Source organism: Eulemur rufifrons, chromosome 15 (genome assembly GCF_041146395.1).
Source record: "Eulemur rufifrons isolate Redbay chromosome 15, OSU_ERuf_1, whole genome shotgun sequence".
Lineage (NCBI taxonomy): Eukaryota > Metazoa > Chordata > Mammalia > Primates > Lemuridae > Eulemur > Eulemur rufifrons.
The window spans coordinates 61958818-62184768 of NC_090997.1; the positions used below are offsets into that span (position 1 = coordinate 61958818).

A 225951-nucleotide genomic window follows, 5' to 3' on the forward strand; every position below is an offset into this window, starting at 1 on the left:
TTTATCTCTAAGGGTCCGATAGCAAATGCAGGTTTTAGACGTTGAGATACAAAAAATTTCTTCATTTGCTAGGAGAGTTATCTCCCTTCATGTTACGGTCTCACAGCTGTTGCCGCTTTTTAAAAAATATGTTGAGTTTCCGTAATCTTATTCGCTTTAAATAATCTGATCTGTCCCTTAAACTGAAAATTTTCCTGTAAGATCAATAGCAACTTTTTTATTTTTATGTTTGTCTTCATTTAAGGGGTACAAGTGCAATTTTGTTGTAGTAAAGTCTGGGCTTTTCGTGTATCCATCACCCGAATAATATACAGTGTGCCCATTAAGTAATTTCTCATCACCCCTCCCCCCCCCCACGCAACCATTCTTAATAACACTAAGAAACATTGGAATAAAAATAAATTACTGAAACATGTTGTGGATTATTTTCCAGAAACCTCACCTCAACATCCATTCATTCATTCAACAAATATTTATTGAAGGCCTACTAGGTGTATAGATACCAGAGAAAAAAGTGTACATAAATCAGGTTTATAGTCCAGTATTTAGTCTATCTTGGGGAGACAAACAAATAATATACCTGCCAATATGATTGGTGCTATGAAGAAAATAAAACTGAATAAAATGAGAGTGACCGAGACAAGCTTATTAAATGATTCGGTCAGATAAGTCCTCTCTGGGTACATCTCTCTTTCAAAGAGTCAAAGAGTAAGGGTAATACCAGAATAACAGACTCGGACAGACTCCCTGCTGGGCCTGTCTCCTGATGCAAGAGAGCAAATGGAAACCTGACCAGTATGATTACAGCAGTGAGCTCAAGAAACGTATGTAAGTGACTCTGAATTCAATTATATGAGAGCTAAAAGACCAGGAACCACTGTATTGTGTTGTAACTGTGACACATAAACAAAGCAATCATGGAATATTCTCAGAAAGCTTCTGTCTCATTCCTTGGCAGCCACTCAAGGCAACCTTGGGCGACAGCAACAAATTCCTGCAGTGAAAAATCAGCTACACAGGATAGCAGCGTAGCATCATGTAGTTATACAGCTAAAGAAGACCTTCTTGGTTTAAACATCAGGGCAAAAAAATTATCTTTATTTTTCAGGAATTATGATTGCATTTTTAGAATACAAAAGAATACAAATCCAAAAAGCTATGTGAATTAACAAGAGAATTTAGTGGCTAGATGAAAGAAAATAAAGAATGTAATTAATAGCTTTCGTTTGTCTAGGCAATTTCTACTTAGAAAGGAAATGGGGGAAAAAAATTCAATTCACAACAGTAACCAAAAGTACAAAATACCTAGGAAGGAAGGAAGGCACAGGATCTAGAGGAACAAAAGTACGAAATTTTATTAAAAGATAAAACCTAAACAAAAAAAGAATGTGTGTTTCTGGATGGGAGGACTTAACATCAGAAAAATGTCACTCCATCCAACATTAATAATTTAATGCAATTATAATCAGAATCTCAATGTGGTTGGTTGGTTTTTACCATCGCTTCTGCCATGGATAGGTGGGTACACTGGGCAAGCTTTTTAAAAAGTTCATAAGGAGTCCACTTGCTCAAGGCTTCTTGGGCATGACTCCAGCCTATGGTCCTCAAATTTGGCTCACAATAAACCTTCAAATGATTTTACAGAGTTTGACTTCTCTTCCATTGACAAGATTGGTGTCCAGATGTGGGACTCAAAGAAGACTCAGGACCCCGGTAAAGGAGTAGTCCAAACTCAGCACCAGGTACCAGCATAGCCCCTTTGGGCCTCCCAACTCCAGGCTTCTCCTTGGGTGGAACTGGTGTAATTAGGTTACCTATCAGGGCAACTAAAGTTTTGCCATGTGAACAAGTTCCAGTTTTGTCGGAACAAATTTGGATCCAGTTGTCTTTTATAAACTGAATATTGTGGGGGTACAAATGTTTTGGTTACATAGATTGTTTTTGCAGTGGTTGGGTCAGGGTTATAAGTGTTCCCGTGCCCGGATGGTGTGCATTGTACCTGCTGGGTATGATTTCACCCATCCCCTCCTCCCCCCTCCCACCTGCTTGATTTCCATTGAGTTTTACTTCCATGGCGAGTACATGTGGTGTTTGTTTTTCCATTCTTGGGATACTTTCCTTAGGAGAATGGTCTCTAGTTCCATCCAAATTGTTGCAAAAGGTATTAATTCATTTTTCTAATGGCTGAGTAGTACTCCATGGTTTACGTATACCACATTTTATTAATCCATTCATGAATTGATGGGCACTTGGGTTGATTCCACATCGTTGTGATTGTGAATTGTGCTGCAATAAAAATTCTAGTGCAGGTAGGGCATGGTAGCTCATGTCTGTAATCTTAGCACTCTGGGAGGCCAAGGTGAGAGGATTGGTAGAGGTCAGGTGTTCAAGACCAGCCTCAGCAAGAACGAGACCCCGTCTCTACCAAAAATAGAAAAAATTAGCCAGATGTGGGGGCACATGCCGGTAGTCCCAGCTACTCCTACTTGGGAGGCTGAGGCAGGAGGATTGCTTGAGTCCAGGAGTTGTTGCAGTGAGCTATGATGATGCCACTGCACTCTAGCCAGGGCAACAGAGTGAGACTCTATCTCGAAAAAACAAAATAGTAGTTCGAGTGTCAAAAAAAAGTTCATATGTTGGAGAATAACCAAGAAGATAATGAAAATGGAAAAAAAAAATTAAAAGAGGACTTGCTTTGGCAAGTATGAAAACTTACTATAAAGCCACTATAAATAAGAGTATGGTTTTGGTTCACTATAAAATAGAGTATAGAAACAGATTACAATAAAGATTTTACTATTATTATAAGATATGTAAAAGACTAGAATGCAATAACTTTAAAATTGGGGGAAAAAAGATTACAATAAAGAACATGACATATAACAAGGGGAGCCTTTCAAATCATTGGGGAAATTGTGCTGACACTATTGGAGTTCCAAGGAGTAGGGAACCACAGAGCTAGTCCTCTGCTTTATACCATATATGAAAAAATTCCAGATAGATACATTTAAATATAAAAACACAAAAATATTTAGAGAAAATTTAGGAGACAAGTTGTATAATCTTGAGGTAAGGGAGTGCTTCCTAAACAATATGGGTAACATGCCATAAAGAAAAAATAATCATTTAAGTACATAAATTTTTAAATAAAAATTATATAGCAAAAGGCATTTAAAAGGGGAGAAGTAGATATGCAACACATAGGGTAGTAATAAAGCCTAATATTCCTAATATTAAAAGAACTCCCGTAAATTGATAAGTAAAAGGCAACCTAATAGAAAAATAGGCAAAGAATAGGGATAGGTAATGACCTGATTCTAGAAAAATAACTTATCTATGGACACCCTAAGAGGTATATCCCTTGAGTAGTATATTAATTATCACAGTTGATGGTTCTGGTTATTAAGATTATCCATTCTTCTTTATTCTGAGCTCACTGAACAGTCAGCTGATAGTAAATTCATTTTAAAGATTTTTTTTAATAGGCAAAGGAGGTGCTGCCTTGTGGGAGCAGTTTATATTTTTCATTTTAAATTAGTAAATTGGGATTCTCTTTTATCAACTGGTCTCTTTTTCTTTTCTTTTCTTTCTTTCTTTTTTTTTTTTTTTTGAGACAGAGGCTCTGTCTCTGTTGCCCAGACTAGAGTGCAATGGCATTGTCATAGCTCATTGAAACTTCCAACTCCTGGGCTCAAGCCATCCTCCTGCCTCAGCCTCCCGAGTAGCTGGGACTACAGACACGTACCACCACCCCTGGCTAATTTTTCTATTTGGTAGAGACAGGGTCTCACTGTTTTTTTGTTTTTGTTTTTTTGTGTCTTTTTTTTTTTTTTTTCCCCCCCCCCCGAGACAGAGTCTCACTCTGTTGCCTGGGCTAGAGTGCCATGGCATCAGCCTAGCTCACAGCAACCTCAAACTCCTGGGCTCAAGCAATCTTTCTGTCTCAGCCTCCCAAGTAGCTGGGACTACAGGCATGCGCCACCAGGCCCAGCTAATTTTTTCTATATATTTTTAGTTGTCCAGCTAATTTCTTTCTATTTTTAGTAGAGATGGGGGTCTCGCTCTTGCTCAGGCTGGTCTTGAACTCCTGACCTCGAGCGATCCTCCTGCCTTGGCCTCCCACAGTGCTAGGATTACAGGTGTGAGCCATCGCACCTGGCCCAGGGTCTCACTGTTGCTCAGGCTGGTCTCGAACTCCTGACATCAAGCAATCCCCTATCTTCAACCTCCCAGAGTGCTAGGATTACAGGTGTGAGCCACTGTGCCTGACCTCAACTCAATCTCTTGTGAGCTTGATTAATGTTTCACTTCCTCAAAACCTGATCATCTGTGAGGAAAACAATAATGAAACCAAGTACCTGGACCTCTGAAAAATCAGGCTCTGGAATTGTGGCAAACACAGTAAGACCTGTTAACTTCTCAAGTGCCAGCCTGGCTTCTTGATTATATTATTTTTCCAGTTCAAAGCATTTCAATTCTCACATGCAGACCTACTGCCAAACTTCTGTTCCCAGACTACTGAGCAATCCTGAAGAAAGTCCCAGACCAAATGACACTTTTGCAAGTGTATGGTTTCCAACATCAGTTGACCGTTCAACATATTTCAGGAATTCCTTGTTTTATCCTCTGTTCTCTCTTTCTCTCCTTTTTTCCTTTTTATTTTTTTAAGAGGTGAGGTCTCACTCTGTCACCTAGGCCAGAGTACAGTGGCACAATCGTAGCTCACTGCTTTGAACTCCTGGGTTCAAGTGATCATCCCTCTCCAGCCATCTAGTTCCCTTTTCTATTTACAGCTACTGTTACCAGTTTTTTATTTATCTTTGTATCCTTCCAGAAATATTCTAGCACATACAACATATATGTGTGTGAACATATATATATTAAACAGAAATAGTACCATAGGATACATGCACTTTTGTACCGTACCTCACATAATGATGTATCCACAGATAGTTCTGATGCAGAGGATGTCCCAATGAAGGGAGGACAGCCCCCTGAACTCTCCAAGTGGGTTCTTGGCTTCTCGAGGGAGTGAATTCCAGAGCGAGCCAACTAGCAACAGAAAGTTTATTGAGAGAGACAGACTACAGATCCTACTCCACAGACAGAGTAGGGGTCCTCGCCCCCAGCAGGAAGGGACCCTTTATGGGACAATGGTAACGTTTTTAAATGTTCAAAAACTCCTTTAGGGGACAGCTGTACCTGACGAGCATTGTCTTATGGTCAGGCCATAAAGGCTGATCATAAACTGTTGTCACAGAAAGGTAAGTGCATATAGTTTGTAAGGCATCTAGCTTAATAATTTATCCATCCTTGAGTGGTCCCAGGCCAGGGACTTGCTTGTGACTTCTTTGTTCAGGGTGGTTAGGGTCTGCTATCAGCCAAAATGGCTATACTCAGGCTCTTTCAACCTTTCTTTTCTGCCTTATCCGTACATTAGTTACACATCTGTACATGCCATATTTATTTAACTTGTCCTCTGCTGACAAGTATATATGTTGATCCAAGACTTTCATTGTTATAATGCCACAGGGAATAACTTTGAATATGCCAATTATTACAATTTATCCTATTTGTAGGATGCAGTTTATTCTATTTGTAAGATAAATTGCTGTGAATGAAATTACTGAATCAAAGGATGTATTCATTTATAATTTTGAGAGACAGTACAAAAATTTCCTTCTGTATAAGTGAGCAAAGAAAAATAGCTCAGGGAGGTCTGATCTATCTGAGGTATGCAAAACTTGTCAGGCCCAGAGAGACAGGTCAGTATGGGATGTCAGTCATTCCCCTTGCATCCATGCCTGGGGCAGTTGTTTAAAGGCATTTTGTTCATTACTAGCTGCTTTACCCCTTATCTTCACGATCCTGAAATTTCTTTCTTTGTTTAGCCAAAGGTATTTCTTTTTTCTTTTTTCCTTTAACACAACACTAATTTTCTTACAGTTTTGGAGGTCAGAAGTCTGAAAGGGGTCTTATAGGGCTAAAATTGAAGTGTCTGCAGGGTTGTGTTCCTTCTGGAGGCTCTCAGGAAGAATTCACTCCTTGTCTTTTCCAGCCTCCAGATAAAGCCTACATTCCATTGCTCATGGCCCCTTCACCTTCAAGCCAACCACTGCCTCACTCTGACCTCTGCTTCCATCATCACATCTCTTCTCCTGACTCTCAGGAATTTCTTATACAAAGAACAGTGTATAGGCAATCAATAGCTTATGCTATTTTAATATAAATTCATGGTAAACAACTTAGGAACTGCCTCTTCATGTTTCCTTTAAAAACACACTGTGTTAAAAGAAAAACCTTAAATAAGTTAAATTTAATAGAGTTTAATTGACCAAAGAATGACTCAGGGATCAGGCTACCCCAAACCGGAATAGGTTTAGAGAGACTCCTGTGCTGCCACATGGTTGAAGATTTATGGACAGAAAAAAGGAAAGTGACATACAGAAAATGGAAATGAGATACAGAAACAGCTGAATTGGTTACAGCTCAGTGTTTGCCTTATTTGAACACAGTTTGGACAATTGGCTGCCTTTGGCCAAAACTCAGTGATTGGCACAAGAGTAGGTTACAGTTCTCTATGTACAGAGAAACCTTTGAGCCAAGCTGAAAATATGGACGGAGGCAACTTTAGGCTAAGCTTAACACTTATAACTGCTGCCAATTGAAATGTATATTGATGACAACTTGAATCTGTCTATCCTCCTGGGTGGCCATCTTCAAGCTTTGGGCTAGAATGAACTCTATACTTATATTTTCTAAATTTTGTATTTTTAAAGTTGACATAGGTTTAAATGAATTTATTCCCTGTTCAACAATGTATGCAAGTGCCTGTTTGTCCACAGCCTCACCAATACTGTGTGTTATCAAACATTTAAATCTTTACTAGTCTGAGTGGTATCCTTTTTTTTTTTTTTTTTTTTTTGAGACAGAGTCTCACTAGAGACTAGAGTCCTCTGGCTAGAGTGCTAGAGTGCCGTGGCGTCAGCCTAGCTCACTGCAACCTCAAACTCCTGGGCTCAAGCGATCCTCCTGCCTCAGCCTCCCGAGTAGCTGGGACTACAGGCATGCGCCACCATGCCCGGCTAATTTTTTTTTTCTATATATATTTTTAGCTGTCCAAATCATTTCTTTCTATTTTTAGTAGAGACAGAGTCTCACTCTTGCTCAGGGTGGTCTCGAACTCCTGATCTCAAGCGATCCTCCCGCCTCGGCCTCCCAGAGTGCTAGGATTACAGGCGTGAGCCACCATGCCCGGCCTGAGTGGTATCCTTATTTGAATTTTCCTTATTATGAGTGCAGTTGAGCATCTTTTCAAATGTGTGAGAACCATTCATATTTTCTTTTTTTTACCTTTTATTCAAATCCTTTGTCCATTGATTATTGTTCTTTTTCTTGATATATTGGAGCTTATTAAATATAAAGGATAAGCCTTTTGTGTGATATAAATTGCAAACAACTTCCCCAGTTTAACTTTTGACTTTACTAATGGTTTTTACCAAGTATATTGTAATTCAGTTTATGTAGTTGAAATTATCAATCTTTTATGGCTTCTGAGTTTTGAATTGTTAAAGAAAAAGTTATTCTGATACTTGTTAAAATGATAAGGAAGATTTTAGTTACTATTATCACAATACGGGTCATGACTATTGCCATAGGGGAGGGAGATTAGGATCAAATGCTAATACAGCAAAGACAAGTAGGGATTTATAGTCAAGGAGCAGGGTGAGGGGATCAGTGGATGGAAAATTACTGAGAGGAGAAGACAGCAAGTGTATGGGGATTCTGGCTAAAGATAGGCCAAGGACTTAGCCAGCAAAGGTGGGGGGTGAAAAACTTGATTAGACATAAAGGGTCCAAGGGTCAGAGAGGGGATTCTCCCTAAACTAATTCTGGGCGTATATAGCTTCAGTATAGGGGCTGGTCATCAGAAAATCCAAACTCTTTTGAATAGAGGGTAGAAACTTTCAATTGCAACCCCTTACCTCCCTGGAGAGGAAGAGGGATGGAGACTGAGTTATAAGAACTCTTGAACAAGGAGAGTCAGAGAGCTTCCAGATTGGTAAACACACCGATGTGCAAGGAACGTGTCATTCCTGGGGAGTTGGCCTGAAAGCTCTGTGCCACCCCCACCTCATACCTTGCCCTATGAATCTCTTCCATTTGGCTGTTCCTGAGTTGTATCCTTTATAATAAACTGGTAGACTTGAGTAAAGTGTTTTCCTGAGTTCTGTGAGTTGAATTATCAAATCAGGGAAGGTTTATGAGAATCCCCAGATTTGTAGTGGGCCAGGCAGAGGTATGGGTAGCCTGGATATCCCGTTTGCAACTTGCATCTGACGTCGAAGTGGAGGCAGTCTTGTGGGACTGGGCCTTAACCTGTGGGGTCTGCACTGACTTGGGATAGTTAAGTGTCAGAATTAAATTGACTCATTGGATACCCAGTATTAACAGAAAAAACCCAAACTCTGTAAAATAATTTAAAGAGATTTATTCTGAGCTGAATGTGTGTGACTGGCCTGGAGTACACGGCCTCAAGAGCTCATGAGAAAATGTGCCTGTGGTAACTGGGTTATAGTTTGGTTTTATATATTCATGGAGACAGGAAATACACATAAGTTCCTAAGTCAGTACGAGGAGGGCGAACATTGGTTTGGCCCCAAAAGGCAGGACATCTGGGGGGCGGGGGGTGACTTACAGGGTTTAAAGGTTCTTTGATTTATAATTGGTTAAAGAAAAGAAGCTTTGTCTAAAGACTTGGAATGCTTTAACTTAAGGATGTTGGTCTGTAGGTACAGTTTAAGCTTTGTCTTGCATAGCCTTAGGTTTATTAATGATTTAGTATCTTGTTATTACAAAGAATATCTCCAGAAGGGAGGAGGCATGACAAGGCATGTCTGACCTCCCTTCTCATGGCTGGCAACTCAGCCTTAAGGGTTTTCTGGGGTCCCCTTGACCAACAGGGAGTCCATTCAGTCTTCTGGGGGGCTTAAGATTTTATTTTAGTTGACACCAGTTGGTGTCACGAGAATCAGAGATTGCATATGTTAATATAACTATGGAGATGATGTTAAGGTTGCTTGAGATCCTTTTGTGACTGGACCTTTGTGACCTGGACCTTTGTGATATTACTGAAAGCTTCACCACTTACCCTCTTATCCTCGAGGCCACATCAGAAGAATGAGAATAAGTGGTTTGAGGGGGAGGAAAGAAAAGTTCTATTACTTTGCCAGCAAAGGAGGAAAAATGGTAGACCTTCTTGTCTGAAAATTCAAATTTCCCTGCACATAAGCAGAAATGCAGAGGTTTTAAAGGCAGGGCCCCTCAGTTCTAAGCTATCGTTGTTAACTATTCTAATCGTCCCATCTCTGCCAAAGACAAAGCCTGTGAACTCCACCATCCACCCACCTTGGGGGGCTGGCGCAGCTTGGGATGGCTGAGTTATCTCTTTTAACAAAGGACTTAACCTGCCTCAGGGATGCAGGCCAGACTGCAGTTCCCAAAAAGAGTGGGGAAAGTTTGAAAGAGACAGAAAATATATATATTTTTTTCTTCAGGCACTTCCTTCTGTTACAGTGATGGTCCTCCTGGAAAGTCCCCACTGACCCCATGAAGGGGCCTTATCATCTTCATCTGCTCTAGTAGTATATCAAATAGTCTCTCTTCTCTCAAAGACTACCTCTACTTCCACAGTCAGGGAGAGATCACCACATAAGTTGCTCCCTGAACAGTCTAAGAGTTAGGTGTTTCTGGGAGACTCTGGGAGTGGAATGTATCTTCACACTAACTTTCTTTGAATCTTTGTTCAGTTTTATTTAAAGAAGAGGCTAGGGAGAAGAGCTGGAAAGAACCAGGCCTCTGCTTACATGTCTCGCTCAGTAACATAATCCTGCTGGTAACTTGACCCTTACTCTTGGTAGGTTAGGGAGATTGGTGACCATCTATTGTGTTTTAGGCATGCCCTTTGAAAGGTCTTACTCCCCCCCATTGGAGAGTCTTTACAAAGTATCTCTTTCAAAACACCCACAATTCTCTATTTTTGTTGTATTTTTTGTGATTTAGCACGTCTTACATGTTGGTAAATCAGGCAGGACCCAGCTGGTTGCATCAATACAGAACCATCTTTTCTTGCTTTTTCCAAGTTCTTCTCTATCAATTATCCTTTTTTTCCTCTGTCTTCCTCTTACCCTTGTGGTAGCTATGAGACTATGCCTCTCAGATCTCCAACTGCAGGAAGCATAATTAACCTATGGCCTCAGCGGCTGTGCTCTGAAATTCATTACTGCATTTGCTCAGAGGCCACACTTCCCGCGGGCTGCTCCCAACCCATGGCTGAGCACATCAGGAATAGTATAAGGCAGGCCCATTCCTGGGAGAGGAAGGATTCTGCTGATAGATAACATTGGATCCAATGTCTGAAAGAGTCAAAGGCAGCCACGACAATGTGCAATTCCTGTCCCCAGTCAAATGGTTAGTGTCTGTTGGGTCAGCTTTTGAAAAAAATAGGCACATTACTCCTGTTGAGAGATAGGAGAGCCCTTAACATCATGCAGAGTGAGTGATTTCAACCATATAAGGCCAGACAAGTTTAATGTAAATATGAGTCAAGATGGAAATAAAAAGATCTTTAGCTGCAGTTATACTGGGAACCAAGCATTTTGTTCCTTCTCTTAAGAAGAGGAATTACCAACTTTCTGAGTAAAGAACCACCAGCATTACATAGAGCAGTGTTTTTCAAACATTAATATGCATACAAAAGATCGGGGACCTTATAAAAATATAGATTCTGATTCAGGAGTTCTGGGATGAGGCCTGAGATTTCTAACAAATTCCAGCTAATGCTAATGCTGGTCCCCAGATAACACTGAGTAGCAAGGATGTAGAGAATCTCACGAATACCAGATATATTTGATTAATTGATGGAGTGTTGGGGAGGGTCCCATTCCAGAACCAATGGCATATATGATGTCTTTGTCTGAACAGATATAGCTCCCTCAGGACTCTTGGGCCCTTCTGGCGATTCATGTAACAAATATGTGCCGAGCACCTGCAATAACCCAGGCACTGTGCTAGGTGCTGCGGTAGGGGTTGGGGAATATAGGGAGGAGGGAAGGTAGTAAACAAGATACAGTTTTTGCTTCCAGGATCTTTCAGTCTGGTCATAGGGGCATAAAAACAAGCAAGCCATGTCAGTAAAGTATTCCCTTCCCTTCCCCGGTCTTGGGGGAGGTTAGTAGAGGAGGGATTCCAGAAGGAAGCAACAATGAAACTGAGACATGAAGGTGGTGTCTGACAAGCAAATTGTATGTGATTTGGGTATGCCTGTGTATGGGAGGTGCATTCCGGAGACAGGGATAAATACATTAAGAGGCCCAGAGGAAAATAAAAACAGGGTACAGCTAGGGAACTAACATAGTTCAGGACTACTGGAATGAAAAGGAAATACAAGAACTCAGGCCAGAGAGACAAGGCCATGAAGAGCATTACAGTCAATGTTTATAGTTTTGGACAGTATCAATATGTCAGGTTTTAGTCTGAAATGTCATGGTGAAAGAATGACCAGACATGCCAAAGTTAGGCAAGCACAGAAATGAGGTTTATTGAGGAGAGAAAGATAGGATTATAGGGCAAGAGCAAGATATAGGTTTACAGAGCATGATACATACACCACGGATGACAACTGGACCCACTGTCGCAGCAGAGGGAGAGCAAAAGGAAGGGCACAAAAAGGAAAAGGGACTTGGTTATGGCCTGCATCTTGTTTTATGGTGCCTGGATTGGGACCTTTCTTGTGGTTTAGAGGTCACCATAGAACCATTTTTTTTTTTTTTGAGACAAAGTCTCACTCTCTTGCCTGGGCTAGAGTTCCATGGCGTCAGCCTAGCTCACAGCAACCTCAAACTCCTGGGCTCAAGCAATCCTTCTGCCTCAGCCTCCCAAGTAGCTGGAACTACAGGCATGCGCCACCATGCCTGGCTAATTTTTTCTATATATTTTTAGTTGTCCAGCTAATTTCTTTCTATTTTTAGTAGAGACGGGGTCTTGCTCTTGCTCGGGCTGGTCTCGAACTCCTGACCCCAAGCAATCCTCCCGCTTCGGCCTCCCAGAGTGCTAGGATTACAGGCGTGAGCCACCGGGCTCGGCCCAGGGAACCACTTTGATTGGACAGTTGGGAGCTGCATGACCTGAGTCTTACTGTGCATGTGGGTTCAAGGTCACTTCCGGAGTTTATGGTACCTATGCTGCTTGGCCCATGGGCTGAAGAGTCCTCTGCATTCTTTTGCAGCTGGTGCGCCAAGTTCTGATTGGCAGATTTGTAGGATATTCCCTCCACCCCCAGGTATGGAGAGAATTAGGGTAGGGCAATTACACCAAGGCAAAGCACCCACTTTGGTCTCTAGGAGACCTGGAATCCCTTGCTAACCTACCTAACATAAAAATATTCTAAAGGAAACCATTGAATGGGAGTGACTTGATTTTTAGCTTAGATCATTCTGGCAGAACTAAAATAGTAGCAGTGTTAATGTAGAAAAGTGAATGGACTTGAGAAATATTTTTCTGTTTTGACCCAAAGAAGTTATAACTGAGGACCACTCAGACCAGAAATCTGTGAGATGACAGGTCAGAGGAACCCCCAAATATGGTGCTTTGATATCCTGAACTGAAGAAGCAGCCTCAAGGTCTCTCTGACTGCTCCTTCCCCCACCAACTCTCCCAAAACCAGGATGAAGTTGTTTTCTGAAGTTCCTTTATCTGCCTAAAGGTCTAGACTCACCAAAAAGAATAACTGTTTGTTTTCTTCCCCTCCCTGTAAGACCAAGAATGTAATCACACCAGAACAGACCCTTTCACAAGATAATATCTGTCTCTCAGGATAATTCAAATTCCAAAGAGAACTATTTACAAATGAATCTCTATTCCTTAACCCATTCATTCTCCCCAGCAATTTCCTCAACAGAATTCCTCTTCTCCCCCTTCCCCAGGATGTTATATAAACGTATATAACATTGAGGGGTGGGCAATCACTTTGTGGTTTTCCTGTGTACATGTTAACAAAATTTGTATGCCTTTTCTCCAGTTAATTTGCCTTTTGTGAGTTGAGTTTTCAGGAAACCTTCAGAGGGCAAAGAGAAGTTTTCCCATGGCCCCTATAGATGTCAGGATGCAAAGAGTACCATAACTCCTACTGGGAGGTAGAGGGCCTAGCAAATCTCTGGATTGTTGTCACTGTTCTAGTGAAGGGCCTCAGCCATAGCGACATGTACTCCCAGACATCCCAGATTTGGTTCTCAGTTGTTAGTTCTTCTAACTTTTCATTTGGGAACATACCCTCATACAGGGTGTATTTGTTCATAACCTATGGTTTGGTCTTTGTAGAGAGCCTGACCAGGCCTGCTAAACAAGATTTGACCCACTAAGCTGTCCAATGTTCCCAAACCTATAATTACCTCAACCTGGAGTATATCACTACGAAGTATGCCACCCATCTCACCACACACTCACACAGGCACCCATACGCTATTTCTCTTTCTTGTCTTACTGACTAAAACTCAGCTTGTCTAAGATCAGTCTCATCTCATTTACCCCCAAGCAATTCCCAATATTTACATCCTTTTTCGCTGCAAATATTATATCATTATTTTTCTAATTACAACTCTGAGTCAGCTTTTTCCCTTCTCTCTCATCTACCTTTCACCCCCCTGCCATACTTAGGTTAATGTTAGACTACAGAGCCCGCCATGCTTTTTTGCTGTATCTAATCTCTCGAGTCCATTGTGCATAACACTAGCATGATATTATTCTAGTATATGTTGCTTTTTTTAAAAAAGTTATTTTTATTGGGGGTGGGAATCTTCCGGTGAGAACCAGAAAACCTGCTAGACAATTCTAAAAGAGCTGTAACACTTGTTGCTTTTATATTATAAATATTTCTTAGTTAGAATTTTATATAAATCTGGCTTGAAGATAATACTATGAGCAAATCAATTCTATTTAATCAGGGCTTGGTAGAGGAGATAGACAAAATCCTTAGTAGCTGTATAATCTCATACAAGTTATTTGACATGTCTGTGCTTCCATTTCTTCATGTAGAAAATGGGGACAAGAATAGTACCTAATTCATGGGGCAGTTATGAGGATTGGAACAGTTAATATTTGTAAAGCATTTGAACAGTGCCAGATACATGGTAATCCCTGAAACACTTGGAATCTGTGCAGAAGTCAATAAGGAAATGGGCTTACCAAGGAAGAAAGAATATGATTGGAAGATGAGGCCTTGGATGCCATGATAAGGAGTAACTCTGATGATGTTTAGCCTGAGGATAATGAATGCATGTTATATCTAGATGCATCTAATAATGGAGGTGATGATCCTCTCAGCCAGAAACCTGAGCTTAAATCTATTGATAGAATGTTTGAATGTCTTGATTTATTTACTGTTGTTTTAGATTCAAAACATTGGTTTTCATAGGCATTTGTCTAATGCAATGTCAATTAATCAGGTCTGAAGTATGACAGTTGCCAGGAGAGGTTTATATTACCTTATCTTGCATATGAGAAAGTCAAAAATTTCAAAATATGGTTAGTTCCAAAGTATATTTTTTGATAAATCAGCTTGAATACTGCATTGTAGATAACAAGGTTAAATAAAGGTTCTAATAAGACAAACAGTGACAATTTAAATAAATCAGATGTTTTTGTCGAAGATTACTCTGTGATTTTCTCCAATTATTCATGACATTTCACCCATTCATATTGTGATCTGCTTTAATAGTGGAAGAAAAAAAAACCCTTGTCTCCTTGTTTATTCTTTGTTCTCAAGGAGATAAGCTGTTTATAAAGATACGTTATTTGTTATTTAAATCACTTTTACTGAAGTTGTTTATTTCCTTGTTTCAGTTTCTAAAAATATTGCAACAATTGTAATGCTTCTTAGAGATGTCTATTCAATTCAGAATGATTTGTACTGAAAGTCTTTGCTAAATGGGCACAGGTGCTGATGTGTGTAACATGCTAGAGTGAGTCAAAACTAATAAATGCTAAAAAAATCCAAAATAATAGGGATATGCTTGTGTCAACTTTTAAAATCTATGATTAAAAACATTTTAGACCTAAAGTCTTAGATATTTGTAAAGGTCTACCTCTATACATGCTATTTCATAAGTATTTAATAATAGTAATAATAATAATGATAATAATAAATTAGGTATAATACCAAGACCATAAGCATAAAAATTGCATAATTTAAATCCAGAAATCTATTTCTTAGAAAATGCCCTTTAATCACTTTGCAGACTTTCAAGATCATAATTATTATATAAAAGTAATTACATTAAAAGATAATTTACCTGGTAGTAAAGTATCAAATTAAAGCTCAGAAACAGTACTTGTAAACAGAATTATATATTTAAAAATTGTTGAACAGCAAACATGTGAAATTATATCTCCTGCTTCTCTCTTTGCTAAACATAAAATTACTTCCAGAATAAATTTGGGTGATTTGATACTATAAAGCTACATGGTAGTAAAGTATATAGCTACATTAGATGTCTTTTATATCAATCTACAAACCTAAACTGTGGCTTATCCTAGGTAATCAACAGGATTGATGTATGAAATAAAGCCAAGTGGATTTGATATTTTAAGGGACAGCTGATTATTTCCAAGAACTAAATAAAGGTTCAAAATCCAGCTGGGTTGATTTGGCTAAAAGAAAAATGAAGCTTGGTACCATAATTCATAGTATGTATTCCTGCTGAGAAAGCCCTGGGTACAGCAAACTCATGTCTGTGGATGCACATCTCTCCCTTTGAAGTTGATGAGAATTGCTTGGGCTAAGTGAGATACATGCTGAGAAAATTGGCCCCTTAAAATTGTTGTGTGTAGACATTAGAGGTCTTATGACACTTTCCTCATCTGGTCCCTCAGTTTTCTCCAGTGCTGGTTTTGGCAGAAGACACTCAGCTTTGGAAGCACCACTCCTTGAATTAGATATGTCCCTGACTAAAAGGTATTTGGGTTTTATCATCTAGAGAGCCTTGAAAACTTCTCCACTATCAGTGAAGTTGCGTAAACAAAACTTACCTTGATTCAAATCTTATCCAAGTAATCTCCCCAAGAAGTCCATTTGAAAAACAAAACAAAAACAGCTGATTTCTTTGAAGTCTAGGCCAAATCATGGCTAATTCTGAGTGTAGTCACTTGGAGAAAGTAAATAAACAAATGAGTTCATGTAATTCTATTATGGCATCTTTGAGTTTTAAAGATTGGCTGCATTTTAGACCAACTGTAGTTTCTCTGAATAAGTGGTCTACAAAACTGAAAAACACTCAGTCCTTTTGATTGCCTGGTTGCATAGCATCAAATCCAACTAACAAATCAACAAACTATTAATAGATTAGTTATGACTATCAATGAGCAGCAAAATCTTTTTTTTTTTTTTTTTTTTTTTCCGAGACAGAGTCTCGCTCTGTTGCTTGGGCTAGAGTGCCCTGGCGTCAGTCTAGCTCACAGCAACCTCAAACTCCTGGGCTCAAGCAATCCTTCTGCCTCAGCCTCCCGAGTAGCTGGGACTACAGGCATGTGCCACCATGCCTGGCTAATTTTTTCTATATATATTTTTAGCTTTCCAAATAATTTCTTTCTATTTTTAGTAGAGATGGGGTCTCGCTCTTGCTCAGGCTGGTCTCGAACTCCTGAGCTCAAACAATCCACCCGTCTTGGCCCCTCCCAGAGTGCTAGGATTACAGGTGTGAGCCACTGTGCCTGGCTGGCATTGGCAATTTTTGATAGTCTCCGTGGAGACTGAATTAAAAAAAAAAGGAGATCCTGCCATTTGCCACAACATGGATGGATCTGGAAAACATTGTGTTAAGTGAAATAAACCAGATACAGAAAGAAAAATATTGCATGATCTCACTTATATATGGAATCTTTTTTTTAAAGGTCAAATATACAGGCATAGAGATTAAAACAGTGGGTACTATGAGGAGGGGTGCAGAGTGGGGGACGGAAATGGGGAGATGTAGATCCAAGGATACAAAGTAGCAGAGATGTAGGATGAACATGTCTAGAGATCTAATGTACAACATGAGAACTTTAGTTAATAAAATTGAGATTTGGGATTTTTGTTAAATAAGTAGATTTTAGTTGCTCTTGTCACAAAAGGTAACCGCAATGAGTGATATGTTAATTCAATTCACTATAGTAACCATTTACTATTTTTATGTATTCCATAACACTATGTTGTAAACCTCAAATATACACAATAAATTTTATTTTTAAAAATGAGCTCAAAATATTAGAAGCATCACTGATTCCATGAAGAAGGTAAAGTAGTCTGCTTTTTTGCAGAAAGGCAATGATAAACTTTGTATTTTTACTAACACTACTTATTCATTCATTTAACAAATATCTATTGAGTCCCTTATAACCTATACACTATTCTAGGTCCTGGGATACAGCAGTGAACAAAACAGACATAAATTCCTGCCCACATGGAACTTAAATTCTAGGAAAAGTAATAAGAACAGATAATAATAAGAACAGTAATAAGAACAGATATTAATAATCTAATAAATTAGTAAAGTATGTATTATGCCAGATAATGTTAAGTGTTGTGGAGAAAATAAAACTGGGAAGTAAGAAAAGGAGCACTGGGTGAGACTATAATTTTATATAGGTAGTAATTAGGGATAGACTTAGCTGAAAAGGTGTTATAAGAAGGTAAGGACATGAGGAAGTGAACTGAGTATTTACCTTGGAGGAGACCATTCCAAGCAGAAGGAAGAAGACATGCAAAAGCTTTGAGGGTAAACAGGGGTTTGTGAGTTCTAGGAGCATGAAGAAAGCCAATGCAGATGGCCAGGGAGGGGAAGGCAGAATGGTCTGAGATGAAATCAGAAAGCTGGTTTAGTCCCAGATCATGAGGCCTTCTAGGCTGTTTTAATAAATGAGTGACAGGGGAAGGCACTAGTGGGTGTTAAACACAGGAATGGCCTGATTTCATCTTGGAATTTCAGAAAATATAGCTGGTTGCTGTGTGGAGAATAGACTGTAGGGGTCAAGAGTGGAAGTCAGGAGACTGATTAGAAGGCAGTTGCAGAAATCAAGCAGGGAGATGATGGTGACTTGGACCAGGGTTAGCGGTAGCAATATACTGGTGGTGAAAAGTGATTGGATTCTGGATAATCTTGAAAGTGGAGCCAACAAAATTCACTGAAGGACGGGATGTGGGGTGAGAGAGAAAGAGGAAAGCAGAGGATGGTTCCTGTGATAAGTGGCCTCAGCAACTGGAAGGCTACAGTTGCCATCCACTGTAATGGAGGAGGCTACAGATGGGGTAGTGGAAGCAGGAATCAGATATTAGGGCATCCTTTCCTTCTTAAGGTAATGGTTTTAAGAAGAGGAACAACAACAACAACAGTACGAGGAAATAGTATTTAGACTGGTTTATGCCAATGGCATATTCCATCTACCGTCCGTCTCTGTCAGTGGCCCTAAAAGGACCCTCTAAAATGGTAATCTCAGTTGGCCGCCGTGGCTCATGGCTATAATCCTAGCACTCTGGGAGGCTGAGGTGGGCGGATTGTTTGAGCTTAGGAGTTCAAGACCAGCCTGGGCAAGAGCGAGACCCCCGTCTGTACTAAAAATAGAAAGAAATTATATGGACAGCTAAAAATATATAAAGAAAAAATTAGCTGGGTATGGTGGCGCATGCCTGTAGTCCCAGCTACTTGGGAGGCTGAGGCAGGAGGATCGTTTGAGTCCAGGAGTTTGAGGTTGCTGTGAGCTAGGCTGATGCCATGGCACTCTAGCCAGGGCAACAGAGTGAGACTCTGTCTCAAAAAAAAAAAAAAATAATAAAATAAAATTAAAAAAAAAAATTAAAAAAAAAATGGTAATCTCATGAACTTGAAATAGAAAATTGTGGTGTACTAGAGCTGGTGAAAAAGTAAATACTCCCTGGAAGGCCATGTGGTGCCAAAAAAAAAAAAAGGAAAAAAAAAAAGAAACAATAAAAAAAAGTAAATACTCCTAATCACCCATATTTATTATGAATTATCATCTCATTTATTTAAATTCCACCTCAAATTCAATTTTTTTCCTTTGCCTTTAATGAGTTTCATAAATTTGCTACTTGAAGTGTTGATGTTCCATAGCACATTCTTCTATTAAAAATACCAGCCGGGCACGGTGGCTCACGCCTGTAACCCTAGAACTCTTTGAGGCCAAGACGGGTGGATCGTTTGAGCTCAGGAGTTCGAGACCAGCCTGAGCAAGAGCAAGACCCCGTCTCTACTAAAAATAGAAGGAAATTACATGGACAGCTAAAAATATATATAGAAAAATTAGCCAGGCATGGTGGTGCATGCCTGTAGTCCCAGCTACTCGGGAGGCTGAGGCAGGAGGATCGCTTGAGCCCAGGAGTTTAAGGTTGCTGTGAGCTAGGCTGACGCCACAGCACTCTAGCCTGGGCAACAAAGTGAGACTCTGTCTCAAAACAAACAAACAAAATAAATAAATAAATAAGTAAAAATATCTCCCCACAACTTCTTGCAGGTTGCCCAGTAAAAAAAATAAATAAAAAATAATAATAAATAAAAATATCTCCCTACTTTTTTCAAGCTTTAGAGTACACTCCTTATTTCTACAATTCTTGGATATCATGAATTCATGTTGTCTTAGGCATACCCTTCCTTGTTAGACTTTGACCTTATCCTTTCTGAATTTCTATTTATAATCATATCTGATTAACTCTTTGTATTGACTATATATATTACCTCCTTTGATTCTTATATAACTTCTTTCAAGTAGCTAGGACATACACTACCCTAATTTTTTTTTTTTTAAACTTGCTCTTCAGGAAAGTAAAACACAGATTTTATTTTTGGAGACAGGGTCTTTCTGGGTTGCCTGGGGCTAGAGTACAGTGGTGTCATCATAGCTCTCATTACAACCCCAAACTCCTAGGCTCAACCGATTCTCTTGCCTCAGCCTCCGGAGTAGCTGGGACTACAAGTGTGTGCCACCACACCCAGCTAATTAAAAAAAATTTTTTTTGTAGAGGTGGGGTCTGGCCATGTTGCCTAGCCAGGATTAACATTTTAATAAAATAGTTTCAATGGCTACTTAGTCTTATGGTCATAATGAATTTTCTTGAATATAACAAATGTAATTTATTTCCCTCTTAATTACCTTAAACTTGTACACAGAGTTTATTTACTATGTTTCTGTCTACTTGCACAGCAATATGAAAATTTCTTATAGCTCTTCCTTCCAATTTGGCATTCTACTATCTAGGAGAGCTTATTTCACTTCCATAATTTTTAAGCTGTTGGAATCTCTCATAGACAATAATTTCATTGACCAAGGCAAGCAGTTATTTTCCAGAGCAAACATAATGATATCTAAATACTCTCTGGGCTGGGTGTGGTGCCTTACGCCTGTGGCTGAGGTGGGAGGATTGCTTGAGCTCAGGAGTTGGAGATGAGCCTGAGCAAGAGTGAGACCCTGTGTCTACCAAAAAAATAGAAAAATTATCCAGGCATGGTGGTTCATGCCTGTAGTCCCAGCTACTTGGGAGGCTGAGGCAGGAGGATCGCTTGAGCCCAGGAGTTCAAGGTTGTAGTGAGCTGTGATGATGCCTCTTCACTCTAGCCTGGGTGACAGAGTGAGACTCTGCTGCAAAACAAAAGAAAACCAAAAATACTCTCTGACAGTCTTTTCAGTGTGATAAATAAATATGTAAGTCAAGGGAGAAACAATCTGATTTTCAAAAGGCCTTTCAGAAAGTGTGACACCCAAAAGTTTGTAATATGAAAAGAAAAAATTCGCCATAGTATGGAGGAACAGTTTGTTATGTTAGACAACAGAATTAAAGATAGAAAATAAGCTTTTCCCAGTGGCAGTATAGTAGCCAATGAGGTTTATCTGAGGTACGATTATTGCTAATTGAAAACTTTTCCCAATACCCTGCTATGATGACTTGAAATATAGTTGGCATTGGCAATTTTTTTTTTTTTTTTTTTTGAGACAGAGTCTCACTCTGTTGTCCAGGCTAGAGTGCCGTAGTGTCAGCCTAGCTCATAGCAACCTCAAACTCCTGGGCTCAAGCAATCCTTCTGCCTCAGCCTCCCGAGTAGCTGGGACTACAGGCATGCGCCACTATGCCTGGCTAATTTTTTCTCTATATATTTTTAGTTGTCCAGATCATTTCTATTTTTAGTAGAGATGGGATTTCGCTCTTGCTCAGGCTGGTCTCGAACTCCTGACCTCGAGCGATCATCCCACCTCGGCCTCCCAGAGTGCTAGGATTACAGGCGTGAGCCACTGTACCCAGCCAGCATTGGCAATTTTTTGACAGTCTCTACAGAGACTGAATTAAAAAAAAGAAAAAAAGAAAATAAAACAAATAGTAAATGTAAATTGGCTTATTTTTAAAATTAACTTATTTTGACAGATACAGTCTAAATAGTTTTTCCCATAAATGACTTGATGAAGTTGGTAGAAACATCTCCAAATTATTACACCATGCTATACTTTTCCTGTTTCTTTGGAATCCCTCTTGGAGTGGGGACCAGCTACCTGACTTTCTGGAACTCTTCCTTGTGTAGTCTTTTCATTTGTTTTCACACAACTGAAACTTGGTTCTCCTTCCTATACTCCTGGCTTTCTTGTCTGCCTTAGTTGCCTCTATTCCCTGTTCTTGGAAGGTCTTCACCTGTTATTAAAAGTTAAGCTTCTAGAAAGCCTTCCTGATTCCAGCCCAAGTGCTCTCTCATTGATTCCACAGCACCTTGTATTATCTTTTCTCACATTCTTGATCCCCCTACTGGATTGCCAGCCTCTTGTGGACAGCAATTTGTGTCCTCAAGACACCTATCACAGTGCCTCAAAACATTTTTTGTTTAATTACATTAGGGAAAATCAATTAGAAGTTACCCTTCTGATACACTGTCCCATGACTAACTCGCTCCAACAAATTGTCCATCTTGGGCCATTGCCTTTCCCATGCTACTTATAAATTCTTTCAAAACATTTGAATATGTGAGATATTAAAAGCGATTTATGTTATTCAAACACGGAAAGGAAAAGTACTAGGAACACATTTCAGGTACTCTGCCAAAGATGAATCGGACGCTGGAGGCAAAAAAAAACTGGGACTATGATTTTGGGAGGTGTGTTGAGGTGACATCAATACTTCGTTAAAACATGATGGCCTGGCCGGGCGCGGTGGCTCACGCCTGTAATCCTAGCACTCTGGGAGGCCGAGGCGGGTGGATCGCTCGAGGTCAGGAGTTCGAGACCAGCCTGAGCAAGAGCGAGACCCCGTCTCTACTAAAAATAGAAAGAAATTATATGGACAACTAAAAAAAAATCTATATAGAAAAAATTAGCCGGGCATAGTGGCACATGCCTGTAGTCCCAGCTACTCGGGAGGCTGAGGCAGTAGGATCGCTTAAGCCGAGGAGTCTGAGGTTGCTGTGAGCTAGGCTGACGCCACGGCACTCACTCTAGCCTGGGCAACAGTGAGACACTGTCTCAACAAAAACAAAAACAAACCAAAAAAAAACCATGATGGCCTATCGGGCCACTTACATTTTATTTACATATAGGTTTCGGAGTGTTGGTCATGTGAACTAAAAAGGCTGAGGAGTAGTTACGTTGACTACTCGTTATAATCACCTCCTAATTCTTTTTTTCAGCCTCCGAGTAGCTAGGGGTATAGGTGCGCGCCACCAGGCCTAGCTAATTTTTAAAACAAGTTTTTGTAGACACGAGGGTCGTGCCATGCTGTCCAGGCTGGCCTCAGGCGATCCTCCGGCCTCAGCGGCCCAAATTGCTGGGATCAGAGGCGTGAGCCACCACGCCGGACCTGCTTCCCACCAATTGATTGAAGAGTTCGGGTTCCTGGGCAGCAGGCGCTGGGTGGAGAATTGCCTCCCTCTGACCCCCAGACGGCAGTTGCCCGCCCCGCCCCCGGTGGCGCACTGAATGCTGGGAGTCGTAGTCCCAACTAGCAGTGCCCGCAGGGACAGAAGGGCACGAGAGTCAAGCCCGCCTCGCTGGCTCCTGGACGTCATATTCTCTAACTGCTCCCTTTCGTTTTTCTCGGGTGGAGCCTTCAGCGAGCACGGCTGGATTTGACTTTGCCACCGTCTCTCATCTAGGTTTCAATAGTTTTCCTCTTCCTACCCTTGTACGGAGCTCAAGATGGCGGCCTCCTGGTCGCTCGTGGTTACCCTGCGTTCTTTAGCTCAGAGCCCGCTGAGAGGGAGATGTGTTGGGTGCGGGGCCTGGGCTGCCGCTCTCGCTCCTCTGGCCACCGCCCCTGGGAAGCCCCTATGGAAAGGTCAGTGACTGTGCCATTAGCCGGCCAAGCCGACTGTGCATTTGACTGCAGGAGCTTTTGGGGTCACCTTCCCTCTCTGATCTCCTCCACGTGCCTCCTGGTTTCACGGTTTTTCGGAGCTAAGGGCCGCTCTAAAGGAGTTTTAGTTTCTCTTGCCTTCTATACTGCCTGTTCATGAGGGAACACTGAGGGAACTGGCCCAAAGTGACTTTCATTTTGAGGGTCAAAGGTTGACCCAGCGTTTGTTACCTCCCGGACGTTAGAGAGCTGAAACCTGGTGAGCCCAGGTGTAGGAGTGCCTGGCTTGAAGGGAGGCAAATGTGGGGTTTGAGTCCTGGGGACCCTTACCCCTTCCCAAGCTCTCGGGTCGGAGGAAGGAGCGGTGGATGAAGAGCCACGCCTCAGACCCCTGCAGGCTCCTCTGGCTCTTGGGATTCTGGGAACGCAGGTCCACAGCATTGTCAGATTCAGGGATCAATTCTTGGTGTTCTTTTCAAGTTACCAGAGGCTTCGGGGATGTGTGTTTTGTCACCAGGCTTGCTTTCTTCCTGCCTTCTTTCATTTAATTGTTATGTGTTCATTATTGAATGAATGTATATTTTGAGTAACCAAGCCCACAGGAGCGCCAGTTTTACTTCTCTATTTGTGTATTCCCACTAAATTACAAGTTACTTATGTCATTGTTTCTTCAGCATTTAGCACAATGATTGGTACCATATGAGCAGATATGATTTTTGAATGAATGAATGAAGTTATTCTCATTGTGTTCCCCATCCACATACTTATGTTTTTCCTTTTTCTCATCTCTAGGCAACCCCTCTTATATACGTTAATAAATTGATATACCTTAATAAAGTATATGCCTTAACAAATTGATTCTTATCGGCTAATTTAGCTAAAAATGTAACAATCTTTGGCCATTATCATCAACGCAGTTGAAATTGTTAATAATACTAGAACTATGATTAGGTCACCTTAGGTTTTTCTGCAAAGATCAGCATAATGCATTTAATACATAATGAAATACTCAGGTAGTATAAGCTGTGGATTATAATATAAAGTTTATTTTCTTTTTTCTTTTTAGAATGATCGGTAAAAGCAAATGATAAAAATTTCATACTATAGACCAGTTTTAAGGAAAAAAAGAAATCAAAAGGTGCAAGAGGCTGGGCATGGTGGCTCACGCCTGTAATCCCAGCACTTTAGGAGGGGATTATCACTTGATGCCTGGGCATCACAGCAAGACCCTGGTTTCTACAAAATATTAAAAAATTAGCCTGGCAGGGTGGCACTTGTCTGTAGTCCTGGCTATTCAGGAGGCCGAGACAGAAGGATTTCTTGAGTCCAGGAGTTCGAGGTTACAGTGAGCTATGGTAAGGCCACTGCACTCCAGCTTGGGCAACAGAGTGAGACCTTATCTCTTTTTCAAGAAAAAAAAAATGGTACAAGAAAGAACATGGCAAAATGTGAGACTTTTCTATCCCTATCTCTTAGCTGCTTAGTTTTCCTCCTCAGAGGCAACCTCTAATACGAGTTTATGTATTCTTTTTTTTTTTTGACAGCATCTCTTGTCGCTCCAGGTAGAGTGCAGTGGTGTCATCATAGCTCACTGCAACCTCAAACTCTTGGGCTCAAGCAATCCTCCTGTCTCAGCCTCCTGAGTAGCTGGGACTACAGGCATGGGCCACTGTGCCTGGCTAATTTTTCTATTTTTAGTAGAGATGGGATCTCACTCTTGCTCAGGCTGGTTTTGGACTCCTGACCTCAGCAGTCCTCCCACCTAGGCCTCCCAGAGTGCTAGGATTACAGGCATGAGCCACCAAGCCTATTTTTTTGTTGTTGTTGAGATAGGGTCTCTCCTTGTTGCTACAGTTAGAGTGCTATGATATCATCATAGCCCACTGCAACCTCAGATTCCTGGGCTCAAGTGATCCACCTGCATTGGCCTCCCAAGTAGCTAGGGTTACAGGCGTGAGCCAATCCCCCCAACTCTTATATATTCTTTATGAGACATTCTGTGTATGTATGTACAAGCACATATGTATATAAATATCTGTATTAAAAAAACAGAAGTGGGGATGGATATAGGGTACACCTGTGGTTCCAGCTACTTGGGAGACCAAGGGGGGAGGATCACTTGAGCCCAGGAGTTTGAGGTTGCAGTGAGCTACGATGACCCCACTGCACTCTAGCCCAGGCAACAGAGCAAGACTCTGCCTCAAAAAAAAAAAAACAAAAAACAAACCCCCCCCCCAAACACACCAGAAAAACAAAAACCCTGCCTCATTTTAAATTTTTAAAATAGTATTCCATTTTATGCATGTACCATAATTTATGAAAATTAAGATTAAAGGAGCATGATTACAATATCTTAGAGATTTACTAAATACTTATTCTGTGTCAGGCAATATGTTAAGTCCCTTCTGCAAACATTATCTCATTTAATCCTCTTTATCTTGTTTTTGGTGATCATGAATCCAAGGTTGTAGAAGTTATGTGCCTAGTAAGTGAGTTTAAGTAAAGGCTATACCTGGACTTACATCTGACTCTAAAGCCTATGCTATTAATCTATACTCATACTTCCTCCTATATGCTAAATTTAGCGAGTTCTGGGTATGGAGATTTGATGAAAATGCAGTTAGAGTAGAGGTCACTTTAATTGTAACTAAAGATGGTCTTTCCTCTTCTTTAAATAAAAGGAAAATTTAAGTTGAAATTTTGTTCAGTATTTACAGTCTTATTTACAAATTTGTTTTCTGTCTCTTTCTAGATTTTTGGGGAATTATTTACTGTTTACATTTCTTTTTTTGAGACAAAGTCTCACTCTGTTGCCCGGCTAGAGTGCCATGGCATCAGCCTAGCTCACAGCAACCTCAAACTCCTGGGCTCAAGCTATCCTTCTGCCTCAGCCTCCCAAGTAGCTAGGACTACAGGCATGTGCCATCATGCCTTGCTAATTTTTTCTGTATATATTTTTAGTTGTCCATATTATTTCTTTCTATTTTTAGTAGAGATGAGGTCTTGCTCTTGCTCAGGCTGGTCTCGAACTCCTGAGCTCAAACGATCCTCCCGCCTCGGCCTCCCAGAGTGCTAGGATTACAGGCGTGAGCTACCGTGCCCGACCTTACTGTTTACATTTCTATTTTATCTTCATTTTTTCTTCTTTTGAAGTCTATTTAGTACAGTGTAATGTGAGTGAAATATTGGCTTAAAGTTAAAAGAATGAAACAGATAAAGGAAAGGAATGAGTGAGAAAGGAAGAGCATGTTCTTACCTTTGTTTTTATGCCCCATCTTAGCTTTAATGCCTAAGTTCTAAGACACTTTGGAAACTATCAAAACTTTAGGAGACCTAAAGTGCTGTTCATCCAAATCACCTATGTGATTACGTAACTTTAAGCGCCTTAAGAAGTACAACGTTATGAATTCCATTTTGGGGCCGGGCATGGTGGTTCACGTCTGTAATCTTAGCACTTTGGGAGACCAAGGCGGAAGATCGCTTGAGCCAAGAGTTAGAGACCAGTCTGGACAACATAGCGAGACCTGGTATCTAAAAAAAAATTAGCTGGACATGGTGGGGCATGCCTGTAGTCACAGTTACTCAGGAGGCTGAGGTAGGGGGATCTCTTGAATCCAGGAATTCAAGGTTACACTGAGCACTCCAGCCTGGGTGACAGAGTGAGACCTTGTCTTTTGTTTTTCCTGACACAAAGCAATACTCTGTCACCTGGGCTAGAGTGCTGTCAGCATAGCTCACAGGAACCTCAAACTCCTGGGCTCAAGTGATTCTCCTGCCTCAGCCTCCTGAGTAGCTGGCACATGCCACCACGCCCGGCTAATTTTTCCTATTTTTAGTAGAGATGGGGTCTCATTCTTGCTCAGGCTGGTCTCAAACTCTTAACTTCAAGCAATCCTCCTGCTTTGGCCTCACCAGAGTGCTAGGATTACAGGCCTGAGCCACCACGCTCGGCTTTGAGACCTTGTCTTAAAAAAAACCAGAATTCCATTTTGAGATACATTTATTTCCATTGAGTAAGATTATTAAACAATTGAAAATGAAATTTTATATTTTATGCAATTTAAGTATACATGATCTCTTTTGATTTCACTGATTGTTTTCTTTTAGGTCTAACTGTATCTCTATTTAATGTAACAATTATTCAACCTCCTGATAGTTAAGGGGAAGAGTTTTATTACAAATCAGAGTGGCCATGGTGTCGGTGGAAAATGCCTCAAAATTGCTAATTCAGTTGTGGTCTTGTACTAGGTGTGATGGGGGAAAAGTGAGTGAAACAGTTTTGGAAGGGAGATGGAATTATGATAAACAACATTTGATAAGCCCCTTTTATGTTCTAGGCAGTCTGCTAGCAGTTTCTGTGTCTCATTAATTTTTCTTTCTTTTGAGACAGAGTCTCACTCGGTCACCCAGGCTGGAGTGTAGTGGCGTGGTCATAGCTCACTGCAGCCTCAAACTCCTGGGCTCAAACTCCTCAAACTCCTTGCCCCAGCCTCCTGAGTAGCTGGGAATACAGGTGCGGGCCACCCAGCCTGGCTAATTTTTTCTATGTTTTTGATAGAGATGGATCTCGCACTTGCTTAGGCTGGTCTCAAACTGCTGACCTCAAGTGATCTTCGTACCTTGGCCGCCCAGAGTGCTAAGATTACAGGCGTGAGCCACTGTGCTTAGCCTGTCTCATTAATTTAATCTTCATTAAAACCCTATACATTTGTTTTTCTTTATTTTATAGATGAATAAACAGGTGTGGCCACCCAATTGAGATTTGAACCCAGGCATTTTTGCTTCATGGCCACAAAGGTAACCATTATGTTATACTAGCTCCTTAGAGTGATAATGCATATTAATAGCATACTACAATATTACTGTGATCTAGGCCCATCTGAAATGTGGGACTACAGAGGGGAAGCAGCTCTGCTTGGAGAGAGGAGGGTTTTGTGTTTTTAGCAAAAATGTGGAAGTGAGCATACATGCCCTTGTTTGTTTATTGTGCCTGAGGGAGAGCAGCTAGAGATGAAGGTGGCAAGGTGGGCTGTGATCTGGTTGAGAAGAGTCCTTGTACTATGTGAAGAAGTAGGACACTGGTGGAGGTTTGTTAGCAAGAGAAGTGATCAGATCTGTTTCAGCATAATTATTGTTTTGGCCACCTGAAAAAGAGATCAGAAATGCCTGGATGGGGAATATTGGGAGCTGGGTGATTCTTTTTTTTTTTTGAGACAGAGTCTCACTCTGTTGCTCAGGCTAGAGTGCCATGGCGTCAGCCTAGCTCACAGCAACCTCAAACTCCTGGGCACAAGCAATCCTACTGCCTCAGCCTCCCAAGTAGCTGGGACTACAGGCATGAGCCACCATGCCTGGCTAATTTTTTCTATATATTTTTAGTTGTCCAGCTAATTTCTTTCTATTTTTAGTAGAGACAGGGTCTCGCTCTTGCTCAGGCTGGTCTCGAACTCCTGAGCTCAAACGATCCACCCGCCTTGGCCTCCCAGAGTGCTAGGATTACAGGCGTGAGTGGGTGATTCTTTAGAAGGAAGTTGAAGTAGTGGTTTAAAGCCTGAAGTACTGCTGTAGGGAGGGAATTCAGAGACATGTCTTTGGTATTCCAGAATTGATTGACTTGAGAGAAACAGGGAAAGGGAGGAGTTAAGATCAATTTAGGTCTCCTAGTTTGGGTAATTTAATCAAGGAAAACAAAAAGGTAGAGCCGGAGGTATTTTACAGGGAGTTTCAATTTTGAGCTTGTTAAATTGAGGTTTTTGTGATAGTTCCATGTAAATAAGTCCAGTTGGTTGTAGGACACATGGGGATCTGAGACTAAGAAAGGAAATATGCGGTATTGAGAGCCACGAGACTGGAAGAATGAGCCTGGGAACATTTGAAGAGTAAAAAAGAAAAAGCTGAGTGAGTCCTTGAGTAAAACTGACATTTTATGAGCAGAAGGGAACCTCGTAGGAGAGCAGTTAGAGAGGTCATAGGAGAAATAGGCGAGAAGCCAAGGAGGGGAATGTTTTTAGGTTTTCTAAAACCTAAAAAATTAGCATTTCTGAAATTTTATTTAAGCTAGCCTTAGAAATTAAGTTTATTTTTTGAAAGCAAGGTAGTGTGAGAGTCACTTACAGTGATTTCTTTTTATTATAGTGTCCTTCTGTATTTCAGTGTTATATTTTTAGGTGTCTCTATTAAATGATGACTCATACTTACCTTTAATTCCACAATCTTTTCTTTGGCACATGTACATAGGAGATTATTCCCTATTAGATATTAATGTGAGTAGAACTAACCCCCCTCAGCCGTATGATTTGGTATAATTTATTAGTAGTACAGATTTGTGGTTAAGAAAATAATCTTTAGACTTACTTACTTTTTATTACCTAATTAGATGAATACCTTTATGTGAAACTTCATGTTTCTTGGATTTCCATTAACATTTATTATATTAGAAAAGAGTGTTCATGCCTATTCCTGAGATTAACTTTATGATAATAGAGGATATTTTTTAAAAGTAATTTTTTTAAAAGCAAAGCATAGCTTATTGGCATAGCTAGTACCCTAAATGTAGTTCTGAGGTGGAGGGAAGGGTGGGTGTAGTAGAGTGGTTATGTTTATTGGATCACTTCCGTTTATGGCATTCACTCTACAGTAAAGAGCATCTGTGATGAGGTATTACCTAGCATCTTCTAAACTTCTTTTTGTGCTTTTGAATTAATTTTCCTGGCTGCCAACTCAAGGTCTTATTTTCTTAGCAAGGTTGAAATAAGGCAAACTTCACTTATTTTAAGTCAAAATTTACAAAAGTAATTTCTCAGCTGGGCATGGTAGTGCATGTCTATAATCCCAGCACTTTGGGAGGCCGAGGCTGGAGGATCTTTTCAGGCCAAGCGTTCAAGACCAGCCTGGGTGACATAGTGAGACACCCTCTCTCTACAAAAAAAAAAAAAAAAAAAAAAAAGCCAATGTCATGGCACATGCCTATAGTCCTAGCTACTCAGGAGGCTGATACAGTAGGATTGCTTGAGTCTAGGAGTTTGAGGTTGCAGTGAGCTATGATTATGCCTATGAATAACCACTGTACTCTAGCCTGGGTGACAGAGCAAGATGCTATCTCTAAACAAACCACAAAAAAATATTTTGGATGCTGTTCTTTCTGCAGTGTTTTATCTCCCCAAGGTGCTTTAGTGATTCCCCATTTCTGCTCTTACACTATTAGAGGTACTTGGTACTTAAATCTCCAGAATCTCTTTCATAACATCCTTTCACTGTCCTGTACCTTCCTTTTTATTTCTTCTCTTTATTTCTCCCATCCTAGAAGCTACTGTATCAACATATTATCTATCCATACTCTTGACCAGGTGACAGTTTTCAACAATCTTTAAAGCCTGAACATGTAATTCTTGTAGTGGTTCCTTCACAGTTTCATAATGTAATTTAAATCTTAAATGTAGCTTCCTGTGGATTCCATTTAAAAATTCTCATTTATATATGTGTGTGAGTGTATAAAATTTAAAATAAACTAATATAACAAATAGATCAGTTATTTTTCTTTATCTTTTGAAAGAAAATAGATCGCCTAGATCTCGTTATTAAATAGTGTGTGAACAGGGTGAATATTAAGGAGTTACTCAGTATGCTGGGCCATGCCTATAATTACTTCAGAATAGCTTTATTCAGAATTTTAGGCAGTATTTTACTGATTTGTTATCATGAAATTTAAAGTACTATTTTTTTGCTTTTGTAAAGTTATACACGTTGGCACAGTTAAGATTAACTAGCTTCTAAAGGAGAAGAATGATAACCAGCAAGCATTTAGTTTTAATTTTCATAATTTTTCTATTTAAATCAAAAACACCCTTTTAAAGCCCCTAAATCAGCCTTTTATAAATAAAGTAAATCATCTTGTGATGCATTCCTTGATGATGGCTTATGTTGTTTTTCTAAAGAAAGAGTTTAATTAAGATTTGATTTTCTTCTGTTCTGCACTTTGTTTATTCATCACTGTATCAAACATAGGTCTTTAATGTCACTGATAAGTCTAACTTTTTGGGTCATTGATGACCATTGCAGTTTTCAAAAAAGCAGCTGAATATTTATCCTTTGGGCATGATTAGAACATAATAGAGCATAAATGGGCTGCCTATGACCTTAGCATGGACTTCTGTCATGGCAGGAGAACACTTCTGGTCAGTGGCCACTGTTTATAGTGTCTTAAAATCAACTCAAATGTACAAATAACTCATGAATAATTGTGAACACAGTATTTGAATGGATGTTTAATAAATATGCATTAAAAATCTAATTACAGTAATGAAGTTTACAGCTGAAATTTTAATCCAGCCCTTTAGAAATATTAAACGTGTTTTTCCTGATTGTGCATTTTTCTCACAGCAGTTGGGTAAACATTTTAAACTGGAAATCTAAAATTCCTTATATAGTTTTGATTTCATTTAACTAAACATGTGTTCTTTTTGGCAACAATCTTCTTTCTCTTTATGAAGAAGTGAAGCTTTATTCCATAACTGTTACTTTGAAGAATTTTGATCAGTTCTGTTTTAGGACTGGTGAACATAACATATGGGATACCAGATGACTAATAAAACCTGACCTGGAAAGACTAGATTGTGGTTTTGGTTTCATTCTGTAGTATTGGATCAATCATTTAATTTGGTATTTCCATTCCTTATGTGTAAAATGGGATTAGTTATCCTAACTCTACCTTCCTCGCAGATCATTTATGAGGCTCAAATAAGTTACTATAGGAGAAGGTCCTTTGAAAACTGTAAGAAATGTTACATATGTGGCTATGCTAGGAATAATTGAAATATTAGTGCTGACACGACAGAAGTGATGGAATCCAGTCAGTGAATAAAAATGGAATGAACTCAACTCTGTACAGAATTACTAAAGTCACTTTAATTCTGGGGAGACTTACTTATATTAACAATGGCTCTTGTATTAACCTGGATGGAGCTGGAACCCATTTTACTTAAGTGAAGTATCACAAGAATGGAAATACAAGCACCGCATGTATCACCATCAAATCGGTGCTAATTGGTCAACACTTATGTGCACATATGGTAGTAACATTCCTCAGGTGTTGGGCAGGTGGGAGGAGGGAGAAGGGGCTGGGTATATTCATACCTATTGGGTGTGCTGCGTAATGTTAGGCGGATGGCCACGCTTGTAGCTCTGACTTGGATGGGGCAAAAGCAATATATGTGACCTAAACATTTGTACCCCTGTAATATTCTGAAATTAAAAAAAATCCAATTAAAAAAAAAACAATGGCAAAGGGCCTGGTCTGATTTCAGTGCTTTGAATTCTAGAAAATGCACTTTCAATTTTTCTAAGATTGTGCAAAGGGCTTCTGTAGATAATCAAGGGTGGTTTTGTTCTCCTGGACTTAACCACCTTTTCTCTGAATACTCTGAACACCTATAGGTTCTTAGAAATTATGAATTACTTCTTTCGTTCTGATATTTGAAAGAAAGCTGCTGAATTTGATTTATAGTGTGCAGGTAAATCACTAAGGTAAATTGTCTTCATTTAGTAAGAAGTGGATACTGTTTTCAAAAGGAACTGGAGTAGTTGTGAATTACTTGCTATGCAACAAGATATAAAAATATCATTTCATAGAATATTAGAGCTGAAGAGGACCTCTGGGTTATGTAGTCAAACAATGTTAGATAAGCATGTAGTTTCTGCCTTAACTGTTGCTCTTTGAGGCATCCTATTAATTTTTGTATAGCCCTAATTGTGAGAAAACTTTAAGTAGTCTGAAATTCGAGCTTTTCTGTAACTTCTCTCCATTCATCTTGAATCTTTGCCCAGGAGCAACATATATAACTCTATTCCTGATTCCACATATGGCAGCTCTTTTAACATATTAACACTGATAGTGGGCTGGGCGTGGTGGCTCATGCCTGTAATCCTAGCACTCTGGGAGGCCAAGGCAGGAGGATCGCTCAAGGTCAGGAGTTCAAGACCAGCCCGAGCAAGAGCGAGACCCCGTCTCTACTGAAAAATAGAAAGAAATTATCTGGACAACTAAAAAAGTATATATAAAAATATTAGCCGGGCATGGTGGCGCATGCCTGTAGTCCCAGCTACTCGGAAGGCTGAGGCAGGAGGATTGCTTGAACCCAGGAGTTTGAGATTGCTGTGAGCTAGGCTGACACCATGGCACTCTAGCCTGGGCAACAAAGTGAAACTCTGTCTCAAAAAAAAAAAAAAGACCGATAATGAGCCAGGCGTGGTGGCTCACGTCTGTCATCCTAGCACTTGGAGGCTGAGGAAGGAGGATTGGTTGAGCTCAGGATTTCGAGACCAGCCTAAACAAGAGTGAGATCCCCCTGCTTTCCGGCCCCATCTCTACTAAAAATAGAAAAAAAAAATTAGCTGGGCAACTAAAAATAGAAAAAATTAGCTGGGTGTGGTGGTGCATGCCTGTAGTGCCAGCTGCTCAGGAGGTTGAGGGAGGAGGATTGCCTGAGCTTAGGAGTTTGGGGTTGCTGTGAGCTAGACTGACGCCACGGCACTCACTCTAGCCCGGGCAACAGAGTGAGACTCTGTCTCAAAAAAAAAAAAAAAAAGAATTTGTGTATGATGTTAGGTTGGGGTTAATACTCCTTTCCGTTTTGTTTTGTTTCGTTTCTTTTTGTTTCTTTTCTTTTCTTAGATAGGGTCTTCCTCTGTTGCTCAGGCTAGCAATGGCATCATCATACTGCACTGCAACCTCACATTCCCAAACTCCTGGGCTCAAGTGATCCCCCTGCCTCAGCCTACCACCTAGTTAGGACTGATGGCTCATGCCTAAATATTCTTTTTTTTTTTTGTTTTTTGGGTTTTTTTTTTTGTAGAGAGGGAGGTCTTGCTATATTGCTCAGGCTGGTCTCCAACTCCTAGGCTCAAGCTAACCTCCCCCCTCGGCCTGGCAAAGAGCTAGGGTTACAGGTGTGCACTACGGCTCCGTGTCTCATTGTTTTCTTTTCCTCACATTGATATCCAAGTGAGTCCAGAACATTTTTTGAATAGAGTATCTCTTTTTTTTTTTCTGGGCTACTGCAGTGCCACTTTTGACATAAATCAAGTGACCATATATGTGTGGGATTCTACTTTGTTACATTTGTCCACTCTTTTACCAGTATCACACTGTCCTAATTCTGTAGCTTTAAAATACATCTTAATATCTGGCTATGTAAGTCCTCCAACTTTTTTCTTTTTCTAGATTGACTAGACCTGAGCTCTCTGATACCATAGCCATTTATCACATGTGGACACTGAGTACTTGAAATGTGTAATATGACTGGGGAACTAAATTTTTAATTTAATTGTAGTTAACTTAAATATTAAATTTTTTCTACCAGTGAAAACCAAAAAAACCTGCTAGATAAATTCTAAAAGAGCTGTAACTGTTAAATATAAATTTTTAAAAGTTGGTTGGGCTCAATGACTCACACCTGTAATCCCAGCACTCTGGGAGGTGGAGGCGGGAAGGTGGCTTGAGGTCAGGAGTTTGAAGACCAGCCTGACCAAGAATGACCTTGTCTCTACAAAAAAACCAGAAAAATTAGCTTGGCATGGTGGCACACACCTGTCGTCCCAGCTACTTGGGAGGCTGAGGCAGGAGGATTGCTTGAGGCCAGGAGTCTGAGGCTGCAGTGAGCTATGATGATGCCACTGCACTCTAGCCCAGGCAACAGAGTGAGACCCTGTCTCAAAAAACAAAACAAAACAACAAAAACAACAAAAAAACAGTTATCTATAGAGATATTGAATCCAGTCCAACCTAACACAGCAAAGAACACACTGGCCCCATATTCCTCTTGCTATTATCACTCTGGCTGTATGGAAACAGTGTCAGTACAATTAAGTGTTATGACATAAGTCAAGATTATGATTGTCTTCCTGTGTCAACAATATTTCCCCTCATGTTCTGAAGATGCCTGCAGCAGTCCAGGTATCCTGACTTCACAGGTAAAGTATGAATGCAGGAAAGAGTGAACCCCTGTCCTGGTCTCCTTTTGAAGAGCATGGGGTAGATTTTGCTACAGTCTGGCTTCTTCCCCTTAGGCATCATTGGCCAGAGTGGTGATCACACGCTCAGTCTGCCATGGAGAACAACATTAGTATGATTGAGAAATGGTGGTCAGGAGGGGGACCCAGAGGGTGTTACTCCATAGCCCATGTTCCTTCCACTGTAACATCCTGCATCCCTGCTATACTTGTTTGGACAAATGCTGACTCTGCCACTTCCTGGCTTTGGGAACAGGTAAAGGTTACTTAGCCTCTTTGTGCTTTGTTTCATCATCTTTAAAGTAGAGATAATATTAATACTTATAGAGTAATCCTGAAGATCAAATGAGTTAATATATGTAAAGTACTTCGAAAAAGTATCAGTGTCAGATACTTGTAAGTACTCAGTAAAGGTTAGCAATTGTAGCTACGTGATCTTCGTCAATTAATTTAACCTGCAGTGCTAACTCTTTGGTCCAAATCATAGACATGTCTTAACTATTTGAGTAATCTCCTAACCTCTGCTTCCACTTTTTTAAAAAAATATAATAGCTTTATTGAGATATAATTCACAAACTGTAAAATTCACCCATTCTGTTTCCACTTTGCATTCCTATACTCTTATTTTCTATAAACAGAGTAGTCTTTGTAGTCTCAGGTACTCAGGAGTTTGAAGCGGGAGGATCGCTTGAACCCTCAAGTGTGAGTCCAGCCTGGGCAACATAACGAGACTCTGTATCTAAGTAAAAAAAAAAAAATGTCATACCCTGAGCAAAACCTTCTACTTGTTCTCAGTTCTCCTTAAAAATCTTCATTATGTACCATGGCTTTCAAGGCCCTGTAGGATCTGGTCCTTATCTCCTTTCCAACCTCATCTTGTAGCACACTCCACATTGTTTATTTGCATCAGCCATATATACTTTATTTCTCTTCCTTAAAAATGCAAAGCTTATTTCCACTTCCCATTTGCCCCAGCTATTCTCTCAGCCTGGATATTCTCTGTGGTCTTCCTCATGGCTTCTTTGTTGGCATTCAGGTGAAAGGCTTTTCCTGATAATCTATAGGAGTCTCTAGTCATTCCCTTGCACGGTGCTTCTTAAACTTTGTGTATATGAAACACCTAGGTATTTTGTTAAAAAGACAAATTTTGATTGAGAGGCCTGGGTTAGGGCCTCAGATCTGTATTTCCATTCAGCTCCCTGGGAATGCCCGGATCACAACCTGATACTTTCTTGCTTATTTCTTGTTTAATTTTCTGTCTTCCCTCTGACTAGAATAAAGGCTCTACAAGGAAAGGAATTTGTTTTGTTTGGTGCTTTTTCACCCATGTCAAGAATAGTACCTTGACATACTGTTGGTTCTTAATGAATGAGAGTGAATGAACAAAATTGTCCATGGCTTTTTAAGTTATTTGAGTAATAGGATTATTGTGAGTATTAATAAAAAGAATGATGTCAAGTTACTTAACCTAGTCTCTTGCATACATTCCCATCTATATTCTCATGCTCAGTAAAGGTGTTCAATAACTGTGAATTGCTATTAATAGACTTTCCTTCCAAAACTCTTAAATTATGACAATTCGTTTTTAAAAAGTGGTACTTAACCTGTTTTTTTCCCATAAACTTGTTTGAAAATCTGAAGGCTATATATATTTAAAGGTCTTGCCTCTGAAAAAACACACACACACAATTTTCTTTCTTTTAAAAAATTAATTAATGAATTAACAAATAATAATTATATATATTTATGGGGTACACTCTGATGTTTTGATGAATGTATATATTCTAGAAAGAGTAAATCAAGCTAATTAACATATCCATCACTTCACCTCCTTATGTTTTTGTGGTGAGAATGTTTAAAATCTTTTAGCAATTTAAAAATATATAATACATAATTTTCTTTTAATTTCAGAAGCTTCCCAGATACCCCTCTTCCCTTACGTCTGTCATGGACCCTTAACTCCAGACCTTCTTCAAAGAAACCCCTGTGTTTATTCTATAACAATTCTTGTTAGGGCTATCAGCGACAATTGGATTGCCTCTTCTTTTTACATTGTAGGCTACCATGTGCCATTAAAGCATAATTATGATTTATTATATTATTTGTTAATATAGTAAGATTAGTTAAGTGGAGCATATTAGCATAAACTTCAGGACTCCAGAACTTCAGGAGAATTTTATTTGTTCCAAACTTACTTTTTAAGATGAAAACTTAAAAATTGGGGGAAATTCCTTCTTTCCCTGCAAATAGCACTCCTGCAGAAATGGGTTAAAAAGAAATGGTGAGAATTCCTAAAACCTGGTAGACTTTCTATAAGAAGTGTGGCAAGCACCAACCTTACAATACATTCTCTGTATGCCCCAGGAAAGAGGAATTAAGGCAGGAGGCAGAGAGGCTATCATGGGCAGAATAAGCTGATTTTCCAGAAAAAAGCTAAAAATACAAAGAAGATTGTGCTGAGGCATGAATGCCTTGAGCCTAACTGCAGATCTAAGAATGCTGGTCATTAAGAGATGCAAGCATTTTGAACTGGGAGGATATAAGAAGAGAAAGGGCCATGTGATACAGTTCTAAGCTTCATCTTTTGTTTTATTATGAAGACAAAATCATGAGGTGACATTTATTTTTTAAAAATTGGGGGGAATAAAAGCAATTACAACTATACTCAAAGCCTGTTAAAATATCTAGAAAGTTATAAGAGATTTTTCAGATCTAGGACACCAAGATATTAAATCTTGTAGCAAGTGGGCTATGGAGTATAGTGGGATCTTCCTGAAACTTAATTTAGGAGAAAGTAGTAAAATAAGATACAAAATTGAAGTATTAGAATAGTGTAGACTTTTTAGGCCTCTAAAATCTTCCATTTGTGTTTGTAGATCAGTGTGTGGAACTTCAGAATGGCATTTTCCCACTGTCCATTTGGAGTACAATAAGACAAATTAATACAAATCAAAATAATATGGCAGCAGCATCACATAATTTGTGTACACTGATGTAGTAATAGATTTAATTTAGTGCAGCTTTTGAGAAGTCTTTTGTATTTCAATTTATACAGCTGCTATCCAGGGCTAAGCTGGCCAATCTCTCAGTCTTGAGTATCTTGCCTGACTGATTCTCATTTTGTCTCTGTCGACTAGCTGAATTTATGCCTCATCTTCAGTGCACCTTGGTTTTCTTTTTTGAAAAATGGGAATGAAGTATACACTACTACATAAAGATGTTGGGCTAGTAAAAATAAAAAAGTGAAGGACTTTAAACCTCTTCAAAGGCAGATGCCAAAAGAAACATGCTTTGCCCACGATCCTAGTATTTCCTATGAATAACTTTTAGAAGTTAGATATCTTACAGTTGTAAGCAGGAAGAATATGACAACTGAGGAGTAACTGGACTTGGCAACAATGGGCCATAGGTCACCTTGGAGAAGCCATCTAAGGTAGAAATCTGAGCACAGTGTGTTGGGAAGTGAGCTGGATGTGGGGGAGTGGCCACAAAAAGCAATGGTGACTCTTCTAAGTGGTTTGGCTGTGAAGGGAAGGAGGGAGGGCTGATATCCCACGACTGTGGGGCCAAGGTTTTGTTGTTGTTTTTAAAGATATGCAAGCATTGGGACAATAGGAAGCGACCAGTAGAGAGGGGAAGTTGCTGACATTGTACAGGGATGGTTAATGAGGAGAAGGAGATCTTTGAAAAGCTTGGAAGGGAGGAGATTAAAAAATATTTAATAAGGCCGGGCATGGGTGGTGGCTCACGCCTGTAATCCTAGCACTCTGGGAGGCTGAGGCGGGTGGATCACTCGAGGTCAGGAGTTCGAGACCAGCCTGAGCAAAAGCGAGACCCCCCGTCTCTACTAAAAATAGAAAGAAATTATCTGGCCAACTAAAAATATATATATAGAAAAAATTAGCTGGGCATGGTGGTGCATGCCTGTAGTCCCAGCCACTTGGGAGGCTGAGGCAGTAGGATTGCTTGAGCCCAGGAGATTGAGGTTGCTGAGAGGTAGGCTGACACCACAGCACTCTAGCCAGGACAAAAAGAGCAAGACTCTATCTCCAAAAAAAAAAAAAAAAAAAATATATATATATATATATTTAATAAGCACCTACCACGTACCAGGCACTGTTTGCTGGGGAATACAGCATTGAACAGAGCAGACAAAAATCCCTGCCCTAAAAGAGCACACATTCTAGTCTAGAAACAGAAAACAAAAAGGTAAGTTATATGACATTTAGTATAACAAAATCTAGTAGGTTTTTGTCTAGTATTTAAAAAGTATATGTGTGTATATATATTTTAAAGACTGTATCGTGTGGAGAGATTATTTTTTCTTACTATTTCATACTTTTACTAAATCTCTTATTTCATGAAAGTTTTTTTCAGTTATATTTATGTACGTGTATATTAGGTCATAATATTAAAAAAGGGTCTAAAAAGCTAGAAAGCCACTGATTAGAGGAAAAGTAAAGGTATTAATAGTCTTTGATGGAAGGAGAAATAGCTCCTAAACTATAAAGTAAGGGAAAGAGATAAGGATGGGGGTAGATACAGTTGGGTTTGGAAGTTTGGCGGTAGGAAGCTGAGGGACCTTGAAGGATGGGTGGGAGTTTATGGAGCAGAAATTGGGCTGGCAGAAGGTTGGAGGATGACTAGGCAGGGCAATCTATTAATATATGAACAAAGGTGTGACTAAGAAATGAAAGAATGGAAAATGTTTGAGACATGGTAGGTAATGCAGTTTGGCCAGAAGGCAACCCACATTATTGAATCTACCTTTGCATTTTTTTTTTTTTTTTTTTTTTTTATGAGACAGAGTCTCACTCTGTTGCCCAGGCTAGAGTGAGTGCCGTGGCGTCAGCCTAGCTCACAGCAACCTCAAACTCCTGAGCTCAAGCGATCCTCCTGTCTCAGCCTCCCGAGTAGCTGGGACTACAGGCATGCACCACCATGCCCGGCTAATTTTTTCTCTATATATTTTTAGCTGTCCATATAATTTCTTTCTATTTTTAGTAGAGATGGGGTCTCGCTCTTGCTTAGGCTGGTCTTAAACTCCTGAGCTCAAATGATCCGCCCACCTCGGCCTCCCAGAGTGCTAGGATTACAGGCGTGAGCCACAGCGCCCGGCCTACCTTTGCATTTTTAATCTTACCCAGCTCCCTAACATTTCTGCTATTGCCCATCCTAATTTGGGCCTATGTTATTTCCCACTTAGAATAGTTTAATAACCAGTGTCTGTGCTAAAATTTATTATACTTGCCACTGCCAGATAATCTTGATCTATTAACAAACACTTCAATTTTTTGTCCCTCTACCCCCACTTAAAAAACAAAAAACAAAAAAACTTTGATATTCCCCATTATTCCATTACATGTGGCAGGTACTCAATCATTTCTTATATCAATGGAGAATAGAGGGAAAGTAGTCTGGAAAATGCAATCTGGGGCTGTTTTGTGGATTTCTTGACCCCCAGAATGAGGATACTATTGTGGTGTCAGGGGTGCCCAAGACTACCCTGACTACCCCCAGGTTTGGTAATTCTCTAGGAGGACTCACAAGACATCATCATACCCACAGCTATGATTTATTGCAATGAAAGGATACAGAGCACAGTCAACAAAGTGAAAAGGTACAAGTACATGGGACTTACGAAGTCCAGAGGAAACCAGGCACAATCTTCCAAGAGTTTTCTCTTGGTGGAGTCACACAAGATATGCTTAATTCCCTAGCAACTAATTAGACAACAGATATGAAATGTTGTGTACCAGGGAAGCGCATTAGAGATTCAGTGCCTAGCGGTTTTATCAGGGGGTAGTCACATAGGTACCCTCTGTCTAGCATGTACCAAAATTCCAGACTTATGGAAGGAAACTAGGTGTTCAGCATAAACCACATTGTTTGTACATTATACAAACAGTTTAGGCACAATGAGTCACTCGTATCACTTCTGGGAATGGTGGGAGCCCTCTTGAAATTCAAGTTCCCAGACACCAGCTAGGGCCAATCTTGCAAACAGGCCTTTCTGTCTATGGACAGCAGTCCCAGAGCTGCTGTGATAACCCTTTCTGCACACTATTTGTACTTAGTGTGATCTTACAAGGTGAGGAAGTGGCCTCAGGGGCTGCTGGGAAATGGGAAGATGTGAGTGTAGGAATGAGTAGGATATGAAGAGGGTGGGACTTTCTGTCCCCCACTTCTTCTTTTCTTTTTTTGAGACAGAGTTTCACTCTGTTGCCCGGGCTAGAGTGCCGTGGCATCAGCCTAGCTCACAGCAACCTCAAACTCCTGGGCTCAAGCAATCCTACCGCCTCAGCCTCCCAAGTAGTTGGTGGGAGATATTTTAGAGATGGTGGTAGTGGTAAATTTGGGGCAGTGGAGGTGTTGGGAGGCAGGGAGTCTACTGTGATAGTTCAAGGCAGGGATAATGAGAGCCCGAACTGGGGTGGTAGGATGAGGAAGGGAAAGAGGAAATGGATTAGAGGGTGTTTAGGATATAAAACTGAGTAGCATTGATGATTGATTGGCTTGAGAACCTGGTTGAGGGGTGGGGGATGGGGTTGTGGGATGAAGGGGAAGAAGTTAGTATTACTCTAAGGTTTCTACTTTGTTTGACTCCAGAAATAAAGGCGGGGGTGGAAAGAAGCATTTTTCTCTGGTTGTAAGTCTCAAATCCTCTGATACTAACTGGGTAGCCAACAATTCTTCAATTCTGACACCATCTATCTGAAGTGAGCATCCCCAGATATTCTTCTGGGAAGAGGCTTCTAACAAACAAACAAAAGAGACCCCCCAACTAAAGGACTCAGTCCCAGAAAATGCCTTCACTTTAGATGCCAGCTGCAAATGGAGTGCCCAGGCTACTCACACATCTACCTGGCTGACTGCAAATTTGGGGATTCCCACATCCTCCCTACCCTTCATCTTTGATAATTTGCTAGAATGGGCCACAGCACCTAGGAAAACACTTATGTTTACTGGTTTATTATAAATCACACAACTCAGGAACAGCTAAATGGAGAGTTGCATAGGGCAAGGTATGCCACCCTCCCAGGACCTAGATGTGTTCGCCAACCCAGAAGCTCTCCAGATTTTCTTCTTTATGCGTGTTTAGGCCGGGCTCGGTGGCTCATGCCTGTAATCCTAGCACTCTGGGAGGCTGGGGCGGGAGGATCGCTTGAGGTCAGGAGTTCGAGACCAGCCTGAGCAAGGGCGAGACCCTCGTCTCTACTAAAAATAGAAATAAATGATCTGGACAGCTAAAAATATGTAGAAAAAATTAGCCAGGCATGGTGGCACATGGCTGCTGTTCCAGCTATTCGGGAGGCTGAGGCAGAAGGATTGCTTGAACCCAGGAGTTTGAGGTTGCTGTGAGCTAGGCTGATGCCATGGCACTCTAGTGTGGGCAACAGAGTGAGACTCTGTCTCAAAAAAAAAAGTGTTTAAAGCCAGGTGCAGTGGGTTATGCTTGTAACCCCAGCAACTGGGGAGGCTAAGGCAGGAGGATCACTTGAGCCTAGGAGTTCTAGGCTGGTAAGCTATGATTGTGCCACTGCACTCAGACTGGGTGACAGAGCAAGACCCTGTCCTCCCTCCCCCCCACCCCCCAAAAAGAAAAAAAGAGTGTTTATAGAGTCTAGTCTCTAGCCCCACCTTCCTTCCGGAGAAGTTGTTGGGTGGGGCTGAAAGTTCCAACCCTCTACTCACTTGGTCTTTCTGGCTACTGGCCCTGTCTGGAGGCTATCTAGGGGCTCCACCCTAGAGCCACCATTAGCATGAACTCTGGAGTGATGGAAAGGGACTCATTATGAATAACAAAGGATAGTCCTGTTACCCTAAATATCAAGATTGGAGTTTTTTCACTTTGCCAGTAGCAAACAACTCTCCATGAGGACTGGGTCTTGATCTGTAGGACTTTTAATTACAGTAAGTGAAGAGAGCACTGGGGACATTCTCCAAAGTAGTGTCTCCCCAAGGGAAAGTGGCATAGAGTAGGGTAGTAGAGAAGGAAAAAGATGTGTCATCACAGGTAGGGGTGTAGTTCCCATTACGTATGCGTGGTTAGTTTGTCATGCTAGACACAGGTCACATGTTACGTGATAAAGCTACAGCTCCTCCTGGGGTGGAGACTTCAGCTTCATAATGAGGAAAGTTTACTTGAATTCATTTATAGGCTGCCTGGGTCTGTCATGAGCTAGTTTTAGCCAGCTGAGTAGCCTTATAAACAAAAGCTGCAGAACAGGTTGATTGCTCAAGTTGGTTGAATTCCTATAGTCTCTGGAGACCCTCCCTTCCTACTTACACCTCTGTTATTCTGGAATTAGGAACTCTATGCCAAGAACCAGGGACGAAGATCAAATATATTTTTTATTATGCCACACTGGCAAATATCTAAAATTGCTGGGAACCTTTAGAGAACTCTAAAGCTATGTCTCCAGCTTCAACATTGAACCCAACTCTTCTCCCTGGTCCTATGAGGCCCAGTGTTCCAGGAAACCCTTAGATTCTCCTTTGTAGGCCTTACACACCCTGTATTAGTTAGGGTATGACTTAGGCTTCTATAACAAGAGACCCCAAAATACACTGCTTTAAAAGCAATACAGAAGTTTGTTATTCTTTTATATAAAAATCCAGGTAGGTGGTCCAGAGCTGGTTTGGCAGCTCAGCATTATTGGAGAACGAGGCTCCGTGTACCTTGATGCTCTGCTTTACTCAACATTCTGTGTGCATCTCGTTAGCTCTTCCAGGTGCAGTCATCACACTTTCATTCCAGGTAGAGGGAGGGTAGGAAAAAGGAAGCTGGAAAGATATGCCCCTTTTCTTTAATGGTGTATATGAGAACCGCGTGTTTCTGCTCACATCCCATTGGTTAGAAACTGGTCACATGGTCAGGAAATATAGTATGTAACTGGGCACCCCTGCCATCAGCTAAAACTTCTATTCAGAAAGGGGGAACAGATAATAGAAGACAGCCCTGCCTTATCCCCAACATTCATGGTATATTTAAGGCCCTTGCCCTGCCCTCTTTTGGGAAAAATGTGGAACTCACATTGTGACTGTTAATTCATTTTGCTAAAGGAAGTAATTTTCATGTTATTGTAACAAAGAAAACATGATATTCAATGAAACTAATGAAATGCTGGCAAAGTACCTTTGAGAAATCTTGTTCTAAAAAATGTACCAGGTTGCTGCTGTTTATTGTTTATTGCTTCTAAAAAAACAGGGAGTTATGTGCTCATTAATCTTAGCCAAAAGGCCAAGAAGCGATTACCTGCTCATTAAACCTGCCCCAGATAATGAATGGAATTAGGATTGCACCTCATCATGGCCAATCGTTTCTCTTCCAGAACAGGCTAAAGAAAGGATCAGAACACCACTCTGCTTTGAAGCAGACACTCTTCTTGTGTCTCAGCTCTGTGTTCAACCCCCTAAAGGTTATAGAAAAAGGGAAAAAAAATTATGAGCAGAGGGCTGAAATCAATGTAGTAATATCTGGCTGTTGTATTGTTTTGGGGTAGAGAATAAAGGAGCAGTAGAAAACCCTTGGGACTAAGCTCTAATTCTCTGCCTTGGTGCTTAAAAACCAGAATTGGGGCTAACTCAAAAAAAAGCAGCACTCTTGCTTTTGGGAAGCAGTGATGAACCCAGGTGGCTTGTTTAGTGGATTGGTGGCAAAGTAGAGGCTCTGTGGCAGGTTAGGCCTTCTAGAACAGAGGTTACAATTATAGTTTATTGTTTTGGGGTTTATGTCCTTTTATTAAAATGAAAATATTATAAATATATTTATTGTACAAATGTGTTTTATATAATTTTTTTAAATCAAAGTGACATTTTCAAAAGCTGCTCAAATAGAAACACTTATAACTAGTTAAAAGTTTGAATGTGACCCTTAAGAAACATATGTAGAACACTATGAAATATCTTTAAGAAAGTCTAAGATTTTTTATATGTTTTTGTTTATAGCCTATACAGTTCAGACGACTGAGAGTGTGACCCCAGCTGCTGCTTCAGAGACTTATTTGAAAGCTTTGGCTGTTTGCCATGGACCTCTGGACCACTATGACTTTCTGATCAAAGCTGACGAGCTAAAGGATGATGAACATCAAAGAAGAGTCATACAGTGTTTGCAGAAATTACATGAGGACCTTAAAGGATATAGTATAGAGGCAGAAGGCCTTTTTTCAAAGGTGAGGTTTGTGTGATGTTAAAGATTGAACAGTTAAAGGTATAAGTGTTTTATGAAATGGACTCAATACAGTGGGGTACAATTGTGAGACAGCTTGAAAGTTTCCCACCAGTTTCTGTAAACAAATTCTGTTGGAGTCCCACTCTTGGCCTCTTGATGTTCCATAGCTTTCTTTTACCTCTGAGGATTTGAACAGCTTCAAATTTAGGTATTAAAAAATACAGTCCAATCTAAATGAAAACTTCTAAGTAATTCAGAGCTTTCACCTTCCTTTAGCTCAGGCCTTACCCAGGGATCACCAGAGGCAAAGGAGGAGTGACCTGTTCTTCCCCTTCCCCTCCTCCTCCTTTCTCTGCTTACCTGGCTTCTTTAGGGTCAGAATGAGAAGAATGAGAGATTCGAGCGAAACAGCGAGTTTTAAGTGACCAGTTACCTGTTTGGGCCTTTGTATGGTAGATGCTGACATACACGTGCTGTGCTGAGGGGCACATTGGTGGGTTCTTCAAGACTCCCATGGGGACCTCCACACTGTTCCATTCTTTGACCTCTTATGACTCTGGGGAAGCATCTCACACCCCTGCATTCTTCTGGGACCCCCTTGCCCTTGTACTTAGCTTTCTTGGGTAGGGTCCTTTCAGGAAAGCTCTTGCTGAGTCACCTTTTATGGTGTCTGCTTAGGCCACAGGCAGCAGCATAATATCTCCTTTCTCCAACCCCTGCTGCATGGGCGTCTTCAGTTGGCATCCTGTCCTCAGACTTCTGCAGCAAGAAACAGGCACTAGTCTCTATCTTCATCCTGTACACCCCCCTTATCCTGGGGAGACATGTCAGATTCTTCCATGAACTATTCCACACCATGCTCTGGTAGCAGCCTGTGCATTTCCATACCCAAGCAAACATCCAGCTGGGAGTGGGATGCTCATCTCCTCCTACACTCAACCCTAATCTCTTTGCATGCTTCTCTTGCGAAACCCTTGCACTTGGCATGAAGTATCTAGGGGAAGTGCAGCAGCACTCCTTACCCAGCTAACAGCTCTCTACCTTGATCACTCTTTTCAGTTTCTCTTTGGGTTTAGGGTTGTTTTTGCCTTTTTTTAATTTAATTTAATTTTTAAATTTTTTTTGAGACAGAGTCTCACTCTGTTGCCAGGGCTAGAATGCCGAGGCGTCAGCCTAGCTCACAGCAACCTCAAACTCCCAGGCTCAAGTGATCCTTCTGCCTCAGCCTCCCAAGTAGCTGGGACTACAGGCATGCGCCACCATGCCCGGCTAATTTTTTCTACATATTTTTAGTTGTCCAGCTAATTTCTTTCTATTTTTAGTAGAGACGGGGTCTTGCTCTTGCTCAGGCTGGTCTTGAACTCCAGACCTTGAGCGATCCTCCTGCCTCGGCCTCCCAGAGTGCTAGGATTACAGGCGTGGAGCCACTGCGTCTGGCCCCAAATATTCTTTTATTGTAAGGTCTTTAGAAGAAAGGCACTGTATAACATACATTAGTAGTACCTTATTTAAAAACTAATGAAAGTATTTTTACTTTTACAAAGCACCGAGAGAATAATTAAATAGTTTTATTTTTTTATAAAGAAAAAGGCTTCTTGACGGGGCGTGGTGGCTCACGCCTGTAATCCTAGCACTCTGGGAGGCCGAGGCGGGTGGATCGCTCAAGGTCAGGAGTTCGAGACCAGCCTGAGCAAGAGCGAGACCCCGTCTCTACTAAAAAAAATAGAAAGAAATTATCTGGCCAACTAAAATATATATAGAAAAAAATTAGCCGGGCATGGTGGCGCATGCCTGTAGTCCCAGCTACTCGGGAGGCTGAGGCAGGAGGATTGCTTGAGCCCAGGAGTTTGAGGTTGCTGTGAGCTAGACTGACGCCACGGCACTCACTCTAGCCTGGGCAACAGAGTGAGACTCTGTCTCAAAAAAAAAAAAAAAGAAAGAAAAAGACTTCCATTGTGTTAACACATTTGGTTGAAAGGAACAGAGATTCATTTAGGTTACAGAAAGCAATGGAGATTTAGAATAAGATTCCACATGAACATTGCAGTGAAGGGCATCTCCATTACACAGCTAGGCCTCACGGTGCTCTGCCATGCATGTAATCCACTGTCCACTAGGTCCACTTGGTCCACTTGAGCTGCTATTACAAAATACCATAAACTGGGTAGCTTATAAACAACAAAAAATGGTTTCTCACAGTTCTGGAGGCTGGGAAACCCAAGATCAAGGTGCTGTTGCTGGCAAATTCAGTGTCTGGTGACGGCCTGCTTAGCTGTTCACGGACGACTGTCTTTTCCCTGTGTCTTCACGTGGCTGAAGGACAAACGGCCTCCCTCAGGCCTCTTTTATGAGGACACTAAACCCATTCATGAGGGCTCTGCTCTCATGACCTAATCACTGTCCCAAAGTCCTACCCTCTAATGCCATCACCGTGGGGGTTAGGATTTGAATATATGAATTTTGGGGGGACCGGACCCAAACATTGAGACCATAGCATCCACTTACTGTGTTGTTCCTTTTCTCCTGTGTCTGTTTACTTTTGTTCATTCTACCAGCTTAATTCTTTCCTGTATCTGTGGTTTAAATTCCTGAGTAAGAACCCAACAGGCCAACCAATCACTTCATCCCTGTTTGGGCAGAGCTTTCATACTAGATTTCTCAGGGGCCACAAGCCAGTGTAAAGATCAGATCTCTGCCCACGACACCACCCAGGGCTGCTCCCATAAGCATGGCAGTTTCTCTCAGAAAAGGACTGACTGTATGTGGCCGGCACCACGATCGATCCGTCCAGCACACTGGTTAGAGGAAATATTGATGAACTATCATTTTTGATGACTAACATCTTTTCCATATATTTCCAAAAGTTTATAGGTGCCTAAAGGACTAAAAAGTTTAGCTGAGCTCAGTGGTGCACACCTGTAGTCCCAGCTGCTTGGGAGGCTGAGGTAGGAGGATCGCTTGAGTATGGGAGTTCTTGGCTTCAGGGCCTATGGTTGTGCCTGTGAATAGCCACTGTACTCCAGCCTGGGCAACATAGTGAGGCCACATCTCCAAAAAAATAAAGATTAAAAAAAAAAACAAAAAACCCAAAGAACTAAAAAGTTTGAAAAAACCTAGACTGGTTATGTATTACATATCTAATTATAGTTTGCAATAAAGGTGGGCTTCTAAATAAAATAACACCTTGGTTATGTGGCATGGCCAGAAAACAACATGTTTTACTTAACTGGGTTTTTTGTTTATCTAAGAGTTAAATTGCCTTTGTGAATTTTATATCTTACTTCCTTCTTGGTCCTCTCCTTTTGGAAATACATTCCTTTTATCTCTCCTTACTCTGTGCCATCTCTAGGGCTCATCTTACTGAGGTTGGTGAACTTCCATCCAATCACAGGTATCATTTAATCATTATCTGGTGGCCAATTCAATAACAGTGGTTTTTAAAAAATCGTTGGTGCTTCTTAGGGGTATTCTCCCACACTCCGCCTTTTAAATCTGAGTTGTCTATGATGGGCCAGCCTAGTGGAATAACATTGGTTTCACTGTGTGGTTTACATCTAATGTAAATGGAAGGTTTGATATGTCAGGTAGAGTTTCAGATGTGTCTAAGGAAAGGCCGTATTTGTTAAATCCTAATGTATATGTAAATAAATGTTCAGTAGATAGCACAACATCTCTTTGTAATGGTATTTGTCCTATAGTTCCTTAAGCCCACCTGATCTTTAAAACATTTAAAAAGATCCCAAAATTTAACATACTTTGAAACAAACATATATAAAACTTTAGTTTTTGAAAATTATAAAGATGACACAGATCTATTTCTTCTAAAAACAAACACTGATCTGCCAATTATCAGAGAAGGAAAATTTGGGCTATTAACTTTTCCTGTGATAGAAGAACTTTATTTGTAGAGTTCTTCATCATGGTGCTATGGTTGGAATATTTGTTCCTCCAAAACTCATGTTGAAATTTACTTCCCTGTGGGGCAGTATTGAATAGGTGAGGCCTTTAAGAGGTGTTAGTCCATTCATGGGTTATCATGAGAGTACCACTGGCGGCTTTATAAGAAAAGGAAGAGAGACCTAATCTAGCACATTCAGTCCCCTGGTCGTGTCTGCAGAGTTCCCACCAGCAAGGAGGCCCTCGCCTGGTACAGCCCCTCTGTTGGGACTTCTCAGCCTCCATAATTGTAAGAAATAAATTCCTTTTCTTTATAAATTATTCAGTTTCAGGCATTCTGTTATAGGCAACAGAAAATGGACTAAGACATCTAGTAAATAGGATAAATGATTTTATGGACTTTCGATTTTGTTTTCAATTCATTATGATGAATTTATTTTTTTTCTCATTGTACTCCTAAGAAACTTTCTGTAAGCTTATGCTATAATGTTAAAATAAAATGTACCTTCTGGGCCGGGCACAGTGGCTCATGCCTGTAATCCTAGCACTCTGGGAGGCTGAGGCGGGTGGATCGTTTGAGCTCAGGAGTTTGAGACCAGCCTGAGCAAGAGCGAGACCCCTGTCTCTACTGAAAATAGAAAGAAATTATGTGGACAACTAAAAATATATATAGAAAAAATTAGCTGGGCATGGTGGCGCATGCCTGTAGTCCCAGCTACTTGGGAGGCTGAGGCAGGAGGATTGCTTGAACCCAGGAGTTTGAGGTTGCTGTGAGTGAGGCTCACACCACAGCACTCTAGCCTGGGCAACAGAGTGAGACTCTGTTTCAAAAAAAAAAAATGTACCTTCTTCACAAAATGCCAGATTTATTAATCAATATGAAAAAAATTGGTAGTAGACTATTAGACTATTTTTACCTACCTATGTAACAGTGTTTTCTCTAATAAACATTTGAAGAAGTTACGAGCAGATGACCATGCCATATGAGCAACAAACTATGAAGAATGAACACTTTACTTTTGTTATCAAATAAAACTTACAACCAGGTTAATCTGACACATTTAATGTATGCATAATTGTTATTGTGCTGTGAGGTAATTAGGCATAAATGGTAAGTAGTTCATGTAAATCACTATAATTAGAATTACTTTTATACAGCCAAATCAAGCATTTCTAGAGTCAGGGAGGGAAAGAATTAAATAGAGTATGGAGCTACTCTGAAAATCTCTGTTTCCATTAATCAAGGGTTTGCAGGCAGCCAGGTTTTTTCATCTCTTGGTAGGAGACAGCATAGCTCAAGAGACCTGGGAATTGGGAGCCATGAAACTCCTTTCTTTTTCCTCCTGCCTTCCCAACAGCTAATTTTCAGTTTTTCCCTTATGTGAAATTATTATTTCCAACTTCCTCTTATATTCTATGATCTTTTATTTGAACACCCCGCTCCCTACCCTCCCAAGAACAATGCACAGATGAAAAAGAGCTATTCAGTTCTACCATTGTAGTCAAAGCAGCCATAGGCAATACATGAATAAATGTATTCCAATAAGTCTTTACAAAAACAGATGTCAGTCCAGATTTGGCCCATAGGCCATAGTTTGCTGGCCCTAGCTCTAGCTGATTGCTACCTGACTAGATTTGAGGGCTGGTAGGAGATCATTAATTATATTCAAAGTTCTACTTGAACTGTACCTGATCTAGCTTTCCAGTTTAATATTCTATTACTGCCTTGTATCCCTGCCTCTAGCCAACAGAGCTATTCATTCTTTTCATTATATAGATAAACAGACAAATAGAACAAAATACAAAGTCCAAAACATACATGGAAACTTGACATGTGATTGCATATCAGTGGGAAAAGGATGATCTTCTATTCAATAAATGAGGGTGGGACCATCAGTTATATATACGAAGAGTGAAATATTAATATAATTAGGTGCCTACCTCTCCAAACACAAAAAATAAGTTCCATGGAATTAATGTCCTAAACTTAAAGTGAAACTTTAGATCTTCTTAAAGGAAATATAGGGGAATAACTTTTAAGAACTTGGGAAAAGGAAGAATTTCTTATGTAAGATGTGAAAGTCTAAATTATAAAGGTAAAGAGTGATATATTTGACTATATTAAAATTTAAAACTTCTAGTCAACAAAAGGAACCATAGAAAGAGTGAAAAGGCAGACCACAGATCGGGAGAAAATATTTGCATAAAAATAATTAACCATGGATTGTTATCTAGAATATATAAAGAACTCCTACCAAATAATAGAAAAAAATTAAACAACCCAGTAGAAAAATGGAAAAAGGAGAGTCTGTTTTGTAGGAATAACAATCAGATGCCATGATGAATAAATAAATCAGGATGTATTTATTATAAAATGGAATGTTACTTAGCATGGGGATGATAAACTTCAAATTCAGGTTGTTAATACTGAGGAGGGAGGGCACAAAGGGGGGGCTTTAATTATATCTAATGCTTTATACTTTTGAAATAAGTATGTGAAAATATAAAGATTTGATAAAGCTGGGTAATGAGTAACTGGGTGTTCCAAATATTCTCTAATTTTGCCTGTTTATAATATTCCATTATAAAATATGTATTTATTTGAGATGGGGGTCTTACTAGGTTGCCCAGGCTGGTCTCCTGGGCTTAAGTGGTCTTCCCATCAGCCTCCCAGGTAGCTGCGATTACAGACGTATACCACTGTGCACAGCCATTTTTTAAGTGCAGTTGTGAGATACTGTAACAGCTCAGTTGATTTTATCATTTTGAGAAAATTACAACATTTCTTGATAATGTAATTGTAGAGTCTACTAGTCCAGCATTTTCTTCTTACAAGTAGACTGAGGAAGGGGAATTATTAGCACAGTGCTCAGAAAGGCATGTGAAATATCTTAGTAAGAGGTTTTTAGCAATGGGATTTTTTTTCCTCTTTCTGAAATTCCATAAGCTGAATACATATAAATCTTATCACACTATTCTCGTGTTTTAGACTTGCAGTGCCCTCAGGATAAAGTACAAAGCTGTTAACATGTTCTACAAGATTCTTGAGTGCCTGATCCCTGCCCCTTGCAGCCTCATCTGCCATTGTTCTCTGCTGGCAATAAAAGCACCAGCTATGATGAGCTACTTGGACAAGACTGGGACCTTATTTTGTCTCTGAGTCTTTACTAAAGCTGCCTCCAATCCTTTGTTATGGACCATTTCATATTGCCCACTTGGTGACCACAAACTCCTTTGGTGGATACTCTTTCTTTTCTTGGTCTTCTGGGCCTGAAGAACCCAGGTTGTTGCTTGGCACAGAGTAGGTGCTCAATGCTCAATTCATGTTTGTGGAATGAATGGAATATGAGTAAATAACAAAGCCATCACTGAAGACACAAAATAATTCTTTTCTGACTCTGAAGGCAGTTGTTCTGGTGGCTGTGAGCCTATCCATGTGTCTATGTGTGAGTGTAGGTGTCTCTGAGTTCCTGTATCCACGTGTCTCTCTGTGAATGTGTCTGTGTTCTCATTGCTCCTTAGCATTAGTTCTTAGCAATTCCAGAAGATGCTTGGAAGTCCAGTTTAATTTATCAAATTCAGAACCTCGGTAGAGTTCAGAATGAGGGATATTTTCCACATCTTTTTTTTGATGAACTCCAGATTGGTTTGAGAATTATGCTTGTGTCCTGGACATCTTCCTGAAATAGTACTGGACTGGAGTAGACCGGGCCTAGCAGAGCTTCACCTAAGCTAGGCCAGGATCAGAATATTCAGGTAGGAGCAAGTAAACATGGAAAGATTTGCTGGAGAAACTGCCTCCTGTCATTTGTCTTCCAGTGGTACCTATAGGAAGTTATAAATGTCTGTTGCTTGAATGGCTAAGGCATGAAAAAATCATTTGCAGTTTTAATTTCTATTATAATCAGAAACTGAGCCATTTCTTACGCTAGATGTTTTAGTTTTAAGCGCCCCCCCTCCAACACTAGTTATTTAGATACTTAAATAGGCTTAATTATACTAGTAAACTGAACAAGTTGATATACATTAGGTTACTAGGGTTCTTTTGCAAATCAGGAAAGGCATTTAAAAAACATTTTCATTTAAAGAGAATTTGTGGGTGCTAACATATAGTTCAGCTTTTTAGTTTTTAAAGATCTTCATTGAAACCTGAAATGATCTACTTTTATCAAAAAGGGGTCCATGTTGAGAATGATATAATGCCAGTTTTTAAAAGATGTAATTATGCTCCGCATTCCAGCTGGAATCATTGTTTCTGATTCTATCATTTTGGGAGATAATAATGCAATGGTGGGGGGAGTGGGGAGAAACAGGAAAAGTAGTATTCCTGCATTTTAAACAAATTGAAAACAACACTTTTAATTTTAACAGCACTACCCCTATTATCTTAATTGTCCTAATGGAAATTATTCCAGTGTAGCAGGTGGATAGTAATCCAGAAAGGCAGAGGACATGCTATTTTGATTTATAACTTTGGCGAGAATCACCTTGGATCATTTTTTAATGCTAGAATTTTAATATTGTAGAGAACAATGGATAAAGTTAAAATCACTAAATCAAAATATTTATAATGATGGATGACAAATTTTTTTTTTTAGTTTGCAGCAGTTAGAATAAAGGAATAGTTTTGATAACAGTTTTGAAAGCAAATGTCTAGAATGCAAATATGCAGATATTTTTGATTAATTTTAGATTTATTTCAAAAGTAAAAGTAATACAGTGATTAGTTACCTTACCAAATATTTTTTTTGCCAACTTTTTATTTTGAAAAATGCCAACAATGTATTTAGATTCACTAATGGTTAACATTTTGCCACATTTGTTTTATTTTCTCTCTAAATATCTCATTTTCTGGAATCATCTACAAGTCAGTTGCAACATCATAACACTTGACCCCTAAATACATCACATATATCTCCTAAGAAGGATATTTTCCTGTATAACTATATTACCATAATCACATTCAAGAAATTTAACACTCATTTAATAATATTATCTAAAATATAGTTGTCAGCAAAAATACAGGATGCTCAGATAAATATGAGTTTTAAATAAATAACAGATTTTTTAGTATATGTATGTGCCATGCAGTATTTGAGACATACATGTACTAAAAAAATTATTTGATGTTAATCTGAAATTCAAATTATCTGAGCATCCTGTATTTTATCTAGTAATCCTAGAAGTAAAGCCCACATTCAGATTTCTTCAGCTGTCCCAAAAATGTCCTTGTGTATATGTGTGTATGTATGTGAGAACCAGGATCCATACTTTGTATTTAATTTTGTCTCATACAATTTTGATAGAATAATTATTGGCTATTTACTTTAAAAAATATAAACCTCATATTCTAAAGATTCTTTGTGTGGTGAATGGGCTTTTACATATATAAGATTCAAAACATAAATTTTTACTAGATTTAGTGGTTTGGAGAGCAGTATGAGTGGCTTATTTCCAAGATCATAAATGCATAGTAGCCAGAACCCCAAACACTCGCGACATCAGTGCATTTCCTTATTGGACATTTGGTGGTACAGTCATAATGCTTTTAAAATTTTTAATGCCTTTCTTTTGACACTTGCTTTTCTTATCATCCTCCCTTTTGAGTTAGGTTATTATAGAAAGTCTGCTAAATTTGAGGACATTCTCTGAGTAGATATTCGGTTGTAATAAGATGGGAATTTCATATCCATCCTAAGTATACGTTAAAAAAAAAAGATGGGAATTTCAAAACCAATCAAAGCATTTAACATCCCTATCAAATCAGTGCTAAACTATATTCAGATATTTTCCATATTGTTTCAACCCTTTACTTTCATGGACTATGGTCACAATATGCTCTAGTTTATAAGTTATATTAAATATATAACTGTATAAAGCATATATATATATTCTTTTACTGTTTATTCTCTGTCTCCTATCATTAACCTCTTGTAAACTCCATGAAGGCAGGAACTACTTGTTCAATGATGTGTACTCATCACTCTATACAATGTCATATACACACACACATACTTACTACATTAGGGATGAAGGTCAGTGTTCCTTTCCCTGATGTAAAATTAATTAATTTGTTTGTTCATTCATGCCAGACAGAAATGCCCATGGATATGTGGCTTCAGCCTATCTTTTGAGCCTTAACTAGCTGTTTCTGACCATGCTAAGAACATCATTACTTAGCTCATCCTCCTAATTAGAATGTCTTTGCTTTTTCTCCAGACTAGAATGACTTTTTCTATCATATATCTGGCAAATGTCTATTCAACCTGCAAATCACTGGGCTAACTCCCTTCTGTAATTTTTCCTTAATTGCCTGCATGCAAAGTTTATTGCTTCTCTTTTGGTTTCTCCAAGCTCTTATTCATGCTTCTCTAGCAGGGGTTTCTAACTTTTTTTTAGCCCTTAGTGTCTTTTTCACAGTGCCCCTGGGCCAAAAGAAATACCTAACAGTTTTGTTTATTAAATAGGAACAAACCTAACTTATTAAATATGAATAAGTATTAAATAATTTTTACATATTTAAGTCCTAACGACTTAGTAATTGTTAAAAAATTCACATACTATGAAAGAAAAACATTTATTTCATTTTTTTATTTTTTGAGATAGGGTCTCATTTTGTCACTCAGGTTAGAGTGCAATGGCATCATCATAGCTCACTGCAACCTCAAACTCCTGGGCTCAAGTGATCCTCCTGCCTTAGCCTCTTGAGTAGCTAGGACTATAGGCACACCTGGTCTCAAACTCCTGAGCTCAAGCAGTCCTTCCATCTCAGCCTCCCAGAATGCTAGAATGAACAGGCATGAACCACCTTGCCTGGCCTCAGTTTCATTCTTAAGTAACTACAATGGGATGTGTGCACCCGTGGGACAGTACAGTTTTTCAAACCTTACAGTCAGATTAGACACTGCCATCCTTGTTTTCTGTTGTACACTAATTTTCCCACAGTGCTTGCTTTTTTTTTTTTTTTTTTTTTTTTTGAGACAGAGTCTCACTCTGTTGCCCAGGCTAGAGTGCCGTGGCGTCAGCCTAGCTCACAGCAACCTCAAACTCCTGGGCTCAAGCAATCCTCCTGCCTCAGCCTCCCGAGTAGCTGGGATATAGGCATGCGCTATCACGCCCAGCTAATTTTTTCTATATATTTTTAGTTGTTTGGCTAATTTCTTTCTATTTTTAGTAGAGATGGAGTTTCGCTCTTGCTCAGGCTGGTCTCGAACTCCTGAGCTCAAGCGATCCTCCTGCCTCGGCCTCCCAGAGTGCTAGGATTACAGGCGTGAGCCACCGTGCCTGGCCAGTGCTTGCTTTTTAATAATGGTAACCATTGAAAACCTACCTTCACAAAGATATGACATTTTTGAAAGGACTGTAGTATGATCTGACATTGAGCTAATAGTTTTCCTGGTGTACAACAGCTGTTGCTGTGTTTCTTTCAGACATTTAAACTAGCCCTCAGTGCTCCTGCAAATTTGCAGCAGTGCCTTGGGTACCTCAGTTTGAGAACTTCAGTTCTTTACATTATGTTGTATTGAACATTTAGTACGTGTCAGCATGTATGTTCACTATACATGCAGTATATATTATGTTATATGCTCTGTGTACTGTATTATTTATGTTTTGTCCTCCTTTCTATTCTGTGAGTTTCTTGAGAGCAAGGACTGTTTTCAGCTCATCATTGTACCTTCAGCACATAGCACATTACATGCATAGTATAGAGTACATGCCCAGTAGATGTTGGTTGAATTTTACAGAATTGAATCATCTAGGTTAATCTCCTAATTTTATTAATGAGAAACAGAAGCCTAAGGTTAGCAACAATATCTCATGTTCTAAAATATTTGTTAGAGATAAGAAATCTTAGTTCTCAAATACAATCTTGACTTGAACCTCTGCGTTTCATTTAAGTAGAAACCTAAATTGGACATGTATCATATATTTTGCGTAGTAGCAGTGAAATATATTGAAATAAATAATAAAAAAATTCCAAAGCTAGATATTATAACGTTCTTCAGGTTTGTGGCTGGTGGTGTTATATGAACGGGCTCTTTTACTAAAGCTTTTCTGATGTTTCCAGTAATAAGTCCTCAGGCAGATGGTGTAATGAAAACATTTTGGACTTTGGAGTCATATTTGGAGCGCATTTCCATGTTGCCGAGAAGACAAGAACTTCTCTTTCTCCAACCATTGAGTAACCATTTCTCTAACCATTTGATTGAACTTGGGTCATAAGGCAAGCACTTTATCCTGTTGTGGGAATGAAGTTAGGAGTGGGATCATTCCCACCTACAGTGCATGGCTGCTGGACAGCTGTGGAAAATGGAATGGAATGGATGCTAGGGAGGGAAAACATAGTTATATTTAAAGATAACTTCCATAAAGAAGACATGCATTTCAGATAATTTTTTAGTAGTATAGTATTTGTACTGAACCCTCCATATTTCACCAATCTCCTTATGATATATTTGAAAGACCTCTGACCAAAGTCAATGTGGCCATGGAAAGATCTCCTATTCTAATGCACTAAGAGTTCTATGGTCCCTAAACTAAGTGACCATTATTAGTGTCACTGTCACCTCAGCCCTTATCAAGCCCCAGTTTGTGCATGGCTGTGGTAAATTAATAACATGAAATGGCTGATTTATTTTAGAACTAATGGCTGTTTGAAAGTGTCTAAATTAATGCCTGAGTTAATTAATTAATTAAAGCATATGGTACAACAAAATTTTCTAGTTGCCAACTTTGAACTTTATTTTTTCTATTTTCTTGCTTTTAATTAATAAAAGGGTTTAAAACAATTTATATAACTAGTGTTGATAGTAGAGAACAATTAGCAAATGAATTAGAAATCTGTTCAAATATTTGTTAAAGTAAGACCTTTTGATTTCAGAGTTTTGGACCCAAAGGTGGTAAAATGTTTGATGTGAAATTCAATCCTGATTGTCTGAATTAATTTTTCTATCTCATGGAAGAAACTACAATTCTTATCTCTAAATTTGGATATGTAAATGATTGTACAAATGACTATTTTAGAATTTTTCTTTTTTGGATTATTGTGGGCTGATTTTTTAACATTCAGGGATGGATCTCTATGGTCTCATTCCTATAAAATTATGTGATATATTAAATTAAATTTGTTTATAGGAGTGAAGCTAATTTCCATTTCCCAATAATCTATAATCACAAAACAGAGGGGATGGCTTGGGGTTGTATATAAAAGTACTGACCCAGCATGCTGGGGAACTACTTAGTCTCAGGAGACCCACTGTAGCTCCTATTGTATAAATAAACTAGAAGTTTACCCAGCCGCATTGCCTCAGCTGTTCTACCTGGTGGCCATTGCTATGTGGAAGGAGACTGTGAATTGGCTTTGGATACTGGTAGTTGGGGCAATTTACTGTCTCCTTTGCTTTCCCTGGTTCTTCATGTTACTGGAAAGCTTAGGCTAAGGAGACAGGAAACTAAACAAAAACCAATACCAGGACTGAGGGAAGGAGATTTTTATGACAACAGGGCAGCTCTCTAATCTCATGATTTCCTGTTATGAGTTTGTCCTAGAAAGTTGTTTATTTCTTCCCATCACTTGGAATTCTTTAAGGCATTGATTCAACACTCATTTTTGAGTATTGTAAGGCAGGCAAAACTTTACCTCTTACCCCTTAGGATCTCCAGTTGGGCCTTGGAATTAAATTGACATAAAACAAATTAACAGGAGAAAAGCATACAGATTTTTACATGCACGTGGGAGTCTCCCAAAAGCAGATAGACCCAAGTACATATATTGAACAAAGAGTAGCAACTGTGGAAAAATAAGTAAAATATATGGGGGGACTAAAGAAAGATAAAAGTTATTTTAACAAGGTCTGTTTGTACAGATTTTTCTTGGCCTTGACTGACTCCCTGTCTCTGGTGATAGGAATGTTTTTTTCCTCCTAGTATGAGGAAGGCATCTTTTACATGGGAGTTTTATCTCCTACTTTTCAGGAAGAAAAGGGGAGATGAAGGTGCCCTTCTTACACTGGCTGTTTTTCAAATATCTTTAGTTCAAAATAATCCTTATGCTGAAGTGGCGTATTTTGAGGTGGCCACCATTCAGTGTCTCTTGTGTGTGTTGTTTTATGTGTGCTAAGGTGATTGAGTCTCTGTCTCTGTCCTGTTCTAGTGTTGAGTTCAAACTTTAATAGGAAATTTAAAATTTAAAAATATTTGGAGGCCGGGCGTGGTGGTTCACACCTGTAATCCTAGCTCTCTGGGAGGCTGAGGCGGGCGAATCGTTTGAGCTCAGGAGTTTGAGACCAGCCTGAGCAAGAGTGAGACCCCGTCTCTACTGAAAAAATAGAAAGAAATTAGCTGGACAACTAAAAATATATAGAAAAAATTAGCTGGGCATGGTGGCACATGCCTGTAGTCCCAGCTACTCGGGAGGCTGAGGCAGGAGGATTGCTTGAGCCCAGGAGTTGGAGGTTGCTGTGAGCTAGGCTGACGCCACGGCACTCTAGCCCGGGCAACAGAGTGAGACTCTGTCTCAAAAAAAAAAAAAAAAAAAAAAAATTTCTTGAGCTTACTAATTGTATTGTTGAGTACTTTGGCAGATGTGTGTCAAAGGGTGTGATGTTTCTTTTTTCATGGACCACAGGTCTGGGTGTAAACAGGTATCAATCAGTAAGCACATGAGGTTTGCTGTTTTTAGCATGAGTGGGCCTTGTGATTAGGCAAGTTGATATGGGCTGTGGATGGGAACTCCCTTGTGCTGTGCTCTGCACCTAACAGATAAGGAAACAGCAGGTTGGAGAGATGATAGGACTAAACAGGGTCACATAGCTAATAAATAGCAGAACCAGGATTTTTACCCAGATCTTTTGGATTCAACTCTAATGCTCTTCCGTCATATCTTTTATGCTTAGTGGAATAGGCCATAGGCTATTGCTATCTTCCAACATCACCCTTAAGCTTTGCATCTGCACAATCTAAAAGGCGATGCCACTGATTCCTCATCAAAAACCCAATAGAGAAGGTCTCATCATCCTATTTTACAAATTCTCTAAGATACAGGTAACTTACGACAAATCTTACAACTGGTCACTAGTGAAACATATTTATTTCAGATTTTTAAGTCTGAGTCTAGTGTTAAGTGTGTGTATTTTGGGAATTGGGGATGTATCAGAGTCCTGGCAGGAAATAATTCACAGCAGATGTTTCAAATAAAGACTAAATCTAGAGACCACTTAGAGAGGTGTGGGCAGGCTTAAGGCAGCACAGCAAACAACGGATGGAGGAGCGAAGGAGGAGTCTGGTGAGAGCTGGAGCTGTGGTGTGAGGGGCCGTCCACCTGATGGTCCAGGAGCAATGCAGCTCTGCTGAGACACAGCTCTGAAGAAGGGAGGCAGGAGACAGGAGAGAAAGACAGGATCCCTCTCTAGCCCTCTCTCGTGTCTCCTGCAAGTAGTGCCTCCCCAGCCAGGCAAGGTCAATCTCCTGAGGTATGGAACAGCAGGAGTGAGAATGCATCGAGGAGGTGAGCACATAGAAAATAACCAGCACCGAGGAGCAATGCCAGGGTGCAGTTCATGGTCTGTGTTCTAACTACTTATGATTTCTGAGACACAAGAACAAATTATAGAAAATTAAATCGTTAAGAAAAGATTGCAGCCTGGCGAGGTGGCTCACGCCTGTAATACTAGCACTCTGGGAGCCCGAGGCGGGAGGATCGCTCGAGGTCAGGAGTTCGAGACCAGCCTGAGCAAGAGCAAGACCCCCCCCCCTCTACTAAAAATAGAAATAAATTATCTGGACAGCTAAAAATATGTATAGAAAAAAATTAGCTGGGCATGGTGGCATATGCCTGTAGTCCCAGCGACTCAGGAGGCTGAGGCGAAAGGATTGCTTAAGCCCAGGAGTTTGAGGTTGCTGTGAGCTAGGCTGATGCCACAGCACTCTAGCCAGGGCAAAAAGAGCGAGACTCTATCTCCAAAAAAAAAGAAAAAGAAAAGAAAAGATTGCTTACTATACAGAAGTTTCTATGTTACTGTTAAACAAAATTGCTAACAATTTTGATGTTTATAATATTTGCAAAGAGATAGAATATGATGGACCAGCCTTGAGAAAGAATATTTTTGAATCGAATTGATCAATAATGAATATATTTCCTATAAAACGAAGCAAAAGAAATTTAATAGAATCAAAAAATAGGGTAAGTTGTGAGAAACTATAGGAATATGCAAATGATGTGGGTTTCTAAGTGACAGTCATTTTGAAGAAAACTGTGTGAATTTAACTCTCCCTGAAATCACTGCTATTAATAAAGAATTTAAAAAGTTCTTCAGGACCCATTTTACAGCCCAGTCTAAATAGTCTTACTATTCTTCATTTGATCATCTGATTTTTCCCTTGAGATAGAGATTTTTAAATCTCTTAATTTCAATAATTATTAGAAAATAAACTTTATTAGAAGAAAATTAGCTTGCCTCCCCAAATGAAAATATTGGGAGTATATAATATTGTTTAGATAAACTATGTCTAATGTTTATGGTTAGAAGGGTATCCATTTTGTTTCTCAATTTATTTAGATTAAAATCTGTCTCTGAAACAGTATTCATGTCACATTAGGTATTTGTGATCTCGGATGTTTGAGGATCTTCTCCTTTGGCACTTTATCATCTTCTAAATATTACTATAAAATATAATACAATGTAACAAATTATATATATAATATATAATATAATATTTGCCAAAGTGCCCTTTCTAAAATATATTGAGTTGAGTGGGGAAAACAGGAGATAGGACCCTGAGTGCTACTTTTATTATTTATTTTTTTGAGACAGAGTCTCACTCTGTTGCCCGGGTTAGAGTGCCATGGGGTCAGCCTGGCTCACAGCAACCTCAAACTCCTAGGCTTAAGCAATCCTTCTGCCTCAGCCTCCTGAGTAACTGGGACTACAGGCATGCGCCACCATGCCCGGCTAATTTCTTCTATATATATTTAGTTGTTTGGCTAATTTCTTTCGATTTTTTTTTTTAGTAGAGACGAGGTCTCACTCTTGCTCAGGCTGATTGAGTGCTACTTTTTAAGAGCAGCATTGAGTTCTGTCTGTGCCGTCTTTTTTCCACATCTTGATTCTTTTTTTTTTTTTTTTGCCTAAACTTTATTTATTCAACATATATTGATTATATCATATGAAAAATGTCAGAGTAGGCCTTAAACTATTCCTGCAAAATGTGTTGCAAAGAATTATGAATTGCTCTGACATTCCCAGTTACCTAATACAGAATATTGCTTTCAAAAGGTTTCTAATACATAGAATGTATTTGGAGATTACTAGGTTTTTTGCAAGTTTTCCAATTTGAAGCTGTTCTAAAATTGTTTAAGGACATAATGCTTTTTCTGGCAAGTTGAAAATAGAATAACCAGTGCATGATAATGGTTCATAAAAAAAAAAAGAAAGAAAAATTAAGAGGTTTTGGCAGGAGTGGAAATCTGTTTTCAGTTGAGATTTAAGACTAGATGGAGAGTTAACATGCAGAGAAACACGGGGAAGCCATCCAGATGGCACAGTCAAAGCAAAGAAGATCTTTTTGCCTGGCCTAAAGGTCTAGAAGGCACATGTTGGAATCAGGAGCTGAATTTAGAGGAGAAAGAAAGCCAAGAGGAATAGGAAAGCAAGGGAGGTTTCTGAAGCAGATTGGAATGAATCCATAGATTATAAAACAAAAACAAAAGCATTATGGACTAGTGCTGAAATCTAGCTTTTGAGAATGTTCTCTACCAAATATTTACTACTCTAATTGGTGCTAAGTGGCATGACCTTCCCATCATTGTTTTCTGCTTTTTACCCTCTTTGAATTCACCCCGCCCTGGCTTACTTTGGGGTTTTTTTTTTTTTTTTTTTTTTTTTTTTGTGCAGGGGCGTCATCATAGTTCACTGCAAGCTCAGACTCCTTGGTTTAAGCCATCCGCTGGCCATAGTTGGGATTACAGGCATGCACCACCACGCCTGGCTAATTTTTTCCATTTTTAGTAGAGACCGGGTCTCACTCTTGCTCAGCCTGGTCTTGAACTCCTGAGCTCAAGCGATCCTCCCACCTTGGCCTCCCAGAGTGCCAGGATTATAGGCATGAGCCACCATGCTTGGCCAAGACCCTGTATGTATGAAAAGTCAATTTTCCATTTTCACACTTGATGGATAGATTGGATAGGAAATCATTTTCCCTCAAATTTCATTTAAGTCTTCACCTGTTGTTTGTGACCTGGTCCCTACTTCCATTGCCACCTCAGAAGTTTGTAAGATCTTAATGTTCCCGGCGTTCTGAAATTTCATTATTGTGATTTGGTGTGGGTATTATCTCCTTCATTGGGAGGGCACTTGGCCCTCCCAATCTAGAAATCAGGTCCTTCTCTTCTGAGAAAAATCTTTGCATTATTTCTGAGGTAACTGCCTCCTCTCTTTTTTCTCTATTCTCTCTTTCTGGAGTTCCTTTTTGTCAGATATTGGACCTCCTAAATTAATCCTCTAATTTTCTTGTATTTTTCATCTTTGATTGTTATTTATTTGTTGTATTTTCTGTAATGTTTTCTCAAACTTATCCTCTAATCCTTTTTCTGGAATTTTATTTCTGCTATCATATTCTGAACTTCTAAGTGCTCTTTTTATTCTTAATGTTCCTTTTTTAAAAATTAGCATTTCATTTTTGCTTTATAGTTTTATTTGCACGACTACAATTTTTTACCCTTTTCTCCACCCCCAACCATTCTTTTACTCCGTTTCTATGTATTTGATTTAAATTTTTTTTAAGATTTTACATATAAGGGAGATCATGCAGTGTTTTTCTTTCTGTGTTGTTGAAAATGGCAGAATCTCATTTTTTTAGTAGGTTAAATAATATTCAATTGTATATATAGCATATACCACAGTTTCTTTAACCATTCATCCATCAATGGACATGTTGGTTGTTTCTTTACCTTGGCTGTCGTGAATAATGTTGCAATGAACATGAGAATGCAGATATCTTAACAAGGTGATGATTTCATTTCCTTTGAGTGTATTTCCAGAAGAAGGATTGCTGGGTCACATGGTAGTTCTAATTTCTTTAGGAATCTCCATACTGTTTTCCACAGCGGCTGCACTAACCTACGTTCCCACCAACGGCATGCAAGTGTTCCCTTTTCTCTACATCCTCACCAACACTTATCGCTTGTCTTTTTGACAAAAGCCTTCCTAACAGGTGTGAAGTGATATCCCATGGTTGTTTTGATCTGCATTTCCCTGATGATTAGTGATGTTGGGTACCTTTTCATATACCTGTTGGCCGTTCTTTTTCCTTTTTGATATTCTGTTACAGCACATTTCTATGAATGTCTTCTTTGGAGAAATGTCTGTTCAGGTCCTTTGCTCATTTTTAAATCAAAGTTACTCTTTTTTTGCCTTTGAGTTGTGTGAGTTTCTTATACATTTTTGGATATTAACCTCTTATCAGATACATAGTTCATAAATATTTTCTCCCAGCCTGTAAGCTGCCTTTTCATTTTGTTGATTATTTCCTTTGCCTTGTAGAAGCTTTTTAGTTTGAGGTAGTCCTAATTATTTACTTTTACTTTTTTAAAATTTCAAAATATTAAGGGAGTACAAATGTTTTTGTTTCGTGGATAGCTTTTATAATGCTTGGGTCAGGGCTGTTAGTGTGCCCATCACCAGAATAGTCTTCATTGTACCTGTTAGGTAGGTTTTTGCTCCTCTTCTCCTCCCCCCTTCCTAATTTTACTTTTTTTGCCTGTGCTTTTGGTGTCTTATCCAAAAAATCATTCTAAGACTAATGTCAGGGAGCTTTGCTTCTATGTTTTCTTAGGAGTTTTATAGTTTCAGGTTTTATATTCAGGTTTTTAATCCATTTTGAGTTGATTTGCTTTTGGTATATGGTATAAGATCAGGGTCCAATTTTATTCTTTTGCATGTAGATAATCCATTTTCCCAACACCATTTATTGAAGACACTGTTTCCCCACTGTGCTTATGTAGTTTTAATAGCTCCTCTTATTTTTCTCAGTATATTAATTATGTTGACTTTACTTTTACTTTTGAAGTTTCCTTTTGCTCTCTGCATAGTCCTCTGTTTCCTCTGATTTTTCCCCCTCTGTATGTTTGCTCTGGTCTCCAACTTTCACCTTAGAATTTTTTTTCAAATTTCTATTGATTCTTGACTGCCAACTCATTTTAGTTTTTTCAGGTACTAACAAGTTGATTGAAAGCTCCATCTTAAAAGGTTTGTTGACTGGTGTGCTTTACCAGAAGGCGATTTGGTCGGGATCCAGGTCTTTCCTTGGGAGAAGCCCAGACATAAGTGCCTTTTGAGTTTTTGTTCTAGAAATCATTCAGCTTCTCCAGAAAAATTCCTTTTTAAAAAAAATTTTTTTTTAAGTCAGGGTCTTGCTATGTTGCCCAGGCTGGCCTCAAACTGTTGGGCTCAAGCAATGCTCCTGTCTTAGCCTCCTGAGTAGCTGGTACCGTAGGCATATGCCACTGTGCCCAGCTATCCAGAAAAATTCTTCTATTCTCATACTTGCTGAGAATGAGTCTGGCTGTCATTGTTTGGGGAGCCCATCTGGGAACGAAGGGTAAGTTTACATGGTGGAGGGGATGTAAATTCAAGTTGTGTGACTTTGGAGCCCTTGCTCTGGGCTGCTACACTTATCACCTCCTGCATTAACCCTAAGTGGGGCTTCACAGCCTTTTATTTTCCCCCATTTTTTACAGCGGTAAAATATACATTAAGATTTACCACCTTAACTATTTTATTTTAAGTGTACAGTTCAGTGGTATTAAATACGTTCATAATGTGCAACCATCACCACTATTTATCTCCAGAACTCTTTTCATCTTGAAAAACTGAAACACTATACCCATTAAACAATAACTCTCCATTCCTCCCGCCCCCAGCCCCTGGCAACCAGTTTTTCTACATTCTGTCTCTATAATTTTTGACTACTCTAAGTACCTTATATAAGTGTAATCATACAGTATTTGTATTTTTGTGACCGGCTTATTTCACCTACCATAATGTCCTCAAGGTTCATTTATATTTAGCATATGTCAGACTTCCCTTTTTAGGGCTACATAATATTCTAGCTTTACAGTCTTTTACATCAAGTTTTTCCTTACTTTTTATGTATCATATGTATAATGTCCCCTTTTAGTCCTGTCTGCAGCACAGTTAGGAACACTCTGTATATGATTGTTTAAATTATTTGCATGGTAGAGATTTATAATTTGTTCTTAATTTTCAGCTTTTTTCAAGGAGCAAACCTCCAAGGGGCCTGTATGTTTATGGAGATGTTGGTAAGTGTGTTAAAATAAGTTTTGGGTGGGCCAAACATTAAGTTTCCCAGCTTTTGCTCAGGAATAACTTCCATTCCCATCCTCAGTCCACTGCCAGCCAGGGAATAGGACGAGGCTAGGTAAAGTATGGCAGAGGAAAGGAGGACAGAGGACAGTTGTCTCAGCTTTCACTTTTACTTCTCCTAGGGTGTGGCTGTAGTTCAAGGCACAATTAGTTACCATGTTAGGGTGCAAACATTATCCAATGTGTAAAGTGAGTTGATCTCAGGGAAGGACATAATCTATAGACAGGTTATTAGATAAATTAGGATCTCATTACTCAGTACTATTTGACTCAGCTTAATACTCTGAAAAATAAGCTGTTCTTTTAAATTTTTAATTTCCATTAATATTTCTACTCATAATTTAAGCCCTTAGGTTAATAACTTAGTTATTATTAGCTTTACTTTAGTTGATAGTAGATATTCTTAATGCATGAGTGGTAGCATTTCCTTGGTCTCCCAGTTCTATGCATTGAGCACAGAGACTCACATTTTGTTGGAAACCTTCTGAGCAGTCACTTACTTTCTAGATTTTCCTAATCATTTAATGTCTTGCTCATGAAGTCTTCCCTGACCTCATTCTTGCTGAAATCATCTGTTTTCTGATTTCTGTTTCCTTCCAACAAATCTTTTTCTCCTAGTCCTAAAACTCTCCCTGGTTACTCACATTCACTGGTGTCATGAAGGTGGCTTCCACTTCACTTGGCTTTATTGCCTTCTTGCTTGTCAATTATTTATTTTATTGGCACAGTCCAAGCTCACATTTGCACGTAATGAGATCAGTTTTGAACCTAGACTAATATACATACTTTAGGCTTCCCTACAGCCATAACACATTTTCGTTATGAGAGAGTGATAGCAGGGGATATTTTCTTAGTAAAATTCTTAGGACAAGAAAAAAGAAGAGGAGTTTTAAAGGTAACACTGTTCTTTTCTCTTTCTCCTTTTTCTGATTTGTTTACTAATGCCTTTAAACATCTGTTTTACATTTATAGATTTAAATAATCTAATAAAAAGTGAACAATAGAGATTGCCCCTTAAAATTCTTTAAGTTCTTGAAAATATGTTAAAGAAGCTCAAACTATTCTTTTTCTTAGTTCATTGACTGTTATTTTTCAGACCAATGTATACTTACTTTCTTCTTATTTAGAAAGTAATTTATACCAGATGCTTGTTCAATTTATTGTGCCTGCACCTTTGGACACCACTAGCGGATCTCATCCCGTTAGCTCTTATTCTGTGTCTCCTGAGAACACTTACTTGCAGTACCTTCACTTTTGTATTCAGTCATTGCTAAAATCAATGTCTTTGTTCCTCCTGTTATCTTAACCACTTAACTATAAATGGAGAAGGTTAATAAAGCATAACTGCTTCTACTTCTGCAAAAGGACTTAAAAAAACCCAAACCCATTAAAGTTGTTGGATTTTAGTTTGGAAAATACAGCTATATTCTAACTAATTAAAGGGAGGTACAATACAAGTTATTCATCTGAATGCTTGAAAGAATTAGAAAAGATGTGATAATATGGGATGTTCATAGAGGCCGGGTGTGTGGCAACCTTTGGTTGGAAAAATCTTTGTAATACAGAGAGAGGAAGAGAAAAGAATTCTGAAATGGGAAGTGACATGAACGTTTTGATGGCTGTAATCGGTTTAGAATACTTACAAAACAGGTAAGAAAGATCAAGTTCTCATTTTGGGGGGCTCTCTGGGAGAATAGCCTCAAAATGCCACCATAAGCTCCTATTCATTACCATTTTCCTTTTTTTTGGACTTAGAAAACAGGTATTAAATTTTAAGGAGACTTGATGGGAAAGAATATATAGTTTCATAGCACCCCCTTCCCACTCCTCATTCCTGCGCACTGTTTGGGCTCTGCCACACCCACTTCATCTCTTTCTTCATAGATGTGTTGAGATGATTGACTCGGACCCTAAATCCAGGGAACCCCAGCAGAGTTGATATGTAAATTGGAGGGATTATCATCATGGTTCAATCCTGAAGTGAAATATTTTCGTTAATAAAATGTTTAGCACATCCCATGCAGAAGCCAAAAGCTGTGGAAGTAGGATTTTGTGGCTTCATTCTTACCATATAGCCGACTTTTTTACAGCGTGGCTTCAGCTCTTTAGCAGCAGGTACAGCAGTAATTGCAGGGCTAATGATTTCTCTGATACATTAGAAGATAATAAAAGTACATTTTGTTTGTGTGTTTATACATTTTTCTGCTGCCTTCTGATTTAACCTCACCTGTTTCACATTGACACTGGGCTCTAATTTTACCAGTGGAAAGATAGGCTGGTTTTAAGGTTAGGAGTAGGGAAATATAGTTCTGCCGGCCTTGGATGCAGGGACAGAGGACACCACTTCCATCTTCTTCTACAGGAAGACGGCTGTGAAAAGGGACCGCTAGGGGGTTCTCTTGAGTAGTCATTTTTGGCTTCCTAATTATGGGCTTGAATGTCAGAACTTAAGGAGTTTTAGGTTTTACAAATTAATCCTCTGGTAAGAATCCTCTCTTGAGAAAAATAAAATGTTTTATTTATTATTCTGTAGAGACCAAAGCAAAATTGTGAAGTAGGTAAAATTTAGTATTGATTTCTTCCTCACTTTTTTTTCAACATCTCGTCTCCTGTTCTTCAATTCATTTGATAAGTTTATTGAGCATATGCCTGGTGCCAGGTAGTATGGTGTTTCTAGAGATGTAATGTTTTTTTTTTTTTTGAGACAGAGTCTCACTCTGTTGCCTGGGCTAGAGTGAGTGCCGTGGCGTCAGTCTAGCTCACAGCAACCTCAAACTCTTGGGCTTAAGCGATCCTACTGCCTCAGCCTCCCGAGTAGCTGGGACTACAGGCATGCGCCACCATGCCTGGCTAATTTTTTTTTGTATATATATATTTTAGTTGTCCATATAATTTCTTTCTATTTTTTAGTAGAGACGGGGTCTCACTCTTGCTCAGGCTGGTCTTGAACTCCTGACCTCGAGCGATCCACCCGCCTCGGCCTCCCAGAGTGCTAGGATTACAGGCGTGAGCCACCGCGCCCGGCCCAAGGAGATGTAATGTTGAATAAAAAAAAACAGACACAGCCCTTGCTCACCCGAAGCTTACAAACTGGTTCAATGGCTTTGAAACATTTTTGAACATGTCCCACGGTACAAAACTCACACCTGTACTCCTAGCACTCTGGGAGGCTGAGGCAGAAGGGTTGTTTGAGGTCAAGAGTTCGAGACCAGCCTGAGCAAGAGCGAGACCCCGTCTCTACTAAAAATAGAAAAATTAGCTGGGTTCCATGGTGTACACCTGTAGTTCCAGCTACTCAGGAGGCAGAGGCAGGAGGATCGCTTGAGCCCAGGAGTTTGAGGTTGCAGTGAGCTGTGATGATGCCACTGCACTCTAGCTGGGGCATCAGAGTGAGACTTTGCCTCAAAAAAAAAAAAAAAAAAAATTTGGATTTTAGAATTCCTGAATTTCCTGCTTTTTCTTATTTTTGGTTGTCTACTGGTTATTGTGAATATTAACTTGTTGAGGGTCTATATTCAGTTGTCTTCTTTAAACTATGTTGAATTGTATTTTGCCAAGGGTTACTTGCATGCCAGCTTGTTTCATTCCAATCCCTTCCCCTGCTCCATCATCTTTTAGTTCTGTTTTCTTTATGGTTGGCTTCATTCTTGGTCAGAATCTTAATGTTATAGGAAAGATGGCTCCTGGTGTCTTCTAGGTTGCTCTCTTAAAAGGAAAAGGAACTATTTTTATTCTCAGAATCCATATTAATCCCCCGTAGAGAATGCTGACCTAATGGGGTCACATGCTAACAACTGCTCCAACCATGGTGTCTAGGTTGATGGGGTATTTTGATGGACCCACTCTGTGATTGATACCCTCATAGAATCACACTACCTAGAGAAGGGGCAGTTTTCAGAAGGAAGAGATTTAGGACAGGCAAAAAGAAAAAAGAAAAAGGAAATACAAAGATATCCATTGTAGTTCCTAAGAGCTCTTTATATCTTAAAGATATGCAAGGTTAAACTCTCAAGTTCCATGAGAGCAGGGATTTTTTTGTTCACAAGCCCACAGCTAACATCATAAAGACAGGGATTTTTGTCAGTTTTGTTTACCACCATATTCTAAGCACCTAGAATAGTGCTTCATATGTTGTAGGCATTTGGTAAAAATATATTGATTAAATGAATAAGGATATTAATTTTATTTATGATGATTTTGATATTCAGAAGGTTAAATTTCTTGTAGCCTAATCTATCAATCTGTTCCTTTATGAATTTTTTCCTTTTGCTTTTATCTCCAGAAACTTTTTTTTTTCCTAACTGCTAAACTTTGAGGGACAGAAACTTTTTACATTATGGTCTTGTTATATTTTAAGCACTTAAGGGAGTTAGCACAAAGATTAAATTCAAATATATATTATAACATATTATTCACATTTTTGGTAGGATAGTTCATGACGTTTTCCTGGGTCTGTAAGTATACTATGCTGCATGCAACAGAATTTTAAATTTATTAATTTACTTTTCTGGGTAAATGTAATGATTTAAAATCTGCTGCTACTCCATCAAGAGATACCATACTGAATATTTTTGCAGTGAATTATTTTTCATTCTAAATGGCCTCTTCTTTTTTTTTTTTTTTTTTGAGACAGAGGCTCGCTCTGTTGCCTGGGCTAGAGTGCTATGGCGTCAGCCTAGCTCACAGTAACCTCAAACTCCTGGGTTCAAGTGATCCTTCTGCCTTAGACTCCTGAATAGCTGGGACTACAGACGCACACCACCATGCCTGGCTAATTTTTTCTATTTTTAGTAGAGATAGGGTCTCACTCTTGCTTAGGCTGGTCTCGAACTCCTGAGCTCAAGTGATCCTCCGCCTTGGCTTCCCAGAGTGCTAGGTTTACAGGCATGAGCCACCGTGCCTGGCCCATTTAATATTTTTGGACTGTGGTTGACCATGAACCTCAGGTAACTGAAACCATGGCTACCAAGCGGGGGTGGAAACTACTATACTAACGCAATTATAGTGATGAAAAGTTTCAGTGTTGAAATTTAGATAATTTAATTATAGGGATTGGCTGTATCAGAATTTCATCAAGTAGGCCTCATTTTGAAAGACTTGCATTCTCAGCTTTTAAAAAAATGGAAGTGTTATAATTGGCAATTCTCCAGCTCTAATGTGTATATATGATTCATTTTCAGTATTTATGTTAGATACTAATCCTTATTTTTCACCGTTCTTCTCCTAATTTTCTTATTTATTATTTTTGAATTTTCCCATAGTGCCTAAGACAGTTCCTCATGCATAGTAATGACCCAGTACATATTTATTAATTAATTAAGTTATTTTATTTATGCTAGAGCCTTTTGGAAGACTAAAGAATAAATAATCTTGTAAATCTTACCAGTGTATGAACATAGTTCTCTGGGGGAAAATAGCCTCCGTAATGTTAACTAAATGTTGTATTTCCTTAAAAAATGAGATTTTTAACAGAAAAGAGTACTATCAACATTTTATTTTTAGCTAGTTTAACATATAAACACCCCTTTCTAAAAAAGTAACATAGTCTTCAGCTTTCCAGTGGGAGAGTGTGGTTTCATTATCTCAAAACTAATGAACAATCATTACAGCAATCAGTACATACTATTTAATAGTATTTTTTTATTTTTAAGGTACAGGAAAAACAATGGTGATGGACATGTTTTATGCTTATGTGGAAGTGAAGAGGAAAAAACGGGTTCATTTTCATGGTTTCATGCTAGATGTGCACAAAAGTAAGTGAATGATGTGAAAGAAGTGATTTTTCGGTGAGCAAACACTATAAAATAGTTTTCTTCATTGAATGAACATATAATCTTTTTTATTCTTTTTCTTCAGTCGAGTTTAGGAGCAATATAATCTTTTTTAAAAATTAGATTTTTGCTTGATGTAAAATTTTATTTGGTTTCATTTGTTTTGTGCTGTAATGAAACAGTTAATAATGTGTCCAGAGTTGGTCCTTAACAATTCAGTACTTCCAAATCTGAGAACAAAGGTTACTATATGAAGGTCAGATATTTTCTGTTTCTACTAAGGGTTGATAAAAAATGTTAAAAATGTATCTGTTTCGAGCAGTTATTCTTGATTAGGTCCTTTACTCTGTGTTATCTTAGCATGTAGGCATTCCGTTTGTATTTGTATGTAAGCTTTATTGCTTTGCTAGTGTTCTGTTATGTTACTTTTGCATGATTTGTCTACCAGCTATACTGAAACCTCCCTAGGGCAGGAACCTTGTGTTTTTCCTCTAATACTTGGAGCATTTAGTACACACGTAATGAATGAAGTGGACTGACTTTAGTGTATTAGGCTAGAGACAAGGGAACATTGTGATTGGATATGCTAGATATAACATGCACTACTTGGCCAGGATCATATCTAGTTACTGTCTAGTAGCTTTTGTCTCTGAAGTGATTAAAGAGTGGAGATGGAATAACCTTGAAGGTTCCTTACAACTATAAGAATATAGTAATATTTGAACAACTTATTTTAAGGTAGAAAAAATACAACCAATTTCAATAATCAAATTTCATTATACATGGAATTTAAACTTAGTTTTTATAGCCACACTGAAGTTTTATTTAGAGATTTAAAAATATATTATAGTTGTGTAAAATATATAATATAATATTTGGTCTGTGTTCAATTTCATTCATTTAAGGAATACATCGCCTTAAACAGAGTTTACCAAAAAGGAAACCAGGATTAATGGCTAAATCATATGACCCAATAGCTCCCATAGCTGAAGAAATCAGCGAAGAAGCATATCTCTTGTGTTTCGATGAATTTCAGGTAAAGTACAGATTTTTCGTAAATGTAGAATGATATATTGAATGAAGTGTGAAGATTTAAGTTTTGCTGATGGTTTTATCATTGTTTTATGAATTCATTTGACACATTATCTCTTACTACTTTAATTTTACTATCTAGTTCAGGAGTTGGCAAACCATGACCTGCACAGGGCAAACCTGATTCATCTGCTTTTGTATGATTAATAAGAAAAGAAGAGTTTTTATATTTTTAAAGGCAGCTGAAAGGAGAAGAAGAAAAAAGTACAACAGAGACCCAATGTGGCTTACAAAGCCTAATATATTTACTATTCAGTCCTTTACAAGAAAAATTTGTCCACCTCTAAATTCTGGTGATGACTCTACATTTCCCCTATACTGCAGAGATAATGTAATAATTATAAAATAATGTCTTTAGAGATGTTTGAGTATTTTTAAAAGTGTATATAAAGAGCAAGTGAGTCATACATCTCATTTAAACCTCACAACATACATATCTGTGATAAAGGGAGGGAATTGCCTTAGTTGAAGTTTTTTTTTTGTGTTTTGTTTTTGTTTTTTGTTTTTTGGTTTTTTTTTTTTTTTTGAGACGGAGTCTTGCTTTGTTGCCCGGGCTAGAGTGAGTGCCGTGGAGTCAGCCTAGCTCACAGCAACCTCAAACTCCTGGGCTTAAGCGATCCTACTGCCTCAGCCTCCCGAGTAGCTGGGACTCCAGGCATGTGCCACCATGCCCAGCTAATAAATTTTCTGTATATATTTTAGTTGGCCAGATAATTTCTTTCTATTTTTAGTAGAGACGGGGTCTCGCGCTTGCTCAAGCTGGTCTCGAACTCCTGACCTTGAGCGATCCACCCATCTCGGCCTCCCAGAGTGCTAGGGGGCGTGAACCACCGCGCCCGGCCTAGTTGAACTTTTAAAGTTTCTTCTAGTTTTAGGATTCTCTGAAATTAAGTATTTAAGTTGGTAGTGAGTTATTTCTCACTCTTCTATGTTTTAAAACCTGTATTAGTGGGAAGATGATGTGGTCAGGATGCCTTTATCCCAAAACATGCATAATGAGTCTTCTTTAGCAACTGATACATAGAGCTAACGACAGTCTCGACTTATGATAGAGGGGAAAGAAGAATTTTCACCAAGAATGCTGTTGTGTTAAACCATGTGGGGAGGAGGGATCTTTGCTTCTTTCTCTTTTCAGTTGTATTAAGACAGCCTGACGTTCACCCTTTGTATTGTAGAGCTACAAAGGTCTTCCAAAGAAAGGGTTATGGAAAAGAACAGATGCTCTCCTGCCTCTGAAGGGGCATACTGAGTACACCAATGTATTGCCAAACGAGAAGGGCTTCATTTAGTTGTTCTGAAAATAGCACCAAGTTAACAGTTATGCTGCTGTCAAGAACAAAAGTCAGCAATGAATCAATAAGGGCCATTTCTCTTGATTTTTCCATTGCTAGCCTTTTAACCAAAATATCTCTAAATAAAATTGAATTGGCATAGTTAAGTTTTTGATTAAGGAACTAAAATTACATTTTTAAAAAGGAATATTAATACCCAGGCTTTGTAAAATGATCCATGCTTTACAACATGTTTTTACATCCTTGCTTCATTTAATTCTGTGAAACAGTTATTATTATCACCATATAGAGATGAGAAATCTAAAGGCAATAGAATTTCCTAGGTATTGTGTAAAAATCATTACCCTTAACTTTAAACATGTAAATTTCAAGATATTCAGAGAAATGATTGGCATGTTTTTATGGCATGAAGGCCATTGAAAGGGCAGCCTAGGAAGGTTATGAAGCTCTGAAAATCTGGCTGTGTAAAGCATGGGATCCTGAAGAAGATATCGAGCAAGCAGGGCCAGCTTACCCATTAGGCACAGCAGGCACAGTGCCTAGGACTCGTGACACTTTTAGGGGCTCACAAAAATATTAAAAAAATTAAATGAATATATCAATAATGAATCCAGCCTATATCTGTCTATTCTGCATTATACTTATCTTTGTACCAACATAGTCATAATTTTTTTTTTTAAATTTAGGAAGAGGCTCATCAAAATAAAAATGCCTAGGGCTCCCCAGAGTCATAATGCCATCTTGATAATGAGGTCCTAACAAAAACCTGTCTGGTTGTATTGGGCATACTCTACTGGGTTCAGATTTCAAAAGTTTGATATATGAATGGGAAGGAGGAAATGAAAACAAATATCAGGATACTGATAGTCCAAATGGGCTTAGTCTCACAAAAGAAACATAGGCTACCAAAAAGGACTTTTCAAATTACATGTTGAGGACGGGCGCAGTGGCTCACGCCTGTAATCCTAGCACTTTGGGAAGCTGAGGTAAGAGGATCACTTGAGGCCAGGAGTTCAAGACTAGCCTGTGCAACATACCGAGACCCTGTTTTGACAAAAAATTATATTGATCATAAGAGAGATGAAGTGTTTCTAGCTTGTAGCTACAAGGAAAAAGAAAAAAAAAAGGAGAGAGATCAAGGGGAGATAGGCCCTTATAAAACGTCTCTTGCAAACAGAGAGAAAGCAGATGTGGTGGAGATATCTGTTATCACCTGCTCCATCCAGACTTGGTTTGATGTTTATTCATATATTTGCTCATTCATCCCTCTTGCCTTTAAGAGCTTTATTCCATATCATAGGACCCTGTCTGTCCCACAACTAAATAGCCCATGCCTGGACATCTGATCTCTGAGTAACTAGTCCATGAGCTTGTCAGCAACCTTGGATTTGTGTGGTGTGGCCTGGCGAATGGGCCAATCACATCCTCTCTCTCATGAATTTGAACTAAATGGCACAGAGGGAAGTTCCTGCTTAATAGTGAGACAGGAACAAAGAGACATAGAAAGTAACTGAATCCCTTTAAGGGGAGAAGTACTAGGGTGCTTCCTAGACAGCTGCTGAGTTCTCCAGAGCTACCTCCAATCCCTGGCTCCAGCTCCCATGAGGTGCCATCTTCCTGACCTCATGCTGGAGTCTCAAGTAAATCTCTTTTTTGTAGCTGGATCTCCTGTGCTTTTTCTTGCCAACAGTCTTGATGAGAATGAAACCATTCAGCTTGTGTTTTGCTCCTATCTTCTTCATCAAGAGAGATTTCCCCATGACCTGTAAAAGATAGCATAAACATTGGTAAGAAGTACTGTGAGGCAATGACACCTTCCTTCATATAAAATCTGTTACCCCCAATGGAAGAAGAATTGATGAACTTAAGCCAAGAAGAGCAAAGATGAGGTATCTACTAGGAATGCTTTTGGCTTCAGGTAACAGGAAACCCAACTTTTAAAAGGGCTTGTACTCTAAGGGGGAAATATAACAGTATGTAAAATAGTGTCATTTCCCTTGCTCAAACCCTTCTGCTTCCTCTCTGACCTTATCTTCTACACATTAAGCCTTGCTCTTTGTCCCCTACCATTCCTAATCCCATTTTCTTCATAGATTAGGGAACCACAGTTGCATGTTATACCAAATAATTGTTTCCCAGCAGGTCTCTGAAGAAAATATGTGCAGAGGTGACAAAACAAGGACTGAATACCAAATTGATTGTTTTTGTTTGATCCCAAATTTTAGCGTAGCATTCTAGTATGTTAACGTTGACAACATGGGCCGGGCACAGCAGCTCACACCTGTAATCCCAGCACTTTGGGAGGCTCAGGTGGGAGGATTGCTTGAGGCCAGAAGTTCGAGACCAGCCTAGGCCACATGATGAGACCCCATCTCTACAAAAAACAAAAAGAAATACTAGCCAGGTATGGTGGCGTATACTTGTAGTTCAAGCTACTTGGGAGGCTGAGGTGGGAGGATCAATTGAGCCCAGGAGTTCGAGGTTACAGTGAGCTGTGATCATGCCACTGCACTCCAGCCTCTTAAAAAACAAACAAACAAACAAACAAAGAATTGACAACATGGGAGGCCTTATTCCTTTGAGCAGGGTTGGCCTGAATGTCCTAGAATGAAAAATGTTAATAATCTTTTTAGTTTCTTTACAAATTCCAAACTTGAATCTTGGAGCTTACCACTGTGTGCAAGAAAAGGCCAATATCTGCATATATCCAGTACTGAGAAGAGCCAGGAAAGTGAGAATTTATATTCACAAGAGTGTGTTCCCTAGGAAGAGGTGATCTTTGAGCAGAGCCTGGATTTCCTTGTTTCAGTGTCCTAACTGTCTCCTACTGGTCTTAGAGAAGTTCCTCCAGTATCCCAAAACTGGATTATCATTAGTCCAAATCTCTATTTATCCCCCTTCTCTAAAATTCAGTGGTATAAAAGGGTACACTAAAATGTTACCGTACCAGAACTCTGATCCCTAATATCCACACAATTTGGAACAAACAGGCAAAGCCTTTGCACTGGGCGTACCTGCTGCACAGATCAGTCTCCTCGTGTTCTGAGAGCCCCCAGCTAAATTAGGATTTCATTATCACAGCAGCTACGACCCTGCCCTAACAGGAAATGAAAGGGAGCTGGACATGGGTGTTTACAGTGTGCTTTTCACGGGATACTTCTTTTACCTGGCTGATGACCTATTGCCTAGTTGTTTGCCCCATGACCAGGGGGTCCCTTGCAGGGAACTTACTTATACCGGCAGATGCCCTTGTGGCTCTTGTCTGACCCATGTCCAGTTTATGCCTGCCGGAACATCACTCTGGCACTGGGAACCCAGCCTAGGGCAGCCCCTGGTTCTTCAGATGGAAGGCGCAAATATACCAACACAATAGAAAATAAGTTCAGGCCCCCCGTGGTGGCTCTCGCCTGTAATCCTAGCACTCTGAGAAGCTGAGGCAGGATGATTGCTTGAGCTCAGGAGTTCCAGACCAGCCAGAGCAAGAGCAAGACCCCATCTCTAGTAGAAATAGAAAAATTAGCCAGGCGTGGTGGTGCACACCTGCAGTTCCAGCTACTTGGAAGGCTGAGGTAGGAGAATCACTTGAGTCCTGGAGTTTGAGGTTGCAGTGAGCTAACGACGCCACTGCACTCTACCTGAGGAGACAGAGTGAGACTCTGTCTCAAAAAAAAAGAAAAGAAAAGAATTTCAAAGATTTATTATTTACAGATGCTGGGCAAGCGAGGAGCAATGAATCATGAGGGCAGTCTTCCATCTCTGAGTCATGTGAGGCCAGAATGAAGAGTCAGGCAGAGAGAGGGAGAGAGCCTGGCAACTAGCAGTGTATATATATCTTAATAAGGGTGTGGGTCACTTTAAGATGGTGGGCAAAATGCCTGAATGTTCCCTTTCAGTGAAAGTGGGGAACCCAGTGTCGTAGGAGAGAGGCCTTTAAGTTCTTATCTCTGGCCACAGGCTTGAGCCATTTGGGTGTGGTGTTCTGTTAATACTTCCGATACATAGGTAGCAACCTTTGCTGTGTCATTCCCACTGCGCCCCCATATGTCCATAAGAGTAACTTCCTCACGTCTTCAGATCTTTGCTCAATTATCTCCTTAACAAGGGCTATCCTAACACCCTATTTAAAATTGTAGTTTGCCATGGACCCCCCAACACTTACGATGCCCACACCCTCCTTTTTTCCATAACATATATCACCTTCTAACACATTACATAATTTACTTATTTGTTATGTTTACTGTTTATTTATGTTCCTCCACAGAATGTAGAATTGAAGGCATGAATCTTTGTTAATTGATATATCTCAAGTCTCCTAAACAGTGCCTGAGAATGAATGAGTGAACAAATGAATGAATCCTAGTACCAAATGATAATTACTGAAGTAATTCCACTCTTAAGTCCCACTCCCTTTACATATAAAAGCATTTCTCAAGCAAAATCAGCATTTACAGAACCCAAGGTATATTTTACCCACATCTTTTCCTGTTAGCATTCTGAATTATCTAAATTTTTTGGTCTAATTTAATAGATGAAAAATGATATTTTGTTTTAATTTGTTTTCCTTTAGGAAATAACATAGTTGATTTTTTCCTGTGTTTGTTTACTTACTAGTTAAATCCATCTTTTATGAACGGTCTGAGGTGCCCATTTATCGGAATGTTTACATTCCATCTCTTATGCATATTCTGTAATATTAGCTACTGTTTATTGAGTACTCTTTTATGTACCTATGTTCTTAATTACTGTACAATATTATATATCACTCCAGCTACAGCTTATATTCTATACACCTATACATTAATAATATGGAATTTTACTAGCATACATACCATATGTAGGGAATAGTCATAGTTAACATTTCTTGTGAGTTTACTACATGTCTCATAACAATTCTTCAAGGTAGGTATTATTACTGCTTTCATTATTCTGATGAAGAAATTGATAGTCAGTGAGCTTAAGTAACTTGATCAAGGTCACACAGCTGGTAACTTAACAGTTTCAATCTAGAATCAATTCTCTTATTTACTAGTAACAGCTATGTTATACTTTTTCCTTGGTAGACAAAGTCTTGTATTATGTGTTTAAATTTACAGCTCTAGAGCTGGATGGGGTTTTGGTAGATGTTTAAATGATAGAACCTAAAAACTGTCCTTAGCCTATTAATTAATCCTAGTACAATACTTGCTGATTTATTATAAAAGAATCTTTTAGGCACTTTATTCTTAACAACAGTATGTCTACAATCACCAGTTCACTTTTAAAATTGAATTGTGTTAGTAGCCTTGATTTTTAGCTAGTTATTATTGGCCTTTAAGTGGTGTTAATTAATATAATATTTATTTTACTAGGGAGATAAATGGGAATTATTGCTGCTTAAAAACAAGGATATGCTCTTTCTTTTTTGTGCTCTTGAATTTAAGGAATTTTTAAGATTATGTCTTGGTAATGTTCAGATTACACTTGCAGAATGTATTCTTCGTTAGCTTGGTCATCTTTACTCAGTGTGGCATTTCAGCTTTACCTGAGGTATTAGGTACATTAGTCTTATTTTGGGTTGAGGAATTGGGTCTAGATAGGTTGCTTTTATGTGTTATAGTTGGTGAAATAAGAGAATAGCTTATCTTCAAAGTTTTCTTTAGGGCCTTCATTATGTCCTCTTTGAATATTTATGTTACTTGTTAAGCTGTTTATGATTCTGAAGACATCAGAATACTGAGGAAAATGGATTTTTTTAAAATAGTAAATAGTATTTCTTCATGTCTCTTTTTAGGGACACTGAATAGATGTTTTACTAATATGATCCAAAAAAAGAGAATTCTGACGAGCAGAATATCATGTGAAATTCTCCTCTATAAGCTATCAATATCATTTAAAAAATAGTTTTAACCATTTTTATAAAGCAAGAAGGCTATTAAAAACTGCTAATAAAAAATAGATGCTTATTTTTGTGCTAATACTAATTACTGATAATGCATGCTTATGTTTGTCACTCATTATATGGCACTGTACCAATCAGTGGATGACTGAGACTCAAGCACTTACACATGTAAATTAACCATTAGATTTTTTTTTCTTTTTTACTTAAGTGAGTCATAATGGAAAGCAACTCTAGGTTATAAAAAAATCTTTTCTCTTTAATGCTAATGAAATGTCTCCACTCTCTGTATTAGCAGACTACCCTTATTGGTAATCTGTACCCTTCTCTTTTGTTCCTGGTGGTAATGAAATGCTGGGTGCTGAAAAAGCCGCTCTCCAAGAATGTGTGGCCAATTGTCTTCTGTTCACTTATACTGTAAAATTACTATTCCCCGGCAAAGCCGGACAAGTACGGGGACAAGATCAAAAGAGTATACGTTGGCACCCGGCTACACCAAGTGACTCCTGCTTTATTAATTAGTCATAGCTTCTCCAAGTTAATTTACTCTGATAGGGCAAAAACATTCTGCAATATAAAAACAACAAACTATAACTCAACCACAAGCCTTTACTGTTTGCTTTCTTCAACTTTCAGTTTCAACCTTTGCACTGTGTTGTAAGCTAAAGGTCCCCTCATTTTTCTAAACCTTAGGGCACAAAGCTGTTTTGAATTTTTTAAAAACCTTGGTGATATAGTCAAATGGCCATTTTTATTCTCTAAAATTGGGCAACTATTAATTGATATCCTTCTTTTAAAAAGTCAGTGTATTGGGAATCCAATTTAAAAGTGTAGTTGCTATTAAAATTTGCAAGCTTGTTCTGTCCTCTCATCAGAAATGCCACTGGTGTCTAAGCCTTTGAAAAGGACCTTCTCTGTGAGCGTTTTTGTGGAAGCAAAATGTGACAGTGATCCTAAGCTCCAAATTAAATATCAGCCTACTTTCCTTTTCATTTTAATCTCCATTTTTAATTTCCTGAGTCTTTTTAATTTAAGGAATCTTTAGTTGTTTTTTTAGTTAATATATTTTCAAGTTATAGCCTGAGATAACAACCAAAATCTGTACATCGCCATTTTGTGGTTGTGTTTTGCTTTGTTCAGGTGGGAAAGAAGAATTAAACTTTTGAGTGAGATAATCAGCTATAAAGAGAAAAGTAATTTAGACCTGTACAACCCAGGTGGTGGTTGTGCTATAACCATTTAGTTGGTAACTTTTAGTATTTTGATCTAATTGAAAGAATTCCACTAGTTTCTGTGTCCTCTAGCATGGTTTAAAAATAACAATATGATGTATTTTGTGAATGTATATAAAGCAAAATTTATTGAGATTTGAAATGTGCTGTTAAGAAAGATCAAAACATTTTTACATTGTATCTAAAACCCTGTTATATACTTGGGGAAGTTACAATGATTAATATCAATCTTCACTATATATTTGTTTTTGAAGTCAAATTTCTTCCCTCCTTAATTGCTGTATTTCTTTGTGAATTGTAAAAGCTTTTTGAAAAAAGGTATCATTAAGCTTATTTTTAAATTGTTAATTTATAAAATAATTTTAGAAAAGATCAGTAGTTATATTTCTCTGTAACCTAACTTAGATGGAATAGTTTTATGTGCATTATGCATTTCTAGTATTGTGAGAAGTTATTTTTTAAAGCATTGTATTAACCATGCTTGAAAGTTTTTTTTTTTTGTTTTTTTTTGTGGAAGGAATATTTGTGTTTGCGAAGGTTAGCAGAGGCTGGCTGTGCTGGAAGTGACTGCAGTGCCTTTTGATTATTCATGGACAGTAATAGAAGGCACTTAAAAAGAACAATGAAATTGCTTATTTTTGTGATGGGCCATCTGTTGAATTGTTTTGTGCAACAATTGCACAATAGTATCTATGTCATATCGTTCTATTTTCAACAGCAGCTGATTATGTCTCACTGGCTACTTGTCCTTATTTCTAAAGGCCCATGACCATTTAAAGTCACCTTTCCAGGAACCTTTGCCAGAAAGGTATTAGAAATCTCGAACAGCCTGTGTATTTTATCATTATTTCTTTTTTTTTCTCTTTCTTTTTTTTGGGGTGGGAGGAGTGGGTAGGAATAGGAGGAGGGAGTTGGTCATGTTAGTTCTAATTAATTAGACTTCCTAAATGTTTGGGACAATTATCTATGCTTTCCACCTGTAGTTCTATAAAAGACGTTAACATAGAATTATTTGATAATTTGTGTAGAAATGATAGGCTTGCAAAAAAAAAAAAGTCAAGTTTAAAAGACTGCTATACAGTGTTTCATGCTTTTAATTATCTTCTCTTTTCTTCATGATGATAATTAGAATTTTTCTCTTCGAATTTACTTCCATCTTAAAAAAAGATGATTCATTAGCAAATTTGTTAGAGCAGAAGTGAAATTAAAATAAAACAAATGTGCTGTTGTCAATAGGTCACTGACATTGCTGATGCCATGATTCTGAAACAGCTTTTTGAAAATCTGTTCAAAAACGGGGTCGTCGTTGTGGCAACATCCAACAGGCCACCAGAAGGTAAAAACAAACATTGTGCTAGTCTCACCCAATTAGGTGGAAACTGACAGGCTTTTAAAAATCCATCATTTTGTACTAATTTTATTGTGTTAATAAATCTGATGACTTTGCTTATCATTAAGTTTGTAACTGACTTAGTCTGAAAAATCAGTTGGTATTTGTATTTGAAAAGTGTTTATGTTCTTAGCATGCTAAATCCAGTTGATTCTCACATTTGGTGCACTTGCTGTTTTTTCTTTTCTCCTGAATATTACATATGTCATAGGTGCATATAAAAAAATGGAGGTCTTTCTAACTTCTTTTTATGGGCCATAAAAGAAATTTCAGGCTGGGCACAGTGGCTCACACCTGTAATCCTAGCACTCTGGGAGGCCGAGGTGGGAGGATCACTTGTACTCAGGAGTTCAAGACCAGCCTGAGCAAGAGAGAGATCCTGTCTCTACAAAAAATAGAAAAAAAATATTAGCTGGGTGTGGTGGTGCACACTGTAGTCCCAGCTACTCTGGAGGCTGAGACAGGAGGATCACTTGAGCCCAGGAGTTTGATGTTGCAGTGAGCTATCATGATGCCGCTGCACTCTAGCCTGGGCAACAGAGCGAGACTCTATTTCAAAAAAAAAAAAAAAAAACAAACAAAATAAATAAATTAATTAATTAATTCAATGAAGTTAAAGATGAAACTCCTAATTAAATTTTAGGAAAAGATTTAAAGCTCACTTGTATGAGTAGTTTCTAATACTTCACTTAAATTACCGTTTCTGAAAAAGCACTTGTGGTTTATTAGGAAAGTATTTAAAAATTAAAATACGAGTAATATTTAGATGAAAATAAGTGTAAAAGCTTGTATCTTTCAGCCCACCATGTGGTCAGTTAAAGGTTTAAGGAACCAAAAATAATATTTTATGAGAGATTTGATGTTAATATCTTTCGGCCTCGAATACTCTTCCGTTCTGCATGCCTATGTGCTTACCTTCTTTAAGTCTGCCCAAAAGTTACTTTGCCAGTGAAGCCTAGACTTGTCTCCCTATTTGAATCTACAACACATTCCTTTTTGCCTGATACTAGTAGCTTCTCCTTACGCTGCTGTATATTTTTCCTGTAGCACTTATGGACCCACTTTATAATTTACTTATTTATGGTACTTATGGTTTGTTGTCTGTCCCCTTTGAGGATTCAAAAGCTTCCTGAAGGCAATCATTTTTATTTCTTCTGATCTGAGATATATCCCAAGCACCTCTAACGGTGCTTTGTACATAGATGGATCTCAGTAAATAGTCTTAGAATGAATGTTGAGCAAATGCATGTTTTAAAAAGATCTCTCTGGCCACAGTATTGAGAATAGACTGTGGGGATGCAGTTTCAAGGTTGGAAGTAAGGAAACCCTTTAGGAGAGTACTGCAACAATCCTGAGAGGTGATGATACAGCAGTGAAGTGGCGAGAAGTGGGCAGATTCTGTATATATTTTGTAGGCAAAGTCAATAGGATTTACTGATGGAATGGATATAGGATATGAAAAAATAAATAAAAGAGAGGTATCAAGAATGACTCAAAGGTTTTGGCCTGAGCAGTTGGAAAGATGAAGTTGCTGTTTACTGAGAGGGGGAAGACTACAGGAAAAGCAGGTTTGGGTAGGGAGATGGAAGTACAGGTTACTGTGATGACAAGAGAGATGCATATGAATTTAGACTTCACTGGAAATATAAATTTGGAAGTTGTCAGTCTTAAAGGAGGCTGGAAAGAGCGGCCAATAAGGTAGGAGGAGAACCAAGAGAGTGTCCAATGAGGAAAAGAAAAATGGAATAGTGTGAGTTTTTTTTAAATAAACCATGCCACATTGATGACTTATATTGAATTTGTGATTACTAACACACCCAGATCTTACTATGTAGGCTGCTGTCAATGTGGATCTCATTTTGTATTTGTATAGTTGATATATTTTTCTTCCTGTATTACATTTCAGCTTGTTAGTTTATCTACATTGTTCCATTTCATTGATTTTTGTTGAAATCTTTTTGAAGTATGATTTTAACAAAATTTTTTGGCTATCCCTACTAACTATGACATTTTTAAATTTGGTATCATGCTTCTATATCTTCAGCCATTCATTAATTAAAATGTATAAATAGGATAGGACTAAGTTTAGTCATCTATAGCATACCACTAGAGGCCTTATTTTAGGAAGACATCAATTAATTAATCAACACTTTTTGGATCCAGTTATTCAAACAACTATAGTTATACCTCATCTGTTCCACTATAAGAGAATTATTAGTGATTTTGTCAGATGCACTTATTAAAATCTATATAATATTATATATAATATTCTTATGATTGAGTAGTGTTAGCAACTCTATGAGCCAAGGCAGTGAGCTTTTAAATATTAGATCATCTACCTAGGTGTAAGTAGGCTTGCCTCTACTATATCTGACATGTTGATTTAACAGTGTCACCAGTATTACCTTTAGACATTCAGTGACAATCTATGTTCATAAATAGTAAAGTGTAGAACAATTTCAGCAGACTACTGAAAGGAAAGTTGCACTTGGCTGCTCATGCTACTGAGGTGTAGTAGACTGAGGAAGGACTACCACAAGGAGTGGTTAAGTTTTGCAGCTCATAGCTTTGTAGAAGTGAATAAAGTTACTGGTCATCAGAGTAGCATGCAGAAAATCAGCTGGAGCTACCCTTCTGGAGAAGACTTAAAGTTCAAGATGCAGAATTGCAAAAATTGGACAAACTTAGGTAAAGCCTTTTCTAAATGTGGACTGTAGAAGGGATACTTGTCATATACTAGCTTTTTTAGCCACAGCAATCATTCATCATAGGTAGCTTAATATTTTAATATAAAGAAGATGGAGTGTGTGTGTATGTATATATTTCAAGAGTGGAGAAAAAGACTCAGAGAGATTAAGTATGGATATCAGGAAAAGGCAAAAATATAGGACAAAGAACGGACCAGTGGTTGCTAGGAGCTGGGGTGGGGAGGAGTTTGATTAGGAAGGGGCAGCATGAGAGAATTTCTTAGAATGATGGAACTGTTCTGCATCCTGATTGTGGTGGTGGTTACACGCGTTAAAACTCATTGAAGTGTATACCCCCCAAAGTTAATTTCACTACATGTAAATTAAAAACAAATCACCTGGATAATGAGTGAAAGAACAGAGACTAGAACCTATTTTGTGACTCTTTCAACACATTGCCCTTTATCTTTTCTCTTTATTAGTCATCACTGATCTTTGTCCACTCTATGCCAGATAAAGAGTGTCCTTTTTTCCAACCATCAAAATACATTCCACTTTTCTCTGGATTACAACTTTTGATATAGGTCCCCAGATACTTGTTTTGTTTTCTAAATAGAATCTATTTCTCAGACTGTTACAAGAGCTGGGGGAAGAACCTTCCCTGCAGATGGTTGAGGCAAAGCCGAGTGGCTGGAGAGAGAACGGCTCATTTGAGGAACTGAAAAGGTAGCCAGCGTGGTTAGAGTGGAGAGTGAAGGGAGGAAGAGGGCAGTGAGATACAAGATGAATCTGGTGTGGGAAGAGCTTGACTTTGTAGCATTAATAAGGATTTAGGTTCTATTCTGAGAGAAATGGTAAACCATTGAAGCTTATCTTTTTTTTTTTTCTTTTTTCTAATGTCCACCTGGACCACAGTATTCTAGAACTTCTCAAAGGCATCTTAGATGCTAGTCTAGGGCCTGGGATGCAATCAAAAACAAATCAGAGGCAGTTATGTGGACGATAATGGGTGATGTCTTCAAGGACCCTTAGAGCAGCACATACAAGTGAGCTGTATACACAACCAGGGAATCTGCTTTTTACAGCCACTGCACGTTGGGCTTCCATTATGGAGGTGGGCGAGTTGGCTCAACTAGCAGCAGTTTAAGTTTATCGTAAGCAAGGACTGAGAAGATCTTGAATGGGTTACTGGATGGGTTGTAGTAATATGGTAGATTCAGGGAGACATACTAAGAAGCTATTGTTGCACACTAGGCAAGAAATGATGATACCTTGGTATAAGGCAGTGATTCTCAACTGGGGAGCTATTTTGTTCACCAGGGGATATTTGGCAATGTCTGAGACATTGTTTGGTTGTCTCACCTGGCTGTGGAGGGCTGCTACTGGCATCTAGTAGATAGAGGTCAGGAATGTTGCCAAAATTCCCATGATGTACCTCTCACAATAAGGAATTAATGTGGCCAAAAATATCAGTAGGGCCTAGGTTAAGAAACTGTGGTACAGGGCTATGGCAATGGATATGGAGAGAAGGATAGATTTGAAAGAGATTTAGGGGGTAAGATGGGTAGCACCTGGGTATAGGTTGGATATTGAGAAAAAGGGAAACAACAGTTTCTAAATTTCTGGGTTGTACAACTGGGTGAATGTTGTGGCTGCCATTTAATAAAGACAGGAAACTCTAGAGATAAGAAGATAATGCCTGGTGGAGAACATATATATATTTTTTCCTCTCCAGTAATCCTTTAGCCTCTCTGTTTAATTTCTTCTGCTTTATTCGTCTCATTCTCTCCAAATCTAGTTTTAATATGTCAATTTCCTGGGCAAGAATGGGGGTTGTTGGTGATGGTGGGGTTACAACCACATCCTATTTTTTTTTACCAGCTAATAACTTAATTGTTAATTTATAGACACAGTATTAATTTTAACATAAAATTATAAGGAACATTTAATAATTAATTAATTAATTTTTGAGACAGAGTCTTGCTCTGTTGCCCTAGGTAGAGTGCATTGGTGTCATCATAGCTTGCTGAGAGCTCAAACTCCTGGGCTCAAGCGATCCTTCTGCCTCAGCCTCCTGAGGGACTACAAATGTGCGCCATGATGCCTGACTAATTTCTCTATTTTTTTAGTAGAGACGGGGTCTCGGTCTTGCTCAGGCTGGTTTCAAACTCCTGAGTTCAAGCAGTCCTCCCACCTTGGTCTCCCAGAGTGCTAGGATTACAGGCGTGAGCCACCACACCCAGCCTCATTATTAATTTTAATAGAAAATAATTAGTAGTGAAGTAAAAGCAACACCAGAATTTTAGGAACCTAGGAGAGTAAATATCTGTGGAGTGGTGTGGTCTGGGAAAGTCTTGTAGAAGAAAAGAAAGGGGAGCAATACTTAAGAGGGGTGGAGGGAAAAAGTTACCAAAGACATTACCTGTACATCAATATCTTTTTGTAGTTCTAACTTCCAATTCCTATCTTGCTTGAGTCCAAGGCCTCATCCTCTGTATACCATGCAGCTGTTAAAACCCCAAACCAGTGTCAGCTTATGATTACTACTTTAGTTTTTAGCTTCTTGTTTGTTGTTGGTCTCTAGGGATTTTCCTTTCTTGAAAGCTCAAAATATGTTGAGTATACTTTAAGCCGGGCACAGTGGTTCACACCTGTAATCCTAGCACTCTGGGAGGCTGAGGCGGGTGGATTGTTTGAGCTCAGGAGTTTGAGACCAGCCTGAGCAAGAGCAAGACCCCATCTCTACTAAAAATAGAAAGAAATTATCTGGCCAACTAAAAATACGTATAGAAAAAATTAGCTGGGCATGGTGGCACATGCCTGTAGTCCCAGCTACTCAGGAGGCTGAGGCAGGAGGATCACTTGAGCCCAGGAGTTTGAGGTTGCTGTGAGCTAGGCTGACGCCACGGCACTCTAGCCTGGGCAACAGAGCGAGACTCCGTCTCAAAAAAAAAAAAAAACCAACTGTTTAGTATACTTTAAACAACATTTCTAGTATCTTGTCGTGGTACTGTTTTATATTTTACAGGGTAATCTAGTTAAGGCTCTTGAACCTGAGGCAGATCTTGGATCAGATATATAGGAATGAGAAATTAGAAAAGTTTCAGGTAAAATATATACAGAAAGAGTTTGTATTCAATTCTTATTTTTATAAAACCTCAAGTAAATTGTACATTCAGGAATTATGTCATTTAGGTAAATACTTTAATGCCCATATAAAAGTAGACATATTTTTACTTTTAAAAGATTATAGTGTCAGATCATCAGAATAGCCAGAAACAAAAATCTACAATTTAAAATTTAACATTCATGATTCTCACTTTTTTGGTACTGAAATAAAATTTTGTTAATTTTATGGTATTCTAGTAGGGAAAAATAATAGGATTTAAGTACATGGAGACTCTGACAACAAATTAATAACAGTCTAGTAGGTTAAATTAGTAAAACAGTTGAAATAAAATTAATAATTAAACTTGAGAAATCTATTCAATCAAAAATAGGAATAAATTTTTATGGGGAAATAGTCCACGTGAATTGAAATGACTGTGCTTCGTTGACAGATTAACAAAAAGAACTAAAAAGGGCCCTTGTTGCCCAACCCTAGAACAGTGAACTCTGGAGTTTCTGGTTTTTATTTACTGTTTGTTATCATGAAAATACATTAGATAGAATGAAAATGTTAGGAACAATCTTGTTTTCCTTAGATTATCAGGTGACAACATTATGTGATTCCTACTCAGGCCACCATATTCATAGTAAATAGACTGAATATCACTGGCGAGTTGCCTAACAGTTATACAAGTACACGCACGCACATCCACACACATTAATGTAATTTATCATTTTAATACTTCTAGGGAGAAAAAGTATCCAACAGTCATCACCATAAAAGCTGAAGAAAAATTTGGCAAAGTTCAACATCCTTTCTTTATAGAATTCTTTTATGAAATATAAGTAGATGTATAGTTTCTTAATATAAATACCAAATATATGTATAAATTATTCTTAGCAAGGAAACTGTGGAGACATTTCCACTACAGTTATGAACAAGTCAAAGATGACAACTCTTCCTTTTTAATATTGAACTGTAGCTCAGACGAAAAGATTATGACAACAACTAGTGAGGGAAACCAAGTAAAAACTGCATATTTTTATTGCAGAGATTCACCAAAATTAGACATAGCACTGCTTGTTCAAGATTATATGAAAGAAAATACCCTAATATGGGAACAATAAAGGACATTAAAGCACTAAATATAATTCTTAAAAGGCAGAAGGATGACATCCTTTTACAGATGATCTACCAGAGTAAAGAGAAGTATATTTTAGAAAAATTTTGTTTTTTAATCTTTAAAAATAAGGAAAACATCCGGGTGCAGTGGCATGCTCCTATAGTCCCAACTACTTGGGAGACTGGGGTGGGAAGATCACTTGAATCCAGGAGTTTGAGTTCAGCCTGGGCAGCATAGTGAGACCCTGTGTCTATTAAAAAACTCCCAAAATAAGGAAAACATAGACTCTGTGATACAGAGAATCCAAGCTGAGAGAAAACAAAAGATTGAGCTGAAAACCTGCTTACTGAGAGATCAGCTGATATAAAAGAAAGCTGAAAGAAATTAGAAGAGACTAAATTAATTAAAATTAAATCAATTAAAATCAGCATTGGAAGTGCTAAACTATAGAATTGAAACCACAGAAAGTGAAATCAGTAATGTAGGAAACTAACTTAAGAAGCTCTGCCAGAATGCAGGACAGAATAAAGAATGATGAAAAAAGTGAATAAGTCCCTTGGAGGAAAGAGGACTTAATGGGAACTTACTGAAGAGAAATGTTTGAAATAAGGAAAAAATGATCAAAACAATGATAATTTTGTTCCCTTTTGAGGGAGAGTTTACAGAGTAACAGTGTCATCATTTGTGGACTGAAAATTAGGGACATATATAGTCAAGTATTTTAGAATTTAAAATATGCCTTCTACTTTTCAAATTACTAGAAAAAACAAAAGATCAAAGAAAAAATAGTTCTTAGAGCAAAAGCTAGAAAATAGCAAAAACAAGTATGAACAAAAAGCATGAAACAAGATCAGACATCTCAATGACAGTAAATATAAGTGGGTTAAGTTTCTTTATTTAAAAACCAAAATCTCCTCTGGTATGTCTGAGTAAGGTACTAGCAAAGTGATCTTCCTACAGATAACAATAATAAATTCTGAGCAAAATATACAACTATTTGAAGATTCTAGAAAGTGAAAAAAGGTTGGCAGATTCTAGAGGAGCTATTAACATTTTAAGGCTTTTGTTGAATACTGTAAAATACTTCGCAAAAAGTTTAAATCAAATGTTACTGTTATGAGGAGCATATGAGAATGCCTTTCACATTTTGTCTTCATCACTAAAGTTTATTATTTTTAATTATTGAGAGAGACTCAGCTTTTCCTAAAGTCGATGTAATCTGACATCAATAAATGCATGTCAGCCTTTGCATCAGACTGTATGGTGTATCTTTTTGCATCCAATTACTCCCAATCTATCTGTGTCTTTATGTTTAAAGTAAATCTTTTGGAATTTTTTCTATCCATTCTGGTAATCTCTACCTTTTAATTGGAATGTTTATTTCATTAGCATTTAATATTTAGGTCTATAATTTTATTCTTTGTTTTATTTTTGTCCCTTCTGTTCCTTTTTTCCTGCCCTCCCCCCCTTTTTTTGATTATTTGAATATATTCATAGTGAAGAGGTAGATGGGGAGGCTAGGTGTCCAGGCTGGCTTCCCAAGGTGGTAGAAGCTGAAGCAAGCCCTGTGTGGCTGCCAGTGGGCAGGCCCTGGTGAGTGGAGATAAATAGGTAGCTGTCCCCTCTGCATATCCTGTACCTAGACCTGGGCCCTGGGCCCCAGCAGAGGATGCTTCTGCAGGGCTCAGCCTTTCCTTCCTCAGTTTATGGCAGCAGTAGGCTTGTGTCCCTGACTCCTGGGCCATCGTGCTGAAGTTTGTCTGATAGGGATTATATTATAGGTAAATCAAGTATTGTATGGTGGTTTGTGGAAGATAGTTTTGATCCTAATATCAGTTCAACAGGGCATCTTTTGTCTAGCACCAAAATAAGCTACATAAGTTCCTAATCTGGACTACACCTGGACAAGAGTGATTTTTCTGCCTTACCACCAGTGTACTACTATAGTTAGTTTCATCTCTAATCATTTATGATATCAAAAAGAAGAAGTATTTTCAACATTAAGGAATTCATTAAAAGATCTTTGACAGCAAGCTTTACCTAATTTTGTTGTTGACAAGGTAGGAAAAGACTGTGCCATTATTGCAAAAGAGAAGTCACAAAGAAAGATGCTAAGGACTGCGCCAACTCATCCAAACAATTTTTCTACAGATTGGGGCAAAAACCACAATGAATTTAAATGAACTATTTAAAGAAATTAGTTCAAGAATTCCAGCCATGCACACTAACACCCCATCTGGTTGTAAAGACTACAGATTCCAAAGACAACCGTTGGAGTAAAAGTGAAAGCTGTTGATGACTGAGCCTTAGCCACTCACACTTGGTAATGAAATAGATGGTTCTTAACGTTAATGGAAGTGTTGTAGTCACTGCCATTAGTTTTTGCATGGCTGAGTTTGGGTCTTCTTCGTGCATAAAGTATTCCCAGAAATGTGTTTCTCATTGAAGACTGAAGTCATGTGTTTAAGTCCATTGACTTCCATTATATAAAGAATCTCTGGTGTGAAAAACTACATCATTGGTGTTTGACCTTACTGAAAATAAATATATAAGTATACAGATGGTAGTATTTTTGCAATCAAATTTTATGTAGCATTTATAAAGAGAAAATTAGCATTTTCATGATTCTTAAAAGAAAAAAAGACCTTCTGGAGCCTATAATTTGCTTGGATTCCCATTACCACTGTTTATAGGGCATTGGACCCTTTAAAATGTGATAGGATATCTAAAGTGTAGAGGAGACAATTATTATTTCAATAAAAAAGGAATTTGATTTACAGGACTATTTGTAAGATTGATGGAAAGGATTTCATCTCTGAAGCAGTTTTCATTGGAAACATTAGCCTTGCAATAAGTTAACAATAATAGATGGATAGATCACTTTGACTTTTCTTTCTGACTTTTGAATTCATATGTCAACAAACACATTATAGGTTGAGTATCTCTAATCTGAAAATCTTAAATCTAAAGTACTCCAAAATGGAAACTTTCTAAGTACTGACATGACCCCACAAGTGAAAAATTCCACACCTGACCTCGTGTTTTGACAAGTTGCAGTCAAAACATGTGTGATGGGCTTACTGAAGGACCAGAGCAGTATGCATTCACAACAGAACAAAAAATCATGTCAGTTTATAAAATCAAAGAGAGACTTCTAAGACAAAAACTGTTGTTAATGAGGCAGATGACTCTGGAGGAAACATTTAGAAAATCTGTCCAGCAGAATGCCTGCTCATCCCTAGAGGACCCACTTCCTGGTCCCTCAACTACTTCTGATGTTTCTTCTCACCTAAAAACATAAAATACAGTGTACAGCTTTTAATCAAAACATGCCATGGTAGGTGGAGACTGAAAGTCTGCAACCGTTTGTTGTTACTGTTATTTAACTGCTGTTACAGGTATTCTGGTGATGCTACTGTGCTGCTTACTTACCCTGAACATATTATTTTTTTCACTGTATTAATGATATGTCCTTTTTTTTTTTTTTTTTTTTTTTTTTTGAGACAGAGTCTCGCTCTGTTGCCTGGGCTAGAATACAGTGTCATCATTATAGCCCAGTGCAACCTCAAACTCCTGGGCTCAAGTGATTCTCCTGCCTCAGCCTTCCAAGTAGCTAGGACTACAGGCGTGCACCACCACACCTGGCTAATTTTGTGTTTTTTGTAGAGATGGGGTTTTGCTCTTGCTCAGGCTAGTCTCGAACTCCTGGCCTCAAGCAATCCTGCCTCAGCCTCCCAGAGTGCCAGGATTAGAGTTGTGAGCCACCGCTCTTGGCTGATATGTCATATTTTTTACTGTTAAGTACTTATATGTGAATAAGTATAAGAAAGTGATTGCTGTGTTGGTGGTATAGTGGTGAGCATAGCTGCCTTCCAAGGAAGTGATTGCTTATCAGTAGCATATAAATTCAGAGTTAGGAATGATGATGATGCCAAACCACTATAGATTGTCCACATGGGTGGCTGAGTTAGTGACACTTTTGCTTTCTGATTATTCGATATATACAAACTTTGTTTCATGTACAAAATTATTAAAAATATTGTATATTGCTTGTCCTTAGGATTCTTCAGCAAAAACATATTGTGTATAAGGTATATATGAAACAAATTAATTTAATGAATTTCTTTTTATACTTGGGTCCCATCCCCAAGATATCTCATTATGTATATGCAAATACTACAAAATCTGGAAAAATCCAAAATACTTGTGGTCCCAACCATTTTGGATGAGAGACACTCAACCTGTATTGGTATCTTTTAAAATAAGCCCCATGCTCAAGATAGTGGTGGTAGAGAACCTCTGTGGAATAAATTGAATTTCATTTATTGTTCTAAACTGACCGGAAGTTTAGGAGTTAGGGAGGAAGGAAGTATGGAAGGAAAGAAAGAACCAAGAAAGTAAGAAAGAGAAAGGAAAGTGATGTAAATGCTGTTAATTTTCTATTTAACCCAAATATTTTTGGAGAAGAGACAGACATTGTCAAGCATATGTAAAGTCTATGTGAGATCTGTATTATGGTTTTATCAATTATGTAAATACATTAATAAATTCTGTTTCGGCTGGGCATGGTGGCTCACGCCTGTAATCCTAGCACTCTGGGAGGCCGAGGCGGGTGGATCATTTGAGCTTAGGAGTTCGAGACCACCCTGAGCAAGAGCCAGACCCCGTCTCTACTAAAAGTAGAAAGAAATTATATGGACAACTAAAAATACATATAGAAAAATTAGCTGGGCATGGTGGCATATGCCTGTAGTCCCAGCTACTTGGGAGGCTGAGGCAGGAGGATTGCTTGAGCCCAGGAGTTTGAGGTTGCTGTGAGCTAGGCTGATGCCATGGCACTCTAGTGTGGGCAACAGAGTGAGACTCTGTCTCAAAAAAAAAAAAAAAAAAAAAATTCTGTTTCATTTGAAATTCCAAACATATAGACTTGAGACAAATATTACCAGAAATAGAGAATATTTCATAATAATAGTGTCTATCAGAAAGCTATAACAATCATAAACATGTATATAACTAATAACATCTTCAAATGACACAAAACAAACATAGACAGTTTTAATGAGAGAAGTATACAATTGACAATCATAGTTGGATCTTTGAACATCCCTCTTGAAATAGTTGATTGAACAAAAATTTGTGAAGATATAGACAATCCCATCTAGCTTGACCTAATTAGTAATTATTAAACATGAAACCTAATAACTGCAGAATATAGTCCTTTCAAGTGCAAATTATATGCTCACCAAGATTGAACATATGCTGGGCCATAAAATAAGTCTCAATCAATTTACAGAGTTTAAAATCATACAGAATGTTTTCTGACCACGCTGGAATTAAATTAAATGTCAATAGCAATAAAATATCCAGGAAAATTCCCAAATATTTACAAATTAAACAATACATTTAAATAACCAATGGATTAAATAAGAAATCACAAGGAAAATTAGAAAATATTTTGAAGCGAAATGTAATGGAAATATAACATCGAAAATTGGGTGGTGCTGCTAAATAGTTCTTAGAAGGAAATTTACAGTGTAAATGCCTTCTTAGAGAAAAAAATATCTAAAATCAGTGACCTAAGATTCAATCTTAAGAAGCTAGGAAAAGAAAGGTGAAATTAAAACAATACTAAGTCATTATAGAAGAAAGGAAGAAAAATATAAGCTAAGAGGAGAAACCAATGAATTAGAAAACAAACAGTAGTAAAATTAACAAACCCAAAACTGAGTTTTTTTGAAATGAATAAAATTGCAAAATCCTTAACTAGACTGATCAAGAAAAAATGTAATATCAAATTATGAATATTTAAAATGAAAGAAAGGCTATCACAAATTCTACAGATATTAAAAGGATAAGGAGATTATTATCAACAACTTTATGACAACAAATATAGCAACTGAGATGAAATGGGCAAATGTATTGAAAATTACAATTTCCCAAAACTGGCACAAAATGAAACAGGTAATCTGAATATCTCTATAGTTATTAAAGAAATTGAATTCGTTATCAAAAACTTTTTCACCAAAAAGTCCAGGCCCAGATGATTTCACTGAAGAGTTCTATCAAATATTTAAGGAAGAAATAACAGCAATCTTACATAAACTCTTTCAGAAAATAGAGTGGAGAACACTTCCCCACTCATGTTATGTGACCAGCATACCTTAACTCCAAAACTTGACTAAGGCATTCCAAATAAAGAAAATTACAGGAATAATATCTTTCAAAAATATAGGCATAAAAATAATTAACAAGGCTGGGTGTGGTGATTCGCATCTGTAATCCCAGCACTTTGGGAGGAGGAGGATAGTTTGAGGTCAGGAGTTTGAGACCAGCCTGGGCCATATGGGGAGACTCTGTCTCTATTAAAAAAAAAAAAAAAAAAATTAAAGCTGGGTGTCGTGGTGCACTCCTATAGTGCCAGCTGCTTGGAAGGCTGAGGCAGAAGGATTGCTTGAGCCCAGGACTTTGAAGTTGCAGTGAGCTATGACAGAGTGAGTCTGACTTTAAAAAAAAAAAAAAAAAAGAGAGACAGGGTCTCACTCTTGCATAGGCTGGTCTCAAACTCCTGAGCTCAAGTGCTCCTCCTGCCTGGGCCTCCCAGAGTGCTAGGATTACAGGCACTGTGCCCAGCCGTTTTTTTAAAAATGTATATTTTCCTTATTGCTATTTAACATGTCAGTTTCTCCTCTAGCTGTTTGAACACATGGGATACAGCAATAACTGTTTTAATGTTCTTTGTCATTTCTAGATCTGTTTCTATTGATAAGGCGTCATCATAGGTCATATTTTCTTGTTTCTTTACATGCCTGGTGATTTTTTATTGGATGTTAGACATGTAAATTTTACCTTGTTGGATGTTGGATATTTTTGTATTCCTATTTATATCCTTGGGCTTTGTTCTCTTTCTTAAAAACAGTTTGATTTGTTGGGGGGTGGTAATGGCTTTTAAGCTTTGTGTGGCAAGATAAGGGCAGCATGTAATCTAAGACTAATTTTTCTCACTACTGAGGCAAATCCTGTCTCTACCTAATGTCTCATGAATTATGAGGTTTTCCAATCTGACTAGTGGGAATAGGTATTATTCCCAGCCATGTGTGAGCCTCTGTGACGGTTTCCTCCAATGCTTTGAGATGATTCTTTCCCCAGCTTCAGGCAGTTTCCTCACATGTGTGCTGGTCAGTACTCAGCTGAGGACTCCACTGGGCCCCTCAGCTGGTCTCCAGGGTGCTCTCACTGGGCAGCTCTCTTTTCTCTGGAACTCTGTCCTGTGGACTCTAGCAGCCTTTTCCTCCATGGACTCCAGTGCTTCTCCTCACATTAGGAAGACTGCCAGGCTCTGCCTGGATTCCCCCTTCCTGTGCAGCAGCCTATACACTTTTCCCAGGCACTAAGCTGGGGCAGTTGTAGCTCCTACTACATTTCTTTCCTATTTTGAGGGATAATGGTCCTTTGTTCTTGGTGTCCAATGTTTACACAAAGGTAGGAACACCAGCTGTGGGGATGGGATCATGGAAGGCCACTCTAAAAGTTTGTCTGCTGCAGTGGATTTAAGGATGGCTTGATATAGAATGTGGTATTTGAGCAATACATTGTGTATTATTATAAAAGAAGGTATAGGAAGAGTCCTAAGCTCAATGTTGATGCTTCACTGAAAATACCCTTCTATCTTCTCTGCTTGGTGGCACCTTGCTCATTTTCCAATGTAGTCCTGTTGTTGTCTCTACAAAGCTGCCCTGAACCCCAAATAAAATGACTAGCTTCCTTCTCTGAGTATTGTTTATACATTGTGTCCTTTTAAACCTCCTATTATGATTATGGTCTGGTTGTGTCTGTCAGCTGTCATAAACCCACTGGTCACAGCGTGGTTCTGAAAAAGTCTGTAAGTTTTTGTGTCATTAAAGTCCTTGGTTCTAATCCTAGGTCTACCAATTACTGGCTGGGAATTGAGCAAATTATTTTTAAAACCCTGAATGTCAGTTTCTTTATATGTAAAATGGAGGTAAAAATATCTACTTTATAGGGCTACTATGATTTGTGTACAGTAACTGGCAAATTGCCTGGCTCCTAAGAGGTATTCTGTAAATTTGGGTTTCTCCTTTTATTTATGTTTTGTCTTTGGCACTCATTTCAGTGAAGATATAGTAGGAATTCATAAATGTAAGTTAAATTGAATATCCAACTATAATATATTATTATAGCTATTAAATATTGTTTGAACTTTAGTTTTTTTTTAAAAGAAGCTAAATTGTTGCTGCTTAAATAGTCTAAAGGTCCTCTTTTCTTTTAGTCTATAATACAATAGGAATCTGCTGGAAGAATAAATTGGTTCCATAAAATCATATAATTATTTTGTCTTAATTTATTGGAAGACTTCTTTTAATGACTTGTCTTAAAAGTTTTTATTTTATTCTAAACCAGTATGTGCATATGTAAGTAAGCATTATTCACCCGCTTGGATTTGATACTTAGATTTTTAAGGAAAATATCAGCATATCCATGTATATCTTCAAAGTATTTATGTAGTTCCTTGTAATTACTTTAAAAACCCTCTTCGCATGTATTTAATCTGTAAGTATTATTATAGCTATTCACTGTGAAGAATTTAGAGGTACTTACACCATTTTCTACAAAATAATGTCCCATAATTCCAGTATTCTATCTTACATGACCAAGTACTCATTTAGGTCTGTACAGAGATCACTGAGAAATCATAGGCAAGAACTGCTGAATTTTTAAATAGTTTTTAGTAAATAATGACAAATGTTGATATAAATGTATTATAAAATCTTTATGTCTAAGAAAAATAATATTAAACAACTAATATTAAAAATTTTGGTGGCTAAAAAACATTTCAGGAGATGGATCTATTTCATTTATAATTAGCATAATATTTGAATTGCAAAAAACTCTTCAATTTAATGAGTACGGTCCTTTTTTACTTAAGTGTCCTATAAAAACCTAAAGGTTTTCAAGCTAAATGATTTCTGTTTAGAATTCTGTTTAGAAAATACGTGGAGCATAAAGTTTTGAATTACATATCCTTGTAAAGTCTGTTTTTCAAAAAAGTTAACCCTTTAAAAAATTAAGTCTCCAAGACTTAAAGTCATTGTTATTCTACTTTAACTTTGCTGATGAGTGGAAATCTTTTAATCAAGAGTATTACAAGTGGGCCTTTACATCTCTCATCGTCATTAACATACTAAGAAGTACATGCTTGTTAAACTCTTCTCAGAGCCTTGTATGTCCATTAAAAAAACGATGTGATTCTATAGGAAAGACCAAAAGGTTACCTTAGCATAGATAAACTTTCATTAGTGTAATATCTTAGTTTTAATTCTATAATATTGTGCTCTTTGATATTCACTAATATTATAAATGGGCTTTTTCCCAATAATTTCTTTTCTTCTTTTAAAAAATTATTTGGAAGCCCCAGGTCATTCATTCAAAAAAAAAAAATAAATAAAAAATTATTTGATTTTTTTTTTTCCTTTTTCCTTTTTTCTTTGTTCTACTGGAGTCTTCTCAGAACCAATAAATTTTTAAAAGACCTTATTGAGATATAATTGACATATAATAAACAGCACATATTTAAAGGACACAATTTAAAAAATATTGGCATACGTGTACATCTGTGAAACTATCACCACAACCAATATAATGAACATTTCCATCACCCCTAAAAGTTTCCATGGGCCCCTTTTTCATCTTTCACTGCCAAACCTGCCCTTCCTTTCCCAGGCAACCACTGATTTGCTTTCTGTTGTTATTATGTTAGTTTGCATGTTCTAGAGTTGTTTCTTTTTTTTTAACCATCACAAATAGGACTTTGTATTTGTCATTATTCAAAGTCTGAATTTTAAATAGATTCTTGGACTGGTGGTTCACATCCATCAGCTCGTTCAACTTTAGCACCCATCTCATCCCCAGTAGCTTTTCCAGAACTACTACCACTATCGTGAAGCTCCATGAGTTTTCTCAATTCAGACTTGGGCTTCTTCAGGATTTTTACTTTTCTCACGAAGACATCATAGAGAGGATAAATAGGTTGGCAAGCCTTTTCTGTCTTTTCCAATGCTATCTGGAATCAATTTCCTGACCACTTCTTCCAAGTCATTCCTCTGTACCTCTTGGGTCATGATTTCCATCATCTTCTTCCGGATTTGGTGGACCTGTTGGTGATGAGTGTAAGAAGTCTTCTGTATCTGATTGTTGCATTTGTTAGTAAAACCAACACAGAACAGATAAAGCAAATAACCACTGGTAGCCTTGGCATCAACATGCACTTCAGTCACCGCCTGCAATTTTTTGACCATGGAACACATTTTGTCACAGGTAAGATCCATGCCATGATGTTAGTCAGGCAGGCAGTTTTTGCCCTGAACATCTTCAGTAATCAGCTTGAGTTTTCTAAATGCAACTTCATCATTCTGCAAATTTGCAAGACTCACTTCAAATACACGAACTTGAGGCCATCAGATGTAATTTTGGTTCCTTGAGTCCTGGTGACTAGTGTTTTTCCAATTTTTTTATATGGAACATACCAGGTGATTTCATGCCATACCAATCTTTCTTAGAAAATGGAGCAACTATTTTCTTCTTGGCTCCCTTTTTGCTGCCCTTTGTAAGGTGCTTGTCAACCACCATGGTGTTGCTCAGAGAGTCAAAAAGGCTCTAGAGTTTTATATAAATGAAAGCATTCAGTATATACTCATTTTGTTGGTGTGGGTTCTTTTACTCTACATAATTATTTTAAGATTCATCTATTTTTTTTGTGTGTATGAATAGTTTATCTTTTTTATTGCCGAGTAGTATTTCATTGTGCAGATAAGCCACAATTTATTTATCCATTCACCTAATGATGGACATTATTAGGTGACATTATTGGATTGCTTTCAGTTTTCAGCTATTACAAATAATGCTGAAGTTTTTAGCTATTATGAATAAAGCTGCTATAAACATTGAATGTGTTTTAAAAATTATCTTATTTTCAATTTTTACCACTTTCTGGCAATCAAGGCTGTCAACTCTTAATCATACGGCACTGTTTTTACGCACCTTCCCTAACAACTTGGTAATTAGGAAGGCTATGAAAATACTTACTTTTAAACCCATTTCCTACATTTTAACCATCTTACTCGATAGAGGTATTCAGTATAGGAAAGAAAAGTTCTCATTTTGAATTTTGAAATCCAAACAGCCTGGCCAGTGTTATCTTATCTTTTGTGATATCCTTAAATAAAAATTTTAAATGTAACTAAATTGAAACCTCTAGTCCTTAATTAACCAAAGTGCTTATGCAAATACTTTCCTTACTGTAATGATGTTGTGATGAATATTTTTCTAAAGAGAATAAATGTTTCCTAATGACCATATTTTATTTCCATAAGTAAATGTGGCATTTGAAGTCTTACCTTAGTCACCAAATTTTCTCTAAACACAAAAACATAGAAAAGATACCATAATGCCATACTTAAAAAAAAATAAAGACACATAATCTAATTTGTGTCTTTTATTATTGAAAAACCTTTTTACTGTTCCTATTTTTATAATTAAAAAAAATCTCATGGCTTTATAGAGTGACTTTTAAAAGGAATGTTTTATATGTAATAAAATTTCAACCTTTTGAAAACATTTTCTAAGTAGTCTCCATTTTTAAAGGAAAATATGTGAAGCTTAAAATATGTTGCCCTGTTCCACTTATGTGTTCTTGACAATAGGCATGTTTATGTATATGTATATATGTATGATTATACATATACTGTGACACATACATGTATTTAAAACATCTTTCTATGGTGATAAATACTACCAGTTTATGATATAATAATATTACATTTATAGTTTATTAAGAATGGAATTTTAATTTTTAGACACTTTCATTTAAAGTATCATTTCTTTACCTTGATGTCAAAAGTATAACCTTGATATATATCCATGAACAATTCTATTGATGTGTTTTCTAAAAGGTTAATCTTACAACATAACTTTTAATTCTTTACTGAGAACTTTTTATTATGGACTGAGAAAAGGAGACTATGTTTCCTTTCCTAGTAGAATCTTATATATTCAAGTATTAAGTACTTTAAAATATGTAATCGTCTTATGTTTGGTTATTGATTTAGGATTTTGGAAGTGATATCTTCAAACTTCTATTATTGCTTCTTATTACAGTTTAAAGCTAATTTGATTGAATGCCTTTGATCTTCTTTCTGTGACTGTTTTTTTTTCTCTTATTAAAATTATAATGAATTTTGGTAGTATTTGAATAAAAACACTTTTGACCTTTTTTTGGTGGTTGTTCCTATATCTTTTTTTTTTTTAATCAGTAGAAAGCTTTATTTGCCAGGCTGAATCATAAACTAACATTATGATGTAGGCTAAGTAAAAAGCTAACACCAACTTTTTCTTTCAGATCTGTATAAAAATGGACTCCAAAGAGCTAACTTTGTACCATTCATAGCTGTCCTGAAGGTAAAAAAAAAATCACTTACTTCTGTTCGCTAAGATCATATTGATTGATAATCAAGGACTTCAAGCATAATTAATTTTGATTTTTAGATAGTAATAGTCAAATACACTAAAGGAGAAAAGAATCTTTTTTATATAATTCATCCATGTGTACACTGGAAAAATTATAAAATATAGTCTAAATTATTCTTTAACTGAAACATTTGATAGTTTGCATTTTATAAATTGCTCATAAATATTATAGTGGAATGTTTAAACTTATACATTTATTTCTGAAAAAAAATGTTTAATGTTCCCTGTTTCCTTCAGGTTAATGGCCATTATTAACATGTTTTCCCAGCTATTAAAGTTGCTATTCTAGAATAGCATTATTACAAAAATATTCTAATATATTTAAATGTGATTGCCATCAAGTTATCATGAAATTATGTCAAGTTGAGGCACATAAATAGTTTAAACATTTGTGTGTATCATCACTGCATAGAGTTTAAAATAGTCTTCATTACAATATGATTAAGAATAAAATAGTCTCCTTTTTTACTGTTAATTTTAAGTAATTTTTTATGTGATTATTTAATAATTCCACATTGTACCAATATTTATTGAGAACCTACTATGTGTAAAGCGCCACATTAGGCATAATGGATAATGTAATTATGAAATAACCTGTTTCTTGCTCACAAGTCATTTATAATATAATTGAGGATGTAAAATTTATACAAACACTTATAACAGAAAGCAAAATATATGGCAAGCACCAAAAAGAAGCATAATTATGTGCCAAAATATTATTTCCATATTTTTGGTACATAATTTATCCTAGTCCCTATCAACATATCTGAAGAAAAGATAAAGTTTTTTTTCTTTAAAACAGAACTTCAAAAATTCTTACCAAGAGGGAGGAATTAAAATATTTTATCTTCAGATATTCTAAAGACATAGTCAGACAATCTTTTAGACATGTATAATACCTTAGTTGGAATTATTGTTAGTGCCAAACTTTATTCCCTATGCTGTACTTAGGAGAATTCAAACATCTGTTTCCTTGACCAATTTTAGGTTCCCAAAGGATTTTAATTTCTCTGAGCTATTTATAGATGTAGGAAAATGTACTTTTGAAAGATTTATGCTGCTAGTAATTTTCTTCCCTTTATATTTATGTTTTGCATTTGGGGAGAAGGTAGGCTTGCAGTGCTTTCTCCATGCTAGGAATCCAAAGTAATATGGTATACGGAGATACCAAAATATAAACAAGGAAGCTAAGAAAAATAGATGCTAAAAATAGTGACTTCATATAGCATAAATTCACAAAAGATAAAAAAAGAAGGCTCACAGAATGAAACAAGTTAAGAAGTTCTCAGGGAACTTTGAGTCATACTTCTTCAACCCCTCCCAATTTTTTTTTATTTTTTGGCGAGTAATTTATCATATTTCAATATATAATATTAATAGCACTAATAGGCAACTAAATTGGCCAGACTGAATTTAATTTCCTTTTCCTTTTGCACTCTTAATTTTCTTTGAAGGGGAGGAAAAACCAGAGATAGTATAGAATTTGAAATTGAACATGAACTGAAAGAATAATTAATATACAATTTGAAATTGAACAAAAACTGAAATTCCCGGGAAACTGAAAACTAGATTTAAAAAGATCTAAAATGTCTAACTTATTCAAGAGACTTTTCACATACAATACAACATCAGCTCAATGAAATGAAAGCCAGAGTTGGTTTCCCTGGAGCTTTTCTGTTGGACATATGAAATTTCCCTTGTAAAGAAAGGTTGTTTCCTTTTTTTTTTTTTTTTTTCTTTTTGAGAGTCTTGCTTTGTTGCCCAGGCTGGAGTACAGTGGCCCAATCATAGCTCATTGCAGCCTTGAACTCCTGGGCTCAAGCAACCCTCCTACCTTAGCCTCCCAAGTAGCTAAGACTATAGGTGTGTGCCACCGTACACCCGGCTAATTTTGTTTTTTTATATTTTGTATTTTTAAAAATTGTTTTATAGAGACAAGGTCTCACTATGTTGCCCAGGCTGGTCTCAGACTCCTGGCCTCAAGAGATCCTTTTGCCTCGGCCTTGCAAAGCACTGGATTATAGGCATGAACCAATGTGCCTGGCCCAGGTTGTTTCCTATTAACTTAAATGACATTTTGCCTATACACAGATGCTAGTGTTTTCTTTATTTTGGCCCAACTGAGAGAAATGTATAGGAGAAGTTTATCTTAAGACAAATAGAGAATCTCTAAATCTCTCTGAAAAGAGATTATTATGGGCCGGGCGCGGTGGCTCACGCCTGTAATCCTAGCACTCTGGGAGGCCGAGGCGGGTGGATCGCTCGAGGTCAGGAGTTCGAGACCAGCCTGAGCAAGAGCGAGACCCCGTCTCTACTAAAAATAGAAAGACATTATATGGACAACTAAAAATCTATATAGAAAAAATTAGCCGGGCATAGTGGCGCATGCCTGTAGTCCCAGCTACTCGGGAGGCTGAGGCAGTAGGATCGCTTAAGCCGAGGAGTCTGAGGTTGCTGTGAGCTAAGCTGACGCCACGGCACTCACTCTAGCCTGGGCAACAAAGTGAGACTCTGTCTCAACAAAAAAAAAAAAAAAAAAAAAAGATTATTATGAACAAGATAGAAATTTATTGAGAAAAAAGTACATTGTAAAAACCCATTTTTTCCTTTATGTTGCTCTCTATAAACCAAATGATAATAAGTTTGTAATTCACCACAGAAGCTTGTGATTTGTTGCTTGGGGTATTTAAAGATAACAAAACTTATATAATCTTTTAGTAAACAATGATATTTTCATAAGATAGCAGGAATGATCGGAGTGCTAATATGCTGTTCAAAGCCACAGGTCCATCAGCACGTGAATAAATAAAATGTTGGATATCCTTACAATAGAATATTATACTGCCTTAAAACAGAATGAAATTCTAATACATGCTATAATATGGATGAACCTTGAAAACATTATACTAAGTGAAATAAGCCGGGCACAAAAGGACAAATACTGTATGACCCACTTACATGAGGTACCTAGAAAAGACAAGTTCATAGAGACAGACAGTAGAATCGGGGTTACCAGGGTTCAGAGGAAGGAGGAATGGGGAGTTATTGTTTAATGGGTACAGAGTTTCTGTTCTAGATGATGTAGAAGTTCCAGAAATTGATAGTGGTGATGGTCGTACAACATCATGAATTAGCATAATGTCTTCAAGTTTTATCCATGTTGTAATGCGTCAGAATTCCATTCCTTTTTATGGCATAACAATATTCCATTGTATGTATATGCCACATTTTGTTTCTCCATTCATCCATCAATGGACATTTGGGTTGTTTCCACCTTTCTGCTATTATGAATATTGCTGCTATGAACATGTATTTTCAAATATATTTTTGAGTCCCTGCTTTCAATCCTTGTGGGTATATACCCAGGATTGGAATTGCTGGTTCCAATAGTAATTGTATATTTAATTTTTTGAGGAACTGCCATGGTGTTTCCCATAGCTGCTGTACCATTTTACATTCCCATCAGCCATAAACAAGGGTTCTAATTTCTCCACATCCTTACCAATGCTTATTTTCTACCCCCCCATTTTTTGATAATAGCCATCCTAATGGGTGTGAAGTTTGTCATTGTGGTTTTGATTTGCATTTCCCAAGTGATTAGTGATGTTGAGCATCTTTTCATGTGCTTATTTGCAATCTGTTTATCTTCTTTGTGGATCTTATTTAAGCTTTCTGTTTTAAGTAGATTTTTTTGGACATTATTCTGGAAGGAGAAGGGGAGGCACTGCTTTCCTTTACTGCTAGATATAGGTGCCAATCCAGGTTCCCTATTTGGCCTTTATTGACACCTGAGGTGGGAAGTGGGGAGTGCTCCTTGTGACCTGTAACTGCTGACAAGGGTGTTCCAACTCCCCATGTGATCTTCACTGATGTCATATGGGGAAGGGGATGCTCATTACTGTCAGGCTGGCTGGGATGAAAGTTCCAGCTCCTGCCTGGCCTTCCGACATCACCCTGGCAGTGGTGTTGGGATTCCTCATTACAGCCTTGTAAGGGTGGACTTCTGGGTTTCCCTCAGCCTTTGCTAGCATGGGTGCTAGGTGGAGCCATGGTTTTTCTCTGTGGTGTTTGCTTCAACAGAACAGTTATTGTCTAAAAGTTTTCTCTTTTGTTAGGTTGCCTTTTTCCTGGTCCTTTGGCTAAAGAGAGCAGACTTCTGTTGGGGCCTCATTTGTCTGTGTCCATTGGCATTTTTGGGTTGCTGGACTCCTCAGCTACAAGTTTGGGATACATGAGTTAAAATGAGCCCCCTTGGCTGGGTACAATGGCTCATGCCTCTAATCCCAGCACTTTGGGATGTAGGAGGATTGCTTAAGGCCAGGAGTTTGAGACTAGCCTGGGCAATGTAGTGAGACCACATCTCTACAAAAAGTTAAAAAATTAGCTGGGCATGGAGGCATGTGCCCTTGGCCCCAGCTATTCAGGAGGCTGAGCCAGGAGGAGGATTGCTTGAGCCCAGGAATTTGAGGTTACAGTAAGCTGTGATCACACCACTGCATTCCAGCTCTAGTGACAGAGTGTGACTCTGTCTCTTAAAAAAAAAAAACAACAACAAGTTGAGAAATCAGGAAAAAGCAAAATGGATTGAAGATGTGTCCTATCTGTAGAGGCCATTATAAAAAGAAATGAAATGGCAGGCATAGGAAGGAAGCAGCAGGAACAGGTAGGAGAGGCAGAGATGAACTAACAAGTAAAAGCATATGACGAATATACTTTGGAAGAACTACCTGAGGAAATGGGAGAATTTTCAGATAAAACTTTTAGGAACTTTAAGAAAAATGGAAGAAGTCATAGTACTGATGAAATAATAGATCAGAGATGAAATAACTGTAAGATTAGATGAAAAGTAAGCTGGCAGAACCAAGAAACTAGATTGAGGGTGGACCCATTAAAAAAATAAAAAGCTTCTTAGAAAAAGCAAATTATAGAATCAACACTGCTGAAAATAAAATCAGCGATAAAGAGACCAGATTTATGAAAGATCACACAAAAATGAGGCTGGAATAATAAAAGATGAAAACTATTACTGGCCAGGTGCAGTGGCTCACACTTGTAATCCTAGCACCCTGGGAGGCCAAGGTGGGAGGGTCACTTGAGCTCAGGAGTTCAAGACCAGCCTAAGCAAGAGCAAGACCTTGTCTCTACAAAAAAATAGAAAAATTAGCTGGGTATGGTGGTGTGCACCTGTAGTCCCAGCTACTCAGGAGGCTGAGGCAGGAGGGTTACTTGAGCACAGGAGTTTGAGGTTGCATTGAGCTAGGATGATGCCACTGTACTCTAGCTGGGTGACAGAGCAAGACTCCATCTCAAAAAACAAAACAAAACCAGACCAAACAAAAAAAAAAAACTATTACAGAGAAGATGCTGGAAAGCAGACAGTAGAGATCTTATATTCACATAATTCGTATATCTAAAAAAGAGAACACAAAGATGAAACAGAAGATAACTTTCATGAAATAACATTGGATTGAAAGTCTAGATTAAAAATGCTCATTGTATATTTCCCAAACCTCATCAACAATAATACATTTTTTCTGAAGCATAACTGAACTAACTTCAAGGATAAAGAAAGAATCTTACAGTCACATAGAAAAAAATCAATGTGGAAAGAAATCAAGTTGGTCTGAGATTTTTCCACTACAAGTAGATACTATAGTAGAATAGAATAAAATAGTTTTTACTATATTCAATTTTTTTTAAAAAAAATGTGACGTCTGGTCAGCTAGGCTATCATGTACATTTAAGTCCACAGTTACATATTTTTGGATATATGATAATTTAGGAATTATAGTCCTCATGAAGCTTCCTGAACAAACTCCTTTAAGAGTTTATGCCACCAGTCAAAATGAATAGACTATAAATGGAGATACTGTGGTAAGGAAAGATTGGTGGTCATTGAATTTGATTAAACATTGTCTTATTCTGGTCTATTAAGTTAGACAATAAAATTTTTACCATATCATGTGAGAATGTCTATAATTGAGTTAACTACAGGATGCTAAAAAGTATAGAAAAGGGGCCCCAGCCCACACTAGCAGTTTCCGTGGAGGAGGTGGCACATGTCAGGAGGAGTATTTCCAAAGAACAGATGGTGCTCAGACTGAGACTTAAAAGACAAGTAAGTTATCAGCCCAAGTGGGAAAGGGTATTTGTCATGGAGGAACAAGCACATGGAAAAGACACAGAAGCATGAGAATTATAAATTAAAAATTGTGTGATTAGTAATCAGTTTATTGAGATTTCTATAAAATATGGTCACTATTCTGTTTACTTGAAGCTTGGAGATTTATTTAAAACTCAACTTCTCATTTGTTTATGTATTGTCTATGGCTGTTCACAGTGTAGTGGCAGAGTCGAGTAGCTGCATCACTTACAGTCTTCAAAGCCTAAAATATTCACGGTCTGACCCTTTACAGAAAAAGTTTGCTGACCCTTGATCTGTACAATATACAAAGAACAAACAACTGTTTAAAATGACTTATGTAAATAGCACATGTTTTCCTATAAATTATGACTTGTTTTATGTGGTGGAAATCATGTGTCAGCATAGATTCATTAGTAGGTTTTGGAGAAATGGCATTTCAAGAGCTTGCTGGATAATGGTTGATCGAAGGGAGAAAGCTTGGTGAACCAAAAGCCTAGAGGGTGGTCCAGTATCAATTTCAAATAATTTAATGACTTGAGAAAAAAATATCAGCTTTCTAAGAAATGTCTTCAATTTCATACATTTAAAAAGAATAACCTGCCTTAAATGTACGTTCATTGAATAATATTTATTAAGTATGATCTCATTGCATTGTAAACATTTAAAATTATTGTGGCTAAAAGGAAAAGAGCACTAGTTGATATTTTGATCAGAATGTTCCTTGGGTTAATTTCAATTAGACTACTATTGTTGGCCTTCATGAAGATTGGATTGGCTGGCAAGCATTGCTATTCTCATCTGATCAAGTGCCAGCAATTCATGGTATTTTAGACAGGTGTTTTATATTTGGGTAAAAATCTGTTCACTTGCATCAGTGACACTTCCATAAACCATTTTGTTTGGTTCATCCCATAATGAGCCCTAAAAGATAAATGCTATTCATAAGTTTTAAAGTTAAAAAAATTTTCAATGTGAATTTAATTAACTTTCTTTTTATGATTTTCTTAATCCATTTAACAGTGTGAACAAGTCTAAAATAATCCCCCCATTGGAAATATCCCTGTGCAAGATTTTGTGTAGTGTTTTTGCCACATGGTGATAGATTCTAATATCAGTAATTAAGCACTTTGATTCTCATTCACAATGACAGTTTAGCAAGCTTCTTTCTTTTTCATGTCTTCTTAAAATTAAATGTTACGTGATTAGTATATTGCTAAAATAATAACTGTAGGCTGGTAAAAAATAACCAATAAGGCATTCTACAATATAATTTTCTCTTTGATGAATTTCAGTTAGATAATGAAATTAGAGACAAATAAGATGATAATATTAACTATTATAAATATGAATTTTCCTTTTCCTGATAAAGAGTTGTCCATTTGGAAAGCATCTTAATCTGATTTAACATTTGTTTTGGATTTAAATATGCAGCACATAAAGATACTTTATAATCTAAGGTAGTAACAGTTTTGTTATTATTTCAATTTTTGTAATATTTGTTTAATGTTCAGGTAATGACTTCGTATCTTCTACTTGATTGTTAATGTTTCTTGACTGTTGTGCATCCTTTAAAACTTTGAAACAAAGTTTAGCTATATACCAGCCCTTATGTTTTTGTTTTATTTTTTCCAAGGATTCTTACTGTGATAGTGAACTCCTTGAGAATATTTCCATGGTGTGATCTTTAGTTATAAACTTTAGGAAAATTGTTTATAACCCTTAGATGAAATGCTTCATTGTTCAGCCTTTGTCTAGCCACCTGAATTAGGATTTATAGACTTGCTAAATAAATGTATATTTGCCATTTTTTCCTGCCACAATTTTCATTTCATTGGTGAAATTGATTTGTCAGTTTGTTCTTTATAACTTTCAATACTAGAGCTTTCAGAGTGCTAAATAATCAGAATCAGCCTTTGAGGTCAGTGTCAGCCTCACTGACCTCCCCTGTGTTGTTACCTGAGTCAGGCTTGCAGGGATTAACCCTTTGTTAGTGTGGTAATGTCTTTACTTATGAGTTGGCTTTTTAATACTTAAGATTGAAAAAAAACAAAAGACAGAACAAAAGTAACAGACTGAACTCCTGAATTAAAGAGTTGTGGCTTTCCCCCACAAACTATAAAAGTGTGAATTTGAAGTCTGGTATTTAATATTTTACAATACAAAATGGCCATTTGATTATAAAATATTTATATAAATACCAAATTTTAGGCTAAAAAATTTGGGGAAATCTACTGAAGATATTTGCATAAATTAACCTATTTCATATGTGTTTGGGAAAATATATTTAAGAAAATTGGTTAGAGTAACAGGCCCTAAACTTTATTTGTAATGGGATTTTTGTGCTGTGTCCTTGAAATTAATAAATATCTAGGATAAAAATTGTTGTGATGTGAATTTAAAGTGTAATTCTTGTCCATCTTCCTAATGGAATATAGACCTTGTGTTAGTCAGAGCCTACCTATGGAAAAGTAATTTTGAGTGTATGCCTTTTAAAATATTTTGTCTAATTATCTTATATAAAATAAAAATAAGGATTTCTCATAAAATATATAAATTATATATTTATATTTAACTCGAATACAACAAGCTATTGCTTGCATATAAAATATATATACTGTTTAGGACTTGAATTCTCGTCTATCAGAATAAGTAGTTATTTTTGGTTAAATTATAAGATATCAATTCTTTGATGACAAAAATGATTTAAAGAAAGTGTCTCTTAAATATGAATTAGTTCTTGAATCATGAGATAAATTAGTTTAATTACACGTGGCAATTTTCTTGGTTAGTGATGTAATGTGAAATAAAATTCTCCCTTTCCTCTCCCTGAAAACTCAAGCCAATTAATAGAACTTTTAAGCTCTTTGTCATAGGCCACCATGGAGGTCTGCAGAGAAGAACTTTAATCCAATAAACATTTCATTTAGATCATGAAAAGAAAGCATGAGGAGAAGCTCCTATAAGAGAGGGTGTTACTATGATTCCAACCATGAAGAGATGTGAGGAATTTGCCAAATTAACCAAGAGGTCCTCATATTGAACGCATAAATGTGTCAAAACTAACAGAATCATTATTTAATTTGCTTGAACTCTATATTGAGGAAACTCTAAAAAGCCACAACTGTTTTCTTCAAAGCCTTCACTGTTGGGCTGGATGGACAGGGCAAAGGGAGGTTGTGAGAAATCCAGATAGCAAATAACACTGGCCGAAGCTGGTCAGAAAAGGGAATAGATAATTAGGCGTAATTAGCGTGTATGAATCGTTGTCTCTCTGCCCTTAGCTTGAATAAATTTTGAAGAAAAAACCCTAGTGGTGCAAATCCTTTGATGTAGGAAGAGTCATTGTGGCTTGGCAGCATAAAGGCAGTGTTTTATACTTTTTACATAATGGTTGTGATACAGAAAGAGTGAATGGACCCTGCACCCCCCTGTCTGCTTTATACCAAGGACTTTTGGATTCTCTTGAAACAAAATGCATCACAAGTTTTCAGTTGTTCGTAATGAGGTAGCGGACCTCATCAGGGCTCAGAGGAAGCCATCTTTAGCTTTTGTTTAAATCTTAATCACAGTTTTTTTCTTTCTGGGAAATCTGTTTTCTTAAATCAACACTTCTTTTCCCTTCTTTGCTTGCACCTCCAATAGGAGAAAGGAATAATGCTCAGGAAAGCTAAATAGAAAAGTTAAACAAAAATTATCACATAAAAGACCTATGCATTTTATGTGTTTTTAATCCCATATGAAAAAGATGCTTGCTGTATTCCTTTTTGCCTTCAAATCAATAAGATCCTAGTAAGGTTGTTTTATAATAAAATGTGTAAGAAAACAAATAGAGAATAATTTTAGATTGGTTTTTGGAAAGAACTTATTTTCAAATTGAAATTACAAAAAGTAAAATGTACATATGTCAGTATTTCACAGTATTTAAGTTTTCAATGAAAATCAATTTGGTTAAAAATATTACACAGTAGATTTATTGTAAGCTTTATTTATTTGAGAGACATAGTTGGAAATATATGTTTGAGAACCTAACTCTTGTGTCCAAAATTGTCTGTTTACCCTATGTCCATTATTGGAAAGTCAAGAAATTATTCTTGAGAAAACAATGCATTTATTTTGAAATTTTCTGAGAGAACTGAAACAATAAATCACCTAAAATGTAGCATCAGTTTATTCTGATAGTCGAATTATGTTTGCTTTGTCTATCTAAAATATTTTAAATAATTAGTTCTCAGCAAAAAGAGAAATTAGCTATTTCAAAACTCTAAAGTAAATCAGGTATTTTGCTGGGGGAGGAGGGCATTAAAACAATTTTCACTTTGTCCTTAACATCAAAATAGTACCTCTAAGTGAGTTTTATTTTTCTGATAAATTTTCAACCTCTCCCATCAGCTAAAATTTGGAATTACATTTTAAAAAATCTATCCTTCAGATACTTAAGTGCTCAGATTTCCTTCTAATTAATATTCTTCTTTTAACATATTTTAATTATAAGACTTTCTGCAGTAGTCATCAGTGATCCATTCCTCACTGTGTAATCTATGAATCTATTTTTATAAGTGTTGCTCTGCTTTAGAGTAGTTTTATTATGACGTTTTGATTCTGGATAGACTTCTTTCAAGCCACAATGCTCTGAGATGCTTTTGGCTACTTAACCCATTTTGCATATTGTGCCATTTGTAGAATAAAGTAGCCTTTTATACTCGAAGTTGATTTGAACTCTGAAAGGCAACACCTGAACATCTCACAAAACTGGATAATTATGGCTGATTGTGTTTTTCAGGTATAGGTCACAGGAAATTCATTTGGGGTAAAGTATGTACAAAGCTAAGAAATATGCAGATTTTCTGTTGTAGGATTGTGTAAAAATTATTTACAGTTAATACTTGCATAAAGGTTAGAAAGGTTGATGAAGTGATATTTAGTTTTGCTTTACTATTCACTGCATGTCAGAATGTAATTATGACTGATTCATGAAACTGTCTTAGAAACGAACCATCTTTATTAAAATGCTGATCAAGATAAGAGCTGACAGTAATAAAGAATAGAACATTTTAGTCTTGTTGCTTTTGAATGATTGCTAATTACCCCAGAGGTCATGTATAGTGCTTGGTAGGATTCATTGACATTATTTCTTTTAAGTCTGCTGTTTCAACAACATCTGAGCATGAAGACACAAACTGTGTGCACATTGAACAATAGTTTGGCCAAGTTTTTAAGGCTTCAAGATAGCTAAGAAATCTTTTTTTACTATTAAAAATTTAGCTTTTCTCTATCAAAATTATAGTGTATTAGGGGTACATGGTCCAAAATACTTTGTACATTCATTTACTATTGACTGTATCTACACTTCCCATTTTTAAGTTGGCATTAAATAGGTTATTGAGACAGAATCATGTCTGAATACATACACAAGCATATAAAATCAATAAGAACAAAATGTATCTTAGCACTAAAGTTAAAATACATATGAAGGATTCTTTAATGTATAATCAGACTATACTTTTACTATCAGTAGAGTTCAGATTGTTTTTGTTTTTATTAGATCTGAACTTTATAATTTGTCTCTAAAGATATGTGCAAGTCTTTATAGTATATTCCTGAGCCAATAATGATTGATAGGATTCACATATTATAAAATATAGTTGAAGTTGATTAACTGGATAAGCTGTGACATAATATCCAAAATAACTAAAATCTTTAAAGTTCTTAACTGAAAGTAGAAGAATGTGGAACATATATATATATATATAAAAATATGTATATGTGCGTGTATATATGTATGTGTATAAATATATGTATACACAAACAAGAAAATCATATCTCACATTTTTTTTTGTGGTTTCCATGATTTAGCAGAAAAAAAAAATGGGTTAAGAAGACAATCTTTGTGAGTCTGGCTCTGTCACTGACTTTGGGCAAGCCTCTTAAGCCTGTTTGAGCTTACATTTGTTTTCATCTGTAAATGATGGGATTGGACTACAAGATTGCTGAGGCCCTTATGATGTTATGAATTTTCAAGAAGATTAAGTTTCAGAATTTTACTTGTAAATTATTTCTTTAGAACTATGATGATTTTCCCCCAAACAGTATTCCAAATGTGATGTTTGAGTCTTAGGCTAGCTGGCCTACAAAAGCCTAATTGCTCAAATATTATACCATTGTAAAATAAAGTACAAGAAAGCAACATTTAGATTTCAACATGTCTTTATGAAGTGCTTAGTCACTGAGAATACAATGATGAGTATGTTACTGAGTTGAATCTGCTATCAAGGAAATTAGTATGTTTTAGTAGGGGCAATAGATAAATAATTATAAAATAATATAGGAAAATATTACACTATAATATTAGAGATATACAGTTTTTTATATATATAATATAGAGTGAAGAGAAGGGATTAACTGTGTGTTGGGAGGTTACAATCACAGTAATTATATAAAATAGCAATATATTAAATTAAAACCGCACATTTTAAAGTTTTCCACACCTTCTGTGATGCTGGCGATTGTGGAGAATGAATGAATGAATGAATGAATGGAAATTTATGTGAATTCTGAATGGACTCCTGTATGTGTTTACAAATTTCAGAGGTTGATGAAACTGGAGCTTTGTCATGTCTTTTGTTATCTTTATATGGATGTATCACTGCTATCACTTTTGGTTTAATAGTCATGTTTATGATTTTGTTTTTACTCCAGTTGGAATGAAGTGGAGATTTTCCTGAGAAAACTGGACAAGGCTCAGAAGGGAAAAGGGGAGGGCAGAGGAAGAAAGCTAAAAATGGTTTCAGTGTATGTAGAAGTTACCTGACATGGAATTAAATAAGGTATAAATAGTGAGAACCAAGGAATATAGAACAAGGCACAAAAGAAACTCTTTTTGAGAGGGGCAGTAGGAAAGGGACAGTACTCCAGGTTGTAACCGGATGTTAAGAGAGCCTGTTTAACTTCTGGAGTGTCCTCATTGTGTGTGGAAAGCAAAATGCAAACAAAGGGTCACACATGGTAGGCATTTTATAATTTGGAGAGTGCCTGTAAATAGCACAACCATCCATTCACACCTTTTAACAACTGGTGAAGCATTGACAGACTAATCATAACAAATGCTGGATTGTGATCAGTTGCACCATACTCGTGAATGCTAGTGAGTACCAGACTTGCCTGTCAATAAAAGTGTGTGTGTGTGTGTGTGTGTATACTCACACGGTGTCAGTGTTTGAAAGGATCTTAGAAACACTTATCCTACCATCTTATTATACAGTAGAGACAACTGAAGCTCATGTCTGAGATTATCTTACCTAAGTATGCCCAGCAAGTGGCAGAGTGAGGTCTAGAACCCAGATATCCTGCTTTTTATTGAGAGTTCTTTCCACCAAACCATGTTGTACAACATATGTGTGTGCATATATGTATGTACATGTATATACACATGTACATACATACACATATATTCATTATATTTACATATTTCCGATCTTATGTCTTTGGTGTAGAATTAATTATATTCTCAGTTGCTTTTTGTCAATAAGGAACTCTTTATTTTCTTTTATAAAATATAATCTTATTAATCTAGCTTTAGTTGTACACAATGATAAATATAGTGATATCCAAGTCTTGTTTTTAGCTAATAACTTAAAATTTACTCTTTAGATCTTTTACCAGAGATAAGAATAAGTTGTAAAATTGACTGAATTTGTCTCCTTTTCGTCTTCAGATAAAAGTGCTAATGAACAGTGAAATGACAAAAAGTTGAGCAAATACAATGAACAAAGAGCAGAATCAGAGTTTAGAATATTCATAAATGCTATCCTCGATACTGAAACTCTTAATAATGAAGTTTCTGAAATAGACAGGGGTCATTTTTTAAATATTTTATTGGGATTTAGCTTTTCTTCATTATTCCAGAGTTGTGATTATAGTGTAAATGAATCCTATGCATTATGGGTTTTGTGTATTTATGGCACAGTTTATATATATATATATATATATATATATATATTTTCCACCTATGATTATTTGTACAGAATAAGGAAAAATGTTGTGGGTAAATTTACTTGATGTTGAAAAACTAGATTTTGCAAGGCTGTATATAAAGTGAGAATTTCCTATGGCCTGAAGATGTATTGCACAGTTCCTTTCTGTGGGAGAAAACGAAAGCTTATAGGAGCTGTCATTGTGTATTTGATAGCATGGTTATAAAAAAGATTCTCAAAACGTATATGTATCCAACGACTTCTTTCCAGCATTTGGTATGTTACTCTTACATTTTTCTTCTTTTCTCTCAGGAATGAGGACTCTAGTTTTCTTGGCTAAAGTAAACAGTAGGAGAAGAATGGAATATTAATTAAAATTCTGTTTGTTATGACAGAGCTGGAAATGTATAATGGTTGTGATTTCAATAAGGCAGCTATCAGCTTTTTCCAAGCACCACTCTTTTGGTACAATACATGGAGTTCTCTGAGATCTTTCCTTTTGTAAAATTTCATGAGATAAATGAATGCAAGTTGGGCTAAAAACTCCAAACGTCACATAAGTGCAGATACACTAAATACTGAAAGCTCCCCCTTTACCACTCTTCCCTCTCCCTGTTTCTCTCCACCTTCTATCCCATCTCATTCCTACTTCCCTCCCTGGGAGTGGCCACTGTTAAAATTTTTGTTTGTATCTTTTCAAGCATTTTTCTGTACATTTGTATGTATACATATTTGTATATATGCCCAAATGTATAGTTTTATTTTGATGTAAATTAATGGAGTAAGAGATATGTCTTAATCTGAGTTATGCTTTTATCCCTTGGAGATATCCTGGAGATCTTTTGATATCATATATAATTCCATCTCATTTTTTAAAATGGCTGTACTATTATTTTAACTGCCACATGAGTTGTATTTAACTCATGCTGTTTTGAGCCCAGGGCCTCATGAGGCATATGTAACTCATGTCTCTTCACCTTGGGAGCCACGAGAACTGTTTTGCAAGTTGAATATAACTCAAACACAGAAAGCAATAAAAAATAACAAACTTTTCATTAAATTAGAAAGGACTGTTTCAAAGTTTTTATTCTATTTTTGTAATAAAACACGTGGCCCCAAGGAAAAAAATTTTTTTCTAGCATGGCAGTCAGTGTGTTAAAACTAATCTGCTATTTTTGTATACTTAGGTTTATTCTATTTTATTTTATACTACTTCTCAAGTAATGCTTTAAAAAACATGCTTACAAATGTATTTTTAGTGCCTATGAGTCAATATTTCTGTAGGTTAGATTCTTAAAAATGGAATTTCTACTAGATCAAAGAGTCTGTGCAATTAAAGTTTTGTTAGGTTTTTATCAAATTGCTCCTTGCTTGTGTATTAGCTAATATTAAAAATTAAATTGTGAAATTAAATTTGCAGATAGTTAAGAAGATATTTTTTAAGAAGCCACATTAACCCTTCTAGAACATAGGGCATATAAATAAATGACAAGATACTATCTGGAATTGAGGTATGATGCTCTGGGAATTTTATTAGATGTTACTTATACTTACTGAGTCAGTAACAGGCTATTGCAAAACTCTAATTACCAAATATTTAAGGGTGGTGGAATTTTTGAACTTTTATTACATGCTTTATTCTGAACATGGGAGATATGCATAGTGGTTCAGAGCACATAGACTGTAGACCTGAGTTCAGCTGCTGCTTTGAGATCAAAATATTTGATCTTTTTGAACCTCAGATACTATATTGGTAAATTGAGGCCAGTGATCCTATCTTCAAAGTTGTACAGTTAACTGTATAATAAATGATTATTCATGTTATTTTTATTCTGTGACAGTGTTATAAAGATAACTATGACTAAATGTTTATCTTTTGGTTTAAATGGCAGTGGGACATTTGTTGTGTAACAAATAAAAACACATAGGCTCTATGTAGTGTCCCTTAGCTCAAATTTTATAACTTTATGGATTGTTTTTGATGAACTGAAACAACTCTTCATACTCACATTAGGATTCTTTTTTTTTTTTTTTGCTTTCCACCACTATGCGAAAATATTAATAATTTGAATAGTATTAGGACAAGACTTCATTAGTTCTTACTTGCTCACCATCCTGGCACATAGCTATTTAAGATGCAGACTACAATCATATGAGATCATCCAAATTAACTAAGTCTTATCAGGAAACTGATATGCTAATGGCACCCAAGGTCTTGACCAAATTGACAAAGTTGGTATAGATTCTTATTCTCCACGATTTCTTACTGATATTCTAAAGATGATAAATGTACTTTATAAGAGTCTGAATATTTTGTAGAAATCAGTATGTCTAAGATAGAGAATAAGGAAGAGAATGTAAGTCACTGGCATTCTGAACAAGGTCCCTGGGTTGCCCTAGTCAGGTGCTTCACCTTTCTTTTCATAGATGGTGAGAGTGCTGGTGCCTTTGGAGCACTGTGGTCCCCCTTAGAGTTCCAAACACTGACAGAGAGACCCTACAGCTGTTTGTGTTGGGCTTCAGCGCTACACTTGTAGTTTGATCAGGTATGCCATCAGATGCTGGCACTTGGCCTTATTTTATTTATTTATTTTTTGGATCCAGTTACTTTGAAAGTATTTTTAGTGACATATCCAGAAATAATTTTTTTTTTTAAGAGAAAGATTGAGATGTTCCAAATCACAGTGGTGCTCAAAAAAGATAAGGATGTAACCTCATTTACAATATTAGATGTGAGTTGAGAACCTAACTCTATAAACTTAGGGTCATCCAGTTTAAGATGTGGAAATTTCTTACTGGACAATCTGTAGTATCTCATCACCCAGGTCGTTTTCTACCCCTTTTGTACATTCTTATAGTTCTCTTTTTTCCCCAGAGCCTCTTAATCTAATCAAATGACTACAGCTTTAGAGCATTTCTCCAGCTTTATCTGTCCTTTGTTTTCACAGTACTCTACCTTTCTCCTTTGTTTATTCAAATAGTTCTAGACAACTCATACACTCTTATGTCCTTTACTCCCATTGCAGAGTAATGGTGGTTTTCTTTTCATTTTATTTTAGTTTATCTAAACATAGACCAGAGGGAAGTCAATGCCACCAATTCTTGCGTCGGTGATTCTAGGATCATAAACATCAACCCTGGATAGTCCTAGGGCTTTAGTTGTCACCCATAGTGGACATTGTGGTTATTTCTCCAAAATCCATTCTACCTCTCTGCTATTGTGTAGTAGCCCTTTGATTTTGAAGGAACTGATCAGAGGTAGGCCCTTATTAGGCCAAGCCAGTGGTTCTCAATCCTGGCCCATTAGAATCACCTATGGAGCTTAAAACAGAAAAAAAAAAAAAAAAAAAAAAAATCAGCTAACTAAACCCTCCTCTGCAAAGTGTCTGGGAATGGGACCTGGGCATTGGTATTTTCTAAATATGTACCAGGTGAAGTGAATGTGCAGCCAGTGTTGGGAACCACTGTCCTACCATCTTCCCTGCTACTTGCATTGGTTCAGGAAACTCAAACCTAAACCTGTTAGCTTGTGCCATTCCCTAGGCTACAGATGTCGGTTCTGGTGGTTATAATCGACATAATCAGGGTAGCTTAAGACTATTGTTTCATGGATGTGGAAATGTTCTCAGTCTCATCTCTTAGTCATGAGGAAACCCTTCTGGGGATGAAACTCTTACTTGAAGGAGGGTAGAACTGACAGATTTGAAGAAAAAAGAACTGGGGCCCTGTTAAACTATTCTTTACCCTTGGACTTTTCAGCCAATAAATCTAGTTTATTATTTAATTGGTCTTCAATACACATGACTAAAACACTAATACACTCTATCCTGGTGGCTCCTAACTCAGAATCTTTGTCTTGGCTCCATCTCCTAGAGCTCCAAGCCTAATATCTACACTGACACCTGCACTTAGAGAAGCCCCAAGATCCTCAAATTCAGCATGCCACCAAACTGAACGATCCTCCTGTCCACTTGCTCTTCCTCCAGCTCGTTGAGGATGGCATGTTATAACCACGTGGTTGCCTAAGCCAGAAACCTGGCAGTTTTGTGACTTCTTTCCCCTCATTCTTTACTTTTAAAGCAATCAAACTCTGTTGACTCCTCCTCTGAAATATCTCTTGGATCTACTCACTTCTGCCTACCCTTACTCTATTGCTTTTCTAGGCCACTTTCACATCTTTCTTGGATTTTTCCAACACCTGCTAACTAGTCAACATTTTTTCAGTTTTTTCCTACTCCAGCTTCTTCCCCACACCAGATCAGTGATGTTTTAAAAAATTCAAATCTGTGCTTGTCACTCCCCTGCCTACATCTTTGAATTATTTCCATTTTATGGATTTAGGATGTAATACATACTACTTAAAATGACTTACAAAGCCCTTTACAACATGAGCTCTTGCTGGCTTCTATGTCCCCATTTTTTTTTCTTTTTTAAGATGGGGGTTTCACTATGTTGCCCAGGCTGGACTTGAACTCCTTTGCTCAAGTGATCCTCTTGCCTCAGCCTCCTGAATGGCTAGGACTATAGGTATATACCACTGCACCTGGCCCATGGCCCCATTTTTGTCTACTCTTGGAGTACATGCAGCTGAAAGCATCCTAACTCTTGTACTCTGCATTTTTGCTATAGTGAAATAATTTTAGATCCAAGTGAACCAAGCTTTTTCTTGCATCTATATATTCATAGGTATTGTTTCCTGAGTTTAAAACATTCTTCCCTACCTCTTCTCCCTCACCTAGCTAACTCAGGTTAATTGCTACTTCCTTTGGGTTAATTGTTGCTGTTCAGTGTTCCATACCACACTGTTCTGATTCTTAATTCTCTGTCTTCCTTGCTAGACAGATGTTCTGATCACATCCTGTTTACCCTGCTGGTGAAGGAGAGATTCCACTCCTAAATAGTATGAAATGGCCAAGCACAAGATCCCCAACACTGGGCAGAGATTGGCAGTAGTATATTAGTCACATGTACTCACCACCTGGGGGAGGAGGACACCGTACACATCAGGATTGTGACCCAGAAGGAACCACGGGAGACAGGCTTTGTAGTAACAGGAGGGTGGGGTACAGCTGGTCTGGCTGGCAGGGATATTAGCCACATAGGGAGCCTTTACCTCTGTGTGTGGGAGCCACTGGGCATATCTGGTGAGAGCAGGGGATGGCTCTATGAGGCTTTAAAATGTCAAGATAGCACTTGAAAGTTTAGGTCTCACAATCCAACAGGAAACCATGAAAGAATTGACCAAAACTGTCTTATCTACTATCGTATCTCTAGGCCTTTACACAGGGCTATGCTCATAGTAGGCATGCAACAAATAGTTGTTGAATGTCTCAGTAAATAAACAAGCAAAGAATCAATGATGTCTGAGGAGATTGGTTCAAAATAACAACACCCCTCAAGAGATTGAATAGGAAGCAATGCCTCTTTGCAGTCATGAAGGTGCTCACATCTACATAGTTAAGAGAGATTTCTCAATGATCTTTCAGTTTTAGAACAAAGGAGACAGATATTCTTAAGGATCTATACATCACACTGTGGTAGCCCAGCCTAATCTTTCTTCAGTAAGGGGCTAAATTTGCCTTGGTAGGTGTTAACAGAAATATTCTATCCTCTGAGTGGGGATCTCTCCTTGAACAGTATGCAAGGAACATTCTTAATTTTCTGCCTTTCATTTTTCTAGATTCCATGTTGATCCAATCACCTTTTACATTTTCCATCTTCATTTTGACACATTCTATTGTATGCTATAATTTGTAAGTTAACAGATGATTTTGGCGAATTACGTTGTTACAGAAATTGTTAGATGAATCTTCTTAATCTTATTAGTAAGTAGTCTTCAGAGCACAATGTTGTGAGGTTACTTCCTACAAGCTGCTGATGTCATGGATCCTGTTCCTTAAAGAGATTTTATTGAGCACTTGCTATGGTATAAATGAAGGCATTTCCTGATCTTACCCTTAGATGTTGGGGTTTGGACCTATAGGCTACAACAGAGCATATGTTATAGGTACATCTTGCAAATAGTTGTTGTTCACTTGTATATTTTCAAATGAATTTTTAAAAATATTTAAAAATTTTTCTCTTCTTATAGCCAGGGTCTTGTTTGGTCACCCAGGCTGGAGTGCAGTGGTGTCTTCATAGCTCACTGCAGCCTCAAACTCCTGGGCTCAAATGATCCTCCTGCCTCAGCCTCCTGAGTAGGTGGGACTACAGGAATACACCGCCATGCCCAGCTATTTTTTTTCTATTTTTAGCGATCATCAAAAGAAATCCATTTTTCATCACAGGGAACAATACAGTGTAGAAATGGTTTGCCTTTTTGCTGTGTCAGCAAAGAAAGAGAAGCTTCGAAATGACTTCTCTTCTGATGCTTGTTTAATTCATGTGGTACCCACCTATCCAGCTTCTTTACCTTGCCCATTTGTTTCCAATGGTCCAGTATTGTTGGAATAGTAACACCAAACCTTGCTGCTAATTCACGTGTAGATTGAGATGGATTCACTTCCACTACAGCTTTCAGTTCATCATTATCCACCTTGGGTCTCAGGTCGTCCACATGGCTCATTTTCAAGATTAAAATCACCAGAACGGAACTTCCCAAACCATCGATGTACTGTGCATTTATTAGCCACATCCTTCACAAACACTTCATTGATATTTTGAGCTGTCTGCACTGCATTGGTTCCACGATGGATCTCACATTTGAAAATAATACGAATTTTTTACTTATCCAGGGTTTCACAAAAATTGCTCTAAAAAAATTTGAAAGATAATCACAAGACAAACACATGTTTTGAAGACTGAGGATGTACCCTCACAATAAAAATAAAAAAGAGGTGTCAAAGTGAAATGTCAGAGATATCAACTGCCAAACTTACTACTTAAGGAAATTGGACATTTCATACTTAATAATGTAAATGCATTAATAAGAGTTTCCAAGGATGCAAAGTCAGAATTTAAAAACCAACTGTATCTCTAGCTAACGCTTAGGAATATTCACATACTGCTGTTGGGAGTGTAGATTGATAGAACTACCTTGAAAAACATGCAGTATCCACTAAAGCTGAGCATATTCTTATTCTGTGGTCAAACAGTTCCTCTTCTAGGTATATATCCAACAAGAGCACATGCGTGTGTGCACCAAAAATCATGTGCATGAGTTTTTGTGGCTGAATTATTTGTAAGAGCAAATAACTAGAAACAACCCAGATGTCCATCAACAGTAGGATGAATCCATAAACTTTGGCATATTCACACAGAGAACATGATACAGCAATGAATAAACTACAGCTATTCACAACATATGGGTGGAGGAATCTCACCAACATGAAAGAACCATATCATAAAATAATGTATACTGTAGGATTTCACTTATATAAAGTTCTAAAAAGAGGCAAAATTCTCTGGTACTAGAATCAGATAGTGGGTACTTTTGGGGAGGTAGAATGTGATATTAGGGAGGGCTTCAGAGGTACTGGTGATGTTCTATTTCTTGACTGAGCTGAACATTTAAGATTTGTGTACTTATCTGTATTTGTGTTATGCCTAAATTATAAAAAGGTTAAAATAGGTAGAAGTTTATGTATTAAATGTTATGTATCACTCCTTAAACTTGGAAGTAGTAACACATGATTATTTTAAATGACAATCATCTTAGAATGTAGAGCTGCCTCAAAAAAAAAAAATATATATATATATAAAAAGACACCCTCCACTCAGTCTCCCGCCTTTTTTGGGGGTGGTTCAATATATTTTTGTACTCTTACTTGTCATTTACTTATGGAATTGTATTCTTAACAAAGTAGTACAGTATGCAATATAGCTTTCCTGTATTTAAATGTATAGTTATTTTCTCTCATAGAACTTTTAAGATATTGAAAAGAATTAAGTTTAGAACTTTGTATATAACATGATATCTGTCTGTCTCTATCATCTCTTTATGCATAGGAAAAACTTGAAACATATAAGCTATGTGCAAACTTTTTTCTGAAAAGAGGACTTTCAGTTCTACTTTTATATGTTTAATATTGTTTAAAATTTTTACAATGAGTATGGATCACGTTTTTAGCTCCAAAAGATACATTTAAAAAAACTAAATTAAAAGAAATATCTCAGTTATTTAAAATTTTATTTCCTGGAACAAGAAAAAGTCTCAACCATTTTTTCTTTTTATTGCTTACTTACAGAAAATGTATAAAACCAATCAGTTGAATATTATCAAGAAAAACTCCAATAATTTTGATCCTTTAAATTTCTACTTAATATAGTCACTTAGGTAAGGCATAGAAGTTTGATTTATGTGGTTGGGTTTTTTTCTCTTGTTCCCAATTTTCTATATTAAGCAACATTACTTTTACAATGCAAAGTATTAAGGTAGGCAAGTCTTTATTATTTCAGTCTTTGCTTAAGAGATTAATATGTTGTGGTTTTAAAGGACTTTCTCCACAATACTATTATTCTTTTGTTCCAACTGGGAATGGAATAGAGGCTATATAAAGTTTTATTGTGAGGTGACTATTTTTCTAATAATATTATTCAGGATTGCTAAAAATACACACAATAGATCTTAAGGACAATGTAAACTGCTGTAATACAGTTCTTTTAGTCATACATTTTTCTTTGCAAAGTCAGAGGCCTCTGACTCAGGAGTATACTCGCAAGGGTATGTTAACCTCCCTCCTTTTTCTCTCCCAATTTTCTTTCTTTCTTTTTTTTTTTTTTTGAGGCAGAGTCTCGCTCTGTTGCTTGGGCTAGAGTGCCGTGGTATCAGCCTAGCTCACAGCAACCTCAAACTCCTGGGCTTAAGTGATCCTCCTGCCTCAGCCTCCTGAGTAGCTGGGACTACAGGAATGCGCTACCATGCCTGGCTAATTTTTTCTATATAGTTTTAGTTGTCCATATAATTTCTTTCTATTTTTAGTAGAGACAGGGTCTTGCTCTTGCTCAGGCTGGTCTCGAACTCATGACCTCAAGCTATCCTCCTGCCTCAGCCTCCCAGAGTGCTAGGATTACAGGCATGAGCCACTGAGCCCAGCCTCCCCCAATTTTCTAATTGCATTTTTTGATTGTGTAATTGTATTTGTCCTTTGTATACATAAATATACACATTATTTTAAAATAAATTTTGTTTGGTGGCTGATTAGTGTTATATATTAGCATTGGTAGTGATAAGAGGTCACAGGTTTTGTAAATATCACTGGAAATTAGGAAATTACTTAGAGATCATGCCCGTTTGACTAGGTTGACTGTCATCTCCAGCTTAGGTTTTGTCCTCCACCCAGTGCTTTGAAGAATCTAGTGTAAGTGAATGAAATCTGAATATTTGAGGGTTTGTTTTTTTAAATATATAAACGGAATGTTAGTATTTTTCAGACAATTAAGAGCTAACATCCACGGGCTTTGGTTATAGTTCTTTTGCTGCTGATTAGATATTCCTCAGTGGTGATTAGTGAATGTACAAATGCAATCATTTGGTAGGGCTTAATCACTCATACGATAGAGAAGTTAGTTACCCAGAAAGAGAAATTGAAGCTTGCATAACTTTCATTAATCTTTTTTTTTGTTTGTTTTATTTTTATATATTTTTTGAGGCAGTCTCGCTCTGTTGCCCAGGCTCAAGTGCAGTGGCATCATTATAGCTCACTGCAAACACAAACTGCTGGGCTCAAGTGATCCTCCTGCCTCAGCCTCCCAAGTAGCTGGGACTATAGGTGCATTCCACGATGCCCAGCTGATTTTTCTATTTTTAATAGAGATGGGATCTTGCTCTTGCTCAGGCTGGTCTCTAACTCCTGAGCTCTAGCGATCCTCCTGCCTCGGTCTCCCAGAATGCTAGGATTATAGGTATGAGCCACCACCCCCAGCCTTAATCTTATTTTTTTAACAGCAAAATAATAAGGAAAATTTTTGACTACATTAGGAATATTGAACAATACAAGATAAATTATAGTTTAAAAGAAACAGAGAACCTGGAAAAATATATTTATGTAACTATATTGCTTCATTGTGTATTGTATGTCTGTAGTATAGGTAGTTTGTGAATAATTGGCCCCTGCTTACCATACCAAGGCAGGTTTTTCTCAGAGAGACAGAGTAAGACATGCTAAACAAGTACATTTCCTGCTCTTTTTTTTTGCACTCTCGTGTACCAGTCACAGAGAACATTTCCTTTTTTCTTTGTACTGGGTGGCTAAACTCCCAAAATTATAGCAGGGGCAAGGGAGAGGAATATTTCTTTTTCCAGGTTTACTACATTACTCAAAAGTTAAGAGAACTATATGGCTATGCTTTTTTAAAACTCAGGTCACCTGAAGCAAGGAGAGTAGAATGCATGGATTTGGCAATGCGGTATTTCCTTCTGGTAGCATGGGTTACAGGGCCCAGGTCCTGAAAGAGAGGCCTGGGAAGTGGGTTTGAGTGACTTGGAATGATGATCTAGGGATGTCTGTCTGGAGATGCCAACTGGCTGCTCAGGGCAAGCATTATAGGGAGCCACGACTTTGGTTCAGGGGTTGTTCCTCAAATGTATAGTTTAAAAGCTTAGCTTTGTAGGCCTCCCCAGAGGTCCAGCTTCTTGGGTGTTATTTTATGCTAATCAAATTCACAATTGCTAATATATAAATCAAAATGCTGTACCTACACCAGCCTTCCAACCCAGTTGTCTGTGTCTTCACTCTTAGGGTGAGCAGCCATCCCAGATTGTCCAGGACTGTCTTAGTGTTAGTGCTGAAAGTTATGTATCCAGAAAAACCCATCAGACTAGGGAAACCCCTCAGTCCCAGGGGGATAGTTGGTCACCCTATTTCACTTCTCTGAACCCCTTAGCGGCTGCAGCACAGGATGAGGGGAAATGCATTCTCACTGCGGCTGTGTGCTGTCTCTGCCCTGAGTGCAGACGATGAACAGCCTCAGCCCTTGCATAGTAGTGCAATAGCCCTCGCATAACAGGATGCAATTTCAGGGAGGAAGAATGTTCCTGCTTCTCAAGTCTGTCCAGATATTACTGTTCTGATTATCTATTGCCTCGTAACAAATGCCTGCAAAATTTAGAGGCTTAAAACAATATCACTTTATTATCTCTTCTGGTTTTGTGGGGCAGAGGTTTGGGAAGGGCTCAGCTGGCAGTTCTGGCTCCCTCAGTAAGATAGTGGATACAGCTGGAACATCTGGAGACAGGTCAATACCTTTGTCTTCATGTCATCCTGGGGCCTCTCTCTGTAAGGGCTAGTTTAAGCTTTTCTCACCGCACAGCGGCCTCCAGGCAGTTTATGTTAACCTAGCACTTCAGGGTTCCAGAGCAAGCATTCCAGCCAATAGGTAAGAGCTGCCTCAAATGTCACATAGGATATATTATTGCATAGCAGTGTTTCCACCGTAGTCTCAAGATTCAAGGAGCAAGACTAGACCCCACTTCTTGATGTTTGAAATATCAACATCACATTATAAGAAGATATATTGGGATGGAGAGATTATTTCAACTAGCTTAGGAAAATACATCTGCTACAATTACCTTGGACCCAAAGGTTTGAAAAATACAGTTTTCATTAATAAAATAATGACATTAAAATACAATTTTTTTTTCATGAATTTTCTTAAAGCCATTTTCACTTTGAATGCAAACAAAAAGGTCAGTGTGTAAATGTTTCCCTGAAAACTTGTCCTGAAAACTCTTGGTCATCATTGTTCTAGTGAAATGAGTATCTGTTTGTCTGCCTATCTAGATATCTGTCCATCTATACCTACATAGGCATACTTTGGTGATACTTTAGGTTTGGTTCTAGGTCACCGCAATAAAGCAAATATCACAATAAAGCAAGTCACACAAATTTTTTGGTTTCCCAGTGCATATAAAAGTTATGTTTATACTATATTGTACTCTATTACATGTGCATTGTTTGAAAAAAGTAAATATCTTAATTAAAAATGCTTTATTCTTGAAAAATGCTAACAATCATCTGAGCATTCAGTGAGTCATAATCTTTTGGTTGGTGGAGGGTCTTGCCTTGATGGTTTACGACTCATCAAGGTTGCTGAAAGTTGGGGTGTCTGTGGCAATTTCTCAAAATAAGACAACACTGAAGTTTGCTGCATCAATAGACTCTTCCTTTCACAAAATATTTCTTGGTAGCCTGCGTTGCTGTTTGATAGCATTTTACGCATAGTAGAACTTCTTTCAAAATTGGACTCAGTCCTCTCAAACCCTGCTACTGCTTTATCTACTCAGTTTATGTAATATTCTAAATACTTCCTTGAGTCATTTCAACAATGTTCACAGCATCCTCTCCAGGAGTAGATTCCACATCAAGAAACCACTCTCTTTGCTCATCCATAAGAGGCAACTCCTCAGCTGTTTAAGTTTGATCATGAGATTGCAGCAATTCAGTCACATCACCAGGTTCCACTTCTATTTTGCTGTTTCTACCACATCTGCAGTTACTTCCTGCACTGATGTCTTGAACCCTTCAACGTCATCCTTGAGGGTTAGAATCAGCTTCTTCCAAGCTCCTGTTATGGTTGATATTTTGACTTCCTCCCATGAATCACAAATGTTCTTAATGGTATCTGGAATGGTGAATCCTTTCCAGAAGGTTTTTATTTACTTTGCCCAGATACATCAAAGGAATCATCATCTTTGGCAGCTATAGTCTTACAAAATGTATTTTTTAAATAACGAAACTTGAAAATTGAAATTACTCCTTGATCCATGGGATGTAGAATGGGTGTGTGCTATTGGCATGAAAACAACATTCATCTCCTTCTACATCTCCATCAGAGCTCTTGAGAGACCAGGTGCATTGTCAATGAGCAGGAATCGTTTGAAAGGAATCTTTCTTTCTGAGCAGTAAGTCTCAACAGTGGGCTTAAAATATTCAGTAAACTATCCTATAAACAGACGTGCTGTCTTCCAGGCTTTGTTGTTTCACTTATAGAGCACAAGCAGAGTAGATTTAGCATAATTTTTAGGGGCCCTAGAATTTTCAGAATGATAAATGAGCATTGGCTTCAGCTTCAAGTCAACAGCTGCACTAGCCCCTAAGAAGAGAGTCAGCCTGTCCTTTAAGCATTGAAGCCAGATTTTAACTTCTCTCTAGCTATGAAAGTCCTAGATGGTCATTTCTTCCAATAGAAGGCTGCTTTGTCTACATTGAAAATTTGTTTAGTGTAGCCAACTTCATCAGTGATCTTAGCTAGATGTTCTGGATAGCTTGCTGTAGCTTCTCCATCTGCACTTGCTGCTTCACCTTGCACTTTTATGTTATGGAAATGGCTTCTTTCCTTAAACCTTGTGAACCAACTTCTGCTGGCTTCAAACTTTTCTTTTGCAACTTCCTCACCTCTCTGAGCCTTCATAGACTTGAAGAGAATTAGAGCTTTGCTTTGGGTTAGGATTTGGCTTAAGGTAATGTTGTGGCTGGTTTGATCTATCCAGACCACTCAAACTTTCTCCACATCAGCAATAAGGCTGATTTACTTTCTTATCATTCATGTGTTCACTAGAGTAGCACTTCTAATTTGGTTCAAGAACTTTTCCTTTGCATTCACAGCTTGGCTAAGTGTCTGGCACAAGAGGCCTAACTTCCTGGCTATTTTAGCTTTTGACTCACCTTCCTCACTAAGCTTAATCTTTTCTAGATATTTATTGAAAGTGAGAGATGTGTGACTTTCACTTGAACACTTAGAGGCCATTGTGGGATTATTAATTGTTCTTATTTCAATATTATTGTATCTTAGGGAGTAGGGAGGCCTGAAGTGGGGAATGGCTGATAGGTGGAACAGTCAGAACACACGCAACATTTTTTGATTAAATTCTCCATCTTATATGGGTGTGGTCGATGGTACTCCAAAACATTTACAATAGTAACATCAAAGATCATTGATCACAGATCACCATAACAGATACAATAATAATGAAAAAGTTTGAAATATTGTGGGAATTACCAAAATGTGACACAGAGACATGCTATGAGCAAATGCTGTTGGAAAAATGGCACCAATAGACTGGCTGAACACAGGATTGCAAAAACCTTCAATTTGTATATAAAAAAAACACAACAAAAAACTGCAATATCTGTAAAATGCAATAAAGTGAAGCATAAAATGAGTTATGCCTGCATCTATGTAGGTATATACATATATACATCTTCATGTAGATATATATTCCTTCTTCCTCCCTATTCAACTGGCCGAGATAGATACAGCAAACATTCATTTGCTCTCATAGTAAGAGGTTTTTTTTGGGGGGGGGGTTGTTTGTGTGCACATATGCACCCTGAGGAGATGGAAAGAAAGGAGTAATTGGGAGAAGAGAAAGACTTTAGTGTCACAGAATGACTCAGGCTGAAAGGAAGCATGCACAGGAAGAAAGGACACTGAAGACTTTGATGGCTAGAGGGAAATTAAGGGAGAAGGGCAATGGCAGCCCTTTAGAAGTGAAGGACAGGTATACCTATAGCATCATTTTAGTCTGATCATTTGGTTTAAAACGTGGATACCAGTGTTCTGGCCCAGTTCCTAGACTGCCTCTCTCCCATTGTGTCGCTTAAGACCCATAAGTTATTCTTCCTGGTAGCCTCCACCTTCTCATTCCAGGGTAGTAGAAACTGGGCTATTTAAAATACAAACAAACAAAAAATTAATGCTCTATTTGAGGAATTTGCTGACAGAACTATTTTGGCAAATTTTTAGGAAAGCATGATGTAAATCTTAATTTTTAAGCTGATATTTTATTAGCTTGATATATGTTTAATATTGCAAGTTCAGTTTTATGAATCTTACATGAGTTCTTTCTTTTCTCCTAATCTCATTTTGTTTCATTGAGGAAAAATTTCAAAAATTAAGAAACCATAGTATAACAGAAAGATTATAATTATGAGCCACTACTTGTTTAAAAAGACATTTTATATGTTTGGATTGTAGGAATATTGTAATACGGTCCAGCTAGATTCTGGGATAGATTACCGGAAAAGAGAACTCCCTGCTGCAGGAAAACTCTACTACCTGTAAGTTTTTGTTTGTTTTTATTTTAATTTTTAAAGTTTAATATCTAATAATCAGGAAAAGAGAAAAATAATCAGTTTAATTATTAGAATGTGAAAGGCTAGTTCTGAAGATTATGATTTTTAAACTATAAAGTGTTATAATGTCAACTTCTTTAAACTGTGTTTTTATCATTCATATTTGTATCCTTTGCAATATGTGGCTGAATGAAACCCTAATTAGTTTTTTGAGGAGGAATGATGACAGATGGTTAGGATGTAATGAGTATCTTCTTATAAGAGCCTCTACTATTAAGAGAATATCTTTAATGTGCTAAAGTAATTAATTATTTGTGGACATCTTCTGACAAGTGTTCCATTTTCATTCTCTAAAAACTGTTGTTTTATTCTGTCTGACAATCTGTATTTATCACTGTTGATTGACTTCCATACATAACTGATGTTAAATACATATACACAAATACAACTGGATATATTTTTGTATTTTAAAAGCTAAGATTCTCCTGAGTAGGAGCAATTTATAATAATAGATATGTTAAGCACGTGCAGTTAATTCTGAAAAACAAATATAGTTTGCTTTAAAATGTCCTTTATGAGAACCTGAAAAGGAAAAAATGTTTTACAAAAGCAAACTGTTGTTTAGTAAATGCCGACACTGTTTGGCACATAGTGGGTTCTCAGTAAATAGATCTAAGGGCTAATTGTGATTTAACTAAAAGGCATGTTTCTGGTAATTTAAATTTTGATGACAATGTGCATATGAGAGGTTGAGAAAAGTTCTTGTCTCTGCCACTTTGTAAGCAGAAGTACTTTACTGTTTTTGAAGCAGAAATTAGCTAGAAAAATCACATAATTAAACTTGGATACTTTACAGTGTACCAAGGGGACCATTTTAGTTTATTATTCATGTTCTGATGATTATTATAGGAGGTTCTTCATCTACTTTGAGTACTTTGTCTTTAAAGTACTTTCTAATTTAAAAAAATTCTTATAGTACATTTTTCTGCCTTAACTTGGACTTTTTCTTCCTAGTTTCTTTTATGTTTGTGTATATTGGTTATTTTATTTTTTCTGATATTTGCAACGTTTCTCTGATTTTTTGGTATCTATTTCTTGATATTCCAGATGTGTGATACCAATAAATCAATTTATTATTCTCTTTGTTCTTTTTTAAAGGAGGTAATTCCTGTTCCCTGTTTTTTCACGAGGTATATCTGGATGTGGAAGAATTAAAACAGTTTCCTAATGGGAAGTTCCTTAAATAAAGATGGTAGTCTGATTCTAAATCATGAAATTTGTTTCATAGTGCCAAAAAGGTTCTCAAATTTACTGCAGGTGAAAAGGCTGCTTTTGCTTGGAGCGTAGCCATTTTCTATCTCTGACTTACCCTCTGTTACTCCTTCCTCTTCCTGATAAAAGTAATATAATTCTAACCCGATGAAATTCAGTTTTCATCTTGAAACATCTATAGGAGAAAAACAGACTCTAACAATGTGCCAGAGTCCAGGAAACAGGAATCTACAAAGGATATCATGAAACATTTTTATTTTTCTGACTCAAGTCTCGCTCTGTTGCCCTGGGCTAGAGTGCTGTGGCGTCAGCCTAGCTCACAGCAACCTCAAACTCCTAGGCTCAAGCGATCCTCCTGCCTCAGCCTCCTGAGTAGCTGAGACTACAGGCATGCACTACCACACCCGACTAATTTTTTTTTTTCCCTATTTTTAGTTGCCCAGCTAATTTTTTTCTATTTTTAGTAGAGACAGAGTTTCACTCTTGCTCAGGCTGGTCTCAAACTCCTGACCTCAAGCCATCCTCCTGCCTCGGCCTCCCAGAGTGCTAGGATTACAGGTGTGAGCCACTGTGCCTGGCCAAAACTCTTAAAAGTATATATGAATTTATTTAATTCTCAAGGAAGATAAATTTGTTCATAAATTTAACATCAGAAGAGCTTGACCACAGTCCAAGAATAGAGTTATCCAAGAAGAGAGAGCCTGAGGGCACACCTCAGTCAGAGGATAAGGCAGATATATATGTATCCCTGAGGAGAATTAGGAACTAAAATCATCTCAGAAGTGTAAAAATAATATTGAATACTAAGACAGGATACTAGGGGTGTATATTATATTGTTTCACATGAGCACTTAGGTAGAACTTCTTTCATGACAGAGTGAAAAAATGTCCCAAGGTCATGTCAATGTGTGATTTTATTAGGATTCTTTTTATGTCACTCTTGTACAAAAACATTAATTTTCCCCCATGACAGACTTCAACATGCTATGCTATATATATTGCCTTATTAAAACCTGTTGCTCTTTGTTACCCTCTGGTCAGACATCTGGAATTGCTTCCTGAATATACAAGTCCAGACTGCCCTCTTGTCAATTTCACTGAGGCCTGAAAAGAAAAACAAAATTCTAGCTTACCTTTGGGGGAATACCAAGCCCTATCTCAGAATTTCATATATGTAGAATCCCACATATGATCTTTAACTAAATAGAAATATTCATTAACTTAGTATTTTATTAGTCTAACTTTCCAAAACTAACTTAAAATGTCCAAAGAATATAATCTAAATAACATTAGGAATTACCAGAGATTTTAAAAACTACCCAAAAGGTTGACATGGAGCAATTTGTATAATTCCTAATATTGTACGGATTCCACAAGAACTGATTCATACAAGGCATTGCATGTTTGTATGTAATCTATTTCAGTTGTGGTTTTATTTCACATTAAATATAGAAATCCTAAAGTACCTTTATAAGTAAGTTCCACATATTTTCAGCTCATCCCAAAAGTTTTTAATCTCACATACAACAAGTTCAGAGAATTTAAATTTAGCAAATTACAAACAGAAAGTACTGGAGTACAAATACCCAAACTTTTGCATAGATAAAACACCCCAGGGTTGTCCAATTTTTCATTCTGTGCTAAATGTATGATCACACCAGAGATGAGCACAGTTTCTTCCTGGTTGCTTGGTGGATAGGGCCCAATATATCCCATGTGTGGAATATGGTTTGCCAAAATCCAAACAGATCAATCAAGCATTGGGCATCCTGTTTGCATCTGGATGGGATCTTGGACCGGTTATTTATTTTGAACCACCTAGTGTTTGTTGAGGTGGCCCCATTTTATGCTTACAGAGAATTTAACTGCTTCAGATTAGCTCTCTGCTTGGGGGCTGATGATACCAGAGGTTATCATTTTATGTATGGAATAAGCATGTCTTTTCAAACAGGAAACACTTCTGCTGAGGAGTCCACGTATGCTGCTCCAGAACACTTTTCTGTCACTTTTGTGAAGGGGGTTACTGGTTTCCTGGGGAGAGGAGTTACTTTAGACTCACTCACCTTTGCTCTCTCTTTTTCATTCCAGAGCTGAGTAGTATAGGTTCTTTTTCCTGCTAAGTCTGATGAAGGATGTGGAGGAGGGAGGGTTTCCTATTCAAACACCACATTTCTGCCATACTTGCACACAGACAATGCCCCCAGCCCCCAGCACAGATGCCATGGCCTCAAGGGAAGGTTTTTTTTTTTTCCTTTTTCTTTTTTATTTTATTTTATTTTTATTTCTGCTTCTCCATGGGTTGGAAGGGGAAGGTTTTAAACTGGGGTAGGAGCAGGCATTGGGCCTAGGATTTTATTTTACCCTACTTACGAGCTAATAGGTCTCCTATTATTAATATTTCATGGATGCTGACAGAAGACACAAGAGATCTGGGTCAGAGACAAAGGGTCTTATTAGTCTTGGTGCAGATAGCAGCATGAGCATTAGCATGTTGTGTCGTTTCCCTTCTTGCTCCTTAGACCTATGGGGTGGAGGGGAGGGAGTTTTGCTGAGGGCCCAGATGATCCTGCATGGGCAGCTAGTTGTGTTACAGCAGAGGAGCTCTGAGCTTGCAGAATCTATCATTTTATAGCCAGAAGTCAACAAGCCTGCTTTTTGTCTTGAGAGACATTGTCTCATCTCTCAAGGTTGCTCACTACAAACACAACCTTGAGAAATGGTCCTGGCGTTGCATTCTTGGCATATTCAGCAAGATGTGTAGGAGAAGGAAAGACCCATGGAGGAGTGTCTCTACCAACCCGGGGTGTTTGCCAAACTTCAGACATTAAAGAAACTCGTCTTCCTTTGTTTGAGTTGGCTCCTGTCCACTGAAGCCATCCACCACTTCAACAAAATTACCTCTGAAGCACGTTGTTCAGTTATTTCGTACTTCAATTAAATTGTCTCAAGACCATTTTAATTTCATATATATGGGGATTACGAATCATCCTGAAAATGGTGAGAAATATAATTTACAACTTTTTAGACACAGGCCAAATATTCACATATTTTTACTTGGCTGACGCAATACATATACTAATCCATCTTTTGAACAGATTTCAAAAAAAAGTTTCTTTTTAAATACTTTTACTGATGGAGGTTTCGTGTCTCAAATACTCTTAGTTTTCCTCTTGGGAAACACCTATTCAAAATAGAAAATCATTTTGGAGAATATGTCTTTGAACACCATTTAAAAAAAATACAACAGCTGACCCAAAAAAAAAAAAAAACAAAAAACAAAAACACAGAGCTTCAAGGTTATAGCTCTTAGAAGAAAGATCTGTAAAAACCGAGACTAGAGCTTCTACACATTAAAACATACTTCGCTACAATTAAAAAATTCATGTGTCTTGCCTGTGATATGACTAGTAAATGCTCCTCTACCCTCAACTGAGAGAACCAGATCAATGAAAATTAAAAACATTTCTTAGCTTAATTGTCCCACCTTCCCATACCTAAAACTTTGGCAGAGATCTAGCTTCTGCCTGGAAGATTGCCACCTTCTGGTTCAGCAGAGTGTCCAGGACATCTTGGGACCTCCTCTCCATTCCTCATCATTACCATCCTAGGTGTTTCTATCCTAGACATTGGAATTTGCAGTTTCAGTCTCAGTTTTTCTCACCAGTTAGACAACCAGCCCAGGCATTTCCCTATTCAATTCCCACTGAAGAACTATTGAAACATCCGCCAGAAGCAACTTGAAAATTGTTAAGTCAGGCCCTCTTCCTTTTAGACTGTAATTTGTTCCAGTACCTTGTACTAGACTGCCCAGAGTCCCTGTAGCAGGCAGTGTGCATACTCCATTGGAACAATTTATCGCTCATCATCTACAACAAAGTTTTTATGGTCATATCCAAATATGGGCCAGCTATACTCCTCCCCTTCAGTTCCCTGAATTTTCTCATGTGTCCTTTAGTGTCTATCATATTAATATCATTCCTACTTCTGATACTAGTTTGCATGCTGTCACAATGGAATAGTGATGATATTGATAGGGAAATACCACACAGTTTAAAAATATTAAATGTATTTAGTAGTAAAATGTAAAGAAATGTATCCTTATGGAGACAGTTGTACAAAACAGAAGATAATATAGCATATTCCCAGTTGAAGTTGATTTTAAACCTTTCTGCTCTTATATATGCATTTTAAAGCTAAACATTTTCCTCTAAGTACTACTTTAACTGCACCTCACACATTTTAATATGTCATGTTTTCCCTTGTGATATATTTGTTGACCCATGGGTTATTCATAAGTGTGTTGTTTAGTTTCCAAACATTTGGTGATTTTTCTATACATCTTTCTGTTACTGATTCCCAAATTTAACTCATATGGTTAGAGAACCTATGTTGTATGATTTGAATCCTTCTAAATTTCTTGAGGCTTATTTTATGGCCCAGAATATGATGTTTCCTGGAACAAGTTTCTTGCGCACTTGAGAATCTAGTCTGCTATTGTTGGTAGAGTGTATTTTAAATGCCATTTGGGTCAAGATGGTTGACAATGTTGTTCAAGTCTCCTATATACTTACTGATTTTTTGTCTACTTCTGCTATCAATTATTGAGAGAGAGATGTTGAAATTTCCAACAATAATTATGGACTTGTCCATTTCTTCTTACAGTTCTGTTTTGTTTCATATATTTTTGAAGCTCTATTATTAGGTACATACATATTTAAGATTGATATGATGAATTGACCTCTTCATCATTATGAAGTGAACTTCATTATTCCTGGTTATATTCCTTGCTCTGAAATCTACTATGCTTAATATTAATTTATCCACTTCAGCTTTTTTCAAATTAGCATTTGCATGATATATCTTTTCTCATCCTTTTATTATATTTTCAACCTATCTTTGTCTTTATATTTAAAATGAGTTTCTTGTCTGCACCATGTGTTTGGGGTTTTTTTTAATGCAATTTGACAATTTCTTTTAATTGGGGCTGTTTAAACCATTTATACTTTTTTTTTTTTTTTTTTTTTTTAAGACAGAGTCTTGCTCTGTTGCCCGGACTAGAGTGAGTGCCGGGGCGTTACACCTAATGTGATTATTGATATGGTTGGGTTTAAGTATATCATCTTCTTGTTTTCTTTTTGAGAAAAAAATTTACTGAGATATAATTCACATATCATAAAATTTACTTTTAACGTGTATAACTCAGTGGTTTTCTAGTCTATTCACAGTTGTGCAGTCATCGCCACTATCTAATTTGAGAACATTTTCATCATTCCAGAAAGAAACACATACCCATTAGCAGTCACTCTCCCATTCCTCCCACCCCCAACGCCTGACAGTCTACCTTCTGGCTCTGTGGATTTTGCCTACTTTTTACATTTCATATAAATGGAATCATGTAAGATATAATATAGTCATGTGCTACATAATGACATTTTGGCCAGTGATGGACCACATATATGACAGTGGTCTCATAAGATTATAATACTGTATTTTTACTATACCTTTTCTATATTTAGATATGTTTAGATACACAAATACTTACCATTGTGTTACACTTACCTATAGTATTCAGTACAATAATATGCTGTACAGGTTTGTTGCCTAAGAACAATAGGCTGTACCATATAGCCTAGGTGTGCGGAAGACCATACCATCTAGGTTTGTGTAAGTACACTCTATGATGTTCGCACAGTGACAAAATCACCTAATGACACATCTCTCAGAAAGTGTCCCCATTGTTAAGTGATATATGACTGTATATAAATATATAAGATGTGGTCTTTTGGGTGGGGGTGGGTGGTGGGGATGAAAAAAAAAAAAAAGATGTGGTCTTTTGTGCCTGGCTTCTTTTATTTAGCATAATGTTTTCAAAGTTAATCCATGTTCTTTGCTATTTGTTTTCTATTGTCCCATCTGTTCTTTTTTTTTTTTTTTTTTTTTTTTTTGAGACAGAGTGTCACTCTGTTGCCCGGGCTAGAGTGAGTGCCATGGCGTCAGCCTAGCTCACAGCAACCTCAAACTCCTGGGCTTAAGCGATCCTACTGCCTCAGCCTCCCGAGTAGCTGGGACTACAGGCATGCGCCACCATGCCCAGCTAATTTTTTTTTGTATATATATATTTTAGTTGTCCATATAATTTCTTTCTATTTTTAGTAGAGATGGGGTCTCACTCTTGCTCAGGCTGGTCTTGAACTCCTGACCTCGAGCGATCCACCCGCCTCGGCCTCCCAGAGTGCTAGGATTACAGGCGTGAGCCACCACGCCCGGCCCCATCTGTTCTTCATTCCCATTTTTCTTTTTCTGACTTTGTATTAATTATTTTTTAAGGTTCCATTTTACCTCTTATTAGCTATACCTCCTTGATTTTTTTTCTTTTAGTAGTTATTATACTTTAGAGTTTAGAGTAACTTATAGTCTGCCTTCAAGTAATATTACACCACTTGACATATAATATAAAAACCATTTATTTCCATTTATCTTTTTTTTTTTTTTTTTTTTTGAGACAGAGTCTCACTCTGTTGCCCAGGCTAGAGTGAGTGCCGTGGCGTCAGCCTAGCTCACAGCAACCTCAAACTCCTGGGCTCAAGCAATCCTCCTGCCTCAGCCTCCCGAGTAGCTGGGACTACAGGCATGTGCCACCATGCCTGGCTAATTTTTTCTATATATATTTTTAGCTGTCCATATAATTTCTTTCTATTTTTAGTAGAGATGGGGTCTCGCTCTTGCTCAGGCTGGTCTCGAACTCCTGAGCTCAAACAATCCGCCCACCTCGGCCTCCCAGAGTGCTAGGATTACAGGCGTGAGCCACCGCGCCCGGCCTATTTCCATTTATCTTAATACTATCCTGGCCTTTGTGCTATTGTTGTCATTTTTGTTATATCATTTTATTATGTAACTGTGTTTTTTATTATATAATATTATTATATGTATTACTTTATTATTTTGTTATAAGCCCCATAATACATTACCATTACTTTTGTCTAAACAGTCAATAATCCTTTAAAGAGATTTTTAAAATAAGAAAAAGGTCTTATATTTACCTACATGTTTACTATTTCTAGTACTCCTCATTCTGTTGTATAGAATTAAATTTCCATCTGGTATCATTTTCCTTTTTCCTGAAGGACTTTGTTTAACATTTCTTGCAGTGGTAGTCTGCTAGTGATGAATTTGCTCATATTTTATGTCTCAAAAAGTATTTGTTTTGCTTTTATTTCTGAAAGGGATTTTCTGGCCAGAGAATTCTAGGCTGACAGGTCTTCCTTCCTTCCTTCCTTCCTCCCTCCCTCCCTTCCTCCCTCCCTCTCTTCCTTCCCTCTCTCCCTTTTCTTCCTTCTTTCCTTCCTTTTAATGGTGTTTCTTGATTATCTTCTGACTTGTATTGTTTCTGATGAAAAATCTACTGTCATTCTTTGTCCTTCTCTACATGAGGACATAAGTCTTTTGGGGGAGGAGGGAGAAAAGGCTGTCGCCCATGCTGGACTGCAGTGGTGCAATGATAGCTCACTGCAGCCTCTAACTTCTGGCCTCAAATGATCCTCCCACCTCGGCCTCCCAAAGCCCTGGGATTATAGGCAAGGGATACAAGTTTTATCACTGGCTGCTTCTGAAATTTTCTTTTTGTCATTGGTTTTAAGCAATTTGATTATGATGTTCCTTGGTGTGGTTTTCTTCATGTTTTTTTGTTTGCAGTTGCTTGTGCTTCTTGGATATGAAGGTGTGTTGTTTTCATCTAATTTGGAGAATTTTTTCCTCCTATTTTTTCACATTTTCCCCATCTCCCCCTCTTCTCTAATTTCTGGGATTACAGTTGCACCTATGTTAGACCTTTTTATGTTGCCCCACAGCTCACTGATGCTCTGTTCATTTTTTCAGTCTTTTTTTCTTCCTGTGTTTCATTTTGGACAGTTTCTTTTGCAGTGTCTAATCTGTTATTAATAATAATGCAGTATATTGTTTATCTTAGATGTGGAGTTTTCCTTTCTAGAAGCTGATCTTCAGTTTCTTTCTTTGCTTTTTTGGGGGGAGTGGGCAGGCAGAGTCTTGCTCTGTCACCTAGGCTGGAGTGCAGTGGCGCAACCATAGCTCACTGCAGCCTCAAACTCCTGGGCTTAAGAGATCCTCCCACTTCAGTCTCCCCCATAGCTAGGACTACAGGTGTACACCACCATGCCTGGCTATTTTTTTAAATTTATTGTAGAAATGGGGTCTCATTGTGTTGCCCAGGCTGGTCTTGAACTCCTGGGCTCAAGCAGTCCTCCTGTGTTGGCCTCCCAAAGTGCTGGGATTATAGGAAATCATGCTTTTATTTTATTTTTTAATTTTTTTAAATTTTTTTAATTTTTTAATTTTTTTAATTTTTTATTTTTTGAGACACAGTCTCACTCTGTTGTCCGGGCTAGAGTGCCATGGCATCAGCCTAGCTCACAGCAACCTCAAACTCCTTGGCTCAAGCGATCCTCCTGCCTCAGCCTCTCGAGTAGTTGGGACTACAGGCATGCGCCACCATGCCCGGCTAATTTTTTATATATGTATTTTTAGTTGTCCAGCTAATTTCTTTCTATTTTTTAGTAGAGACGGGGTCTCGCTCTTGCTCAGGCTGGTCTCAAACTCCTGAGCTCAAACAATCCACCCACCTCGGCCTCCCAGAGTGCTAGGATTACAGGCTTGAGCCATCACACCCGGCCGAAATTGTGCTTTTATATGCAGTCTGACAATCTTTGCCTTGTGATTGAATTGTTTAATCCATTCACAAATTATGTTATTATTGATAAAGTTGGATTTACATCTGCTTTTTTACTTTTTGTTTTCTTTATGTTTCATATCTTTTTTATTCCTCTATTCTTCCTTTATGTTTTCTTTTACATTAAGTAATTTTTTAAAGTAACATTTTAATTTTTCAGTGAGCTTTAAAATTGTATTTTTTGGTTTTTTCTTGGTCAAGAACTATTTATCTCTATGAGAAATATAAAGTATCATTCAAACTGAAATGTCTCAAACTCAAAATGAAGCATTCTCCAGTGCTTGGAAAAGGAAAAAAAATTAAAACGAAGCATTATATGTTGCTGTATGCTTTGAAAAGTGAAGGGTCAATAATGGTAATGAATCTGTACTCAAAGGACACCTGGGAAAGGAAAAGGCTCTATGGTGAGAAAATATATTTGGTTCTCAGTAGTAGATACACTGTAGTATCTTTGTCATAAGAACTCCTATTGATACTTTATGAATGAGTGAGGCCCTGTTGCAGATTTATAGCTGTATATTTTAAACAACTACAACAAAACCACAACTTTCTGCTTTATAGCCCATACAGCATAATCAGGTAGGCTACTTTTTACATTTTTATGTCTATTAAAATCACAAAATTGTCGTATTTGACATAATTTAAATGTATATCTAAATATTTATTAATTAATTTTGCATTATCTCACAGACTACTGAATTAAAAATGAATTTTACTATCTAGTTGAAACACCACCTAGAAAGTGATACAGCAGCATAAGAAGTTCATCTTGTATTGACTTTGCTGTTGGGCTCCATCAGTCAATTTAGTACCCCTTTTATCTTCTGTTCCTTTATTGAGCTGTAATTTGACAATACCGTATCACAGTGTTTGTTTTCCAGCAGGCTAGATAGGACCAGAATAGATCTGGCCGATCATATCCAGCTAAACGCATTGACAAAGTACCCAATTGTATGGCTGTACTCATTTAGTAAAGTATAAATAAATGTAACTAATACAGGAGGTCCCCAGGCTATGCATGAGGTATGTTTCTGAAAATGACTTTTGGTCGGATTTGTATGTAACTCATATCCCTGACGAATAGTGCACATACGGTAATAATAATAATACTATAATGGCTCCTATGTGGTAATAATATAGTATAATACTGTAATAATTATGATAATACCCCTGTACTGTAGTAAGTTACAGAAACTATCGTGATCTTTCTTTTAATTGAAACAAACAGAATATAAAAACAAACTCATACAAAAAGTTTAGATAGGACATAGGAGAAATTTCAAAAAAGAATATTAAAGATTAACACTCACTTAACGTTGCATCAGTGTCTGGCTTACTGAAAGGGGACTTTTGAGGCCAGAAGGCAGGCTGACGTTAATCAGACGATGATGATGGTGGAGGTGGTGCTGGAGAATCAGAATTTGATTCTGTTGCTGGAGGAGGGGAGCTCACCACTGAAGTCGGTTTCTTGAAAAACGTATCTAGGGTTGTTCGCATAGCCTTTTTCTTTTTTTCATCACAAATGACCTTGTAACAGCTGATGTTCTCACTAACCACATGGTAAACCTTTGCAAATCGCTCCATGTTAGGATCTTTCTCCTCAAGCTTAGCAAATCCTGCTTTAATGAGATGAAAGCCTTCAGCTAATTCTTTTGTTGTAAACTTTCTTGGCTTCGGATCTTCTGATTCTTCGTGTTCTTACGTTTCCACCAGCTGCTTCTCCATCTATGTGTGAGACTAGCTGCTAGTGTAAAGATGCTGCACCAAGGCACTACTTACACCATGTGGATTTGTTTACATATGCGGGAGAAACTAGTTCCCAAATTGTTAATTTAATTATTTAATTATATATTGTCTTTATGGAGAGCCTTGGGAGCCGGTTCATACGTACAAAATGCGGTAAGTCAGGTTGTCTGTAACCCAGGGACTGCCTGTGTTGTGTATGTATACAATATGTATGTGAGTAGATAGTATGCATATTGATACATATAAAAATACAAAAGAAAAGTTAGATTTCCTTAGAATTCTCATCTCCTTGTTATTTCATCTTCAAATAAATCACAGTTATAACTCAAGGTCAATCTCCAGCATAAGAAAAGCATCTTTAATTATTTGCTATGAACCTTTTTTAGCTATTAAAACTCCCTGGCCTCTCTTTCCCAGGTGAATGTGACCATCTTTTTCTCCTGAAGAGGGATTAAAACTTTTTACTCTCCAACTTCTTCATCTTTATTGTTCATTTTTTAATCTTCTATCATCGCCTTTCTGAAATTTCATAAAAAAGGATATTTTTGGATCTATTAAGTTGCAATTCTACATGTAGTGCCACTGATTCATTTTGGGGAAAATACAATATATAGATTTGATAGAAATTTTATATGGAGTTTGTGGCTGAGAAGAGGGGGTGAAGGTCTGGAATTTGAGAGCTAAAGGTGCTAGATCCCACTTTCTGCATTATACGCAGGTCAAGATTAATGGAAGCAGGTAAGTTACTCTCCAGGTGAGTGAGAAGGGTGGGAAATTTAGAGACTGAAATGGATCTCTGAACAGTCAATTAAGCCTTTGAGTGATTGAGAAGATAAATACTAGGGCAAAATCCATTCTAACAAGTGATTCCGTTATGTAAAACAAACCTACAGGGTTTGAAATACAACCAAGTCTGTTTTATATTAAGGCAAGTATAAACCAACTTAATTTTAGACCTGCCTCCAGCCCCAGATTATGTTTGGTATGAGGACAAAGAGCCGTACAGCATGAATGCACAAGCAATCAGTAGAATGAGAAGGCTCACTGCCAGGGGAGTTTGGCAAAGAACTCTAAGAGGAAGGGGAAATTTCTCCGTCAAATCAACTTTGGCTCTCTGGAATAGAGAACATGGAGAGAGAGGGACTAAGGAAAGCCAACCCTATTCTACTTGTTGATACCTTAACAAGCTGTTGATTTTTGAAAGGGGATAAAGGAGCAAAGTGTGGGTTGCATTCTGTTCCCTTGAGTCAATCCTAATGAAGTGGGAGGTTCTTGAAGAAATTAATTTCCATTTAAATTCATGCGTGACCCTCTTCCAGAAACCTCCAAGTGTTTTGGAATTTTTGTTGAGAATTTCAAATGATCCAGCAATAATAAGGTCTTTTTTGACATGTTCTATTTCTTTGAGTCTAAGTTTTATGTTGAATGCCTGATTTTAGCTATAGAAATTTTTTTCAAAATGGGAATGACTGATTACTTTCTTCTCTGTTTACTAATTTAATATGGAAAAATAAATCATGATTCCCATACTCCCAAAGCACTCAGCCTTTTAATCTAGGGTACTGTACTCACAGGATTCCTGTAGGAGTTGATGCCAAATTTCCTGGCAACTAAACAGTGGTTGATTCCAGGGCTTTTCTGACTTAAAGACACAGTGGTACTACTCAAAAGAAAATAGAAACCTGCCCCTCCACTGCAGTTTCTGAGCTGAACAAAAGGTGAGAGAAGGAGTGAAATGGGTAGGTTTTATCAAGGGATTGCAGAACAAAAGAAAAGGAGTCCACGGTCTGCTCTGGCTTGCTCTCCTCCTGCCCTGTCCCCCCATCACCCTGGAAAAAAGCATTTGAAAAGAGTGCCTCTTCTTCCTGGTCGGAAATGACTTTAATTCTCTTACTGTGTTTGATTATCTCTGGGCAGACTTTCTTTTTTGCATCTTATCTGCACACAGGCTTACTTTAATAGTGGCATCCCACTGATGGGGCAATTTCTCAGAGTCCAGCTGTTTCACAGGAATTAAAGGAAGTCACTTAAATTATTTATCCCTACTCGGTCTCTCTCTGTCCTCAGGAGAGGAAAAGGGGACACGATTCATAGCATTTGAGCTTAATTCCTTTATTCTCTCCTGATCACTTTGTGATGCTACTCAAGTCACCCTTCCTTAAGATACTCCTCTTTTTGGTTCAAATGGAACTGCACAAAGCGGAACAGGATATTTTCTTCTATGCTACGTGACATTATATTCTTGTAGCCACAAAAGAAAACTCTGAATTTAGCTCCTCTTTTACACTGAAAAACATCATGTTAAATTTAGTGCCGTCTTCATGCCGTGGCCTTTCCATACAGTTACTGTTGGCTACCAGGTGTCTCCACTTCCTCAAATTTTACTGGTTAAGCTGGTATATCTTTCAATTATGTTTGCAATTTGAGCTTAATTTAAATCGCTCTTTGTATTTTTGTATAATCTCTATCCTTGTGTATTTTTTGTTCATTTGTTTTCTGAATAGGCCTATTGCTCACCTTAGGTCTTGTGTCCCACATACTTGACCTTTTAAAAACTAGCTGATCCTTGTTCTTTAGAGCTTCACAGGCATGGCTATATTTCTAAATATAGATTTTTTTAGTGTCAGGTAATGTTGCAATCTTTTTAAATGGTTTTGCTACAAAACTAACAAGAGAGCCCCGGAGTCATAGACTCACTGCTGCTGCTGCTCCAGCTTTTCTCCATTATAAATTCCATCCCCCCTTTCCCCTCTGTTTTGAAGTTAAAGGCATTCTGTATGAAGTGTTTATAATAAAGTCGTATTCTTCATATTTCCTACTTAGAAAAGTCAAGAGATCTTAGGTGTTTTGAAGCATGGATTTTAAAACTGTGTACATATCTTTTTTTTTTTTTTTTTTTTTTTTTTTTGAGACAGAGTCTCACTCTGTTGCCCGGGCTATAGTGAGTGCCGTGGCGTCAGCCTAGCTCACAGCAACCTCAAACTCCTGGGCTTAAGCGATCCTACTGCCTCAGCCTCCCGAGTAGCTGGGACTACAGACATGCGCCACCATGCCCGGCTAATTTTTTGTATATATATATTTTAGTTGTCCATATAATTTCTTTCTATTTTTAGTAGAGACGGGGTCTCACTCTTGCTCAGGCTGATCTCGAACTCCTGACCTCGAGCGATCCACCCGCCTCGGCCTCCCAGAGTGCTAGGATTACAGGCGTGAGCCACCGTGCCCGGCCTTGTGTACATATCTTAATGACATTTTATTAAGAAAATGTTTCTGGATGAACTATTTTGTTGATTAAATTATATTTGTGGGTTTTTTTTATGTGTCACCCATGTCCAAAAATAATTTGAGACAACTTACATTGATGTCATTTATAATATGTTCACCATAATCACTAAAATGGAAAAGATGGAAAATACCAAATGTTGGCAAGGAGGTGGAGCAAGTGGAGCTTTTTGTACATCACTGGTGGGAATATAAATCAATAGAACCACTTTGGCAAAACTGTTTGGCAGCATCTACTAAGCTGAACATAGGTATACCCCATGAGCAGCGATTCTACTCCTAGCTATATACCCAGCAGACATGTATATAGAAGTTTACCAAAAGACATAAACTGGAATATTCACAGTAGCACTATTCATAGTATCCCGAAACAGATAACTACATAAATGCTCAGTGTTATGAACTGAATTATGTCCCCCCCAAATTCACATGTTGAAGCCCTAAGCCTCAATATAACTATATTTGGAGATAGGGCCTTTAAGGAGCTAATTAAGGTTAAATGAAGTCATAAGGGAAGGGCTCTAATCCAATAGGACTGGTGTCCTTATGAAAGGGGAAAGGACATGTGAGGATGCCTGGCTGTCTGCAAGCCAGGAAAGAGAGCCCTGACTAAGATCCACCCCCAACAGCACCTTGATCTTGGACTTCCAGCCTCCAGAACTGTGAGAAAAAAATTTCTGCTATTTAAGCCATGCAGTCTGTGGTATTTTATTATGGCAGCCCAAGCAGATGAATACACTCTTCAACAGTAAAATGATAATAAATTGTGGTATTTTCATGCAATAGAATACAGTACAGCAACAAAAATAAATAACTTCTATACACATCGATATACATGAATCTCACAAACATAATATTGAGTGAAAGAAGCCAGACACATGTTAACAAGGAAATGAGCTTATATGAAGCAATATGTACCTTATACCCAACTTGAAATCAATTTAGGACACACTCTTAATAATTTGACCCAATGTCAATGTAAAATGAAAGACATTTTCCTACATCTGGAATATTTGTCAACCAGCAAAGATCAGAACTCTCAGGGCAATTAATGCTTCATGTTTTAGAAATTTCTAATTTTAAAAATAATAACTTTCACATATTAAATATTTGAGGTACTTAAGTTTTAAAATAATTGTATTTAGCATTTATTTTGTGTTAATGTTGCTTATGTTTTTTACTTTGATGTCTATATCGGGTGTCCATCACTTTTACATGTTTTTGAAATATATAATCTTGTCACAGCATATCAATTTATTATAGTGACAAGCCATGTGTTTATTATTATTTTGTGGTTACACAGAAAATAGTTGAAACTTTTAGTATAACCCTATGGTAGAAAAATGATTCACTGTTTATTATTGTGGCATTATTGTTTGAGAACACATAAAGCATTATAATACAGAATAATTTATTCTGTATTTATGCACACAGAGCTTTTCAAGAATTTTCAAGATTATGATATATTGGGAATTTGGGAACACTCTTTCTGTGATTCCCCTGTCTTTTCAGCTCTCCTCTGGTTCTTTATGTAAGAAGGGTTTTCCATTGGAGTTTTCGTTGACCTGGCAGTACTGACTGCACTGTCCTCAGTCTGAAAGCTGCCAAAGTGGGTAACTAACCCCATATTTTTCCCTTCTCCCAGGTATTGGCTCCCCTCCAGCATCTGCCCACTTCTGTTCACTGCCCAATGCCTTCAGGGACCTGTTTTTTTATTTCGTCCAGAGCTTACAGTTGTTGTGAGCAGTAGGGTTGGCTGAAGAAACCCTCACTTGCTCTTACTAGATACAGAGCTCTTCTCCCTTGTTCTGGTAGAGCACACCCTCGAGTATCGTCTTAAGAAGGGTACCCGGGAAATATATTTTTTTGAGGGCTTAGATGTCTGAAAATGTCTTTATTTTACTTGAGTCATTGTTTGGCCCTGGATAGTCTGACAATATATTCCCTTGGACTGTTTTAGACACTGTACCATTATCTTCAAGCTTCTGTTATTGATGTTACAAAGTTTGATATGATTCAGTTTCTTGACCTTTTATATTTGACCTGTTTTTTCCTCTTGAAGTTTTTGGAATATTCTCCCTTTGTTCCTGGTTTCCTGAAATAGCATGATGATGTGCCTTGGAATAGAGCTTTTTTCCCATTCTTTGTGCTGGGTATTTATTGAACCCTGTCAACTTAGAAAGTCATGTCCTGCGGTTCTAGGAAATTTTATTTTATTTTTTCTTTTGATTCTTTTCTTCTTTTTTTCCCCTCATATTCTTTGGAACAGCTCCTAGTTAGATATTGAACCTTGTGGATTGATCTTTTGATTTTCTATTTTCCATCTTTTTGCTCTATTTTCTGAAATGTTACTTCAACATTTTCTTTCAATTATTTCCCCAGATTTTTGACTTAGCAGTCATATTTAGAGCTCTTTCTTATACCTTTGTTGTTCGTTTGATGTTTGCAGCATCCTTCTTTGTTTTATGGACGCAATATTGTCTTTTCTCTAAGCATATTAGAGTATGTTCTTCCCCTGCTCTCTGTATTTTTTCTTTGCTTCCTCCAAGATCTTTTTTCTATTTCTTTATTTTGGTTTTTGTCTTTTATCCTAGAGGCTTTCCTTAAATCCCCGGAAGTACTAGGTTGTCCATTCACACTTAAGAATGAGGCATTAAAAAGCTGATTAGAAGCTCTATGTGCATAAACAGGCTTTTATTGATTGGTGGGCTTCACTGGAGGATGGTAAGGTGGCTGGTCAGGTTTTTCACTGGAGAACCCCAAATGTCAACGTCTGCAATTCTTTCTTTTGGCTGCTTAGTTTCTTCCAGAGGTAAATCTTTCTGTCTACTTCCTGAGATAGAAGCTTTGCTGGTAGGCTTCTGAGTGCTGAAAAGGTAGGGGCTGTTGGTTTCACTGTTTAATATGTAGGATTTCAGTATGGTATCTCCTCCCCCTTTCTTCATTGTTAAAACTGCCGCAGCTGGTAAACGTACCAGTTTCTGCTGGAGTGGAGGAGGGGCAGGAATCTAGCAGTCCAAGTAGAGGGAGGGAATCTAAGGAACTGCTTTTGTCTTATTTTCAAGCATTGTGCCTATTTCCAGCCTGACCTCTCACCTGAACATTCGAATGTATGTGGTAGGGCCAAGCCTTTGCATGGGTCTTTGGTGAGGACTGGCTTGCTTCCTTTTAGCTCAGCACCCCACCTCTCACTTTCTGCCTTCTCACTCTATTAAGGTCTTGTTCATCCAAGTAAGGAAAGCAATGCCAGTTTTTCCTTCTTTGAGGCTCCCCTAATCTTTCCAGGTGATTCTTGTAGAAAACCCTTCCCCTCATCACTTGTCTTTGGGGAGGATAAATCATCCTCCTCTCTCCCAATGGGGAGGGAGGGAAAAGACTCTATCACAAATACTGGACCCAAAGGCCAGTGACTCCTGGTCCGTGTCCCCCTCCTTCTATAGACACCATGGTGTAGGGAAGAGGAGGGGATGGAGGAGGGATGGAGATCCAAGTGAAGCTGGTTCTCCTGCTTGTAGCTGTGAGGGTAGGGTCTGGGCCAGTTATTGGTGGCTCACTGGTAGTTCTCTTAAGAAAGTTAGAGATACTTAGCACTCTAGCCATCAACTTTGTGCCTTAATTTCGATTCTAGGATGAGGGAAAAATTGCTCTCAAAAACTGCATACTATTCCATTGTATGGGAGTGTATCAGAATGTACTTAACCAAGTTCCTCATCATTGGACATTTAGGTTCTTCTTCACTTTTGTGATACTAGAAGCAGTGTCACAGTGAACATCCTTGTAGTAGTTAATATTAGATTTTCATAGGTGAAATTCCTATGAGCGGACTAGCTGGGTGTTAGGAAATGCATGTTTTTAGTGCTTTTCTTACATATCATGTGGTTGCCTGGAAATCTTGTACCAGTTCTATACTCTTCCCACCAGTATATAAGAGTGTCCTTTTTCCTCATATCTAGGCTTGCTTGGGATATTTTATCTTTTTTCTTATCCCTGCCAGTTTGGATAAAAGAAAGGCATCTTATGATTTTACCTTGTATTATTACTAGCAAGAAAAAATGATGTCACATTTGCTTCTTGTCCATTGAGCTATCTTTTTATGTAATTTACCTGTTTGAGTTTTTTGACAGTTTTCCTATTGGGGTATTTTCTACTGTTGGAATTTTTCTTTTTTTGAGACAGAGTCTCACTCTGTCACCCCGGGCTAGAGTGCAGTGGCACTCCTTGAGGTCAAGTGCAAGTTGGCTTAGATGGATGACAGTTGCAAGTTACATAAACTGCTTACTTTTGTGAACTACTTTTATTTTTTTATTTTTAAGCCACTTAGCACCAATAAAATTTTTTATTTTGCATTTGTAACTTCTGAGTAACTTCATAATAATATAATAGAATTCTTATAAGATACTGTTATAATAAAAATAATTTTGTGATTTCATATAATTTCACTATAATTTCACATGTAATTTCACATGTGACTCAGAAGATGTGGACCGATTGAAATCTAATGAGTCACATTTTAATAATATGGTATACTAGAGCACAGAGCAAAAAAGAAATCACTATTGAGGAATTTTGTTAGCATTTGTTTATTTACTAAGTATGTTTTTGGAGACCTGTCTTTTGACTTAGTTATTTTTCATAATTCAGTTCTACCCCTATGTTGAGTGACGTGCCTATCCTAAGGAGAGGTTAACTTTCTAAAAGCCAGCAAACATCCTGGATGGCTAGTGTTGCTCTCTTCTTTCTAGACCCCTTGAAAATAGCTCACTTCTCCAACAGTTTTGCTTGTGTACACCGAAGGTGGAGTTTGGTTCCAAATGAATTTTCAAGAATGATGTCTAAACCATGTCCTTGGCATGGGCATTGACATTTACATTGGTTTGTGTGATTTCTTTATACTTTTAAAATTGTTTTTTATCTCTATAATCCCTCTTTCTATAGTGTCATTTTATTATTTTAATACGGCTCTATTCAAATGTCATACAGGGCTTTATGAAAGTCAAATAGCATTTCCCCCACAAAGCTAGCCTTTGCAAATTTTTTGAGACAGAGTCTCGCTCTGTTGCCAGGGCTAGAGTGCCATGGCATCAGCCTAGCTCACAGCAACCTGGGCTCAAGTGATCCTACTGCCTCAGCCTCCCAACTAGCTGGGACTACAGGCATGCGCCACCATGCCCGGCTAATTTTTCCTATATATTTTTAGTTGTCCAGCTAATTTCTTTCTATTTTCTTTTTCTTTTTTTTTTTTAGTAGAGATGGAGTCTCGCTCTTGCCCAGGCTGGTCTTGAACTCCTGAGCTCAAACGATCGCCCACCTTGGCCTCCCAGAGTGCTAGGGCAGGTGATATTTTTAAGATCCTTTGGGGTGTAGTGGTTATTACTTGGAATGTGTCAATTCCAAACCTTTCATAAAGACTATGTGCTTTGTTGTATTTTAAAGGCATTTGTGGCTGGTTCAGTGGTTCATACTTGTACTTTGGGAGGCTGAGGTGGGAGGAGTGCTTGAGGCTAGGAGTTCAAGACCAGCCTGGGCAACATAGCAAGATCCTGTCTCTACAAAAAATAGAAAAATAAGCCAGGCATGGTGGCATACACCTGTAGTCCGAACTACTTGGGAGGCTGAGGCAGGAGGATCATTTGAATCCAGGAGGTTCAATGATGCAATGGATGCAAAGGTTCAATGATGCATTGCAATTGAGGTTGCAATGATGACACCACTGCACTCCAGCGTGGGCAAACAGAGCAAGACCCTTTTTCAGAAAAAAAAAAAAAAAAAAGGCATTTTCTCTGGAACAGTTGATGAATTAAGTGCTTGTGCGTTAAATGCGTACCACCTGATAATTACCTCAAGGGAGAACTTGTTTAATTTAAGCTTAAAGAAAAGATAATCTGTCATATCAATTTCCTTTTTTTTTTTTTCTTGCTGGCTTTTCAACATGGACATATCAATTTTCGATGAAACTTTATTAAGATGAATGTCCAGAATTTAATTTAATTGCTTCCACAACTAGATAAGAGTGATTCATGTGTCAAAATTAAGCATATTGGAAGGTCATCCTGTAAAAGTTTGTATGTAGAGTTGAAGTAAACTTACATTTTTATCTGAAGCTCTTTTTAACAGTGTTTATTTCTTCTGCCAGTTATTTTATTTTATTGACTGTTAGTTTATCAACCCCTCTTTAAAAAAAAAAGTGAGAGGAAAAAAGGCCATAGCATTATCACATTTATATATGTGAGTTCCCTAAACCATATGGTGATTTCTAATTAGAATACAAAAGATTTTGTGATGAGGCTAACTTCATAGTAGCTGTAATGGTGGGCATTACAGAAGGAGAGAGTTTTCTTGAATTTCCAACAGGGACACTTCTGAGAGCAACTGTGTGGTCTATAATTGTCCTTATGCTAAAAGTCTGATAAAGTTATTGATGTGCAGATCAAGTTGGTATTTCGAAGGTAGTAATTTAATTCTGGATGTTTGATCCTCTCAGTCAGTGGCTTGACTTGATTTTTTTAAAAGCAGCTTCAATATTTAATTTCACATGTACCCTCTCAGTAGAGATTTCAAAGGATACTTTGCTGGATGCTTGACTGCCTTGTCTATTTGCTCTTGTTTTGCATGCAAGAGAGAGCCAGAAGCTTTCTTCTCATTGTGTACACATAGTATTAATGGATTTACTCTGCCTGTATCGTCTCATTACTGGAAACAGCTAGAAGCACAGAAGTCTTTCAGTGTATGCAAATAAGGCAGAATCATCTACCTGAGAGTTAATATTCTCTGCTTTTAAGTGTATTCTAAATCTAATGTTTGTATTTAGAGCATAACATCCTGTTCTTTTTTTTATGGGCAAAAAGCTAAGCAGGCTCAGGCAGCTGTTTGATGTTGGCTTCAAGTGTTATTAATTTCATATTCTATTATTCTTTTCACTGTAGCACAAGTGAAGCTGATGTGGAGGCTGTCATGGATAAGTTGTTTGATGAGCTGGCTCAGAAACAAAATGATTGTACGTAAGTTAATTTCTCTTGAAAGAGAATACATTTAGAACACAATGCCCAATCTCCACTGACCAATTAATAAGTTCCATTGCTGTATATGGGTTGATGCCACGCTCAAGTGGCAGTCATTGTATCAGCATTTTGTCTAATTTATGTGTTGAATCATGTGCTATTATTCATCAAGCTATGCATTTCCTATCTGTAAGAGATGAATTTTATAGTAATTATCCAGACAAGATTGAGTCTTTGTTCATGTTCCCATAGTAACTAGACCAAGGATTCTAAAAGTGCAAGGCAGAGAGCTGCGGCTGAATAAAGCCTGTGGAACCGTTGCCGACTGCACATTTGAAGAGCTGTGTGAGAGAGTGAGTATCCAGGCACGTCCAGACTCATTGGCCTTTTCACATGTTAAAATACTTCATGTTTTCCTCTCTGCCTGTTTCAGATTTTAAAATACTATTCACAGAGTCAGAACTGATTTAAAAGTCTCATTAAGGGAAATACTCATCTATATTTCCCATGTGCTTTTTATAGATATTGGCACAAAATTTGCACTTAGAGGGGCTCTGAAGCAAAATTAGGAATTCAGAGAGAACTGTCAACTGTTGCTAGAAGCAAAAATAAAATCGGTTTTAGGGCTGTTTTGTAAAAGTCAAACAAAAGACATTTTTAGAACAATTTTGAGGTGAGGTTAGTATGTGGGAAGAAGGAAGATGCAGTAATGCTACCATGATCCGAGGAAGCATGACATAAAAGAGTTTCCATTCTTTGTACTCATTGGCCATCTGTTAATGCCGTAATATCTAACCTATTTGGGCCAGGGTCAAAGAAAGTAAATTTCTATACCTGTGATATCTGTATTGTAAATAATATATTCAACAGAGGAAAAAAATATATACCTGTATACACACACATTCATGTAAGTGAGAAAGACCTTGATTGCAGATTCATTATAGATAGGAATTCTGTCTTTTAAAAGCTCTAAAATTCTCAGTACTCAATGGATAGTCAATATATTTATTGATTGTGAATCTTCAGGAAAACAAATCCAAATCAGACATAACTTTAAACATAATTCCTCCCTCAATTGACATGTATAAATAATCATTGCAGCTGGTCTCCAGTTTATCTTGACTTTTTAAGTAACTAAAGAAGAGTTGTTTTCAGTAAGAGTAAAGAGAAAGTCTTGATGTATACACGCAGCCATTTTATGAATGCTTTTCTTAAAAGCTAGTGTCTTTATTACTTCTAACCAGGGTCAATTTGTAATTTTTAAGCCAGAGAGCTGAATCTAATTTGTAATTATTTAGTGCTTCAGAACCACTAGAGTTTAGGATAATCTAATATCTCCAGACAAAATTCTATTAAGGCATCCATTTAAGTTTTACTTATTTTGCCAGAGAAATAAACTTGAGAAGAATAATATTATATATCCAAAAGATGAAGCTCCTCCACCTTCTGTGGAAAAGAACCCAGGGGGCAAGGGGAGAAGACAGGACTGTTGAATCTTGAGGGAGGAAGGCAAAGATGGTCTCTTGCAGCAGATACTGAGTATTTATCTATATTCTTTTACATGCTCATTATTTTCAGAGCAAGTGACCAGGAAAAGGCCACTTATCTGGCACCAATGTCTTCAGTCTTTTTACTGTATGAGGATGATGGGGAAGAAGGTTAATTGGGACTTTATATTGAAAAATGAAAATAACACTTATAAAAATAAGTCATTTTTATCTTATTTGACAAAAATATGGATTATAGTAGCAACCATAAGCTAAACTCTTAGAATAAATAATGAACAAATTTCTCTTTATTTTTGGCATAACTTTTTTTTATAAACTTCTTATTTAATCATATAGGAAATCATTTTTACAAAAATATTTAAGAATTTGTCAGTTTTTTCAAAATCTTTTTAAATTCATGAAAATGTCAGTTATTTTCTTTTGAAGTTTTTGTGTTGTCATTATCCTTGTTGATTTTTTCTTCTTCAAATTGGCCGTATCCTCACTCGTTAGTGCCTTTGTGTGAATAGATTTGCCCTTTTCCTACACTGTAACTGTGGGATGTTCATCACATTGTACAAGCACTGAATGATGGACAAAAGACATTGACATGATAGGTAGGGTTAGGTCCTGGTATTAAGCTGTAAGGGATATTTGAGGAAGGGCTAACTTTTTAAGTGGTGGGTTCATTTGTGACTATTTTCTTGTTGTGATGATTTTGCATTTCTTTGCAACTTTATAACTGTGGCAATCCAGATATTGAATACTTGCGTGAAGAGAACCATTGAAATCATTCAACTTCAGATGTAGCTTAAAACTCTTAATTAGGTTATAACGATCTTATGAGCCAGGCTAAGTAGTTGCCAAAAGCTTTTCAGTAAAGAAAAAACACATCCAACTCAAGGTAAAGAAGCAGGCATCTGGTATGTCTCGAATGTCTCGAACTTGGATCGCATATCCTAGTTTTCTGGGAGGCTCTTGAAGCCCAGGACCCACTTAACCACCATGACCAACACCATCCTAAAAAAAACCTTTGACAAGGAGTGGTGGATGGATTGACAGTCTGTAATAATTATTTGTGAACCATGGCCCCTTTCAAGGAAAAAAATAATTTAGAAACTAATCTACTATAGTGTTTTGATAAGGTAAAAGAAGGTTTTGACTGGAAGCCTTTGACATATGCCTTAAGTAAAATGAAAAAGGCCCAGGCGTTCTGCTCTTTGCACATGTCTTCCCTCTCTGTTCCAAGCACAGATCCTTAGCTCTGGAATTCTGCAGGATAACATCTAGCCCGTTGGTATCTCTGGGATTCTCTTTCTTTGTAAATCTATAATTCAACACTGCCATGCTCAGAGAAGCAGTCTCAATTAGAATAGCCTATAGCACATGCATAATAATAATAATAACTAATATAGCCACATGGCAGGCATCATTCTAAGAAATTTATATTAACTCATTTGATACTTACAGTATTACTGTCCCCATTTTATAGGTGCAGATATTGAGACACTGAGATGTTAAGTTACTTTCCCGAGGTCACACAGCTAGTAAGTGGCATAGCCAGGGCTTGAACTCCTTGGTAGTTTGGGAGCCAGATTCTGTGCTTTTAATCACTGTGGTATATCTGAAAATGCTCTGGATAAGTTCTGCCTCAAATCTTTTTTTTTCTTTTTCTTTTTGAGACAGAATCTTGCTCTGTCATCTGGGCTAGAATGCATTGGCATCATCATAGCTCACTGCAATCTCTAATTCTTGGGCTCAAACAATCCTCCTGCCTCAGCCTCCCGAGTAGCTGGAATTACAGGCACACACCACTATGCCTGGCTAATTTTTCTATTTTTTGTAGAGGTGGGGTCTCACTCTTGGTCAGGCTGTTCTCGAACTCCTGGCCTCAAGCAATCCTCCCAGAGTGCTAGGATTACAGGTGTAAGCCACCACATCTGGCCTTTGCCTCAAATCTTTAACATAATTCAGATGTTACCATGAAGAGCAGTCAAATACTTTGTGTATTCCCACATCTGAGCTAAGCTTTGAGACACTTATGGAGCATGAAACTGGCTGGGGAACAGACATCCTCCAGTCCTGAGAGCCTCCCACTGTGTTAGAAACCTTAGTGCAGAACTGTCCAACTCATGTGCCTTGGCAGATCCACTGGGAATGGGTACAGCTACTGACCCCTCCATCCTCCTGAAGGCTGTATAGGTTCTTTACCTCCATGCCAGGGGTCTCAAGCCTTAGGCAGCCTCATCCCTTTACTCCTTAGTAAAATTATTATTGTTTTCTTTCCCTGTCATGATATGAAAAAGGTTGGGATGTGCTGCCTTAGAGAACTGTGGGAAGGCAAAGGATAATATGTTTGGTCTTAGTTCCTTGCCATTCCCTCCATATCAGAGCAGGGGCAAAGAAAAATGAGGATTTGTCTCTGGACGTGACATGAGCTTACCTTGATATGGTTATTACTTGGCTCAATCAGAGAGTCATGGAGATGTCAGAAATACGGTTACTTAAGTCAGTGGTTCTCAAAGTGTGGTATATAGACCTCTAGGGTTCCCTGAGACCATTTCAGGGGTCCTGGCATCTAAACTCTCTATAATAATACTTGGATACTTTTTGCCTTTCACTCTGATTGTATTTACAGTAATAGTACAAAAGCAATGATAGGTGAAACTGCTGGCACCTTGGCATGAATCAATGAAGTTGCACCAAACTGTATTGTATACTTCACTGACTACGCACTCACAGTAAAAAACAAACAGACAAAAAATCTGGTTCCATCTAAGAATATCCTTGAAGAAGCAGTAAAAATTATTTTGTGGAATCTCAAAAACTTTGAGAGCATGTCTTTTTAATATTCTTTGCAATGAAATGGGAAATACACATAATAAAATACTTATACTATATACCAAATATTATGGTTGTCCTGAGGAAAAGCACTTGTGCAGTTGTTTGAGTTTCAAGCTGAACTAGCCACTTTTTTCATGAATACCATTTTTACTTGGAAAACTGAGTGACAGACAAACTATAGTTATTCAGATTTGGCAGACATTTTCTCACAATGTTTGACAGACATTTTCTTGAAAATAAACGAAGTAAGACTGTCATTTCAAAAAAAACAACTGACAATATTTGGTGCCAATGACAAAATTTGAGCAAACAAGTATAAATTAGAATTTTGGAAAACTTGTTTCCACCATGATGAGCTTGACAGCTTCCCAATGCTTAAATATTTTTTGTAATGAGATTGATGGTGATATTAACAAATGCAATGTTTTAATTATTGTATAATTAAATGTGTCAACATTTCCATAACTAATTGAATCAATATTTTCCAATAACTAATGCATTCTCTTACAAAATCATACATGACAAAAGATCCATTTAAAGTGCAAGAGAGACTAATGGATTTCAATATAACAGAATTCAAAAAGTATACTGATACCGTTTCATATTCTACATTGCGACTAACTTTTTAAAAACTACCTCTTGTCAAGTTAAAAAAATTGTTTTAATAGGCTCTATTTTTAAGAACAGTTTTGGGTTTAGAAAAATTGAGAAGATGGTACAGAGAGTTTCCATATACTCCCTAACTTAGTTTCCCCTACTATTAATGTCTTACATTTAGGAGGGTACATTTGTTATAATTAATGAACCCATATTGATGCACTACTATTAACTAAAGTCCACACTTTATTCAGATTTCCTTCATTTTGGTGTAATTCCTTTTTTATGCCCTAGAACCCCATCTAGGATCCATTACCTTCAGTTATCACGCCTCCTTAGGCTCCTCTTGGCTGTGACAGTTTCTCAGACTTTTCTTGTTTTTCATGGCCTTGATAGTCTTGAGGAGTCCTAGTCAGGTATTTCATAAACTGTCTCTCAGTTAGGATTTGCCTGATGTTTTTCTCATGATTAGACTGAAATTACAGGCTTTTGGGAGCAGGCCACAGAGGTCAAGCAGCATTTTCATCACATCGTACCAAGGGTCCGTAATGTCAACATGGCTCGTCACCATTGATGTTAACCTTCATCACACTTGTCTGAGATGGTGTTTGTCACGTTTTTCCACCCTAAAGTTACTCTTTTCCTCCCTTGCATAGTGTACTCTTTGGAGTAACTTCTTGTTGAGTTTTCATGTAGCATCAAAGAAGAATATCCACAATATTATCTAATCAGGCTATTAAAATATTAATACTTTTCTTTTTCCAACTATATAACTGTAAGGCCAGATATTCTTATATAGTTCAACCAAAACAACTTAATTGTAATAGACTGAATATAGAAGCAGATACGAGAATCCAGCTATTTACTATTAAGCCAGACATTAAAGAGATTTCCAAAAATGTAAAACAATGCCACCCTCTTGCTAAATTATTTTCACTTTGGAAAATATAATTATTTTTCATAAAAATATTGTTTATATTAATTTGATAGGTTTAATGTCATGGCTTTACCATTGTTACTTTAAATGAATTAAATTCATTTAAATAAATATAAAGAAAATGTGATTATTAAATTTAATTAATACATTTTAAATTTTTCTCAGTTTTAATTTCTGATACAGTAAACATTAGGAGAAATAACCCACATAAGCAAAAACGTCTTGGGTTCTTCAAAAATTTTTAAGAGTGTAAAGGGGTCCTGAAACCAAAAAGTTTGAGAACTACTTGCTTGAGAGTTAAACTTTCATGGACTGAAATGAAAGAATCCTCTTCAAAGAAAGTAAGCCAAAGCTGAATTCTAAAGGCTTAATGAGTAAACTGACTATATCTGAATTTTCCTTATTGAGAAATATAATTTTTACACCTGCAGAAAATTGTTTCCTCAACTGATAACTGTGCTCACAAGTAACTGTTTGCAAGAGCAGTTTGTTATTTGTGTTTTAAAAATAATGACAGGTGGCCAGGTGTGTTTGCAAAAAGTCTGGGCAGAAAAATATATCAGTTGATGCATATGCATGGGTGTACATATTATTCACCACCAACTTCTTATTTGTTAGCTTTCTTCTTTGTTTTTTAGTACTCAAGAAATGGAGGTCTATCAGACATGTATATTGGCCTCCGTCTGTCTATTAATCTTGATTATGTCATATTTATATATCATTAATTAGACTTATAACTGCATTACATAGTATCTCTTGGAGAGTTGTTAAGTGACACTTTCCTTCTCTTTCTTTTTTTTTTTTTTAATGCTTTATTTGGTTTTATTCCAAATGAAACTACTGGTTGGAAACTACTTCTGGTTCATGTCCTATGCTTGGTACACTTTCAGTAAATACTAAAGGATGAATAGCTTTTATCTCTACTATTTGGCCAAGAGTCAAGGCTGATGGTATTTGGATGCCAACAGTGGTGATTAGCATCAGGGAATCAGGGCATTAATCACCAGAGCTGAGGCAGCCCAGGAATCTCCTTGGCCTTCTACCTTCCCAGCAGCAATACCATTTTTGTAGCATTGCTAACATATATGTGCTCATTTCCCACATTTGCTTATCTCTGGCAATACCATGTCCAAACAGGGCAGCCGGCCAGCCTAACCCAAGCACAGGTGACAGATAGGGCAGAAATGAGATCGCAAAGAGCTTAATCGAGAATGGATCAGATTTTTGTAGGGAGGAATATGAATCTAGTGTCACAAATGAGCCCTAAGTCTTTTGTCTATTGTCTCCTGCCCACATTCCTAGTCAATCCTTAAGCTAAAGGGCCATGCACAGTCTTGATGTTAGAAGGCACCCTGAGGGTCATCTAATCATTCAGCCAATATTGAATCCCACGAGACCTTGGTCCTCCACGTGCCTTGCAGTGCCAAATTGGAAGCTGCAGTTAAATGTGTGAGAAGGAATATAGGACATATTCAGGTAGGTGTAAAATTTGCCATATATAACCTATTTCATATGGGTCCTGAGAATCATAAAGAAGCGTTTTGGTATAAAATCCCATAACTGACCTCTACCATAATTTGATTTAAAAAGGTAAGAAGTATACAGGTAACTTCTCACCTGAGTTTATTGTGCTCTGAAATGTTGTACATAAAAGAAAAATAGAATTCTCTGTAAGATTGGAGGTTGGACTGAAGGACGCATTTTTACTAATTGTTGGTTGATTTGTATCTTCCAAGGAAATTGGGTTAAGAGTTGTCGACATATTTTTTGTGTTTTACTATTTTAAAGGAAAAAAGAAATGCCCATAAAAGAGGGGCTGGATTAGAAATTTGAAAACTGCAGCTGCTTACAATAGTTGTGATCATTCCCATGGTGAAAGGGGGTAGAGAGGGATCAGAGGGAATAAAGCAAAACCGAGTCGAGAGGACAACTTCCTACTTCCTTCACATGGCAAGTTTTCTGTTATAAGACAAATAGTGAGCGTGGACAGTTTCGTCCAGCTTCTGTTCCCAAACTGGGCAAGAGCAGCTTCTTAGATGGTGCTGCTTATGGTTGCAAACTTTATACTGTGCAAGCCATGGACTTCTCAGGCCCAGCTGCCGGAGGCTTCTCTGAGGGAGAAAAGGTGCCTTCATTTTCTGTGAATATATTTATGTCATGTTGTTAACTGAAAGTGTTTAAAAACATGTGCAGGCCCTATGATGGGGAGAAGGTACCCAGGGATACCCAGAGGGTCTCAAGGGAAGAGTAAGTGTGCCAAAAACTGTATACTTTCAATATGTTCTCTGGCTTAGGTCAGATCTAGTAGTAGACACAAGACCTCATATTCTTTTCAAGCTCATGTCTAGTTTAGGAAAGTATGAGAAGCTAATATTTAATATTTACATCAGTCTTTGAGAAGAATATGTCATTTACTTGCTCAGACATTGATTAAGAATGAATTAAAAATTTAAAAGTTATTTTTTAAAGTGATATTTTTAAAAAATAGAATTTGTTTTAATTTTAAAGTAAATTATCTCATTTGCCTTAATGTGTCAGAGCCCTAAATAATGATTAAGAATGGTGCTCTACATGTATCCCATGAATTTGCACAAGTAAAAAAAAAAAGAATAGTTCTCTAAGCAGAAGATCTGTATGACAAAATGATAGGTAAAGTGCTGAGACAAGAAAAATCTAGGTTTAAACAATTAACATGACTATAAAACACTTTAAAAGTATTTATTAGATTTTTTTAAAATAGCTTTAACACCGATGGCTTTTTTTATTGCTCACCTACCAACTGGTTTGGTTGTTCTTAAAAAGAAAATTTTTTCAATCAAGTAATTCTTGAGTATTTGCTTTCTACCACAGAGTATAATTTGATATAGTCCATAGTATCTTCTCCTTAGATTAGATCGGTTGACTCAAAGTAATTACTTAGTACATTGCCAATTAGAGTATTCAGTAACTTATGTCCTATTTTATTACTTTGAGGTATATTTTATAGAAAAAGTTTGGAAATTGTTAGAATATACTATTTTTATTTCCTAAAATAGCTTGGTGAAGATGTTACTGATTCAGGCAAAAGATTTTGAGAAGAAAACTATGAGCTATGATATCACAGGAATTATAAGATTTCCACATATTTTAGGGTCAAATATTGCTTACCTCTTTTATTGTTAATCAAGAAATTTATGTGATATAAAATTCCACTCCCCAAGATACTACATTGATTCAGTGGTTAGCAACTATTTCTTAAGTACTTTCATATCTATATGCCTATGTTATGAGGAATATAAAAGAAGTATAGGAACTTTCTTTCAAAGAGTTTACTATTTAGTAAAGGAAATAACATTAACTAAATACCAAACAGTGTAGCAGAGTGGAAAGAGGCCCAACTGAGTGAGGAGATAACGATTCCAGCCCTTACTCAGATACTGAAGCTGGGTGCAGTGGTGCACGTCTGTAGTCCCAGCTACTTGAAAGGCTGAGGCAGGAGGATCACTTAAGACCAGGAGTTTGAGGATGTAGTGTGCTGTGATCACACTTGAGAATAACCACTGCACTCCAGCCTGGGCAACATAGCAAGACCCTATCTCTTTAAAAAAAAAAAAGTACGATTTAGCTGAGTTGCCTTTGGCAGATCATTTAACCACTCTGGGTCCAAGTTCCTCACCTATGAAATGCATGATGTGATCAGCTCATTTCTGTCATTCCTTTTAGCTTTAATAGTCTACTTTAAGAGTTGTGCTCACTAGTTAAGTACATATTATGAGTGTATCAGGAGTTAAAAGTAAGGATGCTAAGAGTTGGGAAGGCTCCAAGGAGACATGAGATTTAAAGAGGAAATTGAGCTTGACCTTGAAAAGCAAGTAGCATTTAGATGAGCAGAGTAAAGATATTTCAACCATAATCTGAAGCCAAGCAGCACATGTTTTGGGGGGTGGGGGTGGGCAGGAGATACATGCCTAATGCGTGCAAAGTACATGTTGGAGAGAAAAGGGAAATAAAAATGAAAATCTCAGACAGATCCACCGTAAAAACCAGGCAGAGAAATACAGTGTTCTTGGCATAATCCACAGAGAGACATTTTAGGTTTTAAACAGGAACATGGTACCTAAGGTAATGTTTGGTTCCTGGCCTGGTAGGAACCGGGCCACAGAGTTCCACTGCACCCTCCACCCCAAGTCCATGGAAAAAGCGTCTTCCACAAAACCAGTCCTTGGTGCCAAAAAGGTTGGACTGCTGCTATAGGGGATACCAAGATGAATAAGAGTCAGTCTTCACTTTTATACAGTCTTAATTTAGAAGAGAAAATGAGATCAGTACATAGATCTCTAGAACATGAGGCAGATTATACCTAGTACTACAGGATCAGTATGACTGGAATGCTTTGGATGATCAAGGAGGAACTGGGCTCTGACAACTGGAAAGTTGAAGATTCTGTTGGTGCAGAGGGTGGAGGGAGCGTGAGGTGGTAGCTGTTTGGTTCTTCCTAAGCAAAGGGGATCATGAGGGCAACCTTTATGATCTCTTCCTCATCTGAAGCTGTATGTTTCTATGGAAAGTACAGAATTGGAAATTACAGCATATATTCAGAGAGCTGCAGACTCAGGAAGGTTCTACTTCCATTAATGACCTATTTGACCAACCCACCTATTGATCACATCTGTAAACTCTGGAAAAAGTCTGAAAATAACTATCTAGAAGGCACTGCTGATCAAAAGTAGGGAGAAAGTAGAGTGTAGTCAACATTTAGAAGAAAGGATTAATACTGCTGAATTTCTCATTTTTAAAGTTTTTCTCCTGAGGGCGGATCACAGTTGGCCTCATATGATGTCTAAAACTCAGTAGAAACCTGCAGTGTTCCTGGCTTGAGGAACCAGAAGAGAGAAAGTAAGTGACCATAGCAGCCGGAAAGTATAAAGAGAAATATGGGAAAGCATAGAACCATGGAGAAATAGCCTGAAATTCTTTGTATAAACTCTTCCCAAATCTTGGGCTGACCTGTGAAATATATATGCACAGCTAAGGCTAAAAAAACTAAACAGAAATTTTAGTTGCTATCCATCACAGAGGAGACAGAGTTTAGAGTTTGAGATAAGCCAAGTTAATCTGCTAACATAGCAAACACAAAAAAAATCAATATACTTAGAATCCCAAGTCTCAGCAACATAGCATATGCAGTGTCCATAATACAATCCAAAATTACCAGATGTATGCAGACATAAGAAAATATGACCCTTTTCAAGAGAAAAGATAATCAACAGAAACTGACTCTGAGATGACACAGATGTTGGAATTAGAAACAAGGATTTTAAAGTAGTTTTTGTGTCTATACTCCAGGATGTAAAGGAAAATATACTATGAATCAATGGACAAATAGGAAATCGTAGAGAAATTGAAACTGTAAAAAAGAACCAAGTGGAAATTCTAAAATTAAAAATTCTAGACTTAAAATTTAAAAATTCATTGTATATGCTTAATACTAGATTTCACATTACAGGAGAGTTGAAGTGAACTTGAAGATAGATCAATAGATATTATACAATCTGAAAAACAGAGAGAACAAGATTAGAAAATAAAATGAACAAAGCCTCATGACATAAGAAACTATATCAAAAGGTTTAACACCTCACTGGAATCCTAGAAGGGAAGGATCTCCCAGAAGGAAAGAATGGGGCAGAAAAATATTTTTGAAGAAAATATTTTGAAGAAAAATGGCTGAAATTTTTCCAAAGTTAGTAAAAGATATAAATGTTTAGATTCCAGAAGCTCAGTAACCCCCTGTCAGAGACAAAGTCACTCCTAGACACATCATAGTCAAACTGCTGAAAACCAGAGATAAAGAAAATATAGCAGCCAAGGGAAACAACAATATGATTAAGAACTGCTCTTCAGAAGCTGTGGAGATCTGAAAACAGTGCAAGAACATCTTTCAAGTGCTAAAAGAAGAAAAAAATCTGACAATCCAGGATTCTCCATTCAGAGAATTTAAGAGTCATAGTTGGAACTTAGGTTATATATAGGAGAGTAGTATGCACTCAGGCAAGATAGATGAGTTGAAGTCAATATAAAAGGGCTTAAGTTGTAGAGTTTGGATTAGAACTTTCATCAGGTAGAAATAATAAATCATGGCCGGGCGCAGTGGCTCACACCTGTAATCCTAGCACTCTGGGAGGCAGAGGCAGGTGGATAGCTCGAGGTTAGGAATTCTAGACCAGCCTGAGCAAGAGCGAGACCCCGTCTCTACTAAAAATAGAAAGAAATTATCTGGCCAACTAAAAATATATATAGAAAAAATTAGCCGGTCATGGTGGCACATGCCTGTAGTCCCAGCTACTTGGGAGGCTGAGGCAGTAGGATCGCTTAAGCCCAGGAGTTTGAGGTTGCTGTGAGCTAGGCTGATGCCACGGCACTCACTCTAGCCCGGGCAACAGAGTGAGACTCTGTCTCAAAAAAAAAAAAAAAAAAATTAAAACAGGGCAGTCATTAGCTTTTAACAGGTCTGTACTGGATAATCTGGCAAAGAAGTACAAGATTGGCACTGCTGATACCATGTATGGAGCCTTTGTGTGCATTAGATAAAGCTACCCCTGAAGATGGGCAAGAACTAACTGAGCAAATCATGCCTTTCTGTGGAAAAAAGGTGCCCCTTCCTTTGGGGGATGCTGCCCCTCATCAGGGTGCATGGCCTGGCAAACAGAGCCTGGGCTGGATTTCAGCTCCTAATTGCCCCTTGATCAGGAGCATAAATCGGTATATATAATAGATGGTACAGAACAAGATGAATACAGGACAAATCTATAGTATTGGATATGGAAGGGGTCAGGCTGAGGACAAGCCTCCTGGGGCTCTGAGGTTTTCTGTTTGGATGACCAGAGGAATGGCAGGACCCTTAACAGAAGTACTGGAGGTAGGAGGAGGGGGTCTTATAAATAATTGGAAATTTAAAACTGAAGATAAAAATCTGAAAGTCATTTATAGATATGTGTTAGTCTGGAACCTAAAGGAGTCAATGAAATCATCTGAACTGATACAGAAAAAAGGAAGAGATGAAGGGATGGCTGGGGTTGAAAAATGTGTTATTAAATATCTCAAGAGTCAGTGGAAGGAAACAGAGCCAAGGTACTAGTGTAGTTGAATTAAAGGCACAGTAGAAACAAGAACAATTTCCCTCCATTTTATTGAAGAATTAAAAAAAAAAGAAGTAATGTACTAGATTGGTAACATCTTGGAATTTGGATGTTACTTTGTAGAAGGTCTTAATATGACAAGCTGCTGCTTTTAAGGTTATTAGTAGCCTAATCTTACTGCTTTTCAGCCAAAGCATATGTGGAAAAACTCTGTAAATTGTAAATTATTATACACATTTACATGGAGACAAAAAATCATCTGACATGTCTTTCGGTATTGTCAATTTGTTTCCTTAACTTTCTGTGTCATCACTCTGTCATGTCCTAATATAAATCCAAATTGTGAATTCACATCATTCCAAACCGCTGCAGCCTTTGCAATACATTTCTTATCCCCCCCCCCCCCACTTCACTGCTTTCCCAAGACCAATGACAGCTGGGCGTGGTGGCATACATGTGTAGTCTCAGCTACTCTGGAGGCTGAGACAGGAGGATCCCCTTGTGCCCAGGAGTTCAAGGCTGCAGTGAGCTATGATTGTGCCACTGCACTCCAGACTGGGTGACAGAGTGAGACCCCATCTCTATAAAAAAAAAAGCCAATGATGCTTTGTTTTTCTTAGGCTGCTTCTTCCTTTGTACTAAATTCCATTCAATTCCATGTTCATAAAATAGATTTCTACTGCACTACACTGGACTATTTCCCTCTCTGTTGAAATTTTACCTTCTCTAAGAATATCTCTCTGTGCATTTAGTACTATGCAACTGATGGATGCTTAATACATCCTTGTTAACTAACAAAATTAGTAGAGGCACTGCTGCTTAATATCCAAAATCCTTATTGATGTCTTATTTCCTTGATTCTCTTTTGCCTGCTATTTAACTAAAAGCAAACTAAATAACTAAATAAGCTTTAAAGGGAAATAGAAAAAGAATAATTTTAGCATGTATGTATGTTTATCTAATTCCAAAAGTATTTTATATGTGTGTACCTATACATACACAAATAGAATTTTAAAAATTAGGGCAAAAGAAGAAATAACAAATAGTTAAGCTGGAACACATAAAAAGTTAGTATACACAAATCCACGTCATAAAATTCTACATAGTTCTTAAAAGCAAACACTTAAATCAACTCTTAGCCTCCTGCTGCCAACACAAGTTTGTATTGTACAGATTCTTATATCCAAGCTGGGGGCATAATGACAAAGTAAAGTTCAAACTAGTGATGTAAGGTTCAAAAAGTGCTTTACAGCCAAGCTTTTCTCTTTATTATTTGGCTTGATCCAGAAAAGTAGTTTTAAATGTTTAGAGATTGGATAGATTCATGAATGTTTTACTTTTAATAAAATTTGGGCAGCAGATAATTCAAGGTTGTCTTTTCAGCAAGAAGATGAAGTGAATAATTCTATTGGTCTTTATTCGTAGTTTGAAGGGTTTGGTCCTTTGTGTATCCAGTAGCACAGAGAGGCATTCAGCCTTGCTCTGATTCACTTTTTAATATCTTTAGAATATGAATTTGCATTTTTTACTGAGTATTTCCATGATTTGGAAAGCAGAAGAGTGGGAGAAAGAATAATAACTCTTTGATCCCCACTTCTTTTCCAACTCTGATTAGGTTTTTCAAATATTCAAGCCTAAGAGGATTCTGTTTTCTTTCCAATGGACTCTCACAAGGAGAGCAAAACAAACAAAAACAACAACAGCAAAAACCAAAACAAAACCTCTGCATTTACAAGACTTTAACATGTTCAGAAGTTATAATTCTCAGATTTAAAAAAAGTTCTTGGTCATTTTAAAGCCCTTTCTCTTTTCATTTTAGAATCCTGAATGTCACTTTTTGTGCTACTTAGCTCTGATTTCCAAAGGAAACAGTTACCACTGGTTCACCTTTCATTTCACCTGCACATGCAAGACCAGTGTCGGAGGGTCTAGAACCTGATCTTACACCATGTGGGTAATCTTTCAGATTTCTTCTGGATAGATATCAAAGCCAGACAAATTTACTACTGTCTTTCCTCCCACAGAGATGTAGCAAATACTGCCCTCTACTGAGGGGATCCTCAGAATGGCTCTATTATATGAATGATCAAGTGTTAATCTGCAGGTACTGATTTCAGTGATTTTGGTAGAATAATGCTGTTACTAATTACTTCATCATTATTGTATACATTTCTTATTAAAATCACTATATTCAAAAATACAACACAAAAAAGGTGAAAACATATTTCAGCCTTGGCCACATATCGTACACTTAGTACCTTCTGTAGTCTGTACAATCAGATGGCATAGAACTGTGTTTGAGGCATTAATAATAATGTTTAAATTTCCATTGTTTTGAATGAGCTAAGAAAATACCTTTTCCATGGAGTACAATGAATACTATTCTGGTGACAGACACACCAAAAGCCCTGACTTAAGCATTATACAAGGTGCCCATGTAACAAAAAACATTTATCCCTCTTGAATATTTTGAAATTAAAAAAAAAAGGCAATAACTTTTGCAATGGTAAATTAGAAGGGTTATTATAGCATTATTTAAAAAAATGAGTTTGTGAAATAATTCTAGCAATAGCAATAGCAGTGGACTATTTTTCTTGCCCTTGCTGATATTTTCCCTAGTATCTGCTAGATTGCTAATATCCAGATTAGTAATTTCAAAGAAATAAGCTGTTTGCGCAGCTATAATAATTTTTTTCATTCTTTATGATTTTAAAGGGTGAATTGTACATGTTTAACACTAGAGAATCATATTAAACTACATGCCTTCCAACCAAAAACTCCTTAAAGAAATATTAAACCAACCAATGAATAATTAATTATACACACATACATTTTTATATGGCATATATATATATATATATATAAAATTTTTTTTTTGAGACAGAGTCTCACTCTGTTGCTCTGGCTAGGGTACCGTGGCGTCAGCCTAGCTCACAGCAACCTCAGACTCCTGGGCTCAAGCGATCCTCCTGCCTCAGCCTCCCAGGTAGCTGGGACTACAGGCATGTGCCACCATGCCCGGCTAATTTTTTCTATTTTTTGTTGTTTGGCTAATATCTTTCTATTTATAGTGGAGACAGGGTCTCGCTCTTGCTCAGGCTGGTCTCAAACTCCTGAGCTCAAGCAATCCACCCACCTCAGCCTCCCAGAGTGCTAGGATTACAGGCGTGAGCCACCACGCCTGGTCTATGTGGTATATTTTTGAAAAATGTTGTCTGTGTTCCTGAATATGGAGGATGTGAGTTCTTTTGTTATGTGTGTTCCTGAATATGGAGGATATGGGCTATTGTTTGTTTGTTTGTTTTTAGACAGAGTCTTGCTCTGTCGCCTGGGCTAGAGTGCCACGGTGTCAGCCTATCTCACAGCAACCTCAAACTCCTGGGCTCAAGCAATCCTCCTGCCTCAGCCTCCCAAGTAGTTTGGACTACAGGTGTTCGCCACCACATCTGGCTAAATTTTTTCTATTTTTAGTAGAGACAGGTCATTGCTCTTGCTCAGGGCTCAGGCTGGTCTCAGGCTCCTGAGCTCAAGAGTTCCTCCCACCTTGACTTCCCAGAATGCTAGAATTACAGGTATGAACCATCACATCCAGCTTTGTTGGCATAAGCCACCGTGCCCAGCCTTGTTGTTTGTTTTTTGAGACAGAGTCTTTCTCTGTTGCCCAGGCTAGAGTGCAGTGACATCATCATAGCTCGCTGCAACCTCAAACTCCTGGGCTCAAGTGATCCCCCTTGGAGTACCTGGGACTACTAGCACCTGCCACCATGCCTGACTAATTTTTTCTTTTTTTTTTTTTTTGTAGAGATGAGGTCTCCCTATGTTGCCCAGGCTGGTCTCGAACTCCTGGCCTCAAGTAATCCTCCCACCTTGGCCTCCCAAAGTGCTAGGATTACAAGCATGAGCCACTGCACCCAGCCAAGAATATGAGTTCTTTAATGAGGCTAAATACTCAGTGTAATGCACTATTGAACTCACTTGTGGTGTTCCCATTTTTCTAGAACCTGGTTTGCTTAGGATTGGCTTGAAGCTAAGGAGCCATTTTAGCAAAGGAGCCATGAGAAACAAAATCTAGTAATCCAAAGTGTTCCCATGGCTTTATAATCAAATCTAAAGTTTAAACTTCTTATTACCTTAATTCAGAAACTGTAGATACTGCAAGAACTAGTAGGACAGTCTAGCCAGGCTAAATAATCTTGTGAAGGTAGCTTCCAGGATGTGAGGAGCCAATGTCTGTGAAGGCCCATTTCCCCCACCAAGCCTTACAAACCAAAGAAACGGCCCTGTTTTTTGTAGACTCTAGGCTGCCTTCTGACTGTCTCTCACACACAATATCAGAAGAATATGGAGAAGTAGGAAATCATTAGCATCATCATTATTAATGAGCATCACTAAATGTAAGCATCAATACAACTCCAAGGAAATACATAAAAATGGAAATGAGATGATAAAATGAGATGGTAAAAATTAGTGGAATGGGTTATACTAACCACCTGGGATTGAATAAACCAGACTATAACTTGTTAAACAATTAGTTGGCATCTGAATAGGATGGAATATCCAATTGTTTGATAGATATCTAAAATTTACGGGAAGTTGAGAGTTGCTCCTTTTGGAAACGGGATGAACTGTGTTTGGCCATATCCCACACCAGCAAAATTAAAAACAGTGAATGAGTTAGTGTAACTCGGAGCCCACCACTCAGAAAGACCCCCCAATTACTTCTAGAGTTAGAAAGTCCTGCCTAGGTACTTTATTCAGGCAAAGTTTTCAGTTTAACTGTATTATGACACCCACACTGCCCACAAAAGAATTACTATATTACCCATTAAAAGGGCATAGAGAGTTTAGCAAAGATCTGGCAGATTTAGGTAGAGCTAGCTTCCTGCCACTGGGACGATGTAAGTCAAGTAGTGAAACTTTTCCTCAGCATGCCAAAGAACACCTTTTGAAGTAGAGTGTGTAAGAGTTGGTGGTATTTTCTGGAATGGTGAAATATTTCCCAGCTGGGTGCTGTGAACTTCATATTAATGAGATTTCTCATATCAAGGTGCCATATGAATCTTGGGAAGTTATTTGCTCTGCAAATACACCCATGTCAGTGTTCTGTTTTTCTAATTATTATATTTATTAATTTGGAATTTGGCACATATAAAATGTTTTACTACCAATTCATATGGTATTTTTAGTAAGTTTGGAAAAGGACACATTCATCCTAATTCCATTCAAGCATTGTTTTCTATTAAAAGGTACTTCTCTTTAAGATATGAGGTATTGTGATTCTGTGTATAAAATGCCACACATACTTGTTTAATAAGGAGTTATCAGGGTACTTCTGCAAGGAATTTATAAAGAGTCTATACAGATAAAGAGCAGCCCTTAGAACAGTATAATGTAGCTAGAGCTTGAAATTATAATCATCCTACTTAAGCTGAAATAATGGCAGAACAGCATTAGCCAGGCAGAGAAAAAAGAACTCAAACTGACAGCTCATTCTTATATGCTGAAGTGGATCCACTGCTCGTGGCAGGGCAGAAGGCAGTCTAGTGGCAAAGCTCGTGCATTTCACATTGGTGTGGCATTGATGCAATCCCCCTGGCACCAGGGCCAACGCCAAAGAAGACAACTGGGCCATTTCTCATACAAGAGAAAAAAGACAGCAAGCAAGCTCTTCATTACTAAAAGTTCGTGAGAGAAACTGTGCTACATATAATCCAGCTGTATACTCCTGGTAATTAAGGAAAACAAATGCTCTTTGCAAACTCATTATAGATTTAAAGTTCTTTAAGTTTTCATCAGGTTTCCACAGAAACAAAGAGTTTGAAACAATAGTCGAGAATGCACAAACCATCGAATAAGTGGATTTTAATTGTTCCTGTTAAGAAAATTATTCATATAACCAGCCACATCAAAGACTATTAAACTTTTTAATTGCTCAGGTAGAAAGATGGAGAATGTCATCATTATCTGTCATAAGAGAATCTGCATTAGATAATGCTACTTGAATTTTGAGCTAGAATAACATACTCAAGGATGCTACTAACTGAAGTGCCATTTAGTACTCAAAAGTAATCATATGCTTTAATTATTCATAGGGCACAATGCATGAATTCACAATACTAATTATGGTTTTGAAAAGTGTTTTATGCTATGGTTTACTTACATATGAGGATCAACTAATGCAAAACAAAAGTATAAATATTTGCAACTGCCATGGATATAATGTGCAGGTAATTTTTGTTTGTTAGTGTGGTCAAGAGTAGAGAACTATGTTTTCTTTGTGTTTTGCAAAATTCTTGTAGGATTTAGAAGAATACCTCAATTAATAAATATGTTAAGCATTCAGTAGTTATAATTGATTTCAAAGAAGACTTGGTGATAGTGTATTCATTTATTTACTAATGAGGTATCATGCAAGACTCTGTTCCCTGGTCTGGGCTAGGTGCTAGGGACACTGAGGTGAGTAAGAGAGTACTGACCCTTCTGGGACGCCCTGTATTGCACAGTGAAGTAAATGAGGGTGGCAACAGCAAGTTTAAGTAGATTTGTAGCTCCTCAAGCTCTTCAGTATAGTCATTGTGTTGAATGTTTTACACATTCCTGCTGCATTATAGTATTAGAGAAGATGCAGAGAATTAAATAGCTGAAAAATAAAAACACATAAAGATTACGCTTTATTTAGAATTAGTAAAGATCTTCAACATTGTTTCTCTACATCATTATTCTGTTTTTACTCTTTTTTGTCATATGTTTTGCTTCTCTCTCCTTTGGAAGATACAGAAAAATCTAAAAAATAAAGGTCATTAAACATACCTCTAAGTCTCAGACCATTTAGAGATAGCAATTAACATTTTAAATATATTCACTTATGCCTTTTTTCTACATATATTTTTGAGCAAAACAGATATCTTAATACAATTATAAATTTGCAATACGCATTTTTCACTTAGTTTATCATATGTAAATATTTTTCATGAGCACCATTTTTTGTTGATAACATTATTTTATTATATCAATAATTGAACAATTTATTGAACAATTCTTCTGTTGTTAGATATTAAAGTTGCTTTTTGGTTACATAGTTATAAATATCCTTAAGTATAGCTTTTGGTTGAATTTCTGATCACTTCCTCTGGATTGATTACTAGAAGTGGAATGACTGGGTCAAGTTTATGACTTTTTTAGGGCTCTTAATACAACCCAACAAATTGTTTTCTGGATCAACTGAACTAATTTACTCTTCTAGCAGCAATGGATGCCTCATTATGTGCATGCCAGCACTGAATAGCACAATTTATATTTTCTTTGCAAAATTGCTATTTGAAAATGATATAACATTCTCATTTTGTATTTCTTTGGTTACTACTAACCTTGACTACATTTTTCATTTGTTTATTTGCTCTTCATACATTTTATATTTCTTGTTCTGTGAATTATCTATTCGAATTCTATATCCATTTCTCTGTTAGAATGCTTTTACAATTTTAGTTTTATTGTAGTCAGTCCTTATCTCACCTAATTCCTTTTTCGTATCAAGTTGCACTCTCCCTGTTGCTCTCTGCTTTTATTTGACTGGGTCCATGCCTTCTTGCATTCTATAAGGATGCCACATGCTTTTCTCACTTTTTTTATTCTAGTTCTTGTATGTGGTAAATTATAAGTTTTATTTCTGGGAATAAATTTTATGCTTTGCCATAAAAATTCTAAAATTGACTATAAACATAAATTAACATAAGATAAATGATAGCATATGTATTTACATATACTTATCCATTATGTAAAACTAACCTCTAACTATAAAAGTTAGATTATATTTTTCTACAGGTGCTGGACTTGCTAATGACTTAAAATATGGGCTTTCACTAGTAAACCTCTCTGTAGCAAGTATAGTATTAGTTAGCTATTGCTGCATAATAAATCACCCCAAAATTCAATGACATAAAATAGTAAGCATTTATTATTGCTCTCTAGTCAACAGGTCAGCTGGTAAGTTCTTTTGATTTCTCTTGGGCTCACTTACCCATCTGCAGTCAGCTTTGCCAGTCTGGGCTAGGTTCTCTCACCTGTGTGAGAGCCAGCTGGCTGTATGCTCTCTTACCTCAGACAATTAGCTCTCCTTATGTTCTCTCCTCCTCTAGCAGGCTAGCCTCATTGCAAAAGAGCAGGAGTATGCAAAGCTTCTTGAGACAGACCTAAGCTCAGAAGTGGAAAACTGTCACTTTTGCCTCATTCTGTTGGCTATTGTAATTAAAGGCCAACCCAGATTGAAGAGTTGGGCAGACAGCCTCCATGTGTTAATGGAAGAGCTGGAAAGTCACAATTCAAAGGTGTGGACAAGCAGGCAGGAACAATTGGATCCATTACTGTGATCAGACTACCCCCACATGGGCATTCTTCATTTCTCCAATGGATTTTATTTTATTTTATTTTATTTTGAGACAGAGTCTTACTCTGTTGCCCCAGCTAGAGTGCCATGGCGTCAGCCTAGCTCACAGTAACCTCAAACTCCTGGGCTCAAGCAATCTTTCTGCCTCAGCCTCCCGAGTAGCTGGGACTACAGGCATGTGCTACCATGCCTGGCTAATTTTTTCTATATATATTTTTAGTTGTCCACCTAATTTCTTTTTATTTTTTTTTTTATTTTTTTTTTATTTTTTTTTTATTTTTTTTTTTTTTTTTGTTGAGACAGAGTCTCACTTTGTTGCCCAGGCTAGAGTGAGTGCCGTGGCGTCAGCTTAGCTCACAGCAACCTCAGACTCCTCAGCTTAAGCGATCCTACTGCCTCAGCCTCCCGAGTAGCTGGGACTACAGGCATGCGCCACTATGCCCGGCTAATTTTTTCTATATAGATTTTTAGTTGTCCATATAATGTCTTTCTATTTTTAGTAGAGACGGGGTCTCGCTCAGGCTGGTCTCGAACTCCTGACCTTGAGCAATCCACCCGCCTCGGCCTCCCAGAGTGCTAGCATTACAGGCGTGAGCCACCGCGCCCGGCCTCTTTTTATTTTTTTTAGTAGAGACGGGGTCTCGCTCTTACTCAGGCTGGTCTCGAATTCCTGAGCTCGAATGATCCACTCGCCTCGGTCCCCCAGAGTGCTAGGATTACAGGCGTGAGCCACCACTTCCAGCCCCAGTGGATTTTAAATTATCATAATTTTCTAGAGAATTTTTCAGTTAATATATTTGAATGCCCCCAAACATCTTTAAATACCGAATGCTAGGGAAAGAGGGGGTGAATGGCAACATTCACATTTAAATCAGTATCAGTCACATTGATCAGGATGTCACACATCAAAAGTGATATCATTTGTGTGGCACATCGGGCTGTATAAGATGATTTGACAACATCAATCTGTGGCTTGGTGTGAAAACACTTATTACATTTTTACATATTATATAATCATGAGAAGAAAAATAAATCTACAAAGGTATTTTAAAATATATCAGATACTGAATTTGAATAAAATCTTCAAAAAAATCTTTTCAAATTCATGGTGAGAAACTTGCCTCCATGAACATAACTGCTTATTTATTTTTTATTATTTATTTACGTATTTTTTAAGACTAGTCCAGTGCAGTCGTGAGAAGAAGGAAAGAGTAGAACAGTGAGTTCTATCTGTAACCAACTGTGAATTGAGATAACTCGCCACCTTCAGACCAGCCAAACATAACTTTTAAAAAATCAGTTTTTTTTTTTTTTTTTTTTTTTTTTTGAGACAGAGTCTCACTCTGTTGCCCAGGCTAGAGTGAGTGCCGTGGCGTCAGCCTAGCTCACAGCAACCTCAAACTCCTGAACTCAAGCGATCCTCCTGTCTCAGCCTCCCGAGTAGCTGGGACTACAGGCATGCGCCACCATGCCCGGCTAATTTTTTCTATATATATTTTTAGCTGTCCATATAATTTCTTTCTATTTTTAGTAGAGATGGGGTCTCGCTCTTGCTCAGGCTGGTCTCGAACTCCTGAGCTCAAACGATCCGCCCACCTCGGCCTCCCAGAGTGCTAGGATTACAGGCGTGAGCCACCGCGCCCGGCCCCTAAAAAATCAGTTTTGATGCTGTTCCTGATTAAGACTGTGTGATGATAATCTGAAGAAAAATTGAAGAGAAAATTTTGGTAGTTACCGTCTGTGAATGAGAAAACTCACGCACACCAGGAACCTGGGAAGTAGCCATAACGGGGGACTCTTGGTCATTGCACCACCCTCCTGGTTAGGACAATGAAGGAAGCTGGATGGAATACGCATTAGGATAGGCTAACTGCCGAAACAAATGACCGCCAATCAGAGGCTTAACAAATAAACATGTATTTCTTGCTCATATTCCCGTCCATGTAGACTGGCAGGGAAATGTAGCTCCGTGCAGTTCTGCCCGGACTCAGGCTTCATTTCGCCTTTAAATCTTTAGAGTCCTCTATTCAGCCATGAGATGAATAAAAGAAGTGTGAATTCTGTGTGGGATGCTTTTATGAGCCAGGCCTTAGAAGTGATCCTATGACTTTCTCTTCCATTCCATTGGTCTGAACTTGTTCACATGGCCACACCTAAATCCCAGAGAGGCATATCTCGGAGATGTTGCTGATTCGGTTCCAGACCACTGCAGTAAAGCAAATATCACGATAAAACAAGTCACAAGGATGTTCTGGTTTCCCAGTATATATAAAAGTTATATTTACACTATACTGTAGTCAATTAAGTGTGCAATAGCAATTATGTTTTAAAAAAAAACAATGTACATACCTTAATTTAAAGAAGCTTTATTGCCAAAAAATGCTAACGATCATTCAGTGAGTCATAATCTTCTTCCTGGGTAGAGAGTCTTGCCTTGATGTTGATGGCTGCTGACTGATCAGGATGGTAGTTGCTGAAGTTTTGACTAGCGAGACAGTTTCTTAAAATAATGAAGGTTTCCTGATCGGTGAACTCTTCCTTTCCCAAAAGATTTCTCGGTAGCATGCAATGCTATTTGATAGCATTTTATGCATGGTAGAACTTCTTTCAAAATTGGATTCAGTCCTCTCAAACCCTGCTACTGCTTTCTCTGCTCAGTTTATGTAATATTCTAAATACTTTCTTGAGTCATTTCAACAATGTTCACAGCATCCTCTCCAGGAGTAGATTCCACATCAAGAAACCACTCTCTTTGCTCATCCGTAAGAGGCAACTCCTCAGCTGTTCAAGTTTGATCATGAGATTGCAGCAATTCAGTCACATCACCAGGTTCCACTTCTATTTTGCTGTTTCTACCACATCTGCTGTTACTTCCTGCACTGATGCCTTGAACCCTTCAACGTCACCCATGAGGGCTGGAATCAACTTCTTCCAAGCTCCTGTTATGGTTGATATTTTGACTTCCTCCCACAAATGTTTTAATGGTATCTAGAATGGTGAATCCTTTCCAGAAGGTTTTTATTTACTTTGCCCAGATACATCAAAGGAATCATCATCTTTGGCAGCTATAGCATTACAAAATGTATTTTTTAAATAATAAAACTTAAAAATTGAAATTACTCCTTGACCCATGGGATGCAGAATGGATGTGTGCTATTGGCATGAAAACAACAGTCATCTCTTTCTACATCTCCATCAGAGCTCTTGAGTGACCAGCATTGTCAATGAGCAGAAATCTTTTGAAAGGAATCTTTCTTTCTGAGTAGTCTCAATAGTGGGCTTAAAACCATACTGTAAACAGACATACTGTCATCCAGGCTTTGTTGTTTCACTTATGGAGCACAGGCAGAGTAGATTTAGCATAATTTTTAAGGACCTTTGGATTTTCAGAATGGTAAATGAGCATTGGCTTCAGCTTCAAGTCACCAGCTGCCCCTAAGAAGAGGTTCAGCCTTTCCTTTGAATCCTTGAAGCCAGGCATTGACTTCTTTCTAGCTATGAAAGTCTAGATGGCATCTTTTCCCAATAAAAGGCTGTTTTGTCTACACTGAAAATCTGTGTTTTAGTGTGGCCGCCTTCATCAATGGTCTTAGCTGGATGTTCTGAGTAACTTGCCATAGTTTCTCCAATAGCACCTGTGCTTCACCTTGCACTTTTATATTGTAGAGATGGCTTCTCTCCTTAAACCTTGTGAACCAACCTCTGCTAGCTTCAAACTTTTCTTCTCTTCTCAAACTTCACTTCTCTCAGCCCTCATAGAATTGAAGAAAGTTAGGGCCTTGCTCTGGGTTAGGATTTGGCTTAAGGGAATATTGTGGCTGGTTTGATCGTTTGGCCAGACCACTCAAACTTCCTCTATATCAGCAATAAGACTGTTTCATTTTCTTATCATTCATGTATTCACTGGAGTAGCACTTTTAATTTCCTTCAAGAACTTCTCCTTTACGTTGACAACTTGGCTGTTTGGTGCAAGAGGCCTACCTTTCAGCCTATCTCAACTTTAGACATTCCTTCTTCATTAAGCTTAATCATTTCTAGCTTTTGATTGAAAGTGAAAGATGTGTGACTCTTCCTTTCTCTTGAACACTTAGAGGACATTGTAGGGTTATTTATTGGTGTCATTTTAATACTGTTGTGTGTCAGAGAATAGGGAGGCCCAAGGAAAGGGAGAGAGAAGGGGGAACTGCTAGTTGGAGGAGCCATCAGAACATACACGTTTATCAGTTAAGTTCACTGTTTATGGGCGTGGTTCCTGGTGCCCCCAAACAATTCCAATGGTAACGTCAAAAATTCCTGATCACAGATCACCATAACACATATAATAATAATGAAAGAGTTTAAAATATTGTGGGAATTACCAAAATGTAAAGTGAGCACATGCTGTTGGAAAAATGGCACCGATAGCTTTGCTTGATGCAGGGTTTCCACTTCACTTAGATTGCACTTTGCAGATATTGCTGCTTTGTTTTGTTTTGTTTTGTTTTAACAAAAACAAAGCAGCAATATCTGCAAAGTGCAATCTAAGTGAAGTGCAATGAAATGAAGCATCCTATAGTCTCTCTGTGTGCCCAGAAAAAGGAAAGCAGGGATAGTGGTGAGCACTAGCAATCTTTTTTTAAAAATAAGGTGACTACAGAGAAAAATGGTTAAATAAAAAAACAAACTAAGGTGAGCTGGGCTTACTTTTGGCAGCCTTACTGGGTTAGTGGGACAGAAGTCAGAGATTAGGTCTAGCCAAGGATGGGGACCTAGACATGACCCCCCTCTGGATGGAGCCCCGAAGGACTGCACCTAGGAATCAGTGTGAACCAGAAGTCAGTCTGTCCTCTCATGGACTTCAGCCAAACTTCATATGGGCTTTAAGAGCAGATAAAACATCGCTGAGGAGAAACATGGTGAACTAGATTATAGGTTAGAGAAAACGATCCAAAATAAATCATGGAGAAGGAAGGGAAGGAGGGAGGAAGGAAGGAGGAAAAGAAATGGAGAGTATGAAGTTTAACCTAGGTTCATTTAGAGTACTGACAGCACATTAATCATCAGGCTCACATGGGGGGAAATTGCTAAAATTAAGACACACTAGAATGGGGGTATATCAACCTGGGCTGTGACGTGGATTTTGACTGGTGTACTTTGAAATACAGTTTTCCCTTGGTATCTACAGGGAATTGGCCCCAGGACCTCCCATGGACACCAAAATCTGTAGATGCTCAAGTCCCTGATATAAAATGGTATAGTAGTATTTGCATATAACCCACACACATCCTCCCACATACTTTAAATCATCTCTAGATTACTTATAATACCTAATACAATGTAAATGTTGTGTAAATAGTTGTTATACTGTATTAACTTTGTAAGTTGTATTATTTTTTGTTGTATTTTTTCCAATATTTTTGATCAGCAGTTGATTGACATGGATGTGAAAATGCAGATATAGATGGCCAACTGTACTTAAAAAAGACACTTCTTATTTTAAATTAATCTTATTCTTATCGGAGCTTATTTCTTTGGAAAAAGACTTCCTTCTTTGATTAACATATTTCATTCTTCTTTCTCATGTTTTTATTTCTTTGTAGCTTAATGTGGAAGGGATTTCTTTGGCAACAAATAACCTTTCCTTGTTTTAATGACCATTTTTTTAAATTGTGGTAAGAAAATACATTCTGGAAAATGTACCATTTAAACCATTTTCAAGTGTACAGTTCAATGGCATTAAATTCCTTCACATTGTTGTGCAGCCATCACCACTCTCCATCTCTGCAACTTTTTCATACCAACTGTATACATTAAACAAGTGCACATTCCCCCAATGACTATTGTCTTTAAAGAGATAACTATATTAAGCTTTGTTTTCTTTATGTGCATATAATTGTTTTAGGCATATGAGGGAAAGGGATAGTTGCTAATAAAATGACAAATTTAGAACTAACTGACAAAGGTATATAATTTGTAAAATAGCTGAGTGAGCAAAATTCTGATTTTCAGTTGCCCTGGGCACTTCAGTGCACTTCTGATAATGATTTTCCTTGGGCATGTAGTTATACTGATAGAAATCACATCCATGCATAAAGAGTGGGCTTAATTATACATAACTACATACCTAATATGAGGTTTTACATTTTTTTACCTATACTTTCTGGTTTACAAAAGATGAGACACTAAATTTTAACTGATCTCAAAAAAGTACTGTACTCTCAGAGCATGAGAGTCTTTTGTGTGAGTTATCCTTTTTAGAAAACGACACTATATTTTGCCTTCCCCTCTTTCCCTTTTGGGAATTGACTTCATTGTGTGGTGATTCCACAGTCTCATCTGATCCCTGCTGTGACTCCAAAGAGAGGCAAATGCACAAAGGCTGATTTAGGGTTTTGGGTGCAGTCGGTGGTGGAGCAAAATTAACTGATTTCTATTGAGAAGACATTTTTTTTTCCCCTTTCTTTCCTTTCTTTCTTTTTTTAAAGATGAAATCTCACTCTGTTGCCCAGGCTAGAGTGCAGTGGCCCAATCATAGCTCACTGCAGCCTTGGACTCCTGGTCTCAAGCAATCCTTTGGCCTCAGCCTCCCAATTAGCTGGGACTAAAGGCATGAACCACCACACTCAGCTAATTTTTCTATTTTTTGTAGAGACGAGGTCTTGCTCTTGCTCATGCTGGTCTCAAACTCCTGACCCTTCCACCTCAGCCACCCAAAGTGCTGGGATTACAGGCGTGAGCCACCACACCCAGCTGAGAAAACATTTCTTTACATCCTCAGCTTATGTATTCTGAGCTCAATCACTTGCGCTCCAAATAATAAAAATGAAAGTAGCCAAAAGGGTTTGAATACTAACATATGCCCCAGGCACTGTGCTAAATGTTTTATGTATATTGTTTTGTTTAATCCTCACAATTCTATGAGATAGGAATCAAATTCCCATTTTACAGATGGGAAAACTAAGGAACAGAAAAATTACATAACTTGCCAAGGGTGCCCCATTAATAAGTGACAAACTGAGGATTCAAATCCCTTGTTCCTAGCTTCTCTTTTAACACATGCTCCTGGGCCATACCAGGCTTGACAGCAGGGTTCCCTTGGATGAGAATCAGGGTTAAACCAAACCAAACCAAACCAAACTTACAACATGCTGGAACGCCCATGTGGCTGAGGGCAGCACTGGGTGGAGGCAGAGCCTCTCCCACCAGGGAAGGAACGTGGGGAAGGCAGAGGCCATCTCCTCCTGGTCCTCATTTGTTATCTGGTTGGCGAGAGGAGATGGGAAGAAGCGACACTTTAAGCACATTTCCAAAGGAGTCAGAGCATTCTTTGTGCTCCTTGTTTTTGGTTTTGTGCCACTTTGCCTAGGTCCTGTAACTGTTGCATCCCTCTCAGAATGGCTGTCTCTCAAGGGACTCACTTCTCCAAAACTTAACTCTCTGGACTTGCTCGTACCTCCCTGTGCCTCCCTGAGAATTTCTCTTTGCTGAGTGTAACTGATTTCAGCTGGTTGCTAGGCTAGTGGTGGACAGTGAGGTGAGAATGACTCCTCCTCCTTCTCAGAGTTCCCTCATTCTCCCAGGAATGTGGCCATATCAACACTTCTGAAAGAGGCTTTTGTGCAAAGGACTCCCCGAATGAAAGAGACATTTTTGGACAAAGAGGAATGGTGATAGATTCTGCCAGAAATTGAGGAGGCTTGTCCACCTGTGTCCTAGGGGTCAGTCATGGTGATCCAGCAGCTTTCCGGAGGACCTCAGAGTAGCTCCTGGGCCACTCAGTCTCTGGCCTTCTCCCCACTCCAGCAGGGCCAGAAAGGCCTCCCTGACTTCTGCTCATGGTTTGCTGCTCAGAGGGTACAATCATTCACACACAATTTGAAATTAGTGGAGGTAACATTTCCTGGGAATGTTCCTAACCCCAAAGAACGTGTTTTCAGATAGTCTTCATAATGTTCATGAGTTAAACTCATGTTTCAGAAGCAACTTCTGCTCATTTAAGCCCTCTCGTATTTCCTACAGAGGTTAGCAGTGTTGTACTTAGATAATTACACCTTAAACTAAAAATAATTTCAGATGATTTTCATACTGAAGCATAGTCTTTATTTCAGAATTGTGACATCATATTCAGCATGCCATTATCAGATAGCTCTGTTATAACAATAGTGACAGTTTGCATTTGAGTCACAAGAAGGATTTATGAGGACATGTTTAAAGTTATGTCATATAGGTAAAAAATGTGGAAGACCAGGTTTAGAACAGGGGCCCAAAAGGTGCCAACTGATGCTGTGTGGTTAGAGATATTCTTTCATTCCCCACTGCACTCTTGTCTTCTTTCTGGCCCACTTTTGGACATCATTATTAAGGGAACACAGTATACATGGTCTGTGCCCTTAGACTACTCTGAAAATGCTGCTCCATTTGGTCAAGTTACCCCAAAGCTACCACCTAAATCACACCATGACAAGAAAGAGAGGTGTTTTCCAATTAAACTAATCCAAAGACAACTAGAATTGGTTTATTTTCATTTTCTTTATTTTATTTTAATTATAGCCACTTGGAGCCAGTGACTATTTGGAAATATCTAAGAATTTCGATACGATATTTTTACGAAACATTCCACAATTTACGCTGGCAAAGAGGACTCAAGCTCGAAGATTTATAACCCTCATTGATAACTTTTATGATTTCAAGGTAAGGATGTGTGGTACATTTTCTTAAAACTAAACAGTTCGGACTGTGGAGCCAGATTGCCTGGACTGGAATCCTGGCTCTACCACTTACTTTGCCTCTCTGTGCCTCAGTTTCCTCATCTGCGAATCAGGAATAATAGCATTACTTCAGAGGGTTGTTGCAAGGACTAAACAGGCTAATCCATGTAAAGCATTTAAAACAATGTTTGGCACAAGCTGAATGCTGTATCAGTACTGTTAGTAGTAGCTGCAGTGGTGGTAAAACACCCATCACAAGACACTTCATTCTACCAGGCAGATCATGTGCTCTTCTGTGATGGTGCACAGCGCAGTGCCTTGCGTACACTGAATGCTCAGTGAGTATTTGTTGCCTGAATAAATGATTGGACTGATAGCAAAATGAATGAACAAATGAATGAATGACTAAAGGACCCTTCTGAATATTGAGGTGCTCTCTCCCTATGACTGAGAACCCTGGTAACTAGCAATATACCATCTTATTGTTTGCCTTTTTTTTATTATTTCAGCATATTATGGGGGCACAAAAGTTTAGGTTACGTATATTGCCCTTGCCCCCCTTGTTTGGCTTTTTAATCCACGTGTTTTAGTGTGAATGGTAGAGCCACTGCCCATCCATCAAAGACAGTACAGCCTGGTGGTTAAAGAGGAGGCCCTAGGGCCGGCTGTCTATTCTGAAGACTGACTTAATTATCTCTGAGCTTCAATTGCCTTCACTAGAGAAAGGAGATAATAATGGTACTTATAAGATTTTTATGAGGATTACATAAACATGTAAAGTGCTAAGAATGTCTGGCATATAGTAAGCTCTCAATAAAAGTGAGCCACTATTAATAGTATATATCTGTAAATATATATACTACAGTATATATATACAGTATAAATATACAGTAAAAGTATAAGTACAATTTCAAATTAGAGTTCATTTAAATATTATTTTATGGTTAGATATATATTTTTCCCTATTCCTTATACAGAATTAGAGCAGTGATTCTAAAATTGAAGGGACTTCTTGGGGAGAAAGCAAGTAACAGAATCTGCTGGGAGGGAGAGGTGAGATTTTAATGTTTCATTTGCTCATTCATTCAAAAACCTTTATCATGCCAAGCACAGTGTCAAGCACTAGACATTCAATGGCAAACAAAGCCAGACACAGTGCCTGCCTTCCTAGAGCTTACAGCCTAGTATCAGAGAAACATGAATCAAATGTCCACAGGGCTAAGTGTAAAGTCACCACTGTGGGATGAACTTTTGGACAGAGAGGGAGGCTTATGGCGCTGTAAGAGTCTGGAGTAGAATGCACTGATCCATGGAGTGGGAAGTCCTGTGAGGACCACCTGCAATGGAACCCATCTGGACTACTTAAAAATCCAGATTCCAGAGCCCACCCCATCCTCACTCCAACAAATGAGGACCTGGCTTGGAGCCTGGAACCTGCATGTTCTCGTGCTTCTCAGGTGCTTCTTGTAAATACTAAGAGGAGTAAGGCCTAAACTCCAAGCACAGGGTGAAAAGGAGTAACCAGGGTGGGGAGTTTGCAGCAAAGACCCTGGGATGGGCCAAGTGTGAAAGTCAGCAAGTGTGGCTCCCGTGCAGCAGCCGAGGGAAGCCTGGCTTAATAGGTGCCATCAAAATCTGCTGCTCGCGCCCAGGGGCCTGACATGTGTGATCAGGGAGTCAGGAGAGGCAGAGGCTGAGGACGCACAGCTGGGGGATCAAGGCCCATCAGTTGTGAGGGCTGCCTTCTGCAGAGACTCTGCTCCGCTGTAATCCATGGGGCTGGAAGGAAGGGCAAGGGCCCGGAGCGGGCACTCTGTTTTTACAGGGCTAAGGCTTCGAGAAGGAAATGGTGGAGGGGCATTGGTAGGCAGTTCTCAGAGTGGAGAATCAAGAAACTCTTATTATTTTTAGAGTTCAGCTAGGAATACCTTAAAGGAAGCTATGGCCCCCATCCCTCAGTCCCACCCACTAATCCTACCTCACTCCCTCTTCTTAATTAAAGGAAAAAAGGATTTATCTATCTGGCAATATGATGGAATACCCAAACCACTCTCCCAACATTTGCTTCAACTAAATCACACATTTAGAGATTATGCTCTTTCTTAAAGTGTAGTCAAAATTATATGATAGAGAATTTGGGAGCATTAAACTGATAGTATTCTAGCATGTATTCATGGAGATTTGTAAAATAAGGGTAGTTCCATCTAAATAATGAAAAAAGTGTCATTTGTGATTAAATGAATTTATAAGAGGGAGTAGGAAACCATTTAGATATGGAAAAGCTAGTCTCAAATGTCAACACATTATTTTTAAGTATTTGTGTGTTTATTTAAATAATGATTTTAAAAGGATAGCTATGAATCCTGAAAACAAATTCAGGACTCTTCAGACCTCAAGAAGGATATATTTTGTATTTAAACTGGTCGACATAAAATGTATAAAAGATATAAAAGCAGTTTCCAACATATGATCATATATGCACACTCACTCAAATGCTCAAGTAATCAAGAGATATTAATGTAAAGCTTAGTCTTTTTGAAGACTGTCTTGGCAGGATGCTGATATAAATGTAGGTTCTGGAAACTAGGATATAATTAGAGTAGCAGTGCATTGAACTTAGCAGCCAGCTGTGCAGCAAAATGGAAACCTCTTTACAGTGTATCTGGGGAGCACCTCGCATGCACAGAGATGAACTCCAAACAGCCAGGTATAAATGTCAACATCAGAGTGTAATTGTCTTCATCAGTTTGTGGTGCTATAACAAAATACCACAGACTGGGTAATTTATAAGTGATAGAAATCTATTTCTCACACTTTTGGAGGCTGGAAAGTCTAAGATCAAGGCTGTGGCAGGTTTGGATGTTTGGTGAGAGCTGCTCTCTGCTTCGAGATGGCACCTTGTTGCTCTGTCTTCCGGAAGGGATGAATGCTGTGTCCTCACATGGTCGAAGGAATGGAAAGCAGAAAGGAGTGAACTCCTTCCATCAGACCTTTTATAAGGGCACGTAATCCCATTCATAGGCAGAGCCCTCATGACTCAATCAACCTCCTAAAGGCCACACCTTAATACTGTTGCATTGGGGATTAAATTTCAACATGAATTTTAGAGAGGCCAAAAACGTTCAAACCGTAACAATAATGGAAAGAGCATTTGAGTTGGAACCAGAAGATCTGGGCTGACATCATGAGCTAAGACCTCTCCAGGCCTGAAGTCTCCCAATAAAAACTTTGCTCTCCACTTCACAGGGTGGTATAAGCAGTGTGGAAATATTTTGAAAAGTACTATGCACTTTTAAAATACCACTTTAAGGAGACAAACTATTAGGAAAAATATGGACATTTTAAAAAGCAAGGATCCAGGCTCCCAAATGTGACAAACAGATTTTTATTTTGTGAGAGATTTTTCTTACCTTCAACTTATAAAATGTAAAGAGTAACACCATTTGCTCATTTTCCTCTATTTCAGGTGCGCATAATTTGCTCTGCATCATCTCCTATATCAAGCTTATTTTTATGTCAACATCATGACAGTGAGTTGGAGCACAGCAGAATACTGATGGATGATTTGGGGCTGAGCCAGGTAGGCGATATTAACATAATTTCTTTTTATTATAAAACAGCTTAATTGTTTTTGGTTTGATACATGGCTACATTTTGAAGAAGAATACAATATATAGTTAACCATTGATTTGCTGCCTCTTCTAAAGCCAGCGTGGCAGACTTATTATTCTCAATATCATTAAATATCTTAGAGAATCTTAGAGTGGAAGGAACCTTAGTGATCATGTACTTGGACGCTTTGTTTTGCATATGATAAAAACAAACCCCAGAGAGTGGACTAATGGGCTCACAGTCACACTGCTGAGTAATGCAGGCCAGAGTGGATGCCAGGGCACCTGTGTCTGGTTCTGGGCTCATTCAGCTATACCATGCTGCCTTTTTTTGGCTACGCTGCTTCCCGATTGCAGGATTTTAGAGTGCATGATACAGTATCCCAGCATGTGGGCTGCCTAGTACAAGACTATGGAGTACCTAGTGAGGTCCTGGATTCTATCACCCAACCTTCATTCTCCAGACTTTTATGGAGCACCTGTGAGTGCCAGACTCTGAGGACACGCTGTAGGGAACAAACTGATGCGGGCCCATTTCTCCTGGAGCTTAGAGTCTGGTGATTTACCCCAAGCCAAGCAGAAGTGGGACTTTGCTTCTTCTATAAGATATTACATGGTATATTTCTCAAGTATCAACAATTAAAGTATTAGTCAAAAATTTTAAACTGTCAATGCTCACCCCAAGAATGAAGGGACCCCCATTCTTCCAATCAGTGCCAGAGGTGAAAGGCCATTTGGAATGAGGAAATGGTTCCTTATTGGCCTGAGTAGAAATTATGCCTTCTCAGGAGTTTGGGAAAATGAGGCCCATATTCCTTTAAAAAGTGAACTTTCAAAATATGATTACTTAAACCTATGTGCATATCTTAGTCTGTTCAGGCTGCTATAACAAAATACCATAAATTGGGTGGCTTATAAACAACAGAAATTTCTTTCTCATAGTCTGGAGGCTGGGAAGTCTAAGATCAAGGCCCCAGATTCAGTCTCTGGTGAGGGCCCACTTTCTGGTTCATAGACCACTGTCTTTTCAATATAAACCCCACATAGTGGAAGGGGTGAGGGCTCTCTGTGGGGCCTTTCTTATAAGAGCATTAATCCCACGCATGAGGGCTTCACTCGCAAGACCTAATCATCTCCCAAACGCTCCACCTCCTGATACTGCCACCTTGGAGGTTAAGACTTCAATATCTGAATTTTGGAGCAACACAAACATTCAGACCGGAACAGTATAAGAATAAATAGCTTATAAACCTCTGTGCTGGGACTGTCTGAAATGTTGCTTCTCCAAGAGCAATAGTTACATCTTTGAGGATTTGAAAAATACACTTGAGGGGCTACATCAAATCAGTTTCTAAAGTCCTTTAAACATTGGCTCTTAAATTTTTTCCCCTAGGATCAGGGCAAAGTAAGCTCAGCACATAGGGCCAATAATATATGAAGAAATCAGGGAATATGACCTCGGGGTCATGAAAGTTCACAGTGAATCAGTGGAGAAGATGGACATAGGAGTCCAGAATTTTTCTCTGAAAAAGCATAACAGCAAACCCCTAAGGAAAGAGAGGAAAGTTCAAAGCCCACTTAATGGCCACAATCCCGTGTTGGTATCACCAGTCTGGGCTGTTTACTGGCCTCCCAGAGACAGGGCTTCCCAGCTTGTCCCTAGATAGGGTGGATCAAATGTCCTGGCAGCTGAGGACAAAAAGCAGCTCTGGCCTTTGCAAAGTAAGATCCCAGGCATATTCTCCAGGACCCAGGACCCACTGGGACCGTTTAGTCATCAGTTTGGAAAAGGCTCTTCAGAGGTTCATCCTTAGGGCCTCCCCTCAGGCAGTGGCCCCTTCGCCCATAAAGCTTCAGAGGCCCACGTCAGCCTCTTCCCAACTTACCAGAAATACTGTTTTTTTCTAATACTTATTTCTAGTGTGCACTTTTGGAGAAAGTTTTCCCTTTTAGGTTTTCTCTCTGGTAATTTGTTAATGGCTGTCAGTTTAAATCAGTTGACTCACTAGTCTAATTTAAGAGATTGTATATGAAAAAGAACTTATAGAAAATTTTACATTCTAAATAGGTAAATATAATAAGTTTTTAAAAACCTGTACTAAGTTCTATAAATTTTCATTTGTGGTGGTTTTAATTGGTGCTGGGTTTTTGTTCTTTGTCTGTTTTGTAACCAGGACTCAGCAGAAGGACTCTCCATGTTTACCGGAGAAGAGGAAATGTTCGCATTTCAGCGCACGATTTCTCGACTCACAGAAATGCAGACTGAACAGTACTGGAATGAAGGGGACAGAACCAAGAAGTAACTGTCACTTTCACGTGAATAAAACTCTAGACAAATGGTTAATGCAGGGAGAACTATACTGTGGGACTTGAAGGAATCATTTTCTCATCATTAATTAAGCACTTTGTCCTCTGGACCATTTTAATCTAAAATCGCTGTCAAAGATGTAGTGGATTAGTAAGTTAAAGACTTACCATTTTTAGAGTTCTACTCTTCCCTATTTATTTGGCCTTTTTTCTGACCACAAAATTAAAATCATCACTTCTTAAGATTAATGTAGAACCAGACATTTTAGCTTCATAATAAACTACCTGAATGAACTTTGAATATGCGAACACACAGTAAATGCAAGACATCTGGATATCTCCAAGCTTTGGCTGCGTGGTGGCAACACATTCGAAACACATCTTTTATAAGAAGGAAAACAAAAAACATCCCACAGTGCAATTCACAACAAATCTTTCCGATCTTATTATAAACTAAAAGGAATAACATTTTAGAACATGGGTTTATACATATGATTTTGGGTTTGTTTGGGGTTTTCTTGGCTATGAATTATAATAAACTTCCCAATCCTTCAGGTTTCCTCACAACAGAAACAGTATGTTTTTTACCCCGAGATCAAGCTTGGTAGGCAGTACCTGATCTCAAGTGGTCACAGAGTTGTCTGAAAAAATCAAGGATTATGACACCACCAGGTAAGGAACAAGTGTTAAATTCCAACTAACAGGCAGATCCCCCAACTCCGATAGCCAGGAATGGGGACCAGTGAGAGAGTGTCGGGAGGGGCAGAGTCTAGACACACCAGGCAGCAGAGTGGACTCCTGCTCATCTGAAGCCACCAGGCTCCTTCCCACTGCTCATGCGCATTTGCTCCAGGTGCAGAAGGCCACTCCCCAACCTTGCTGCTGATTCTTCAGCAAGATAGACCTAATAGGAAATGATAGAACACTTGACAAACCTACTTTAAATAAGATCTGATTTGTCCTTCATTGGGCTCATTTCTTGATGCATTTAAGTAAAACCTGACTTTGCTAACTTGTCACAAAGGGGATTTTGGTTGAGGCTGTTAAAAGAATCTTCAAAAAGTCTTAAAGAAAAAAGAAATCCACAAAGTCTTGTGAAAATCAAGCATTTTGGAGGGTAGGTATGGATGAGTGAGTTCAAACAATGCTTACAATTATCAACATAAGTAAGCTCTTGGAACCTATTTATTAATATTCTTCCACATTAGTCTATTTTGGACATTAACCTAATGAAGTCAAGCAGATAGATGGATGGGTACCCAAGCAGAGAGAAAGTTTAAATTGAGTCATCTGAGAATTAAATGTGGTTTAAAGATATTTTTATTCTAGTGAAACACAGTGAGTTCCAAAGAGGCTAAGTAATAGGGAGAAAGGATGGGAAACCACCAATATATGCCAGACTTAATGCTAGATATTTACATTAGCTCAGTTTAAAAAATAGTCCTAGAAAGTGAAAATAATCATCTCTGTTTACAGATAAAGAAACTGAGGCTTAGAAAAATGAAGTAGCTTGACCTGAGATTCACAATTTACAAACTGTAAAACTCATGTACTGTATTTTATACCGTACCATCTCCTACTCTCACTATAAAAAAGAGATCATTTTAAATACTGACTCACTTTTTAAAACTCAGTAAAGTCGAAGGTGAATTTACAATAGAACCATTGCTTTGAACTCAATAAATATAAAATGTTTAATTTTATTCTTTAAATATTAGCTTTTTGGTTTTCACATTTCTTTGACAATTATTCTGTGTCTTAATTTAAAAAAACAGTATGAGTGGATAGACGGACAGCATGATTGATAAAGGAACTGTCCCTGAGTGTGTGGGTGTATGTAGAACAGTCCCCCACTCCAGTTCTGCTGTAAAAGTTCATTTGAGGTCAGGTATTTGGAATAAAATTTCATTTTTCCACAGAAACAATAATGTAATGTTAGGGCCCTGGTTCAATGCACAGAAGCCTACGTAATTCTCAGTATAGTTGCCCTAAACTGTGATTTTGATGCTAAGAAACTTAAACACCTTTGAAAATATTGTTTCTGTAGAGTAAAACTGGAGTTCAGGCTCTATCTGAGTAACTGGATGGAGGTGTGTCCACTTTTATATCCCCGGGCCTGGTGGGAGGGGCTGCAGGGGAAGAGGCTCTCTCCTTGGGGGGAGGGTTTACGCAGAGCCTGGGGCTATGTATCTGTATCCAGAAGGGAGGAAGGAGTTCCAAGGTGGCTGGAAATCCACAAAGTCTATTTCATAAACCAGCATACAAGAAAAAGAAACAAGAGTCTTCAAGAATAGCCTTGCCTGGAAACAATATGGTAGCTCCATTAAAAGAAAAGTAATGCCAAAATGAAACATGAAAAACAAGCCCTAGATTGGAGAGCAACTTTTCTTTCAATTCATGTGTCTTTCTTTGGAGTCCTGCCGCTGTTACATTCTCAGCATTCCAGTCTTTCTCCCTGAGGTTGCATAAATCTGTCAGAGCAAATGCTTTGTTTTGGAATGCTGTATGTATGCTTCAAGATGGAGGTCTGAGCTGAGTAGTGCTGTGGAAGGTTCCCACTCATCTAGAAACTCAGACTAGGATGTCTTTAGAGTCAGGAGAAAACACATCATGCCACAGACTCCCTTCAAAATGACCCCTAGTTCCCAGACTTAACAGAAGTCAAGTGGAGAAAAAGGAAAACATTCTTTAGGAAAAGAAAAAGTAAAATCTGATCACTACATTATTCTTGTATTTCTTTAGGCAGTGTAGGAGGTTATTTGCTGATATCAGTAATCATGAGATGAAAAACATGGTGGACTTAAGTAATTTTTAACCTAGTTCTGAGGCCAAAAAGACTGTAGCATCATTTTAATAAAATTTATTTATTTTCAGTAGGATTTCAAATTTTAATCTTAAGGCAATCCTTTAATCTTCTTAAAGTATATTTCCTGTACTTATAAGTGTGCAAAATAACATCATTTTAAAATTAGTTGGAATTTTGAAAAAAATTGAAATTCCACTTATAAAATATATAAGTGGATGTGCTCATATTCATTTATTTAAGAAGCATATAGTGCTTACTATGTCCTGCACATGGTTCTAAGTGCTTTATAAATAAACTCTTTTGATCCTAAAAGTCCTATTAGATAGTTACTATTATCACCATTTTATAGACAGGGAAGCTGAGGCACAAATATGGCTAAAAGAGAGTAATAAATTGCTAAGATATACATTGGAGTCAATAAAATTATCAAAACACTAATTTATTAAACTTTCAGTTTGGGCGCAGTGGCTCACACCTGTAGCTCAGCATATTGGGAGATCAAGGCAGGAGGATCGCTTGAGTCCAAGAGTTTGAGGACAGCCTGGGCAAAATAGTGAGACCCTGCCTCTACAAAAGATAAAAAACATTAGTCAGGTGTGGTGGCACATGCCTGTAGTCCTAGCTACTCAGGAGGCTGAGACAGGAAGATTGCTTGAGCCCAGGAGTTTAAGGCTGCAGTGAGCTATGATTGTGCCACTGCACTCCAGCTTGGGCAACAGAGCGAGACCCTGTCTTAAAAAACAAACAAACAAAAAAACACACCCAACTTCCCATTCTATTACCTCTGGCCTGAAAATAGTATTCCTAGTTCACGTAACTTGAACCTACCCTTGGTAGCCCCTTTAATCTGAGATTATAAAAAGAAAATCCCAAAGGATTGGGGTCCTGGATCTCTGACATTTGGGTTCCTGATCAGTGACAGGAATTTGTCTGGCAGCAAGCCGTAAGTGACCTTGTAAATTATCTTTGTTAGAGTCACTAATCTCACCAGACATCACTTGCCTGTTAGAAAAGGATTTTCTTTGGAGATGAGTCTATGACTTTTTATTAAGTTAGAATTAAGATTAGTTTTCTCCATTAGCATATAGAAGTTTATTTTTCTGGTACAGAAAATTTTAAATGATAAAATCTGTCCTCGTGTCAAGTGTCTACTGACTCAGTCCAGCCTCTCACTGGAAACCTCGCATCTGTCACCTCACCGATCACTCAGGTCAGTCAGACATGTCTGTCTGCTGACGTTTTGTCTTGTGATGGTGTGAGGCTTCAGGACAACACCTGTCTTTCTTGGTCTTCTCTCAGGGCTGCACTTTCCAGGTTCCCAGCAGTCAACTACTGAGCTCTGTGATGCAGTAGGAAGGGCTCAGAATTGGGAAAATTTAGTTCTGCCAACATTGCTTTGTGACCTCCAACAAGATAGTGCTCTGAGCCTCAGTTTTATCATCTCATAAATGCATATTTCATAGAGTTATTCTGAGGATAGTTGGTGAAAAGCACTTTGCAAATGGTAAAGGATTAAATGAATATTAGTTGTTATTGATACTAATGATTATGATAAATCCGTAATACACACCTACTTTCTGCTTTGCATTAAAGCCCTTGAGGAATGCAAAACAGAAGACACATCTCTCAACCCAACGGTTTCTAGCAGAAGGGAAGAGATACACGCTACATGACTAGACAGCAGTGGCACAGGATTCCTGCTTTGAAATGCTGGAGAAGATTAAATTGAAGTCCATTTTTTCAGGATTGTTTAATACAGAAAATGGATTGTTGCTTGTCGGGTGAACACCAAAGATTTCCAGAAAGAGGGCACCATCTTGTGGTCAGTGTGAGGAACTGACATAAAAAGAAGTCCAAGCATCGCACAGGGTTGGAGAACAGCGGTTCTCAGCGGGGCGCATTCCTAGGCCCAGGTCCCACCTCCAGGAAGTCGGGTGTCGTGAGACGTAGGGCCCCCGCATCAGTGCTTGTAAATGCTCCCCGAGGAATTCTCATGTGCAGCAAGGTTGATCACCGCCGATCAGGCCGGCCGTGGAGCTCCCGCCCATGGCTGCGCAGCCAGTCAGCACGTGGAGCCGGGCCTGCAGCCGGGGCTCCTGCCTCAGGGCAACCGACTCCGCGACCGGGAGCCCGGGTCACCGGCTCACCAGCGCCCTCCCTGGTACCTCCTAGTGCCTGCGCCTCTCCTTCCTGGAGACAGAGCGCCTTTCTTCTCCAGCCCCACTCACACCATCAAAATACTAGGTTCTTAAGTATGAAATGTCCAATTTCCTTAAGTACTAAGTTTGACAGTTGATATCTCTGACATTTTACTTTGACACTTCTTGTTTTATTTTTATCGTGAAGGTGCATCCTCATTCTTTTAAAAGCACAGTTTGGCTTGTGATTATCTTTCAAATTTTTTTTAAAGCAATTCTGTGAAACCATGGATAAGTCAAAAATCTGTGTTATTTTCAAATATGAGTTCTGTTGTGAAACTGTTTTGAGCTGCACAGACAGCTCAAAATATCAAGAAAGTGTTTGGGAAGGATGTGGCTAATGAACGCACAGTAAGTACCTCAGTGGGCTGAGAAGTTCTGTTCTGGTGATTTTAATCTTGAAAAATGAGCCACATGGGCAACCTGAGACCAAAGTGGATAATGATGAACTGAAAGCTGTAGTGAAAGCGAATCCATCTCAACCTACACGTGAATTAGCAGCAAGGTTTGGTGTTACTATTCCAACAATACTGGACCGTTGGAAACAGATGGGCAAGGTAAAGAAGCTGGATAGATGGGTTCCACATGAATTCAACGAGCATCAGAAGAGAAATCGTCTCCAAGCTTGCCTTTCTTTTCTGTCACGACATAAAGATGAACCATTTCTACACCGTATTGTTACATGTGGTGAAAAATGGATTCTTTTTGACAATCACAAGCGTTCAGCACAATGGTTGGATAAAGATGAAGTGCCAACCACATGTACTCACCATCAAATTGGTTTCACTGATCATCACCTAAGAGCACATTCAGGAATAACATTAACTGGGTGTCGGGCAGATGTGGGTGGGGGAGAGGATGGGTGTACACATACATGAGTGTGATGCACACTGTCTAGGGGATGGACACGTTTGAAGCTCTGACTTGGGGGGGGGTCGGGCAAGGGCAATATACATAACCTAATCTTTTGTACCCCCACAATATGCTGAAATAATAATAATAATAATAAAAGATGAAGTGTCAAAACACAGTCCAAAACTGAACATTCATTGAAAAAAGCTAATAGTGTCTGTTTGGTGGTCCAGCCCTGGTATTATCCACTACAGCTTCATGAAACCTGGTCAATCCATTACAGCGGATGTCTGCTGCAACCAGTTGGATGAAATGATGAGGATGCTTGTGATTAAGCAGCTGAGATTTGTCAATAGAGATAGGCTAATGCTCTTGCAAGACTACATGTCGCAAAAAACAATGCTGCTCAAACTACAGAAGCTGGACTTGGAAACTCTCTGTCATCCACTGTATTCACCAAACCTTGCACCAACTGACTACCACCTCTTCAGTCTTTGGGCCACTTCTTGCAAGGGAAAATATTCAATTCTCGACAAGCTGTGGAAAACGCTTGTGATTTCATCGCCGCTTGCTCTCCAGGGTTCTTCGCTGCTGGCATAAACAAGCTACTGTTAAGATGGTGAAACTGTCGATAGTTTAGGCAGATACTTTGATTAATTGTACTGCTTCTTGTTTGAGATATAATAAACTACACTTTTGATTCGAAATTGGACATTTCATATTTAATGACACAGTAGCTAACGAGGCAGCACTTTGTAGTTTACAGAGCACTTGGTCCTGCCCTATCGCTCATCCACAGCAGTTCTCTGAGGGAGCTGTGATCATTCCTACTGCCTGTGCGGAAACAGAGGCTCGAGGAGGTTCCGTGGTTTGTCCCAGGTAGCACAGCTGGAACACACGCATGTCTTCTCGACCAGATCCTGTGCTCTCTGGCCTTCCCTGCATAGTAGTAATAATAGCCCCCGTTTTGGAATCACTCTTTGACTTGAAGGCTGAAATATGAAAGATGGGCATGTAGGGGCCTGTACAAGGGTGTTGTTTTTCACAGCACTGTATATGATGGCAAAGAACTGGAATCATAGTGGTTGGCAAACTTTGAAATCCTAATCTTCACAATAGTTCTGGAAAAGGAGGTATTATTACTACCAGTTTTTTTGTTTAACGAGAAAACTGAACATCAAAGAGACAGACTAACTGGAGGCCACCTGGGGGTCCATCCTGGGGGAATGGCTAGGCAGGTGGGCTCTGCCTGCAATGGAACCTTCTGCAGCAGTCAGAAGCCATGAGCTAAATTTACATGTGGCCACATGGACAGGCTCAAAGACCATGTTGAGAGCAAATTAGACCCAATAACATTAATATAAATTTAGAAACTCACACATAAAACAACACAAAAGATTTTTTTTCTAGGGCACACAAAATCTAAATATGTTTATGGAAGATAGCTCAGAGAAAAATAACATAAATACACTAGAGTCGATGCTTCTAGGAGGAAGGAAATGAGATGGGGCATGGTAGATGAGAGAGGAAAAATAAACAAAAGAGGAGCCTTGTACGGACAAATGACATCAGTGTGTCATAAACCAAGTACAGTCAGCACAGCTTGATGCACCAGAGGTCCTTAAAAAGAGAGGAGAGGAAAACATTTGGAATAAGCACTTGAAGGAAAGGGATAAGGGGTGAGGAGTTCTGCCAGGGATGATTGAAGTAGCTTGCGAGGCCCAGCTGAGGGCAGGCAGCAGGAGTGCTAAGCAGTTAGTAGGCGGAGACCCCAGACCCTCCTATGCTCGTGGGACCCTCAGGGAGGTGCAAAACAGCAAGCATTTTCAGGATTGGCAATGAGGGGTTGCAGAAAGTTCAGGCAGGCACAGGAAACTAGGGTGCTGGTGAGGGTGTCAGAGCACAGAGGAAGAGCTGGGGGAGGGGAAGGAAGAGGGGTCGGAGAAAGGCTTAGAGCTGGAAGAAGGTAAGGAACTCAACCGTGGCTACCAAACGTTTTACTCTCAGGGTCACTTTCCACTCTTAAAATAATTGTAGACCCCAAAGAGCTTTTATGTGTGTGGGATATATAATACAATACAGTATTAGAAATCAAAACCGGCCGGGCGTGGTGGCTCACGCCTGTAATCCTAGCACTCTGGGAGGCCGAGGTGGGCGGATCGTTTGAGCTCAGGAGTTCGAGACCAGCCTGAGCAAGAGCGAGACCCCATCTCTACTAAAAATAGAAAGAAATTATATGGACAGCTAAAAATATATAGAGAAAAAATTAGCCGGGCATGGTGGCGCATGCCTGTAGTCTCAGCTACTCGGGAGGCTGAGACAGGAGGATCGCTTGAGCTCAGGAGTTTGAGGTTGCTGTGAGCTAGGCTGACGCCACGGCACTCACTCTAGCCTGGGCAACAGAGTGAGACTCTGTCTCAAAAAAAAAAAAAAAAAAAAAATCAAAACCGAGAAATTGTTACATATTTAATTCATTAAAAATGATATACATAAATAGCATTATGAAAAATAATTATTTTCCAAAACAACAACAAAAAAGTGAGAAGAGTGGCATTGTTTTAAATTTTTGCCAATGTCTGGCTTAGTAGAACCCAGCTAGATTCTCATATCTGCCTGTGCATTCAATCTGTCATGATGTCACACGTCAGTCACATAGCTTTTGGAAAAGTCAACTGTATACTTGAGAGAATGAGAAAGGTAAATAATGTCTTAATGGTTTTATGAAAAATGGCCTTGAACTCATGGACTCACTGAAGGAGTCATAGGTCCCTCAGGGTCGCAGGACCACAGCTGGACAAGGCTGAGTCTCCTGCTAAGGGGATACCGGGTTCCCGTGAGCTCCCTGCCGTGCAGTGGTGAGAGCTGGTGTGGGCAGCTGCAGTGCAGGGAGGGTGCTAAGCAGGGGCAGGGTGGGGCTACGCTGGGTGGGAATTTGAATATAGAAGATGGTAGCCAGTCTACCTAGTGCCACCTGTCTGCCTGTCTCTGGCCAACCTGAGCGCTAATTGCTGCCTGCAGAGGCCTTGCCTATCCTTTTTATCTCCTGCTACAGTTAGCACTTGGCCACCCTGCCCCACCCTTGCAACTCCCTGCTCTAGGCTCTCCTGTCTTTCACCTCCTCCTTCTCTGAAAGCTTCTAGCTCCTTTTCCTTTTTCACCCCCTAAGTTCTTTCTTGGATCCATTTAAAAATGGTAATTATAAAAACAGCCACCCAACATTATACAAAGTGCTTTCATACATGGCATCATCTTCACTCTTTTCTTGATGTCTATAGCAACAAATATCAGTTGATGCCAATGATTCTCAAATGTGTATTCCCATCTCTGACTCCCCCAGTCCCCTATTTTGGACTTCCAACTGCCTACTGGATCTCTCCTCGTGAATGTTCCTTAAACTCAGTGTGTCTAAAATGGGACTGATCTCAACCCAGTCCTCTGACCTTGAAATATCTTCTTGCCATGATGCTGACCCAGGCACTCCCACGGCTGCAATAGACAAGGGCCAGTGATGTTGGGAACGTAAAAGAAGGGACAGGTATTAGAATCATGTTGATACATGATTGAGAAATGGTTCAAGGTAAGTATCAGTGCAGGACAGGCCTTGGCGGATGGTTATTTATTGGAATGGATGACAGATCTAACAATCTGAAGACAGGAGTGGTTTGAGCAAATATGATCCCAGCACTGTTGGCCTGAGTGTGTCTGCAGTAACTGGATCAGTTCGAGGGTCTCCCAGTCCTTGTTACCCACCCTGGGGCTGAGGATGACTCCTGGGGTCCTATAGGATGAACTGGCCTTTGGGAATGCAGTAAATAGTTGATAGTTCTCATTCCTCTGGTTCATTCTTTAATTTATAGAATAAACATTGCTAAGTGCTTCTTAGGGTGAGGAACTCTGCTAGATGCTATGTGGGATATAATGATGTGAGAGCTTTTTAAAAAGTGGTTATTTTCATAGGAGAATCTGTATGTTGATCATATTGTTCCTTAAGGAAAGGTCAACAGTCTACATCAGAATTAGAAATAGACTCTCTAAGACTGGACAACCTTGTCTGGAGCGTATAGCTCTCCCCCACCCTTAATGTCACCTTCTCCCAAAGTCTGCCTCCGGCTAGGATGAACCACACTAGTTGAGTTTCCCAAATCTCAGCTAAGACAAAGACTTCATTAATGTTTTGGGGGAATACAGATAATAAACTCAGAAAGTACTTGGAATCTAGGTGATATAGCTAATAAAATTTAATTTGATCGTCTTCAGCACGAATCTCCCCTTTGTTCCAGCCTCACCTCTAGATTCCAGACACCTCCTCTGTCCCCTACCACATGGCGATCGTCTCATAGACACGAAAATACCTCCAAGTGCTTCCCTAGGAGGTGCAGGGTCCAAAAAGCAACCCTTTCTCCAGCTATGCAGACAGCTTGCCCATATCCAGTTTTCTTTTTCCAAGCACACAGGAGGGTCGCACTTCTTGGCCCCTTGACAGTTAGGCAAGGCCACGTGACTAGTTCTGAACAATTGGTCGAGAGAGAAGTGATGTGACACATGTCACTTCCAAGGTGAAGCACTTATTAGCTGGTTTGAAAGCTTCAAGCTCTCTCTTCTTTTGCATGGAAAACCTGGAAATACCATGTTAATACAGACATACTCAAGATAAAATAGCTTGGAACGCAGATCCAGCCATGGCAAATGTTGCATTAGCAAGAAATAAAATGACATCCTGAGACGGGGTTTCTGGTGGTGTCTGTTACTGCAGCATTATTTGGCCGATTGCCGGCCAACCCTCAGGGCAGCCCTCTTCACTTCTGTTCTTGTCTGAAGCCCTGACTCTTCCCTGAGAATTCACACTAAGAACAGTTCTCTCTGCAGCTTTGCCTCCGGACACAAGAGATGTGTGCCTGGGGGGGCTTAGCGATACCAGCACATCGCATCCCCCAGACCTCAACATTCTTACCCGCGCTGTAACTGCCCCCACAGCTCCCTGGACTGTAAATACTTTTTTAACTCTGTTTTCATATTCTTGGTCATAGTGAAAATATTAGGCAGACAGGTTTAAATTTATACTGTGACTTTAAACCTATCCTCACTTGTACTCAGGTGGCTAAGGAAACTGCTTCAAATTACTTAATGCTTGGACTTCAGTCATCAGTTGTTTAAAACTTTAAGCAGATGCACATTATAGAAAAACATTTTCTCAAGTATAAAATCTGCACCCAGAGAAAACCATTTTCAGAGATGAAATCAATCCAACCAAAGAAGAAAAGGTAAGGTATAAAACTAAGCAGCACTAGAGCACAAGCTTATCCTGACCGGTAAGGAATCCAGCTGCTTCACTCTTCCAGTTGGGGGGAGATCCCGGGGCCCCTGAGCACAGGCAGGGGGAGGAACAGAGCACTGCTTGGGAGCCAGGGGTGCATTTTAGACCCTGTACTGCTACTAACAGTAAATAACCTGATGCCTATGACCTTGGGTAAGTCACTTAACATTATTCTTTGGGCTTCATCTGAGCTCTTTTTTCTGTGATGCTCTGATATTTTATAATTTGATGAGAAAGTATAAGAAACCAATAAGCACATGAAAAAATGCTCAGTATCATAAGTCATTAGGGAAATGCAAATTAAAATCACCATGAGATGCCACTCTACCCTTCTAGGATGGCTAGAATCAAAGAGACAGATAATTTAAACTGTTGGCAAGGGTCAGGCACAGAGGCTCATGCCTGTAATCCCACACTTTGTGAGGTCAAGGTAGGATGATCGCTTAAGGCCAGGAGTTCAAGACTAGCTTGGGCAATGTGGTGAGATCCCACCTCTTCTACAAAAAAATTTTTTTAAAAATTAGCCAGGCATGGTGGCACGTACCTGTAGTCCTAGCTACTTGGGAAACTGAGGTGGGAGGATCGCTTGAGTGCAGGGGTTCAAGGCTATAGTGAGCTGTGATCACACCACTGCACTCCAGGCTGGGTGACAGAGCAAGACCCTGTCTCTGAAAAACAAAAATGTTGGCAAGGATGTGAAGAAATTGGAACCCTCATACTGGTAAAAATGTAAAACAGTGCAGCTTCAGAAAACAATTTGACAGTTCCTCAGAATATTATCTTAAGCATAAAGTTACTATATAGCCCATATGTCTACACAAAACTTATACAGGAATGTTTGTAGACAGCATTATTTATATTAGCTAAAAAGTGGAAACAATGCAAATGTCCACCAGCTGATGAATGGATGAACATAATTGCTGTATCCATACAAAGAAATATTATTCAGCAATAAGAAATGAAGTATTGATACATGCTACCACATGGATGAACCTTGAAGACATGCTAAGTGAAAGAAGCCAGTCATGAAGGGCACATGTCGTGTGACTCTCTCTATACAATACGTCCAGAATACGCAAATCTATAGAGATAGAAAGTAGAGCTGGGGGTGGAGGCAGGAAAGAGGAATAATTACTAATGGGTCCAGGCAACTCTGTGAATATACTAAAAACCACTGAACTGTGTGTTTTTAATGGTTGAATTTTATGGTACATGGATTGTATCTAAATAAAGCTGTTGAAAATAGTGTATAGCTATTCACTAATCATTCATCTGTTCTTACTTGCTATCTCTTCTGTGCCAGGAGCCAGGCACACTGAGGTGACTGAGACAAACTCCCTAGCCATGATGGGTTTATGACCTTTTAGGGAAAACACACGGAGATAATGTGGTAAGTGCCAAGAGGGAACCTGCCCAGGTATCCTGGGAAGACTGAGGGAACTCAATTCCGGCAGGACGCATAGGAAAGGCAGAGAGCGTGCAGAGGGACAGACACTGGGTGCTGGGGCAGACCAGGCGCATCTCTAGTCTCCAGGCGATTAGAGGAGCACAGAGCGCATCAATACAGGACAGAGTGTGGAAAACCACAAGGAAGTACAGAGTGTTCTGGAAATCCAGAAGAGGGAGCTGTAATGACTTGAATATTCTTCTGTTTGGAGAGAAATGAGATAATTTGGTCCTCCCAGACTTAACAATTCCTCTTTAGGACCCCATATTCAGGATGTTTAGTGTAAAAACTGCTGCTATCATCAAAATGTGTCCCTCATTTTGCACTAATCACCTATCATATTTTTAACCAAACTCTGTAACATGCGGAATATAAACTTCAATTGCTAAAGAAGTATCAGTTGATTTTTGTTGATTAGAGTAACATAGTTTGTAGAATTAAAAATAATTGCTTATACTTTTGTGGTACCGACATAATCAGATTTATCAGTAACAGTACAAAAATAATGTTTGGACCATGGTAAAGCAACGTTAAGTTTGGGACAAAATAAACACCTGATGTGTGGGTGAGCTGAACGCCCACCTTAGACCTCCACTTTGTAGCCCCCAATCATACTTGGAGAAGAAGGACGAGAAGGAGCTGCTGTGATGTGGTTGGGAGGGGACTTCTCCAGGGGGACAGAGAAGGAGAGGGCAGGATATTGATACCCAAAGCTGTTGTTGGAGCTTAAGTTAGAGGGCCCCAGGGTGACCGATGCTGGCTGAGGGTGGGTCCTTCTTCCCACTGTGACCAGCTCCTAGAGAGGCCCAGGGCACAGCTCCTTATTCGGGCTGAACTGGGTCTGCAGCCTGTGTGTCTCTCTACACCCACCTTGACGCTTGACCCAGGAAGACCTTTCTCCTTCAAGGCTCTGGTCTGTCCCTAGTTTGTGCCACTGAGTTTCAGTCCCCTTCAAGTCTGCCTCAAGGCTAGAAATTGTGCCCCAGGGTTGCAGGGGTGGGGGCAGGGTGTCCGCAACCTGTTCTCTACCTCACGGCCTGCACTTGCGCCACCGAAGTCCTCCCAGAGCCTGGCTGCTGTATTCTGCTTTCACGCCCCCTCTTTCCAAGCTGCACATGTGGCAGAAAGGGTCTGGGCCGGGACAAAGAGAGGCCGACAAGCGTCTCAGCTCCATGACGAGGCAAAGCCCAGTCCTGTGGAGCTTGGCTGTCTCATTTACCCAGCTCAGGCTGTTGCTACTTGAAGTCAGAAATCTGGGTTAAATGCCTGCCCTGCCTCTTGATAGCTGTGTGACTTGGCATGTCATCTAACCTTGCTCAACCTCCATTCCCTATTTGCAAAAGGGGGGAAGAATACCCAGCTTGCTGGGTGTCATGGGCATGAGAGATAATTACCCAAAGCACTCGGCACAGAGGAGGCGTTCACCAGCTATAATTGTCATCCACCAGTATCCTCAAGTTCCTTTCCAGTTCTGAGATGCCGGGTCACAGGGATGCCCATTCTTGCCCATTCCTCAGGCTAGCACTTCCGTTCCATCTGGAAAATGAGTAGAGGTGGCTCCGCGGAACATGCCCATGATCTCAGAGATGCGGATGATGGCTGGATGTCACCCCTCCACTCCTGTTCCCAAACCTTGGTCTGGGGTAGCTCAGCTTTCACCTTCAGACATCCCCCACCTCACCCCTGCAAGACTTGGTGCCTTTGTGTTTGCATTTGTGCTTTTTGCTCTATCTGCGTAAGTGAAGCTGAGTGGAGAGTGTCCTTTGGGTCCTCCCCCAGCACAAGCCTTCCCCTGGGAGAAGGGACTGCAGAGGAGTCGGGCCAATCTGCACTTGATTCGAATCCTCATTCTCTTTCTCCAAGCTGAGGCCTTAACCTCTCATGGCCATAGGTTCCTCAAGAAGCTGAGGATGGAGGCTGGGAAACCTCTGCTCTAAGCCATGGAAACAGACAAGTTCTGCACAAAGATCCTTCCAAGTTTTGCACAGATTCTTGAGGGTCCCATGACCACAGGTTAAGAACCCCCGAGTTACCAGCCTCTTCCAGGGGCTCAGAGTGCCTGGCTGCTCTCTGGAAGGTAACAAATTCAGGGTGTTCCCAGCCGAGGCGCTGCTGTTGGAAATGCTGAGGGTGAACTGCAGGACTCTCTTCTCAGTTAGGTCTGGGGGCTCTCAGTGACCCAAGAAGCTCTTGAAGAGGGCACCCCAAGGTCTCTGGCATGCTGAGGACATGATCATTCATTGGGAGAATCTGGCCAAATATGTCAACATCATAGCAAATTTTAAGCAAAGTCTTTCACTTTAACACTATTTTCCTCAGAGTGATGAACTTTCAAGCAGTAAAATTAGCCATTGGCATTGTTTGCTGGAGGATTAGTTAAGGATAATTTATTATATTGTTCCTCAAATCTAGTGAACCATCAGAATCACCTAGGAAGCTAACAGATTATTTGAACCCATGCAAAACTTACTGAATATGAGTCTTCACGGAGAGGCCTAAAATTTGTATTTTAAATAAGTGCCATCAGTAAACCTGCTAACTAAGATTGGGAAACAAAGACCTAACATAGAGTAACATTTAACCTTCCTTAAGAAGTTTGTGGAGAAATCAAATAATAGAAGTTATATCTCCAGAGCAGTTTTAATGTATTAGTTCTATCACCTTTTCCCCCACAACTTAAGGCAGCTTTGAGAGGTACATAAAACATAGTAAGTTTTTTTTGTTTTTTAACTGAAGAGGAATGAGACAAACTAGATTTAAATAGGAATTAAACTAAGATTGCCTGGTAACCTCATACATCAGATTTCTTACTCAAAAATTTCTCTCTGCCTTTGTCTCTCTCTCTCTGGTCTTTTTTTTTTTTTTTTTTTCTGTTAAATGGATTTGGGGTCATCTCAAGTGAGGCCATTTCATCAAACTAACCTTATAACGAAGTACTTTAAATCCACGGCGGTGGTGGGGAGTGCAGGCAAGGCCAGCACACTGAAAGTGTGAGTAGGGGACCGTGGTCACCAAACTGGGGGGTGGGCATACCACAGGAACACTCGATGGTCACTGGGATATAGCAAGAAAGCACCAGAAATTCTATTTTGTTATATTATTTCTTTAAAAATTAGAAATAAAAATTGTTTTGCTCATTTTTGCCACGTGGGTGGTCCTTAGCACCTCTCTGGGTCCACTCTCAGGCAGCTGTGGTCTAACACCTTCCACCCCAGGGCAGGCGGCTTTCACAGTGCTCAGGCACCCTCACTCGTCCACTCGCCAGCAGGGAGTCACTTCACATGACAGTTTAGTGTTACAGGATGTCGTTGACATGCGTAATTTTATAAAGACAAGACCTTTCAATAACAGAATCTTTACAGTAGTTTATAAATGAAACATTGGGGAGATAGGGTGGGAGTGATCTCAAGTGAGGCCATTTCATCAAGCTGACCTTATCACAAAGTACTTTAGTAGGACCAGGGTGAAGCCACTCACTCAGTATTTATGGTCAGTGATCACAGAAGCCTTGAAAAAAGATGATGACAATCTTTTGTGCTTACATAAAGGTTGGATTGCTCTTGGCAAAGTGTGTAAAAGAATTGTTGGACTTAAACATGAGCTATGTACTTTTTCTGACAAGCAATTTTCAAAAATCTTGATTGTCCTAAGTTTGCTGAGCTTTCCTATAGAAGTGTTTCAGTAGTATACTACTAACAAGTATTTTAAAAATCAGTAATTTCAAGGAATGGGTGAAGTGTTTTTTTTTTTTAACAAGAGTGAGAAAGAAGCAGCCTTACAACATCAGTAACTGCTTCTATAAAGAAATTTTGAATGTGTTTGGAAATGTTGCATCATGATGTGATTTATGACCACAAATTATGTTAAGTGTCATTTATAAAAACTTCCACATCTGCACACAAAAGAATAATAAGGGAATACTATGAAAAACTCTACACATGTAAATTTAACAACTTAGATGAAATGGATAAATTCCTTGAAAAGCACAAACTACCACAACTCACCCAATATGAAACAGATAATGTGAATCGCCCTATAACTATGAAGGACATTAAATTAGTAACTAAAAACCTCCCAAAATAGAGGCCTGCAGGCCCACTTTTATTTCACTGGAGAATTCTACCAAGTAGTCGAAAAGGAATTAACATCAGTTTTATTCAATCTATTTCAGAAACTAGAAGAAGAGGGAACACTTCCCAGTTCATTTTATGAAGCCAGAATCACTCTGATTCCAAAACCAGATGAAGACAGTACAAAAAAAAAAAAAAAACACAAAGATCAATATATTTTATCTACATAGACACAAAAATTATTTTAAAAGTAGCAAATACAATTCAACAATATATAAAAAGAATCATACACCATACTCAAGAACAGTGTATTTCAGATGCAAGACTGGTTCAATCTAAGGTCCAGAACAAGGTAAGGATGTCCATTTTCATAACTCTAATTCAACATAGTACTGGAAGTTCTAGCTGATGAAATAAGGCAAGAAATGGAAATAATAGGCAAATAGATCAGAAAGGAAGAAATAAAAAAAAGAAAACAAACCTGCCCCTATTTGCAAATGCCAAGATTGTCTGTGTAGAAAATTTCAAGGACCTACCAATAAAAAGTTCCTGAAACTAATAAACAAGTTCAGCAAGGTTTCAGGATACAAGAGAAACATACAAAAGTCAATTGTGTTTCTGTATATTAGCAATGAACACATAGACACTAAAATTAAAAATAAAATGCCATTTACAATAGCAAGAATACCATTTACAATTGAAAAGAAAAAGAAATACTTTGGTCCAAATCTAACAAAACATGTATACAATTTGTATTCTGAAAACTACAAAATACTGATGATCAAAGAAGTTCTACATAAACGGAGAGACATACAGTGTTCATGGATTAGAAGAGTCAACATAGCAGAGATAACAATTCTCCCAAAATTGATATACAGGTTTAATGCAATTCCCACCAAAATCCCAGCAAGATTTTTTTATAGATCTAGAAAAGATTATTGTATTAAATCAAATTTATATGGAAAGGCAAACAAAGAGCTAGGAAAGTTAAAAAATTTTCAAAAAATAAGAATAGGCCGGGCGCGGTGGCTCACGCCTGTAATCCTAGCACTCTGGGAGGCCGAGGTGGGCGGATCGTTTGAGCTCAGGAGTTCGAGACCAGACTGAGCAAGAGCGAGACCCCACCTCTACTAAAAATAGAAAGAAATTATATGGACAGCTAAAAATATATATAGAAAAAATTAGCCGGGCATGGTGGCGCATGCCTGTAGTCCCAGCTACTCGGGAGGCTGAGACAGGAGGATCGCTTGAGCTCAGGAGTTTGAAGTTGCTGTGAGCTAGGCTGACGCCACGGCACTCACTCTAGCCTGGGCAACAGGGTGAGACTCTGTCTCAAAAAAAAAAAAAAAAAAATAAGAATAAAGTGGGAGGAATCATTTTACCCAATTTAGAGATTTATATTAATAGTATAACTTTAGTAATCAAGATAGTGTGGTTAGGTGGAGGGATGTCACAGAGATTAATGAAACAGAATAGAGAACTGAGAAATAGACCCACACAAATATGCCCAAATGATTTTGCAGAAAGGTGTACCAGCAATTCCATGGAGGAAGAGTAGGCTTTTCAACAAGTGGTGCCGGAGTAACTGGATATCCATAGATATAAACAAATAAACAAAACAAATCTCTACCTAGAGCTTATACCTCATACAAAATTTGTCTCAAAATCAATCACAGACTTAAATGGAAAACGTAATAGAAAAAAATAGAAAAATATCTTCAGGATCTAGGAATTGGCAAAGAGTTCTTAGACTTAACATCTAAAACACAATCCATAGGCTGGGTGCGGTGGCTAACGCCTGTAATCCTAGCACTCTGGGAGGCCGAGGTGGGCGGATTGTTTGAGCTCAGGAGTTCAAGACCAGCCTGAGCAAGAGCAAGACTTCATCTCCACTAAAAATAGAAAAAAATTATATGGACAGCTAAAAATATATATATATAGAAAAATTAGCTGGGCATGGTGGCACATGCCTGTAGTCCCAGCTACTCGGGAGGCTGGGGCAGAAGGATCGCTTGAGCCCAGGAGTTTGAGGTTACTGTGAGCTAGGCTGACGCAACGGCACTCTAGACAGGGCCATAGAGTGAGACTCTGTCTCAAAAAATAAATAAATAAATAAAACACAATCCATAAAAGGAAAAATTGATAAATTGGACTTCATCAACATGAAAACTTGCTCCATGAAAGACTGTTAAGAAGATGAAAAGACAAGCTGCAGACTGGGAGAAAATATCTGCAAACCATACATCCCATAATTCTAGATATCTACATATCCACATATTCTAGATACTAGCCAAGAATATATTTTTTAAAAACTCTCAAAACCCATCAGTAAAAAAAAACAAGCAATCTAATTAGAAAATGGGCAAAAGACAAGCAGAAACTTCACTGAAGAGGATATGCAGATGACAAGCACATGAAAAGATGCTCAATATCATGAGCCATTAGGGAAACTGCAAATTAAAATCACAGTGAGATAGCACTACCCACTAGCAGAATGGCTAAAATAAAAAATAGTGACAACACTGAATGTTGGTGAGGATCCATAGAAACTGATCATTCAAACATTGCTAGTGGGAATGCAAAATGGTAGAGCCACTCTGGAACACAGAGTGTTTGGCAGATTCTTTGAAAACTAAACACACAACTACCATATGACCCAGCAATTGTAGTCCTGCACATTTATGCCAGAGGAGATAACTTATTTTTATATAAAAAACCTGTATACTAATGTTCATAGAAGCTTTATATGTAATAACGCAAACTTGCAAACAACCAAAGTGTCTTTCAATAGGTGAATGGTTAAACAAATTGTGGTACTTCCATACCATGGAATAGTAGTCAGGAATAAAAAGGAACAAATTATTGATTCACACGACAACTTGGCTGAATCTCTGGAGAATTATCATAGTGAAAAAAAAACACTCCCCCCAAATTATAGACTGTATGATTCCATTTATGTAACATTCTTGAAATGACAAAATTCTAGAAATGTAAAACAGATTAGTTGTTGCCAGGGGTTAGGAACATGGTAGGTGTGGTGGAAGGGACGTAGGTGCAGTTACACAAGAGCAACAGGCAGGATGCCTGTGGGGATGGAAATGTTCTGGACTTTAACTGTATCAATGGCAATATCCCAGTTGTGATAGCGGACTACAGTTTTGCAAGGTGTTATCATTGGAAGAAACTGGGTTAAGCTTACATGGGATTTCTCTGTAGAGAAATTTATACTTTAAATTAAACTCTGTGAGAATTTATACTTAAAACAACAGTTTAATTTAAAAAAATGGCATTTGAAACAGAAATGATATTTGATCCAAGAACCTTTTGTAGGTGACTTCATTTCATCATGTGCATAAATAAAAGTGATCAAATCCTGGGACCCAGCCAGAGACACAGAAGGGGAAGGATGTGTGTGAAAACAGCACCTGGTTTGGGGGGGGATAATAAAATACATTCTAAAGTGAATATTGATAAACTTCCATAGGGCAGTGGATGGTGGATCTTTTGAGCACGTGTTTTGCAGACGAGCCCTTCGCACAGTGCCCAACACCTTGTAGCCATGCACAAAACGTCGATGGAACTGCACTGCTGTGTCTCTGTCACACGTCTGTGTAGTTGAGCTGAGCGTGCAGCGACCTGAGGAAGAACACACCATAAAAGCCATACCCACAGATGTTTTACATTTTCTCTCCACTGCCCCTCCTCCTCCTCCTCCCTCTTCCTCTCTCTCTTTTCCGCTTTCCCCTCCTTCCCCCAGCAAACCTTGGAAGATGAAGTGTGGGCGATGAAGATTGAAATGTGTATGTGTGCTCAGCTCACAGCCACAAGATGGCAGAAGGAGAACAGCGAATTCAGGCAAAGACCTTCCCTTCCGGGCTCCGCAGAAGACCCGCCCTGGGAAAACTTGCTCTGCCTTAAAGAAACCACAACCTGCCAGCACGTGGCCAGCTTGCTCTTCTGGGTAAGTTATATAGAGAAATATTTTTTCTTTTTTTCTAGAGTTTCCTGTAAAACAATAAGAGGTCCTGGCCAAAGCGAGAGGAGGAGGTGAAGTTTGATAGTGAAGGAAACCAGTAGGAAGGGATACTGTTTCTGCCGCTTCCTCTCTTCCCCTGCCTCTGCTCCACCTGCAAGACAGGGGTTCTGGTTGAGACCTACCCCACTGTGATAAGGCAGCTAAGAGATAAGATGGGTAAAGTGCCCTGTGTGCTGCAGATGAAAGCTGCTTTTCTAGAAAGATTGGTGTCAGTGCACCCCATGAGACCCAGGCACACGTGAAGTGCCCTAGTACGCCAGTGTCTGTGGGGTGATCCCTAAGCATGCTTCCAATTCTGATGTCATTCTCTAGTTAAGTAAGACAGTGACACCAATGAGTTACAAACACTTGCCAGGAAAAGTTGCCCCATGACAGGTGCCAAAGGCAGTGGAAAAAGACATTTTCTTGGTAAGGGAGGATCCTGGGAGCCAGGAGCTGTGCTGAGATGTCAACTTTGTTCTGCCCAAGCCTGACCCTCCGGCCTTGCTCTCCCACCTGGAAATGAGGGTGATGCCTGTCCACAGCCCTCACTCGGGGTCAGCAGAGATGATGGAGAAGTGTTCGTTCTGACCTGAATAGACCTAATCATGTGTGGAAGTTAGAGATGTCCCCTCCTGGTCCTTTGTGTTGAATTTCACCCTCTTCTGAGGATGTCTGAGTGTCCCCACCAGGGAAAGCTGGGGTCCACACGCTTAAAGGTACCTCATCGCACTGGAAATGTGCTGGGCGGGCACTATCTCTGGCCAGCTGCTCAGCCAGTTTTGGTGTGTCTTTCTCCTAGTCAGTAACTTTATCCTATTTCACAAATGTCACGGTTATTTCTTGGCATCTTAAGATGTGGGGTAAACAGTATAACTGGGGTCACTGTATGTTTTCACTTTAATCAGGAAATAATTCTTGAGACTTCACCGAAGGTCTTTCTGTTCCCATCCTGTCCCTCCAAATGTCTTATACATGGAGGCTGGAGGTAAAAATAAAAACAAACTTCAGGAGATGCTAGAGTTACAAGGATAAAAGCCCCAGGGACGGCAGCAGAGTGCTCAGGCCTCGATTAGGAGTCCAGGGATGCAGTTCTCCGGGTGCAGCCCTGGAGCAGCCTCAGCCTGGCTCTCAGGAACACCAGAAAACCTGGCCTTCACCTACACCCTTCTTCAGTGGGAGTGTTTTCTGGAATAACCGCCGGGAGAAAGTCTGGTGTTCAAATTAAAGGAACTTGAGAAAGAGAATGAAAGTGAAGACATGGCATTGGTGCAAAACAACTTTAGAAAAAGAGGGGCATTGGTGGAGGCACATTCTAGAAGCCTGAAGAAGGCTGCAATCAAAGGCACAGCCCACTGCTGGCTCACGGTGCAGCCTGCTGGCCCCCGCTGTGGGGCTGAATGCCCATGGGGTGCCCTGACACTGGCCATTTGCAAGGATCCAGGGGACAATGGCAGTTGGCAGCAGCAGGAGTAGGGAGCACACAGCAAGGGGGTTAATCATGATCCACAGTGACCCCCACAGAGAGACGGCTGTCAAACAGCATCCACGGATGCTTCCAGCAAGATTGGCAGTGGCTGGGGGTATTAGGAGCATTAGGATAGCATTTGGCTCAGGTTGCAAAATAGACCCGTCCAGCCCAGTTAATTACAGGGTTCACACAGGCAAAACAATGGTGGCAAATACCAGCTGAGGACTCCATTGGCAAGACCCAGTGTCACCTTCCAAGGCTCTTCTGAAACATTATCCTTTCAGAAGAAAGCTCCAAACTTGGGTCTCATCGCTGAGGTGATTCACTTTTCAGCAACTGTTCAGTTTTTTAAAGTTATGCAAGAGTAGAATGAGGGTGATGATGGAGGTTATAAAGTCCAGAATAAATGTTAAGGGCTTTACTATGTTGCTCATCTTTTTTTTTCAAAGGGATATTGTTTTTTTTCCCAAGCTGAATCTTTCTTGTGACAATTATAGGTCAACAAAGGCAGAAGTGCAAAAACATCGAGCTCACTATCCACTGAGGCAGATTCCCTTGCTGCTGAAAGGTGGTGGCATTTCTCCTTAGCCTCATCCCCAAAGAAAAGGAAGCCAGCGATTTGGAATGGGCATAACCAGCAGTCAGATATCTCTGATATCTTTGCCCAGCTTTTCTGCACGAGGGTCCCTTTAATGTCAGAAAGTGCCAAGGCCTCTCCCATGATTGTGGTTCTCCTTTGTTACCCATTGATTGAGAAAAATTCATAATGATATTAATAAATATTTGTAACAGCCTCTAAGTACTATTCACAAATAGGAACACCTGGATGTGTGCGAGATTGTTTTTCAGTCTCAGGCAATGTTTGGCGGACACTGGCAGCACTGTTGAAACAGCTCCAGTAGACTCAGAAGGGAGGAAAGCTAAGACATATCCCTGCCTGTGAGAAGTCTATCATCTGGTTTTTAAAAAATGGGCTCCACAAGGCTTAACCTCACAGCTTTGACATCAGCACAGCACTGGGCGACTGAGAGCCTGAAGGCAGGGAATGACTTGGCAGTTGATACAGTAGCCTCCCATGGGGTCCCTCTGGAAGTTGCTAAAAGACAGGGCTACTGAGGAAGGGGAGGGAGAGGGTCGCCACAGTCAGCTCTGCAGCCCTGCTGCAGTGACCCCTGGGATCTAGACTGGATGGACCTTTCCCTACCTTAGGAACGCAATTCCTTGTTGACATTAGCACTGCCTGGTGGAAAGCTGAGGACAGTTCTCCCCTCTGCACTTCCCCACTAAAACAGGGCAAAGGCTAGAGTGGCTGTGGTCAGATGCTGTCCCAGGACCCCCGAGCCCCGCAGAGGAGAAGCGCAGCTGGCTGTACGTGGTTCAGTGCCTGCCGCCTTCCTTCAGAACCTCTCTAAGGCCCGGCTTGCTTGAGAAATGCAAAGCCTTTTAGACAGAAATTCAACCTGAAGGAGTCCATCTGGCTTTATTACAGGGTCATTCCAACACTTAGAAAAATAGATTTCACTTCTCCACCAAGAAATTAGTCCTCTTCCCTTGAATACCTTAAAGGGAAGTGGTAAAGGAAAAATAAATCCGCAGCCTGATCCTCCAAGCCCAGCCAGTGATCTGACTTTGTTTAGTAGCGGGCAGAGGAGGGGACATGTGTAGTCTGTTTCCCATCCCCTGCCACACAGGAATAGGTCTGGAAGTCCAAGGCTCCTTTTTGGGAGGGCAACGAGTTGCCGTATGAGTGCAAGACGGCACGCTGTCTAAGCACAGGAGAACACAGTTGAGCAAAGAAAACTTCTGTATTTTATACGTGAGTGAGGGGTGTGGTAATATCTGTGGGAAGGAAGTCTATTAGGGCATATTCATAATAAATCACAGGTCACCAGGAAGTTTAGCAGAATCCAGAGTTGGACGCAGGTACAGAAAATGAGATCTTCCTCAAGAGCATATCTAAAACATTCTAACAAAAACTAACAGAAACGGGTTGCCTTACAGCAATGCCAAGTCAACAGAAATGAGGATCTCCCAGAACAGTAGATTTTCTATGATTCGAAGCCAAATAAGTCTGGTAACTTAATTATAATATTTTTCTCTCCTTTGCACTCAGGAGCACTTGGCATCCTTTATCAGAGCCATAATTACATTAGGTACTTGCAAAAGGCTTCAATAAAAACAATGTAATTTTTTACAGCTCTGGTGATTTGCTGATTCAGTAAAAGGTCAGAGCCTGCTACCAATGGCACCCTGTGTGGACAAGGACTGTGGCTTAACTGTTGACTGTTTCTGTGCCCAGAGATATCACAGATATGGGAAGATTCCAAGGGTCAATCCTCCCTCCCTTATTTCCTTGTACATTTGCTGAGTGCCTGCTATGGTGAAGATACAACGACCAACCAATTAGACACAATCCCTGGCCTCACTGAGCTTCTAGTCTAGTGGGAAAACACAAAGGTGGCCCTTGCTAAAAAAAAAAGAATTAAATGTAATGGTTAGAAATAGCTACACCATGAACAAATGATGAACATCCACAAGCATGTAAACGAGGGGAAACAAAACAGCTTTGTGGCATTTTACCTACCACTGACATGGCCAGAAGTTTTGTTTGTAAATGGGTACACACAGGTGTTTGATAAATGCTTGTTGAAGAAATTAATTAACATAGTCACAGATGTTAACACTAGACGGTGCCTCTGAGATTTTTCTAGTCCAGCACTTTCCTTTGATGGAAAAGGAAATTGAGAGTGTGGAAAGTCAAACAGGCTGAGTGAGCCGGGAAGGGAGCAGAGTTCAGCAGCCATGTGTCCTGGTTCCTGTGCTCTTTCTCCCACGTTGATCCCCTACCTGAGCATTCAACATACACTTTCTAAGAAAGGAACCAAGTAGCTCAGAGTAAGAGAGGAAAGATCCCACTGCAAAAGGACTTAGAGAAGCCCTATGGCTGAGGCTATAACAGAAGGAAGTGGGTTTCTGGGTATTAAACAAAACAGAAGAAACTAGTTAAGGAGTATTTAAGAGAAATCCTTTATAACAAGAGAAATGTGGTTCTGCTGAGTTAGTGCAGTGTGACCCTCCTGTAATGTTCCCTTGGGTGGTAAACTCTGTTAGCTAATGCAGGGTGTGTGTGTGAGGCCAAGGCCAGGGCCTGGTCCCCAGCGAGTCGCTAGTGGGCCATGTAGGTAACATGACTCCAACCCAGCCAGCTGCCTTATAGATGATGGGGAGGGGAAGAAGAGTATGGGTGGAGACTGCACAGCACAGTGGGGAGCGTGAGGTCTTTGCAGTCAGCCGGACCTGGGTTCAAGTCCCAGCTCTGTCACAACCACCACTGGGAAACCTCAGGCCTATGGCCAAGCTTCAACTTGATCATTTATGAAATGGGGAGAACATCATCTCATTTATAGGGATATAGTGAGTTCATGAGGATTGAATATGTACAGAACCTTCTGGTACAGGCACTACTTCTTAGTAGGTACTCAATAAATCTTAGTTAAATGTGAATTGTTTAAATCCATCATCACTGAAAGGAGAAAATACAAAAATTAAGCAGTTCAACAATTCCAAGTGCTGTGAGAATGTGGACAAGTAGAATGCCCATATGGTGCCGGGGAGAGTGCAAACCGTACAACCACTTTGCAGAACAATCTGGCGTTGACCGAAGTGGAAGATGCACTTGGCCAGTACCCAGAAAGTCCTCTATTAAATATATACTAAACTCAGGCACTTATGCCCAGGAATGTTCAGAACAACAATGTTTTCAATTGCCCTAAATTGGAAACAACCCAATTAGCCATCAACATTAGGACAGATAAACAAAGTAACTATATGTAGATAGATAACAATTCACACAATGGAATATTATATGGTAATTAAAATGAATGAACTGCAGCAACACACAGCAACACAGGTGAATCTCACAAACATACTATTGAAAGAAAGAAGCAAGACACAAAAGAACATACACAATGTGATCCCACCATTCATATCAAGATCAAAAACAGGCAAAATTAAATTACAGTGTTTAGGGATGCAAACAGGCAGAAAGCTATAAAGAAAAGCAAAGAAATGATTACCACAAAAGTTAGGAAAGTGATTACTTTTTGGGAGAGAGAGGAGAGTTTTGATGGGGAAGGGCACCCAAGGGATTTGTAGTGTGCTAGTAAGGTTTTATTTCTTTACCTGGGTGGTAGTTACACTCAGGTGTTCTCTTTATAATAATTCATTAAAGGCCGGGCATAGTGGCTCACACCTGTAATCCTAGCACTTGAGGAGGCCAAGGCGGGAAGATCGCTTGAGACCAGGAGTTCAAGACCAGTCTGGGCAACACAAAGAGACCTTGTCTCTACAAAAAAAAAAAAATTAGCCAGATGTGGTGCTGCTCGCTTTTAGTCCCAGCTACTCAGGAGGTTGAGGCAGGAGGATCGCTTTGGGCCCAAGAGTTTGAGGTTGCAGTGAGTTATGATGACACCACTGCACTCTAGCCTAGGCAACAGAGCAAGACCCTGTCTCCAAAAAGAAAAAAAAATCATCAAACTGCACTGTTAACATAAATTAAACTGTTTTGTGATTTTTCTGTATGCATGTTATATTTATCAATAAAGAGTGAAAAAAAAGTATATGGTAAAGAAGTAGACAAGAGTACCATCCTCATAGATGTAGGACAAGTAAAAAATATAGGTGTCATAAAATATTTTAAATGCCTTTGTCTCATATTGGATACGTAGAAAGATTCAAGGTTAATAAATATTTTTTTATATCTGAGGGAATGAAATAGCAGGTAGGATGACATTAAGGACTTCTAGAAGGAGTTTTCCAAGCCATCTAACATTCTCATCTTCTGAATATTTCTTGAATGCAGAAGTTAAGCAACAGTGACATATGAATTTCGACCTGGCCTAATTTCAATATTAATGAACAACAATGGTGGAAAAGCAGAGGGGGACTAACGTAAAACATATATAGGCAAACTAGTTTTTAGACTTTTGAGAAAGGAATGCAATTCTAATTGTTCACTTGCGGATCAGTTAATTTGAAAAGAACAAGTTTTTTTTAATAATGCTGAGTTTATAAGGGGGAAAATGGGTCAAAATGGCTGCCTCTTTCAGACTGGGCCTCATGGGAATCTTTTGCCAGTGGTCTCCCCCAGATCCAGTCTGATTCTCTATTTAGCAGGTAAAGAAACTTGATTTTGCTACTTAACCCAGAGGGTTGTTGTGAGGTCTAGGGGACTGCTAATGGTGGTTTCTGAGGCCACTGACCTTTCCCTCAGGCCCTCTCTCTGCTGCCCACCCACTGGAGAAAGGCCAGCCTGTGCAGGCCACAGCCTCTCTTGTTCCCGGGCTCCATGGAGGTCACATGGACCCTTCTGGTCATAGATGTCATGACAACTCACTCCCTCTTCAATAACATATTTTTATGGCACAAGTGAAAAGAAAGGACCCAGCTCAAACCTCATCTTTCTACTGGTTAGCAACATACCCACAAACTCCAAGAGGAGTTTCACTCTCCAGAGAGAACAGGAAGGCCTCACCCGAAGTCACTGGATTTGGTTAGTTCCCTAAACAGGACTAGGACCCCAGGGATTGTGTTTGTCTATGGAATTATTCACTTGGCTTCATTATTTGTTTCCAAAATGCAGATTTGGAAAAGGCCATTTTATATGTAAAAAACAAAAAAAACCCTTCAAATTAGACATTTGAGAAATGAAAAAGGACTCTAAGTGCTACGTGAATGTGTGAGGTTCCGATGTTATGCATTCATAAAAGAATTCGTGTTTGGAAGCCTGGACACTTCCTCCTGACATATGTCTCACTTAAGTGATTTTGTCACCCATTTTGGTGGCTTCAGCTGTCTCTCCAGGAATGTGCACAAGGAGACCATAAAAGGGCACAGTGATATAATATTAAAGGAATTCGAACTACTCCAGGGAGTGGGAACAGAGCAAAGGTGAGCCCTTTCCACTGTGTGGAGAAGACCTACCTTATGAGGAGAGCAGATCCAACCACCAACCAGAATTGCCTCTCTGAAGAAAATGCTGGTGGTCTCAGGCCAGACACCTTGAACACCACCTCTTAAAGTGGGCAGAAGAGGGCTCAATAAGCTCATCCCACCAACACATTAGGAACCTTACTCTGATAGGCCACCAAGTAAGGTTCAACTAGCACCTGAACTGAGACAAAAGTTCCTCCAACAAAGAAAAAAACTTTCTTTTAAGACTTTTGAACCATCACGAATGAGTAGCATTCAAGCTCAAACTGACCATCTTCATAGCAACTGTGGTAGCTTTACTTGGTACTTTTTTATGCCAGGGTTTGCTGTACCATATGCACAGGCCTCATAACTTTGCTAACTTGAGAATTTTAAACTGATATTTACATCAGACTTGCAAAATTTGTTAAACTTTTCATTTTTCCTCTGCTGTTTTCCTATTTCCCAGGTTTACTCAATTTTCAGGTGTGGATGTGGGAGGGGACAGTAATCAGATTTAATGTCCTTCAAGCCCTAAATCACACCCTTTGGGGGCTTTAGTACCAATTATTCCAGAAAACTTTGCACATTAGTGGACATGCCAAATGGTACCAGGGAAATGCGTTATATTCAGAGTAATGAATGGTTCCATATTTTCTTTTATTTTCAGTAACACATCAATGTTTTAAAGTAATTTGTATTTAAGGTTCCAATTACTAGGCATTTTAAGTAGATTTTCTAACAAGTGGATATGGACACATGCTCACTTCACAAGTTTTTCCAAGAAGAGAAATGGAGTAGATGGACCACTCACAAAGCTCAATGTCATCTCCTGGAGACCAGTCGGCCGGAAGTATTGCATTAATTCTGACTTTGTGTCTTCCTTTCCCCTAGAAGTGATTTGTTGGATCTTACCATAGGATTTTTTACATTTACATTTAAAAAATGTAGCCACAACACTCATTCTTACTGCTAGGTTTCAACAGAAGAATTGAATACTTCCTTCCCTCAATTGGCAATCAATGACCTATAAGGTGTTTAGCCTGGCCCCTGTGTCTTCAAGGACCTAAACCAAATAAGAAGTATTTGATTTGATTTCAAATCTACTCAGTTGTTTTTTCCTACACTCTGGTTCCTTTCCCATACTTCCAAACTTCTTATTTCTTTAAATATATTAAGCACACTTATATTCTCTGTCTGCTTATTCTTTTTTTTTTTTTTTTTTTTGAGTCAGGGTCTCACTCTATTGCCCCAGCTAGAGTGCAGTGATGCCACCATAGCTCACTGCAACCTCAAACTCCTGGGCTCAAGCGATCCTCCTGCCTCAGCCTCCCTAAAAGCTGGGACTACAGCTGGGACCACCACACCCAGCTAATTTTTCTCTTTTTTGTAGAGACTGGGTCTCACAGTTGCTCAGGCTGGTCTGGAACTCCTGGCCTCAAGCAATCCTCCCACCCTGGCCTCCCAGAGTGCTAGGATTACAGGCCTGAGCCACCATGCCCAACCTTGAAATTTTATCTGTGGAAATTCTTTGTGGCTTAGGTTCAAGATACTCCTCCAGAGAGGACATAGCAGGTAATTATTGACATGTGGGTATGGTGTCAGTGTCACCAGATCTCCCAATTTTTCAAGAAGAGCTAAAAGTGCAGATTTTAGGTGAAATCTCCTCCTTTAAAAATGTTGGCAGCAGACTCAAAAACTTTAGAAACACCTGGGAAAGCCAGTAACCAACGCTGTGGGGGCAGATTTGGCCAGATAACCACCAGTTTCAGACTGTGCTTGGGGTTCCGTTTGCTTATCTAGTCCCAGCCTCTTTTCTCCAGGCCAAGAGGACCACATAAAGCCCCTTTCCTTTGGGCCCACTGTTGGAGAGGCAGTGTGGGGTTCAGGGCAAGAGAATGTGCCATAAATTCAGACAACCCTCTGTCCAAAGCCTGGTCGGCCACTCACTGTGTGACCCAAGGCAAACCCCTGTGAAATGAGACTGTATGATCCCTGCCAAGGGAGGTTGTTCTAGAGATAAACTAAGACGTTTGTGTATGGAAGCTGCCCCCTGTGTGTAGTCAGTTCTCATTCTAAGCAGGAACCAATTAGTCATAGCCGAGGGCAAACAACAGAGTATGCAGCAGAGAGACTTCTATCTCAGGGTTCTCAACCTCACTGCCTCTGATTCACCTGGCAAGCATTTTTAAAAAAATCAATGCCAGGCCCTACCCTCCGAAATTCTAACTCAGTTGGTCCAAGATGGAGCCTGGGAAGTCACTGTTTTTTAAAGCTCACCCTCGTATTCCAATGTTAAATGTTTTAGATTCGTGATCTCAATTAGCCCAATCCTTCCAACAATCCTATAAGACATTAGACTCATTTTATCGATGGGGAACAAGGCTCAATGGTTACATAACACCCCCAGGTCACATGGCTGGTGGATGAGGGGATGAGACTCTACCTCAGAGCCTGAATCTTAACCCCCATGCGGTTTAGAATTATTGTACTCACCTCGAATGGGCTTTGTGAGGCTTACATTCTGCAAATAAAGTGCTTAATTCAGGGTCTGCAACATACTAAGTGTCAAAGATTGGCTATCATCATTACCTCACATTACCAAAAACCAGAATTCTTTCTAATTTCTATCCAATTCCATTTCAGGTAAATATCCCTTTTTTGGATCCCCCACTGTTCACCCCTGAAATCATACATCCTTGCCCTTCACAACTTACCATAGAACAGTCATGGTAATGACCTGGGAGAGGCTTTGCCCAGATTTGTCATGCCTAAAGGAAGCAAAGAGGGAGAGAGAGGACAGGAGCTGCAGATACTCTTGGAGAGGGTGGTGATGAAACCTGCCTGGAATGACGCCCCAAAGGACAAGCGGCAGCTCATAGCTCTTTGGTACACAGTGTTCAATAAAGTGTTGCATGAGAGCAGTTTGCTGAGAGGGGAAGAAGAGAAAGGAACTAATGAGGGTGTCAGACATAGATGGGGGAGCAGCAATAGATCTGAATATTGGGGATCCTTCTTTCTTTCCAGCTGGGTCATACATATTTGTTAGGAGGCTTTGTGTTTTCTGTCTTCTTCGTGTTTCCTGTCTTCATTGTAGAGATGGACACAGAAGCCAATCCAGGAGGACAATGGCACTTACAGAGAGGCAGCAGCATGCCCAGTTCCTAGAATTTGGGCTCTAGGGTCAGAGGGAGGCTCCAGCTGGCCCAGGTGCAAGGAAAACTGGACTAGGACAGAGGTGCTGAGTGGTGGCCCCTTCAGAGGGAGGACCCTGGCATCTACCACCAACCCCCTCACAACTAGGTGTTTGAAATCGTGAATGTACTTTGCTTATTCAGGTAAGAATTCTAAATTTTTTTTCCTCCAGTGACTGAATTTACAAAATGGAGTGAACAGTCACCACCTTAAATCATTTGTAGAAATAAATAGGGTTTAAAATTGATCACTAAGAGGTAGGGAAAGTTTTGACTAAAAATTCTACCTCAAAGGTAATGCTGGCATTCCTTCTCAACCAACAACCATAGCTCACTCAGCTTTCCTATACTAAAACGTTTAAAGAACAAACGTGGTAGGAAGAAACGGAGAAGGACCAAGGAGGCCTTCGAGAGGAAGACAAAGGTCAAGGCAATTTCAGGCTAAAAGAGAACAATCTCTGAGATTCAGTCTCTGAGTTCTTGCAAGTTTGCTCACAGGCACAAATTACAAGGGTAAATTCTTTAGGTAAGACCACATTTACAAAGCTGCATGTGTACAGTTACTGCCATCTGAAGTTTTTTGATCTTCAACACATTTGAAACTTACCCAACACTGTATGTATGATCTCTTGTATTTGACTTCTGCGTTTAAACTCTTGAAATACTTAACTTATAAATACGTCTTGTAGTCTCAATTCAGACTGTAAGCAAGCTCTTTGAAGGGAAATGGATTTATCATGTGACCCCCATTCCTCATTGTGAAGCTCAAAAGGCTCTCAGTTAATCCACTGAATCTTTTAACTCTTCCACTTTTTTGGAATGCCCTTGGGATATGCATTCTGTAAATGGACACTCAAAATGTTTGGAGTGAAAATCTAATGGCTGAGGGCCCAGCCAGTGTAAACACATTCTATTTCTGCAGGTCTGCACTCTAATGACAAAGGGTTGCTTAGATTTAGAGAAGGAAAAGCGTGGATTTCTTCTACAGTTGTATTTAAAACCAGTAATTGGAAATTCTTTGGATTTTATGCTGTTATCACGATGCAAAGCCCTGGGTGATTTAGCCTCCCAGTTCTTTGTGCAAAGCTGAACGCAAGACTCTGATTTATATGCTCTTAACACCACTTCCCAGCCCCAAGCATTGGCACTTGAAGCTGAATTGTGTTCATACACCAAAAAACGACACTGCCAGGCTGTAAACCAAATGGAAACTCTGGGCTTCTCAGCGGTGCAGGCCTTACAAGGGGAGAGGGGCCTCACTCAGAGGAGCAACCCCAATAAACAGTCAGAGCCGGTCCCCCAGACTTCCCCTTCCAAAGACAACCCTAAGTAGCAGAAGCTCACTTGTACGTGGGCAGAGCCATATGCCCACGAGACGGGCACATGTGGACTGGGGGCATTCGAACAAGGCAGTGAGGGCACAGACCACGTAGGGAGCTGAGAGTACACCTCGTGGCCAAAGTATGTGTGCCATGGAGGATGTTCGCGTGTGAGACCTGCTCCAGAACCGGTGGTCGCGAGGCTGGGCCTGACGCGGCCTCCAAGGCAAAGACAAGCAGGCGGCTTTGTTCCCTGAATGTGAATGAGGGAGCCAAGCCTGGGCGCGAAGAAGGCAGCGTCCCGCGGCGGGAAACCATCGTTCTCGCAGCGGCTTGGGCAGCGCGCGAAACTTGCAATCAGGCTCCCCGGCCTCGGCCGCCAGCTTTGCTGGCACCGCATAGTGCGGACAGCCTTGCTGCGTCGCGAGCAGCGCCCGGAGAGGCCGCGGCGCGAGTCCCGCCGCGTCCCCCAGCCAGTGCGAGAGGCCCCAAGCTCCCAGCACTCGGCCGTGCAGCCAGCACTACATTCCATTTAAAAATAACACCCACGTGCGCTGGTAAACAAGCGCGCGCGGCTACCGGGGCCGCGCGCCCCCGGCCAGCCCGTGCAGCGCGCGCCCGCCTTCCTCCCGCACGTGTCGCCGGCTCCGCCCCCGCCGCTCCTCAGTCCCCGCCCCCTCGGCGGGCCGCGGCACGCCCCCGAGCCCCGAGCTCCGAGCTCCCGGGCCCTAGCGCCCACCGCAGCACCAGGCGCGCCCCGCCGAGTGCTCTCCAACTTTCCTCTGCCGACGTCTCCTCATCGCGGCGGGACCCACCGCTCCAGGTCTGCTCCTTTCTTCCTCCCCTGTCTTCTCATGTCCCCCCTTTTAACCCTCCCACTGTCGGCGCGCGAAGGACTGGTTTCTGCTGCTCCTTCTCTTTTTCCTCTCCTCCCTCCCCTCCTTCCTTCCTTAGAATTTTACTCGATTGTTTATTATTTGCTGGGGGGCGGGGGCGCGGGGCGGAGAGGGGCGTCTGGGGCCTGGAGACTAGTGGCCGCGGCCAGTCAGCGCTCGGCGTGGCTTGACGAGTAAGCATCGCAGCGAATGGCGACGCGGCGAAGAGCCCCGGGGTCACGCGCGTGTGGATACAATGACATCATCTGTTTGTACGCGTCGAACTAGCTTGGTGCAGGGGCGGGGCCGCGCGTCACTTGAGTGACGGGCCCTGCGCAAAGCCCGGAGCCCGGAGTCGACCGGGTGGGCTGACTCCTGCGTAAGCTCTGCTGGACGTTTTTGTATATGGGGTTGTTGCGGAGCCCGTTGCTAGACTCTGAGACATCTCCAGTGATTTAGAAGGATTTAATCTTTTTAATAAGAAGATATTTATGAACCAAAGTGGATAGACTTTTGATGTACATGTCGCATGTAGTGCATTCTTAGTGCACAAATGAACGATTTGGGGCACGGATCGTAGGATGAGGACTTTTGAAGATGTTCTTCTAAACCTAAAGGAACAGCTCCTATTTTAAAAAAAAGTAAGAAATGCACAATCAGCTGTTTTATCGTCATGTACAAATTAGAAGAAAATTATTTCCCCTTCACAATTGTTCGGAATCTGCCCTGGTATTTAGGACGGGGGAATAATTTGCATTTCTTCCTGAGTTAGCTACACCTCTCTGCCGTTTGCTATGAAATCCAGGAAAAGTGAAACGCGATTGTGGTCGAACGTGCAAGGTGAGAGACTCGGTGCCAACCTTTTGGTGCCTGATCAAATCTGTGGGCATAGGCTTATCGAAGTTCTGCAGGCACCAACATCTTCGCTGGTCACTATTTCCACCCCGAGGTAACCTTTGCGATCTACGGTCAGCATCTTATCTCAGGTGTTACCTGGTGTCTAATTCCAACGGGGAACCGGACACCAGGGCTGGCCCAGAGCCCGGCGGGCAGACATGCAGGCCGAGGGACCCCTGGTGCCGGGCGCCCTGCCTCAAGTCGGGGAGGCCAAGCGACTGGGCTCTAAGGAGCGTTAGGGGATCTGCGCTCGTGCCTCTCGCCCCTCTCGCGGGCCAGCGCCACGCTTTGTTGTCGTTGAAGCTCTTGGGAGGGAGGAGGAGCCCGGCGAGGACGGCAACGGGAGCCCGCCGAGTCCCGGCCCGCGGCGCGCGCTCCGACACCCACGCCCGCAGCCCCCGCGGAGCCCGGCCGCGCAGGCGCGCGAGCGCACACACGAACTCTCACACGCACACACACAAGCACACTCCGGCCCGCCGCCCCAGCCCTCCCCTTGGGCGGGGACCCGCCCGCCCGCCGTCAGCCTAGGTTGAGGCTCCCTGCGTGTGTCTATAACTTTGTGCTGCTGCCGCGGCCGCCCTGCTCGTGGAAGGGAGGAGGAGGAATGTGGAAGGCGGCGGCGCGCAAGCTGACAGGCGGTTCCTCGGGCGGGCTGCGGCGGCGGCCCGAGCGCTTCTCCTTCGCCGAGGTTGCGCGCCCCCTCCTCGCCGTGCCCCGGGCCCGCGCGGGATTGTGCGTCGTCCCGCTTCGTCCCTGAAGGGAAGGAACCGAGGTAGGCGCCGGAGCTGTGCAGCGGGCGGCCGCCTTCCCGGTGACTCCGGATCTGCTTCCGAGCTGGGCCAGGCGCTTCCCTTTTCCCTCCCCGTGACTCGGTGCGCGCCCCCCTTCTCTCCCGCTAGTGTTTTTAAAGGACTTGAGGGAAGGGGGGAAACTGTCAAGATGGCAGCAGTGGGAGCAAGGAGGTGATGAACGTGCTGGTCCGGGTTTTCTGGCAGCCCGGGAGACTTGGCGCTTCCCGACCTGTTGGAAGATTTATGTTCCGACTTGCTCCCCACCCCACCGCCCGCCCTTCCTGACTGGAAAGGGGGCGGAGGGTACGACGTCCGCGAGAATATAAAACACACAAAACCCCGAAGTGGCCGTTCCCTCCGGGCTGGATCTTTTGCGAACACCCCCTGGGCTGCTTATCCCCCTTCTTTCCGTCTTTTCTGTGTTTTGGAACTGACAAGGGCCCATCTGCGCCCAGACCCACGTTCGCCTTCCGGCCCCACGGGCGAAGAGGGGAGAAGGGAGCTACCCGAGCTGTCCCCGGGTTCTGGCCACTCGCCTGGGTGGGGGGTGGCAGAGGGGTCGCGGAGGAGGCAGGGCAGGGAAGGGGAGAAGAGCTGAAGACGCCACAGACTTTGGCGGCGGCGCCGCGGGAGGCACTTGAGCGGGCTGGAGCG

General features: G+C 38.8%; 1 protein-coding gene, 4 non-coding genes and 1 pseudogene across 6 annotated transcripts; 2 read left to right on the forward strand and 4 right to left on the reverse strand.

Moving 5' to 3' along the window:
• Nucleotides 1–13844: 13844 nt before the first annotated feature.
• On the reverse strand, nucleotides 13845–13907 carry LOC138396165 (U7 small nuclear RNA). The gene has a single exon (XR_011235636.1). It is a non-coding gene; the product is annotated as a U7 small nuclear RNA (small nuclear RNA).
• A 6984-nt stretch (nucleotides 13908–20891) lies between these two features.
• Nucleotides 20892–21034, forward strand: LOC138396086 (U4 spliceosomal RNA). Its single transcript, XR_011235571.1, has one exon. It is a non-coding gene; the product is annotated as a U4 spliceosomal RNA (small nuclear RNA).
• Nucleotides 21035–23209: 2175 nt separating this feature from the next.
• Nucleotides 23210–190131, forward strand: AFG1L (AFG1 like ATPase). 2 transcript variants are annotated; one of them, XM_069488366.1, is made up of 13 exons: nucleotides 23210–23353; nucleotides 45329–45552; nucleotides 66714–66765; nucleotides 72481–72582; nucleotides 73506–73636; nucleotides 83328–83427; nucleotides 102813–102871; nucleotides 131972–132054; nucleotides 154036–154106; nucleotides 154363–154463; nucleotides 184003–184143; nucleotides 187627–187740; nucleotides 189946–190131. In XM_069488366.1, the coding sequence occupies exons 1-13, from the start codon at nucleotides 23215–23217 to the stop codon at nucleotides 190072–190074; spliced, it is 1446 nt and encodes a 481-aa protein (XP_069344467.1). In that variant the 5' UTR covers nucleotides 23210–23214; the 3' UTR covers nucleotides 190075–190131. The 2 variants fall into 2 exon arrangements, with proteins under 2 accessions (XP_069344467.1, XP_069344468.1); XM_069488367.1 differs by lacking the exon at nucleotides 184003–184143.
• On the reverse strand, nucleotides 34716–34778 carry LOC138396176 (U7 small nuclear RNA). Its single transcript, XR_011235643.1, has one exon. It is a non-coding gene; the product is annotated as a U7 small nuclear RNA (small nuclear RNA).
• On the reverse strand, nucleotides 87179–87310 carry LOC138396180 (small nucleolar RNA SNORA70). The gene has a single exon (XR_011235647.1). It is a non-coding gene; the product is annotated as a small nucleolar RNA SNORA70 (small nucleolar RNA).
• On the reverse strand, nucleotides 100257–101044 carry LOC138395591 (small ribosomal subunit protein eS1 pseudogene; annotated as a pseudogene).
• Nucleotides 190132–225951: the final 35820 nt, after the last annotated feature.

Coding starts and splice junctions, on each gene's coding strand:
- AFG1L (XM_069488366.1), top strand. CDS start 23,215: ATGGCGGCCTCCTGGTCGCTCGTGGTTACCCTGCGTTCTTTAGCTCAG. Junction 102,872..131,971: donor CATTCATAGCTGTCCTGAAG/GTAAAAAAAAAA, acceptor TTTGGATTGTAG/GAATATTGTAATACGGTCCA. Junction 187,741..189,945: donor ATGATTTGGGGCTGAGCCAG/GTAGGCGATATT, acceptor TTTTGTAACCAG/GACTCAGCAGAAGGACTCTC.